At 44.0% G+C, this 288,358-nt stretch overlaps 3 protein-coding genes, 2 long non-coding RNA genes and 1 other non-coding gene across 14 annotated transcripts; 2 read left to right on the top strand and 4 right to left on the bottom strand.

Annotated features, from left to right (window-relative positions):
* Window positions 1–60,010: 60,010 nt before the first annotated feature.
* LOC122215166 lies at window positions 60,011–74,893 on the bottom strand. The gene is made up of 3 exons (XR_006200275.1): window positions 74,511–74,893; window positions 73,964–74,157; window positions 60,011–60,156 (listed from the first exon to the last, which is right to left on the bottom strand). It is a non-coding gene; the product is annotated as an uncharacterized LOC122215166 (long non-coding RNA).
* Window positions 74,894–103,534: 28,641 nt separating this feature from the next.
* Window positions 103,535–111,465, top strand: CA3H2orf50 (chromosome A3 C2orf50 homolog). The gene is made up of 4 exons (XM_042933673.1): window positions 103,535–103,788; window positions 107,214–107,253; window positions 109,262–109,488; window positions 111,137–111,465. Exons 1-3 carry the CDS (start codon window positions 103,559–103,561, stop codon window positions 109,451–109,453), a joined length of 462 nt encoding a protein of 153 aa, XP_042789607.1. The 5' UTR covers window positions 103,535–103,558; the 3' UTR covers window positions 109,454–109,488; window positions 111,137–111,465.
* A 6,826-nt stretch (window positions 111,466–118,291) lies between these two features.
* LOC122216619 lies at window positions 118,292–120,830 on the bottom strand. 3 transcript variants are annotated; one of them, XR_006200998.1, is made up of 4 exons: window positions 120,473–120,830; window positions 120,304–120,346; window positions 119,824–120,014; window positions 118,292–118,712 (listed from the first exon to the last, which is right to left on the bottom strand). It is a non-coding gene; the product is annotated as an uncharacterized LOC122216619 (long non-coding RNA). The 3 variants fall into 3 exon arrangements; XR_006200997.1 differs by having other exon boundaries at window positions 118,292–118,632; XR_006200999.1 differs by having other exon boundaries at window positions 118,292–118,508.
* A 32-nt stretch (window positions 120,831–120,862) lies between these two features.
* SLC66A3 (solute carrier family 66 member 3) lies at window positions 120,863–135,378 on the top strand. Of its 5 annotated transcripts, XM_042933671.1 has the most exons (8): window positions 121,709–121,796; window positions 122,459–122,754; window positions 126,711–126,793; window positions 126,895–126,964; window positions 129,011–129,068; window positions 131,146–131,266; window positions 133,259–133,300; window positions 134,672–135,378. In XM_042933671.1, the coding sequence occupies exons 2-8, from the start codon at window positions 122,684–122,686 to the stop codon at window positions 134,761–134,763; spliced, it is 537 nt and encodes a 178-aa protein (XP_042789605.1). In that variant the 5' UTR covers window positions 121,709–121,796; window positions 122,459–122,683; the 3' UTR covers window positions 134,764–135,378. The 5 variants fall into 5 exon arrangements, with proteins under 5 accessions (XP_042789606.1, XP_042789601.1, XP_042789602.1 ...); XM_042933667.1 differs by lacking the exons at window positions 121,709–121,796; window positions 122,459–122,754 and adding an exon at window positions 120,871–121,225; XM_042933668.1 differs by lacking the exon at window positions 122,459–122,754 and having other exon boundaries at window positions 121,134–121,796.
* Window positions 135,379–140,300: 4,922 nt separating this feature from the next.
* ROCK2 (Rho associated coiled-coil containing protein kinase 2) lies at window positions 140,301–273,904 on the bottom strand. Of its 3 annotated transcripts, none has more exons than XM_042933665.1 (33): window positions 273,744–273,904; window positions 216,903–216,984; window positions 215,847–215,947; window positions 202,955–203,092; window positions 191,555–191,815; window positions 182,806–182,950; window positions 180,810–180,948; window positions 176,861–176,952; window positions 175,910–176,069; window positions 173,889–173,949; window positions 173,280–173,291; window positions 171,893–171,972; window positions 171,693–171,741; window positions 170,956–171,091; window positions 170,755–170,846; window positions 170,269–170,515; window positions 169,804–169,910; window positions 166,995–167,154; window positions 164,221–164,381; window positions 163,326–163,510; window positions 159,891–159,960; window positions 158,839–158,942; window positions 158,491–158,677; window positions 155,971–156,064; window positions 155,775–155,869; window positions 154,847–155,026; window positions 154,499–154,667; window positions 152,088–152,158; window positions 151,048–151,136; window positions 150,573–150,651; window positions 149,326–149,587; window positions 149,025–149,238; window positions 140,301–140,435 (listed from the first exon to the last, which is right to left on the bottom strand). In XM_042933665.1, the coding sequence occupies exons 1-33, from the start codon at window positions 273,882–273,884 to the stop codon at window positions 140,432–140,434; spliced, it is 4,167 nt and encodes a 1,388-aa protein (XP_042789599.1). In that variant the 5' UTR covers window positions 273,885–273,904; the 3' UTR covers window positions 140,301–140,431. The 3 variants fall into 3 exon arrangements, with proteins under 3 accessions (XP_042789599.1, XP_042789598.1, XP_042789600.1); XM_042933664.1 differs by having other exon boundaries at window positions 140,301–140,431; XM_042933666.1 differs by lacking the exon at window positions 273,744–273,904 and adding an exon at window positions 218,206–218,348 and having other exon boundaries at window positions 140,301–140,431.
* Window positions 248,276–248,379, bottom strand: LOC122216693. Its single transcript, XR_006201049.1, has one exon. It is a non-coding gene; the product is annotated as a U6 spliceosomal RNA (small nuclear RNA).
* Window positions 273,905–288,358: the final 14,454 nt, after the last annotated feature.

Genomic DNA, 288,358 nt, shown 5'->3' with positions numbered 1-288,358 from the left:
ACTAAACAAGTCAGGGAACATTATCATATGAGTGTCGTAATTTCAAAATAAATTGTATATTATAGTTAGAAGATATAAAAATAATATAACTATACATTGAGCGTAAGAAAGGAAGAGAATGTAAATGTGTCATCTTCTATTGAGTTGAGATACTATTTAAAATTTAAGTATGCGGTTATAATTACTTGTCTAATTTAAAAATTTTCATGACCTTGGTACAGGTTTTCTCAATCTCAACACTATTGACGTTTTGAGCCAAACAGTTCTTTGTCCAGATTATCCTGTGGGGGCGCCTGGGTGGCTCAGTTGGTGAAGCGTCCGACTTCGGCTCAGGTCATGATCTCGCGGTCTGTGAGTTCGAGCCCCGCGTCGGGCTCTGCGTTGACAGCTCAGAGCCTGGAGTCTGCTTTGGATTCTGTGTCTCCTTCTCTCTGTCCCTCCGCTGCTCATGCTCTCTCTCTCTCGTGCTCAAAAATAAATAAACGTTAAAAATTTTTTTTAAAAAGATGACTATCCTGTGTATTATAGGTACTGGCAACATCGCGCCTCTGCCTACCAGAAACCAGTGGTATCTCCCCTGAGACCCCTGAGGCAACAACCAACAGGTCTCCAGATGATGCCAAATGTCTCTAGAGAGACAGCTCCTCTTTGGAACCCTTGCCTCAGAGGGATCATTTAAGAGCCTTCTTGTAATTGGAAAAATAAATTATCGAAAATTACGAAAATAATAAAGGACCAAAGATGGTCTTCGAAGTCCCATCTAAATATAAAGTCTTAGGTTCTCTGCATTCTCTCGCCAGCGATGGCTTTGTTGGCTGTGGTCACCGTCCAGAGGGGCTGTCACAAGTGAATGGTAGCCACAGGCAGGGCTCGGTGACTCAGGTGGGAGCTGGCGGGACGGCTGGAATGGTGGAAAAGGGGACCAGCGACAGAGGGAGCCAGTGCCAGGAAGGTCCTGAGAGGGAGGGGAGGGGTCACAGCCAGGGCTTGGGCTGTGCTCACTGCAACCTGCTGCCTCTCCAGGGAGGGGGTGGTTTGGCTTCCTTCCCACGGCCTCGCTGCCTACCCGGTCCTGGTAGATCCGCTCAGAGAGACCAAGCCTCAGCCCCCTGGCAGCACTGAACAAAGCTGAATGTGAGAGATCGTTGGCATCTGGAGATGGAAAATGGGGTGGACAGTTGGCCATCGCCCCCCTGGGTCCAGGAGGTGGTTCTGACAGTGAGCTGCCTGCCATCCACAGGAAATAACATTGGATTTCCAGACTCGACCACAGCCCAGAATTGCCTGGAATCCAAGAGACGGGGTAACTTCTCTTCGCTAGCTAAAGCTCAACGCGAGAGTGATGCCTTGGGTAGAGCAGACATTCCAAATGGAGCTCCGATCCCCAAAGCGGGATATGGTCCCACCCCAAGTTGTGCTGAAGGAGCCTCCGGCTTTGGACCATAGGGTCCCCATCCCTGCGACAGCTGAGGGATGCTCCATAGGTACTAGCGATCTATGTATGACACGGCTGCTGGGGACAGGACCGCACACCCTGCCCCCAGCCACCCAGTGAGCTGGCCCATCAGGTCCCTTCCTTAGGAGTTCGAATGTGGAAGCATAAAGAGAATCGGAGTCAGCAGGGGGAGGTGACAGTAAAAGGAACCAAGGAGAGACAAGCCAGCAGAAGCCCTGAGAACAGCAGTGCAGGCCCGAGAAGGGCAGACGTGAGCTGCTGTGGAGCTGTGCGGCTGAGGGGCTGGGGAATCCTGGTCCCCCGGGTCAGAGGCCCCAGGTGCCCCCAGGACTGGCTCCCGCCCGGCCTGGGCAGGTGTGACCTATGTGGCAGCTGGAACTTCTTAATCATTTTTTTTTTTTAATTTTTTTAAATGTTCATTTTTGAGAGGGAGAGAGACAGAACGCAAGCAGGGGAGGGGCAGAGAGAGAGGGAGACACAGAATCCGAAGCAGGCTCCGGGCTCCGAGCCGTCAGCCCAGAGCCCGACGCGGGGCTCGAACTCACGAACCGCGAGATATGACCGGAGCCAAATTCGGACACTTAACCCACTGAGCCACCCAGGCGCCCCGAAATTCGTAATCACTTTTGAACAGGGTTGTCCTTGTTTCATCGTTTCGCGCCAGGCCCTGCAAACTGTGCGTGGTGAGTACAGCCCCTGCTTTTTTAAGTGTTACTAAGGTAACATTCATGTCACATGACGCTCACCATTTTAACCGTTTTAAAGGATAGAATTCAAGGGCTTTTAGTACGATCGCGGTGTGATGCCACCATTATTTGCACCTATTTCCAGAACATGTCCATCACCCACAAAAGAAGCCCCGCTCCATTAAGCATTCAACCCGCCCCCCTCCCCGCGCCCCACCTGTCCCTGTTCGCCAGCTTCTGATAAGTGCTAATCTATTTTCCGTTCCCTGGGGATCTGCCTGTGCCGGACATTTCCTACGAATGGGATCATACAATGTGTGGCCTCCTGTGTCTGGCTTCTTTCACTTCTGTTTTCAAGGCTCATCTGTGTTGTGGCATCCTTTTTTTAAAAAAATGATTCTTGGGGCGCCTGGGTGGCTCAGTCGGTTAAGCGGCCGACTTCGGCTCAGGTCATGATCTCGCGGTTCGTGAGTTCAAGCCCCGCGTCGGGCTCTGTGCTGACAGCTCAGAGCCTGGAGCCTGTTTCGGATTCTGTGTCTCCCTCTCTCTCTGACCCTCCCCCGTTCATGCTCTGTCTCTCTCTGTCTCAAAAATAAATAAATGTTAAAAAAAAATTTTTTTAAAATGATTCTTTACTTTGGGGAGAGGGCAAAGGGGGAGGGGCAGAGAGAATCCCACGCAGATTCTGTGCTGATAGACTGACAGCAGCGAGCCCGACGCGGGGCTCGAACTCACCAACCTCGAGATCCCAGGCGCCCCGGAACCACATTCTTTTTTACAGCTAATAATGCTCATTTGTTAACCCATGCGCCTGACGTGTGTATTTGGGCCGTTTTTATTTCTCGGCTATTCTCAAATAATACTGCCGGGGGTGGGAGGGAACACTTGGGTACAAGTTTTTGTGTGGCGTACGTTTTCATTTCTCTTAGACGTCCACCTCGGAGGAGAATTCCGGGGTCACAGGGTCACCCTGGCTTAACTTTCTGAGGAACCGGCGGGCTGTTTGCCACAGCGGCTGCCCCACCTGTGCGTCCACCAGCAGGCCTGAGCCCTCGACTTCTCCACACCCTTGTTCACACTCCATTCTCTTTGTTTTGACTGTGGCCTTCTTGGTGGGCCTGAAGTGATAGCTGGTCGTGGCTTTGACTTGCGTCTTCTTGACGACAACTGATACTGAGGCTCTTGTCTTTCCACGTGCCCATGGGCCGTTCATCAATGTCTTCTGGAGAGGTCTATCAGACCCTTTGCCCACCTGTTACTTGGCTGTTCGTCTTTCTGTAGTTGAGTTGATCCCTGCGTTTGGGTTTCTTTGAGGTTCCGTCTCCCTTATTTCCCTCCTCCCTGCAAATCCTCACAAGAGTCTGTCTCTTCCCCCCCCACCAGCAGGAGCGGCTTTTCTTTTAACCAAAAAAAGAACACAGATACTAAACTTCTTACAGTTTCCTCCCCCTTTCTCCTAACCTCCGCCCAAGGCGCTAGTCTCTCCTTGGTTTAGTTACCATCCCGCCCCAGCCCCCGCCCCAACATGTTGGGCAGGGTCATCCTGGCTCACTGGAGAGTTGGGCCCATGTTTAAATTCGACCCGTTAAACCTTAGATAATTAGCGTAATTCTGAGACTTCCTTCCCATTTGGGAGGAAAGAAGGCCATTTGCCTCGCTCAGCCATGGATTCATTAAGAGGTTCCTCCGTGAGGGGCTGTTCGTGGGGCACTTCCCATCGGAGGGGATCACCGGACACCAAGCAGTGACTCCCCGTCTTCCTGAGCAGGACACGATGAATTTTGTACTCTGACGATTTCCAGCATATCCCCAAAGGACTGACACGTTCAGCTCATGCTCCAGACTACATTACGTTTCTTTTTTTAAAGATTTTTTTTTAATGTTTATTTATTTTCGAGGTGGGGAGGGGCAGAGAGAGAGGGAGACACGGAACCCGAAACAGGTTCCAGGCTCCGAGCTGTCAGCACAGAGCCCGACGCGGGGCTCGAACCCACAAACCTTGAGATCATGACCTGAGCCGAAGTTGGACACTTAACCCACTGAGCCACCCAGGCGCCCCAGACTACCTTATGCTCCTGACAAACCTGGAGAACAATGATTTCTCCTGACACAGGCTCATGGGGAAGTTTTGTTTTGTTTTTTTTTTTTGGCATCCCGAAGTTGCCGAGAGAGAGAGAGAGAGAGAGAGAGAGAGAGAGAGAGAGAGAGAGAGAACACCAACCCTCCCCGCTGCAGGGATCCAGCAGTGACTCCATTCAAATGGAAAGCACCACACCGTGCATTAACCCGTTCTTGCCACCTTTTTCCTGGTAGTAAAAAATGACTGTAGCAGGGGTGCCTGGGTGGCTCAGTCGGTTAAGCCGGTTAACTCTTGATTTCAACTCAGCTTGTGATCTCACGGTTTGTGGGTTCGAGCCCCGAGCTGGGCTCTGCACTGGCAGTGTGGCCCCTGATTTGGATTCTCTCTCTCTCTGCCCCTCCCCAGCTCACTCTCTCTAAATAAATAAATAAATAAGTAAGTAAGTAAACTTAAAAAAAAAAAAATGACTGTGTCTTCCAGCTGTGGTAGATTTTGGAAAAGAGGAAATAAAATCGAGAAACTTCTATTGTGGTTCAGGCTAGTACTAAGCACCAAAGTCCCAAGCAGAGACGGCGGGAAAAGCCACATGACTGCTCAGCTCCCTGCAGGCCGGGCCTCGGAAGCCCCTTCACCGCCCCCTTTGGGGAATGGGTTCCCACCATGGTCCTCAGACGAACTCCAGGCAACCGTGCCCTCTCCTGAGACATTGCACTCAGGCCAGATCACAGCCCGGGGAGCCCCACGCGGGGTCCCGAGAAACCCTGGTCTTGACACTGAGCTTGGATGGCCTTTACAAAAAGATAAAGGGAAAAAAGCTGTAAATCCCCCTTGAGGAAGGAAGAAGGAAATACAGATTGCACTTTGCTGTGTGGGGCCGGGCACCGAGGGGTCCGTATGGCGATTGCATTGGCCCTTGGGTCACCTGACCCCTTCTTCATAGGTCTTGTTCCCATTCCTCATTCTTCCAAGCCCAGGCATCTACAGGGGGCACACCTCTCCTGCCTATTTCAGCCCAAATTACTCCTCCCTCCGGGCCTGTGGGAGGCTGCCTCCTCTGTGCCAGGACTGGGGGTGAAGAAGCCTTGGTCCAGTCTTCCAGAAGCTCAGTCTGAGGAGACAGATTCACGCAAAAAATAACCGTGGGCCAGGCAGATGGCGATGAGGGCGAAAATAGAGGCTCGTAGACTGTGGGATCCGCGAGAGGGAGAGACGGGCCGTGATGTGGGGCTGGGTGAGGGCGTCTGTAGAGATGCTTCGGACCACACGGGTTTGGGGCCGGGCCCTGAGGAGCCGAGGAAACCAACAGTTGTTACGACTAATAACAGTAGCTAACATTTGCTCCCAGAACTATGCTAAGCACTCAACTCGTCTTAAATCATTTAACCCCCCACAACCACCCTCGGGGGAGGATGCTAGTGTTGGGGGTCCTATCACAGACGAGGAGACTGGGGCATGGAGATGTGACGTCATTGGACAGAGGCCACATGACTCAAAAGTGGCACAGCAGAGTTTTGACCCTGGCGGTCTGACTCCAGAGTACGGCCGGGCAGAGGGGCCCTTAGGACTCTGTGGACAGTCTGAGCCGGGACAAGGGAACCACAGAACATGCAGAAAACACTGGGGACCTGGGTGGGGGGGCTGGGGGGGCAGCGGGGTGTGTGCTGTGCTGACCGTCAAGAAGAGACGGGCCTAGAATACTGGGGTGGGAGATTGAGACACCATCACGTGGTGGGGGGGCCTCAGTGGTGGCTGAGCAGGGGACACGGGCAGAGTCGCGGTTTCTAAAAATCCTAGGATGGGCAGACGTGGCCTTGGAGAGAGGGCCACCAGGAGCTGTGTCACCTCACTGGGCACCCAGAATACCACCTGGGGAAGCTCTTCCTGAATGACAGCTCGCAGGATTCTTTGAGTTTACTCTTCTCTTCACAAGCAATGTGGAAGGGAGTGCTGTGGTCCCAGCAGGACATGACCCTCCCTCCCCACATGTCTCCCAATGCGGTACCCACCGCCTCCCGGTGGGGGTGAAGCCTTCAGCAGCCCCCTTCCCCCCGTGCCCCTCTGCCCCCTTTTATAAAAAGAGAAAAATCCAGAATGCCAGGTTTTGACCACCAGTCAGATCGTCCCTCTCGGCAGTGTCTGACCTCACTCCTGGGCCAGAATCTCCTTCTGTCTGTCAATGGTCAACTAATACCTATGACCTTGAGGGTAGAAAACAGGCATGAAGGCTTCTTCCTAGGACACCTGCACGATAGAAGGAAGGCAGAGAGCCCGGAACGCAAATTCACCTTGAGTTTCCACCCTCCGATCAGCCTGGGAATGGGCACGGGGACAGAATTTGGTGGCCCTTGGTCTCAGGGAAGGCACCTGAGGGCAGGTCCTCTGTACTCATCACGTGGGGTGCAGTGTTTCTCCCACCAAGGAAGTCTGCCCAGACGGGAGAGAGTGGTTCCAGAACACCCAGGTACTGGGCACTTTCCTGCGGAGACTGTTTTTCGAAGATGTCACTTCTCAGGTACCGCAGCATAAGAGCCAGGAAATGCCATTTCTGCAACTTATGACAAGCCTTGAGTCTTTGGGGAGGCGGGGGAAGGGGTACAAATTGTTTTCAAGTCAAATCTCCCTTCGAACCGTTGCTTGTTATACTGCTCTGCCTTCTTTTTGAGTGTTTCAAACCCACGCAGCTCAGCTCCTGGTGCTGTGCCTGGGGCTCTGGGAGCCGGAGACGCTAAGGAGGTGTAGAAGCTGGAACAGGGAGGCGTCTGTGAAGGAAGTGGCCTGGACTCTGTGGCAGGCAGCACAAGGAAGCAGACACCTGCCTTAGAGAGATTGTGGCATGGCGGCAGGTGGGCTCGCCAGCCGGTGATAGACACTGAAGCCGACACGAGGGGGGCATAAGCATTAGGCCCATGGAGTGCCATGATGGGCGACGGTGGCAGGGCCAGACCTCCGCAGGACTCCAGGCCCCATATTCTAGGCCCTTCTCCTTGTCCGTGGAACCCCCGTTCCTCACTCTCTCGGGGAGCTGGGGCCCTCTGCCCTGGCTCAGCTGGTTGAGACCCGCCCTCAGCACGGAGCTGGGGAGCGGGGAGGCAGGCCTTCCACTCCCTGGATGTCTGGCTATCCAGCTCCTGACGTTTCTGGAATGAACCGATTCTGAGCTGTAACCCACTGTTACAGCTTCAGGTGTGCCCCTCGTCCCTGACTGTGGGCACGGAGAAGTCTTAGAACAAAGGAGGAAGCATGGATGGTGGAATTTCTGGAAGCAGGGGCTTTTTGAAGTGTAGGGGTGGGGGCAGCCTTCCCAAGGCGTCTCTGAAATCACCTCGCACGGGCTGTTTCCTGCTTCACGGCTGCGTGGGACCAGCCCTCGGAATAGATTTCCAGCTGGTCCTGTTCTAGACTGAAGTCAATTCAAATTGAGTTAAAATATCAGAAAGGATATGCCTGGAGAATTACTTGCCTCCTTCCGCCCCCCCTAGGATGGGAAGTTTGAAGTGAAAGGAACTACCCAGAAAAGGCTGAGTCTTAGGGCCCCACGCCATCTGCCACAGACACACATTGTCTTCCTCAGCGGGAAAACCAGACCCTCCTCGGTGGGCGCCCCATGCTTCGTGGCCCGTAAGCCTCAGAACTGCGTGGCATCCCAGTTCCCATTTTTTGGAGGAAGAAACTGAGGCCCGGGGAGATGAAAGGCCTCAGCCAAGGCCATTTGCTTCACTGATGGCAGAGCCAGGGTTTAAGCCCAAGTTCCTGAGCTCAGAGTCCATTCAGGGTCCATTCATGCCAGAGCACAGGCTGCATTAGGTAACAGCATATCTGAGCACGATAAAAAGTGTTTAAAAAGTAACTCGAGAATGGCCACTGTTTCCTGGCCCCTTTGATCACTTGGGATACAATGCACCTTCTTAAAGATTCACAATTGGTCTGAGAAAAACTAGGGTTTGTAAAAGCCCCGGGAATGTTCCTTTTGTTTTTTTTTTTTACGGTGTTATTCATTTTTCCTTTACTTTGTATTTAAGCTTGGGTACAAGTGATAAGCTGTCCATAAAGACCCGACGGGCACACGCTCATTAGTCCAAGGTAGGGCAGGTACGCTGGCTGTGTGTGGAATTTTGGCCCCAGAGGACAGGTCTGAGGGTGTCAGACACAGATAGGAAGTGACCTTCAGTGCCCTTCTGCCCTGGAGCTCCTGGGGTGCACATCAAAGGTCTTTGCCCTTGGGACATCAGTGACCGTCTTGCCCTGGGCTTTATGCTGCCTCCTCAAACTTGTCTGTGACCAGGTTATGAATTCCCCAGACTCTGGGTGATTTCCACCCCTTCAGTGGTTCAGGAGTATTTTTTTTTTTTTTTTCTGAGAGTGAAAGCAGGACTTTCATAGACATATGAAATGAACACCAGGCAAAAATTTTTTTTAACTAACGAATGAGATATCCAGTAAGATTAAAAAAAAAAATTTACAGGAAAATCCAAAGAAGGGACATCTACATGTATGTATACATGTATATATCTGTATATATGTCTATACACATGCGCTCAGGGATACAGAAATAAATTTGCTATTAGATGCAAGACTGGCTTCTTCCAGAGGGGTGGTAATCAATTGCAGTTTGACAGGACACAATTATTTACATGTCTATGAACAGAAATAATTTGCATCACCATCTGCTCTCCACAGTTAACTTTAATCTTTAAAAGTGAGTAATTATCAAAGACAATGAAAGACACAGATTCCTGTAAATGAGATAACCCGGGAGTGTCTCCTATACAAGGTCCCGCAACCCATCCAAAGGACATCCAATCACTTTTTTTTCTTTTTTTGCCCATTTCAGAGTTTCCCAGTTTTTCTCACGTGGCCTGGGAGCAACACACTGTGGCCAGGGTGGCAGAGAGCTGTGAGCGGCTCTGCTTGGGGGCAAGTGTATAACCCTACACCCACCATTCCGTCCAGAAGGCAGGGACATATAGCTGACCACAGCTACAAGAAGCCCCTCTGAGGCTATTGGGGTCTTTCCCAGGGACAGCAAAATAGCTTTGTTTGGAATGACCCTTCCATCTTGTCCCCATGTTGTCCACCGCGAGGGCTGACAGTCTGTATCTAACCGTCTTCTTCCGATTTTCTCTTGCCCACGCTTCTTGAGTGCAAAGCCCTGTTTTTAAGCGGTTTCCAGGTGCCCCTAAGTTTCTGATGTTTTCTTCTGGTCCGGTCTTCTGAAGTCTTCATACGACTGATCTAACATCATCCATTAATTTACTCAGCATATGCTTACGAATACAAGCCAGGCTCCATAGTTACTGCTGGGTGTTCAGCTACAAACATTGAGCACAGAGTCCCTGTCTCACTGGGCTTTCCTTCTAGTGGAGAAGAGAACAGCACACAGGTAAACAAATACATAATATTATTATTTCCAGTAGTGACAGTTCTCAGAATTTAGATAATTGGACCAAAGGTGATGGGGCAGAGAAGGGTGGGGCAGTCAGGGGTGAGACCACTGAAATGGGGGTGAACCAACCCTGCAGAGACCATGGGTCAGAGCACCCCATGCAAAGGGCCGAGCACGGATGGGGTCTCCAGGGAAGGGGCTCCAGGGATGAGTTCACCCCATCGACAGCCAGACATACACAATGTTAAATTCTGCCGTCTTTCATGGTTTACCAAATTTCAGGGACGTAAGCTGTGTGATTGCGCATTTTTTCATTTTGTGCTTATAAAGTCACGCTGGTCAGGGTAGTAGAGTGCAATGTATTTTATTGAGCTGTTTGTTGGTTTGGTATATAACCTTTACATATTTAGGCACATGGTGTGAGGGCCTTCCCTTGTCCCAGGTCCCCAAACTAGGAGCAGGATTGGTCAACCGCAGAGGCGCCCCCTGCTGGTCTTCCATGGCTCTGGATGTAGAATGAAAAGCTGCAGAAGGGGAGGACCTACTTGAGGGCAGGATGAAGGCCAGACTCCCTGCACCCGGGCAGGTTCTGCCTATGTTTCCACCACCAACACGTGTCCTCACACACCGAGCTCTGCTCATCTCCAGGTGAGCCCGATTGGCTGACGAGTGGCTTTGCACCTGTTTTATTTTTTTAATTTTTTAACGTTTTTTTATTTATTATCGAGAGACAGAAACACAAAGAGCATGAGCTGGGGAGGGGCAGAGAGAGGGGGAGACAGAGAATCCGGGGCAGGCTCCAGGCTCTGAGCTGTCAGCACAGAGCCTGACGCGGGGCTCGAACTCACCAACCGTGAGATCATGCCCTGAGCCAAAGTTGGTCGCTTAACCAACTGAGCCACCCAGGCGCCCCATCTTTGCACCTGTTTTAAGCCTTAATCCCAGACAAACTGGCCTGACACCCAAATGAATTCCTGCTATTGTTAAGGGCTCTGTGTTTCCTTTCATGGGGAACTGAGGTGGGGGTGGGGCATTCTGATGTATTAGGTCCAAAAGGCCAAGAGAAAACGTAAATGGCTTCAAACCCACTGAGACAGTTCTGGTGACAGGCAGGAAGCACAGGCCTGCCTTTGGGCTCCCTCTCTGCCTCAGACTCTAGGGTGAAACCTTCGGGGACGCAGGGTGGGATTGGTTGCCTGAGGCTGCGGGGACAACATTGGTGACCGGCAGAGCAGCTTGGATGGGGACTCTGAAAGGCATTTAAAGGACACAGCAAGAGCCACTCACCTCGGCAGGGGGACCTCAGTAATGAGCCACTATCACTTCCTTCAAATGAGTGCATAATGTGGTAAACTGTTATTCCCTGGACAATTAGCTATCCAGCTGTTCCTTAATAACACTGAGGCATCTAACCTTTTCATTCCAGGTGCTATTTCCCTGTGTCCTGCATATCTAATTAGCACCTACTCCAGGAGGCAGCGGGGAGGACTCATTGACTGCCAGGGCCTCACATGCCTGCTTGCGCTGTGCTCAGCGCGGGGCCACACGCCCTTTGGAGAGGAGAAAGGCGGCACAGAGGGGTCCAGTACGCCACAAGGCAGTGACCGTGCTGGACCCTGGGGATCAGGTGGGCAACACCGGAGCTCAGGACGGGAGGGGTCGGTTGCCTCCAGTTGGGGCATCGAGGAGACCTCAGAGGAGAAGGGCTGGGGTGTTCTGGGTGGAAGGGTCAGCACTCTCCGTTTTCACCCTCAACTCCCTGTACATTCTCTGGGCTCTGAGACGCTGACAACACAGAGCGTTTGTGGATTGGCTCCTGCCTGGGGCAGACCCTGGCTTCCTGGCTCACAGGACGGTCCAGGAGCCCAGGGCTAAACAGATGCTGGCAGTGGTCTCTCTCCAGCTCCCAGGGTGCAAAGACAGGACAAAGCTTCCTGAAATGCAGGAGGGGCTGCTCTGCTGGCCCTCTGATCGGCTTTAGCTATCAGGAGGGGGTTGATGGCACAAAGAACTGCAGGGATAACAGCACAGAATTCAGACCTGTGAGCAAAGGACTAAGTTCTCCCTTCTACCATCACATCACTGCATGGCTCTTTTTTTTTTTTTTAATAATATAATTTATTGTCAAATTGGCTAACATACAGTGTATACAGTATGCTCTTGGTTTTTGGGGTAGATTCCCGTGGTTCATCGCTTACATACAACACCCAGTGCTCAGCCCAACAAGTGCCCTCCTCAATGCCCATTTTCCCCTCTCCCCCATTCTCCCACCAACCCTCAGTTTGTTCTCTGTATTTAAGAGTCTCTTATGGTTTGCCTCTCTCCCTCTATATTTGTAACTATTTGCACAGCTCTTTTTAAAAAAAAAATCTTAGTTATATTCTGTTTAAATTGTTTTTGGAATATTCTAGTTTTGCTAGACCGTGCATTCCTACACCCTCCAAGAGGGCAAAAATTGGTTCTCAGGGTAAAAAATTCTTACTCTTTTTATGTGTAAAATGCAGACAGACATATGGAGCATGAACTGATATGCTGTGTGTCTGTGGTATTAAAGATTTGAGACGGGGAGTGAACAGGAAATCAAAGTCTCAAAAGGCCGTTTAGGAACAACAATGAAGATGATTCTGAGAGCTGCCGGGCTCGATGGAAAAGTGCCTGATGACCACCCCCCCTTTATTTAAGAAGCAGGTTTGGAAGTGAGTTTGGGTGCTGTGGAGCTTAGTAAGGGCACGTGATTTATCCATGTATTCAGTTGTTCAACAAAGAGCAATGAGCATCTGTTACATGTCAGGCGCTGTTCTAGGTGCTGAAATAAAAGTGCCTGTGCTCAGGGGGTTTCCTTCTAGGGGAGGTAACAGACAAGAAACAGTGAGCTGATGTATGGGGTGTCCGTGGTGAGAAGCACTCTGGGGAAAAGCAAAGCAAGGGGGAAAGCATGTGGTTTGGCGAGTGCAACTTAAAACGGGGAAGTTAGACAGGGTCTCACCGCACAGAGAACGCTGGGGTAAAGTCCTGAGGGTAAGGAAGCTGTCACAGGAGCTCTGGGGGCCATGGTTGTGGTCAGGGAGAGCATTCCAGGCAGAGGGCACTGCAGACGCAAAGCCCCCAAGCAGGAGGGTGCCTGGTATCTTCAGGGGGCAGCAAGGTGACAGGCGAGGGGAGAAGAGGTGGTGAGGGCAGAGGGATGGGGTGGCATGCAGATCGCGCTGTCTCTGGTGGCCACCACGAGGACTTGGGCTGTCACTCTGAGTGAGGTAGGTGGAAGTCCGTGTCAGTTTTGAGCAGGGGAAGACACTTGCTAACACATTTTAGAAGGATCTCCTCAGTGGCAGCACTGAGAACCGACTGCACGTGACAGAGGGGGAGGCAGGGAGGACGGTGGCTGTGCCCAGAGTGACCCAAGCCTGGATGGACATTTGAAGGTGCAGCTGGCCAGATGTGTTCAAAGGCTGCATGTGGGCAGTGGAGAAGCGAAGCGACTGGAACCTTAAGTAATTATCTAACTTCACACAGCTTCAGGAGTTGGAAGAGAAGTTATCGGGGTGAAGAACATTCTCCTCCCTTCTGGAAAAAAGATGATCATATTGGGGTACACATGTACATGCAACTCCCGGGGCTTCCAGTACAAGATGGTTGACTGCGCATTTGCAAAAATCGTTGGATGGTCAAAAACCATCCCTCCCAGAAACCCTTTGAGGTTGGCAGTAAGGAGGTTTACAAGGGAATGAACTTGTAAACTGTTGAGAAATGGAAGAGGCACAGCAGCAGCCCCCAAATCATGGTGCATCTCTGGAAGTTAGAAGGGCATGTGCAGAAATGGATAGACACATCAGTGGAGAGAGCCCAGCTCAGAGCTGGCGAGAGAGAGAGATTACAGGAGGGGGTTAGTTTTCATGGCAGAACCACCAAGAGTCCGAAAAGGAAAGAAACAGGGTGAGAGAAATGATGGAAAATGAGAAGATTCCATGCCCCCATCCCCACAATGAGCACAGACACACACATGTCCCCTCCAAGGCTGACGCCAGGAAAATGCTCCCATAAAAGCAATACCTTCCAGGGGCACCTGGGTGGCTCAGTTCGTTGAGCATCCGACTCTTGGTTTTGGCTTGGGTCGTGATCTCATGGTTCGTGGGTTCAGGCCCCACATCGGTCTCTGCGCTGATGATGTGGAGTCTGCTTAGGATTCTCTTTCTCCTTCTCTCTCCACCCCTCCCACATCTCTCTCTCTCAAAATAAATAAATACACTTAAAAAAAAAAAAAAAGCAATAGCTTCCTTGACATGATATTTCCTGGGGATAAAGCCTGCCAGTTGGAACAAACCTCCCAGGTACAAAGAGTGAGCATTCTCATTCAGAGAGAAGCTGATAACAGCAGAAGAACCCAACACAGCTGCTCCCTGTAATTAATCTTCTTGGACCTTCATTGAAAACATAAATTAAAATAACACTGGCCAGACACCTGCAGGGAACGGCCTGAAAGAGAAGGACCAAGATGAGCAAAGGCCCCTGGGAAAACAGAAATAATTGGGGAATGAAAGAAATCTTTAAAAGTAATTATAATTAGTATCCTCAGGAAAAAAAAAAAAAAGTATTGCATCAGTAGAAGTAAAACACTCTGCACAAAGGGAGAGAACTCAGAGAGCATGCGGAGTTTGTTGAAATAAAAAAGATGTCATTGCCAATGTTATAAAACAACAACAAAAGCACGGCAGCGAAAGTCAAGAAAACCTCCCCAAACAGAGAGCAAAGAAGGACATGGGAAAAAAAAAAATCTAAGAACTAAGAGACACATGAGTTTCAGATGGCATGAACAAAATGGGGAAGAACTCCCCAACTCGGAGATCACAATGAATACAGATGGATAAGCGATTCAGACCTGGGTCTAACCTTATGAAAATTTAGAACACCAAATGTAAAGAGAGCTTCCTAAAAGCTGACAGAGAGAAAAATCATTATTTTTTTAATCTGTTTATCGTTACTAGTATTATCATGATTTTTATAGCTACTTGTTCGGCTTCAGACATCTCATCAGCAACAGTGAACGTGAGAAGACAATGGAACAGGGCCTTCAAAGTCCAGGCAGAAAATTATTTCGATGCTAGAATTCCATATTCAGCCAATCAGACAATCAAGTAGAAGAGAAGGGTAGAAGCTTTTTTAGACATACACGGGCTTACACAAGTTACCTTCTGTTCGCCTCTCTGAAAAAATTACCCAAGTAGGAACCCTAAAAAGAGGAGAAACGCATCCAGCTGCTTTGCGTTTGACTCACGTGGAATTAGGACCGGGCATGTGACGTCTGTATAAAGATTCTGGGATACAGCTGTGTCAGCAGAAGCTGGGAGGCAAAACGCGTTGTCAGCCCAGAAGTCAAAATGGTCAGATGTGGCACTGACATATGAGAGATGCTATTATGGTTCTTGACTGCCTGCAACATGGCCTGGGGACCCTGCACTTTCTGGTTGGTGGTTTCTCATGAGGATGCAGACAAGATGATGGCTCACGGGCAGTCACCTGAAGGTTTGCCTCAGGCTGGGGGATCTGCTTCCAAGGTGGCTCGCTCACAGGGCTGGAACATAGACGGTGGCTCTTGGTGGAAGGCCTGAGTTCCTCCTCACGTGGGTCTCTCCAGACAGCCGCTTGAGTGCCTTCATGGCATTCCAGAGCAAGGGATCCAAGAGAAGCCTGGAAAGTCACACGCCGTCACTTCTGCAACATTCTACCGGTCACCCAGGCCAGCCGTGATTTACCGTGGGAGAAGACTACACAAGGGCATGGGACTAGGAAGTGGAGATCATTGGTGGCCATCTTGCAGGCCGGCTACCACAGTCTGCCTTCTGCCCACCTCCCCCCCGCCATGATTCAGGTTCCTCCTACATACAAAATATAGTCATCCCTCTCAAGGACCCTCAAGGTCTCGTCTTCTTACATGTTTCGTTTCTTTGTGATGGCAGTAGTCTTTTCCCAAGTATCAAAGTCTACTTTAGTCAAAGTCTATATTAACGATAAATTACCACAAAACTTAAAAGCTTGAAACAGACGTAAATATTTATTTTCTCTTATGGTTTCTGTGTGTCGGGATATCAGAAGCGGTTGTCTAGGTGGTTCTGCTTCAGGGTCTCTCAGGAGATGCATTTCAGTGTGAGCCTGGGTTGCAGTCATCTGAAGGCTTGTCTGGGCTAAAGGAGCTGCTTCTGAGTGGCTGTCTTGTATGACTGGCAAACTGATGCTGGCTGCTGGCAGAAGACCTCAGTTCCTGGAGGACCCGGGTGGCTCAGTCGGTTGAGCATCTGACTTCAGCTCAGGTCATGATTTCATGGTTCGTGAGTTTGAGCCCTGCATTGGGCTCTCAGCAGAGAATCCACTTCGGACCCTCTGTCCCCCCCTCTCTCTGTCCCTCCCCCGCTCATTCTCTCTCTCTCTCTCTCTCTCTCTCTCATTCTCTCTCAAAAATGAATAAACATTAGAAAAAAAAAAAAAAACAGAAGACCTCAGTTCCCTTCCAGGTGGATATCTCTCCACAGAGTAGCTTGAGTGTCCTCACAACATGGCAGGCTTCTTCCCCCAGAACGAGTGATCCCAGAGAAGTCAAGGAGAAAACTGCAATGTCTTTTATGACTTAGTCTTGGACTTAAACTCAGAAATAACACACTGTCGCTTCCAGGGTATTTACTTGGTCACTTAGGTCCACCCATGATTCAGTGTGGGAGGGGACGACCCAAGGGCATGAATACCAGAGATGGAACATCATAACGAGCCATCTTGCGATGCCAAAGCACTGATGAAGCAAGACATGATTTTGAACCGAGAGAATGTAAGAAAAGGGAATTCATTGAGAATATTTCCTTTCCAACATCACAGAATTAGTGACAAAGGTTTTATTTCCTTCTCTATTAATGAGTTCTACGTTGAATATCATTTGCACAGTCATTGTATTACAGACATTGTCTCTTTGACGTCAATGTTAAACATGTACAAAAATCATGGGAGACTCGAAAAATTAGAAGTACAAGACAGACTCTCAGTGTTTGAACAATAACAATAGGAAAGCGATGGGAGAGCAGGAAGCAGGGGTGTGGGCGCAGTGAGCAGAGGTGGAGAGCAGTGCAAGGACACGAATTCTCCAGCACACCCAGGGGAAGCACAGACACTTCCTGCCGTTGACAGATTCACAAATAAAGGCTTATGTGTAGTATTTCTACTTACGTAGGTAGCCATTAGGTTCTTAGGGAACCTCAGAAAAACTATAGATATAACTTTTAAAACTGCAAGGAGATGGGGCACCTGGCTGGCTCGGTTGGTAGCGTGTGACTCCTGATCTCGGGGTTGTGAGTTCGAGCCCCACATTGGGGGTAGAGATTACTTAAAAAATAAAATGTTTCAAGGGAAGCAAAAATAATATAAAAACAGGGAGGGGGACAAAACACAAGAGACTCTTAAGTACAGGGAACAAACTGAGGGTTACTGGAGGGGGTGTGGGTGGGGTGGTGGGCTAAATGGGCAAGGGGCATTAAGGAGGGCACTCGTTGGGATCAGCACTGGTGTTATATGCAGGCACTGAAGTAATCTCAAGGTTTTAGTCTTTGTGGATGTGAGAGTCAATGTCTATTGGCTTCAAATTAATAAAGCGAAAGGACTAAACATTTTACTAAGACAAAACAAAGCAAAATCAGGCAAATGGTTTTTTAACCTTTGAAACATGCTATATGCCTACTGCGTGATATTGTGGCTCTGTGTACATTTATTGCCTTTTAAAAGAATAGGTATTTTATAATCTCACCCTGCCGTTAGAGAGCTCACATTCGAAGAATCCGAGGTGGAATTAAAAGACGCAGAGAGAAAGAACTCCGGTTTTCCCAGTGCAAGGAGGGGCTGGAGAATTTAGAGAACAAGAGCTATTACAAATGAATAGGTAATATGAACTATAGGCCTGTTGTGTAGGTTAAACAAAATATTTCATGTGAAGCGTTAACCCCGCGTCTGACACCCAGTGAGTACCATGCAGATGTTCACTGTTGGCCGGTTTTTACAAATATAATACTATTAATACAACAAAACATAGTATGTTGATTAAAAAGGAAAGGGCCTCTCGATGTTAGTCATAATGAAGTAATAAATTCGTATATATTCATTACCAAGTTCAGGAAACACACTACCTCGATACTAGCAATAGGTAAGCCTATACCAGTGGAATACTAGGAGGCCATTAGAAATGATTTTGGAAGATCATTTTACTGTTATGGAAGGCTACTAAGTGAAAAATCATGTTTCAAAACAGTATATTCCACATGATGCTAGTTTTAATGGCTAAGCATATGATAAATGAGCACGAATAAATATTTATTGAATGAATAGACGTTCTAATGGCTATACACATGTTTACGCACACACACACACACACACACACACACCTCATCCACCAAAACATGAACACCGCTTATCACTAAGTAGAAAAATTTGGAGGCATTTTTACCTTCTTCCTTTTTAATTTTGCATTCTCTAAATAATCCTTAAAAGTTTTGCTTTACCTTGGGGCACCTGGGTGGCTCAGTCAGTTAAGTGTCGGACTTTGGCTCAGGTCATGATCTCACGGTTCATGGGTTCAAGTCCCGCGCCGGGCTCTGTACTGACAGCTCGGAGTCTGGAACCTGCTTTGGATTCTGTGGCTCGAGTTCTCTCTGCCCCTCCCCCGCTTGTGCTCCGGCTCTGTCTCTCTCTCAAAAATAAATAAACATTAAAAAAAGATTTTGTATTACCTTCGTGGAGCAAAGCAAACAAACGAAAATGGAGAAAGGAGTCATAGGAAGTTATTTAAAGGTGTATCAGAAACTCTAAAAAAAAAATCGTTCACATCATGACTTGTCATTTTACTACAAAGAGCATCGTGGTAGAAAATGCATTAATTGTCGGCGGAAAGTAGCTCTGTGCTAAACGACCCATGGGAAGGTGATTTGGGACAAGAAGCGCCATCTTTCTGCATCATTCCCAAGTGACAAGTGTGAGATTTGTTGGCTTGGTGTCTGGAAGCAAACGATCGATCTGTGAAGGGTTGGCCTCACAACCTAACATCGATGATGAAGGCCCCAGTACTGGGGAAGGAACCTTCACGACACCTTCCCTGTCCACTCCGGAAGGTCCAGAGCCTACCGTCCAGTATTGCAGGACTGAAAACACAAACCAACCCTGCTCGTTGGCGGACCTTATCTTCTGGACCTAATTTATCCGATTATGCAAGCCAGGTCCTTACTCAGGGTTGAGAGAAATTCTCTCAAATATTAAATGTGGGCTATAGTTTTTCTTTCTTGTGATTCACGGAAGAGCTTTGAGTTCCTTTATACTCATGCTCACAAAGGACAGCTGTTCCCAAACTGACGGCTGAAGACGGTCTATCCTTTTGTAACAGACTATTAACATTTATCTTTTGAAAATTTGGAGGTTCAGGTTTTGTCTTTTCCATGGCATTAAAATGTTGGCCATTTTAGAACAGAATCTGCCATTCCAATGGCTTTAGAACTCTTCTGAAAAGGAAGCTTTAAAAAAAAAATTTTTTTTTTTTCCTAAAAAGAAAGGGGATTATCAATGGTCTCAATAGGGAGATAAGAAAGGAAAGAAACAGACGTGTTCCTAGGCATTCTCTGCCCTTCAAATCCTTCTGCCTACCCTTCCCCCACGCCTGTTCCAGCCAGACAGAAATCTATTTTGAATGTGAATCAGAGCTGAGGCCCATTACCTGCCAATTTTCCATAATTTTCAAGTAATATTGCCTTTAAAATTTTTCTCTTGAAATATAATATGGCTGCCAAGTCTGCATTGACTTGTGGGAAATTCTTTCGAAGAAGAGATACAGTGGCAAGAACAGGAAATCAATGTTTCTTTAAGAAAATTAAATTGAGGGGCGCCTGGGGGGCTCAGTTTGTAAAGGGTCCGACTTCAGCTCAGGTCATGATCTCGCGGTTTGTGAGTTCGAGCCCCGCGTCGGGCTCTGTGCTGACAGCTCAGAGCCTGGAGCCTATTTCGGATTCTATGTCTCCGTCTCTCTCTGCCCCTCCCCTGCTCACGCTCCATCTCTCTGTGTCTTTCAATAATACATAAATGTTAAAAAAAAAATTTTTTTAATTAAATTGAATTGAAAGCAAAAGTAACGAAAGTAGCTTTGCCCGGGAGAAAAGCCAGGAGCTGGAAAGACCCTGGGAGACCTTCTTGGAACTCAGGAAGGCGGGAAATTTCGCGGGCAGGAAGGATGGTAAAGACAATGACCCCCTCCAGCCCCTGATACCCGCTGCCCACCTGGCCTGTTCCCAACGCTCTTCACTCGCTACCTCATTTAGAGGTCTCTAAGAGGTCACAGAGCAGGTACAGTAGGCGGGAGGGAGAGAGGGATCTAGAAGGTTGGAGACTGTGGTCAGAGTGGACACTGGGTTTCAGGATTTGCAGGGTGACATGTGTCCGGGTGGTGGTAAGTTCCAGCACCGACCAGACTCTGTAACTAGTGACCTTTCCCTGCTGGGACACTTAGAGTCCCAGGAGCGGCCACAGGAGAAGAGTGCTATGTCAGTCTGATCCTGAGTCAGTCCGAGATCTCGTTATTCAACCCTGTGTGTTTTGTTGTGTTTTTTTTTTTTTTTTTTCCCTAGCTCCCCTGATTTCTTTAAAGTGCCTCCTACAAGGGTTCTGTAAGTAACCTGTTTTGATTTTTCCCTTCACTCAGCCTTTGGAATACCTTAAGGATGTTCATTCCTTTTTTGGGCAAAACAATTACCGTGCAAACAGACTCATTTTCTCTTGCCAGTTACCTTAAAGTTATCACTGCCACTTAAATAGAATCTGAACTAAAAATAGGCATGCTGAAGTGGCTTTCCACCTGCCCCATCTTGCCTCCTGCACCTGCGGTCCCATCAAAGCAAAAGAAAGCTGTGTGCAGACACACAGGCCCCCACCGGCAAATGCAAGCTCATTTGGGGAACGGACATCAGATAACAGACCCTTTTATCTCTCAGCCTCCCGTCTCCCTGTATTTTTCAAAAAGCTAGGGAACAGAATAGCAGAAATGCCAAACTACTTTTTTGGCTGTAGCTCTGAAGAAAGAAGGATCTGAAAAGTGGTCGGCCTGTAGGATAAAGACGTGGGCTGGATGTGCTGTTGCCTGTTTAAATGTCAAGGTTTTTGTTGAATAGGCATTGAGTTGCAACAGAAAGGTCAAAGCTGACAGACTAAACCCATACTCAGAAAAGCAGCGCGAAGTTCCTTTTTTTCCCCACCACCTCCCCTCCCAGACGGAAGGTTGTTAACGTCACCCTAGCCTCAGCACAGCAATTAATGGCTCATGAGTCCAAGCCAAAAAATAAAAAATAAACCAGATTAAGGAACTTCTCAGTAAAGTGTAATAGCCGCTTCATGTCCTGCTTAGACCCAAAACGGTTCGTGACAACTAGAAATCTTTTTTTTTTTTTTTCTGTTTGTTTTTGGTTTTGATTAAAGAACGTCTTCCTTTCGGCAAATGATCAGAGGGAGTATCAGGTCCTGTGAGGCCCCGGGCTCCTTCTCTTCTCACAATGAAATCATCTGATTCCTGATACAGCCTCAGGGTCAGCCCTGGCTTAGGACCCACCCGGACTCTGCTTGGGGGGAATCTAGAAGCATCAGATTAGCATCAAATAAGTCATTCATGACGGTGTCTGGTCCCGTTTGTGACACACCTACCAGGGGCCAGGCCTGATGCTTGTGCCCGGGGATGTTTAGATTTAATAATAAATAAACGGCAGAGGCCCTGCCTTCCGGAATCCCCCCGGCAGCCTGGGTGAGAGACAGGGAATCAGGTACCTACAGCACAGGGAGGTGGGGGCTCTGACCAGGCGGCGCAGGGGGCTCGGGAGCCCAGAGGATGAAGGGCAAGTCTGTCTCCCTTTGACTTTGAACCAAATCCCAGGAAATGGGGCCCCTGCCAGTCTTCTTTGGGGTTCTGTATTCCAGCCCAGAAGCTGGTCTTATTTTGTCCTGCGCACATCTGGCTGTTCTCACATGTGGGTGCCTAACAGAGGATGCCAACCACCCCCCACCCCGCCTTCTTCCTCTCTCCAGATGCACTGCGCTCTACATCACTGCACTCACCTTGACTGTATGTCAGCAGCACCTGGGGAACTTTTAGAACGCTGCTGCAAAGACCACATCGGAAATCAATTAAATCATAAGCCCTGGGACGGCACCCAGGCCGAATGAGTTTTTAAAGCCTTCCAGGAGATTCCAGGGTGTAGCCAAGATGGGGAACCCCTGCTTCTGCTTGTCCCTTGACCAGCCCGCTCATCGACTTCTGACCTGGAGTCCACCTGCTGGCTCCCGCCCCCACCTGGGAGGTCACGTCCATGGCCGGGTCCCAGGGCCTCCTGTTCTGGCCCATCCCAGGCCATGGCTCCTGACATGCATTCCCACAGCCGGAGGCAGTCAAGGGTGGTGGAAGGACGCTTCTATGGCTGGTGCCTCACAGAGTCTTCAGGGTCTGTTAAGTCTATTTGCCTTGAGTTTCTGCACAGATCAGACACAGGGAAGAGACCCAGAGGATGAGCAGACAGCGCCCGCCATGATTCCAGCGGGCACAAAAGAAAGTTCTGGCATCCTTCTCTCGGTGACATGGAAGGCAGCTGCAAGACCTTAGGGCATGAACGACATTTCTTTTGTTGAGCTCCTGCCAGGTGTCCCTGCTCTCGGCTTTTCCGTGCGTATTTCGGTTCTCCCTCATGTGAACCCCCTTTAACGAGCGAAAAAACTGAGGCCCAAAGACCATGACTGGGTGTTTGAGCTCATGCAGCTGCCAAATGGAGAAACCAAGATGCGAATTTAGACACGCTGCTGAGGTTCGAGTTGTTTCCACCCCATCTAGTTGTTTCTACCACGGCAGCTCAGGGAGAACAACGTGGTCCTCGAGACAGAGCCCGTCGGGGCACATTCACCATTCCAACAGCACCTGCCATGTCCCGGGCTCTGTCCAGGCGCCTCAGACAGGCACCGGCTGGGAGGAGGAGGCCGGCTGTCACACAGACAACCGCACCAGGGTGTCTGGGGGCTGGGATTGGCGACACCATTCAATCCTGAAGCTATCCGGTGATGCGGGTTTTCCAACCAGTCTCCTGTGAGTCTGGACGTAGGGCCTGGTGGCCAGCACGTGGGCCCCAGGCCCTTGGGAGACCTTGGCCAGGCAGGCAGTTCAGTATCCACCGGGCACAGGATCTTTCCAACAGGAACCTCAGGTGAGCCTCCCTGCTGGCCTCTTGGATCAGGGGGCCTCAGTTTCCACTTAGAGGTTTATTTTCTCCCCTCCCTTTTTCTGCCTGATGATAAACCTTGTGGCTTTGTCTTGGGAATGACACTGGAATGACGTGTCTTCCAAAGCCAGGATCCATTTATGGGTGAAATAATACGAAAAACACGTATGGAGCTTTATTGTCATTTCTCAGTAGATGCTGGGTGAGGGGACAGCTCAACAGTGAACCTTATGGATGATGTCACGATTACTATTGGCCTCCTGAGATTTTTTTAGCCAAATAATAATTTTTTAATGTTTATTTATTTTTGAGAGAGAGAGAGAGAGGGAGAGCAGGGGGCGGGGCAGAGGGAGAGGGGGACAGAAGATCTGTAGCGGGCTCTGTGCTGACAGCAGAGGGCCTGACGCGAGGCTCGGATTCACAGACCTCGAGACCATGACCCAAGCCAAAGTCGGAAGCTTAACCGGCTGAGCCACCCAGGCGCCCCAGCCGCATAATCATTTTACCAGCAAAGGATCAAAAATTCCAGATCATTGCTCTTGTCTCTGCAGCGCAGCGCCTTCTGACTGAAAGAAGAACCCCAAACGGCAGTGGGGCTTTCAAGAAGCCCCGCTTACAAGAACGTATGGCGTAGGGGTTCCAATATCTCAGAGATTCCACCTGACTTCAAATCCCATGGTCTTTTTACAGCGTGGCTCGTCACATAGGATTCCTCTTAAAACTAGCCCGGTAGAACCCAGCACTGGCCTCAGGCTCCTGCCCCCTGCCCTTTCCAGCTGCGGACTCAGCCCCGGGGCAGGCGTTCCGAACACCAGCTCCCCTCCCCTCCCGCCAAGGGCGCTGTGTTCTCGCCTCCCCAGCCTCTCCCACCCGGCTTCCCACTTGGCTGACATTCGACACCAGCTGGTGGCTTAGATGTTTTCTCTTTCAAGCCCAGGAGCCAGACGGAAGGTTCTCTGGAGGAACCCTTCCAGCGCTGGGAGTCCAGGAATCGGGGGGTATGAGAGTGGCCTCTCTCCCAGGAGGCGACTCCAGCTGGAGCCTCCTCAGGGCCTCTGGAGGGGGACACGGCACTCAGGCCGGGAGCCTTTCCTGTCCATCTGCCTTTCTGAGCTGTGCTCTTGGGCCAAAACATTGTGTGCTTTCTAGTCCCCGAAACAGGGGAGCCCACTTTGAAGGGAGAGCAAGCCCCTCCCAGGTGTGGTTGTCTGCTTGGCCTATTGAGCTGAATCCACTTTTCCCAAGGCCATGCTGTATGGACGGCTGAGGGGGGACAGAAGCAGCAACCAAGTGACCTTTCCCAGAGGCGCCTCCCTTCATGAGGGACAAATGTTTTCAGGTTCTGCTCATTGTGACAGGCCAACCCCACAAAGAAAGCTGTTTCAAGGTCCCATCCTACTCCAGTATGACTTTTTCCTTAACTAATTACATCTACAAAGACTCTCTTTCCAAGCAAGGTCGTATTCTGAGGCTCCAGGAAGGACCAGGGGGCTATTTTTCAACCCAGTACATTTATACTTTAATCTCGTTCATTTTTATAAATAATGTATTACGAAAGTGGTACTAAAATACATTTTCTTACCATGTAACTACACATATATGGGCAGTGCCTGCTCAAAAGATTTTCCCTGACATTCGGAGCCCATTTGTTCCTGTCACAATTGTCCACGTGAAGACACTCAAGTGGCTTTAGGGTGAGACCAAGATGCTTTGAAGGCAGGTCGTCTGGAGCAGGAGGTGACCCAGATGTTCCTGGAGAGCCCTCGGGGAAGGGAAAGATAAATGCGGGTTTTCCCCATGGTTCAAAGAGCCGCATCCCTCCAGAACACCTGCAAAAACATGGAAGCTGCCGGGCGTCCACAGCTGCTTGAAATGTTGCTCATTGCTGGGAAGGCATCATCTGCCCAGTCAATGTGCTCATTTGTTCCGTTATTTGAAAGCAGACAAGAAAAATGAAACAAAAGCCAGAAAGCCTTCTTGTTGATGGACATCCTTCAGAATCGTCTCCAAACTCACATGTTATATCCATACACCCTACCCTGCCTCTCTCCTGCTGCAGTGTTCACGGAGGGTGTGGTACTGAAAGGTTGGTTATAACAAAACTGGAGAACTGAGTGGGTCCGGTGTCCCTGCTGACCTCCCGTCCGGAGGAGGGGACATGCTCCCTCACCAAATCTCGCCCCCCCCCCCCACCCCCAGCACTTTCATATTCTCAGGCTGGTTCCCTCGGGGACGCTGTGGTGACAGCATGGGATACTCTGGGCTACCATAAGGGGGACGGGGCTGGCCCAAACGAAGAGTTTCGTCTTAGGGGTCTTTGTTTCTAGAACATCCCTCAGGAAGCAGAGCTCTTCTGTCCTCACGGCTTTCCCGCTGCAGGTCCAGCCCCTGGGGAGTGGCAGCTGATTTAAGCTTCTCTCTCCATCTGTCTGGTGCAGATGCTCCCCAGCCCCTCAAAGACCAGGTCTCCAGTTGTCCGATTCAAACTCCCCCGCTCTGTGTCTTTCTCCCTCACAGCACCTGGGTTCCTTCTTCCTCTTCTGGTTCCCGAGATCCATGGAGTCTTTTTTTTTTTTTTTTTTCTAGAAAGTCCTAGAGGCTTCTTCTTGCTCTCCGTTACCAGTCAACTTGGCCGCATACCCTATTTTGTAACAGAAAGATGAAGATGGGAATAATAACATAGAGACAGTGGTGACTGCCGGACGTTCGTGCTTCGGGGGAGAGGTACTCTCCTCCTCAGAGGTGGACCAGGTTCGGTTGGAGACAGTCTCGGGGGGCATTTGGACCATGAGAGGCGGGACATCCTGGACCAGACCAGGTGGGTGGGGAGTGAGGCAGAGAGTGTGCTACTTAACAAAGTAAGAGGAATTGGGGGATTATTCACCGTCAGCTTCTTAGTGATCAGAGAAGGGACTGGGCATCCGAATGAGAAGTCTGGGGGGCAGAGAGACCTGGAAACGTGGAGGAAGCCAAGGTCTAATGGGGGACCCAAGCCAGTGAGAAAAATCTCGTCCTCATCAGTGTGTGGAGACTGAGACTCCTGACTTTCCACCTGAAGCACCATGCCCCTAGCTCTTGAGTGACCCCTGTCAAGCACGGCCACCGTGTAACGGCAGTGCTCCAAGGGGGGGAAGGGGAAAGGGTGGCTTTCATCCCCCGGGGGGTAAAGCGCAGAGAGAGGCCAGGGGCCCCCAAAGACAAGAGGGCAAGCGAGGACTGGAATTCAGCAGGGGAAGGACGGGCACGAGCAATGACCTCAAGAATGCTTAGATACTGGGAGGGGGCGCTGGGCTCTGGGCTTGTTTGACTGTTAAATAGATGTACACCCTGCAGGATGGGAACGCTGTGGACATCTGAGTTCCACAAGCATGGATAGTTCCCCAGACCGCAGGGTGTCTTCTTCAGTGTCTGGCTGCAGTAGAATGACTCTTGTCTAGCGTTTTCTGTCCTTAGGCCCAAGAGAGCAGACTTCTGTGGGGACTTTCACTGACTGTTCCCTGTGGTGTCGCTGGCCTCTTTTGCCCCAGTCTGGGCACATGAGGCGACAAGCAAACCCGGAAACTCATTGCCGTGCTCCTCGCGTCTCGATCCCTAACCGGCCTGCCTTCTCTCTGCTTTTCAGATCCTTCCTGTGTCCGTTTTGTATCTCATGTCCAGAGTTTTGTTTTTTATTAATTTTTATTTTTTAATGTTTATTTATGTTTGAGGTGGGGGCGGGGAGGGGCAGAGAGAGAGGGAGACACAGAGTCCAAAGCAGGCTCCGGGCTCCAAGCTGTCAGCACAGAGCCCGACGCGGGGCTCGAACTCACCGGCCGTGAGATCATGACCTGAGCCAAAGTCGGATGCTTAACCGACTGAGCCACCTGGGTGCCCCTTCTAATGTCCAGAACTTTTAACCAGACCTCCCCTGCTATTTTTTACGGTCATCTTTTTGGAGAAAGGTTTATTTCTCACAACTAATTTGATTTACATCCGGAAAATGTTTCACTTCAAAGATCTGTGTAGTTAACAACAATCACTAGCCCAGACAGTCCTGGCTGCCCTACTTTTTATGTATTATAATTGCTTTTTTAAGGTCCCCTACATTACAGTATTGGAGCTTGAACTTTGATAATGAACTTTGATCTGTAGAGCATATATTGTTACAGTTCAAATGTCAGTTAATGATGAGGAAGTTTCTGTTTTTCTTTTTTTTTTAAGTTTTTTTTTTAAGTTTATTTTATTTTTATTTTTTTAAGTTTATTTTGAGAGAGAGAGAGAGAGAGAGAGAGAGAGAGAGAATCCCAAGCAGGCTCCACACTGTCCAATGTACAGAGCCCAATGCAGGGCTTAAACTCATGAACTGTGAGATCATGACCTGAGCCGAAACCAAGAGTCGGATGCTCAACCGACTGAGCCACTCAGGCGCCCCAACTTTTTGTTTTTCTAAAGAAGCAGAGGAAAAGGTGTGCGAGGAGTGTTTCGGAGGAAAAGCCTCTGTGATGCACACATCAAGGCTTCAAGCCACACCCCGGTGGAGGTGAACTTGCCCTCCAGGGAATTCACACAGGGGACCTTCACCTTGGCATAGGGGGTCCTGTGTGGGGTTGAGGCTCAAAAGCCAACGTTCAGCCCCAAATCCAGTACAGATGAAATCACTCTTGGTGGTGGGATTTTAGGCTTGCATTTCCTTTCTTTCTTAGACTTTGATGTGTTTGAACATTTCATACTCAAATATTCTAATCTACCCTTTCTATTCTATTCTAGCCCACAAATAGCCACCTTCTCTACCCTTGTCCCCCCCATCCCGGACAGGTAGGCCCAACCCCCTGGGTGACGGGCCATCTTAGGGGTCCTGTTGCCCCCAGCCCGTGTAGGACACCCCCTTAGGAGTAAAACCGTTTCCGGTACACCACTTTAAAAAGATAAACCGAGGCATCTTAAGAATTATGAGAGCTTATTTGAGTAAAACTCAAACTCCAACTTGAAGGCGCCCAATGGTGTGCTCCAGCAAAAGGAGTTGGGGGAAGGAGGGTTGTAGACAAGAGGCAGCCGCAAAGCGAGGAAAGTATTTGAGTGGCCGCAGCCCCAGTGGTCGCCTTATTTGGAAAGCCTAGTTGGCTGTTTGTGATTGGGTGCCCTTAAGTTTCCGTCGCTTAACCTGGAGGCAATACAGGCTTAGGTTGTAGTTTGCTTACAAAGCTACTAAGGCATTAAATCGTCTCATTTTGGTCCTGCTGAGGAAGATCCTAAGAAGGCCAAAGGCTGGCAGGCCGGCCTCGGGGTTCTGGACAATGTCATCCCTTCCCGCACCTTCACCTCATCCTCCAGAGTACCAGAGCCGGGTCTGAAGCCTCATCAAATGAGAGCTGTCCAATTCTCAGCATCATCCCTTCTCCGCTGACCTCTGTCTAATGGCCTCCTTGTTTAATCAACTTAACACCACAGTCCCCCATTAATAGGAGTTTGGCATCAGTCACTAGCCCAGGAGTCTGTTCCTGGTTAAACCTAACCTTCCTCTTCTACAAAGCCCCAGGAAAATTCTCGCTGGTCTCCGCATCAGTCAGAGCCATGCTCTTCCTTGGCAACGGGTTTATTTTTACCTTACAGACACTGAGAGTCAGGGGGAACAATCATGCTATCATGTTTCCTATTCCCATTGGCTGCTAGAAAGCTCAGAGCCAGAGCGCCGCTTATCCCCAGCAGGTGCTTAGGAGGTCGAGGCATGTATTTTGTGTGACAGCCTCACTCCTGGCTTCGTTTTACTTTCCCATACTTATTTTGCCTTTCTGGTATCTTTCTTCTAGTTAATTTTATGGATCTATCTTGAAGTATTATTTGTATATTTGCAAGATTTCTCTTCCTTTCTGGAAGGAGGTGGTTGATGGGCAGATGGATAGACAGGGCGAGGGAGGGAGGGAGGGAGGGAGGAAAGGAAGGAAGGAGGGGAGGAAATAAGGAAGGAAGGAAGGAAGGAAGGAAGGAAGGAAGGAAGGAGTGAAGGAAGGAAGGAAGGAACCAAGGAAGGAAGGAGGGAAGGAAAGAAGGAAGGAAGGAAACAAGGAAGGAAGGAGGGAAAGAAAGAAGGAAGGAAAGAAGGAAGGAAGGAGGGAAGGAAAGAAGGAAGGAAGGAAACAAGGAAGGAAGGAGGGAAGGAAAGAAGGAAGGAAGGAAAGAAGGAAGGAAGGAGGGAAAGAAAGAAGGAAGGAAGGAAACAAGGAAGGAAGGAGGGAAGGAAAGAAGGAAGGAAGGAAACAAGGAAGGAAGGAGGGAAGGAAAGAAGGAAGGAAGGAAGGAAGGAAGGAAGGAAACAAGGAAGGAAGGAAACAAGGAAGGAAAGAAACAAGGAAGGAAGGAAGGAAGGGATGTGTGAATGAATAGACAGATGGATAGGTGGATAGGGGTGAATCAGTGGGAGGTAAATGAGTAGAGAGAGAGAGAGGGAGGGGGGGAGAGCCCTCTCCTCTGCTAGGGTCTTGATCTACCATTATTTCTCGAATTGTCCTACAAGATGTGCTTTCCCGGAAGATGGAGAACCACCAACCTTCTCAGAAACCACTGCCATGAGGCTGTGCAATTGACATGGAACCTATGGACAGCCTCAAGGTCCTCCATCCAAAAGGATCTCCCTTCTCTTGCACGCATTCTGTGAGGTATGCTACGTTTTTCTTTGTAGTCATCCTGGACTTCTTTAGGTCACTTTCAGTGAGGGGGTCACTGCTTTCCCTATGTAGGAAGGAAGAGGAAGAGGAGATCTGCGAAGGACATATAATATCTGAGGCAGGTGCCAAGATCCTGGGGTTCTCAGACTCTAGAGGAGATTCCAGCGATGTGAACCCTCAGGAAGACCATCACAAAGCCAAAAGTAAGCAAAGCACATGTTGGAGAACTGGAATATCACCACGCCCACGAACATCACCCAGAGGAGAGACCCTCAGAATTAACTCTTACTTTTCTACCTAATTCTGACAGACTTGGTTTCCTGGTTTCCACCTTTATAGGAGATCGGCAACCTCCCCTTGTGTTCTTCCTTGCACGGATTTAGTACCTTGCCCCTGGACTCCCATTGCCCTTACATTCTGCGTTTGTAACAATGAAGTACCAGCCTTCTCTTTTCCTAAACCAGTCAGTACAATCTCTTATGTATTATTCATGTCTTTCCAAATAGTCTCTAAACAAAATAATAAAAGAGCACTGTTCCCCCTCTTTGTAATGTTCCGATTTCCTTTGATCTTGTTGATACTTCTTTTTCTTTCTTTTGTAGTTTTGTATAAAAGTGCCATAGAAATTAACATTGCAAATGTCTCCTTTCATTTCATTCTCCTCAGGAAGAGTTGCAGCGCTTCAAAGGCTTGAAGCCAAAAGAAAGAAGCTGAATCTATCATTTATTTTTGGAATAATCAGTTCCCAGCTAATTTGCTCATTAATTTCATGACTGCGTGTGAGCGGGGAGCACCAGAACGAGGCTTGTCAGACGGGAGCGTCCTCATCCCGGGTCCTCCCTCTGCTACCGAGCTCATCCCGAGTAAGTGCGTGGCCCAAAGCCACAGAGGATGCCCGTGGTGGAGAGGAGAGGACCGCACTGGGAACAGTCAGCGAGGGGGAGGCAGATGACGCAGGACGGAGAGGAAGGAAGGGGCTGGACCTCACAGGACTGAAGAAGGGACAGACACGGTCTGGTGATCGTGTGAAAATCACTTCACCGCTATGTGGACAACAGATTAGGGACACTAGTGAAGAGGGTCTTACAGGGACCCGGGGAGAGGTTAGGTAGTCCTTAATGAATTAGTTACCTTAATTAAGGTGACCCTGAATTAATGAAGGGTAGGTTCCTGGTAGTCGAGATGGGAATAGTCATCTTTTGGAGGTTGAAGACCCTCTCGACAGGGCTTGCTAATAGGTTGGGTATATGAGGAGGGGGAGAGAGAAATGAAGAATTTAACCTTGACGTTCGTCTTGAGCTCTGGGTTGATATGGATCTCACAAAGGCAGGAGGGAGACGGGCATGGGAGCCATAGGAGAATCTGAGCAGAGGTGTCCTACAGCTGTTGGGAACATGATACCCGAATCCTACAGGGGGCGCAATTGTGCCCCCATTGCATCCATGCAGAAAGGAAGCCCAGGGAGGTCTAAGGTTCAGTTGCCTGCCTTGCACACCCCACTCTATCGTGGAGCTTGTGTTTGAGCCCGGTTCTACCTCTAAGCACCTGAGAAAATGAGCTCTGTTGCATGATTAAGGTTTTCAAGATCCTGGGTTTATCCTTTTAAGAAGTGAAATATTTGACTTTCAAACGTGGATGGGAATTTGCCCAGACCAAATCAGAGTCTGTACCGTTTCCTCGTTGCCCCCCTGGGCGCCCCACACGGGCAGCCAGTAATGAACGTAGCTCGGCCCTCGGGTGAAGGTGTCCCCTCCGGGTTCTCCAGGGTGTGTGGGCGGTGCCATGTGCCTGGTGGTCCAGATTGCCTTGCTTTTCCTGGGCCACTGAGAAAAACTCCCTCACGCACCTCCTCTCCAGTTTTATTCTTCATCGCCATCGACGAGAAACAGCAGGCTGTTCCTGCTCTTGCCAGTTATTACTAATTTTCTGGGATTTGTCGGCTGCCAATGTAGGCTGCAACATCAGAGATCAAGAACACACGCCTGTGAAAAAAATAGGAAAAATAAGGTAGTCTTGGAGTGAGGGCCAGAGGGTTTCCCTTATGGAATGAATGATATATCTGGATGTCGGGCTTTTGGCTGCGCAGAGATCTTCTGGGTTCACATCCGGAATCAGAAGCTTGCGGAGGGCCGGAGAAGTCCGATTTCTGGATAAACAAGGAGGCTGCCAGACCGAGCTCTCGGCCTCCCTGGGTGAGAATGTAGCTCTTGCTTAGACCACTGTCGCAGACACGGCTAGTTACCGGCTGGATACACATTCCCCCCGTTTTACTAATTAAAGGAATCCCAGTCAGGAAGAGATATCAGTGTGTCCAGCCACATAGTTACCTTCCAGTCTTCTAGGCGTCCTTGCAGCTGGGGGTGGCCCTGTGACATTGTACTTGTTGTGAGCTTAATCGTGTCCCCCAGATCACATGTTGAAGTCCTATCCCCAGGTCCCCGGGAACATGACCTTATTCAGAAACGGTATCTTTGCAGACCTAAGAGGAGGTCGTTCCCGAGTAGGGTGACCCTTATCCAACATGACTGCTGCCCACAGAAGAAGAACAGACACAAAGAGATCAAAACACACAGGGAGAAACTCAGATGGCAACAGGGACCAAGATTGGGGTGATGCCTCCAAAAGCCAAGGATGGCCAACCACATCGGAAGCTGGAAGAGGTCAAGGAAGCATCCCCCCAGAGCCTTCAGAGGGAGCGTGGCCCTGTTGACTGCTGGATTTCAGACTTCCAGCCTCCAAACGGTGAGACAAGAGATTTCCGCTGTTTTAAGCCACTTGGATTGGGGTACTCGGTTGTGGCAGACCCAAGAAGCAAACACAGTCCTGAGGAATGGGAACAAAAATCTCTGTGTCCCATCCCTTATGGAAAGGGAAGGTTCCTGGCTCTCTGGCCTTCCTGCCTGGTCAGGGACATGCGGTCTGAGGTATAAGCACAGAACCCAAGCCAAGGACAGCAGGGCAGAAACGCATGGGGTAACGTTCCCCACCTACAAATACAACAGTAAGATCTGAGTGCCACACCCTGTCATTTCCTTCGGACACGAGGGTAAGAGTGTGGAGAGCTGTTGGCATCTGTTCGAAAAGCAGTAAAAGAGGGGCATCTAGGTGACTCAGTCGGTTAAGCGTCCAACTCTTGATTTCGGCTCAAGTCATGATCTCATCGTTGTGAGATCGAGCCCCACATCAGGTTCCACACTGAGCGAGGAGCCTGCTTGGGATTCTGTCTCTCTCTCTGCCCCTCTCCTGCTCATGCTTTCTCCTGCCCCCCAACCCCCCATCTCTCTCTCTCAAAATAAAAAAAACATTTAAAAATAAATTAAAAAGGGGCGCCTGGGTGGCTCAGTTGGTTAAGCGTCCGACTTCGGCTCAGGTCATGATCTCATGGTTTGTGAGTTTGAACCCCGCGTCGGGCTCTGTGCCGACAGCTCAGAGCCTGGAGCCTGCTTCAGATTCTGTCTCCTTCTCTCTCTGCCCTCCCCACTTGTGCTCTGTCTCTCTGTCTCTCAAAAATAAATAAATGTAAAAATAATAATAATAATAATAAAATAAATTTAGATAAATTATAAAAATAAAAGCAGTAAAAGAACATACCACAGCAGGCAAATAAGAATAAACCAGAATAATTGTTATTATTTTAGGGACAGCCACGCTGTCAAACACCACAGCAAAGCATCTGAAGTCACTTTAGAAAACATAATAATCAGTATTAGCAAACAAAATCAAGATACTATGAGGGGAATGATCTTAGAAACACAAGAACCGAGGCTGCGAACAGAGGTTCACAGAGTCCGATGAAATTTACAATCAGAGACACTCACCAAGACGATGTCTCATAAAAATTTTAAACCACAAGGGAAAAGATAGAATTGGGCAATCACCCAAGCAGACAAGGCAGGTTACAGCGAAAGGGTATGAATCATAGCTGCCTTTGATTTCTCCAGGAATCTACCTTCCCAAAGACAAAAGAAATACATCTGTAGGTCCCAGTGCGGCAGCAAACAAATGACCTGAAAACTAGTTACGCAAACAACTTGTTGTTCATTCCTAACACTGCAGAATGACGCCTCAGACCTGCAGAATGTCCTTATATGGCCCTACATAGATCAGGACCCCTAACAAGATGCCGTTATGTTTGAGAACCTAACATGCACTAAGATAAGCAACAGCAAACCCTGAGGAAATAAAGGGCTATTTATTAAATGAAGTTAAGCTAATTGCATAGGGATGCGGAAATTAATTTAGACCTACGCCTCGCATCATGCCCCCAAAATAGACTCCAGATGCTTCAAGGAGTTAAATAATTTTAAATATGTGAATTTCGGGGGAAACTGGCTAAAAATAGATTTGAATATTAATCTCAACTTCAGAGAGAGGCTAGCTTCTTCAAAACCGAATCGATAGGAGAAATTGCAACGGCAAAGAGCATTTGACCGCCTCGTTGAAAATTTAAATCCTTAGTATCGCGGCAGCCAAGAAACCTAAAACCTAAAATCATATGGAGCTACGAAGTGTCAAGCAGGTGCTGAGCGTCAGGTACGACACCAGCAAGGACGCGTCACCACATTTCCTCTCCGGCAGTGCTACCCCGCTTTGCCAGGGAGGGAGGAGGCCGTGTGCTTCCCAGCTTCGCGAGAGGAGCTGTGGTTCCAGGGGACCGAGGGGGAAGGGGGTATGACCCAGAGATCGGGGAGCTGCTACATCTCCAGGCTGGAGGTGCAGAAGGGGCAGGGGTTGCTAAGGACACAGGAAAGCCACCAGCACCCCGGGCTGGAGGTCACAGCCTGCGCTCAGCCCCACGCTCCTGGAGCTGCTGTCCCCGAGCCACCCCAGGGGCACCAGGACTGACACCTTCACCCCCGCTCCTAACATGGTGCCGGGGCCTCCCTTTGGCCAAATCTAGTTGCTCCCCGGCTAGCAAGGCAGGCTGGGATGCATAGTTCAGCGGCTTTTGGCCCCGCACCGTGTGGCAGGCAGAATGATGGCCCCTATCCTAACCCCCAGCCCCTGTGAATGTGCCCGGGTCGGTGGCAAGGGGGACTGGGGTTGCAGGTGAAACCAAGGTTTATAACCAACTGACTAAAATGGGAAGATTATCGTGGATAATCCAGGTGAGTCCAATGTTCTTTTTTTTATTTAAAAAAATTTTTTTTAATGTTTATTTATTTTTGAGAGAGACAGAGAGAGACCGAGTGCAAGCGAGGGAGGGGCAGAGAGAGAGGGAGACACAGAATCCGAAGCAGGCTCCAGGCTCCGAGCCGTCAGCACAGAGCCGACGCGGGGCTCGAACCCATGAACGGTGAGATCGTGCCCTGAGCCCAAGTCGGACGCTCAACCGACTGAGCCACCCAGGTGCCCCAGGTGAGTCCAACGTTCTTAAAAAAGGAAGCAGGGTGGGTGGCACCTGGGTGGCTCAGCGCGTCGGACTCTTGTCGGACTCTGAGCTAAAGCTCAGGTCATGATCCCAGGGGTGTGGGGTGGAGCCCTGCGTGGGATTCTCTCTCTCTCTCTCTCTCTCTCTCTCTCTGTCTCTCCCTCTGCCCCTCTCCCCCGCTCACATGTGTTTTCTCTCTCTCAAAAAAGAAAAAAGGAAGAGAGAATCAGAACAGAGACCAGAGAGAGGGCAGGGTGAGGATTCGTCTAGCATTGTTGGCTCTGAAAATGGAAGAAGGGGGCAGCGGGCCAAGCAGACAGCTTCTAGAAATGCAAAAGACAAGGAATCAGTGTCTCCCTTAGGGCTCCAGGAAGGGAACACGCCTTCATGTGAGCCCAGTGAGACCCGTGTTGGACTCCCGATCTACAGAACCCTAAATAGTAAGAGTGTAGTGTTAAGCCACTAAGTTTGTGGCGATTTGTCATAACAGCTGTTGGAAACAGATGCACTTTCCCATCTCAGAGGAACATTCTGAGTCACCCAAAGGGTGGCTGCTTAAAATGAAAAAGCAAAAGACCCAGGACTCCGAGTTAGCAGAGCCAAACTTCCCTGTTCTAGGGACCTAGAGCCTCCAAGAAAGTGCTATTATTAGCTCTCCTTTCTAAATTAAGAAAGGGAGGCACAGAGAGGTTAGGCACGCTACCTAAAGTCACACAGCTATTTCGCGACAGTTCCGGGATTCGAGCCCGGGCAGTCCGACTGCAGGCTGTGTTCTCATCTACTACCTGATACTGTCTTCTTCATGACGAGCCATGTAATTTTTGTGGTTTTTTTTTTTTTTTTGCCATGTAATTTATAGCAAGACACTGGAAAAAATCTCATTATCTGACAACAGGGTTAAGTCAATTGTTACCATGCCTCAACTCAATGGGAGTTACGGAGGTTTTGAAAATGATAAGTATGAGCAACATGGGGAAATATTTACAATGTGAAATGAAAACAGCAGAATGCAGGATTACTCTTACCCCCTGATCACAATATGCCAAAGCCTTAACAGGAGGGAGAGGAAATGGAGAACTCGCTGGGGAGGGTGCCAGGAACGAGGGCCCGTGGCCTTTCGTGGCTCCTTTATATGAAGGTGGTGCCAGAGCTCACAGCACGGGATGGTGAAAGGGACGGGAATCTGTTGTCAGACAGACGGACTGGGGCGACCAGGAGCCACTCAAGCTCTGCGTCTCGTGTAGAACCGGAAAACGCCCTCACTGGCTGCTATGACGGTCTCATCAGACGAGGTCTGCAAAACTGTGGTTGCTGTTCGGTAACGTCAGCCCCCTCCCTCTCCCTGACCTTGCCTTTGCCGAATGTTTTTAACGATATAACGGTTTTTGAGACCCTAGCGCTTTTAAGGCTTCTGTTGGGTCACGAAATGTTCCAAGCTCGCTTATCTTGAGGACGATGGGCAGGGCCATCGTGAACCCCAGGAAGGGTCCCTGGCGGTCAAGAGGCTGCACGGGCTCCCAGCTCCCCCACTGGCGTGTCAGGCGTGTGCCTGTGCTCCAGGGACCCTCACCGGTCGGGTGGCCGCCGTCCGTCACACAGTCATCTCTAGGCGCCCTGCCGTGCCTCCTGCCTTCTCCCCTGGCCCCAGGCAAACCGCCCATCCGCTCTCGGTCAAACTGGTGATTTTGAACCAGCAATTTGGATTTGTTGCCAGTGAGGGCTGCAGTCAGAGTCTACACTCTTTTTGGGTAATGAAATAGGAATGAAATTATGTCATGAGCTTACGGGACAAGGCAATCGCAACCTCCATTTGTGCATTGATAGCTGAGCTCTGATGAAATAACTGTCAAGAGAACAACTCCTTTTTAAGTCTCTCTCAGGGCGCGCTGTGTACTCCAGTAATCAGCAGACAGGTGAGCGGGTCTAAATGTCTCCACTGTCCTTTGGCAGATATTAGACATCCTGTTGGAGCCCTTTGGGGCTTAGTCAATGTCGCCAACGCGGGCTTAGATGATTGACATCTAAGCCAGGAGCCCTGGTTCCTGGTTTCTACCCGTCTCCTTCCCCGAGCCCTCCAGACCCGACTCCCCAGCCTTGGAAACTCTGCCCCTTCCCAGTGCCTCACTGCCAGGGCCATCCTCCTCTGCATAAGTGCCGGGTGGCTCTCTCCCATGCCTGTTCGGGGGGGGTCCCTAGTCTGAGCCTTCCAGCACCACACCACCAGTCTGATTCCGGCTTGGATGAGGCTGCTTCTCTGGATGTGACTGCCTGGGCTGAAGTGACTCACAGAGAGGCCTTCTTCGTTCTCTCCCTGGTTTCCCTGAGGCCAGGTGGGGTGGGAGGTGGGGGTTCAGAGCGGGCGAGAATAGACCGGAACTACCAAATCTGGGACATCGGGTATATAATTGTGACTTAAAACAAATGCAAGAAAATATCAGCTATAAGAACAGCCCTTGGTTGATCCTACTGAGAAGTTACAAAATAATCACAGCCTGGGGACCGGAACCAACAGAATGTGAGGCGGGAACCGACGGCTGGAGGGTGGTTGGTTACCTCCTAGAAAGCACGTTCTAAAAAGCAGGGGTTTGGACCCCTGCTCCATGCCCCGCAGATCGCGTCCTCTGTGATCGTTATGGAAACTCCTAGCCTTGGTTTCCCCACAGGATGACACAGCCACTTCTGTGGATCCCAAGGAAACCATCAAACACCGTAAGTAAAACATCTCAGTGTCCAGGAACAGACCAATAAATGCTCAATAAATGCTCCCTCCTCTCCTTACACAGCACTGAAGACTCTATTTACTCTTCCAGATGGGAGACTTTATAAAAAATTCATGACATTCATTTTTTTTTTTGTTTTCAATTCACAATAGATACACTCCAGAATAACTCCCGGATGGGTAGGTGCCTCCCAGATATCAGTGAGAGTTACCAAGGTGCCTCCCAGTTACCAGTGAGAGCGCAGGTGACAGCTGATGGCCTGTGACTGGCCCACTCCACACCCCAGGAAAGTCGTGACAACCTGATCTTGACTGGGGCTCTAAGGTGCTAGTGACCCATCCGGAAGGAGGCTGCCCAGCCAGGAGCGGAAGAACGCAGTGCCCCATCTCAAACTCAGAGCAGTACAACCTGGGGTGCGCATAGCCGTTTGCCAGCTCCAGGACTGAAAAACAAGAGAAAATTTGCCCAAGTCTGATTTGTTCTCCCAGACCTCAAAAGAAACTAATCTCCATGGAACCAATATCTCATATATTAATCATTTGGAATTCTACTCCACTCCCCTTCAGATATTTAGTGAATGTCTTATTAGCTAAGATGCTGAAAATAATTTCTAAAATAATCCAATGGAAGTCTAAATTATTGTTTTACATTATTTCTACAAGTGTCGGGGGATACCAGATGGCTTGTAGGAACAACGGATTCTACAACTATTCTTGTAAAAAAAGTGAATTACGAGTATCCATGGATATTCTGGCTCAGAACCTGAAGCTTTCCAATGGCAATTAAAACATGTGACACTGGTAAGGGGATAGAAAAATCCATGGAACAAAGTCGAGAATCCAGAAACATGTTACCTACTAAGGGTCTGATGAAGAGGCTATTTCAAATCAGTAGGAAAAAGACGGACTAATCAGTATATGGTAGTGTTACAATGGGCTACCCATTTAGACAAAAAATTAAGATTGTGCCCTAACTCTTATCTCCTACATGGATTTTGGGCGCATTAAATATCTAAACATATGTCTTCAAATCTGGAAGGAAATTTAATGACCTTTAAAAAGGAAAAAAAAAGCCAAAGCATCCAGGAAGGGTTCACTATGAGGTCTCTCCGGTTTCAACCCCCCTTCTCCCTGATGCGGGGAAAGAGGTCTTTTCCCAACAGGTCTGCGAGTCATGTCCTTCCGATTCTTGCGCTCATGCCCCTCCTCACCACCACCACCCCCACTCTAAGCCAAATGCCAATATGGAAGAGAGGACATAGAAATTACTAAGACCTTTGGCAAGAAAGCAACCTCCAGCCCACCTTCTCCTCTGTAGTCACTTTCAGTTCCTTCCTTGGAACATTTCAATATATTCTGGATGAAAGGAAGTAGGAGGGAGAAAAACATGGTTGTACCCAAATGGGAAAACAACTCAGATGTGCCTGTTTAATGGAGGCTAATGGTAAATGCTAGTTACAGGAAATAATGGAAACCGTGTAAATTACAAAGGCTTCTAGGAGGAGTCACCATGGTTCAGGAAGATGAGTGGGAATTAAGCCAACAACAGGAGGGTGGATGAAAAGGAAATTAACACAGAGACAGAAGGTAGAGGGGTTTCTTTCCATCTGAGAGATAGACAGAAAACAATCAGCCCCCAAAAACGTTCCCAACAGATAACAAAGACTCAGAATAGAACAAGGAAGATAAGCGGCGGAAGAAAATTCAAAGGAAATCAGTTCGTATGAATGAACCAGCGTTAAATGGGCTTCAGATTTGCTGACGGCGGCTTTGTGCCTCGTCCTGACCCTGCCACGTCATCCCGATGGCTCCAGAGGGAGAGAGCAAGCCTCCGAAAAGTTAGACTTGCCCAAGTTGGCATGGTCAGGGAAGGCTGGAGCGGGGACGCAGACCCAGGCCTTCTGACTTCACATACGGGACCATTTCTATTGCTTCATAGAGGCTTTGTTGAAAATTAAAGGCAGGGGAGAAGTGAAGTCAGGAACCAAAGGGTGGAACCTCAGAGGTCCCAGAGGGACTCCAAGAAACTCCGGCTCTCCACCAGAGCACAACCGAAGACTAATTCTGGGAATTTAGTGCTTTGAGGCACGTATTATATATCTGCTGGCATGCTTCCTATTTTTAAGAGCAAAATTTGATGCCCAGAAGACTTGTAATTAAAGCCCACGCAAGCAGTATCCATGACTGCACTCTACCCTGGTCAGGGAGAGCATCCGCCTCCCCAGGCGCGGAGCAGGCAACATCTCCGAGGCACCACGCCCCAAAGCATCGGAGACCGGATTCCAATAAGGGCACTTACAAAGGCAAAGAGCCGCAGCATTTATTTTTAACAGACTTTAAAATGGCATCCTCGCGACCGAATGGTTTTTCTTTGTGACCATGCTGCCCCAATCCACCTTCAGAAGGCAGGCAGGAAGGTCCTGCAGAAATGACTCTCTCAGGGGCGCGGGAGGGACAGGGGTTGTCTGTGTCTGCTCTCAGGATACCCTGTGGTTTCAGACCAAAGAGCAAGGGCTGGAGTTGAGAGCAATTTCCAAAAGCAGGGAAAAGCTGTCGGAGGACTGCATTTTAGCTGAGCCCAAAGGTCAAAGAAATCATGGTCTGTCGGGATTCGATCAGACTTCCGAGCTGAGGCCCTAAGGACTCTTGGCGGGACTCTGGATGGAGCGGCCGGGGAGCCTGGGCAGAAAACTGGCTTTGTTGTTCAACTAACTCCAGGCTCAAAATTGCCAGCGCCCGGGGCGGGGGCTTGAGGGGATTGCCTACCTGTCTGAGACTTGGTCAGAGCAGGGTGGGGGTCGGGGCCTCTACGTTCCGATGAGCCGCATCCCCAGAAAGGAATCGACATGGCATGGTTTTGCTACATTTCATGATTTCCCACAAACTGTGTAGGGTCGCATCCTCCCTTTTGTTCTCTGGTCTGCCCCTCCCCCATCCCGCTGTGACCCTAGGGTCTCTGGCAGAGAGAGCAGGGGTGGGGGCAGGTCCCACAGGCTTCCTCCGCCGCTGACCCGCAGCGGGGATAGATGGATTTCCTTGGGTGAGGGCTGCGGCTTCCTCCGGTTTCTCTGGCCCACCCCAAACCATCCTCTGTCCCCCTGGAGTCCAAATGGAAGCGACACTAGTTAAAAGACTGTTCAACAGGCTGGATGAAAGGCGATAAAGCGTGGGATTCTTCCAAAGGAACCAAAGAGACAAGTTGGGAACGGGGCAAATGCAGGAGTAGCCGGTTTGTCCCCCAAGCCTCCAAAATCCTCGGGGGTGACGAACCGGCAGTAAACCAAGGACCGCTTAGTGAGGACGCGGGGAGCTTTGCCAACCGGTATTTGGTTCAGTGCTCAGGGTGACGTGGTCAGGTGGATAAGCAGGTGTGAATGTCCCCCACGTGGACAGCGGATGGGACAGGAGGCGGCAGCAGCCCTGGGGCTGGAGCCTCTGCTTCCTGACTCCCTGTCCGGTGCTCTTATCATGGCCCCTCCTCCCCCCCACCGCCGCCGTCCTGGGTTGTTCTCTGCTAGACGGTGCTAGAAGGTGGGTGTGATATACAGCCCCCTAGGGGACATGAGGTCTCAGAGAACCAATGAAGACATCTCTTCCCTCGCGGAAATGGTATCCATACATTTAAATTGGTATCTTTATAATCAGCTTAAGGGCTTCTTATTTTAATATAGCAGCTGAGAGGCAAAATCAGGTCCTACTTCAAGCGCTACCAAAATCTGCTGTGTGGGTAGCTTCTCCGATGTGGAAATGAGGCACCCTTAACAGCCACCCACACAACAGCCTAATTTTCACTCAAGAGTCGCTATTGAAAAAAAAAAAAGAAGAAGAAGAAGAAGAAGAAAAGGTGACTCAAAACCACCAGCAACTTTGAATTTAACTTCGGAAAATCTCTAGTTGATGGAGCTGGGGACTCGTCCAAGCAGAGTGAAGACCCCAGCGGGGGCGGGGCTGGACTCCAGCTTTAGGCCCCAGTCAAGGTCTCGGACCCGGCCTGTCCTTCAGGCACGCTGCAGCTGGGTCACCGTTCTCGGGGACGAGGGGTGTGCATGCCCAGACTCAGACCCACGTTTACACCTGACCCCAGAACCACAGTTGTGAAGGCGTCGTTCACGAGGCAGTCGAGGGAGAGTCCGGGAGGAGGACAAGTCAGCTCTCCCGGATCGCAGGAAACACTGATTCCTTCCGGGCCCCCCAAAGCTGTCGCTCAGCCGGCCTCATCACCTTCCGCGTGACGCGGGGACGGCCGGCAAGCTGGTCCTCCCGCTTCGGCTAGGCCCTGCCAGTCTCTACTCCTCTGTCAGGCTGTGGTCTCCCTCAAATCCCTGCGAGGACATCCCGGGCTCCCTGGAGCTGACCCTTCCCTCCCCCAGCATCCCCCAGCCCCTTTGGCCTCACATGCACCCTCCGAGGGACCCACATGGCGGAAAGCAGGAAACACACTTTGTAAATACGACGGGCTGGTCAAATGGGATCTGCTACAGCAAGGAACAAAGTAAACAACCAGGAGGGACCAGAGGGAGCCTCTCCCCAAAGTCCTGCTAACAGGCAACCGATGATTCTGTACCAACCCTGACCGAGGAGCCGGCCTCAGAGAAGAAGGTTCTGGAACAGACTGTAAGGGGCGGGAGAAGCCTGGTCACACTCGGAAGAGGCCCTCAGACGGGGTGAGATGTGCACACAGCACAGCAGGAGTGCTCCCGGCCCAGGCTGTCTAACGCGGTTGTCAGTAGGAACCCTCCTGGGGACCACACGCCCCCGGCAAAGGGTCTTCTGCTTTGTCTTGTCGCCCGGTGAGTTCCTGTGCTCTCTCTCTGTGGCCCCTTCACACACCCTCACATAGCGAGAGGCCGAGCTTTGAAAGACAACAGCTGCTTCTTGTTTTTGTTAAAATATCCCCAGTGTTTGGATATGAGAGAAGGAGAGAGGAAGAGAGAGGCAGGGGACGGCGGGGGGGGGGGGGGGGGGGGGGTGAAATACGCATTCACACATAGTTAAAAAAATTAATCAAGAGTGGTAACAAAAGTGTCATGTTCCCCCTCTCTCCCCATCACCTAGCCTCGGTCCAACCCCAACGACATGCCAGCAATATGTGGATATTTCCACCCCACAGGTGAGGCTCTCGGCTCCCACGGTCTCCCACCCCTCTCCTCTTGCCTTCCGAATTTTCCGATGATGCCGTTTTGAGTCCTTAACCAGCAATAGAAGGAAGTTGTTCCACATCTTGGCTAATAGTTGTATCTTATGAGACTTTAATTTTTCGTCAGTCTCGGGGGGGACGGGATATTAAGTGATATCCTACAATGGTTTGAGTCTACATTCCTTTATTGACTAATACGGTTAAGTTTCTTTTCATTCTTAATTGGCTCTTTGTGTTTCCTCTTCTGGGAAATACTTCCCTCTTCTTTTCTTTTTTCTTTTTTTTTTTGTATTGGATAGTTGTGTCTTATTAGAAATATTTATCGATTCTAGATCTTTCACCAGTTATGTGTTGAAAATACGTTCTGCTAGTTTGTGGCTTATCTTTTTCATGTTTTTATGGCATTTGGAAGGACAATACTCCTTTAATCCCACCAAATGTATCTGTCTTCACCTTTAGGACCTGCTTAAGTGATCCCTCCATGGCCTGAGACTATAAAGATATTTTTCTAGATCTTCTCCAACTTTTGACTTTAACACTTAAATCTGTAATCCACTCGAGAGTGATTTTTTTTAATTTTTTTTTTAACATTTATTTATTTTTGAGACAGAGAGAGACAGAGCATGAACGGGGGAGGGTCAGAGAGAGAGAGGGAGACACAGAATCTGAAACAGGCTCCAGGTTCTGAGCTGTCGGCACAGAGCCCGACGCGGGGCTTGAACTCACGAACCGCGAGATCATGACCTGAGCCGAAGTCGGACGCTTAACCGACTGAGCCACCCAGGCGCCCCAAGAGTGATTTTTGTATAAGGGTTGAAGTCAGTGTCTGATAACCAGCTACCCCAGCTCTGCTCATCACACAGTCCTTCTTTCCTCCACTGAAATTTAGGACCAGCTCTGCCAACATCATGTGATCTTGGGAGCCCCGCCACTGGGTCGCCCGTCCTCTGCTTGTCCATCTCTGAGTCGACACAAAACTTCCCCAGTTACCTTTGCTGTGTAACACGCTCGAAACCCCAGAAGGCAAGCTCCCCACCCAGCTCCAGTCTGGTTTTCTTTCAAAGAGTTCTTAACTGTCCTCAGCCTATCATTCTTCCATATAGATTTTAGGATAATCTTGTTGGGTTTAAGGAAAAATCCTACTGGGGTTTTAAAATTAGAATGACATTAAATCTATAGACCAATTTTGGAAGAATTCACATCTTTGTAATATGGAGTCTTTCCATCGATAAATGTAGCTGGATGTTTTCCTTAACGTCGCTCAGTAAATTTTACCATTTTCGCCATAAAACTTGGGCGTATCTTTGTTAGATGTATTTCTAGGTAGCTGGATTTATTTTTGTTTGTTTGTTTTGTTTTTGCAGCAATTGTCAATGGTATTTTATTTTAAATGGCAATTTGTAACTGACGTGTGGTGTATCGAACTACAGTTTTTAATTTAAAAACGAATCTAGTATCTTGTTGAACTCTTATGAATTCTAATTGTCTAATCTCTTGGGTTTTCTACATAATAGTCACATCATCTGCAAAAATATGACAGTTTGCTTTCTTCTTGTTCAATCTTTAAAACTTTTATTTCCTGTTCCTATTGCTCTGGCTGGAACTTCTTGTACCACATAAAATTATATTGTGGGGGTGGGCATCACTAGCTTTCTTTTTCTGGGTTTTACCAGGAATTACTTTAATGCTTCACCATTAAGTTAGATGCTATCTGTAGGTTTTTTGTAGATATCCGTTATTAGGTTAAACATGCTTTCTTCCGAATCTTAGGTGCTCAGATTTCTTTCCTTTTTAAAAAAGTCACACGTGGATGTTAAATTGTATCCAATGCTTTTCATGTGTCTATTGAAGTCACTGTATTCTTTCACCCTGTTAATGTGCTGAATTACATTAACAGCATTTCTTTGGGGGCAGGAGAAATTGAGGTTTAAAAAAATTAAGAAATATCTTGTAATCAAAACCCTTTGTGGGGCGCCTGGGCGGCGCACTTGGTTGGGCATCTGACTTCGGCTCAGGTCATGATCTCGCAGTTCGTGAGTTCCAGCCCCGTGTCGGGCTTTGTGCTGACAGCTCGGAGCCTGGAGCCTGCTTCGGATTCTGTATCTCCCTCTCTCTCTGCCCCAACCCCGCTTGTACTCTGTCTCTCTCTCTCTCTCTCTCTCAAAAATAAATAAAAGCATTAAAAAAATTTTAAAAATAAAACAAAAACCTTTGCTTAAACCTCAGCCTTTGTTGGCTGATTGGATTGCCAAGGCTGGAAGACACGTATATCAAAGTACAATAGTCATGTCGTATAGACAAAAACTGTAGGAACCTGAGAGCACCACTTCCCCGATGAAGAAATGAAGGCTGTTGCTCTAAACGTGTGCGTCTGAGAGGGAATTCGGATGCCCCAGTCCCCTGTCAAATGTTGCTTAGAGGAAGATAGCTCAGGCCCTTAAACTGTTTTTGTCAAATTTATTGATTATTGAAATAACAAACATCGACTTCTTTGTTCCCCGGAATCGCTAACAGTGAACACTTCTCCCCCTCGGCAGCCTGGCCCGCCTTGGTCAAGAGCAGGAGATCTCAGATGACTTCAGCTCTGAGGGCGGGAGCAGCTGTGCCCCCTCCTGGGCTCATTCCTCCAACACCCTTCGCTCCACTCCATCACCAGGGCCATCATGTCTGTTACCAATTTTCTTTTCTTTTTTTTTTTAAATTTTTTTTATGTTTATTTATTTTTGACAAAGAGAGAGGGAGACAGAGCGTGAGCAGGAGAGGGGCAGAGAGAGAGGGAGACACAGAATCTGCAACAGGCTCCAGGCTCTGAGCTGTCAGCACAGAGCCCAGACGCGGGGCTCGAACTCAGACCGCGAGAGCATGACCTGGGCCAGAGTCGGACGCTCAACCGACTGAGCTGCCCAGGCGCCCCTGTTACCAAGTTTCTTGATGCCAGGAAGATATCTGGCCTTCGCATAGCCATCCTGCACCCCATTCTCCTTTTTCTGATTAATTTTATACTTCCTGAATATCATTTCAGTGGATGTTTTGGAGACAGGAGAGGTATGCTCGGCTCGCCGTTTTGAATCATAACCCAATCAGCCCTTTAATGCCCAGGAAATCAACCAGGGAGCTCAGAGATAGGATCATGGGTCTCCCTGGCTACATGCTCCAGCCCCTTTCCTCTGTCCCGAGACCTCGGTTCACATTTGCTCCCTGGGACCATCAGCCTATGAAAGCAGGAACCGGGTTCTTTCTCCAGCCCCAAGCACCCGGGCTTGGCAGACGGCCCCCACGCAACACGCATGCGTGGCTTTCTGAAAATAAATATCTGTTGAATGACTGAACCAACGAATTAATACCAACAGTACAGTCAGATTTTAACAAGGCCTCTGTAAATATATCGGACAAAAGACTTCCTTTTCCTTCTGCACTTGAAAAACCGGGGAGGGAATCTTTTTAATTATGAAAAATTGATTGTTTTCTTATCTCCGTTCCACAGTGCAGTCTGCAAGAGCCCCAGCCAACCCTGCTGAGAAATAATTCACAGACCCCTGTGGAAGCTATGCCATAGCCCAAGCATGAACAGGGTCGGGAAGATTTCATCCCTTTATCAATATCGGAAGCTGTTTTTCAGGTCCAGGAAAAGTCCTTCGGGATCAAAGTTCCTGCCCGATTTCTGACAGTAAAGGCGGTGATTCTAGGGAGCTTGGCTATCATGAGAAACTGTAAAAATTGCACTAGAAAATGTCTAGGGCAGAAGCCAACCAAATGTATGCATAATGAACCCTCTACACGGCTTTCATTGTTGTGCGGATTGAATATATAGCAAACCAAACTACGCTACCCCAAATCTACCAAGTCCCATACCAGAACCTACGTCCTCTGCCACTGACGTACGTGGGCACCTCTGTACCATCTATCTTGCGATGCCCTGGGGGTAGTGTAGGCCCCGGCTTCTCTCACCAGAGAGGAGGCAGCTCCTCGGAGAGGAAAGCTGCAGGGACCCTAGAGATGTGGAGTCTCAGCTTCCTCAGGGCTCTGCCCGCGGGCTGGGCCCCACCATCTCCCGGCGACACCCGCCTGCCACAGCCCACACCCGGCAGGAAGCAGGGAGGAGAGAGACGGCACGAGGGCTCAGTCCCAGGGACCGTGGAGCCCTGGTTCCTCTCTGGAACTCCGGCCTCCCGGCACCAGCTCTCACACCTCCCCTCCCTGGGCCGACACGCCGGGTCTATCCCCTGCCCACCTGCCGGGTCCCACCCGGACATGACGACCGATAGCCTGGGTCTTTGGGGAGGATCCCGATTTCCGGTTCTCTGGCCCATTGTCCTCCGAGGACACTTACGGAAGGTTCATCGTTTAGAATCTGGGTTTGGTCGTCTCTCCTTCCAGCCCCTCTACCTTTCTGTTCTCAACCCTGTACTCCTGCCTGCTCTGGAATACCGGCCATCCTGGCTCCAAACCTGACGTGTTCCAGAATGTTCAACCTTCCTGCCGCCCACATCTTAGATTGGCACAACCGTGGGCATGTTGGCAACCTACCTAGATGCGATGAAATAACCCAGCTTGACCCTTTACAATATGGACCCTGGCACCTCTACCCTCACTCACCCTGTGCCCTGCCCCACAGGGGCAGTGAGAAGTGAGAAGTGAGGCTTTTAGGAATCTATCCCCAAAGATGAGGCCAGTCTTGTACCCAGCGCCTGTTGCTTTAATAATGGTGTGGGTCTGCGCTCATCATGACTGTTTTCTGGGGCCACAGGCTGTATCTGCTGGCAATGAAAGCAGTCAATGAATGGTAACAAAACCTCCTTCAAAAATCAGGCATCTCGTCCCCAGAGCCAGAAGCCTGGTTTCTAAATAGGATTCTCCAATAAAAGGAACCAGGGCTTCCTGGGAAAAACGCCTGATTCTAGGGACGGAGCAGGAGAAGTACAAGATAAACCTGAAGAAGTCTGTAGTTGTCAGAAGGTCAAGCAGTCCTCAAAAAACAAAAGGACGGGCGTGTTAAAGGGACCCGGGATGGGGCGCCTGAGTGGCTCAGTCGGTTAAGCGTCCGACTTCGGCTCAGGTCGTGATCTCTCAGTCCGTGAGTTCGAGCCCCGCACCGGGCTACGGGCTGACAGCTCAGATCCTGGAGCCCGCTTCGGATTCTGTGTCTCCCTCTGTCTGCCCCTCCACTGCTTGCACTCTGTCTCTCGCATTGTCTCAAAAATAAATAAATATTAAAAAAAATTTTTTTTTAGTAAATAATAAAGGAAGGAGCTTGAAAGAGTCAAAGGCTGGGCCCGTTTGAGCAACAGAATAAATAGCATAGTATGGACGACTGCTCAAAGTACAAAATACATAGGCAGGGTCCATCCTGATTATAAAGAAACACTTGAATGAGTAAAGAAATAAGATAAGAGACAAGTCTTTCATACAGAAGAATTCCAAGAATATATGTACGTATTACCCATCCAACAGGTGGAGCTTTTCCTTTGGGTTCTGGATGATATCACCATCCATGAGCTTGAGTCCCTCATTGGGTGAGCCCCACTTGTCTCTCTCCCTCTCTCTCTCTCTCTGCCCCTTGCTCACTTGCGCCCCCCCACCACCACTTGTGGGATTCTCTTTCTCTCTCTCTCTCTGACCCTCGCTCACATGCGTCCTCTCTCTCTCTCTCTTAAAAACGAAAAAAGAAGGAAAGTTGGTGCAGTCCACATAAAGGCTGGGGTCCCAAAGTAAGGTCCCAATGTTGATTTTTTTCATTTTGACAAACAGATCATGGTCGTGTAAACTATTAACGGGGGAACCCGGAAGAAACTCTCTGTACCGTATCTTTGCAACTTTTCTGTGAACCCCCAAATTAAATTCATTGCAAAATAAATGTATTTAAAAAAATTTAAAAACAGGGGTCTCTCAACCCTCAAGCCCTGCACAACTCAACACAGCCTTTCCAAGGAAACGTGTCCAGGATGGGAACCCCAACGTCGTTCTGCCTCCAGTGACAAAGGAACCAGAAAACGTGCTGTTCTTCGTCGGCCTCTATTCCCAGGACTGGAGCAGGGCTAGCCACCGGCCAGGCCTGGTTGTCTGAGTCTTGTCTGCTCGACCCGGAAACGCAGGGCGACCCGGAGGCTGTGACATCAGGGGTGACGTGAACAGCAGCCCTGCAGGTGGCCCAGTCTTGATTTCATCCCTCTCTCCGATGGGTAAACCCCAGCACTTCCCAGGAGGTGTGCAGCTGGTGTATAAACAGGGAGGGTGCAGGAAGGGTCAAGAGACAGTGGTGTCGTCTCCTTGCTCCCCAAAGCCTGAAGTGAAAAATCCCGCGGGAAGCAGGCAATTTCGGGGAGCCTGCCAGGAGGTGCCAAATGCAAAACGCTGCCATCCCAGCGTCCCAAACGCAGACAGGCCCTCGTTCCTCCGGGGCAGCCCTGGACGGTCAACACAGCAGCAGCTCAAGGGTGTCTCCCAAACCCAGGGTGGGGTGGTTACTTAGCAGTTACCTAGTCCAGAGTACTTACCTAGTCCGATCCCCCCAAACCCCGGAAGGTGGAGTCACCATCCTCCTTCTAAAGAGGGCAGGGAAGGGGGTGGGCGAGGACAGGGCCAGGTCCTGCTGTCCGGGAAGAGAGTGGGCTTTATTGCCTGAGACGGGAGGAGGTGCCTGGCCCGGAGGACTGAGCCGCACCAGAGGCTGCCCCAGAGAGGCCGGCGTGGGATGGGGTCGACAGTGAAAGCAGACACTGGCCTGCTGGGCCCCCGCCATGGCTGAGCTAATGGGAAAGGCACGGGTGCCGTGGAGTTAGTCCCCAAAGCAGAGGACGCTTGAGGGCACCTGAGTCCTCCAGACTCAGAGGTTGAAGCCCTGACGCCCCTGTGACTGTGTTTGGAGAAAGGGCTTTTAGAAGGCAATTAAGGTACCGATGCCTGGGTGGCTCAGTCGGTTAAGCATCTTGATTTCAGCTCAGGTCATGATCTCACGGTTTGTGAGTTCGAGCCTCGGATCGGGCTCTGTGCGGACATTGGGGAGCCTGCTTGGGATTGTCTCTCTCTCCCTCTCCGCCCCTCCCCTGCTTTTGCACTCTCTCTCCCTCTCTCAAAATAAATACATAAACTTAAAAAAAGAAGGTAACTAACATCAAAGGGTAATGAAGTCAGAAGGGTGGGGTCCTAACCTAGTAGGATTGGTGGCTTTGTAAGAGGAGGAATAGAGAGAGATTTCTCTGTCTCTCCCTCTCCACGTGCATGTTCTGGTGAGGCCACGGGGAGACAGAGGGAGGTCGCCATCTGGAAGCCAGATAGATAGAGCGTGCTCACCGGAAATGGAATCTGCCAGCACCTTGAATTTGAACATGCAGCTTCCAGAACTATCTGTTGTGTAAGCCCCCCAGCCTGTGGTGTTTTGTTATAACAGCCCGAGCCAACCAAGACCTCGGTGCAGACGGGGCTGCTTCACAGAGACACATCCGAGCCGCCCCGGGGCTTGCTGGGCAACCAGAGAAAGCTTCCTGGGGGAGGAGGGCCTTGGCTGAGAAATGGGGATGGAGAAAGGACGGGGTGGGGGGGTAAGGGGGTGGGGAGACCTCCCCAGGAAAATGGTGATTGAAGAGGCAAAGCCATCTTCCGAAAATATGTTCTGGAAAGATGCTGTGCTCTTTTCTGTGGTTAAAATTCCACGTTGTGTCAAGAAGATTTATGTTTCCATCTTAAAAAAAGAATCATGCCAGGCATTTTAAAAAAACCTCTTAAAAATAGAAAAATGAGGCGAAAAGAGTGGTTGGAGAAGTAGAAGTGTGAAGCTGATGTGTTTACTGCTTTAGGCCAGAGGAAGAGTTGAGGGGGGTGGTTCGTGGGTCTCCCCTTCTTCCCGCCCCGAACCCACACACCGGAGGTGTGGTGCATCACCTGCTGTGAAGAAGGCCTGCCCGGAGCGCAATGAGTAAGCAGCGAACCCATTTTCTCGGGTCTGGAACGTGCCTGTTGCTGAGGGAACCAGTTCCGAAAAGAAGGGAATCTGAAGTGAATGCCTTGTCTCCCCTGTTTTGCCCCAAAGTGACTGTCAGAGCTGGCTTCGCAGAGACGAGTAGAGTCTGGTTTGATTCCAAGTTAGGAGACATCCAAAGTTGCAGCCAAGTACGATCAAAGAGGCCAGTGTCTGAGCAAAACCCCAGACGGGTGTGTGGGATCCCCGTGCAAAGCAGGACTGAGGCCGGAGGGCCCCGAAGAGGGGCGACTGACCCTGGGGTCAAGGGTGGCACTGTCCCAGAAGGCCCGCGGGGTGGGAGGGTTCCCAGGCAAGCACGACGCAGACCCCCGGGGCCCTCCCGTGCGGCAGAGGATGGGGCAGCGGTGAAGAACCAGACAGAGAGCAGGTGTCCGTGTGGACACAGAGCACCGAGTACCCGGGGCCCCGACCTGCCCTAACTCCCCTGGTACCTAGAAGCTACCCAGGAAGAAGGAGGAGGCCCCAGACTGACCAAACCTAGGTCTCTGCCACTTCTGGCGAATGGCACTCTAAGTTTAAATCACGAATAACAGAATAAAAAGGAAGATTTATTTCTTGAAGACCACTATCGGCTACACTTCATTTCGTGCAGCAAATTTTATTCTAAGTTCCTACCGTGGGAAGAAGCACATTTGGAAAGAAGGAAGATAACTCGCCCGTGGGTCTATTTCCTGCCCCAGAATCGGGTAACGAGACCAAGGAGAGGATTTGTTTCCGGAAAAAGAGTAACAGAAGGTGAGGGTAGAAATGTGCGCGACTAAAGCCTCCTGATGGCCTCCTGGGTGCCATCCGGGTGCCCAGGGCTCCACAAGAACTCTGCACCTGACTCTCCCTGGCCAGGAAGTGCCTCTGGGTCACAGCCCCACCTCCCTTGCCCGGTAGACCTTTGCAGGTGGAGGCTGTTTGCTCCTCTCTCCGCGCTGACTGCAAAGTCAGCCTTCACTGAGTGAGTGTTCACTGTGTTTGGGGAAAGGGAACGCGTGTAACGAAACAGCAGAAAACAGCATCACAGGTGTTTAAAAGGAGAAAGAAAACTGAAGCCTGGGTCCCTTGAATACCACCTGCCATAAGTTCACTCCCACAGGTATTTAAATATATTAATTTGGGGCGCCTGGGTGGCCCAGGGGTTAAGCGGCCGACTCTTGATTTCAGCTCGGGTCATGATCTCATGGGTTCGTGAGGTCGAGCCCCGCATGGTCTCTGTGCTGGGATTCTCTCCCTCTCTGCCCCTCAGCCCTGCTTGCCTGCTCTCTCTCTCAAAATGAATAAAGAAACATTAAATATATATATATATATATATATATATATATATATATATATATTCTTTCAATATACCCAACACCCTAAGGTAGATACATTAATTGCATTTTGCAGATGAGGAAACACGCCCAGGGAGGTTAAGTGGTTTTCCCAAAGTCACTCAGCTGGTAAATGGCAGAGAAATTCTTTGAACCCAAAGGTGTCTTGCTCTAAAAACCTTTGCTCTCCCCACTAAATTGGTTGCCCGTGACAACTGTGAAGGAGTGTCTGTGGGGCGAAGGGCCACTCACCTCCTCTTTGAAAGTCACACCCCCTTTTACAGGCCTTACTCATGGAATCGCACCCACCGAGCGTCTTGCTTGTGTAAGGTGCCCACCGCAGGTGCTGGGGGCGGGGGGGGGGGGGGGGGAGACAGTGGCGCCAGGCACACAGCCCCGCCTTCTGCTGCTTGTCTGGGACACCCGGGGCCCGGGGGCGGTGGGAGGATGTGGGAGAAGCCCCCTGACTCAATCACAAGTCCCAGAGCTTAACTTGAAACCCGTCAAGTAGGATCCGGTTCAATTAGCATAAAAGCAAATTAGCAATTACCAAGCTGTCAAGTCACAGCAGAGGCTCAGGAATTTCAACAACTATCAAGACATCATTTAAAAATATTTAATTCCACTTACATCATTCCAGCTGGGGAATCAGATTGCTTTTGCTTGGTTAGAGGTGTTCTTTGGGGAAAAGCATTAAAAGTTCCCAAAGATTTCTCCCCCCGCATAATGAGCAGACACGCGGAGAGCTGTGTAGACACGTTAGAGATTTACATGGAATAACAAAGCATATCACCCAGCTTTCTGGAGACAGTGTAAACTTTAAATAAGATTGAAAATCCATCATACCTATGTTTATCAGCTAATTAACAACATTTGCTGTCAGTGCCGTCTAATGCTACAACGCCTCAAGATCGTCCCTTTCTGCACTTAAACTTCTGAATCAGGCTTCCATGGACAGGTAGTCACAGGTCCTGGTTCTGTGAGGGCGAGCAGCTCTCTCTGAGGGTGTGTCCCCAGCATCCCTCTCTCTGAAGATGTTCCCAGCATCCTTCTCTCTGAGGGTGTTCCCAGCATCCTTCTCTCTGAGAGTGTGTCCACAGCACCCCTGTCTCTACAAGGGTATGGTCCCAGCATCCCTCTCTCTCTGATGGTGTCTCCCCAACATCTACAGACAGCAACCCTGTGAGATAGAAATTATTATCCCCATTTTACAGGTGAAGAAACCGAGGCATGGGATGTTTAAAGAACTTGACCAAGAAGTAGAAGCCATATCCAGACATAATGGCTGCAGATCTAGGAAGTACTTGGATGAAAAAGCCAACCTCAAAAGGTTATATACCGTCAGGCTCCATTCGGCAACGTTCTTGAAATGACAAAATTCTAGAAAGGAAAACAGATTAGTTGTTGCCAGGGGTTGGGGTCGGGGTGCAGGGAGGAGGGAGGGGGGTGTCCTTATAGGACAGCGACAGGAGGGATCGTTGTAGTGTTGGAACCATGCTGTATCTTGACTATGGTGTCAGAGCTGCGGACCTTCACACGTGATAAGGTTGCACAGAACTAAACATGCACAGAATCGAGTACGTGTGAAACCGAGGTATCTGAATCAGAGGCACGGGTCTATGTCAGTATCATGGCGGTGCTATTGGACTCGGTTCTGAAAGATGCACCCATTAGAGGAAAACGGGTAAAGGAAACGCGGGATCTCGCTGTGCTGTTTCTTAGAATAACCTATAAATGTATAATCATCTCAAAATGAAAACTTCAAGTTTAAAAAATAGCATTTATAAAAAGTGCATGGGGACACCCATCAAATGTAGTATAGCTCTAAGAGGCTGTGCTGTGATGTGCAGAATTTGTAGTTGTTTCCATCTATCTAACAACATTTGTTTTTTAGAGAATGAACAACTGGGGTGGGGGGAGGGCAGAGGGAGAGAGAGAGAGAGGGAGAGAGAGAGAGAAGTTTAAGCAGGTTCCATGCTTAGTGTGGAGCCTGATGTAGGCTCGATCCTCTGACCCTGAGATCACGACCTGAGCCCAAATCAGGAATCAGACTCTCAACCGACTGAGCCACCCAGGCACCCCTTCTCTAGCAACTTTTATGAATTCTATTTTAAGGTTTTATACATGCTGTGAACTTCAACTAAAAAAGGTATAATAAAAATAAATGCGTTTTGGCTTAAAAAAAAAAGTGCTCAGAAATTCAGAGGAACGATTCCCTTCTTGCTGAAAGAATGATGAGGACGATGTTTGAGTTCGGTCTTGAAGGATAAGGATAAGGTGTGCCTTGACAGATCAGGTGAAAAGGAAGAATGTTCCATGGCGAAAGGACAGAAGCCAAGTTCAGACAATTCAAGACAAATACAGTTTGGGTTTTCGAGAACTGGTCCCATTCAGACAGGAAGCACAGTCCCAATCCGTACTTGCTTAATCTTCAACAATGTTGATTTTTTTTTCAGTTTTGGGGTAAAGCTACATTCAGTTTTTGTTTTCCTTTTGAACGTTTTTTTTCTACTTCCTTAAAAATTGCGTGTCTCCCCCTGCGCTTGTCCTCTCAATGCCCTGTTCTCGGCTGTCGAGGAGACTCTGCTCGTGGTGATGGAAAAACCATGGCTCGACAACCAAAAGACCTCAGTTCAAATCACTATTCCATCCCTCACTTGGGAGCTATCATCCATCCCACAAGTATCTGGACTTCAGTTTCCTCTTTTGTAAAGTGGAGATTATATTACCTACTTTGTAGGGTTGTTATGACCACCCAGCAGCATGGTACACGTCAAAGTGCATTGCCAATGGCAAAGTGCTAAAGAGATGTGAATTGCTAATATTGACAAACTCATTCACACGAAGGTATGCATTACTGATAACAGCTTCGTATCCTGCTCTTTGAGGACAATCACTGTGGGAGACAGTACAGGCTTGGAGAAAGGCAGACCCGATCCAGATTGCCGATATGCCACTGCATTAGGGGAACCTCATCCCCTTGTGCAAACCCTCTCACGTTTCAGTTTCCTGATCTGTGAACAGGAGTAAGAGAACCTCACAGGGTTGTCGTAAGAATGAAATTGTGACAAGTAAGCAACATACATAAAGTTCAGCGAGATAATTTCTATAAAGTACGTAAAATATATGTCATTCACTATTACTATTATTATTAATATTTCAAAGGAGTGTCTTTTCAAGTGATGGGAAGGTAACCCCTGGGCTTGGCTTAGATGCATTCTACTGCCCAACCCACGCTCTTCCCGCCCCGACCTCACCTCGGTTTCAGCCGTCCATCTTCCTCCACGGTCCTAAAATGCCCACCTCACTCCTTGTGCAGAGGCCTCCTCAGTCATCTCTTGCTTAGTGAAGCTCATTCTCTAGTAGATTCTGCCAGAAAGCATTAGGGTGCAGTGTTCCCCAAGTTCTTGTCCGTTTTAAAAACTCTCTTACAGGGGCGCCTGGGTGGCTCAGTCGGTTAAGCATCCGACTTTGGTTCGGGTCGTAATCTCACGGTGTGTGAGTTCAAGCCCCGGGTCGGGCTCTGTGCTGACAGCTCGGAGCCTGGAGCCTGCTTCGGATTCTGTGTCTCCCTCTCTCTCTGCCCCTCCCCCACCCACACTCTGTCTCTCTCTCAAAAATAAACCAAAAAAATTTTTTTTAATTTTTTCTTGGATTATCATTTTGAATATTAGCTCTGTCTGTCTCATTTTATTTCTTCCCTTGGGGATTCCAGTAACACGGATGTAATTCCCTCCTTGACTGTCCTTCCCACAACTTACTCTCTAATCTTAGTTGTTTCCATCTTTTTAAAAAAAAATTTTTAATGTTTATTTATTTCTGAGACAGAGAGAGACAGAGCATGAGTGGGGGAGGAGCAGAGAGAGAGGGAGACACAGAATCAGAAACAGGCTCCAGGCTCCGAGCTGTCAGCACAGAGCCCGATGCGGGGCTCAAACTCATGAACCGTGAGATCATGACCTGAGCTCAAGTCTGGTGCTCAACCGACTGAGCCACCCAGGCGCCCCTCTCCAATTTTTTTCCTGAACTCAGTCGCCCTTTTCTTGATCTCTTCCTAGTTGTTGTTGTTTACATCTTTCTTCTTAGTTTTTGAACTTCTGATTCACCGTGGTTTTATCCTCAAATGCATCTTTGAGTATATTTAATTCTGTTCGAACTGTCTTCTGGTCTGGGGCGCTGCTAACACCGGGTGGACCCATCGATCTTTTTCGTATCGGTGCCCGTGGCGTCAGTGTTTTGCTGGACTCCGGGCTGAACTTCACTCTGTCCTGTCAGCGGGAAAGTCCAGGGGCTCGAGTGGATGTTTTTGTTTGGTTCGTTCGGCAGCGAGGGCAGTGTTTGCATATTCTCCCACGTGTGGCTCATTTTTCTTGCAGGACCCCAAACGTTCTCCTCTTGTTCCTGCCCCCCTCCAGCACCCAGTTTTTAAAAGACTCCTTCCTCTCTCCCTCCCTATTTGCCTTTCTACCCTCAGAAGCTGGCTTTTATTATTTATTTAATGTTTTATGCGTTTTTGAGTGGGGGGGGAGGGGCAGAGAGAGTGGGGACAGAGGATCCGAAGCGGGCTTGGTGCTGAGAGCAAAGAGCCCGACGCGGGGCTTGAACTCATGAACCGCGAGATCGGGACCCGAGCCAAACTCGGACACTTAACTGAGCCACCCAGGCACCCCTAGAAGCTGGCGTTTTTAAAGACAGCTCCTTCGAACTACACGTCGTTTTAAGTCCCTTCCTGGAGTCTGTGTCCTGATCTATCCAAATACACTCTTCATGTTTTCATATTTAGGGTCCATTTTGTCTTTGTGACGATGGCTGTGGACCAGCTTCAGGCTCCTCACCAGCACCACTCTTCTCTCCTGCTTCTGTTTTTCCTGGTTTGACTTCACTTTCTTTTTTTTAAATGGTTATATATTCTTGAGACAGAGAGAGAGAGAGAGAGAGAGTGACAGAGCGCAAGCAGGGGAAGGGCAGAGAGAGGGGGAGATGCAGAATCCGAGGCAGGCTCCAGGCTCTGACCTGTCAGCACAGAGCCCGACGCGGGGCTCGAACCCCCAAGCTGTGAGATCATGACCTGCGCCAAAGTCGGAAGCTTAACCAACTGAGCTACCCAGGCGCCCTTGGACTTCACTTTCTACAAAGCCTGAGGTCGGGTGAAGATAGGGCAAGAACATGAGAAATTGTATTATTGGATTTGGTGGATTTTTTCTCTCGTAACTTATTTGGAAGAATGGGCATTCTCTGCCTTCGAATTTTTCTGACAGTGAACATACATACAGATTTTTCCCCAGAGCATTAGAAATGAGGAAAGACTCCCGAATTCCTTTCAAGAATCAAGTGTAACATTGGTACCTGTGCCTGATAAAGACGGGAGGAATATAAGATCGCTACGAACCAATATCACTCATGAGTATCAGTGCAAAAATGCTAAATAAACTATTAGCCGGAAACATCCAAATACCACGTTAAGAAAACACTTAAGAAATGAACAAGCCGATTTCATCCCAGCAATGCAATATTTACAACATGTGGGGCTACACAGATTAACTACAGGGCTCAGTCGTATGGCATCTGCCAAGGCATCTGAATATATAGAAAATCAGCTTGCCAAATGAAAGGAGGAATATGAATTATACATCCAAAAACCCACCCAGACAGCATGCAAAGCTTTTAGGAGACAATATTTGTCAAAAGTTGAGTTAGCGAACACATCGAAACGCACTTAAGGCAGGTTTTTGACTCTCGCTGGATGAGTTTCAAACACCTTTGGGTCCATATTAACGCTGCCTCCTTCTCTGAGCTGTGTTCAGATATAGATGTTGTCGTCCTCTTCCAGCAAGGACGGGGCCAACCGTTCTAAGGTGCCCCCTCCCGGGGCCCCGGCCTCCTGTGAGCCACATGTTCTCCTGAACTGAGCCACGTGTCCGTAGACTAAGCTACCACGGTGGGACCTTCAGTCCTCCTCCCTCCTGTCTCATCTGGCTCACCCTGGTTTCCAACGAAAATGGCTCTAACAGTAGGAAAAGGCTAGTCCTACATTCTAGGCCCTGCTGTGCTTAGTAGGTGCGAGATTTTAAACAAAACACAGAATGGTCTACCTCCGCTTCCTCGTCTGTAAAATAGATCTTCATCCTTCACGGGGTTGTCGTAAGGCTGAAATGATCTAGTCCTTTGAAAGGAAGAAAGAACCACACGCAGAAAAGCACAAACATGCAAGTACATGGTCCTTGTTGCCTAAGGGGGACAGAGTGGCTGTCATTGTAAGCTTTGGGCCAGGAAGTCTGCCAATTACTACAGTTTAACCAAGAATACATCCTGGGGCGCCTGGGTGGCTCAGTCGGTTAAGCGTCCGACTTCGGCTCAGGTCATGATCTCACGGTCCGTGGGTTCGAGCCCCTCGTCGGGCTCTCTGCTGATGGCTCAGAGCCTGGAGCCTGCTTTGGATTCTGTGTCTCCCCCTCTCTCTGCCCCTCCCCTGCTCATGCTCTGTCTCTCTCTGTCTCAAAAATAAATAAAAACATTAAAAAAAAGAAGAATACATCCTAATCCCCCCCCCATCTAAATTTACAGTTTAACAATAACTACTTTAGCCAGGAGGCTCTAACTGCTTTCATTCAATGAAATAAAATGAATGTCTCATTTCGCTCGTTCTTTCACAAAGAGAAAATTCCTATCAACAATTACAGGAAGAAATCACGTGACAGAGACAGTTCTCCGGTGACTAATCTTGTGGAATACCTGTCTGTCTCCTCCTCGGGTTCCAGAACAATCTACCCACTGAGAACAAAGCCGACTGACATGCTCTTCCCCACGCAGAGAATGCACAGGCTGGTTCCCAAGGCTTGACCACCCACCATCTCTCCAACAAACAAAAGCCTGACAATTTGTGCAGTGCTCTTTCTTCCTTTCTTTCTTTCTTTCTTTCTTTCTTTCTTTCCTTCTTTCTTTCTTTCCTTTCTTTCTTTCTTAGGTCAAAATACCAAGTAAAGATCAAAGACATTTGAATTTGAAATATACAAATCCTTGACATTTCGGATCGGGATCTCTGCCTGGGACCACAAAAGAACATTCAAGTCTTCTGACATATTTGTAGCACGGGGTAGGCTCCCTCGCCCCTCGAAATCCCTGTCAAAAGAGGTCTGCATAACGCAAACCCGCTCGTGACCTGGTGGTTGATTAGATTACAACAGAGTCTCTTCAACAACTTCGTTTATTAAAAAAAAAAAAAAAAAGTTTTGGGGGCGCCTGGGTGGCTCAGTCAGTTGAGCATCTGACTCTTGGTTTGTGCTCAGGTCACGATCTCATGGTTCACGAGTTTGAGCCCCGCATCAGGCCGTGCACTGGGATTCTCTCTCTCCTTCTCTCTCTGCCCTCCCCTACTCGTGCTGCTTTCTCTGTCTCTCTCGAAATAAATAAATAAATAAACTTAACAAAAAAAAAAAAAAAAAAGTTTACTGAACTCCCATTATGTGGCAGGCACCACACTATGTCTCAGCTGCCCAGTGCAGAACACCCAGATGGGGTCCCTGCCTGTGGGGATCTGACCATCCAGCCTGACAGACTCAGACATTAATCCAATAACTAGACAAGCACCTCTCTCTCCCGAGGTGAGGGTGTCGAGGAAGGCTTCACGGTCTTCATGGTTGCAAAATGGCTGCAGCTGTCTGGGCATCACACCCAAATCTCACAAGGGCTGGAAGAGGTTCCCTTCGGCCAGACTTGTTTCTCATACCTGTGTCAAAGCCAGTCACGGAAAAGAATGAGACCTCCGTGACAGGACTGCACCTTCCTCTAATGCCATGGTGGCATCGAGGCAGAACCGGCCAAGATGAGGGAGAGAGAGATTTTGAATGACAAGCCAACTGCCCACTTCCCCCTACTGGGTTCCAGGCACTTCTTTTTTTCTCCTTGTACCGTTTCATTTTTAGTCACTGTAAGCAAGGACTTTGAATGCCAACTGCACAGTCATTACAAAGGACTTTTGCTGCACCAAGAGAACAGGCGTGCCCTGTGGAGTTTATTACAATGGATTTCCATTCCATTTCATTTGTTTAGTAGAAAAGTCATATTCAAAACTCACATTTTCCTCCCCTCTGGGGGCCTCCACTGTTCAGATTCATACCATCAACAAGCAGTCCTAAAAGCCTGTCGGATAATCTAAATGAAAAGGAGAACAAGAAAGATTTCTGTGTTGTTTGTCTGTAATATCCTAGGGCAAGACTTGAATTTGTTTATTTGGAACAATACTGCAGCTTGCAAAGCCTATGAAAACTCTCAGTGCTATACAAACATCTAGTAAATGCAGCTCTTAAAAACAAAATTAGTACAGGAACAGAGTTTCTTTGTTATTCTGTAGCTTTAAAAAACACTAACAGATAAAGTTAATGTGATATCTTTAACTTAAAAGCATTAGATGGTTTTAGTATCTGGGCTTCAGCAGATGATGTTTCATGGAATTCGCAAATACGGTGACCACAGTCCATTTTATGAGAGTACTTTTTTAAAGTTGATTTATTTTGAGAGAGAGAGAGAGAGAGAGTACAAGCAGGGGAGGGGCAGAGAGAGAGGGAGAGAGGGAGAGAATCCCGAGCGGAGCCTCTGTCAGTGCAGAGCCCCATTGTAGGGCTCGAACCCACGAACTGTGAGATCGTGACCTGAGCTGAAATCAAGAGTCGGACACTCAACTCGGAGTCACCCAGACGCCCCGATATAAGAGCACCTTTTGTGTGTGAAGATGCCTTACCCAAGGACGCTCCCACCCCTCCCCCTGTTTATAAAGTGTTGCCTTTAATTTCCCGATGAACACCCTCCCACCCTCCCCTAAGCCCCCACCCCACCCCCACTCTCGTCCCCAAGACTCACACATGACTCCTCTGGACATCGTACCTGGTCTCTTAGCTCCGTTCCTTTGCCTAAGATCTCCCTCTGTCTAAAGTACCCCCCCACGTCGCCACTCCCTTCCTTGCTCAGATAATTCAGCCCATCCTGCTTCTTAGTCTCCGGGAACATGTCCTCAGTGCCCGCACCCACTGCCATCGACCGTGTGCTGGGACACTCAGCGAGTCCTCTTTGCCCCACATGACCCCGCATTGCACTACTACTCTGATAAAGCCAGCTTCGCCACGGACACTGCCCTGGGCCCCACGCTTTCGGGGTGCTGCTCTGACCTTCCCCAGCCACCCCTCCCCGTGGGTCAAGGCCGAGGAGATGCGCCCACCTGGAGCCCATGCCCCTCCCGACCCAGATGGTGCTCTAGGTGCCCAGGCTTCTGGGAACTCCCACTCAAATGACCCCAAGTATGCTTTGGGCCACCCTCCCGAAGGGGACACAGGCTGGTGGGCACACAGGCTCCTGGGGCCAAGGACGAGCCAGGCAGTGGCCGTTGGAGAGGCTGGAGGCAGCTGAGGCTCCTGACTCCCGGGCATGGGGAGAGAAGAGACGGGCAGACCTTGGCGTTGGGCTGGGGCTGGAGGTCATCGTACGGCCTTTCCACATGAAACCCCGATTCACTCAGGAATTCTAAAAGCATTCCTTGCCTTCCAGGTACTTGTGTCAAGGCAGGAGAAGGGGTTCTGCTTCCTCTACCACCTCATAGTAGACGGACGGGCCACGGGCATCCTCTTGTGCCCCCGGCCCGCCCTACAAGCCTTAGGGGCAAGTCTGCGAAAAGTACCCTTGCGTGATACTCGGTATGATGGGCCCCTAAGAGGGTTGTTGGTGCGGGTTGCCCTCCAGACTTCGGGGGATTGGCTGAGGTAACCTTTACCTCCTGGAGTAGCCAGGTGGCCTTCCCCAGGGGAGACCAGCCCCCACCCTCCAGAACATTCTCTCGAGAACTTCTTACAGCGTTGACAAAGTAGCCTGAGTTCCAACAGCTTGGTGTTTAATATCAATTGTTTCTGTTTGAGATTTGCCTCACGGTAACACTTAGGTTTCAGTTTTTGTGATGATAGTTGATTCTGAGGGAATTCAGTCTGCCACAATAGCTTCGATGGAAGATTTCTTGCGGTGCCATAGAATCCGCTGCCTGCTGAATGTGGGCATCGTGCGCTGTGCCCGCCAGGAGACGCGGCTGGTGGTCACCTTTTTGTAACTTGCAACACTCTGGACCAGGGGCTCCCAAGCGCCCGACATATAGAGACGACACAGAACCACAAAAAATCGGTCTGGGGCAGGCACAGGGATCTGGGTCGGCCAGGATTTTGTGAGTTTGGGTTTTGTTTCATTTTGGTTTTCTAGCTTCCCGGGCGATTCCAGGGGACTTTGTGTGGCGGTCCCTGCCCCAAACTAGCAAGGGGCCCGGGTTTCAATTCCGCAGACCCTCATCACATGCCAGGCCCTGTACCATTTGGTTGCACGCGTGACCTTCTTTTGAACCTTCCCGGCCATCCTGTGAGATAGGAACCCTTCATTCTCCTCTCCAACAGAGGAGAAAACGGAGCTAGGGGAAGGCTGAGTGGTTCTCAAGATCACAAGCCGAGTTCATGGTGAATCTAGGGCTTAACTAAAGACTTCTGGCTCCAAGGCCAGTGGCCTTCCGCGGGAGCACCAGCCAACGGCAGCCTTGAGAAATCGCTCAGCCCGCACTGCGTTAGCAAAAAGGTTTATGGCCCAGCTTTCTCTTCGGAGACGTCAGTTTGTCAGGATAATTCCCGGTCGCTGTGCATTCTCCACATTTAAGAAAAAAGCCTGGCAGCAGCACTTAGAAGTTCAGGTGGCTCCCGCCACGATGAAATCAGGGCTGGCCAAGGGAACCATGGCGTTTCTAAAGACATCGGTCTCTGAGGCCATAATGGGCCATTAGTGAAGGGAAAAGCTCTCAGTCCCCTGACAACGCCATTTAATGCAAGAACACGAGAAAGCTTTTACAGCTTCAAGAGCAAACGCACGAGGTTTCGCTTTTTCAAACGCGGTTCCCCCATGAAAGCTCTGCCCTCAGAACGGTCCCCAAAGGGTATTTCTTGCCAGTAATTTTGCAGTCGTAACGGCATCGGCTTGTTTCCTACGGTTGTTTTCAGAAAAAACTGGTGCACGGATCCTGTTTGTTCAAAGGTCCCTTGAGAGATGAAATCTGCTTTTAGGGATTGTTGCCATCCATCCCCCAAATAGCCTCTTCTCTCTGGCAGAAGGAACTGGGGACTCGCCCATCTTTCTTCCTGTCTCCTTATCGCCCTCTCTCCTCCCTCCCTGAAGGCCCGTTCTTCTGCACTCCAAGCACAAAGCACCCCTCTCCATTCTTCTTTGACGTGACCGTGACCCTGACCGTTTTCTCCGACCTCTTTTCTTCCTAGATACGCCAGTTTCTTGGCCGCTCTGATATTTCTGTGGAGCGATCGGAAGGGTCGCGAGGAGTAAAGTTTAGCGCTAAGTCTGAAGATGTCTTCAGGGCTCCCCCTTTTTTCCCATAAACACAAGCTCTTTGGTTGGACAAACATCTCTGGGTAGCTATATGGCTTTATACACAATGTTTACAAACTGTATAACTAGTCCTACACTATGCTTCTAAATATATGCATATGATTATATCATATTCGTAATTAATATATAACATAATATTTAATATCATGCATACCTATATTTGAAGGGTATTGATTTGTATACACTTTTTTACACAACCACATTTCTGCATTACCTTTGTTTATACAGATTTTGGGGGGGTTCTTTTGGGTTTTTCAGTGATAACATGTGACAATAATGATCATTTTACCTCTTCCTTTCTACTGTGTTTGCCTCATTTCTCTTTCTCATCTAATTGGCATCAGCTATTTAACAATGTTAAATAATAGTGTGATACAAAGAACTTTCAGAAAATTCATCGTATATCAGGCCACAAATAAAATCTTAGTAAACTTCAAAGAATGGAAATTGTACAAGCAACATCCTCCGATCATAATACGACAAAAGTTGTGATGTCAGCAATACAATAAACAAAAAAATCTCTTCTACCTGGAATTAAGATGCATACTATTAAACAATCCTGAGGGCAAACAGAACCTACAAAATGAATTTACCCAGCTTCTTGAAAATAAAATGGACTGAAAACATATCAGTACCGATGGGATATGCAAAAGCAATTATCCAGGGAAAATGTATAGTATTAATGTCACGTAAGTAGAGTGCTACTCTGGATGACAGAGTAAGCTAAAAGAAAACAGAAGAAAAAATAAGGATAAAGCAATTTAAGGAGTTGAAAAAAAAGAAAAACAGTGGAAGTAATAATAAAAAATCTGGCTCTGAAGGTGAAAACCCTCAAAAAAAAGACAAATCATCAGCTAACCTAAGCAGGAAAGAACTAAGCCATACACCTGATGAGTCTACTCCGAAAAGCACAGCCCCATCTCACTAGTGAACGTCAATGCAACGCCCTTAACTAGAAAATTAACAGAGAGAATCTAACAGCTTTTTACAAAACATTTGTAACCCAAAACTCGTTCATGTAGAAAACCCAATAAAATAGGAATTAAAAGATATCTCCTTGGGTGCCTAGGAGGCTCAGTCAGTTAAACATCCGACTTTGGCTCAGGTCATGATCTCGCGGTACGTGAGTTCGAGCCCCACGTCAGGCTCTTGTGCTGACAGCTCAGAGCCTGGAGCCTGCTTTGGATTCTGTGTCTCCCTCTCTCTCTGCCCCTCCCCTGCTCATGCTCTGCCCCTCTCTCCTTCAAAAATAAACATTTAAAAAAAGATATCTTCTTAACATGATTTCACATATATAATATATATATAACGTATTATGTATAATATATATGATATATTATATGTAACATATATATATGGTCCAACATTGCATTAAATGGAAAACACTTGAAGATTTTCACTAAAGTGAGGAACAAGTCAAGGATTTGTCAAGGAACAAGACAAGACAGTGTTTAGCACTGTATTGGAGTATTAGCCAATGCAATTAGGCAAGAAAAAAACAAGAAGAGGCATAAGAATTAGGAAAAAAAAAAAAAAAAAGGTAAAATTCTCACTATCCACAAATGATGCAATTTTATCAGTGGAAAACCCCCAAACAGCAATGGAAATACTGTTACAAACAATACAATTCAGTTAAGTAGCAAGGTACAAAACGAACATAGAAAAATCGATAGCTTTCATACATAAGAACAGCAACCACTTTAAAACATACTTCATTCATATCTAAAGCATTCATTCATTCAACTCTACAGCCTTTGTCACAGTTGGTGTTCTCTGGGAAGCAGCTGCCAGGATGGAGTCAGAGTGCAGAAAGTTGAAAGTGAAGGAGGCTGTGTGGGAAAGGAAGAGCCCTCGGACCCCTCATCTGTGAGAGTCCCCACCAGCCCAGCAGGAGATCTGGAGTTAGCGTCATCCTGTGTTGGTCAGAAGAATAGCCAGGCTATTCGAATGGCCTGACTCAGCCGATGGCCAGGGCCCCCCTGAAAACATAACCGGCACAAGAGGTGGACTCGGATATTTTGTGATGTATAATAAGAAATATATATTTGGCCGTCTTCCTATTTCTGGCAGAGCTCCGGTGAAACCCTAGGAATTTCCTAAGTGATGAGAGCCACAAAGTGTCTTTTGTAATGTTAACGAGGTGACGTTTGGCCCCACTGAGGGATCTGGCTGGTTGCCAGGCCCGTTCCAATCCATGGGATTGGAAGGTTGGAGGCTTCAGAAAGCCCACTGCCTGACCTCCAGGGACAGGAGATGAATATTGCAAATGTCATTATCAGAGGAACTGACAGCCAATGATTTAACCAATCATGGCTATGAAATGAAAACTCTACAAAATCCCCAAAAGGATGGGGTTCAAAGAGCTTCTGGGTTGGGGAACACATGGAGATTTGGGGAGAGTGGCACCCTAGAGAAGGCATGGAAGCTTTGCACCCCTTTCCCATGCTCTGTGCTTGATGCACCTCGTCCCTCTGTCCGTTCCTGAGTCATATCCTTTTATAATAAACCAGTAATCCAATAAGTACAATGTTTCTCTGAGTTCTGCTAATTAATCGAACAAATTAATCCAACCCAAGAGAAAGTCATGGGAGACTCCCATCTGTAGAAACTCCCACCTGATCTGTTGATCAGATGCCCATATGACAACCCAGACTTGCTACCTGTAGAAGAAGTAGGGGCAGTGGCAGGTGGGGAGTGCAGTCTGGTGGGACTGAGTCCTTAACCTCTGGTGTCTGACACTATCTCCAAGTAGGGAGTGTCAGAACTGAGTTGAATTGTAGGACAATCCGCTGGCGTGAGAGAATTGCTCGGTGCTGGCAGAAAACCCACACACGCATTGGAATTGGGTGAAACATCTTGTCCTGGAAAAAGTACCTGCTGGAAACTATCAGCTCACCGCCTGCTTCTCACTGGAGAGACATTTGAGCGGCGTGTTTCTGTGTCTTCCGGAACATCCAAAACCTACATGGGAAACAACACTAGAAAGCCCTCTCGAGACAACAAAAGAATGCGAGCAAATAGAAAGACATCCTTTGTTCTGACGAGGAAACTCAACAGCATAAAGATGTTAGTTCTCCCGAAATTAAGTTAGAGGTGGAAATGCAGTCCAATAAAAATATCATCAGGGTTTTGGTTTGTTTATTTGCTGGAGCTGAACAAGTTGATTACGAAGTTCATTTGGAAAAACAAACAAGCAAGCAAAAAACAAGCGAGTTTTAAAAAGTGCGATTTATCGGAGGAGAGAAGGAATAGGAAGGACAGAGAGACCAGGTTTAGGTGTCAGTCTTCCCTGAATCTGCGTGTTTTATAGATTTGATGTAAATATTTTGCGTATTTTGAAACAATAATACACTTTACAAGGCAATCCCTTAAAATAAGGGCAAAATAAAACAGATGACCCTCTCCATGTCTCTGCATGTGACCCAACCCCATAGAGAACACTATTCCAAGTGACTTTAAAGCATAGCATCTTGATTTTACCCACCAAGGGGGATATAGCCTCTGAACAAAACAAACACCCCCGCCGAAGAGGGCTTAAACCGATTTTTGCTATTCATATCATTGGTCATAGTTTTGTAGCATTACTCTGAAACTATTGCGTGTGCATTTGTGGCATAAAAAAAAAAAGCATTAGGTTCAAGTCACTGAAACTGGAATTTTTGGAGTGGGAGAAGGAAGTGCAGTGTAAAGTCAACAAGCCTAACAAAAACTGCGTGAAGTCTGCAATTTGCTAGTGAGGGCCACTAACAAACATGAAAACAATGACTAATCCAGAAAGAAGATGCTCCCCCAGCTCCCAGTTGTGGTCACTAACACCATTTCTTTTTATTTATCTGTTTATTTCTTTTTATTTTGAGAGAGAGAGAGTGCATGAGCAGGGGAGAGGGGCAGAGAGAGGGAGAGAGAGAGAATCCCAATCAGGCTTCGTGTTCAGTGCAGAACCTGACATGGGGCTCGGTCCCACGACCTGGGATCACGATCTGAGCTGAGGTCAAGAGTCAGACGCTCAACCAGCTGAGCCACCCAGGCGCCCCAATACCATTTCTCACTAAAAGGAAGCCAGGCCTCCTCGGAGGAATAACTGATTCCGGGCCTGGGACAGGCAGTGTGATGGAGAGCCCAGAACATATTCACACCAGAGGCAAGGAGTTGTCAAAGATTACTAGAGTCATGGTGAATGAATTTACGGGTAAAGAGAATCCCACAGCCCAAAATTGGATAATTTGAGCATTAGCAAGGTTAGTCATTTCAAAAGAGCAAAACATACCAAATATGTCTAAAATAGTGAGTTCATAATGATAGGAAAAGCAAAACGTCAAATTCCTCATTGGTCACCTTTGGGGAATACTAAGAAACCAACTCTGTTTGGAAAACTGGCAGATTAAGAGACAGAGTCAAGCATTTATCCTACTGTTCCCATATGAAATGTACCTTGGGATAGCCAAAGAGTTGATGAAGGGAATATTCTTTCCACTGAAGGAAGCCAGCTTAAGAAGAAATGGTAGAGTTAGAATATGAACACTTAGCAACCTCTGAGGAATTAATAGTTGTCAGCAATAATCATCGAAGCTTGCTGATGTCACAAAAAGAGACCGCCAGATACTATGTGCCTCCCGATGGAAATACGTAGCTCATCTATGAAGTAGGATTTCCGCCCCCAAATTAAACCTAAGACCGATGAAATCTTTAGATCTAACTACCAATTTACGAGAAAAACAGTGGACAGGGGAACATGTCAAATGACACCATGGAGATGTAATCAGCGAAATGCATACCACGGGATATTGAACGGGACAAACAGTTGGATTTCCTCACAATAACAAAGAGTGGGGGTGAGGTGGTAGCAGGGCACAAGCCCAGATGACGAGAGTCCTAAATTCTTACGCTGAGAGTTCTGTCAGCCACTCTCAATGTACAGTTTTATTTTCTTATATGTTGAGTTTAAACAGCCTTTGGATTTTCTGTTCTTTAAAAATTTTGTAGCCTTGTCTTGTGAAGTCATCTGGACCTTGTATTATTTGTTTTGGAGGTAGTTTTTTGACTTTTTTTTTTTTTTCATGCCACGTTAATTGATATGTTTTAGGTTTTAGGTTTTCTAGTAATTTCTAGTAATTTCTAGTAATTTTACCCCCCAACTCAGCTTTTGGATTTAATTGCCATTCTTATGTGTTTTCTGGTTCCTTTTATTTCTGCTTTTATCTTTATTCACTCCTTTCTGTTTTCTTTAGGATTATTTTGTTTTTATTTTGCTACTCGTCCGTCTTGAAAGTTTAACTTGGAAGCAGGACAAGGCACATCGGGGCTGCCTGTTTCAGAAGACAAAAGGACGCACGTTAACCGGGGGGGCTGGCCAGGAGCCTCTGGCTTGCGTCAGCTGTGACATTCACAGAAGAGCAAATTCCGGGGGCGCCTGGGCGGCTCAGGTGTGTACGCATCCGACTCTCTGCACAGGTCACGATCTCAGTTTCATGAGTTCGGACCCTGCGTCTGAGGCTGTGCTGGCAGCTCAGAGCCTACTTGGCATTGTCTCTGTCTCTCTCCTGCTCTCTCTGCCCCTCCCCAGTGCTCGCTCTCTCTCAAAATAAATAAGCTAAAAAAAAAAAAAAAAAAAAAAAGCAAATTCTGGCTGCAGGCATGCGACTGAAACACAGAGAGGAAGCGGAGGGACAATCATTCTGGTTCTAGCAAGTCAGGGCTATTAAGCAGCTCGTTCAGCGCGCGAGCGGCTGCCACGAGGTTGTACGTTTCAGATCCGTTCGCAGGGGACATAACTCGCGCCTGCGCAGATGCACTCTCGGATCAGGACGGAGGGGCAGGGACTCGGAGGCAGACGCCCTTCCTGGGAGATGGGTCGCCTCCGATAGGTCACGTGGCTCAAGGACTCCCTGATGGCCACCTGGCCACCCCCCACCCCCCGAAATGCCTGCACGGGGTTCCCCAGCTCGCGTGGCCGCTCCACCTTCCGGCCTTTCTTCTCCCACGGGCCAGACTCCTTCTGTCTTTCACCCTGAGCCGGTGTCTGCTTCTCCGGGTTCCCAAACTAACCCCAGAGGTGCGAGGGCTGCTGCAAGAAAACAGGCAGTCAGGCAACCCCTCGGGGGTGTGAGAGTTACTCCTTAGACTGGATTCGAAGTGGGGGGAATGTTAAGACTGGCAAGCAAGAGTTCATGGACGGGGACACTATCTGGAGACACAGGATTGTCTAGAGACACACAAGGGCCCTTGCCAGGGGATGTTAGGGTCCAGAGTCATAGGGACCCGGTGGTGACTGGACCACCAGAAGCCAGGAGACCGCAATTCCCATGACCAGCAAGGCCCCTGGCTTCCTTCTTTGTGGTAAAAGACAGTACACAGTTTACCTTCCCCTCAGAGGGGATATCCAGGCCTCCCCCTGACCCATTAATGGGCCCGATGACTTCCCTGAAGGGGCCTTGGCCCTGAACCGGCACCGAGTGTGTCTGTAGGCATCTCTCCCAGCAAAGAGCTGAGGGGACAGTTAGCAGAGCTGGGTGCCCACGGGGGCGAGATGGACAGGCAGCCAACAGGGCACCGCTGAACATTTACGTCCAATAAAACACGAGAATGAGGGAGCCAGGGGCTGAGGGCGGCCACCCTAATTTTAAAAATTATGGCCCCTTGCTCTGTTCCCCGGACCCGAACCAAATGTTCAGATCCCAGACCTACTAAGTGGCCAGTGCCCTCGGGGAAGGTCCCCAGGACGTCGTGGCAGATTTTGCCTCGATGGTGCCCCGAGTCCTTCCCCGTGGGGACCTGCAGCTCCTCACTCGGGTGGCTGTAGGCTGGGAAGGGAGAGTCAGCAGACATGTTGAGGATGATGGGACATGGGGCCTGAGTTGACTCGGATCCCCAAAGATCCACCCTGTTAGAGTGGGGGCCTGTGTGAGCCACGTAACAAACAGGGTCCCGAGCAATACAGCTCACAGAGGCCCTAGGGGATCCACGTGCCCTCCCTGCAGTCACTTCCCTTATCGAGGTGCCCCAACTGACCGTGACCCAAACTCACCACCTGCCCTCCACACCTGCTGCTCCTGGATGCCTATCCGAGACCACCACTGTCTACCTGGTCACCCAAGCCATGGTGGGATGGCACCTGGGCCCTCCGGGTCTCTCCTCAAACCCCAAAAGGGACACTGAGCCCGTACAGCCCACGCATCCCGCAGACTCTTTCCCAAACCAGGGATGGCCCTCGGGGCCAAGCCTGCTTTGCTAAAGCAAGGCAGAGACGAGTGAAAGCAATGAATCAACGAAACACCTAGTTGATCACGGAGACCCTCCCCGCACAGCTGTTCGTCTCAGAGAGGGGCGGCTTTGTCGGTGCCTGGTTTTTGACCCAAGGTGACATCACACAACATTCAGACAATGACCACATATGGCGTCAAACCCCTGTGCTGGCGAGGCTTCTCCTTTTTACGTGTCAGGCCTATTCAGGACAGGAGTCGCCTTCCTGGGGCAGACTCGGTGGGCGGTCGGCCCACACCCACGGAGAGTGGCCGGAGGCGCCTTCTGGACGCAGCTTCCTGAGCAGAATGTCCTCATTCAAAGCAGGTTCCGTGGGCCATCCTCTCTCTCTGTTCTTTAGTAAGAACGTTAAAAAACACCCAGGCAAATTCTGGGCAGAGTGATTTCTCAGAGGGATTTTGTAAGTAGTACACATTCTGGAAATGTGTAATTTATCTTCTAGAAAGGGGCACCCAAAGCTTCCTGTCACTTAATGACAGCAGACAGCCCTCCCATTTGCTTCCCAGACGGAAAAAGAAAACAAGTGAAATCGAGTGTCACTGCTGGGGTGCCCTGGTCCTATGAAGGGAGTCCCTGACCCGGCCCCGCCCAGGACAGGCCCTCCAACATTCTGGACCCCCAGCCTCCCTGGAGCCCCGAGGGTGAAGGCAGTTGCAAAAGGAACCTTTTCCTGTTTGATCTTCTAATGGTTTCCGTTGGTTTCTAAGAAAGCTAGTGATACGTGTGGCTTTTCTGTATGCGGGCATTCTAACGAATTCCCTTACCGGCGCAGTAGTTTTGAGCTGATTCTCTTGAGGATTTTGTGTGTCTCCATCCGTGAGCAAATAATGATAATGTCGTCTCCCCTTTGTCAGCGGCTGTGCATCTTAATTCCGCTTTCCGCTTCTCAACAACTGTTGTAGATCCCTCGAGTTGTTGGGAATGATGAAAAGGGGGCTGAGCGGCTACTGGTGGATGGGTTTGGAAACAGGAAGTAGCTGGGAGCGTTTGAGGTAAAGAATTAGCTAACACTTCAGTTCTTCCTGAACATTTCGGTCCAAAGCCCGTAAGCGGTGCTATCAGGCAGGTGGCCCTGCGAGGGCCAGAAGGAACTGTAGGCCCAGGGTAAGAAGTCAGGGGCCGGTCACAGAGAAAAGGGGGTCTTTGAGGCCTGGCGGAAGCAGCCCGCTTGGGTGTCGGAGCCCAAGAGTGTGAAGAAGGTCTTCAGACAAGGAGATGGCCCAATACCAGTGTCGGAACCAGAGCCGAGTGAGGGGATGTCCACGTAATGGGGGTGGCATGAGATATCAGAACCCAAGCGAGGTCAGGGGGCGTCCCCACGGAGGGAGGGCCAGGAGGCAGCCCAGCTCAATGGGTTGGAGCCCAGGCAAGGTGGACACGGAGAAGGACATCCATGGCGGGTACAGCCTGGGCAGGGCGTCCAGCAGGGTGAGGAGACCTGCCGGGCGATCTCCTGGCACAGGATCGGAGAGGGGAGCATCTGCTTAGGGGAGGAGGCAGTGCCAGTGAGAAGAGATTGGTTACGTTGCTCTAATAGGTAAACACATAAGGATAACGGGAGGCCAGTCTTCTGTCGTAGAAGTTGAGTTTACAAATTTGGAAAGAGGGAAACCTAAAGTGAGCCCTAGGGGGTTGAATTGCATTGGAAAGTATCTGTGTGAACTTGGGGTTTGGAGATAGATGATAGATAGATAGATAGATAGATAGATAGATAGATAGATAATAGATAGATAGATGATAGATAATAGATGATAGATAGATAGATAGATAGATAGATAGATAGATGATAGATGATAGGTAGATACATGATTGATAGATAGAGAATAGATAGATGATAGATAGATTATAGATGATAGGTAGATAGATAGATGATTGATAGATGACAGATAGGTAGATAGATAGATAATATTAGGGGTGAAGATGTCATTCGACTCTGCTTTCCCTTCCTGATTTGCAGTCACACTAACTCATGCATGTACGTAGGTTTTGAGTCTGCATGTTGTTTTTCTTTTAAAGTGGGTAATACCATATAATCTTGTTTACAACTGGCGTTTTCCACTTCAGAATATCTTGGAGGCCAACCATCCGGGTCAACAGAAACAAATCTAGGGTGCCTGGGTGGCTCAGTCAGTTGAGCGTCCAGCTCTCGCTCTCAGCTTCGGTCATGATCCCAAGGTCGTGAGATCGAGCCTCACTGTCAGGCGCCACACGGGGCATGAGGCCTACTTTAAAAAAGGGGGTGTCTGGGTGGCTCAGTTGGTTGAGCGTCCAACTCTTGATTTCAGCTCAGGTCATGATGTCAGGGTCCCGAGATTGAGCGCCCCCCACCCTGGGCTCCGTGTTGGGCATGGAGGCTGCTTAAGATTCTCTCTCTCTCCTTCCCCCCCCCTCCCCCCATCTCTAAAACAAACAAACAAATAAAATCCGTATTTTAAAAAAAGCAGGGTGTTGGCACCTGGGTGGCTCAGTCAGTCAAGCATCCGACTTCGGCTCAGGTCGTGATCCCCCAGTTTGTGAGATCGAGCCCCGAGTGGGGCTCTGAGATAACAGCGTGGAGCCTGCTTGGAATTTTTCCCTCTCCCTCTCTCTCTGCCCTTGTCCGCTGCTCTTTCCCTATTTCTCTCTGTAAAAGTTTTCCAAAAAAGGAATATATACCTAAATATCTTCAAACTTCTACGGCCTTGAGGAAGAACCACTTGAGAGCTGGAAATCCCTGCAAGTGTACGTGTCAGTAACGAGCCGTCCCCGCATCCCCGAGGAAAAACTCGGGCTTTTATTTTCAAGTGCAGAACACCAGCGTCCAGCTGGACCTGCTGACGAGCCCCGTGGTGGGAATGTCGCCGTTCAGCTGTGCCGGGGCCCCCGCACCGACACCCCTTCTCGATAAAGGACAAATACAGAAAAACCCCAGGGCAAAGCGCAGGCCCGTGGGAGGCCCGCAGGTGTCATTACGGCCCCCGCCGCGCCCTTCTCGCCGGAGGAAGTGTGTGCTGTGGCCTGTTTTATTCAAAGAGGCATCTCTCTCTGCTATTGTCTGGGGTTGGCAGCTCTTTCTTCTAATAAATAGCCCAGCTGTTTCCCTTCCCAACTGTCTCCCTCTGACAGCACAGAGGGTGGGGGATCCTGCCCCCGGAAGGCTATTTTGCAGGCGGCCACAGAGAGCAGTGGACAGAGCTCCCGAAGTCGCATCCAAGAGCAGAGAGGTGATGGCCCTGCTCTGCTTTAAGCTGGCCCAGGGCCCCTTCGGGTCCCTCACGGCCCCTCCTGGGGACCCCGGACTTCTCACCTGAGCGCCTGGCAGGGTGGCTTCGAGGGTGACGATGTCCTGGTGGGCCCCGTCTCCCTTCTCGACGGGCCCGAGCCGGGGTGGGCGGGACGAGGTGGCCCAGCCGGAAGGGGAGGGGACCCGAGGGTCAGTGAGAGATGGCATCCGAGGCGGCCAGGGAGAAACTCCAGAGGAACGGAACGGGGCAGGCAAGTCTTGGGTGAAAACGGAAGACAGAGAAGGGGAGCAGGGTTTCAGGAAAAGCTGGAACAGGCAGATACGTGAAGAACGAGAGGGAACCCAACGCTGTGGGCCGGAGTACCCGGAGCCAGCTGTGTGGGTCAGCTGGCCAAAAGCAAAACACAAGGCCACGGGGTCACCTCTGCCAGCCCCCATTCACCAGGCCAGTGTACTTCACCCCCGCCCCCCCCCAGCTTGAGCGAGGCTGCCCTGGGGCACCGTCCTGGTGCAAAAAGACTTGCCCGTGGGCGTCACCTCGCCCAGAAATGCCTGTGGGCTGCCCCTCCCCTCCTCCCCTCACCCAGACACCCCTTCACCAATGACTGACCTATATGGGGACACAAAAGGCCGGGGCGCTTCAGCCCTTCTTCCTCTCTTTCTCCTTTTCTGCTGCTTTGACGGTGGACATAATGGCTGGAGCTCCAGCAGCCACTTGAGGCTGTGAGGCTGCCTTGCGATTAGAGGTGATGCGCAGCAAAACAGAAGACGGAAGGAGCTCGATGACTTCGTGCCATCACCACACCAGCCCTGGGTTACCTCATGTCTTAGCCCGTTTGAGCTGCTGTAACACACTACCAAAAACTAAGTGACTTGTAAATAAAAATTTATTTATTTATCTCTCATAGTTCTGAAGCCTGGGAAGTCCAAGGTCAAGGTGCCCAGAGATTTGGTGTCTGGTGAGAGTCTGCTGTCTGGTGTATAAACGACTGTCTTCTCGCTGTGCCCTCACATGGCAGAAAGGGCTATGGAACTTTCTGGAACTCTTTTATAAGGTCATAAGACCATTCCTGTGGGCCCCACCTTCATGACCTAAGCACCTTCCAAAGGTGTCACCTCCCAATAAAATCAGGGGCACCTGGGTGGCTCAGTTGGTTAAGCATCCGACTCGTGATTTTGGCTCGGGGTGTGATCTCATGGTTGGTGGGATCGAGCCCTGCATTGGGCTCTGTGCTGACCATGTGGAGCCTGCTTGGGATTCTATCTCTCCCTCTCTCTGCCCGCCCCCCATAAAATAAACTTTATTTTCAAAAGAAGAACATAATATCAGCCATCACCATCTCAGTAAGTTAAATATTTCAAGAGCAAAAAGGATTACGTTAATTTATTTATTTTGAGAAAGAGAGAGAGAGAGAGAGCAGGAGCAGGGGGCAGAGAGAGAGGGAGAGAGAGGGAGAGAGAGAATCCCAAGGAGGCCCTGTATGGTCAGCACAGAGCCCAATACGGGGTTCAACCCACACACCGCGAGATCCTGACCTGAGCTGAGACCAAGAGTCGGACGCGTAACCGACCGAGCCACCCAGGCGCCCCTTAAGGGTGAAAAGGGTCTCTCTGGCCCAAATATTGATGATCCCAAGTGTTGCGTGGAAATGAGCACCAGTCTGGTCGCACGGGGGGCTGACTGCTCTCCCCCAGACCCACTGCCCCCTTGTCAGTCTGCCGGCCCTGGGGGAGGGGGCAGCAGAGGAATCAGGAGGCCCAGTTTCGGGCCACAGCCATGATAAGTAATTCCCAGATGAGGGGCCCTGGCACCCCCTCCCCCCCACTGCTCCCCAGGGCCTCAGTTTCCTCACCTGCAGAAAGAAGGAATCCTGGCTCCTTCTGAGATGCATGTTCAGTGACTTCAGGATCACATAATAGCCACGGGGGTGCCAGGACTCAAATCACGTTTCCACGCAAGGTGAGGCTCCCCAGGTGGCCTGAGTGGAGAGACGTGCCCAGCGCGAAGGTGTGGCCGGTAGACGGGCCCTGCCTCTCACTAACCACCCCGGCACCGACCAACGGTTCTCGGCCCCACAGGCCCTGAGATGAACTGAGCACTTCACCTTCCCACGGTCCCCATGGCAACAGACACAGAGGGTCGCTCTGCGCGACTGGTTATACAAAAGCAAACGGATTTTCTGCTCCATGTTTCTCAGCATCTTGGTGTTTCACAAAATCCAAGGAATAACTCGCTCTTGGCTTCTCCCGTGTTTTCCCCGCAAACCCCTCCGCGCACCCGTGGCTCGTGAACCCGGAGTCAAAGAGGATTGATGGAAAAGGAGGGGTCCACCACGTCCTCGGGTGCAGGCGGCCCAGAGGCCTGGCCTCACGCCCCACAGTGATGGCTGGGCAGGGCCCAGGGCTGAGTGGGACCCGTGTGGCCGAGCAGGGCAGCTTGGACCCTTCCCAAAGCCGGCCTAGTGGAATATACAGAACGACGGAATTCTGATAGATGCCATGACACAGATGGACTTTAGAAACATTTAGAGAAATAAGCCAGACACAGAAAGACAAACGCTCTAGGGTTCTCAACTGAAGTACTCAGAGCAGACGAGTTCATAGAGGCAGGAAATACAGTAGAGGTTGCCAGGGGCTGGGGGGAGGAGGAAGGGAGGGCTATCGTCTGATGGGGACTGAGTTTGAGATGATAAAAAGTTCCAGGTATAGATAATAATGATGGTTACACAGCAACAGGGATGTTTTGAACGCCACTGAATTTAATCACTTACAAATGGTTACATTGATAATAAAATATTTCACCGCAACTTAAGAAAGATACCCAGGGGCGCCTGGGTGGCTTAGTCGGTTAAGCATCCAACTCTTGACTTTTTTTTTTTAATGTTTATTTATTTTTGAGACAGAGAGAGAGCGTGTGAGCAGGGGAGGGGCAGAGAGAGAGAGAGGGAGACACAGAATCTGAAGCAGGCTCCAGGCTCTGAGCTGTCAGCACAGAGCCTGATGCGGGGCTCGAACTCATGAGCCATGAGATCGTGACCTGAGCCGAAGTCGGACGCTCAGCCAACCGAGCCACCCAGGCGCCCCTCGACTCTTGACTTTGACTTGGGTCATGATCTCACGATTTGTGTGTCATTGAGCCCTGCGTTGGGCTCTGTGCTGACGGCATGGAGCCTGCTTGGGATTCTTTCTCCCTCTCTCTCTGCCCCTCCCCTGCTTGCTCTCTCTCTCAAAATAAATAAACTTCAAAAAAATTTTTTTTTTCATACCTACTGGTCCAGGAACAGGTGCTTAGTCTTGGCATCAGAAATGGGGCGAGGGGTCGGAAGGGGGGAGAACGGTGTTCTGGGCTGGGAGGGCCAAGTCTGGGCTCATCACACGGCTTCCGGGGGACCTAGAGAAGCTGCACCTGGGTCTTTACCATTGACCAAACTTGGCCTCCGGGTGTCCCCAGCACTGCCCGGGCACTTACAGTTCACCCGACAGGGCCATTCTCCGCAGATTAGGCAAATGAGCACCTCGGCCTGTTCCTCCGCCCCCAGCAGTGACAAATGATCATTACTAAGGAGGAAAGCATGGTCCATTTGTCATTTCTGACATGAGAAGTCCAGAAGGTCCTGGTGACCGTGGAGTCCCCTTCCTCCAGGATGTGAGAGGCCATTTACCAAGCCTGTGCGGGATCTTTTATAGCCGTTCAATTTACACAAAGCCAGCACAGCCTGGGGACCGAAGCAATATAATTTTAACACTTAATTACTTCGCTTCCTCATTGACAAGACAGCTGCATCCGATGCAATTTGTCATTTCATTAGGCAATAAATATTGAAAACAGCAAATAAACCAATGTGTGCAAGCACAGCTCGACAGCCCGTGGGCTGACGCAGAGGGAACGGTGGCATTAGGGACCCTGCACCCTTCTTCCTCGAAATCAGATGCAACCGTTTGTTTGGGTCCCATCGGCCACCACCACCATTTCCTACCACGGGTACATGATTTGGGGCAATTTTGACCCCACACTGCCGGTTCTTTAGTTTGAAGACACGAAGCCACCTTTCTTGGGTCCCTGACAGACAACCCATTGAAAAGGCAGAATTGTTTCCCCACCCCACCTGCAGCAGGACTTTGTAACGCTCAGGGCATCTCCCGGCCACGTGGGAGGCAGAATTTCGAGGGAGGAGAGAATGGGGGGGACTCTGGACACCAAGGAGGGAGAATGATGACCTGGTGTGGAGGAGGCCGGGCTGGGAAGGATCAGGAGAGGAGTGATGGCTGATGGACGGTCATTCCGGACCAGGGGGACCACGAATATCAAGGGGGGGGGACCCATGGCCTGGCCTGGACAGCAAGGAGCCCCAACCAGAGCAGACGTACCGCTGGGGACCAGGTCGCTGTGAGCTGATCTCACAGGGTTTCAAAGCTCTCCAGGGACAAGGCCTGGACCGGGACCCTCTCCCTCTTTCACACACACACACACACACACACACACACACACTCCGATACCCAGCTCTATTCACTCTCACAGCTCTTTGGGGTGACGGCGACAGGAAGAGCCCCTGACCCCCTCCCACCAGCTTCCTGTAGGCTGAGGAAGTAGGGCCAGCAAATGGTCAGCGCTCTCTCTGCCCCTCTACCCTGTTCAAGTTCTCTCTAAAAAGAAATAAATAAATTTAAAATAAAATGAAATAAAAGAACTTGTTTAAAAAAAATAACACATTGACCCTGTGTTACGCATATTTTTATTATCCCATTTAACTCGGAAACAGCCATGTGAGGTAGGTGCCTTTAGCTCCGCCTGCCCAAGGTGACCCAGCCAATAAGTGAGGCGGTGGAGACTTGAACCCGGATCTGTATGTTTTTTCCCTTAGCAGAGCCAGCAAAGCCAGCAGCAGTATCACTTCTCCTCTTAAGCCTTCAACCCGTAGAGTGACAAACTTTCTTCAGACTTAGTGCTCCCTCCAACCCTCCACCCAAAGTCAGCTCACAGATCTGGTAGTAGTCATTTACACTTTAGTGAGAATTTAAGTCTCCGTGCTACTTGTCCCAGAAGCAATTTGCTGGTTCCAGCTCCGCTGCAATGGGAATTGTCTTAGCCAGCTTGGTCTCCCGTAACAAAATACCATTATGGAGGCTAGAGGTCCAAGATCAGGGTGCCAGGACGGTCAGGCTCTGGTGAGACCTCTTTGTGGTTGGTAGATGAGTGCCTTCTTGCTAAATCCTCCTACGGCTGAGAAGGAGGGGCCCTCTGGTCTCTTCCTCTTATAAGACTCTCATCCCATCGTGAGGCCTCACCCTCATGATCTGATCTCGTCTAACCTAACCACCTCCCGAAGGCCCCAGCTCCGAATGCCAGCACTTTGGGGGTCTGGTCTGACTTGGGCTCAGGTCACGATCTCTTGGTTCACACGTTCGAGCCCCACACGGGGCTCCCTGCTGTTAGTGCAGGACCCACTGTATCAGACAGATCCTCTGTCTCCTCTCTCTGCCCCCGCCCCCGCTTGTGAGCGCTCTCAAAATCGAATAGACCTTTTAAAAAAACTTTTCTTAACTTTCTCTTTTATAGGTACACATGTAAGTTTTTACAAAAATGCTGAAGTGGGAACATATCAATCGTACCGATCATACTTTGTTGTATTGGTGGGTTTCTTTCTTTCTTTCTTTCTTCCTTTCTTTTTTTTTTCTTTTTACTTTTGGCTTCCTGCCCGCCCCCCCCCCCCCCCCCCCGCCACAACCACCTTTCCCCACCACTATTTCTCTGGAAAACCCAGCCTAAGACTGACTTGAGAACCCAGATTAATATACCCACAAACCCAAGTTGAGAACTTAGCGTGTATACATCCAGAGTATGATAGGAGAAGATAGGATTCAGTAGGCAGAGAGGGAAAGATTAGGGCCCGGGGTCCCTGGGTGGGGAAAACACCTATTTAGGAACAATGCTGGGAGTGTCTGACCACACTCAGGTGTAAGGTCCCTCTTAAGAATGCAGGGGCGCCTGGGTGGCTCCATTGGTTAAGCGTCCAACTTCAGCTCAGGTGGGGATCTCACAGTTCATGAGTTCAAGCCCCACGTCGGGCTCTGTGCTGACAGCTCAGAGCCTGGAGCCTACTTGGGATTCGGTGTCTCCCTCTCTGCCCCTTCCCTGCTTGTGCTCGGTCTCTTGCTCTCTCTCAAAAATAAATAAGAATTTTAAAAATTAAAAAAAAAGAATGTAACAGACCCCACCTACTCCCCCTCTGGGTTCCCCTCAGGAGTTTGACAAAAGACCTAAGTGAGGCCATAGGCCACCCCTCATTCAATGGACGCGGGCCAACCAGGAATGGACAACCCAGCACTCAGAGCTATCCGGCCAATAGGGGTAGGACCTGGGAAGTACAAAGGGGGAAGGGAAGGGGGACGCTGACCAGAACCTTACAAAACAAGGACCCTTGTCCAGAGTCACGGGCATTCACTTTCCAAAGTCCCCTCTCTGTAAAAAGAGCTTTCGTACTACTCTCCCTCTCTAATCTTACATTCTAATAAACCTTTGCCTCCTGCTCATTGTATGCCCACCTCTCCATTCTTCGAAGCAGTGAGACGACAAATCCCGGGGACTGTGGTCAAAAATCCTGCCACAATAGTTTCCTCCCCACCCGTGTAATCCCTTCCAAATCAACACAACGAAAGCCAGCATGCTCACTGGAGGTAAATTAGGAAATTTCTCAGAAAAAGGCTCTAAAAATTCAATCAAGTCTACTCCGTCTCTAACACCCCTCCCCGTTCTTCTATCCTGTCCAACCCCACCATGTCCCCCAGGAAAAGACCCCTCCTCATCCCATCTGCAGCCCGTCTCTGACCTGTCTCCTCAGAATCACCCACCCAGCCCCGCAGCTCTTACCAAGCCCCGGCACACCTTCTCGATGCTCCCAAGGAAACTTCTGTCCGTTCTCCAAACACCAAATCATACTGAGGCATAACTTCTTATTTAATGCTTTCTTTTCTTTTAAATAACCAAATGGAAGTTTCGCGACAGCAGGAACCACGCCTCTCTCGGTCAACACCGATTTATCAGGCGGTGGAGGGGAGAAACAGGAGGGTCTGGACAATGGAGTCAGGGGACTCCGTGAGGGCGATTTCCACCTGGGAGTTCTGGCAAGATTATTCTGTCCTCACTGCCGTCGATCCCTGCGCGTGGGGACTGGGTGAAGCGGTCTCTAATCACAAGGAACGTCTGTCAAGAAGCTAAGTCTGAATTTAAGCCTCTTTAAAGATACGTGTGATTCCTAACTTGTATTAACTGCTGTGCGGACAGAAGGCTGGAAATACTTGCAAAACCAAATCCATGATTCAGGATGATAGCAAGCAAGAGTTTGGAAATCAGTGGCCTGGGTCATTCCTCGAAAATACTAGAAATTGAAATGATTGATCTGTTACCCAAAAAAGCACCCCAGAAAGAACACGGAGCCAAGCAGGAAGCCATCCTTAATTCAGAAATGTCCCCCCCGCCCCGCCCTGCCCCCATCAAGGAGCGAGTAATCACCGTCCTTCATGACTGATTTTACAGACCCTGCTTGAAAATTCCTGTGCAAAAGAGGACTCAGCAGTAGACCTGTTCTCCTGGAAGCTGGAGGCTGAGACCCACAGGAAGATAGAAACACAAATCAGCCGGGAACGTGATCAAAATCATCCTGGCTTTCAGACGAAGAGAAAGATTGGAGCACATCTTGGAGATTTGGCAGAAATGACTCTTAGCGCGAAAACCTTTGAAACAGACCCACGTGATTGCAGGTGTCATGGAGGAAAAACCAGACGTTGTCTAATCCTGGGTTTTCTCATTCGGTGGAGTTTGCAACTTTCATTTTACGTAAGCTATTCTGCAGTTCTCTAGGGCGTAACTCAGATCTGCTTTCTCTGCTTGCCAAGGGTTTCTTTCTACATTGTGTCCATCCTTTTGTATCGATTGCCTTCGTCCATGTGAGCTGCATTCACTCAAACACTGTGACTCAGGTGGCTTATAAACAACTGACATGTATCTCTCCCAGTTCTGGGTGCTGGGAAGTCCACGATCAAGGCCCAATTTCTGATTCATAGATAATCTTTTCCTTACGTGAGGAGTGGTAGAAGGAGCCAGCGAGCTCTCTGGGGCCCCAGTTGTAAGGGCACTAATCCATTAAAGGCCCCAGCCCTCCGTACCACCACCCTGGGATTTAGGACTTCAACAGATGAATTCAGGGGTGGGAGGCAATGCAAACATTCGGTCTATAGCACGGGTTAATGCCCTGGGCTTTGGGATCATTTCTTTTTATGTCTATTTTATTTTTTTGAGAGCAAAGCACCAGTGGGGGAGGGGCAGAGTGAAAGGGGAAGAGAAGATCCAAAGAGGGCTCTGTGCTCATAGCGGCGAGCCCGACACAGGGCTCGAACTCACGAACCACGAGATCATGACCTGAGCCAAAGTCAGATGCTCAACGGACTGAGCCACCCAGACACCCCAGGATCATTTTTGCTAAGTGATTACCCCTAATGTCTAAATCAAATCTTAATCCCTAAAATACCCCCTAAGGTATCTGAGATCGGTCTGGACACACCTAGACAGAGAACATTGTCTAAATTTATCGACTCCAACATCATTTCCACAAGACCCTTTTCAAAACTTACTAATGAAATGGCAAAACGTTAACATCAGTTTCAGCTAGCCCGCCTAACATCCAGCATGTTGTGGAAGAAAGAGTGTTCGATGTTTGCAAATAGGTGCAAATATCAAACTAGATTGTCTTTATCTGTGAAACACTTTGAAATATACAATGAATGGGAAGGCACTTTGCTGTTGACAAACCCCAGATGTTACTCTCTGGTTTTTTTTTTTTTGTTTTTTTTTTTCCATTGCTCTATAAAAACTGATGGATTCCGAAATCTTCAAAATATATCTTAGTGCACAGGGGAGCCCCCAAATGGAGTAAACCTTAGCTATAAGACTGATGGTTCCACCATATTCGTTTTGCTGCTTCTTGTCCCCTCTCCCGCTCACGTCTGCATCATTATAATTTTCCTTAGTAAGTGCGTCTGACTCATCTCTCACCTAGCGGTACTTTTTAAAATTGTCCCCGCACAGAAGAACCTCTCAGATGCGTAATTAAGGAAATTACAAGCTTGTATTTGTTCAGTAATGGTTTTTTCAGCTCTGTAGAAGGGTAAGGTAGCACCATAATGAATTCAACATTCCCAGGCATCTCTTCGACAATTACCAAAGAAATGAATCGAATTTACCATGGCATCCTTTGGAGCTGCATACACAGAAAAGAGACAGCTGGTCTGTGTTACACAGCACAGAATCCCCGGCACAAAATCTTGGGACAGTGCAGAGGACATAGAAGGCTGACATTTGAGGGGAACGAGGTAGAATTTCAAGGGCTTGATAATAACAAATTTTAGGGGCACCTGGGTGGCTCAGCCGGTTACGCGTCTGACTTTGGCTCAGGTCATGATCTTGTGGTTCATGCTGACAGCTCAGAGCCTGGTGCCTGCTTCAGATTCCGTGTCTCCCTCTCTCTCTCTCAAAAATAAACATTAAAACAATTTTTTTTTAATTTTTTGCAATGTTTATTTGCTTTAATGTTTATTTATTTTTGAGAGAGAGACAGCGTGAGCAGGGGAGGGGCAGAGAGAGAGGGAGACACAGAATCCGAAGCAGGTTCCAGGCTCTGAGCTGTCTGCACAGAGCCTGACGCAGGGCTCGAACCCACGGACCGCGAGATCCTGACCTGAGCTGAAGTTGGACGCCCAACTGACTGAGCTACCCAGGTGCCCCTAAAAATTTTTTTAATAAATAAGTAAATTAAATAATAATGAATTTTAAAGCACATTTCCCCCCATATAACTCGGCGTGAACCTCTCCCTTAGGAAAAGATTCCAAAACTGTGCTTGTAACTGATGAGCTCTACAGACACATTTTTTTTAATGTTTATTTTTGAGAGAGAGAGAGAGGGAGAGCATGCACGAGAGAGCGGGGAGGGGCAGAGAGAGAGGAGGGCAGAGGATCTGAAGCGGGCTCTGCACTGACAACAGAGAACCCGACGTGGGGCTTGAACGTAACAAACCACAAGATCATGACCTGAGCCAAAGTCGGATTCACAACCGACTGAGCCACCCAGGCACCGCAGTCCCGTGTTTATTTTTGTAACAGGAATGATCCAGAAAACAAGATTTCACCATGCTTCCTTGTCCACCTCCCCTGAAACGTCCGTTGTCTGTAATTTGGCCAAAATACGTAATACTGAAAATTCCAGCAAGTTCAATGTTACCATGTCTTTTCCCTCCTTGACTGATGGACCCTCTGCCAGCATCTCCTCCATTTAGTTAAAAAAATTTTTTTTATTGTGGCAAAATACACATAACATCACATTTACCTTCTTAACCATATGTAAGTGTATAATTCAATTAAGTGTATAATTCAAGGAGAGAGAGAATCCCAAGCGGGGCTCCTTGATGGCAACATGGAGCCCGACGCCGGGCTCGAACTCACGAACCGTGAGACCACGCCCTGAGCCGACCTCACGAGTCAGACAATTAACCGACTGAGCCCACCCAGGTGGCCCCAGTATTTGTCTTTTTGTGACCGGCTTGTTTCACTCGGCATAATGTCCTCAAAATTCATCCACATCGCACTGCGTGGCAGAAACTCCCTCCTTTTGAAGGCTGCATAATATCCCACTGTAGGCACATGTCACCTTTTGTTCATCCACGAGGATGGGTGGTAGTTGGAGGGTTGGGAGGGTGAGGACTGAGTGCTCCCGGGCATGGGGTGAAGAAAGTGTTCTATTCAGCGGTGGTGATGGTTGCCCAGCCTTGTGAATTTTCTCAAACCCACTGAATCGTCCGCTTGAAACGGCTGAGCCTTACGGCGTGGATATTACAGCTCAACTGAAATAGGGCGACTGTCCCGGCCGGTCAGCTTGCACCGGCCGGGAAGAGCTCTCCTGGGGGTGTGGGGCCCAGGGAGAGAAGGATCAGGAATGGAACAGGATTCCAACTGCCCATAAGTAAGGACATGTTCCCCCTCCCCCCGCATCCGAGCCCGTCACTCGGAGCCCATCGCCCTCGAGGCACACACCCCTTCAGACAGGTCCCGCCCTCCCTGTACCTGAATAACCACCAGGTGGTGACGACAGCGTCTATGCTCCGGCTCTGCTTGTAGCCGGGCACCTGTCCATCTCGAAGTCCGGTTCCAGACCCGAGCCTCGGCTTCCCCGACAGATGTTAGAAGTGCAGGATCTCAAGCCCCGCGTGAGACCTGCTGAGTCAGAATCTGATTTTAACAGGAATCCCCAGGTGACATGAGCCTCCTTCATCCTCCTAAGCCTTTAGCTTCTTAGGGTTAAAAAAAGGGGGATTCATTTCCCATTTATTCTTTTTTTTAATATGAAAGTTACTGTCAAATCGGTTTTCATACAACACCCAGCACTCATCCCAACAGGTGCCGTCCTCAATGCCTATCACCCCATTTCCTGTTTATTCTAACGCAGTGTCATATTACCATAAGAAAGCTTCTGGGTAAGAGGCTTGCCTACGTGTGTGTGTGTGTGTGTGTGTGTGTGTGTGTGTTTGCATGCACAGATGAACACCTAGCAGGGGTCCCGGCCACTACAGAGAAAAGCAGTTCTCAAATGAATGGCTGTTCAGATGAATGATTTGTGAAGACCTAACATTTATTGAACACCTGTTAAGTGCCGGGTTCTGGGCTAGGGGATTTCATGCACATGACCTTTCTTAATCCCCATGCAAACCCTCTGAGCAGGCTGCTTCTACCAGATTTCCAGGTGGTTGCAAATCCATGAACAAACAGGAGCATTTGCTGGGTCTAACGGCACCCTTACCAACCGAGGAGCTGGGAGAAACGACAACTCAATTAAACTAACAGGTGATTATCCTTTGGAGTGGAAATATTTCTTCTGGAACTCACCTAAGTGGGATTTATCCATTGCATGTTGCAGTCGGACACGTCGACCACGATCTTCTTCCGGAACGTGATTAGGATACACGTGTCCGCTTTTTCCCACGACACCAAGAGAGGGCATTTTCCTTCCTGTCTTTGTGAGTAAACCTCAGCCTCATTTTCTGACCCACTAAGGTAACATTTACAAGTGTAATTCTTTCCGGGCCCCACACACTGCCTTTTCCATCCAAGAGCCGGGCAAAACGGCTCAGAATAATCCAGAAACAGAAACCTATTCTCTCTAGTCGTGTTGTTAGCAAGCCAGCCAGCATGTAGACTGCAAACCTTGGTTACTGAGCGAGAGAGATCGTCACCGCTGAATGAGGAGAGAGCCCACACGGTCCCAAATCCCTGAGTCGAGGGGGAGGGTGCGCGCTGCCTTCCCGTCCCCTTCGGCGACTCCACAGAGGTGGGGGTGGTGAATGATCTCAGGTGACCGGATGAGGGCACTTGGGACATCCCCAAGCATTCCAGCACCTGAGTCCACAGAGCCTTCACAGAGAAGACACCCCATCTGCTGTGTGCCCTCAGCCAAGTGACTCCAACTTGCGGCTCCAATGTCCCCTGGCCACCCAGTGCTCTGTGATCACCGCGACAGCTACCAATGCTTTTGCCAGGCACTGTACTGAGCTTCTAAGCTCCAGAAGCACCGAGAGAAACGCCAGTGTTCTTAGACGCATCCATCAGAATCACCCGGAGCGGGGCGCGTGGGTGGCTCAGTCGGTTAAGCGTCCGACTTCAGCTCAGGTCACGATCTCGCGGTCCGTGAGTTCGAGCCCCGCGTCGGGCTCTGGGCTGATGGCTCGGAGCCTGGAGCCTGCTTCCAATTCTGTGTCTCCCTCTCTCTCTGCCCCTCCCCTGTTCATGCTCTGTCTCTCTCTGTCTCAAAAATAAATAAACGTTAAAAAAAAAAAAAAAAAAAGAATCACCCAGAGGATCTCTTAAAACACAGATTAGTGCCCCCCCCCTGCCCCCGTGACATGGCTGCCAGACTTAGGAAATGAAAATACAGGATACTGACTTACACTTGAATTTGAGCTAGGCAACAAATATCGTTTAATGTGCGTGTGGCCCCAATATTGGATGAGTAGTATTCACCGTCTGTCCGAGATTCAAATTTGCCTGGATGCCTCCTAATTTATCTGGCAACCTCACCCCTGAGGGTTTCTGAATCAGCAGGTGGTGCTTGAGAATCTGCGTTTTCCAGAAGTTTTCAGGTGACGCTGCTGGCCTGCGGGCCACACTTGGGGAACCCCCGAGGAAGGTAATGTTTTTATCCCCATTTTACAGGGGAGTAGAATGAGGCACAGGGAGGTTCAGCAACTGCTCCAGGGCCAGACAGCCGTGACTGGGCCCCGACAGCCTGGCTTTAGGCCTGCTTATTGGCCACCTGGTGGGTTGTTTCTTCACACACTCGCTCCCTTAACTCTGTTCTCCACACAGACCAGAGTAATTCTTCTAAAACTGAAGCCGCATCACGTCCCTCCTTTGCTCAAAACCCTACAGTGGCTCCCATCTTCCCCTGAGTAATAGCCATGTCCTTACTGTGGCCCCCGAGGGTATCCGATGTGGCCCTGCCTTCCTCTCCGATCTTATTATCCTTACACTGGCCTCCCTGCTGATCTTTGGACACTTCAGGCAGACTCCTGCCTCAGGGCCTTTGCACTTCCTGTTCCCGCTGCTTGAATACTTTTCCTTAACCCATCTCTCCCGGGTCTGCGCTGCAACGTCCTTCATTGGAATCTTCCCCGATTACCCCACCTAAGACAGCACCTCCGTCTTCCTTCTCTGTCCCTTCGTCCTGTCGTATTTCTTTTTTTAGGAAGGCTCCACGCCCAGAGAGGGGTTTGAACTCACCACCTTGAGATTAAGAGTCTCACGCTCTACGACAGAGCCAGCCAGCACCCCCCCCCCCCGCCCTGACAGATTCCTTTACCGCACTTACGACCACCTAACCTTTTGCGTGGATCCGTCATTGCCCAACCCGCCATCGCCAAGAAACGATGCCGACGTGTTATAAAAAACAGAGTTAGGCATTTTATGCAAAATCGTCATTCGACGTCGCTATCAGAAATCTCTGAAAAACACCAGTCGTCATCGGCTTTGGGGCATAAACACGGAACTCAAGTATCAGGCATACGTCCCGGCCCCACGGACAAAAAAGGCCGTCTTCTTCATACGCAACCGCTTGCTCGGAACGTGTTAATCCACATGCATTGGTTGCCAGCGGCAGCTCAACGTTCAAGCCGAGGCCTAGAATTAAAACGTCTCCACTTTTCTTTAGCCAGTGGTAGTTCTAATTATAGCATTCGGGCTGGCATGCATATTTATTTTACTCATCTCTAGTCCTGGCTTATAATTACGAGCTGGTGCATTGTACCTTGGGAAAGGGGGCGACGCGTTGTTACAGTGCTTTCTGGGGCTGCATGTGATTAGAGCAGGGCGGTTAAGGAAGTTGGGGCGTTATTCATTCCTGTAATTATGCCGTCTTCTTACATCTAGTGTGTGTGGCCAGGGCTGTCACACACACACACAGGGAATGAACCCGCGAGTCTGTGTCCCACGGGAGGAGCATGCGAGCCACCTGCCCCCAGTTCCGGTCCTCCCCCTGCCCTAACTGCCCGGTGAGGTCAGAGAAGCCCTCCGAGGGGCTCACGATACCGCATTTGTGAGGCTTTATCTGACCTGCCGGTAGAGCAAAAAGCAAGTGCTCAATAAATATTTGTAAAATGAAGGAAATGTGTCAATAAATGAAATCATTAAAGAAGAGCACTCAGCCCCATTTTGAACGTTCCTTTCTTTCTTTTTTTTTAATTAATTTATTTTTTTTTTAGTGCTTATTTATTTCTAAGAGAGAGAGAGAGCATGAGCTGAGGGAGGAGGCAGAGAGAGAGAGAGAGAGAGAGAGACAGAGAGAGAGAATCCCAGGCCGTAAGTGCAGAGCCCGATGGGGGGGCTCGAACTCACGAACTGTGAGATCGTGACCTGAGCCAAAACCAAGAGTCTGACTCTTAACCGACTGAGCCCCCTGGGGGCCCCTGAGTGTTCGTTTCTGACAGCATATCTCTTATGACAGCGCCCCAGAGTAGTCGTGATCCTACTATAGAGGCACAAGATTCAAATCCTGCTGCGTTTAGCGCCTCACTGCATGATCCCGCACAAATTACTGAATCTCTCTGGGCCTCGGTTTGCCTACCTGTCAAATGGGATGCGATGACGTTCACTTCACACGGCTACTGGGAGAAACGAGGGAGGTGATGCGTGTCGAGCATATGGTGTCAGATGTTCAACGGACGGTGATTCTGTGGCCTTACTTGTGCCCTCCCCCACTCTACCGACGCAGTCACTCAAAGCCGTTCGGAGGGCAACAATGAGCCTAGCCGGGTGGATTCTGGTTCCGGTCACGCTGAGGGCCATGGTCAGTCTTACAACTGTCCTCGTTTCTTCTGCTCCCATATCCTCACCAACGTCCGTCATCTCCTGGCCAGGGCTCAGCTAGGAGGGGTGGTTCAATGCTGCCCTATAAGAAGAGCAGGGCTGGTCAGTGTTCCCCAGGCCACAGCTCTGAGAGACGGCCCTCGTGGCCGTGGGGCTGGCCACCCGGTCACACTGTCCTAGAAACCAGGGGAGCACGCGGACCCGCATAGACCAGCCATCCACCCCCACACCTCTTCTTTCCCCCATTAACTCCAGACACACACAGGATTCTCCCCCAACTGCCTTTTAGTGGCCCTGACCTCCAACATGCCTCAAGGTAACCAGCACTTCCTGTCATAAAGGGCATTTCTGGATTGACTTCCCAAATTTGATCTCCGTGAGTTTATCACAATAATCCAAATAACAGCATTGTGTGAAATGAGCGTCATTCGGGGCTTCACAGAAAAGTAGAGAACAGTGTTTCTCAAGGAGTGTTTCTCACGGCCCCCGTGGGAACTAGTTTGTGTTTTCATTTGACGCAGATATGGGGGTGCCTGGGTGGCTCAGTCGGTTGAGCGTCCGACCTCGGCTCGGGTCATGATCTCACGGTCCGTGGGTTCGAGCCCCGAGTCGGGCTCTGTGCTGACAGCTCAGAGGCTGGAGCCTGCTTTGGATTCTGTGTCTCCCTCTCTCTCTGCCCCTCCCCTGCTCTGTCTCTGTCTCTGTCTCTCTCTCTCTCTCAAACAACAACAACAAACATTCATTCCATGCAGTTCTGCAAACATCAGGGTGTGGCAGCTCTGGGTCAATCGGGTACCGCCCCCCCCCCCCCCCCACCTGAGGACGGCTGCTGGTTCACACATACCTTCCTACTTCCTCAGCACACGCCCACCACAGACCAGACCCTGACGTCAGGAGCCAAGGGCTCGACCTTGGGGAGCTCTCAGTCTAGGGGTGCAGGCTCAGTTCGCGTGCTGGGTAGGGGAGAAGTGTTCTCATTTCTTTCTCGCCTCAAATCCTGTCCCCTAACAGCTGTCTCGGCCTCAAGGCCGGGGCCGGAGAAGGTCCCACTTCGGGAAAGAGAAAGATGTGGGACAGAGGCACCCTCAGCTGCCAGTGGGAAGGTTCCGGCGAGGTGGGTGCAGGGGGAAGGGACAGAGGCAGGTGTGTGGGTAGGGGCCACCCCGCGGCTTGGCATTAGGAAGGCTCGCCGGGCGCTGTGTGCGGGCTGGGTGAATGCTGCAGGGTGAGGAAGAGACAGGGGCCCTGGCCGAAGAAGTCGTGCCCGCAAACGTGGCGCAGGCTCTGAACACGATCCAAAAAAGCAGCCTTGGGCGTCCCTCACAGTGAAGGCGCCATCAGGAACGGCCCAGGAGGTGAGGTCCTGGGAGGACCACGCTGCTCCGTGGGGACCCTCCGAGGCACGACCTCGTCCTGAGCCAAAGCGACTCTCATCTGCGAACAAGGGGAAATTCCACGTCAAAAATGTGCTGCAGGCTGTCAGTCCCTCGCCTTCCTTCTGGAATTCAGCATCAGAGCCTCCAACAGCTGTGTGCCTGCCCAACTAAAATATTAAAAGAAATGTATTTGTGTTACAGAATTCCTGTGCTTTGCCAGACTCACGTTGTACGTTTTCGCGACCATTTTCTGGGCTCCCCGGAAGGCTAAGAAATACACCCAGAAGGAGAGCCTAGCCGAGGGGCCGCAACAGCACTACCGATTGGCATACCCAGCACAACGAATCCGAATCCGAGGCTGCCTCTTGTCCTCACGCCTCTGTCCTTGTAAAATCACCTTCCGGTTGAAAAGAAAAAAGCGCACGGGAGCCCGACCCTGAGCCAACGGTGCCTGCCTGTCTACACCGGGAACTCCCCCGTGAGGACAGGAATCAGAACTCTCATCGGCCGGGCCCCCTCTGTCTGGCTTTACTTTGTCCATGTGGCTATAGCTGAAGTTGTGACTTGGGGTTACCACGCAGTTGAACCACTCCCCTATTTTGCAGATGGGAACACTGACGCAGAAGAGGCAGGTGCTTTGTATACAGCAAGCAATACAAGCAAATTAAAATAAACTATTTTTAAAAGATCGATGAGTGCATAGGTTCATGTCGGGTGAATAAATAATTAAATTCCACAGGTGATAAAGCCAGCTGGAACCAGCTTCCCCAAGTCCTGCTCGGGCCATGCCACAGCATCTGATGTGTCCGGTGGCCGTGGGATTCGTGAAGGCGTGGCCTGGGGAAAGGAAGGTCCCCTGCCCCTCCCTTTCTTGCTCTGAAGGTTTCTCCCAAGTCCTATGCATTCCTCATGGGGGCTTAGTTTTTAAATCAACTCTGTCCTTAAACTTCACCAGATGCCCTGACTGATCGACTATTTAACTTCAACTGGGATCCACACATTCTGTTACCAGACTTCTCACGTCATAGGAAAGGCAATTTTCCAATGAGAGAGAGAGGGTAAAAATGTTTCCGGTCGTGCTAATTTTACATTTTCCGAACTAGCTTATGGCCCAGGAAAGTCAAAGAGCTACAAGGCCCCATCACAGATCAACCGCGAAACCAGGCAAGGAAGAAAGAGGTCAGTGGTGGATGTAACTAGAGTGTATTATACTAAGCAAAATAAGTCAGAGAAAGACAGACACCATATGATTTCACTCATATGTGGTATTTAAGAAACAAAACAGATGAACATATGGGAGGGGGAAAAACAGAGAGGGAAGCAAACCATAAGAGATTCTTAAATACAGAGAACAAACTGTTGATGGAGGGGAGGGGAGTGGGGGGATGGGCTAAATGGGTCCCGGGCGTTTGGGATGATGTTGTACGTAAGTGTTGAATCACTGAATTCTACTCCTGAAACCAGGATTGCCGTGTGTTAACTAACTAGAATTTAAATATACATTTGAGAAGAAAAAAAAAAAGAGTGGTGGAAAGAATTAAGATTTTTACAGAAATAGAAACTAATGAATTGACCAAAAGAGCTTCAGTAAAGGAAACACCAAAGGAAGTATTTCAAAAAAAAGAAAATTAAACCTAGAAGAAGGACTGAAATGAGCAAAGATAGCAAATATGCCAAGAAAGCAAAACCAGCGCTGAGTAAATAAAAGTTATAGTTAATTTGAGGAGAAATAAAGACAAGGTGGAACTCAAATACCACGCAAAAATAACACGTAAAATCAGACGAGTGATTATAGTGAAAACATTCTAAAATTTGTGTATTTTATGGGGCGCCTGCATGGCTCAGTCAGTTAAGCATCTGACTCTTGATTTCGGCTCAGGTCATGATCTCACAGTTCACGGGTTCGAGCCCTGCCTCGGGCTCTGTGATAACAGTGCAGAGCATGCTTAGGATCTGTCTCTCTCCCTTCCTCTCTCTCTCATCAAAATAAATCAATCAACTTAAAAAATAAACAAAATAAAATTTATGTCTTTTGTAGCAAATGTTTGGGTGAAGGATAGAAAAACGGCAGAACTTTACAAACTGAGTTAAATACATACGTTAAGGACAACCACTAAAAAAAAAACTTTTTTTAAGGCAATTTTCCAAGAGCTAAAGAAGAGAAATAGCGTTTATTTCAAAGTAATAGAAGAAATGGAAATTTTAAAAATCAGGCTAAACAGAAAGTAGGAAGTAAGATTGTGGGGAAAAAAATCAAAATATCAATAATTACAATAAAAATGGACTAAACTTGCTAGTTAAAAGACAGAATCTGTCAGACTGGATTTTTTGCTTTAGGACAGCCGTATGCTGTTTATAAAAGACTTACCTAAAACATGAGTGCTCGCATTTAAAATAAACGGATGGGGAAAGACATCACAGGCAAATATTTATCAAAAGAAAATGAGTATAGTTATATTAATAGGAAAAAAAAAGACCATGTGCTTCATAAGACAGCAGACTTATCATCTCATGATGAAAAGCACACCAGAATGGTCTAACAGTCTTGAGTGTTACACATCTAACAACACAGCCTCAAAACAGAGAAAAACCTGACCTTTTTGGGCCCTCTTTCCTCATTCACAGAAAGAAAATCAAACACGCTGGAGAACCAGCGTTGTGAGGGGTCGGGGAACTGGCGCACGGGAGCCATTAGAGCAGAGAGTGCTGCCTAGAGTAGGTGGCCATTGTCAGGGAGACACCCACCTTGCACGGAGAGACAGGGTAGACACATTACAGCTTCTGGAAGCTTCTGGAACACTCTAGGTCCAGGGGTCCTTTGAGAAGCTGATGAAACCGACAGATCTCCTCTGTACCCCAAAACTGTGCACCTGCAGAAAACATCACAAATAATTTCAGGGGTACTGAAGGACACTCCTGAGATTTTTCAGGTTTCTGAGATAAGGAGAGGAAAGTGACGCTCCTTGAGACCATGCCGTGGAAGGTATGTCCAGAGATGGGGGGGGGGGGGTCTCATCTTAGGGAAGAGGTCTGAGAGCCATCCTCAATTACAGAGAGGGCCATCATGAGTCTTGCTCTCAGCAGGTCTAGGGGGCAGAATTGAGACCAGTCAGTGAAGCTGACTGTGGCAGTGAAGCTTTCTTAGAGCGAGCTCAGGCTCGCTCTAAGAAAGGCATTGCCGAGAAATGCACAGGGCATGTCATAAGGTGTGGAGCTCTCGATGGAAATGGCCCAACAGCGGTAAGGAGAGGATGCTACAGAAGGAACCGCCACCTCCAGAGGGATGCCGGACCCCAAGACCTCAAGCTCCCCTTCCAATCCCTTAGAATCCTATGGAGCAGACGCGAAAGGATCAGGTGTGGGGATAGCCCCGCCTCCTCGCTTCCTTCCACAACTGTTTACTAAGCACCCCACACATGCCAGGCAGCACTGTAGCTGGAGATGGACCTCTGGCATTTTGCCTTTAGTGAAGGAGACAGATAATGAACAAAATGACTTGAGAGTGGTAAATGAAAGCCGACAGGGGGGGAGGCAGAGACTATCAGAGAGCTGGGTGGGAGCTCGCGATTAGGCGGTCACGAAGGGAACGATTTTTGAGCTGCGACGGAATGACAAGAGCGAGCCAAGCACAGCAGAGAGCGTTCCGGAATAGAACAGCGTGCAGACACAAGGGGTGGGGGGCAGCTTGGTGGAGTGGGAGCACAGGTGGGACACAGGTGCAGTCATGAGGCTGTGGGAAAGTTCTGTTTTGGTGTGTACTGGGAAGAATGAGCCTGTGTTGGCTGAAATGAAACCCAGGCTTTGATCGCTGAGATCTGTATAATCACTGAGAGAGTGAAAATTAGCCCTGCTGGCTGGCAAACTGAGATAAACAAGTTTTCCAATGGGACACAGATGAAGCCAACAGAACAAAGGAAACAAAGAAACCCAGGCGAGGCCATGTTGCAGCTGCAGAAATGACTAACACTCTCCCTCGAATCGCCCGGCACAAGGCTCCTTTCCAAGACTTGAGTTCCTCCGTGGGAGCGCCCCCTTGCTGCAGCAAGCCACATACACCCACCGCGGGGACTCCGGGGGTGTTCTTGTATCTATCTAGGGGGCTGCAATGTAACCAGAACCGTATTGACCAGCATTGTTCTTACTAGCCCGAGGGCAGTTTGCTAAGAACCTTATAAAGAATTTGTGACATTTCATGTTGCCTTAACCCTCTGCGGTGACCGCTATTATTACCTCCTTCTTCCCAGGAAATGGCACTGAGGCTTAGCAAGAAAACTAGAAAATAGCCAAGGGGGATTTAGGCCAAGCCCACCCCCACAAGGGAGCTGTATTTCCGCGGCTGCCCATGAGCAAAGCTACTCTCAGCATTTGAGGGTTGGTGAGGGCGAGAGCTGGCGCTCCGATCCAGGTCTGACCCCTAAGTGCTTGCTCTTAACCAACATATTTTACCACCTTTCAGGGCAGAAAGCCAGTGAGTGAATTTCAGCCCTCATGCAAAATGCAACTGGCCTCCCCATCTCCGATCTCGAGTGCACTTGGTCCCAGAAATGTACAAGATGCAAAAGCAAATACATTCTCCTTCCCTGGAGGCACTAACCCCTCCACCAGGGAGGGCCCCAGAGTGCACACGCACCACTGGTGTTGGGGATCGGGAGCAAACATCTTTCTTCCAGTGCACAACTGTGACACTTTAAGGGGCTTCCTCAGGTCCCGGCTGAGTTTGCGGTCTCCTGAGGACCCCTCCTGCTTTACAGATTCCCCACCAGTTTGTGGAACCCACGTGTGAGAGGCAGCTGTTGGCCTCTACCGGAATCAAAACAGGGCTACTATCGGCTAAACGATCAGCAAGAAATTGTGCACGAAATAGCCTCCTGCCCACGTTGGTTTTGCAGCCCGAAAGCTAACTCCCCCACCGTTTGCTTCAAATATTACTTCCTGTTCCGAACCACTGTCAGATCGTCTCCTTTAACAAGGCTTCCCTGCCTCCCTGGGTTAGAAGAGAACAGATTTCCACCTGAACAGCAAGTGAGGGGCGGCAGGAAGAACTCGGGCCCCAGGAGGACTTGATGGGGAATCGTTTCCAAGCTGCTCGACTTCCCAGTTTTGAGAGAGCGGGCAAGCCCTCCGAGCCCATCCCCGCCTCCCTCCCGTTAGACCTGATGTACAGACGCCTGTCCTCCTATTTTCCCTCCTGCTTTGAAAACCCAGAACGGGGACACCTGTGAGTCCGGTCCTCTTCCCCAGCCTTTGTCCTGGGAGGTGACAGCTCACTGCGGCCCTTGGGGATCTGCTCCTCGTGCGTCCAAGCTGCAGGGCTCAGGCATTTCACCAGAAGGCCGCAGAGGCAGACCCGGAACCTGGCCAACAGCCAGAGCACGGTGGCCAACGGCTAGGCGTGAGGCTGAACCCAACGAGAGTCCCCTCGGCCGATGTGCAGCAAGCCCACGGAAACCACCACCCAGTGTCGCAGTGAGGAATGACGGGCTAAGTGTCGGTCTGGCCCCACCCGGGAAACTGGGAGCCAGTGCTCTCAAGTCCCGAACTCCCTGACGGCTTCCAAGTGAGGGTTTTTTCAAGGGCAACACCTGAGAAGGTGGGCGCCGTTGACTGGAGCCCCGTGAGGTCGTGTTAGAAAAACTTGTGTTGCTGCTTCATCCGGGCCCCTGGAGGTGATTCCCTGTCAGGAGATTTGCAGTGTGAAAAATGCCTCCATTCCTCACGTTGGGGGTGTCACCAGGTACGTCTGGTGACTATCTTTGCGGTAACGCGGATTCACTACGTGTCCTACGGGCTCCCGTGAATGACAAGCAAGCGTCCCTATCTCTTGGGCTTAGGCCTACACGTCCCCCCAGCCGGGCCGGGGGGTGCTAGGACCTGACGAGATGGGTGCCGGCTTCAGTGGACCTGTGTTCCTCTGACTCTGAATTCCCACCGTCCCATCCGAACGCTCAGGACTTGTTTCCTCATCTGTAAAACAGAGAAGGGAAGACCCGTGTCTATTACGCAAGGCTTTCTAGAGAAAAAGATGTACAGATTTAGACACGTAGAGTTAGGGAGATCGATGGCCAGATACAGATAGATCTGTTGTAAGGAGCTGGCCCACACGATCACAGAGGCTGACAAGTCCCCAGAGACAAGGTGATGAGCTGGAGACCCACGAGAGCCGATGGCGTTAAGTTCAAGTCCAGCAGCAGTCAGGCAGGAAGAGTTCTTCTCCTCCTTCTTTCTTCCTTCTTCCTTTCTTCTCCTTCTTCTTCTTTTTCTCCCCTCCTCCTCCCCCCTCCTCCTCCCCCCTCTGTCTTCCTCTTCTCCCCTCCCCCCCTCCTCCTCTTCCCCCTTCTTCTTCTTCTTCTTCTTCTTCTTCTTCTTCTTCTTCTTCTTTTTAGAGTTCTTCTTGCTCCGAGTTTTTGTTCTGTGCAGGTCTTCCGCTAACTGGATGAGGTGCACAGGTAGAGTGATCTGTTTTACTCAGGCTGCAGATTCAGATGAGCTTGTTCTTAGGAGGCGAGCTGCCAGGTGGTGGTTGTGCTTCGCTGGACTTTAATCCTCGGTCTCTCCCTCCTCGGCCACTTCCACGTTCTAGACCGGATCCTCCCCCCTGGAAGAACGAACTGAGCACGGACACTCGGCGTGGATGTGCCCCGCACGTCCGAGTTGGCAGGGCCGCTCACGTCCACCCTCCCATCCTGCCCTCACCAGCAGGACCAGGTCGGGGTGGAAGACGGTGGCTCGTCCACGGTCTCCCGGGGGTGGGGCTGGAGCTGGGACGGAGGTCTGGCGGACACAAGTCCCACGCTCTGTACCCTGGATTTGCAAAAAGCTCCTGTTCTCATAACTCCCAATCCTATAAACCACTGGAACCACAGAGCTTGGGCTGAAGGGATCCTAACACCATCTGCCTCAGGCCCCCGCAGACCTCATCTGGGCCAGTAATCAGCCTCTAAGCACTGGTTCCGTTTTTAAATATCGAGATCCCGAGGGGTGGGGGAGAGGGGAAAGAGGGTGATGGGCATCGGGGAGGGCCCTTGTTGGGATGAGCCCTGGGTGTTGTACGGAAACCAATTGGACAATAAATTATGTTTTAAAAAATAAAATAAAATTTAGCTCAAATTAAAAAAAATCGAGATTCCTTCATACCAACTAGTAAATAACTGCCCCCGATCCGCCCCCCTCCCCGTCCCCACGACTCCCCTCTCGCCTCTCACTCCTGCACACCTGCAGGCCTGGAGGCAGCCTCCAGTCCTTTCTGGCTGGTGCCTGGGCCGCACCTGTGGTTGACCATTTGGGTATCACCCCCCCCCCCCTCCACTCAGAGCCACTGCTGCCTGAGGGCTCCTTGTCAAGCACGGGCTTCCCCCAGGGCCACTGCTGAATTCCTTCAGGGACCCCTTCTTTGGACATCACATTCATTTCCATAGTATCTCGCCTGGCTTCTCACAGGGTCTGGGATAACAGAACAGGAGGAGGGAACCGCAGAGTTGAGAGCGGACGGAGGAGGCAAAGCTACATGCTGCCCCCTGCTGCCCAAGATGTGCATTGCAATCACCTCCAATTCAACTGCTTTCTCCTAAAATGCATTCAGCTGCCCATTAGTGGGAAATTACAGAATAAAGAAAATAAAGACGATGTCCCCGGAATATTTTTTCCAGTGCTTAAAGTGCCCCCAACTTCCAGGGATCCAGAGTCTTCAGAATATAAACCACTGAGTTTATAGGTAAAACTGTTTATGTGGGATGCTTGTCCTCTGCAAATAATAATTTAGGAAGAGATCAGAAATGGCAGTCAGCAGGGGCCCTGGTCCTGGCACCTCATTTCCTGCCCATGGAACCAGTGGGGGACATGGTTTCCTGAGCACACAGGCTCTGCACCAAATCCAGATATGATCAACCACCCCTAGGAGGCGGTTATACTCTGGTGAGAAATGCAGACATACTCTCCGACCTGAAGTGCTATGCAATTATTATTATTTAAGTAGGCTTCGTGCCCAATGCAGATCCCAACGTGGATCTTGAACTCACAACCCTGAGATCATGACCTGAGTTGAGATCAAGAGTCAGATGCTTCATCCACTGAGCCACCCAGGCTCCCTGACAATTATTATCGTTAACGTAAATGTCTATCAAGGAATATTTATATTATCTCCCAGAGCCTAGGTTGGTATAGAGTGCCTAACTGCTGAAAATTATCAAGGATGTTCGTGGGGAAAATGGGGACTAGTTAAGTGTTAGAAAGCGAAATCACGAAAGTGCAAAATAGTTAACACAGTGTGGCTGAGACCACTGTCCTCAAGAAAGGCCTGCTTGCAAGATTGGCCCTTCACCGGTATCTGGGAACCCAGATTTTGGGAGGGTTCCCTCCATTCCCTGATAATAGGCTCCCTATGCCTACGCTGTGCTACGATATTCCTGCTGAGAACCTGCTTTCCTTCTGGGAATCTGGAATTTGGGGACGTGCTACACGAGGTGCCTATGTGACTTGCCCCCAGTGAAAGCCCGGGGAGCTGACTCTCTAAGGAACCTACCTGGTCGACAATCTTTGACACACACGTTGCCACAATTCATTGCTGGGCGGTGTGTCCCAAGTGACTCCACAGGAGAGGGTTTAGAAGCTTTTGCCTGGTTTCCTCTGGACTTCATCTCATGTGCCTTTCTCTTTCCTGATTCGACTTCCTTTCCTCTGGCCAAAATAAATCAGAGCCATGAGCACCGCCATATGCTGAGTCCTGGGAGTCCTCCCAGCAAATCATCGACCTGGGGGTGGTCTCAGAGACCCCGATCGACACCCAGCTTCCAGCTCTGGAGGGACCAGCAAAGCTGACACACTCATGCCTGGCTGGAGAGCAACATTGCCCTGTATACTGCGTGTCATTAAGATGTCCCTATCCTCTGCCTCCGTCATCCCATTTTGGGAATATGTCCTGTTGAAACAGTTCCACAGAAAGAGGCACAAAGATATTCACCGGAGCTCATGCTAAATCCGGAAACAAAGTAAATGCCCAGGAAGAGGGAAAATGGCTAAGTAAATTATGTCACATCAATTCTAAGAAACGGATTAAAGTGAGATGTATAAAGATCACGGAGAAACACATGAAAAGGTGTTTCCGATGTTAACTTTTTTGAAGCTGAATACAAAACGGTGGGTACACTGACAGCAAAGAAATAACAAACAGTAAGATCAAAAGTGACTCTTCCAAAGTGAAAATGGCCTGGGATGCCACGGGGGTGTGGACTTATCCACAAATAAATTAACCTTGACCGTCGCCGTAGGGATGAACTCAGAACTCTCTGGGGACTTGGTAGGAGCCTCTGGAAAGGTGTGAAAGGTGGCCCCAAGTCCTCTGGCTTTCATCACCTTGGATAAAGCGTTCAGGGTGTGCGCCTGGGGGGAAATGGAGGTTGGGGTTAAGCCAAAATTTTTATCCGGGTCGGCGTTCCAGGGCACAAGAGGGAAGCCTAAACTACACAAGCAAACACTTTCCCCACCGCAGCCCCTGCTTCCTGGAGCCCCGCCGCCCTGCCCCTGACCCTCATTTCTCTCGTTCCCAACAATCGCAACCCCATCTCTGCACCGGCTCCCTGAGGCCCCTGGGCGCTGCCCTGCAGGGGAGAGCTCTCCCTAGGGACCCGCCCTCCGCCAGCCAATTGGGGAAGGGGCGGGGTCTACAGGAAGTGGGCGGGGCTCCTCGGGCCAGCCCCTCCCACGCTTGCCCCTGAGGCTCCACCCCACCCGGTTTTGCGAATTCTCCCCTGTTGCTGGCACTTGGCCCAGTGGGGCCCCACCTGTCACTGCACATCAGAGGCTAGGCTGTAGAGTTCTACCAGAACCTACGTTAAGGTCCTTAGGGTTGCGAGAAACCCATTAAAATACAGCCCCAGCAACCCCCCAAATCCAGGGATTTTTGTCCTGTCCTGGAGAGAGTTGTATATAAAGTTAAGTCTCAAGATGTGGGGTGTGGAAGGGGCAATGACTTGCTCAAGGACACCCAGCAAGTCATTGGAAGAGTCATTGGACACTGGAACCCAGTGTCCTGATTCCCTCCAGGCTGGGCTCAGTGACACCCACCCAGAGTGGATCTGAGCACTTTTCCAGGTCAGTGACTGAGGAAACAGAATGTGTTCAAGCAGCACCGGCAGGTGAAATCTCCCCCAAGCCCCCCACATTTTTAAATTTTTTTAATGTTTATTTATTTTTGAGAGAGACACAGACAGAATGTGAGTGGGTTAGGGGCAGAGAGAGAGGGAGACACAGAATCAGGAGCAGGCTCCAGGCTCCGAGCTGTCAGCACAGAGCCCAGCGCAGGGCTCGAACCCACGAGCTGTGAGATCATGACCTGAGCCGAAGTCGGTCGCTCTACCCACTGAGCCACCCAGGCGCCCCATGCCCCCCACATTTTATTTTGAAAAATGTCAAACTCATAGAAGCGCTGAAAGAATGGTACCGTGAACACCTATATACCCATCACCTAGATTCTACAATGAATATTTTGTTCTATTCGCTTTGTCACATTTCCATCCCTCTACCATCGGTCAGTCTGAAATGGTTTCTAAGTTAAATGAAAAGCCAACCCCCACAGAAATATTCAACCTCTACACTCACCAAGCCCTGGTTCATCCTGGAAGCACCTGCTGGCCTTGTTGGTCCTGTTCCTTGTCTCCGGAGCATGTGGCCAGGGGACCTGGGCCAAAGTATCTGAGCAAACCACATGGCTATTCCAGGCTGTTCCAAGCTGCTCTACGTCACAGCCTGTGGTTGGCCTTACAAGAGGTGTCCCACGCGGCAGGCCATCTCTAAACACGCTCATGGGGCCCCTTCCAGAGGTTCCAGGAGGTAGGAGCTGCCACTCCTTGGCAAAGCAGAGACCTGTCCCAGCTGTGCCGAGGGCACAGACACCAAAGAGACAATAGCCACCAGGAAAGCCTGTTTCTGGGCCCCCGAGGTTCCACCCAGTTCATCTTCATTGGGAAAAACGTCAAGGTCACTGAACGCCAGCCTGCCTGTCCCAGCTCTGGAGCAAGAACAGAGGAGAGAGAAGAGACAGACTCCACCCGCCCCACAGCCTCTGCTTTTGCGCTGGTTTTGTTCCAAAAGGTCACAACACTCAGCCGCCCCCTCAGGCAAGTGCTGGCGGCTGTCACCCCATCTCTGCTCCAGCCCTCTGCGCCCCCCCCACCAACCAGTGTGGGCTTCACCGCCTCTCACCTGGGCCCCCGCGGTGGTCACTCCCCAGCTTCTTGTCCTTTCCTGATGCTTCTTTGCCCTGCAACCCCCTGGGGCTTCAAGCCAGCAGGGTCTCCCCCTTGTGCACTAACTCGGGGCACAGCTCCGACACCTGTGGCCGGGGGCCCCACTCACCAGCCTCAGACCTCCCTTCTCTCACCTCCCCCCGATACCGATGCCCCCTCTGGAATCCCCGCATTTGTGCTTTCCCCAATTTTTCCACCTGGCAAGTTCTCTTCACCTCTCCTTGGTGCCTCTCTCGTGAAAACAGAATCCAGTGCGAGCTCAGGTGCGTTGGCTGAACTTGTCCGCACACCCCGGGGCGCCCTGTGCACACCTCTGTGGAGTGTGGCTTTGCGCCTAGTCGTTTACGAGTCTATTTCCCAGCTATGCAGCGCCGTGAGTGCCGTGCCCAGCTCCATCGGCCCCCAGAACAGCTTCAAGGAAAGAGAGGAGGGTCTGCCAGTGGCAGGGGACGGCCAAAAGCCGAGAGACCTGGGAGCATTAGTTCTGGGAGCAGAAGCCACGGGGGAGGGGTGTCTGAGGAGGCCAACTGAGCCACACGAGAAGAGGCCCGGGCCGCAGAGCAATCCGGGCCACACTGGGTCAGGGCAGAGTCGCAGCCAGAGGTTCAGAACCGGAATCCCCGCCTGCCGGTTCTCCTTGTTTCCTTCAGAGGATTCAAACTCAAGGCCAAGCCTCAGTTAGTGACTGAGTGACCTTGGGCAGTCACTTAATCTTGCTGGGGAGGGCCTCGGTGTCCTCATCTGTGGAACAGGGTTGGAAATACCTGCCTTGGATGATTGGGAGGGTTCGGCAAGATAACGGATAGTGCTTTGCAAACCCTCCAGCTCTGCGGAGCCAGAACAGGCACTCATCGCACAGTATCACTAATTTGCCCTTGCCTGCCACAGGCTCACACCTCCTCCAGGGAGAAGGGCGCATCACACCGGTACCCGGCCTGTGCCCTGTCGTCCGCACTTCGTCCACCTTCTCACGGGAGCCCTGCATCCACGGGGGAGCCGGGGAGCCGAAAGGATTAGTGTTGCCAGTTCCCAGGCTCCCAAAGGGGCAGGGGCTGCTCAGGGTCATGTGGCAGTTGGGAGGCTGGGCCCAAACCCCCACATCCTGTCTGGGAGCCAAAACAGGTGTCTTTTCTCACCGCCCCGGAAGTCTGGGCTTTGATCCCTCTCCGTATTTGATCCCTCTCCCCCTATGCCGTATTGAGGTCTCCAGCCAGGCGGGCAGGGGACAGAACTGAGGGGCAGCTGAGTTGGGCCTCGCACAGACATCTCGCACGCACACACACACACACACACACATACACGCCCTTCCTTTTCTTTCCTGAGCTCACGTGGGTGCCGCCCAGTTCCCAGGGCAACAGTCAACACAGTCAGAGGCTGAAAACGAAGCTGGGCTCAAGGGCTGTCCCACCACTCTGAGCTTGGGGTCTTGAGGGGCGGCGACCCCTGCCAGGCTCCCCTAGGGTTCGGGGCGGGGGGGGGGTGTCCCAGGAGGGTTCCGAGCTCAAACAGGAGTCTCTCTGTCTCTCTCTCAGTCTTTTTGTCTCTGTCTCTTTCTCTCTCCCTCTCCCTCCCTCTGTCTCTCTCAGTCTCTCTCTCTCTCTCTCTCTCACACACACACACACACACACACACACACGGATCCATGGGGAGTCACCCCCACCCTGGGTTCCAGAGAACCACATCCGCTGGGTACCGGCTCCCCTCCACCAGGCCGTCCGCCTTACACACCCCCACTGCCCGGAGCGGCCCCGCGGTGAGCAGGGGTCTCGCTGGCGGTCGCCGAGCCCCCCAGGCCCCCGGAACTGATGGTGTGCAGCAAGATCAACTGTGGAGGGAGCTCCTGGAGGCCGAGAGACGGGGCCAGCGGCGCTGGTGAGTGCTCTGCCTGACCCCCAGCCCAACTCAGGGTCTAGGAAGCTTCTGGAAACAGAGAGACAGATGAGAAGGAGTAAGCCAGGCAAACGGTGTTGGTGGAGAAGTGCTCGGGGCCAGGGGGCCGGGAGCACATGCCTTGGCCGGACTTGAGCCGGAGGGTGGGAGAGGTGGGCAGGGGCCAGGTGACCCGCCTCGTTCATTCTGGGGTCCCGTCTGCCTTTGGAGTGACCCCTCCGGCTGGCGGTCCCGGGACTGACTGCGGGGGGCCGGCCAGGACACGGGGGGGGGGTGGGAAGGCGGCTTTCTGGGGGAGCCCTGGCCCTCGGACCAGGGGAAGGACATCCCTGCAGGCACCACTCGGTCCAGACGCCGTTAGGAGGGCCACCTTGTTGGGCCGCGGCACGGGACGGCCTGGACCTGGCTCCCGGAGCGTGCACTCTCAGGACAGGGCGGCCAAGGAGCTAGCGGACAGACGAAAAAGTAGAGTGGGACTGTGTTGTGGGGAGAGAGGCCCTGGTGATGGTGCACAAATATACCGGAAACCACTGGACCACACACTGTAGGAGGATGAACCTTATGACATGTGGACTTGATCTCGAGTGAACCAAAAAGGAAACCGGTGAACAGAAAGAAAAGAAACTGGCCCTGGAAAGGTGATAAGCTTTCCCTGGAAGGGCATGACGGGTCTCCAGCGGTGAGGTCATAGCACAGAGCTGGCAACGTTCACTCGCTGGGCGGAAAGTAGCCAGGAGACTGAGAAAGGCTGCCAGAGAAGAAAGGGTCCCAGAAACCAAGAGGACAGGGTTGAGGGAAATCCAGAACCGTTCAGCCCAACAGAGATACGAGTCACAGGCGTACTTTTCCATATTCTAGTAGCGACCTTAAAAAAAAGTAACAAGAAATTAGGGAAATCCATTTTAATAACACACGTTTTTGTGTTTTTTATTTATTTTTGAGAGAGAGAGAGAATGAGGGAGGGGCAGGGAGTGGGGGGTGGGGGTGGGACAGAGGATCGGAAGGGGGCTCTGGGCTGACAGGAGCGAGCCGGATGCGGGGCTTGAACTCACGAACTGTGAGGTCATGACTTGAGCCAAAGTCAGACGGTCAACCGACTGAGCCACCCAGGCACCTCTTAATAACATATCTTACCGAAAATATTATCTTTTGGGCATGCAGTCAATATTTTAAAAAGAATTAAAGAGATACTTGTCATTCTTCTTTGTACCAAGTCTGTGAAATCCGGTCTGTATATTTTGCACTCACAGCAGACCTCGACTCACAGGTGCTCGGTAAACCAACCTCCTGGGGTTTTACAGACAGAGAAACTGAGGGCCCAAGAACACAGTGACCTCGTCAGGGCCACACAGCAAGCGAAGCGGGCTGCAGGCAAAGCCAGGACAGGGGCCCCGCGTTCTCTCCTCATACCCTGCTGCCTCCCGCTAAGTCTTAGCCAGGCTCTGAGGCCAAGGCCCATGCCTTCTGTCAACTCAAAACCAAAGCTATTGAAACATGGCTCCCTCGTGACAGGAAAGGGGGTGATGTTGGGGGGGGGAGGGTCACGACACTTGAGGAAGATGGAAGGAAATGAACGGGCAGAGTGGGGAGAGTGCGGCATAGAAGGGCAGAGGGGAGACAGGCCCCCAGGGAAGGCTCGGGCAGGAAGGTTCCAGATGTCTCCAGATGGCTATACACAGGAGACTCAGTTCAAAGTCTGAGCATGGACTTTGAACAATCAGACAACTTGGAGAACAACCAAAAAGAGCCTCTAGAAATAAAAATCTGTAACATGGAAATACAAAAAACACAACAGGAATGAGAATTCATAAACTCAGATAGATGCGTTGCAATTACTCAGAAAGACAAGGAGCAGGACCCCACGGAGGGATCAGAACCCTAGAGAACAGAACCAACATATCCTTCACCAGAGCTCCCCAAGGAGAGACTGGGAGAGATGAAATATTTGAGGAGAAAATGTCCAAGAACTTTCTAGAACCAAAGAAATGCATGCCTCCACAGACACTGGAGGCTGTGCTCCACGGCAGGAGAGTGAACAAGGAAGGAAGGCCCGGGATTCAGAAAGAGAGAATCCCCGGAGTGGAGGTCGGGACGGCAGGAGCAGGTCCTGGGCAGCAGCCCCGGTGGGCACTGGGCGACCCGGGCTCCTGGACGGTGGCCTCCGGGGAACAAATGTGAGAGAGACAGCTGATTACCTGTTGCATCTGATTGTGCAGAAAATCATGCCGCAAGGGGCTTCCCAATTTTGTTGGAGGGTTTGGAATCAGTGATATGAACAGAAAAAGCTAAAAAAACAAAGGACAAAAAATGGGAGGGGCGTCTGGGTAGCTCAGTCCGTTGATCGTCAGACTCTTGATTTTGGCTCAAGTCATAATCCCGGGGTCATGGGATCCAACCCTGTGTCGGGCTCAGTGCTGAGCACGGAGTTTGCTTAAGATTCTCTCTCTCCCTCTGTCTCTCTCCCATTTGTTCTCTTTCTCTCTCTTTCTCTCGAAAAAAGAAAACAGGGACAAGATGTGATTATGAACCCTAGAAAAAATTTTAAGCCGTACAAGGAACTGAGCTCATATGATCTTAGGTAGTTGTTCCATGAAGATCATTTACAGAAACCCAAGGATGTAAACAATACATATCAATTGAGCCAAAATCTAGCACAGAATAATTTTGGAGGAAGTGAGGGGAAGGAAAGGGGCAAGACAGCTGACTCAAAATCTCCCATAATTGAAAGTCCACAGGTACGCTTACAGTTTCAAAAACTCAAGAAATGGCAACCTAGGTTTATTGTTCCAGAACATGGTGGCGAGACACCCAAAGAAACAGCCAAAGCCGTGGAAACTTGACCCCAGGCTGGGGGCGCTCGGGGGCTGTGAGGACTGGGGCACAGAGCCTGTTTTTATTATGTCTTATGGAATTGTTCAACTCCTTAGGAACAGATTAAAATAAAAATTACCCTAGCAACACAGGTAACGCCCTTCTCGCGATCCCTGTGTCTGTCCCTGTCCCCTGCCCCTTCCCGCCTTCCTCTGCGGCGCGCACTGGACGCGCAGTGGGTGAGCGGAAACTGGTTTTTCTTCACAAAATACTCGGGGGCTCCCCTGTGGCCCTAAAGATGCAGAGGCACACGGGGGGGGGGGGGGGCTCGCACCACTGGGTTTCTCACCGCGGGCTACGTCCCCTGGCACCGTTCATTCCACCCAAGGAGACGTCAGGAATGCTGGAAATATTTGTTCGCTCTACAGGACGCGCACCGGCTGCGTTTTCCGTGTTTGTTTCACTTGATCGCGGAACTTCCTCCATGACGTAACACGTGCATCAGCGGCCTCGACTCATTCCCTTGACGCCGCGAAAGTCCCGTATAAAAAATGCCACAGGGAGATGTAACACTGCCCACGTGTTTTCCTTTCCAGGGCTCAGAACTGGAGTTTCCTGAAAGACTATGATCCCCTGGTAAGGCCATTGATGTTCCTGTCGCGCACCCTCGAACCGGGAACGTCCCGGCACTCATCTGACATTGATTGAGGACCTACTGTGTGTTAGATGCTGGAATGTGCAGAGGCAAAAACAAAAATACTCTCTTGTTTCAAGACACTCGGGGTCAGGGGAAGAGAAAATGCTTCGAGCATTTAGGTATTAGTTCTCCCCAGTGTTTCTTGATTTTATGAAGATGAACCAACTAGAAATGTTTTCCCCCGTATGAGGATGTCAGCCATGTGTAGTGAGGGGTGTGCGCTGTTTCCCGTATGGAGAATGAGCTTGGGCGGGCATATTTGTAAACCAATTCCCCGCTTTAACATCGCCACCTCTGATCCATCCTCCATATTGCTACCGGAGTAATTTTCCCAAGCCACAAAACTGGCCATATCCCTCCCCTGCTTAAAATCCTTCAATAAATCTGCGTGTGTCGGGGTGGCTTACAATGCTTCTCGCGATCTAGCCCTGCCTGCCTCCCCACGCTGACCTACACGCTGTTTTGGTGAGGCCTCTGTGCATGCTGTTCCCCTGCCTGGCGTGCCCTTCCCACCTTGTCCGCGTGAGGGGCTCTTAAGTCTTGGTCATCCTTCAAGACCCCACTCAAGTGCCTCCTCCTGTGACATCTGTCCTTCCTGAGCGGGCTCAATCAGATCACTCCGTTCTTGACTGGCCAGCGTATCCAACCCCCTCCTTTGGTAGAGCGCGTCGTGTTTCAATGCTCAGTTTCACCAGGCAGTGGGCTCCCTGAGAAGGGACAAAGATGGCTTCATCGCTGTACCCCACCCTCCAGCTGTGCCCTACCCCCCAGCGTCCAAAAAATAGTTGGCTCTCTGTTAATGTCGGAGGAGTGACCCAATGGGAGAATGAATCATGAGACCTGAAATCCTACACTGAGCTCCTGGTCTGGGCTCCCAGCCCCCGGAGTCCCCCTGCCAGGAGCTAGGTGTTAGCCACCGGATCACCGAAACCTGCGTCACGTCCAAAGGTGGGGCCACCCGGGCATGGGCCTTCCTCAGTGAAAGCCAGCATCCCATTATTTCACTGGCCCTGCAACTTCTATTTGACACAGGGTAGCACGGAGTTAACCCTTGTTTAAACAAGGGCTCACCCGATTGTTCTCAGCTCATGCATTTACTCACCTTTCGGTCACAGAAGTCACCAGAAACACATGCACAAATGTCCAGAGCGGCACCCCCAGACTGGGAATCGACCCCCATGCCGTCGGCGGCAGCAGGGGTGAATGATGGGGAATGTTCGTGCAAGCCACACAGTGGCACGCGGGGTAGCAAGGGCAAAGAATGCGCCGCAGCCACACCCAGAAAAATGTGGATGAACCCGGAAAACATTCAGGGGAGAAAGGAGCCACGGTCTTTTTAAGATAAAAGATAAGACAAAGTTCAACACTGGGCAAAACCCGGGAATTAGAGAGGGAGCCCGGGACGCGTCGGGGGTGGAGACTGGCTGCGGGGTCGGGAAGAAGCGTGTCCGGGTCCTGTGGTCATTTCTCGATCTGGGTGCGGCTGCCCAGACAGGCCCACGTCGTGGCGGCTTGTGGAGCTGCACGGGCACGATTTGGGGACGTTCCTGCGTGTGTGTTAGACTTCGAGTAAAAGCTCACCCCGAAACCAACCCTTTGCCCTCCCACCGGACGTGAGGCAGTGTCTCAGGTCACGGGGATAGAGAGAGGAGTCAGACCCGGTCCCTCCCGGGTCCCTGGAGGTCAAGCATCAAAGCAAAGGGGTCAGGGGGGGCGGCCGAGGTAGGGAGCCCCGGGTGAGGAAGACGCATTTGGCGATAGATGAGGAGTCTCGTGACCCTTCTGGGCTCCCAGGTCGGAACTGGGACGGAAGCAGCCGGAGAAGGCAGCCTGCTGAGGCCACCTGCCCCCTGCTCCCTGCGTCCCCTTCCCTGCTAAGGGCTTGGCCGCCTGCAGGCCTCTCCTGCTTTCCCTGCCGCCTGTGACACAAACTGTCCCCGCTCTCAGGGCGAGAAGAAGGCGCCTGTGACGTTGCCGGAGAACGTGCCTTTCTTTTCCGACGCAGTCCCCAGTTCCACGAACCAGGTTGTGGGCAGCAGGGTGGACACGCCCCTGGGGCAAACCCTCATCGGCATGGACTTCTTCTTCGTGGAGGGGGTCCGGAAGAAGAAGCTGGAAGTCGAGCTGCAGCCCGTGTAGGAGGAGGAGGGCCAGGGCCGGCGGGCCTGCCCCAGGTGGGTGTGCGAGTGGCGCGGGGAGGCCTCGGCCCGGGTCAACCGCCCACGCGTGTCAACCAGCCCCGCCCTCCCTCCCGCGCGGGCCCTTGCGAGCGTCGCACTGGCCCATCTTCACACACGAGATCAGAAGGACCCCAGGAACTCGCCCAGGGTCATAGAGCAGGCGGCGGTTGGGACTCCCTCGCAAGGCCGGTGATGGGCCCTGTGTGGCGTTGAACAGGTTGTTCGAACCCTCCGTGCCTCCATGTCCCCACCTGTAGCCCGGTGTGTTTGCTTCCCCTTAACGAATGGCCACCCAGCGAGTGACAGAAAACAGCACATATGTATGATCTCACCGCGCTGGGTGTGCCCGGGCCTGGTTTGTTTCTGGAGGCCAAAGGCCTCTTGCAGGTAGGGTAACATATCCGCGGGCCCCAGGGATTAAGACATGGGCGCCACCGGTGGGCCAGGTTTTCTGCCACCGAATACAGAAGTAATAAAAGTACTGATTTTATAAGGTTGAAATGAGCTTCCGCTCAGAGCAGCCCCCGGACCATGGCCTGAGGGTGTGTTTGCGGAGGACGCCCCTCTTTTGGGAGGGAGAGTAGCATCCCGGCGAACCATCCAGGGAAGATGCGGGTCCCCACACAGGGGCCGCGGAGAGGTCCGCTCCCGGGTCAGTCTCTCCGTCTCCCTCGTCCCCGCGTGATGGTCTGCGAGGTCACGGTCAGGCTGGAGCTGAGCCGGGAGGAGCCGTCCCACGGAGCCCGAGCTGAGGCCCCGTCAGCTGCCCCTGGGAGCCTGTGACCCGGACCCACTCCAAGCCCTCTGTGCTCCGGGGAGGACACGGAGGGGCCTGGGCCCGGGCTCAGCCACAGCAGGAAAGGGGAGCAGGGCGCCTGGGGTCCGGATGGGGTCTTTTTTATGTTTATTTATTTCTGACACAGAGAGAGGCAGAGGACGAGCGGGGCAGGGGCAGAGAGAGAGGTGGAGACACAGAATCCCAAGCAGGCTCCAGGCTCTGAGCTGTCAGCACAGAGCGCGACGGGGGGCTCGAACTCACGAGCAGTGAGGTCGTGACCTGAGCCGAAGTAGGCCGCTCAACCGACTGAGCCGCCCAGGCGCCCCCGGATGGGGTCTTATTTCCATTTGAGAGAGAGGGTGAAGCAGGAGATATTCTGGGAACTCCCAGGAGGTGGGAAGGGTCGAGGTTAAATGCAGTTGCGGGGAGAGGAGCCCAACAGACCAGAGGGAATCATCCAGAATCCAGAGCTTCTCTGCCTGCCCCTGGAGGGAGGGAGGGAGGCCCGGGGACGGGCGTGGGCTCGGCCACTCCCTGGGAGAACAGTCACTTAACGGACAATGCGATTGTTGAGCACAGGCTCTGTGCTTGGCACAGGACCTGAATGGTCTCTTTTGTAAGGATCATTGTCACCATTTGAGAGGTTTGGAGACTAAGCCAAAGACTCCATTCCGTCCGGCCAGGGTCCCACAGCTGGCGAAGAGCCAGGCTGATGCCTGACTCACCACCCTCTCCTCTCCGGGCCTCAGTCTCCACAGCTATAAAATGGGGGAGGAGGGACTGATTGCCAGGACCTCGCCAGCTCAGGGCTGTACCTCTGGGCACGCAGGGGTGCAGGGGGTACCGAATCCTGCCGGTTTACAGGTGCATGCGTTGGTTGCAGTCGTGCTGAGTGACATCCCACTCCGTCTCTGGCTCCCGGGTCCCCATGATCTTGACTGGCTCGGCTGGACTTGGCTCGAAGCTGCAGGTGGGGTCCAAGTCCGTCCATATGTCTCTCATTATCTCGGACCCACGGCTTCCTGGGGCATGTTCTCATGGCACACGCGAGGCTTCTGCGTGCACACGTCCACTGACGTTTCATCGGCTAAGCAAGTCACGCGGCCGAGCCCAGCCTCACAAGGGCAAGAAAGCACACTCTGCCCACAGCGGGAGCATCAGAAGGCAAATCTTGGCTGAATAATCGTCCCAACTACGACGCAGAGGATCTGACCAATTCCATGAGGGCCTTTGGGCAATAGTTAGTTCTTTGTAAACTGAGCTGGTCCTGGAGGAAAGGTCAGGGAGATGGGGGAGGGGAGGGCTTTTCTGGTGGATGGGAGAGACAGTGCCAGAAAGGGCTGCAAGGCACGGGGGGCGGGGGGGGGGAGGCAGCCGGGAGACCAGCGCTGGGCAGAGAGCCCTGGGGAATAGCCTCGTTCTGCACCCCGCCTGTGCGTGGTACCATCACGGGAGACCCCTCCTCACGGCCGGCCAGCTGTACCTTCCCTTCCCTGCCACGTCTGCCCTCTTCTTGAGAGGATGCCTGCTTCCACCTTCCCACAAATTGGCCACATCACCCACTGGGAGCCAAGAAGATCGGGGCCACGGGGCATCTGCTATATGTCTCCTTTGGAGCGGCATGAAGAAGGCTGGATGGGCCAGGAGGAGAAGTGGGTACCAAGCCAGCACCAGCAAAGGCACCAGTAAAGCCGAAAGGGGCATTAGAAACAAGGAGATGAGGCCAAGGCCAAGGCCAAGGCCAGGAAGAAGCTGGATACAGCTAATGAGATAGTGAGGCTGAAGGGTTCTTTCTGCCTTTTTTTTTTTTTTTTTAAGTAGGTTTCACACCCAGCGCAGAACCCAGTGCGGGGCTTGACATCATGACTGTGACATCAGGACCTGAGCTGACATCAAGGGTCGGATGCTTCGCCCACTGAGCCACCCAGGGGCTCCTCTGTCCTCACTTTATCACTGCTTCTCTGAGCACCCCTGCCTCATTCTCCTCTCTGAGGCAGAACCAGATTCTCTCCTTATATGCAAAAAGAGAGAGAGAGAGAGAGAGAGAGAGAGAGACCACTTTCCAGGAAACATACAAGGTGAGTCCGGACTTCTTCCTGTTCCAGAAAGCGAGGAAGTGTTCAAAACGGGATGGGGGAGCATGGAGGGCATGGATGGAAGAGTCAACTCGAAGGGGCTCCCACTGGCCAAATTTGGGACAAGGTGACTTTCAAAATGGTGCCCATACCTCACTGCCCTTACAGCTTCCAGGCAAAGCCAGTGCCCGCAAATCCCATCAAAGAATAATAGTAATAAAGAAGCCATGTGTTCGTATCAATAAATGTTTTCGATCTTAAGCAGAGGAAGAAAAGCTCTTCTCTACTGGAAAACGTAGAATAAATGATAAAAACAGAAAATCACCGTTTTATCACTGACTTCAGTAAGAATCAGTAAAAGACACTAAACGCACTGGGTAAAGATTCACAGGGAGTGATAAAAGGTGACGTCTGGGAGACTCCCCTTAACCACGTTGTTAAACTTATCCTCACTAACAAGAGTACAGCTGACATCATGTGGTGTGACCCGCTTCCTGCCTGATGGGGCCCCCTGTGGAGGAGCACCCACCTGGGGAGCACTCCCCAGCCCCCTATAACCTGAGCCACATCATGAAGACACGCTAGGCACAACCCAATGGGGCGGGGGGGGGGGGGCGCATTCTGCTGAACAGCTGGCCCTGATTCTTCAAAACGTCAATATCAGGGTGCCCGGGGTGGGGGGGTGCTCAGTCAATCGAGCGTCTGACTCTTGAATTTGGCTCAGTTCATGATCCCAGGGTCATGGTCAGTTGAGCCCCACATAGGTCTCCACGCTGAGCATGGCCTGCTGAAGATTCTCTCTCTCTCTCTCCTTTCCCTCCTCACCTTCCTCTGCACACTCTCTCTCTTGCTATAAAAGATTTTTTAAGTAACTAAAAAAATTTTTAAAAAGTCAAAGTCGTAAAAGACATGGGGTGGCTGAGGATGTGATCTACATTACAGGAGGCACAGAGCACATTCTGGACCAACTCCCACGACAAAGCAAAAGTCTCTAAAGGACACTTTGCAGACTAAAGCCAGAGGACAGGCACTAAATATTAGACAATAGCCCTGCACCAATGTTAAATGTGCACGGCGTGATAACCACATCAAGGTTATGTAGAAGAATGCCTCCGTTCTTTTTTTAAAATGTCTTATTTATTGTTGCAAGCGAGAGCGAGGGTGAGTGGGGAGGGGCAGAGAGAGAGAGGGAGACGCAGAATCCGAAGCAGGCTCCAGGTTCCGAGCTGTCAGCACAGAGCCCGATGCAGGGCTTGAACCCGCAAACTGTGAGATCATGACCTGGGCCGAAGTCAGACGCTTAAACCGACGAGCCACCCAGGCGCCCCTGAATGCCTCCCATTCTTAAGGGATGTACGAGGAGTAGTTAGGGGGAAAGTGTCATGATGTCTAAAACTCCCTTGCAAATGGTTTGACCACAACAAAATGTGTGTGGTATATAAATAGAAACAAAGCAAATGTGGACAAGAATGTTAACAATTGATAAACGTAAGTAAAGAGCCTATGGATGGTCACTGAAGTGTTCTTGCAACCTTTCTGTCAGTTTGGGAATCTTAAAAACAAACACACACACATGGTGACGGTGGACTGGTCACAGCCAATGGTTCCTGGGTCGACGGCTCCCCTACTGAAAAGCCGGGATGATAACGGAATCCGTCAGCGCTCAGCCCCGAATTCCCCAGGAAGATGTGGCGTGACCAGCTTCCGGGATGGAGGTCAGGCTGGTGTGACAGGCTGTCACCCGTCTAACCGTGTAGATGGGGAAGAAGCAGAGGTCTTCCAGATGGGGACAGGTGTTGTGGGCTGGAGAGATACCCCACTGGGTGTGCACTTAGCCCCCATCCTGGCAACTCCCCACCCGCCTAGGATACAGAGGAGTCCCCAAGGTCAGCCACTCGGATGGGCCAACATGTTACGGGATGTCCCAGCTGGGACCTGGGGCCCGGGGCTCCCCACCTTCCTGCAGGGCCCAAACCTGACTCCACCTAGAGCCACCCTCTCCCCACGGCCTCAGGTGCAAAGCCAGTATTCACGAATCCCAAAAATACTTTGCTAGTTTGCACTCGGTAGGGAATCAGCATAAATGAAACGCCTACTGTGTACCTCGCAGGAAATTTGTGAGGTGCGTATGATTATCCCCATTTTAAGACGAAGAAATTGAGGCCTAGGGAAGTTAAGGGCTTGACCATCTCGTGTAGCCGGTGAGGGCCATGCTGGGAAGACAGCAGAGGTTTGCAGGATGCCTGGGTCCCGCGCCCACATCAGCCACATCCGGGGTTTCATGCAAAGCAGCCAGGGCAGGGAGAGGCTCGCAGCCAGGGGGAGACCCTCTTCCTACAGCCCCACCGCAGCCGGCGGACCCCCAGAGCTGGCGGCTTCTGTCTTTGGCCTGGTGGTTGTTTGTCGCACACCAGAGAAGGAGAGCTGCATCTCACAGAGCTGCCTTGGGCGGAGAGCGCTTCCAGAAGAGAAGGGGCAGGCTGGGCCCCGGGCTGGAGCCACTCTCTCCTGGAGCTGTTCCTGCGGAGCCAGGATGAACAGAGGGAGAGCAGATGAGGAGGGAGAAGAGGGAACCACAAAGTGGAGAAAGCCTCATAGCTTCAGCAGATAAGCGGAGCGCCATGATGCAAGCCACGAGGCAGGCCGCCTGCAGATTCTAGATGCTTCTACCGTTGTCACTCCTGCTACTGCAAAGCCTTTGATGCTTGTGAGAAGGCTCCTGACTCCCCTGTCTTACTTCCTACAAGCAGCAACTGTCCACTGATGAGCAATCAAACCCCACCGCACGTACGAAAGCAGGAACAGCTTGCACCCACATCACATTGTCTGAGAATGTGCTGGGTTCACTGAAACCGGGGGGGCACCTAGTCAGCTGTGTGGGTTCCCCTTGCCGTGACGCCTCCACAGCCCTGAGACACAATCCCGGATCCAGACAGAGCAGAGATGCTCCCCGTCGGTGCTCCTGAGGGCAGGCTCACCACCTCCTTCTCTTCCAGGGGTGTCCTCTGCCCCCTGCGTGGTGCCCGGCATGCTCGTGTCCTCTTCCGTCTCCATTCTCAGCCGCTCACGGGACAGAACCCAGAACTCAAAACCACAGGTCCACGGCCAAGTCCAGACGAGTCCTTTGTGTTCAGAGCAGCAGGGCACTCTGAAAGGGTCAGGGAGAGCGGGTGCGGAGGGCGGGGAGTCCCCTTTGTCCCGAGATGGTGGCAGACACAGCCGTGGTGATGTCTCTGCCAGACTTCCTGCAGCCTTGGTCCTTGCAGCTGGCCCCTGGCCCTGGGGCTCAGACACTCACTCTCTTCCCCACGCCCTGGGTCCCGGGCCCTCTCCAGTCCGCCCATCTCCTTGCACTGGGAGCCCTGCAGCCTGTCTGAGCCCTCTGCGCTGGAGGGAAATGAGATGGGAAACTGTGGGGAATAGGCTTAGAAATCCCCTGGGCTTACACCAATGGGTTAACAAGGCATAAAGAATTACAAAGCCATAGGGTGCTCTCACCTAAGTTTGGGTAAATGAGATAAGACCCCCAGAATAGAGAGGGAGGGGCAAAGGCCCCAGAATAGAGAGGGGGGCAAAGGTCCCCGATACAAAGGTATATGAGGTAAGCAAGATGAGGCGTTCGGGGCAGAAGCGCCCCCCAACTTAGTACTATAGCAGGAAGCTGCTTACACAGGAAGGAAGGACCAAATTAGGTAAGCAGGTAAATAGGGTATAGACGGCTGTGCTTCGGGAGAAGCTGCCCAGAGCAAAGATGATGAACAAAAGAAAATGTGCCTTGTTAACCCTGAGGTTAAGTGTCCTACCTGTCTCATCCCTGAGGCTAAGATAAACCGAGGTGGTGCCTCGTGTCCTGTCTGCTGTAAACATCCTTCCACCTGACTGCCCAGTGCCAGGATTTTGTTTTGTTATTAACCCAAACCCCTAACCCTGAATATCTTCAAGAACCCCTTTCCCTCACGTCCATGGGTTAATGTTCACAGATTCATTGTTTCTCTGTGCACGGCCATGGCCATGTTTGTAAGCCTTCTGATCCTAATAAAAATGGGGCAAGGACCCTTACTCGAGGCTCTGGTCTCCTCCCGGACGTTAGCCATCTCTCGCATTTTAATCCTGCGTCCCGCTCTCTTGCTGGACAAGAGAGAACTTTAGACCCACAGTCTGCGACAGGAAATCAGGGCTGCACCGCACGGGCTCTGGACAAAAAGCTCCCACTCACCCTATGGTGGCCTCAGCCCTCAACCTTCAGCTTCAACACCCACACATATCAGAGCGCCAACGGTTTTAAACCAGGTCCGCCCCGCATGACTCCCCCCACACCCTAGCATCCAGGGAGGCACGAGCGACAGAAATTTTGTCTTGTGTCCGAAGCTCCCCAGATCCTGCTAGCTTTGCCCTGTAGTCTCCGTGCTGCAAGCCGAGGGTGCGGCCCTGTGAAGTCACGGTCTGTGACAGAGGAGCCACAATGAGGCTGGCCCTGGCAATCGGGCCTCTCGCGTGACCAAGCTCCTGCCGAGCAGGTGCGTCCCCAGGAGACCCAGAATGCAGAAGGCACAACCCCAGGACCCTTCCGCAAGTGCAGAGATACAGCAGTGGGTCCTTCTGGGACAGCTGGGCCGGGATGCCCTGTGGCAGGCCCCAGCTTCGAGAATACTGGGCAGCAGCGGAGGCAGCCTCCTGCGGTGGGGGACACACACACACACACACACACACACAGTTCGCCTCCCGGGGACGTTCTTCAGCGAGTTTTCTGTTCCTTAGAGACTCTTTCCAACATCTGCTTCCTCGTCCTTACGCTGCTCAACACTGGGTGACCATAATTAAGCTAACGAAAGCGGGGGGCCGTGTGGTCCGTAACTGAACCTTCACCAACACATTCTTCTTGGCAGAGAACTTCCGGGCCCCTCAAAGTTCCAGAACGTCCCGTCGTCTCCTGGGACCCCGTCTGGGAGGCTCGCCCAGACTCGTTTTGAATTTACCATAGGGAGCAACCTCACAAGCGTGCAAGTCTGTGACGCAAAGAGAAGTTACGTTGACCCTTTGGTTCCCACGGGCCGTGGCGACCAACTGAGCCACCCAGGCGCCCCTGGGTGTTTTTGTTAAAAGGAAGATCCTGGTTCAGCAGGTGTATGTGATACATAATATATATATATATATATATATATATATATATATATATATATATATGTGTGTGTATATATATATATGTATATATATTTCAATATATACAGAGTACTAGGAATATATATATTATGGACTAAATCCTATCCCCTCCCAAATTCAAATGTGGAAGCTCTAACCCCCCCCAAACTGACTGTATTTGGAGACAGGACCTTTAACGAGGTAACAGAGGTCATACGGGTGGATCCCTAGTCCAACAGGACTGATGTCCTTTTAAGAAGAGCGAGAGGGGGGCACCTGGGTGGCTCAGTTGGTTGAGCGTCTGTCTTTAGCTCAGGTCATGATCTCAAGGTTCATGAGTTCGAGCCCCACATCGGGTCTGCTATCAGCACAGAGCCCACTTTGGATCCTCTGCCCCACCCCCTTTCTCTGCCTCTCCCCTGCTCATGCACATGCGCGCACACACACTCTCTCAAAAAAATAAACATAAAAAAAAAAAAAAAAAAGAGACCAGGGATGTGTACACACAGAGAAAAGCCTGTATGAGGACACAAGGAGAAGACAGCTGGGGAGAAGGGTCTCCCCAGAAACCAATCTTGCCAGCATCTTGCACTCCCAGCCTCTAGAACTGTAAGAAAATAAATTTCTGTTGTTTACGCCACCCAGTCTATGGTATTTTGTTAAAGCAGCCTGAGCAGACCAATAACACACACACACACACACACACACACACACACACACACACACCCCTCACCCTAGCTCGGTCTCCTAAGAGGGCAGATTCGCCTGACGCCTCAACAGCACTGAGCACATCTTATCCCAGGTCTTTGTTTCTAAACACCAGGCTCTATTTATTAAAAGGACTCGAAGCTCCTTAGGCGAATGGCTGGTTCCCAGAGAAGCCCGGGAGCCCTATGTAGTAGTCAGGGCACGACTGAGCCAGAGAATCGCAAAGACACACGGCTGGTGGTGCCAATCCAAGAGAGCCAACGTTCCGATGAGTGCGGGAAGCCACAGATGTACCCACCCTGCGGAGGAGAAGACTGAAGGACCAGGAGGTTGAATGAATCACCTACGATCACACAGCTTATAGGTGTCAAAGCTGGAGCCACCAAGCCAACCCAGCGTCTCGGCTTACGCCAAGCTGGGGTGGGGGGACAGGGGTGCCTACGGGGAGTAGAAAGGGCGCTGAGCCCCGGGAACAGGGAAGGGCTCCAGCTGGTGCCGGTCCCTGGACAGGAAGGACGCTGCCTCCCCAAGAACAAAGGAAAGGGGTTTACGTCCTTGCCGTGGTGATGCGAGAAACGAAGGCTAATGAAAAATTAAGTTCCCTTCCTGCCTACAGCCCACTGACAAGTCCTTGAAAGGCAGAGTGACCTCCCTCTAGGAGCTCAGCTGCCTCCAGGGTGACACTTCGCTGGGGGCAAAGGAGAACCTTGGCTTAACTTTGTCCCAACCTCAAGGATACTGTGAGTCTACTTCCTTTACCTAAACTGCCCCAAGACATATGCTGGGAATCCCACTCCAAGCTTCTGGCCGCCGTATAAACATCTGAACGGTCTCAGGACTGAGGTTGTATTAAACGGTTTCCCTAGCAACAGCTAGCCCCTCAAGGTCCTGGAAACTGTAAACCTTGCTTCCAAAATATCTTAGAGACTTCCTTTATCCCTGTGCCCCTCCCAACCTGAGGGTATATAATGAGTTACCCTTCAGGGCCCCAGTGAGGCTCCTCCTGCCCACGGGTCCTGTCCCCGTGCTATAATAAAATCACGTTTTTTTGCACCAGAGATGTCTTCAAGAATCCTTTCTTGGCGGCTGGCTCCGGACCCCTCGACCCCCACCATCACCCCAAAACTTCATCCACAGCAAATCCCCCCCATTCCCATAACCAACGCCCAAAATTCTCAGCTCACAGCTCGTTTTGTCTACACTCCCACCCTTCCACGCAAGCCCCCAACCTTTTGAAGCAAATTCCAGACGATATTAGCTCATCTGTGAGTAGTTTTCCGGAGCTCCGGAAGATAAGAATTAAACACGCACACTCTTTATTTTCCTCTTAAAATTTCCTTCTGGGAGCGCCTGGGTGGCTCAGTCGGTGAAGCCACCGACCTCGGCTCAGGTCATGGTCTCATGGTCTGTGGGTTCGAGCCCCACGTTGGGCTCTGTGCTGACAGCTCAGAGCTTGGATCCTGCTTCGGATTCTGTGTCTCCTCCTCTCTCTGCCCCTCACCCACTCACGCTCTGTCTCTCTCTCTCTCTCTCTCTCTCTCTCGAAAATAAAATAAACTTGAAAAAGAATTTTAAAAAGTTTCCTTCCGAACATCCTGTTTCCCTTAGCTTAGAAGGAGGACCCCATACCTGTTTTTCTTCTTCCAGGGTAAGGTTTTTGATGGCCAGGTGAGGGCTGGAGGCGCAGGGACAGACAGAAGGAAAGCCTCGAAGCCTGGCTGAGGTTCACGGTACCAAACCGGCCACCGTGGATTCCGGCGTTGCATTTTTGTGACTTTTTTCTGCTCCATGACCGGGACCTGCTTCTGCGATTCTGAGAGCTTGGAGAACACACCCCGCCCCTTCATCTTCGGCCGCGTCTACCTTCTTGGATCACAGAATCTACTTAACCGCCTTAAGAAAAAACTTTCCCTCTGAAGCGGTGAAGGGCGGGACTTCCAGGGGCCTGGAGGGCTAAGGCCCGGGTGGCGGGGAGGGGCGCCCCCACCCCCCCCCACTCAGCTTCGGGAAAGGGCGGGAAGTGAGCCGACCCCGGGCCGTTCTGGCCCCTCAGTGACCCCTCAGTGACGGGCAAAGCCTGTGTCCCCAGGTAAAACGAGGAGGACGCACGTAAACGAAGTTGGGTCCTTAACGTCCTTCCAAGTTTTCATCTCTGAAATGCATAGTCAGAAAAACGAAGAAAGGAAGGCACTTAGGGAGTGCAAAACCCCGACACCACGGTCCAGCCCCCCCGTGAGGGGGTGCACGTCCGCCCTCCCGGGATTCAGCCTGTACCCACCCAACCCTCGGGAAAGCGGAACCGTCTGGGGGGGGGGGGGTCTCCGGGCAGCTCGGCACCCCGCGAGCTTAACACGGAGAAGTGACTCCGCAGCGCGTCCGGTCTGCGGAGGGCACCGCCCAGCGGCCGCCCCGGGACAGGGCGGGGCCGGGGGCGGAGCGGACAGAAGGGGCGGAGCGCTCCCCGACTGGGCGGCCCCGGGGCGGGGTCCCGGCGAGACCCGCACTAGGTGGACGGCGGGGTCCGGGGTGGTGAGGGGCGAACGCCGGCGGGGTCGGGAGCGGAGATCCGGACGGAGGAGCGGACCCCGGGCGAGGGTGGACCCGAGGCGGACCTGGGGAGGGGGCGGGGCAGCGGAGAGGAGCCCGGGCGGGGCGGGGCGGGGCAGGGCGAGGGAGGGGGCGGAGATCCGGGCGGAGGAGCGGACCCCGACAGGGCTGACCCCGGCGGGGCGGCCCAGGGCGTGGGCGTGGGTGCGGGTGCCCAGGGAAGGCGGAAGGACTCAGCGCCCGGGGAGGCCCAGAGCTGAGCCGTTGCCCCTCCCTCGCGCCGCGGCCGCCTCCGCCGAGCCCCCACGCCCGGAGCCGGAGCCCCCAGCCCCGCCGGCGCCATGGAGAAGCTGCTGCTGTTGTTCTGCAACTGGAGCACGCTGGGCGTGTGCGCCGCGCTCAAGCTGCCGCAGATCTCCGCGGTGCTGGCGGCGCGCAGCGCGCGGGGCATCAGCCTCCCGAGTTTACTTCTGGAGCTGGCGGGGTAAGGCCGGGGCGGCGGGGGCGGCTGCCCTCCCCGCTCGCCTCTGCGGCCTGGACGGCCCGGGAGCTCAGGAGCGCGCCGTGGGTCTCAGCAGGGCCGGGGAGCGGAGCCGAAAGCGCCCGGCCGCTGGGGGGCACTTCCCGGGACCGCTCGCCTCCCCTGTTTATTTGCCGCTCCCCGCACGGACTGCGCGTGCCCAGCTTACAGATCGGGGAAACCGACCCCTGGCCAGGCCCTCACCCCGCCCGTTAGCCCCAGCGCAACCGCGCGGCTTGGAACTAGGCCATTTGCACCTGAGGCCCTCTGATACACGTCTGCCCTGAGTTCCCCCTGCCCCCGCCAATACCCCTTAGCTCGGGTCTCGGTTTCCTCGCGTGTAAAGCGAGGCGTTGATCCTCCGCCTTTAGAAAGTTAACACCTGGGCTGGGGGGATTCCGAGAATGGGGGCTCTTTGGAGGAAGGGGAGAAAGACGAATCGGGCCACAGCCAGCCAGAGAGGAGCCAGTGCCGCTAGGAGAGCGCTTATCCATCAGAAATCCGGAGTGGATGCCTTGACTCAGTATTTAAAGATGTAAGCGCGAAGGGCAGAGTTCTAAAACTCGGTTGGGAGGCCTCGAGTTGGTGGGAGAGCGGGGCACGTGAAGCCCGGGAGTCTACCCGCGAGTCCCTGGCAAGGCAGGTCCTCCCCACTTTGCTCCTCGCCGCCCCCCTCCCCCCGCCCCCAACCGGCTTGTCACACGGCGACCGCGCGGGCGGGTCCTCCGCGGAAGCACGACCCCGGGGGGCCTGGGCTGGAAAGTAGCCTGGGGCAAGGGAGGGAGAAGAAGACCTCGGGGGTGGGGGAGGTGGGGGGTCCTGCGCCCGGCGCGCCCAGCGGGGGAGATGCTTTATCAAGAGAGAGTCGGCCGACTGGCGGGTGTGTGACCCCGCTCTGATTTGCAAACGACCCCACAACACTGGGACCCCCCCCACCCCCCCAGGCTGGGTAGCGAGGATTGGCGAGTTCTCCGCCGCCTCGAAGTGGCCGCCGCGTCAGTTCGGGTGGGGAGGGGAGAGGGGGAGGAGCGGCGGGGGAGTGTCCGGGAGGGCGTGGACGGCCTGGGGGAGGGCCACGGTTTTTAACGGGTCCCTGAGCCTGGGAAGGTGGGGCTGGCCCGTTGCGGGGTGAGTGGAAGCCCGACTGATGCCCAAGGAGGCGAGTCGGGAGCCTGCCCACACGCTACAACCCGGCAGGCGCTGCCAGCAGGTGTCGGCTGTCACTCTATCCAACCGTGCACCTCGCCAACACCTGCCCTCCTGGCAATGGACGTGGGCTCGCGTGGGCGGGGGAGCTGAAGTCGGCGCGGGAGGAGGCTTCGTGCGTGTCCCGCGGGGATCGGCCGGCCTGCAGCTCACGCTTCGTGGAGGCCCAGGCACGCAGGCTGCTGTGTGCGCGTGGCTGTGTCTAGGCCCGGCCGGATGCCACCCTCTCCCCGAAGCTCCCTCCGCTGGATTCCGAGGTTTTATCTACACCTCGCTTTATCTTACCGGTGGGTCTGTGTGGTGGCGCTATTTTACTCGATCCTCAGGGCGCCCTAGGGAGTAAGCATTGTTTTCATCCCCAGAGAAGAGTAGCCTGAGGCGGAGGAAGTGACGCACCGTGCCCAAGTTCACCGGCAGCAGCAGGGCCCTAGGTTTCACCCGGGGCTGGCCCTTTCCATCCTGAAGCCTGGCGCACCCCCGCTCTCCACACTCACTGGGTTTTTCCGCTTCCTAGACTCGTCAGCAATATCGTGGGTGGGGGGAGCGGGTTGGCAACACCCTGCCCCCTTCCCTTTTCCTTCCCCAGCCTTCGCTGGTGAGGGCCCTGGAGAAGCTGGGGGGCACCGCAGGCCTGCCCGTGCCTGGTGCCCGCCTTGCCTGCCTGCCCACGAGCGCCCCCTACCGGGCCAGGAGCAGGGTAGCAGCCAGAATTCCGGCAGACAGACCCCGGAGGGCATCGCCATCAGGGGACCCTTTATATCCTGGGAAGCAAAAGCCAGAATAAATTCTTGGGGGACGTCTACCTGCCTTGGGTCCTGATCTGTTAACGCTAAAAGCCCATTTTTGAGAGAACCGGGTCAATGGGAGCATAAGCTGTCTCTCAGTGAGACCAGAAAATGGCTTTGAATGCGGATCGGTGTGAAGTGTAAGAAAATGCCTGGAGTTTAGAAGTGCCTCCAGACGTGTGCAGGGCGACAGCCACACGCCCGCGTCAGCAAAGAAAAGGAGCTGACCAAACCTCCACTGGAGGCCCCACGTTTAGTGAGGGGGAGGCCTGCAGGGCAGACGAAGCTGGCTCAGCCGGCTGGGGGAGGGGGAGGCTGGCTGCGGGCCGCACCGTGTCTGGCGCAGAAGGCGGCACAGACGGGACCCCAGGCAGACGGGGGGGCTTGGGGGAGGGTGCGCCCTGCCCTGCCAGCAGGCTGCTCATTTTCTCCGTTGCTGGAACAGGTGTCCCAGACAGGTTTCGGGGAGGGGAAGCGGGGAGGAAGTTGGCAGGAAGTGCATAGCGGGCACCTCTCTGCCCAGGCTGTGCCAGCGTTCCGCCCGCCCCCCCCCGCCCGCGCCCGGGTTCCCCGGCTGATGGGAGCGCGCCTGCCTCAGCAGCTCCAACACCCCTCCTTCCAGGCCTTCCAGGCATGCCTCCTGCTCTGCCCCCTTGTGCCCTCCTGGGTTCCAGACACAGTTCTGCTCTCTGCACCTGCTCTGGAACCTTCCGTGGATGGGTTTTCAGACTCCCGATTCAGCCCTCCGCCCAGACAAGACAGCCCGGCGGCGCGGGGGGGGGGTGGGGGGGGTGGGGGGGGGGGGACCCTGCATCCTCTCTCCAGGCCCAGCAGGCCGACTTCTGGTGTCTGGCTGAAAATTCCTTTGGAAGAGGCTCCAGCGGCTCTCCAGCCGCTGCCTCTGTGAGCACATGTGTAGTTTTTTTGTTCAGACCTCTAGCCTGTGTGTGGAAGAAGGAAACTCCAGTCACTTTGCAGAGCGGACCAGGAATGTTAACAGGTGTGTGGGGCCGCGGGTCAGACACCGTTCGGCCTGACTTTATTGTAAGGAGGGTTCTAATGTATTACTTTTTGATGAAAAGAAGGACATTAAAAATCAAAGAAGGACACCTAGCTGCTCCAGGCCACAGGAGTGACAGATGGTTGTCCTTGGACGTTTGGATCCCCGAGAGAGAGCGAGAGAGAGAGAGAACGCGTGCGCACTGCAGCCTGGCCGCCCGGCCTCCCTGGAGGGCCACGGTGGGGTGGGGGTTGGTGGCAGGCACCACTGCTGGTGGCCGGGGAAACTCATGTGCTCGTCTTCGTCTTTTCCCTGAATTCTCATATGACCTTGGTTTCTTGGGCCTCAGTCTCCCCAAGTGGTCTGTAAAATGTGGAGGGCGCGCTGGATGGCCGTGACCTCAGCTCTGACACCCTAGGGCTCGTGCCTGTCCTGAAGGTCTGTGGCTGCACTCTGGGGGGGGGGGTGGTGCGCTCAGTGAAGAGCGAGCAGGTGGCAAAGACCCCCCAGCGCCTGCTCGGATGTACCGCCCGCTCATTCGGCAGGGTCGTTGTCCAGGCTTCCCCCGCTGGCTGCAGCCCTGCTCTGCAGGGGTGGGTGAGCTGAAGCTGCCCCCTCCCCTGGCCCCCTGGGCTCCCCCTCAGATGTGGACAGAAAGGTGCCGGAGGCCTGGTCTGGAGACCCCCGTGCTCGGGCCACCGCTGGCCTCCCCCCATCCTGTGACCCTCGCCCCCAGCTCAGCCAAGGTCGGAAACAGGATCAAGGGCACAGGCTCCCCAGCCCACTGGGTGCTTTGTGAACACCCCCCCCCCCCCCCCCCCAGCTGAGGAAATGAGAGGGGTTACATCTGGATGAGTGATGGAGGCTGTGGTTCACCTGGGGGATGAAACAGACTCTGAGGGGACAGCAGGGGGACTTAGGTCCTTAGGGAGCTAACTGGCTGGGCCGAGAGCTGGAGAGGCCGGAAGCTCAGGCCTTTTGTCCTGACAAGGGTCGGGTCCTCAGGTTTTTACTTGCCACTTCCCTCCCCCCCCCCCCCCCCCCCCCCCCCCCCCCCCCCCCCACCAAATTCCAGCCTCTCAGAACTAGAATTTTCTTTTTTCTTTTCTCTTCTCTTTTTTTCTTTCTCTCTTCTCTTTTTTTCTTCTTTCTTCTTTTTTCTTTTCTTCTCTTTTCTTTTTTTCTTCTCTTTTTTCTTCTTTTTTCTTTCTTTTCTTTTTTCTTTCTTTTTTCTTCTCTTTTCTTTTTTCTTCTTTTTTCTTTGCTTCTCTTTCCTTTTTTCTTTTCTTTTTTCTTTCTTTCCTTCTCTTCTTTTTTCTTTTCCTTTTTTTTCTTTTTTCTTTCTTTGCTTCTCTTTTCTTTTTTCTTCTCTTCTTTTTTCTTTCTTTTCTTCTCTTTTTTCTTTCTTTTCTTCTCTTTTCTTTTTTCTTCTCTTCTTTTTTCTTTCTTTTCTTCTCTTTTTTCTTTCTTTTCTTTTTTTCTTTCTTTTCTTCTTTCTCTCTTTTTTCTTCTTTTCTTCTCTTTTTTCTTCTTTTTTCTTTGCTTGTCTTTTCTTTTTTCTTTTCTTTTTTCTTTCCTTCTCTTTTTTTTCTTTTTTCTTTCTTTTTTCTTTCTTTGCTTCTCTTTTCTTTTTTTTCTCTTCTTTTTTCTTTCTTTTCTTCTTTTTTTTCTTTCTTTTCTTTGCTTCTCTTTTTTCTTCTCTTTTCTTTTTCTTTTTTTTTCTCTTTTCTTTGCTTCTCCTTTTTCTTTTCTTTCTTTCTTTCTTTCTTTCTTTCTTTCTTTCTTTCTTTCTTTCTTTTTTCCTCATTTATTTTGAGAGAGACAACAACATTGCGAGTGGTGGAGGGGCAGAGAGAGAAGGGGAGAGAGGGAATCCCAAGCAGGCTCCCCGCCACCAGCGCAGAGCCTGTCGTGGGGCCTGAACTCACGAAACCGTGAGATCACGACCTGAGCCGAAACCAAGTGTCGGATGCCCAACTGACTGAGCCCCCAGGCGGCCCTCAGAGCTGGAATTCTCTTAAGGGACTGATGACTGTTTATGCCTCTCACCTACTGCTCCTCCTCGACGGGGAGCACTCCGGACGGCCGCAGGGATCATCCAGGTGGTTGCTCCCCCGCTCAGGGCCGGCCAGCCTGGGGCCAGCAGCGCCGTCTCTTCTCGTCCTGGCCTGCCGCTCGGACCTCAGTGAAACTCACTTGTGCCACCATCTCCGGCAGCGACCACGTGCACCACGCCCAGCTCCCAGTCAGTCCCGGATGCTCGAAAAGCTGCGGGCAGTATTAAGTTACGGTCCCGCGCTCTGTGTGCGAAATCTCCCCCCACCCCCTGACGTTTCCAGGTGCCAACCAGCAGGTCCAGGGTTTTGCACACGAACCCGGGCTCCTGGGCGCTGGCCGGGCCTCCCCGCCGCCCTGTGCTGGGCCGGCCCCAGCTCAGACGCTCCCCCTCTCTCCCCAGTTTCCTGGTGTTTCTCCGGTACCAGTGTTACTATGAGTACCCGCTGCTGACCTACCTGGAGTATCCCATTCTCATCGCACAAGGTAACCGGCCCCTCGGACTCCCCCCCCCCCCCCCCCCCCCCGGGTCGGGCAACAGCCCTTGGGCCCCCCCTCCCGCCTCCCTCACAGCCTTTCTCTTTCAGACGTCCTCCTCCTGCTGTGTGCCTTCCATTTCAACGGGAACGTGAAAGGAGCAGCCCCGTACATGGCCGTGTATCCTTTTCGTTGTCCAGGGACCCGATGGGACTGGGGAGTCAGGTGCTTTGGCCAGAGCCGCGTTCTTGTGCTCAAACTGAAAAAGATCCCAAATGCGCGTGAGTGAATATGTACCCTGCCCCGGGGCCTCCCCCCACCCCGAGCCCCGGGCGCCAGGCCCGTCCCAGCTTCATTCTTCAGGGGAGGCGGAGACATTTCTTCTTCCCTGAGAAAATGTCCCCCAAGTATGTGAGGTCATAATAACGGGAATGTCTGTCGTGAACTCAGAGGCCACTGACGCGCCCTCTCTGCCCAACAGTGTGGGCGTGCGGGTTCTGGACGGCTGGTTCAAAGCGAAAATCGTGGCCAAGACATTAGAAGGGTCCTGGTGGTGGCGGGTGGGCGGGGCCTCTGGTCGTGACACAGACCTATGCTCACTCACGATGCCTCTTCTGTGAACAGGGGCCGGGCTCTTGTTTCGGTTCTGTAAACCTTCAGAGGTTCTCTTGGGAATTCACGGTCCTTAAAAAGCCAGGAAAGCCTTTCCAGTGGCAGCCAGTTAATGCGGCCGTGGCTGCGAAGTGACCCGAGCGGGTTACTCGTACACCCGCAGGGTGGAGGAGAGAGGGAGGGCACCCTTCCTGTCTGCGCTGGGCTGGGCGCCTTGGGACGTGGAGGCTGGGGGACACCTGCTGCGGCCACCCCCTGGGTGTTCGTGGGCACAGGCCGGGAGCTCCCTAAGCTGCAATCGTCCTGTCCCGTCCCGCCTGTGAAATGACACAGTCATGCCTACCTTGTGGCAAGGATCACAGTACCAGGAGCACAGGACAAGCTGAGCAAGCGGCAGCCTCACGGCAGCTGTCCGACTGGGCGGCTGTGTAGGGAGGGGACTGAGTTCTGACCCCCTGCTGTCTGTACCCATCCTCCCCGCTCAGCTTCTCTCTGCGCAGCTCTGCCCAGCTGGTAAAAGGGTCTTGAAAACAGTACTTTGAAGAGGAAAAGCGTCGTGCCGTTTACTGTTTAAATAAAATACGACAATTTACCTTTGTACGGGTGGTGAGGCTGTGGACTGCAAAAGCTGGGCAGCTCCCTGGATGAGCGGGATACTTATAACCTCCTCCTGTGAGTGGTGATGAACCAGAAGTAGGGTTACCATAGTAACTGATTTTTTTTTTTAAGCATAAGTATGTCCCAAATATTGCATGGGTCATACTATACTAAAAGACTGTTTTTGTTGGTCTGAAAATTCAAATTTAACTGGGTGCCCTCTGTTTAAGAAACTGAGTTAGAGTGTTTTAAAAACAAGATTTCATCTGCCTAGGTTCCAGCTGCCGTTCTGGCGTTGACCAGGTTGCCAGGAATTCGTTCTAGTCACACCGGGCATTGTCTCTTTCGATCCCTCCATTTAAGTAATGTCATTCATTATAATCGTAGCGCGCTTGATGTGCACCAAGGCACTGAGGGGGTAGATGGGGCAAAGGAATGTTAAGACCGTTTTGCGGATAAGCAAACCAAGGTCAAAAGAAGGAATGGGACTTGCCCAAGGTCACAGCAGAGGCTGGTGGTCATCTCCTCACCCGCCCGGCTTCTGGAGCCTGACTTTCTGTGCTTTTTGCCACCTCACTGGGCGTGATGAAAATCCGCTCTCGTTCCTCCTGTCTCCACCTGGGTTTACACTGGGGTTAGCAGGAAAGGGGGAAAGAGAGTTTCACGTGACCCCAGTTTTGCAGAACGTGCCTGCAAAATGTTGCAGAACGTGCCTGCAAAATGTTGAGCTGCTTCTTTAAATGCCTCACTTTTGACATCACCCTGGAGAGGTCTGCATGGCTGGGAATGCAGTGGGCGGGTAGAATCGTTTAGAACCACAAAGGCAGGGCGCTTGGCAGTTTTCTTCCGTGATCTGCTGTTATGTTGAGCCATTTTTGTCTTTTCCAAATCGGACTGGTCCTCGCAGAGCCTTTCCCAGGTTGGCTTATGTGCGTCACCTCCGTGCTCTTGGCGTGTCCCCACGGGCGCGGGGTGGGGGGCGGCCGAGCCACTGCTGTCTCCCTTAGCGCTCGGTAGATGTGTGGCCTCGTGGTTCGTCCTTCCCCTGCAGAAGTGGATCATCGATCTGGCCATGGTAAGTGCATCGCCCCTGGAGAAGAGAGACCGCCGTTCCTGCAAAGAACTTGATGGGCCGAGTGTTTAACCTGCTTATTGAAGGATAAAGGGGTGAAAGGGCAGTCCTACCCCAATGTTACAAGACGTTAGTCCCACTTAGGCGTTTGGTAACATTTTCTTACTTCCTTTTTCGGGGGGCCATAGAGCACCTGGCTGGGGAAGTAATTAACAGCAACAGAACGAGCAACGGTGGTAGAATGAGCCTAAAATAAAGAGCTTCTTATCAGGTTAATGATTACACATGGGCTACATACTCATTTTTTTTTTTTAATTTTTTGATGTTTTTTTTTTTTTAATTTATTTTTGAGAGAGAGAGACAGAGCATGAGTGGGGGAGGGGCAGAGAGAGAGAGAGAGGGAGACAGAATCGGAAGCAGGCTCCAGGCTCTGAGCTGTCAGCAGAGTCCGACACGGGGCTTGAACTCCCGAACTGCGAGATCTCGACCTGAGCCGAAGTCAGAGGCTTAACCGGCTGAGCCACCCACGGGCCCCACACTCATGATTTTTTTTTTTAACTTTGCCCCTCTCCCCCCCCCCCCGGAACATTTTTGTCCTTGGAAAACGGCTAGCCCTGTGCGTTTATCCTACCTTGGGTAAGGCGCCGAAGTCCCATAGTGTGAGAATAGGACTCCGAGCGTGGGTCAGGGAGCATTTGAGCCCAGATCCTCTCTCCAAAGTGACTGGATGCCGCTTCTCCACCCAAAGGGAGAAGGAGAAGGATCCGTGGTCACCAGTCACTGCCTGCCACACCCAGGCTCATGAACTTCACCACCCCCTCCCCAGCGCCTTGGCTGTGACCCTTGCTTGGAAAGCGAACTTGGCTCTGTGTGACATTCCAACCTTGTGACCTACGGGGAGCAAATGGGCAGGGTTTTAGCATAAGTATGTCCCAAATATTGCACGGGACGTACCTATGCTAGAAATTACTTATTTTTGATCTGAAATTCAAGTTTCCCCGGGCGTCGTGTATTTTTATTTGCGAAATCTTTCCGGGCCTTGGTTATGAAGACTCCTTCTTCTTGATTCTGAAGATGGCATTTCCTCCTGAAGACGGATCCGGTAGAAGGTCCAGCAGACGCGGTTAGCGTATCTGCTCGGCAGTGGCCTTCCCCCTGACACGAGTGGACAGGGCCCTACCTAAGTCCTCGTGCCCAGGCTTTCCGAGGCCCGGTCCGCCGTGCTCGCGGTCCCGACCCGACTCCCCACCGGCCGGGGCTGCAGACGCCGTCTTCCCACCTGGGGTCAGTCGTCCGAGCCATGTGCTCCCGGCGTGACCTGTGTTCGGATCTGAGCACAGGCCCTTGCTCTCTGCCTGGAGGGCTCACTCGCCCGGACTTCTCCACCGTCCTCCCGTGTCCCAGCCGCCCCTTCCCTCCTCCGCCTTTACCAGGACGTGTTGCTGTAACCCAATAAGAAAGGGTCAAGGGCCAGCCCCGCAACAGGTGCGGGGGACCGAGCAGAGCCAGACCCGATGCCCCACCCCCAACCCAGTCATGTTGCTTTCCTCCTGAGGGTGCACCCACCCATCTTATCTATCCATCCATCTTATCTCTTTATCCATCTGTCCATCTATCTATCCATCCATCTATCTTATACCTCTCTACCCATCCATCTTATCTATCCATCCATCCATGCACCCACCCATCTATCTTATCTATCTATCCATTCATCCATCTATCTTCTCTATCCATCTATCCTCTCTCTCTCTCTCTCTCTCTCTCTCTCTCTCTCTCTATCTTATCTGCTTTTATTGGCAGGTGGTCAGATGGATAAGCCTTTGTGGCCATGCAGTGATCCTTACTCCCACCTCCACACCAGCTGCACGCCCACCAGTTACCCACTGAACAGTGGGACCGGTGCATTTATAAACCAGCATCTCGCTGCTGCCTGCTTTTTCACTGAACCCGGGCTTTGTCCTCGTACAAACCGGTTGTCTCTTGTCCTGACAGTTTGGCTTCAGAAGCACGCTCAGTATATGGCGCTCTTGTTTCTTTAACTGAGGGACTGCTAACTTTCTCATGTTTTACCTGCAAACAGAATCTAAGTACTTTCATCAGCGTGGCCAGCAAGTTTGCTCAGCTCCAGTACCTGTGGAAGACCAGGGACTCGGGCACCGTGAGCGCCCTCACCTGGAGCCTCGCTGCATACACCTGTGCAAGTAAGAGCCAGACGCCGTCCACCCGTCACGGTCCCACAAGCTTGAATCCTGTGCACATAGAACCTCCAAGTGGATCCGTATTTATGATTCCGATGGCACGCAGGCTACTTTCCGGTCTCTGCAAGATCCCTATTCCACTTGCTAAAAACAAATGTAAAACACCCCTTTCTCCAAAAATCTGGCTGAACATCAACAGTCCTCTTTTGCTCTTTGAAAAGCATCAATAGGTTGATTATATTGAATCCACTAACTTGGTTTTAAAATATGACTCTTTCTGATGTAACAGATGAGAGATGAAAAGCATACATTGGCTTTTGAGAATGAATAGACTTTGCCAGGGTGTTTTCCTGGAGCCATGTTATTTGGTCTCAAGTTCAGAATTTCCACTGTTCATCTGGATTCTTGCAGGAACCTAAAATATACACACACACACACACACACACACACACACACACACATACCTATATATATACCTATATATATACATACATATATATACATATATATATACATACATATATATACATATACATACATATACATATATATATACACATGCTATTTTAGGTAGAAAACTTTAAAAATTCAGGGCTATGACGTTACTTAGATTTATTAGTTTTAGGTATTTGAACTATGCTTCATGTTTCTTCTCCATCAGGGGTTTCTGGAAGGGGTCTTTACGTCCCAAGTTATGTAAAATTAAGGCTTCTTGGGTTTTATTTTTAGCTTGAGATGTTGAAGTGTTATGAGATATATATATATTATATATATATATAATATATAATATATATATAGTTAGGAAATATATATACATATATATATGTATATAAGTGTATGTATATATATGTTTCTGGAATTGCTGATTTGATATATTACTTATTAGCTCCCTAATTTTACCTTCAGGTAATCTTAAGTGTTGTTTCTTAAATTTTCTTGTAGGAAATCTTCGGAACTTGTAACTTTAGAGACCATGTATTACATTTCCATCTGTTTTGCATGGTACTCTGTGCTTGAACGAGTCCTTAAATACATATTGGATACATGACAAACTGAGGATTATAACTCTATGGGGAAAAAGTGAACTGGCTTTAAACCTAATTTCCTAAATGTGTGATGTGTGAGGCAGAGGGAGAGTTTTGTGTGGGTGGGTTCGGGTCAGGAAGGAAGGGCAGGCGTTGAGTTACAGGTAGTGTCCTCGAAATCCCACGTCACATCTCCCACACGTGTCTCCTGTGGCCACGAAGGAAAGCGCTGTACCAGACAAACGAACGGAACAGTTCTAGTTAGACCTTTAGGGAAATCGTTGCCCTTTGCTGGGCCTCAGTTTCCTTTACCTAGAAAATCTCTACAAAAGAAGGGGGTCAAGTTCAGTCATTTAAAAACCTTGCTTTTTGTTAGTGGAAGCCTTTCTTTATTATTATTACTTTTTAATTTATTTATTTTGAGAGAGACGGCGTGAGTGGGGGAGGGGAGGGGCAGAGAGAGAGGGAGACAGAGAATCCCAGGCAGGCTCCGTGCTGTCAGCACAGAGCCCGATGTGGGGCTCCAACTCATGAAGCCGTGAGATCATGACCTGAGCTGAAGTCGAGAGTTGGACACTTAACCGACTGAGCCACCCAGACATCTCTGTTGTTAGTAGAAGCCCGTCTTTAAAGTAAACCTTACCGGAAGTCCCATACATACGAGATTTTCCAAACGTGCTCTTTGGGGTGGGGGAGCTGTGGCTGGGCACACACCGTGGGTTCTCGGCTTCTCCCCGGTCCCTTGGGCAACACTGCTTCTGCTCTTAGGAGAGCCTCAAAACCACTGGGCTAGGACGCGTGGCTGGCTTTGAGAGGTTATATAAAATACAGTACCGATTTGGTGTTCCGTACTACCAGGATCTTTCAGGAACGGTTAGCATCTATTCCTGTATTTGAAATGGGAAGACGTTAGCTGAATACCGACATAGCTGAGAAGCAAGTTGACATTGTTGAATATCTTCTCTTACAGCAAGAATAATAACAACGATAATGACCACCGGCGATCTTACGAGTAAGCGAAATCTTTTTTCTTCCCATTTTTTTGGACTGCGTGCCCTTGGTGGCTCCTTCCCTTGTAAGTTGTCTCAGGGTTTCACGGATCAGCTGGCCCCACGTACAGTTAGAGGCCACGGTGTATTCCCGGGCGTCAGCCCCCGCTTACAGGGCTGAGCACCTACTTCGTGTTAGCGCCGGGGATACGGCCTGCAGCACGAGGTCGTAGACTGCCGTCCTCGTGACGCTTCCACGCCAGCGGTGGGTGGAGACGGACGGTGCGGTCAGCGCACAATTAGCTACTCAAGAATACTGGGAAATGTGTTCTGGAAAAGCAGGCCAGGAGGAGCACCTGATGGGGGAATGTGACCTGGCTGGAGGGGCCTGGGGAGGTGAATTTGAAGAGAGAGATGGGGGGACGGGGGAAGAGACGATGACAAGCCCGTGAGCGGGGGACACGTGGCTTAGCCATGGAGAGTGAACAGGAGGGCTGGGGATGAGTGAGGACGGACTCTACTGAGATGACAATCATTTGACCCCCACATCCTTTTTTTTTTTTTTTTAAGGGGGACACTGTGATGGAGGAGAAAATACGTGGGTTGGTGTAAAAAGAACTTAGTAATTCCCTAGGCTGTTTTCCACTCCCCAGCCAAGCGTATACATTGTTGGAAAAGAATGAAAACAAATGGTGTCACCCGTTCTATGAAGACTAGAGACATGTCCCTGGTACACATACCGGTTAATTGTTCCTTGAGAAATATGGCTACAGGAGAGTGAGGCACCCCTGTCCCTTTGCAGAGACTGTATTTTGGGCTGCAACACCTTCTGTCAGCAGTGAGCAAAACACTAAAAGTACTGTGGTCAAACCATAAACTTGGGTCAAGTGGGGAAAGAGGTCTGAGTCTTCTCCGCAGGACTTGAAGAATTCTGTGTATGGGAAGAAGAATCCAGCCGTAAGGAAACAACAAAACGAACCTACGTATTACAATTTTGGAAGATTGAGAATGTTCTAGCTATGGTTTGCTTTGTAATTAAAGTGACAGCTGTTCCTGAAAGCGATCAGTATATCTGGGGACAATCTTTTAAGAACAGCTTAGCTGGTATCTTACAAATGTTTCACAACCACAAAGATACATTAACTCTCCTCAGGAGAGTGTTCATCGAGTCACTTACGGTAAAGTGCTCTCCCCCCAGAAATATTTGGAACCAGCGTTGTTGAAAAGTTCCCACGAGGCGGTGTTGTGAATCTTATGTGGTAGACGGGGGTAGGGGCGGGCAGTTATTTAGGCTTTTAGGCTTCTACTTAGAGCGGTAGGGCAGGAGCGATTTTGCATTCAAACATGAAAACAGTACTCTTTAACACGTACTTTTTCTTTTTGATCGATTTCAGTTCTTACACGTTTCGTGATCATGCTTGCTTTAAACGTGTGGGTAACCACCACGGTCCTTCGCTACAGGAAGACGGCGGTAAAGGCTGAATAACAGATGCGCTGCCCCTCCACACGAAGTGGATTCCTAATAACTGAACCACAGCTCACTGCTGAATCAAGGTCTCTTAGAAGTTTAGTCAGTTGCTTCAGAAACGCGGAATTGAAGCCAGATGTATTTTGGACAGGAGCCACTTAAACACTTGTTGAGAAATGTTGATTTCCTTCCCACTCCTCCCCTTCGTGAGGCGGAGGCAGGTCTCAGACACCTGCAAGTCGAGCAGTCAAGACGACGCTCTTCAGCTTTCAGAATCTTCTAAGAAATAAATCCTCTCTAGAGCACAAATGATTATGAACGGAGTGGGATTTTAGTCAGAAGTGAAATTGTAGTAAATTACCAGGGTCACTTTCTGGGGCGTTTTTTTTTAATATAGATGTAACAGGATGGCCTTGCTGGATCCTAATACACGATAATGCCTCCTTAGGCTATAGTAAGGATATCGAGGCAAGCAAAAACTAATTGGCTCGAGTTTATATACCCAAGTAGTGCTGTAACTTCATATAGTGCCTTTAATTCCTAAGGAAAGGTCGATTGGCTGCAGTCTCTACAGCAGCAGGACGAGGCAGTCCCGATGAACTTTCTGATTCAAGCACCATGCTGCCATCTTTAAGAGTCACACCTTTGAAAAACAAAAATGTCCACTGAAAATAGGTGCAATAAAAGGTATTGCTGGGGTGCTGTCAACTTCTTACGGATTTTATTCTTGTTATATTCTAAACGTGATGTTAGGATTATTGGACACTGCATTTTACCGTAAAAGTTTATAAACGCTAGAATTTAAAAGCTCTTTCCCTTTATAATTGAATGGCATTGTTGTATGTAATAAGTAAATGATGTTTATTAGAAAATGTTTTAGTGTCCTATGTAAGATAAATAAATCATTCTGTAGTTTTTAAAATCCTAGTTGTCATTTTTTTATTTATTTACGTAAGCTCTACACTCAACGTGGAGCCTGAACTCACAACCCCGAGATCGAGTCACATGCTTATATTAACTGAGCCAGCCAGGCGTTCCTCACAGTTGTCAATTTAAAAAAAGTCCAAGTGAACCTTTTCTCATATGCAATTATAATCTAACCATTAGGAATAAATACAAATTAGGTGATTTGAGTCCATTTTATTTAAATATACTTGTTAGAAATTTATCATTGCTTAAAGCTTCTCCTTTAAGAAAATACTATCTTAGGGGCGCCTGGGTGGCCCCATCAGTTGAGCGTCTGACTCTTGATTTTGGCTCAGGTCCCCATCTCATGGTTCATGAGCTCAAGCCCCGCGTCGGGTTGCATGCTGACAGGATCCTGCCTGGGATTCTCTGCCTTCCCACCCCCCCACTCCACACTCTCTCTCTCTAGGCCTGTCTCTCTTAAGTAAACTTAAAAAATAAAAAGAATACACACTCTTAGGTGAACCGTTCCCCATTTTTTTCCCCCTTTGGCAGAAAAGGAAACACACATTTGAACTATTCCAGATATCCTACACACATTATCATATTTAATCCTACAACAATCCTGTAAGTAAAAGTCTCCGCTTTACAAAAGATGTAAACACTGAAGCTGAGTGAATAACCTGTCCCGGATCGGGCAGCCAGTAAGTACCCTAGATAAGAACCCACTGGTTACAGGGGCGCCTGGGTGGCTCAGGCGGTTGAGCATCTGACTTCGGCTCAGGTCATGATTTTGCGGTTCATGGGTTCAAGCTCTGTGTCAGGCTCTGTGCTGACAGCTCAGAGCCTGGAGCCTCTTTCGGATTCTGTGTCTCCCTCTCTCTCTCCGCCCCTCCCCCGCTCATTCTCTCTCTCTGTCAAAAATAAAACAACAAAAAAAGAACCTACTGATTACCAAAGAAATAACTTTCTTGAAAACTACCTCTCAGCACAACAGGCACTCTGCATCTTTTCCTTATCCTGGACACTCAAATGAGATTGTTCGACTTGCAAGTCCCTCAAAATACCTAAATCAGGCCAGCAACAGACTCCTTATTGAAATTCTATTTTTATTTCTCCACGGACTAAAAGACACGGCTGAGCATTCACAGGTCTGTGACCTTAGTTATGATTGGTTTTGCTACACACCCATCTTTTATATGTATCTTTCAGGGAAGGCAAACATTCTGGGTAAGTATCAGAAGGCTGCAGCATTCTGGGACTATTTCACAGGAAGAGTATGAAAATGCTCAGGTCTTAATTTCTTTTATTTAATTTTTTTAATATAAAAAGCAGGCATAAAATACAATTACATTACTACAAAGATGCAACAAAAATTTTTTAAAAAGATCGGGGGGTACGATTTTTGTTCAGAGGGGACAGCTGATCAAATATTTACGATTATCTAAACCATGCAATTCATAACTTAATACAATTCCAAACAAAACTCATTACTATGGGGAAGGGCATCAGGGACAGGCCCCCCAAGCATAATATTCAGCACTGTCACACAGCGCCTATTTTCAAAGTGCTTTGTGAATCAACTATGGTGTCTTCACACCAGAGGGAAACTGGAGCCTTCTTCCAGGGGAGGAGACGTGATTCAGTAGCAGTGTCGACACAGACCGAGAAACTCAGAAGTGACTTCCTCTCACAGAATACTGAACATGTTATTTAAAGCATGTTTCAATAAAGTAATACAGCGTCTAAGTTTCTCTATTTTACCACCAGAATCCTGTGGGAACAGATTAACAACAGCAGCAAAATTTCTTCAACTGTGGTTTGGCAAACCTAGAGTATTTCTTTTTGAAGGTCTACAGATGAACTGACACAAAAGACATCGTTCAGAGCCAGATTTGTGACTCCGGCACAGGTCCATTTTAAAACACTCACCTTATTTTAGATTTCTCGGTATCCTTTAGATAGCTAAAGGCATTTACAAATTGCAGATTTTTTAAAAATCTTGCTTCTAGACAGCACGTTTTAATACTTTTCAAAACCTCACTATACATTAATTTTTAACAGTAATACCGGCACCAGTTTTCCTTCTACTTCGGTCTCGCTATCCCCACTAAAGAAAAGTAAAAAATCCAACCAAGAAAATCCCAGTATTCACTACTTCTTAGTTCTCAATAGGAGGTATTTATGGCTCTAGGAGAAATCAGGTGTGAAGAAATAAGCAACTTTCGGTCTTGCATTTATCTGGGAAGCTTTGGAGCCTCAAGAAAAAGAGAAGCTGGCACAAAATCAGGTTGTTAAACCGAGTCAATATTGTATTTAATGAGTGCTGGGAAGAGGACATTTGGATGGGGGTATGCATTCATGCACGTACGTGAAATGAGCAAAAGGGTAAAAAGCAAACTCTTACCCAAGGTCAGAATTTTTATTAAGCGCATTTCCATTAGCTGGAGAAACGACCTAAAAACCCTTATGTTAAACCATATAATGTGAAGAATCTCCATGGGAGAGATTTTTTCCCACCCCTTAGAATACTTTCTTTTCCCCAAAGAACTTCACATTAATTTTCCTTGTATAGTTGCAGCACACCATGATTCTCCATATTCTCTAATATATACAGCATTCAAAATTTAAACTTTTGCCATTTTTACTCAAATATTTCAATTACTCATGTGTAAACTTCAAATTATTTCACCTTAATAAAGTTTATTAAAAATATATATATATATATACTCTCCAATTCAGAATAATATGATAGAACCTCCCATAGTGTAACAAAATCTTTATATAAAATATTAATTCAGTCTCCTTTTAACAAGTCTAATGAATGGAAATATTTATTCTATATAAATTTTATATAGTTCTCATTTTTAAATCTTAAAAACAAAAAAAAACAAAAACAAAAACAAAAACAAAACCCCAAAAAAACAAAAGCTGTGTCCCCAAGCCAGAACCGCAGAACATCCCGGGGAGGGAAATGGCATGCGTGTCCGGACTCAGCACAGACAGCGTGAGAGAGCGTAGGCGGGACAATGTGAGAATGACAAGATTCAGGTTTAGTCCATCAGGCCAGAGGCCACGGTTCAATTTCCACAACAGTGTCTTTATTTTGGGGGCCTAACTCTTTAAACATTTCTACACTGACCCCAAGGGGAGTCGATGAAAAAGGTCTATTTCCTTCATTGAAATATTAGATGATGTATTTCAGTATCACACCAACTCTGTGTGTATATAAAGAGACTAATAAAAGACTACATACTTTTTTTAAACTTGATAACTTAGCATTGATGCATACCGTAGCAGTAAAAAACACATTTTTCTGGGATAATGAGAAATATGGCAGAAGTGGTCCTGCATAACCTACAACTTTAACATCATTTAAAAAATAAAAACCAAGTTAAGAGCCTCTGAGGCCACTTCTTCCTAGTCACCAGTTTTCTCAACCCAATACTGAAATATTGCCATACTCAGTTGTGTGTTTGAGGGATCACATTTAAATATTTAAAATATATCTACAGTATGTCTTAGTTTTCTTTATATTTGAGATAATCTTAGAATCTTGAGTGTGAAAATGTAGAAATAGTCACAAATGTCTCTGCCAGAAATAAAAACACATCTAGGGTAGCCAGCAAATTCAAAGCGAAGCAAACATTTCCTACTCATACACTAATACTGAGGTCTGTAAGCAGAGTGGGATGAATAATAAACATAAAAGATATATTAGTTCCAATATTATCCATTATTGTTTCTATCACAGGTACTTAAAAAAAATTCTGTTATACAATCAAGATAGTCTGACACTGATAACTATTACATGTAAAAATAGTGCACTATTTTTCTTTTGCAAAGCGAATTTGCATCCTAAGAGCTGGTAAACACTTTTTGTTCAAAATACAGAAAAAGGTGAGACATTAAAAAAAATTAAATTAAGGCATTCAAAATGGGTAAAGTTGCCTATCATGAAGCATTAGGAAACTGACAGAATTAACTTCAAACTTCTCGTTACAGTAACTGCTTAAACATGATCATGCAGCTTCCATGGGGTATACACAAACGAGGGATACAAACTTCAACGTTATGGCTTTATACAAGTGCATAGTCGCAACTGCAGTTTGTTAGGATATCTGATTACTGTATGTAAAAAAATAAATGGGACATTTGAAGAACCCTCTTGCAGCAATACAGTACTATGTATATGTGTGTGTGTGGGTGTGGGTGTGGGTGTGTATGTACATATATGTACATATACGTATATATACATATACATGTACGTATATGTACATACACACCCACACCCACACCCACACCCACACAGTATAATGGTCACTTCTTAAAGATGCAGTCTCCATCGCTGTAGTGGAACCCATTCCCAGACTCTTCTGGTGAATGTGCTGGTGAAATCTCTCTGTTGAAGCTGAAAAGATGATTTCTTTAACTCTTCTCAAGCCTTTTGTGCAATGTAGTGTGAGTGACTGACAAGAGAGCTTCATGGAACAGCTTTGGAAGAGCTGCACGACACTCTTACTCTATTAACCAATCACTGTTGGTTCAACATGTTGTTCCAAAGGAGAGCAGAAAATCTCCAAGATTTATAATTTATATTGCAGGAATAAAGGGAAATGTGTGTGTGTGTGTGTGTGTGTGTGTGTGTGTGTGTGTGTGTGTGTATCAGTCTCTCAGGAAAATATAGCTTTTTAAGAAATTTTGGGCCATCATATTTCAGTCTTGTTTTAACTGGAAGAGTATGACCACCTTGAATAACAACTGCATTCACAGAAGGCAGCTAGCTGGAAAAAAAGAAAAAACAAAGTTAGTTGATACAGTAAAATACTTTAAGACATTGTTAAATTCTTTGAAAAGGCATTCCATTTATATCATTAAACTATGTAGTCTTCCAACCCCTATGCTTCTAACACCTAAATCATACATAAAACATATTTACTATATTACTTTTCTGATTTTTAGGTACATGCAATTATATTCTTATATTTTCCTACAAACACAACACACAAGTTTTAATACGGTTAACTGGCCATTAGGGTTAGATAATACGTCATGGAGTAAGTCAGGGGAGTGTTAAGTTTGCCTTGGAGATTAAGTGCTCCCGACTCATGTAGCTGAACGAACAGTGGACTTTTGGATCAGGTTCTATTGGACTATTTGACTCTTAGTCACATTTTTTTAAATCTATGACATGGGAACAAACACATTGTTACAGTAAGTATATGTAAAAATCTCTGTAAATCTTGGTTATAAACACCTCCCAATGATACATGATTTAAGTCTATTTTTGCAATATGCTCCCTTAGGTTAAGGCAGATATTACTTCTCTTATATCCATTCTACGTAAAAGGTTTAATCATGAGGTTCGAATTTCCTTTAGCCACTGTTAACCGAAGTATTTTTTTTTTTTTTGTAACCGAACTATTTTATTTGTTCTACAAGCACAAGAACTTTCACAGCATATCAGTAGCACTCTTCGGCAAGGGTAACATTATCTTTTCACAAAGCAAACGTTTCACAGCATCACAAAGAAAAGCCAAATCAGAAACAGCTATTTCACAGCACTTATTAGACTTACAAAGTTTTTACAGTTTCAATTCTTGCAGGTTAGAAAGAAAGAGGAGGGAAGGAGAGAGGGATGAGGGAAAAGGAATCCCATGCTATGTTCACAAACTAATACAGTTGTAGGAACTTGAAATCATTGTAAATTTCACTTGTCTGAATATCTGAATATAGATTCTTTGGAATGAAAAAAAAAAGTACTAGAATCAGCTTCTTTTGTTATGTCTACATGTTCTATTCCTAAGATAAAAAACGAATTCAACTGTATTGAAAATATGTAGCTAAAAAAGATTCTGAACATAGCATTTCACTTTTATAACTTAACATGGAAATTTCAGTTAGAAGCTTTTCTGAAAACTACTTTTCAAATATATTATTAAAAATAAAAACAATAAAATTCAAAAACTAGTCAAAACCAATGAAAACCCAAGTGCAAATCACATGCACTACTTGGAAATACTAAGATAACTCATTTTTCATTTTTTGATTTACCCCATTTATTTCTTCAGAAATCAAAAACATCGTCATCATCATCACCACCATCAACATCATCAAATGACCAATCCCAGTCTTTAAATGCCAAATCAAGCAATCTGCAATAGGAGGTTTGTAAATTTACACTCTAACACTTTAGAAGTAGCAGTTTAACATGCTAATTATCTAGAAATCACACTTTGTGCTCCCTTCATCAATAACAACAGTCAAGTGCTCGCTTCGGCAGCACATATAATAACAACAGTCAAAATTAAGAGGGTGGCACACAGGGAACTCTTCTTTCCCTTTATATATAAATGCATATGATGTACGTATATAAGGTATGCTTTCCAGAATACCAGAGAACCAGATGATATTCGTGGATAAGATACAATCTTCTCCCCACTGGGCCCAGATGATGTAACTAACCATCCTGACGCCTACTTTGATTTGAGAACTATGAAAGCTCAACACCTGTCCACACTCCCTTCACAAAAGGACCCAGAGTACCAGCTCACGTTTTTCTAGAATACACCACAAGTCCTAGTTTAAAGAGAGAGTAACACTAAGAATGCAACTTTCTCGATTCTAGCAGGACCCTATTTGTTCAATGGGTCACTGATAGTGATGCTCTCTGTGAACAACTATGAACAAGAGAAAAACCACAGGTATACAGTAAAACTTGGATTGCAAGTAACTTGTTCTGCAAGATGCGCAAACATTTCTAATAAATTTTAACTTAATGAGCGAGCAGTGTCTTGCGATACAAGTAGTAGGTGAGGCTGAATGTCATGTGATCACAACTGAGCCAATGGTGTTCTCCCTGTATCTCTCTCTCTCTCTCTCTCTCTCACTGTGGGATTGTGGGTGATCATCTCCCATGCTCTGATGCTTGGTCTCAGACCATGGTGTTTGGCAAAATCAGTGATTTTTCAGAATGTTGGAAGGTGCCCACAACTGGCACTAGTATATTTTTTGTCACTTCAAAGCATCTATGGAGGGGCACCTGGGTGGCTCAGTCAGTGAAGTGTCCAAGTTCAGCTCATGATCTCACAGTTTGGGAGTTTGAGCCCCATATGGAGCTCTCTGTTCTCAGCATGGAGCCCACTTCAGATCCTATGTCTCCCTCTCTCTGCCCCTCCCCTGCTCGCTCTCTCAAAAATAAATAAAAACATTTTAAAAAATTTAAAACCAAACAGAACAAAACAAAGCACCTACGGACAGTCTTTTGCTGTTCCACACAAGAGTAAGCTTAGGAATGCTTTGCTTCATTCTAGGCCAGACTGCCTGCAGATACAGACCCTTTCCTCTGCTGCTTTACTGCCAGTTTCATGAAATACAGTATATGGCAAGAGTTTAATAATGTACTGTAGTCAACATCAGCGCAAGCTTACACAATGGCCCCCATGCAGAAAAAAGATTCCATTGAGCCAACAGACTGTAATGATTCCATTAGTGATAGTGAAAGTCATCCTACACAATAACCCTCCTCTCTCGTCTCCCTCCCACCAGCCACAAAGGCTTTCAAAGGTAGGTAAATACAGGTTAATCTATTTTTTTTTATATTTTGTATTTTCTTTATTATTTTGTATTATATTACATTACTGCAATCATTTTTATATGAATACTTTTGGGTTTTGGAACAAATCATCCGAGTTTCCATTATTTCTTACAGGGAAATTCACTTTGATATACAAATGCTTCAGATTACAAGCATGTTTCTGCAACGAATTATGTTCACAAACCAAGGATTTACTGTATCAGCATCATAGCTACTTATCTTCGCTGAGTAAACTGGACTTAGAGCAGGGATATATGTGGTCTTTTCTTTCCAATCGAATCCAATCATCTAATGCAACATCCAATGTAGTGTTAACTTTTTCATTGTTGTAACTGTGATGTTCATGAATCAACTTATGTCAAGGGATTCATATGGCCTCTAAAGTCTCATCTGTGACTTCAACTTTAAAGTTAGTTTGTAAACTTTAATTTATATGATTTATTCAAAACTATTTATAATGCATATTTCACAGGTGTCATCCCAAGAGATTCTGATATAATTGGACCACAGGGGTAGTGAGGCCTAAGTATCTGCATTTTTAAATAACAAACCTGAAATGAATTCTGATGCAGCTAGTTGACTTTGGTAATCACTGACAGAGTATGTTGATGGATGGTTACCCTAATTTAAAAGTAAACAAACCCACTCAAATTACTCTAAAATGTGCTAACTATAGAACAATATATAAGAAAACACACAAATATAATTATTCACTTAGACACATATCACATTTTTCTAGGCTTACACAGACAGTAACTGATAGCTAAGGTACTGCTTGGGAGATCAGTGGGCCTTCCTGATCAAGCCCCAGCTCTGAAAAATCCGCATTTTATATCCTCCCCAAACCTTTGAAGTGTGTGTGAAGTGTGCACCTGTGTCCCAGTCTTCAAATTTCAAAAGTCTGGTCACTAGGCTGTTAGCACGATGTCTGGCAAGACTTCCCTTAAAGCATCACCACCCCCGCCCCGCCCCCAGCCCCTTCCAGTCAGCCATCGAATTATTGTCCTTTTACCTTAAGAAAGCTTTCTCTAACTTGGTTTCTTCCCTCCATTTTCAATGTCAGTACCTTAGTGACTTTAATGGCATTAAAGTCAACACATACTAATCTCCTGCTGAAAGACTTCTATCTGAAGAACAAAATAGACACTCCTCTAGCATAGTGTACCCGGTCCTTTTCAACTTGGCTCGAAGTTTTCTCTCCAGTGTCAGCTTCTTCTCCCTGTCATACCCTCGCCCCATCCTAATCCAGCACATTATAAACACATAATATGCAAGTAATATTGACAACTCAGTGCCTCTACAAGTCAACATTTTGCCTACCACCGTCTTTTCCCTTATTATTTTACCTGGAAAATTACTGATCTTCCCTTTTTGGAGACGTCTCTTGATGCCCTTAGGCAGAATTCTCCATGCTTTCCTTTGTTCCCCTCTAACACTCACTCATGCTTCTTATTATGAAAAAAAATTTTTAAATAGTACTGTAACTATCTGTTTGATTTCCTATCTCCTCCCTTAAATTATCAGTAAGGATACACTTCAGGCCCATGAAAATTATTGCCAAAGACTGCTTTGGAAAGGGAGCATTACAACTTTGAGTTCTGCTAGAAGTATAGTAGACTGCCCATTTCTTTACATCTCGCCAATACTATGTTTCTTAATCCCTACCAGGTTGGCAGTTTTAATTTAATTTCTTTGCTTAATAATCAACTTGATCTCGTTTTTGTATTTATAGTAATGCTGCATCTGCATGTTCCTCAGTAATGTTTATATTGGGAAGAGGCAATCTTCTTTTTCTTAATGACTTACCTATATACAAAGATACTAACCCATCTTTCTTATACGTATTGCAAATATATGGTATTTTTAAAACTTACAAGGCTTTAGCTTTTGATCACTCAATCTCTAACTTTCTTCGCTTTTACTCCTAAGAAGTTCTCCAATCCAAGATCAGACACATATTCCCCTATTTTCTTCTACTTCATTGAATGGATTTATTTTTGACACTTCAAGTTGTATATAGTTTTTTTCGTTTTCCCCTAAATAAGCAGTCTGTTAACTTTCTAATGTTTATAAATGGAAAAGAACAAAACTAATGATGACGTAAGAGCTCCCCCGACACTTAAGTTTTAACAGGGCTGGCAATGCTTTATTTCTTAAAACTGGGTAAATGAGCATTTGTTGTATTTTTGCTTTATACTTTTATGTGTGGCTTAAACACTGGATTTTTAAAGAAGACCTCGAAAAGGAAAATAATTAAAGAGAAATGCCCTCAGCAGAGACCAGCATTCTGTGTCCTGCTTTGGAACAAACTAAGGATCTCTCCAAACTATTTTGATCACAAATCAGTATTTTATTCACAAATTTCCTACTTTTCTAGCAAGGTTTTTTTTTAATCAAAATTATCAAGAAATCATTCCCCTGGAATAGCATTTCTACACATTCTGCCTTATAAGCTGTCAATTCATTTCTACTGTTATCGCTGTGAGGCAACGAGGTATTACAGCAGAGGATGTGGGATCTGGAACTAGACCATCCGGATCTGAACTCATGGCTTTGCTGCGTATTAGGCGTGTGACCGCAGGTGCACAGTGCTTCTGTGCCTCAGCCTCCACATCTGTTAAGTGGAGACATTAAGAGCTAAATCACAGGCTGGTTATAAGGATAAATAACTTATTTAGTTAAAACTCACAGGAAGAGTGCCCGACATAAAATATGCCCTCAAAAATACTATTTTACATAACAGTCGCTAACACTTACTTAACCATCAACTTAAAACACTTGACTACAGAGAAAAGGAAGTGCTGAAAAGACAGTGAAGAGGAGAATGAGAACCAAGAATGTCACAAAAGCCAAAAGAAAACAATGTAATGGTGTGGTCACTAACAAAGACAACTACTGAGGAAAAGTTAAAAAAAAAAGGAGAGGTTAGATGTTTATGGGTGTTATCTTTTAGTGTACACATAAATACGTACACACTTATATATGCATATTCGATGGTGTCTAACAAAGCCAAACATTCAAGAACGACGCCGTGCCAATTAGTTCAAATAAGGCTGGGCTGACACAAGGAGCTGTGGCGTCTACCAGAAGTGCTGTTCCTGATGTTGCTGAATGATCCTGTAACAGGTCTACCCTTTTACCTATAGGAAAGTTACAAATTTATGAGCAGAATGTTAAAGGCCATCAAGGCCAATGCTTGACTCCCCTCCGGAGCCGTGCGGCTGTCAGACTACACACACGTGACAGGCTGAGGAGGCCGTTCTTCCACAGTGTCACCCAGCAGTCACTCGACTCAGGCACCAAGAGTGGTGACAAGGCACTTACTATTCTAGAGCAAGCCCAGCCTCCCAATTCTGGAAATCTCTGACTGCCTGATACCTTTCCCTTGCTGAGTTACAAACGTGCCTCTCTGGTTGGTTCTTGTTCTAATAGGTCATCCACAGAAAAGTTCTTTAAATCTTTACCGCTGTTTATGATCTCCCATCCTTCCAAATCATTTCTTCACAAGATTAAATATCTTTAGTCCTTAGGGTATCTGGGTGGCTCAGTCAGTTGAGCGTCCGACTCTTGGTTTTGGCTCGGGTCATGATCTCGCAGTCAGAAGATCAAGCTCTGTTTTGGGCTCCACGCTGGGCATGGGGCCTACTTAGATCTCTCTCTCTCCCTCCCTCTCTCCCGCTCACATGTGCGCATGTGCACACTTACTCTAAGGAAAAAAAAAATCCTTAGTTCCTTCACTTGCTACACGTGTAACACTTTCAAATGACCCACTACCACCTCGGTTACTCTCTTCTGTATACCCCCCAATTTGTGTATGCTACTCTTAAAATGTGACGCCCAAAATGAAATGGAAACTGGAGGGTGATTCACGTCAGACAGACACAGATACAATTCTATGAGTTAATGAAGCAATGGAGGCACAGATGTTAACAATGAAAATAATGCTGCAGATGCAAAATAAAGTACAAAATTGCATCCTAAATGTGCCCATCTCTATGCTTTCAGCTTCAAAGAGTATATATTAGATGAAAAATATTCACAAAATACCCTATACATTTTACAGTCAGTTTTGATATTAGTTTCAGCTACATGCATAGTTGTGAGAGAAAGAAATCCCTATTACTTACTGTTGCTATGCAAAATGTATTAAAAAATCAGTGAAGAATGATTCGAAGGGCGGGGCCAGAACTAAAATAAAACAAAAAGCAACAAAAATAAAAAGTAAATGTGCCTCCAATAGACCATAATGCTGAACTGGAGGGAAGGGGATGACAAAGAAAGTATTTACCAGGAAGTGAACACGAAAACTGTTACGTAATTGAAAATATGCCCCACTTGGTCTGAAAACTGCTTCATAAACGAATTCTGTATGTTATCACAAGTAGTGAAATCATTGACTTGTCAAATTGCACAGAAGAGTAAAATGTCTCAAAAGGATTGGAGTTCTTATTGTCCTGACTCTGAAATCATTTGCCCTTCTAGAGTCTCAATCAAAAAGAAAGACAATAATACCTATCTGTTCTACTCCACAGGAATATTTTAAAGTTCCAATGACAGAATATATGGAAAGCTGAATGAGTGAACAGATTATAGAAGCACTTGGGAAGCTGTAAAGCACGAGATATTGTAAGCTATTGAAACAGCACAGCATCTATGCATTAATAGTTCAATATTAATAACAGAAATTTAATTTTTAGATGTTTTGCACATGGCACACAGAATGACCTTCAGTGTCTCTGAATTCTTTGAGCTTCTTCAGCTTAATTACTATCATAATCGCTAATTTTATAGTATTTAATTTTCCCATACCTCACAGAAAAATTCAGCATTTTCACTGCTAAAACACCAATTCAACCTTGAAATACTAGTTTCAAGAAAAGTTTCACTTAAGAGGTCTGTGGTTAGAATGCAAAGGTCTCTGATAACACAGCCAGGGCACATCATTACTCATGCACTGAAGGCCCTGTGTCAGGGAACAAAAAGGATGCCCAAAACTGGATACCTGATCTCAGCGTATACTTTATCCTTTAGCTAACCAAATCTTCACATTCATTTCAATAAACAGCAATATTTACAAATGTCGTAGTAGCTAGTAAGCCAAGAAATGGTTATTCTGAATCAAGAATTAAATTACTATAATGTCGCCATATGAAAATGGTGCCATCAAAATGTTTTTTGCATTCATCATTACCTCTGGATTTACTTCCTAGTCCCAATTCTGCCTCAAATATAAGGCACACCCACTTTAACCATTAATTAATATCTGCATTTTTAAGGTTGATCTCTATTGCTCTTTAAATGAGAAACAAGTTATTATTCTAAACTTATAGATGTGAAATTGAAACTTAAGGAAGATTTTGATCCTGCCTCCCAAGTTGTCTAACATAAAAGAGGTTTGCAATATTAAACACAATATGCGTACCTGACACTTATGGATCTGTGTGTACATCCTGTCTACTAAATCACTAAATCAGTCAATATGCTTACAAAATCTCAAAATATTATGGTTATATACATAAACATGACAAAAGTGAGCCCTTTATATATTTTAGGTTGAATTTAATATGTGTGTGATTTAGTCAACAAATCTGTGTTACATTTAACTGAATCAATGAATAAGATATATACACTAAAATAGTTTCCAACATTTGGTAGTCCACAGTTCATTAAAATACCAGGCAAAGGTACATTACAATCAGGAAAATTTGTAGTTGAACACAAATAGTGAAATATTAAAAAAGACACTGTAATTTTTAACCACATTTTTATGCATTACCTTGGTTTGTTTGGGGCAAGCTGTCGACTCGGCCGTCTAATAGACTGGTTTTGTTGTATCTTCATGGAAGTTCTAGGAGATGACCGTGCAAAAGGGTCTGGAGCTGGAGGCTTTTTAGGTATCTTTTTCACCAACCGACTAACCCACTTTTGCTGCTCTTCTGTAGAATTTGCCAATAACAACAGGTTCTTGGCCGTCGAAATATCATAATACACTAAAAAGAAATATTTGGAAAAAACTAATGTGTTTAAATGGACCTGAATGTAAAGAACATTGATGGAACAAGTAATTTACTATTTACCTTTGCAAGGTGCTATAATCTCCTCCTTTCTGTCCATGTGATCTTTATGACATTTAATGTGGCAGCGGCGGCACTCTAACGCAGGGGGGGGTTTGAACATATGCCATAAAGGCTTCATACAAGCCTCACAGTTGGTTGGGAAATGATAGAGGGTAGGAATGAACTCATGTCCCTTATGGCAAATATAATTTGACTTTTCTCCCACGGGCTCCACGGGAAATTCTTGTTCCTTCTTACTTTCTCCTTCATTGGCATACAGAATCTATAAATAGCAAAAAGAATGATGAATGATTTCCAGGAAATTTTTTTCAGGAAAAAATCTATCTTGTTCAAATGTGCCTCCTTATTTTATCCAGGAGATCTTACTGTGTTTCAGCAATTTTATCAGAATAGGCCAAAAGGTAAATTTTCGCTTGATGGGTATCAGAAAGTTTTTCTGGGAGGGAGCGTTCAAGTCAATCCCCCCAAAGGGATGTGGCAATTATACAAAGTGATGCTCTACGATTCTCAAAAACTGACAACTGGGTGATAACTGCTAACGTAGCTTTAATGGAAAGATTTGTATTTGGAGAGTTGAGGAAGAAAGAGGAAACGATGTATAATACACCCCAAATAAACATTACAAGTATCCAGAAATAAGTGGCCAACTCTCCCACAGTACCCCAAGCACAATGGTTTTCACATAGAAGGAACTCAGTAATTGTGGGTTTGACTAATTTTAAAACAAAAGTAGAACAGGGAAGCATTTGGCTTCACTTTAAATTGGAAGTCAAAGGGCTACTGGGTGCAAAATTCAACTTCACAAACAACTTTAACTTTATAGAGAGCTGAGCATAAAGTCAGAAACAGAAGAGAAAGGGTATAGTTTAAAAATGTCGTAATGAGGGGCGCCTGGGTGACTCAGGTGGAGCGTCCGGCTTCGGCTCAGGTCATGATCTCACGGTTGGTGAGTTCGACCCTCCCATCGGGCTCTGTGCTGACAGCTCAGAGCCCGGAGCCTGCTTCGGATTCTGTGTCTCCCTCTCTCTCTCTCTGCCCCTCCCCCACTTGCACTCTTCCTCTCTCTCAAAAAAATAAACATTAAGAAAAACTTAAAAACTAAAATAAAAATGTCGTAATGAACCTTGAACAAAAGGAAAGCAAAGGCCAGAAACAGGATATAAACATACTACAGACTTTACCAAGACAGAGAGGAATAAAGATGTATCCAAACAGAATAAGCATGAAAGACACAGAAGGCTGTTTACCTGAAATATCCTTGGAATTTCTTTAGCATCTGCTCTATATACATCTGTTTGTGTAACTGGTCGGACATGAAATAATTTGCTATAAAAGATTTTTAATAAAGGAATAAAATATTACTAAAGGATCAAATTACATTAGTTATCCTATACTTATGTCAGAAGTTAAAATGGACTACTTTGACCCACGTTAGAGGGTCATAGGATACCTTACTTCTATTAATTCAATCACTCCTTGAGATTTTGAGTATTTCCAGGAAGTCGGAAATTTTCTAATTAGTTTCAGAAAACATGTTTTAGCTAACTCTATACCCCAGACTTTCATCTCTATGAGGCAAATATGAGAAAATGTAACAACAGTACAGTAGGAGCTATACTATATATATTTATGTATAAATAGCACTAACTTGACAAAAAGGTCACATTTGTCTCATACACTTTACAAGAGAAAGTTTCTAAATATTCTAATAAAAACACTTACTCTATATCTAAAACCATGTAAGGATTAGATTGTTCTTTATCTTGTTCACTGTCATAGAAAAGAATCTTCTTACTGCTTACAATCACATACTGTTAAAGAGGGAGAGAAGGAATTAATGACTAAAGTTAATCTATGTATCACGTTTATTTTCTTTGAAAACAAATTCTACAGCAACAAAAATCATGTAATACCTAAGTTAAATAACTAAACAGTTCTCATTATATCCTTAAAAGGTCTTCCTTAAAATAACGACAAATTTATAGTTTGCATATATATTTTTTAAATAAGCAAATTGGGAAGGATATTAATTCAAATATTTTTTAGACTGATTTAGCTTCAAAATTCAATAAGCACAGGTAGCCTTATTGCTATGGTCTGAATGTCTGTGTTCCCCCCAAATTTTTACGTTAAACCCTAACACCTAATGGAAGGGGCTTTGGAAGGTGAACAGGCCATAAGAGCAGAGCCCTCATGAATGGGATCAGTGCCCTTACAAAAGGGGCTCCAGAGAGATCCCTAGCCCCTTCCACCACGTGAGAACATAGCACGAAGTCTGCACCTGGAAGACGGCCTTTACCAGAACCCAAATATCCTGATCTTGAGACTTCCAGCCCCCAAGAACTGTGAGAAATAAAGTTCCATTGTTCATACACTACCCAGTCTATTCTGTTACAGAAGCCTGAATAGACTAAGATATTTACCAGAAATGAACATAATACCAATAATCATGGTAACAGAGGAAAAGAAATAAATAAGCCTTTCTATCATAACCACAGTTGTTTTCCCACTGAAATAGCAAAACACTGAAGTCAACAGGCTTCTGTTTTCCTAACATCAAAACCTGTTTTATTATTAACAGCACATTAATGATGAAAGGCTTTTTTCACAAAGATACATAAAATCACATCATTCCAAATCAAAGTCCAAAGTTTTATGCGTCTAAAAGTTCTAGTTATATGTATCTTACAACTACAAAAGTAAAATGGCTAGAGCTAAACCAAAAGCAAAATAAAAGAACCATATTCAAAACTACCAAGTACCTTTTTAACCCATCCGAATTTCTTAGTGTTGTTTCGCACAGGCAATGAAAGCCATCCTTCTAGTCTTGATTCTATCAATAAGCACAAGATATGAGGATAAATAAAACAATTCTCCTAAGAAAATGAGAACTATAATGACATTTTAACAGAAAAGTCATAGAACAAATCAAATACGCCCCTCAGAATTTATCATTATATTATTATCTAGGCTGTAATAACGATGCAGGATCAGTATAAGCAAGTTATGAAATGCAAAACAAAATCCAGGTTATACCACACTGGAACTATATTCGCTATAGTTTATATGGTCAAATGCCCCCTGCTGATTAAATGTGTGCATCTGCAAAGTTCAGCAGAAAAGTTGCAAAAAAAGAGAAGCAGTTCTCTATTCTCACTGATACAACTATATGAGAAATTTTTTCCTTTGGAAGAAGGCCTAATTATAGATTTACTGCATATATATCTTCTTTGAAGAGAAAATCTTTTAAGTTAATAATTACATGTTCAGAGAAAATGGATTTTTTTAAATGGCTCAAATAAAATTAAATAAAGTTGTGTAAATTACAGATCAAATGTGGTTAATAAGTAGCAATATAACCAGAAGATTTCTAAATTCCAAAACAGCAAAATTGGTAAAATTCTAGTTCAACAAAGGAAACCGCCTGAATCCTTAGAATTTGTTTCAAAGGCATCTGATCAGTATCATTTAACGAAATAACTAGGGGCAAACCAGCATTTTTGGAGGTTATTCTAATAATCACGTACTGAACTATGCTAGATGCTTTCCATAAATTGCGTCACACGAGGACACAACTCTGACTCCAGTACCTATATATACTCTCTTACATCAACGACCTTCAGACTCTATAACAGAAATGCTGCCATTAAAAACAGCCCATAGACAGGCACCTGGGTGGCTTAGTCGGTTGAGTGTCCGACTTTGGCTCAGGTCATGATCTCACGGTTCGGGGTTCAAGAGCCGCACTGGGCTCTGTGCTGACAGCTCAGAGCCTGGAGCCTGCTTCAGATTCTGTGTCTCCTTCTCTCTCTGCTCATCTCCACTCACACTCACTCTCTGTCTCACAAATAAATAAACATTTATAAAAACAGCCCACATCACGTGAAATGTCTGGATGTGGTCCTCCACCAACTTAAGGGACTTAATCAGATGATCTAACAATTTGAGTAAGACTGAAATTTACTGCTAAAATCTAAAACTTCAATACAATTACTTATGATTTATATTATATACTGTTTTATACCTGGGAAATGTGGCAACAATATAAAAAAACTATAGCTATTTCACTTTGCATTCAATTAGTAAGGGGTTAAATTTTACCTCATATTCAGCTGCTCATACGCTAATTTCCCACGGCATTTACATTAGGCCTGCACTTATACTAACTTTGTGTTCAACATAGTGATTTTATGTCGTCCATTTAGTTTTTCACTTCAACTCTAAGTCCTTTCAGGACCGAGACTGGGTTGAACTGTCTTTTAAGGCTTAACACAATGTTGACCGGCTAAGCACTCAGTGAAAACCTATATACATCCTCGCAAACAGTCTACGTGCTTTTTTTGTACTTGTCACTCTTGATATGCAACTTCAGGAAGAATTTCTTGTTGGACGAAAATGGACGAAACAGACGGTAAAACCATATGCTCTTTAATGATCTGAAGTTGACAAAATAAGTCTATCAAATATAGTAGCAATGCCATGTGACAATACCTTTAAAAATTCTTTATTCATGCAGCACTTTCTTTTTAACGGAGACCAGGACAATTTGTTAGTGGATAATTAGTCGATGTTACAAAAACTTTGCAGAAGGACTGAAATTAAGGGGAGGGTGACAAACCCCAAAGGGGAAAGATTTTCAGGATATCACCTGTACCATCAGGTTCCGATGAAATGGGTAAGTAAGGCAAAGATTCTTCTTCTGAGTCAGAATCAGAGTCAAGAAGCATATGAGAACTGGAAGGCTTAGTGGCAATATTGAGAGAAGTAGAGGAACGTTGGTAGGTGAATGACAGGGATTCCATAGTGCGTGACTGAGTGATATGAACTAAACATCCAGCACGAGAGGAAGTAAGAATGCAGAAAGAAGTTAAGAGAAAATAAAATGAAAACCTGAAAAGAGAGCTTCCTGTAATACATAAAGAGCTAACTTAAGCAAACATGTGGAATTTTCTTTTGCATTGTTTCGCAAACATTTTTGTCAAAAATCAATAAACACTGTAAGTCTAAACTATCATTTGAATCCCCACTCCAAGGAGTAGGCTTTTCTTAAAGAAATGACAAACATTTTTCTCAAGAGCAGAATCAATCATAGGGCTTAAAACAATCAACTGCTTTATCTTTAAGACGAAGTCGTTTAATAAAAATAGCCCAAGAGCTGAAAAGAAATCCATACCTGGAAAGCCATCATCTGCCTCAGCATCCCCTGGTCCACTGCCTATACTGGAACTATCCAGACCAATATGCAAGGCCTGGAGCTGGGACCGCAGCTGCTCAATGTCACTATCTTTACTGTCCAGGGCCATCTGCAGTTCAATTCGAATCTGGCTCTCTTCAGCTATTTGCTACAAGAAATTAAATTACGTCAAATTAATCTGATGCCATATACCTCATAACTTCCTTTAATTCAATTAACAATTATGAAGTAATAGAAATGTCCTATAACCAATAAAATATGTGCAGACACGAAAATAATTCTTCTTAAAAAGAAGTCTTGGATCTAGAGTTCAGAAAGTATTCTTACAGCCTGCATTTCATTCAGTTCTTTCTGATACTTGATCATCTGCTGGGTCAATTTTTCACGTTCAGATTTAAGCTCCATATGTAGCTTTCTATTCTCTTTCTCTTTTCTCCGCACATCAGTGTCACTACCACGCTTGACAGGTTCTTTTCGATTCATGATCTCGGCCAACTTGTTCACAGCCTTAAAAACATAAACATAAGTATGTAATAAAATACATCGATGCTTCTTGATAACTTACCAATAGCAAGTTATATGACCACTAATAATCTCCTTCCCTATACATACAGGGTGACAGAGAAACACTGTCTATATTAAGTAACGCACCCTCCATTACTCGTTACCCTTCTCCAACCTACATTTGTTTCTCATGCTCGTGTTCTCTAAGAAATATAATTTAAAATGTTTAAATTACATCAGGTTTGATCTCATGTCACTTTCTATTACTGTGAGTTTTTAGTTCCTAGAGAGACTTTTACGAGGCAGATCCACTTTCATCCTGGAGGACGAGAATGCTGCAGTGGCACCACATTAATAAAATACAGTGTGTTCAACCAGAGAACTAAGCATGTGGGACCCACAAAGATTCACGCCGCATGTACAACCATAAATGTTGGCAGAAGGATGCTCAAATGTTTACTCTCCCTAGTTTCTTAAAAGCAGAAAAACTTACCAGATTACAATAAAAAATTAGGAGGGAGTGTGATTCCATATGGAAAAATTAAGGAAACCGTAAGTAAACACTGAATTGGACAAAGCTAACCACATCTAGCTTCTTCCAATCTGGCAAAAATCAGGTCATTGTGATTGGTTCACAAATACTGATTCATTCAATGACTGCTACAGCCAATCTGTAATGCTGGAAGTAAAATGTAAAAGAGAGAAGAAACTGAAAGAATTCAAAATCACATTTAGACTTTATTACACATACTTGAGTTTTCAGTGTTCTCTCTGTTAATAGTTGCTTCTCAAATTGTGCTTTAATAGCGGCTGCACTTATCTCCTCATCTTTCAACCGCGATAGCTCTGAAATATGGAAAAACGCAAAAATTATATTAATAATTACAACAACTGACAAAACATTAGGCATATTTAAAATATAAACCTTATTCTTTGTTCATACATACGTTCTTGGGCATCTTTTAACTTGTTATTTAATTCTTCTTTCTCATTTGCAAGATTGGCAACATCACTAGTTAGTGTCCTGTTAGTTTCTTCAAGCTAAGAACGAAAGCGGAAAGAAAATCCTATCACAATTTACAAAATCTAAGTTATAAAGCAATAATTGAAAATGAAAATATCCTAGAATGTTGCTAAAATTCTTATTTTTCTAAGTACATCTATATCTATGCTTCGTGGCTTTGTGGAACCTTATCGAAATTCACCCTTGGTGAAAACTTCACTGACTGTGATAGACTTCATATGCACCCCAGGAAGCAAAAACATTGCCCTTCTCTCAAAGATCCTTAGTGGTATTTTTAATGAGAAAAACATTTAATAAACTAAAAACAAACAAATACCATAACAGATCTCTGCATTTCATCATGCAGAGTAAACAAATTTTTAACTGTAGTATTTCCTCCAGGACATTTTAAAATGAAATAAAATTTTACTAAAGACGCTGACATCCTTTGTTATTCTCTCCAAATCCTATTCCTATTCTTCCTTCCCCAAAGAAATTTTATTGTGAATTCTATGCTCATCCTTCCCATCAATGATTATATCCTTTTATTACAAACACATAACATATAGCGTGGTTTTATGTGATTTTAAATTGTCCATAAACAGCATCACACTGTATCTTTCTGTAATTGCTTTCACTGGAGATCATACTAAGAATTAAATTGTTGGGATGCCTGGGTGGCTCAGCGTTTAAGCATCCGACCTTCGACTTCGGCTCAGGCATGATCTTGTGGTTTGTGGGATGGAGCCCTGTGTTGGGCTCTGTGCCGAGAGCACAGAGCCTGCTTGAGATTCTCTCTCTCTCTTTCTGCCCCCCACTCTGTTCTGGCTCAAGCATGTGTACTTTCTCTCTCTCCAAATAAGTAAACTTAAAAAAAGAATTAAACTGTTGATATATAAAGATCTAATTAAATCATTTTAAGTGATAGAGCAGTCCCATCTTCTACCACATAGCATTTATCCATTCATTCATCTATTGAGAAGACTGACTGCTAAGACATTTGAATTTCTCGCTATTACAAACATTTATGCTGCTATAAAAATTGTACCTGAATTTCTCTACCATATTTATCTTAACCATCAACTTTCTTTGGATTATATGAATATTTAATTTTTCATATTTAGAATAAATAATATTTAAATTGCCACATTATACACTATACTATACCATACTAAATCTATACTCCTCATAGCTTTAAATAAGAACGTCATTTCCCACACACCCTTCAAACGCTTGAAATGAGATAGTGAATTCTGCCATCGTAATGGATACGAAATGGTATTTCAAAGTTGTTTTATCTAGCCTTTCTTAAAGAGTATTTAGGTTAAGTATCTGCTTATGTTTTTAGGGTTTTCTCTTTTGGCCAATTTTTCTTTTGGATTGTTTAACTTCTTCTCATTGAGCTCGAGAGCGCCACATGTGTTCTAGACACAAATCCCGTTTAATAAAAACATTACAAGTATCTTCTCCCTGCAGTTTGTGGTCTTCTGCTACAGTAAGTTCTGGATTTTGTTCTGTTTAAAGTTTTTCTTTTTCATCTTTAGATCTTTAAGATAGCTAGAATTGGGGCGCCTGGGTGGCGCAGTCGGTTAAGCATCCGACTTCAGCCAGGTCACGATCTCGCGGTCCGTGAGTTCGAGCCCCGCGTCAGGCTCTGGGCTGATGGCTCGGAGCCTGGAGCCTGTTTCCGATTCTGTGTCTCCCTCTCTCTCTGCCCCTCCCCCGTTCATGCTCTGTCTCTCTCTCTGTCCCAAAAATAAATAAAAAAAAAAAAAAAAAAAAAAGATAGCTAGAATTTATTCTTGTTATGTTGTAAAAGGTAAGGATCTAACTTCATTCCTTCCCACACAAAAAGAGTCATCCCAAACCTTTCATTGTATCTGTATCCTTTCCCACCGACGTGTCTGTCGACACTGCTCTCACAGACCAAGGTCTTTACGTGCGAGAGTCTACTTCTGGCCTCCCTACTTATTTCCACTGAACGGGAATAAGCGTCCCTGGCTCCGATGCCACACTTTCTAATCAATGTACCATTTTAATGACCCAGATAACTGATAAAACAAATTCAACTACTTGATGTTTTCCTTCTCTTTGAAACTCTCATAATTTTTTTTTCAAGTTACATAGGACTACCTTCATGGTAGTTTCAAGATTCTTCTGAACTAAGATTTGTTTAGCAAGAAAAAAATGGTTTATGCTGTTTTCTGCTTTTGCTTTTTCCCTTTCCCTTTAGTCCTTTCACTCCGAATTTACCAACAGGCAGAGCCATTGCAAGTAGTTCTTTCTGCGAGCCTCTTTCTGCCAAACGACACTGAGAAGCTAGTGGTTAACTGGATAAAACGTCCCAAAGCCAGAATATACAACTTTTCATTTCTGTCTGCAGTACTTTCCTAGCACTTCTAAGTAACATTTGTGATACAGTAATTTAATTAAAATCAAAAAAGGACTAAAAAACTTTACTTACAGATGCAATTGTAGCATCTTTTTCAGTGAGTTCCTGTTTGTGTCTAGCCATCATCTCTTTGATCTCAAGCTCTTTCATGATTTTCTCTTTTTCCAAATCAGAATATTGCTCTTCAGCAATTGAACGAGCCAGCTGCTCAGAATCTGCTTTGGTCAAGGTGATCTCCAGTTGAGCAGCCAAGGAGTCCCTACATTTTAATGATACATGATTTTAATGTTCAATTTTCACTAGGAAGTCCAAGTTTCTAATACACTTCATCGACAAATTCTTACTGAGGGCACAGCAGGTACCGTTCTAGGAGCTGAGTGCCCAGTTATCAACAAAAGAGATAAGAATCTCCTTCTGTACCTTTCGTCCTCGAATTCCTGTTTCTTCTGCTGTAATTCTTTACAAAGTTTGGTCTTTTCTTCACATTCTTCTTTAAGTTCTCTCACCTGTGTTTTATAGAGAGTCTAAACAGCAAAATAGAACAGAAGAAACATGTCACCGCCATTATCACCATCAGCAGGAACATTATTTCTACATTCAAGGTCTATCCACACAAAAAGTCAAGCTGAACACAAATATGTTCCTGAACACTGAGTAATGTTGGGCCTCCGAGCAAACTAATAGTTTAATGGGCTTTTCTAGTAATCAACCAAGTAACTAATACAAGTTCTGCTAATAACTTGGAAGCTTGATTTAAATTTTTTTAATTAATTATTTATTTGGGGGGGGGGGGGGGGGAGAGAAAGCGCGCACACACGCAGGCCCGTGTGAGAGAGTGGGGGAGGGGCAGAGAGAAAGGGAGACAGAGGATCTGAAGCAGGCTCTGTGCTGACAGCAGAGAGCCCGAAGTGGGGCTTCAACTCACACACTGTGAGATTGTGACCTGAGCCGAAAGTCAGCCGCTCAATGGATTCAGACACCCGAGCGCCCCAAGAAGCTTGCTTTTCAACTGGGTATCAGAACTTCTCATTAAATGACACAGATTGGTAGGATAAAGAGGCAAAGAAAGAAGTATACTACTAATTTAGACAAGGAAATTTTGTTGGCTTAAATGAAACAAAGGTGACATTACTACTTCATATTTTAAAACTGATTTTAAAAATGCAAACATTAAAATGACAATTTCTTCATGAAAATTCTTCCTCAAAAAGCAATGTTTTTTAAATCAACTTCACTGATGTGCTTAGAACTATTTTTCTAGCAATGATAATAGATTTCTGTTAAGCTATCAATAGTCACTTGCCCAGCTATTCTTTCTACATGAATTGTGTGGTACGAAACATCCTATCCCAATCTGTCTGATGTTTGCTAGAAGAATCTATCCTAAAGACAAGAATCGTTTTCCTCATTCTGCAGCAAACTTTTAATTCTACAAACACGACAATCTTCAAACTAACGTATCCGGAACTTACTGAGAAGTACTGCTCTGCTTCAAGCTGATCTTGGAGTTCCTTCATTTGCCCGTCTGCATCTTGACGTTCTCTGCGGGGACATTAAAGCAAAGGTTCAAATAAGCTACCTATATATTAAACCAGCAACTCTTGAAATGTGGCCTAGGGAACCACTGGGCTTCCCTGGAGCCTTTAAAAAAAAGAAGTCCCAAGAGGTCAAATTATTTTCGTAATACTAATCACCAGTGTGGTGGGTTTTTTTGTTTTTTTTTTTTCAAATTCTCATTCTCTCACTAGTAAGTATAGACTTTTTTTTAAAGTTCTATAACATATGATGTCACCATTCCAACAGCTAATGAAATATGTTTGTATGCTCTCGTGTTTTAAAATTTTCTCAGTTTTGGGGCTCAGTCGGTCGAGCATACAACCCTTGGTTTTAGCTCAGGTCACGATCTCACAGTTCACGGATTCGAGCCTGCATCGGGCTCTGCGCCGATAGCACAAGTCTGCTTGGGATTCTCTCTCTCTGCCATTTGTGCTCCCACGCTCTCTCAAAATAAATAAACATTTAAAGTAAGTAAATTAAACAAATAAAATTTTCTCTGTTTTGATTTCTAACACAAAAAATATCATGAGATATAACTCACATAAACAAAAATTTTGGGGGGCCCTTCATAATTTTTAAGAGTGTAAGGGGGTGCTGAGACCAAATAGTGATATATTAGAACAGTAATACTAAATTATATATTGTCACACATTCACTGTGATCAGCCATTTCTGCCCAACTAGTAGAATTAAAAGAGGACCTGAGAATTGGTCATCTTAGGATGAGTGAAGAAATAACTGAGAAGGGGCCAGAGGGGAGGAAAGACGCACAAGTTTTTATGTTTATTAAAAAAAAAAAAAAATTTTTTTTAGTGTTTATTTGTTTTTGAGAGAGAGAGACAGAGTACCAGCAGGAGAGGGGCAGATAGAGACAGAAGAGGAGACACAGAATCGGAAGCAGGATCCAGGCTGAGCTGTCAGCACAGAGCTCGACGAGGGGCTCGAACCCATGAACCATGAGATCGTGACCTGAATTGAAGCTGGATGCTTATCCAACTGAGCCACCCAGGCGCCCCTAGCTTTTATGTTTAAATGTAGATGTTTAAATTGCACAGATTTGTACATTTTGTAAAAATTCACGAAGCTCTACATATCATTTGTGTGTTTTTTCTGTATGCATTATTACATATATGTATGCATATATCTTCAATAAAGAAATAAAATTAAATAAAAAATACATAAAATAAAAAGTGAGCCTCACAACCCATTTAAGAGGTTGTGTTGAAATAAATTCTGGAGTTTTTTTTTTTTTTAATGTTTATTTATTTCTGAGAGAGAGAGAGAGAGTGCAAGTAGGGGAGGGGCAGAGAGAGAGGGACACCTGAAGTGGGCTCTGTGCTGACAGCAGAAAACCCAATGTGGGGCTCGAAACCCACAAACTGTGAAATCATGACTTGAGCCAATGATGGAGGCTTAACTGACTGAGCCACCCAGGCACCCCAAATCCTAGGGTTACTAAGAAAACATAAAAATCACAATTATTCCAAGTCTAAGCTAAGGGGAAAAAGGCAAATTGGAGAAGAACACCACATATATGATACAATTAGAAAACAAAAATGCTCCAAAATCTACAAAAAACTCAACCCTACATACACTGTACAGATACAGAAGAGTAAATAACGAACTATCACAGTAGATTCTTTCTGGCGAGATGAACTACGTCTGCATTCATTAAGGGGAACATTTACTGTTTAGTCTGAGTATTTTATAGGGAAAAGACATTTAAATACCACCTAGATATTTAAAAATATACACAGCAAGAAAGACTCAGACCAAATGATTTAATCATACTGTTTTCAATCTGTGTGTTACTTAAGGCTTTTATTCTTATTCTCATTTAACATAATTTGGTCACTTTGTTTACTTACTGGCTCTTAAAACCTCCACATAAAGAAAGTTATCACTCATTGTCACTTTATGTGTTATATCTGTATTTTACTATTGAGGTGCCTGCTATTAAAAGCGAGGATTCTAATTTTTCTGAGTCAAAAATGGGAAAGATGCTGATTAATACTATATCAAAGGTCAATTTTTGGAATGATCTCATCATCATCGGCTAAGCCCATTTGCAGCAAACCTCAGTATAATTTTAATATCCTTGAAGAGCTGCCATCATCCACTTACGTGTAACTTTAAACACCTAACATTTATTAGGTATTTAAGACAAGTACTTTTCAAAAAAATAACCCATTATACGTACATGGTTACAATGAAAAAGTACAGAATGGCACAGAAAAAATCGGCCAGAAAGGGAGCGGTCTCTCTTTCCACACGTCTTCACACCCTCAATTCACTCCCCTGGAGGAATTCACTTCGTTTCAATTCCGTTTCGTTCTTTTGGTAACTACCTCCACATCTCAGCTTATTTCTTGACACAAATTTAAACTCTTCTTTACTAGTTCCCTGCTGCCAGAGTGGGGAGTTAGCTCTTCCTATCCCTCACCTCTCCCCAGCTCTCCTAACACAGCCATATCACTGGCCTCAGCCATACAGCCAAGCCTCACTTCCTGCTCCATCAACCACAAACCACAGCCTCCCCAGTCCGGGATGAGAACCGCAATACTCCCACCCACCCTTTCTCTTGTTTTTGAAATTTGACGAGAACACGTCCAAATGCGGGTCTTTCCTTCACTTATTTTCGGTTGAGTCCTTTCAATCTGAAGACTTCTCTTCCCGCCACGGGAAACCTGTTTTCCATTATTTCTCTAACAACTTCCTCCTCTTCCTTCCTTCTCTAGACTTCTCTGTCTGGTGCTAGAACCCCTGGGCCACACACCTTCTACGTCATGCCCTCTTCTTCCACAGTCGATGAAATTTCTTTGAATTTTTCTTCAAACCATCCTAATAAATGTATATGCGGTCATTTTTCATCTTTAACAGCTCGTTCTCATTCTGGCTGCCCTTTTTGCTTTATGCCGGCTTCTTGTTTAATGGAAGTACTATCTCCTAGAAGTTTTGATCAATACTAATTATTACTAATAGGCTTTTTTTATTTGTTTGTGCTTTCCTCTTCTTTCCTTAATATATTCCTCATCTGGGGGTACGTTTCCTTTTTCTTTATCACAGTGTTTCTCTTTAGTACTGAACACTTTCCTCAAACGCCTGGTGATACTTGGTTATTCATTTACAGAGGCGGCAACAGGTAGAAGTAGTAAAAAAAAATCGTTGGGGAAGCAAATATAATCTCGAGGGATAACAGCGGCACTCAACATATTACTTAAACAGAAAAAGAGAGCAAATGTGGTCAAGAAAATGATCAAAAGAAAACCCGCAGGTAAACCAAAATTAAGATAATTTACATGTGGATACTCATATATATGAATAAAACTTTGTCTCAAACAATTTACTTACTTTCGAAGTTCAGCATTCTGCTTTTCCAAGCTCATTTTCATTTCCATGAGATGATTATTCTCCTGTTTTAACTGCTTTTCTGACATTTTTAGTGTGTTAACTTGCTGTGTTTGCATCTTCAAGTCATTTTGTGTAAGGCAGCGCTTTTGAGTTTCTTGCTCTATTTTTAATGTCAAGTTTCTGATCTAAAAAATAAATTGTATACTTGGTATATAAATAAATTACTTTGACTTTGATTTATTTTTTAATGTTTATTTATTTTGAGAGAGACAGAGAGGGAGAATGAGAGAGGGAGAGGGAGAGGGAGAGGGAGAGGGAGAGGGAGAGGGAGAGGGAGAGGGAGAGGAGAAGGAGAAGGAGAAGGAGAAGGAGAAGGAGAAGGAGAAGGAGAAGGAGAAGGAGAAGGAGAAGGAGAAGGAGAAGGAGAAGGAGAAGGAGAAGGAGAAGGAAGAGAAGGAGGAGAAGGAGAAGGAGGAGGAGGAAAATGAGAAATCATGAACTACAAGATCATGACCTGAGCTGAAGTCGGACGCTTAGCCGACTGAGCCACCCAGGCACCCCTTGATTTTGATTTTTCTTATCAATGAAGCTTGCAGCAAATATGATCATGTAAAACAGATTTTTGTCCTTAGGCAGCTAATTCACTTCACAGTAAAATATTTTTCGTATTTCTGATGTCGTACTTTTTAAAATAAAATATGGTCTTTAGGGTAAAAATAACTTAAAAATTTTAAATTATGATTCATTCAGCATATCATCCAAATGCAGTAAAATTAAAGGTTGCAGATTATAAGAAAAAAATTTTAATTATGAAACCAACATTATGGCTAAACCTACGTGGACTATGAATTCATTACATAGTTTATTATTACTTATTAGTAAACTTCATACTCACATCTTCATTTAGCACATCTTTCTGCTTAAGGAGTTCATTTATTTTCTGCTGTGACTGTTTGAGGTCACAGTCTAATATAGAGCATCTCTTCTCAGCTTCCAGCAACAGGTTTTCCACCTTCTGCTTTAACGTCCTTTCCTCTGAGAGGTTTTTCTCCATTTCTATTGCCACAAAAATGGACACAGTTGTGCATTCACATACCAAAAAAGCGTATCAAATACATGATACCATGCTATGAAAACTGTTGTAAATGATGCTGCCTTTTTTTTAATTTCCAATTTAATATTTTCATCACTCTTCCCAATGTGTATGATATGTCAACAGTTTCACGCTTCGAAATCAGGAGTTTTATTTCCAGTGTCCAGAAAAATCGACCACTCTGCAATATTGCATCTATTCTAACTGAAGTAAAATTGTGCCTTCACTTATGATTCTACAAGAGGCTTATATCTTTTTAATAAAGACTTATTTCATTTTCCTGCTACCCTGTGCCTCTTGGTGTTACTTTTCTTACCCTAAAACATTCCAGGTAGATTCTATGACGTCTATGGCTCTTTCCATATTAGCATATCACTATGCAGAGAAGGACAATTAGGCTTTGGGGAAATGGCAAAGGACAAGCCGCTGGGACCGAAGTTCCTGAGGTTAAACCCTGTCTCCGACACATCCTACTTACTTACAGGGCACATCAGTTAGGCTCCCTGAGGCTCAATTTCCGCATCTGCAGACTGATACCACTACCTGTTCTCCCTTACGGGGGATGTGACGAAGATTCTTAGTTACTATCTGTGTGGCACTTAATAGCTGCTTGGCATACAAGAAGAATTTGGTAAGTGCTCAGTATTTAAGGACAATGTTAAAAAGACCTAAAGAGAATGTTCACAGTATTATTTTCCAAGAAAAAAAGCAAAAAGGGTATAAAAATTTCAGAAAATATACAAAATAGCATCCTGATTAGTAAAATTGTGGTTAATCTTTACTTACTTCTTTATACTTTCCTGAATTTTCTAAATGATTTGTAATGAACTTTTAATTTGTTTTATTAATCAGAAAAGGCTTTTAAAAGTGAAGAACAGGCAAAGTTTATGTCTAAACAAGTGATTTCCTATTAAATGTCAGTTATTACCATTAAAGGATTACCTTTTGATGTACTGATTAGAAAATCTTTTCAAATCCAATTGGGCTCCTCTGCTGTTTCATACCTAATGCTCAATATTGAATTATCGTATTACGAAGTTATATAAGGGAAAATTAAGCCTATGAATTTTCATTTTAATGAACTGCCTTCAAAAGTGTGGAAAAAACGAAACTATTCTTCACATTCCACTAATAACAGCTAATATTTCTAAGCATTTTCACGTGTCATTGCACTTGGTCTTCAAAACAACCTAAAACTCTTACCTGTCTAAGAAGAAACAAGGCAGAAAAAAGGTTAAGTAACTAGACAAGGTCACATGACTAGTTTTCATTAGTAAGCCATAGTCTTAATCAAAGGAAGCTACGGAATGGCAGTGGAAAAGCCAAAGGCTTTTAGAGCCGGTCTGAGCACCAGCAACATTTAAGTTTTGTGTACTCCTATAAACTACGAAAGTCACCATACATCTTATGTTAGTATTCTAAAAAGGAGTTTGAAAAAAAAAAATGGTAGGTACCATTACTCTGAATTGGTTCATTTTTATCAGTTCAGAGATAACACATGGACAGATACACTCACTTAAAAAAACAATCACTCTAATGTGGGCACAGAGAATAGACAGGGGCATAAGTGAACTTACTGAGTAGGTGATGAAAACACAGATTCCATGACTTGTTTTGAGTGGTGGTTACACATGTGTATTACAAATGCGAGCACTTGAATTACACCTCAAAAGAAATTCAGCTCTATCTTCTAGGCCCCTGACAGGGAAACATGGCCCACTAATTTCCACTCTTGTAATTAGATTTTTCTAAATAAAGCACTCATTTCATCTCTTAACATCCTTAATTACTGCCTGAAACTAAACTGATTTTAAGCAAGAAAGCTCCAATTTAAATTTCATTCATTAATTAAAAGGCTATTTTTTTCCAAATTATTCATAAATGTTATGCTTCAATTTAAAATAAAATTTCTGCTTAAGAGTTCTATGAATCTTTTGCAAGAGTCTTTTATTAATTTCCTTTGGAATTTCAAATCCTTCATAATTATGAACAGTCAGTTAGGAAAACAAGAAATTATCCTAAGACAATTCCAAGATACAGGCTGGTTTGTGGAAAAGTTAACTCTGTTATTTTACCCTATATTCGTTAGGAGTGGATGACTTTGACCAGATCTAGCTAGTATCTTCATCATGACAGAGTTCAAAATATTCAATGAGCTTGTATTCTAGTTAGGTCAACTACTATTTCCAAAATACTTATTTTGCATAAACTGGCAACAAACTGGTAAATGTCAAACTAAATATTACAAAAACAGCAAATCCCCCCAAATCTGAAAAGATACATCTAGAACCTCATGCTCTTTATGCCAGTTACTATTGCTATCACTGAAATATTCATTTCTCTCTGATCCTTATATTTGGTCGAATAATTCGGTATTTGGGACTTACATCTTAGAAATGATCGTTGCCATAAAGAGAAAAAATGATATGTGTATAAAGCTTCCCTAATGTTTTTCTTTCCGGTTCTCGATATTTGACAATAAAATATAAAAAAATATTTTTCAAAATCAAGAGTTGACTACAGAATCAATTCTTAGGAAAATGCTGCAGAAAAACCCTCTTAGGAAAAAGGCATACCTTTCATGGCTTCTGATTTTGCTTCTTCAATGGATTCATAAATTTTATTTTTATCTGCCAGCCGTGCTTTTGTAGCCTTATGCTCAGCTTCTTCTTGTTCTAAGCTCTGCTGTATAACTTTTAGTTGGTACGTCATATCTATTTCCATGTTGTTCTTTTCCTATTAAAGATTTAGAATAGCAGCGATCAACAAAAAAGACTGGCTCACAATTTCAAAAACTTATAAAGCGGTGTTTTACAAGCTAAGAATGTTCAATACTTTCCCTCCCCCCTTCACTCAAACTTCTTGTAACAATGATCCACGGAATCCACCTGTTCACCTCCTGCTGAACCTACGGCCCCATCCCTCCACTCTACCGTTTGGGGAGCTGCACTGAGAGTGTGTGATCTCAATAAAGTAACACATGATATTCTCACCACCAGATTCGACAAACACTTTTCAGCAGTTACCCCATTTTGACTCACTGTTGCCCCTGAAACTATTTCCTTGACATACCTGAGTGCACTCACTTGGCTCCCCGCTTCCTGTTCTCATCTTGTCTGTCACCTATGAAGTTTTCCCCCAGCTATTCCTTAAATGCTGGTCTTCTCTGGAGGCAGCGTTCTTCAGCCACTTCAAGCTTCTATATCATGATTTCTCACCTTTAAAACCTATCTAATATTTCCCTTTGCTGTATCTGATGACAAATTTTCAGGATCCTCTACCATTTACCCTGATATTCCACATAGGAGACTTGTTTTAAGTTGGGACACTTTAATAATAGAAGTCAATCTATTTTCTCTATATCCTCAAAAGATTTTCTAATTCTTTGTTTCTATAGTTTGTATCATATATGTAAATATTTCTTTTGTTTTTCAAATAAATCCTTAACACTGAAAATGATTTTTTTCTTTTTTTAAGTTTATTTATTTTGAGAGAGAGAGACAGCAAGTGAGCATGTGCAGAGGAGGGGCAGAAAAGAGGGGGAGGGGGAGGGGGAGGGAGAGAGGGAGAGAGGGAGAGAGGGAGAGAGGGAGAGAGGGAGAGGGAGAGGGAGAGAATGAATCCCAAGCAGACTCTACACGGTCAGGGCAGAGCCCGAGGCGGGGCTTGAGCTCACTAACTGTTGAGATCATGACTTGAGCCAAAATCAAGAGTCAGATGCTTAACCAACTGAGCCACCCAGGAGCCCCTAAAAATGAGGTTTTTCAATCCAACAACAGAGGAATCAACTCTGCCCTGAAAAACCATTGCTCTAAACAATCTTTTCCGAGATAGGCTCTTGCATTCACACGGCTTCAGCTACTTCTGTACCAATGACTCTCAAACATTTCTAGCTTCAACATAGTTTACTCCTTTACGAACATCCTAAGGCACCTCAAACTTAGGACTAAAATAGATTTTGTCATCATTTCTTCTAAAAGAGCTGTTTCCCTTCATTCTTTTCTCCCCTTTATTCTTTATGAATTACTGTTACCATTATATATCTTGTCACCATGTAAGAGCCTAGAAGTCCTCCTTAAATACCACACATATGCCTTATCTAATCCATCACTAAGTGCCACCAAATATTCTACCTCCAGATAGTTCTCAGATTCATCCCCATTTTCCATCCTTTTAACCACCGTACTAGTTAAGTCTCCATCATCTGAATTACTGAAAACGTCTCTGACTAGTCTCCCCCCCTCTTATCTTGTCCTCCTCAAATTTATTCTCCACACATGGTACACAACGATCTATCTTAAATGTATGTCTAAAAAGAGCATCTAATTTAAAGCCCTTCAGTGGCTGGGTCCGTTGCCTAGAGAAATTAAGTTTAACAGAATATTCAAACTCTCACATGATCTAGCTCATGCCTAGGTCTGTAGCTCATTCTGGTCAGTGAATTCCTCACACTTGACATGAGAACCACACTGCAGTCTTCAGGTGCATTTTGGCCTGGTGTCTATTTTTATAAAATTTCACTGGAACACAGCTACACCCATTCCTTTACGTATTGCAGCAGAGCTGAGTTGCAACAGATTATATGGCCCTCAAAGCCTAAAATATTCATTGTCTTTTGCTTAAAAGATTAAAATCTGTTGACCCCTGCTCTATACTCCAGAACTATTGAGCAGTTAGCGTTAAATAAACCAGCTACGCCTTTTCTATTTCCCATCCTTATACTTTTGCTCCTGCTGTCCTGCCCAACTCAGAATGTGCCTTTACCCTGCCAACCAATCCTGCCCTGTCAGATTAGGGCTTCGTCCTGTGCATCCAATATACCCTGTCCATTCTTCGAGCAGTCTGCTTACCGCGCTGTGTTAGAATTATCCGTGTACTTTATTAGTGACTTTAGGTACTACTCCTTAGACTGTATTTTTTTTTAATTTATTATTTTTTTAAGCAGGCTCCGCGTCCAACGTGGGGGCTTGAACTCATGACCTAGAGATCAAGAGTCACATGCTCTACCGTCTGAGACAGCCAGGAGGCTCCACTGTGGGATTGTTAAAGGCAAGCAAAGACTGCATCTTGATATTTCTACCACAGACGATACATTAAATACTTGAAAGAATGGATAAGTGAACAAAAATAACACCTTAACTGCACACAGCCTAAAACTCATCCCTGGCTTACAGAAGTTTTAAAGAAAAACTTTTCAATGCCAAAAGCCATTGTAACTTTCTATCATTTTAAAGATACGTTGTAGTCAAAATCTAAGTTTTCCTTGGGTCCCTAGGGAGAAACATCCACTGAAACCACACCGATACCCCTTATTTTAGAGTTAAGTTTTCCAATCTAAAACTCTTTGTCATCTTCCTACAAAATATAAAGCTGAACGTGTTTTACCTTTTCCAAATCAGTAAATCTCTCCTGTAGTTGTCTCTTCTCCATCTCTACTTTTGCTAATAAGATTTTGCCGTTCTTTAAGTCTTCTTCTAGGCCAGATATTCTACCTAAAATTGCAACATTTTAAAAACAATAAGCCCACAAAGTATATATATGTTAAATTAAGAGTAAAAAATTTTGAGAAGTTTTATAATTGTTGGTAGAGTGCTTTATGGCTAAGTCAACTGGAACCCAAACCGTCACTTTGGGAGGTGGTTTTTGATAATTGAAAATATTTCACACTATTTGAAAGCAAACCTTCTATTCATAAAATTTTCTATCGATGCATTCCATATGTTATGCTTCACATAACAGAGTAGTATATTCAGAAACGTGCTATTCCAGCACATACATCCATCATCTAAAGTTATTTCCGAAATAGAAATCATCGAGATGAATTCAAGTGCAATCTCTACTTTATAATACCTTGTAAGTCATTAATTATCTCTGATCCGTGGGTTCGGTCCCTCCTTTCAGATTCCAGAACTGACTGAAGGTTGATAAATTCCTTTTCAAGTTTTAACTTGGCAGTCTCCAGCAGGCAATTTTTATCTTGAAGATCTCTATTGTTAGATTCCAGCTGCTGAATCTGTTTTGTACTTTCTGCCTGGGTTTTTCTTAATCGGGCTGCAGTATCAGATTCTGTTCTCAGCAAAGCATTGGTTTCATCCAGCTGTTATTCCATTCAAAATCAAACAGACAACAACAAACACGAGCGTATATAATGAAAATACTTCTATTTATCAGCCTGTTACAAACTAAAATAAGAAACAAACCTACAAATAGTTTCCTAATGATTTCCCTTTAAAATCAGAGGCAAAGGCCTTTTTGTAACATTCCCAATTAAAATTAGTATTAGTAAGTTATCATCAAGAAAATTCAATATCCTATTACAAATGGAGATTGACCTACTTGTCTCTGGAGTTGATTTACTTTCTCAGTGGATATTTGAGAGTTCTGATTCCTTTTTTTCAAATCTTCAAGTTGATCCTTTAAACTGTTAACTGTGATAAAAAAAAAAAAAAGCATTTCAGTGGCAAGCTTCAACAACACACACATACATACACATTTAATTTTTTTCTTGGTAAGTATTTAATATTCTACACCACAAACCATCGTTTTCCAAATTTCGTTTCTTGTCTGCTTCGTGATCAGCTTTCCGCTGATATTCTGCATTTTTGTGCTGAAGAAGTGCCTTTTCTCTTTCTAATTGTCTTAATGCTGATTCCACATTTTTCCTTAAGGTAATCTGAAATAATGCTTAAAGTTACTATCGAAGGAAAGTATGGATACAAATCAAATGAAAACACAATTTTAGTATTTCAAGCAGATAAAAAAGAACTTTAAAAAAGGCCGTAACTGCTGTTTTGTTAAAACTGACAATAACGTTTTCCATTACTTTCAAAATAGCATACCTCTCTTAAATTATTAAGGCCATACTGTTAATGGTTTACTACTGAAAGTCAAACTTCCCATAACTTCCATTACCACTGAACCATCTTCACTTAATATAAACTATGGATCTGAAATGTTAGGAACAGAAATTTAAAAGAAGAAACAATGGTCACTTTCTGTTGTTAAGCCAAGTAATTGACACAAATGCCAATTTTTTTACGTGAAATATCTACACATTCTAAATTCACTCAAGTTTGCAAACCCGTAACAAAATGAGGCTTATCACCAAGGTTATCCTGTAACTTTAGTCCTGTTCGCCAGTGCAACATAAGGTGGGTCTTACTGTACATCAAGATGGGTGTTAATATGGTTCTAAGACACCTCTCTGCAGGGAAGGCAGGCATCACAACTTGCAGCAAACAACAATGTTAAGGAAAAGCATACAGCAACTTTACCTCCTCTTCTAGCTCCTTTGCTACCTTCTCAAGGCGAGTATTGACAGATCTAAAGGATTTCAAAAGAAACAGTGATTTACAATAAAAACATTTACTTAGTATAAATTCAAAGACGATCATATAATTATAACTCTTCCTTTTTGGTAAGACGTTTGAACTTAAATTTTAAAAGACAACATTTCGTTATCTAAACAACATACTTGCACTTCTGCTCTAATTCTTCTTTGGCTTGTATCTCAGTGCTAAGGTGTTCTTCTAACGTGTATAGTTTTTTCTGAATCTGTCCGAAAACAAGAAACTATAATTATAAATTTTGGTCACATTTAAAATATGAGAGGCTTAAAGACAAGGATAAGCTGTTTTTTAAGCTTCATATAAGATCCTTTATAATGGTAGTTTTTGTACCTTCTTAATGTGACTTTTACCAACGTAAGGAAGAAAATTCTCCATCTCTTGCTTTCTATGTATGTAAACATGACATAAATATACGAGTGAGACGCTCTAATCTTGGCAGAATTCTTCTATGACGCCAAGTCTCTCATTCATTATGAATAAAGGATACCCTCTGATATGCTCCACTGTTCTTCTGCAGATTATTTATGTAAAAATACGGTCACACAGTGTACTTACAAGATGAAAAGGTCTATATCTGAAACAAATATTTGGAATATTTAACTGCACTTGCTCAAGAATATATTACTTCTCTTAAAAATGAGAATTTAAGTTCTTCTTTAGATCTTTCTACACAGTGCCAGGAACACTACTATAAGGAGTTACGGTCAATGAGTCTTCCAGGAATGGCGGCTAATTGATTATAAGTCATTTCCTTGCCATGCTTTACATCTTCTTCTAGGCCACATATGTTGATCTTTAAACCAACTGCAATTATATTACGTATTAAATAATCCATTTTTGGAGCATCATTACCTTCATAAAGGGCTCAACTTTTTGAGTGCCTTTTATGCCTTAGGTCCCATGTTAGGCACTTTACAAATACTGTCTCATCAACCCTAACAACAACCCTAAAAAGGTGGTAGGTAGTGTTGTATGTACTCGATAAAGAAACTGAAACTCAAAAAAGGTGAGTAACTCTCTAGATGGCTTAGCTAATAAGTGGCTGTGCCAAAAATCAATCCAAGTCTATTAGATTCCAAGGCCAATATTCTTTCTACTGATTAGGTTTCTTTAAGAAACTCATGGTTTCTTAAATATTTTATACATCTTAAGCAAAACTATCATTTTTCCCTAATAAGAACACACAGGCCAATGAACAAGTCCTGTTTAACTACTTTTGGCTATTATTACATTAGTATAATTTGATCACGCTTGTTTTCACTTGTTCATTCAAAATTCTTACTATCAGTTGTATACCCTTAATAAATAAAAACAAGAAAATTACATAATAGATACTTAAACAATAAATCCATAGGGGCAATAATAAAAGAAATACTTGGTAGAAACAAGGCTGGGAACTTCTCTCTTAAGTAGATGTAGCACTCCAAATGCTAGGTGGAAAATGGCTCTATCAAAACATTGTCAGAGGGATGTGTTTTTCTCAGTTTTTCAACATAAGTGACATCAACATACCTCTTGGCTTTCCTATTTAAAACAAAACAAAAAAGAAATTTAAAATGTATGCATGCTTTATAAAATTCCTAAAATAAATCAGGCCAAAATTATCTAACCAATCTTTTTACTTTCTATAAATTTTAAGGAGAAAATGTTAGCATCCTCATTAACGTGTATGCGTGCGCACAATTTACTTTTGTGTATGGTTACAAATTATAGAGGCCGCAAAATATTGTTAGTTTGATAAAATTAACCTTTGTTTGAATTCATTCCCACTTAAAATATTAATTTCTCCACAATTTCTGTACCCTTAGAGCTTATTATCTATATTCTTTTAGAGTACTAAGATTATAAAATTTTCTGAGATTGTGGATGTTTATAAACCTATCACTTTTTTGCTATTAAAACTATGCCTAAAAGCTATGTTTAATTCATCTTTTTACTAGCCACCTATCTTCCACGATACTACCTGTCAAATAAATCCATCATCTCAATGTTTTGTGAACTGTATTACAACAAAGAACACCAGAAAATGGTTCAAAAAGTAGCGTCAAATGAACTTTTTAAACACATGGATATTACTAAATTAGTCGAACATGTGACTAAATAGTGAAAATTTATACGTACTTCATTTTTCCTTGACTGTATTGAATCATTTTCTCTGCAAGATGGAGAGTCACTTAATAACCTAGAGGGAAAGGCAGGAGATAAATTCTTTGCATGTCATTTTAATCCATTTTCTAATATCCCCAAATTATTCTCAGAATTAAACTCCAATCACAAAGATTTCTCTTTTTTACTTCAACATATTTTAAATGAAGCACTGTTTTCCCCTTTAGACATTTATATCATTCTCGATAATTTAAAATGCTGCACTTGTTCTGCCCCCCACTCTTATCTGATGTTCTAGTCTTTAATATTGTTGAGACTGGAGTCACTATATGGCTTATACCTTCCCCCTCTTCATCTCATTTTGAGTTCCTAGAACTATCTTATCTAGAAATCTTCTAGAAAAGAGACCCCTCTCCTCCTTTTCAAAGGTAACATCTCTTGATTCCCAGGTCTTATAATACATAAGTCATCACTTCTATTTAAATATCAGTATCTCACTTTAACTGGGTCCTTCCTCACTGCCTATAAATATGCTTGGGTTTCTCCAGGCACTCATATCCTCATCTCAGTGAGCATGACAAGAGTTTTTAGAGTACTACCGTTGGCAGGGTGTCCAACTCATCCTGGTCTACCTAGAATTTTCTCAGTTTCAGCATGAAAGTCCCTGGCCACATCCCAGGAAGCCCCTCGGTCCTGGGCAAACCATAATGGTTGGTCCCCCCTACCATTCCATACATGGAAGTACCAAGTTTCTCAAATATGTTTCTCCAATGTCTTTAATGCCTCGCTACGTGTCAAAGTCAAAAGTCCCTCAGTATAGCACACAATAATCACCTGCTGCTTAACTCCAACAGTTTTTAATCTTTACACCCAATACTCACTGCAGTCAATCCGTACTTACTGGTCTTGTGCCAGGCTCTGTGCTACATGGAGAGATTGTAGGCAAAACACTCGCAATCTCATTAGGTCTTCCAAATGATCAAAATACAGCAATAAGCACCTTGTGTTTGAGCCCTAGGACCACACTACTCTGTCCCAACGCGTGCTAACAGGCCACACTTTGGCTTCCATGGTTCACCTGCCCACAGCTGTCACCTAACCTCCCCACATCTCGGCCACTCAAAACCCTTTCTTGTTTTTACAAACGCCACCCCTTCCCTGAGGTCTTACCTGACTGCATACCCTCACCCCAAAGATGTGACTTTTATTTTTCTTCAGAACCATTCTATTTGAACCACCTCAGATATTTTGGTGCCTTTCTTTTTTTCCTTTTTAAAATGTAGGTGTTTTTTAATGTTTTTTTTGTTTGTTTTTTTTGAGAGAGAGAGAGAGAGAGAGAGCGTGAGCTGGGGAGGGGCAGAGAGAGAAAGGGGTACAGAGGATTTGAAGTGAAGCAGGTTCTGTGCTGACAGCAGAGAGCCCGATGAAGGGCTCAAACTCACAAACTGTGAGATCATGGCCTGAGCTGAAGCTGGATGCTCAGCTGACTGAGCAACCCAGGTGCCCCAAGATTTATTTATGAGAGAGAGGGAGAGAGAGCAGGGGAGCAGCAGGCACGGCGGGGGCAGGGAACAGAAGATCCGAAGCTGGCTCTGTGTGACAGCAGCAAGCCTGACTGGGCTCGAACTCACAAACTATGAAATCATGACCTGAGCCAAGTCAGACGCTGAACCGACTGAGCCACCCAGGTGGCCCAGCACCTTTCATAAGGCAAATATCACATTCTACCCTTCATTACGACTATATTATTCTCTTATATCCGTCATTAGTTGATAAGTCCCTTCAAAAGTACGTATTTGGTCTTACTCTGTATCCCCCAAAGAATACAGAACAGTGCCTTGCATTCATGTGTAACTGAATACAACATTCAGAAATAATGGAATTAAATGAAAAGTAACTTTTGATAGTCCTTTTGATAAACTCAGCAGTTTAAAACAAATGAACACTTTATCTTCTATAGTCCAGAGTATCACAGTAAGACAACTCCTATAGCACAGTCTTGAAAGCAATAAAAATGCAACAAACAAATCACATACAAATTTTCTCTATAGTAGGTAAATCCTATAAAAGGCAGCTGATTTCCCACAAAAGCTTTAGGAATTGGGAAGGTTTCTACATCTCCTTTATCATCTTCGATGTCATCAAAGTTGCTGCTGTCTATGTCACTGCTGAGTTCAGGTACTACAGGAGCTGCCGCTGTTAGAAGAAAAGAAATGAATTGTTTTATGCATAATCCAAATATACACTAGCCATCCAGATTTTGTTTTATATCAATTACAATATGCGATTGTGTGATACCAGCACATGACATATTAATAATATATAACTAATCAATAACATTATGATTTACCATAGAAAATTTTGGTAACATGGTTTACATTTTATCATTTCAAAAAATAAAAACCTTATTAACTATTTTATTACTATATCGGATCAGCTTTATCTATAGATAAATATACTAAACAAGGAGAGGAATATGGTATTATTATAGGTACTAAAATTGAAAGCAGCAGTAACTGCACATACATTCTTCAGTCTTCGGCTTTTTATACTCTGTAAGTAAAATATTTCTTACTCTTAAAATGAATTAACGTCAAATATATATAAAGTTAGAATGAATTACTATGCTTATTCTAGTATTCATCAAAGTATTGTCTCCATATAGTGATTTATTAATTCAAACTCATTCAAATTCAAGGCTATTTCCCTGATTCTGAAAGTTATTTGGATTCATAAAAAATGTGCCAAATTAAGAAATCTATTATAAAAGTATTAAGAAATATTGCTAATAAATACAAATTAGTTTAAGATATTGAGGAACATTAATTTAGTTATGAATATTGCCACAGAACAAATTTGAAATGAAACCTCCCAATTTAAAAGTAGTATCATTAAGAATATCAAACATGCTTATTAATTCAAAAGAGGAATCAATTTTTGAGATTTTAAATGTGATGGAATGGAAATATTTAAAGTTACTGACTTACTCTCTCTTATGTTATCCCAATTCCACTGATCATTCTTAAAGAAAGGATGTTGTTTGATTTCTTCTACCCCATTTCTCCCAAGTCGTACCTCCCTAAACAATACAAGTTAAGACTGTATTATAAAAAGATTATGAAAAAAACAAAAAAAAACTCTTATCTTGACAAGGATCAAAATAAGGATCACAAATGACTTTGAGATATCTTTAAAAAAAATTTTTTTTAACATTTTATTTATTTTTGAGACAGGGAGAGACAGAGCATGAAAAGGAGAGGGTCAGAGAGAGGGAGACACAGAATCCAAAACAGTCTCCAGGCTCTGAGCTGTCAGCACAGAGCCCGACGCAGGGCTCGAACTCTCGGACTGCAAGACCATGACCCGAGCCAAAGTCGGCCACTTAACCGACTGAGCCACCCAGGCGCCCCGAGATATCTTTATCAAAAGTTTCAAGCTTAAATGTTTTTCAAAAAAAAGCAATGCCAATTTTACAATATATGATCTCTCTAGATTAAAAGGACTGTATAGTAAATGCCATGGAAAAGGAAATGTATTTCCCTCTGTAGTCTGTATCAAACAAAAGTACACATGAGGCTTTCAAGTAAAAATATTCATCTGCATGGGCCAAAACTGCATGACCAACTTCATGATGGAAAATGAACACAGGTCTAACTTTGATACAGAAGAGTTATTCAAAGCCTCTCTAATAAAAATGCTATTTTAAAAATCTCTTAAAAAGAATTCACACATTGCTAGAAGCTATCAGTATTAACTCTGATGAACAATTTCATTCTTTGACCTTTTGAGTCTTCAATGAAAATTGTATGGACATAAAAAGCATCTTTATATATATATATATATATATATATATATATATATATATATACACACACACACACACACACACACACACACACATGCATGCCCCTGGAGCTATGTTTAATAGAAACAAAAAAAAACCTGTAAACTTTAGAGGGAAGTACTGCTAGCACAATGAGGGCATTAAATTCTTTTCAATAATGGAAAAGAAATTGAAAAGAAAATATCTTTTCTCCATTTACAATCATTCCTTGGACTGCACCACCACCCCGCAATAAATTGTTTAGGCAAATTTCTCATGAATGGTACTCCTTTCATTAACATGTGCTATATATCCTGTTTTATATTATACCTTTCAGCACAAATTATGGTCATCCTCATCAACCCATCTAGTCCCAAATCAAACACTATATAGGATCTGTTCTGAGTTTATCAGCATGGATTGGTAATCAGATATTAACAAATCTTGTAATTGATAAACACATTAAAATGATTAACCTCTCTAATGAGAAAAACTAACAATGCTTCAGATGGAAAAAAAATCATGATATTCAGTTTGATGAGAATGAAGAAGTAACTATAATCAACGGATATACACCCTGATGTGACTTCTCTGGGTGTCAATTTTGCAATATCAACTCATTTTAATTAATTTTTTAATTACCATCCAAGTTAGTTAGCATATAGTACAACAATGATTTCAGGAGTAGATTCCTTAATGTCCCTTTCCCATTTAGCCCATCTCCCCTCACAATCCCTCCAGCAACCCTCTGTTCCCTATATTTAAGAGTCTCTTATGTTTTGTCCCCCTCCCTGTTTTTATATTATTTTTGTCCCTTCCCTTATGTTCATCAGTTTTGTATCTTAAATTCTTCATTATGAGGGAAGTCATAGGATATTTGTCTTTCTCTAATTTTGCTTAGCATAATACCCTCTAGTTCCAACCACGTAGTTGCAAATGGCAAGATTTCATCCTCTTTGATTGCCGAGTCATACTCCATTGTATATATAGACCACATCTTCTTTATCCATTCATCCATCGATGGACATTTGGGCTCTTTCCATCCTTTGGCTATTGTTGATCGTGCTGCTATAAACATTGGGGTGCATGTGCCCCTTTGAAACAGCACACCTGTATTCCCTGGATAGATACCTAGTAGTGCAATTGCTGGGTTGTAGGGCAGTTCTATTTTTAATTTTTTGAGGAACCTCTATACTGTTTTCCAGAATGGCTGCACCAATTTGCATTCCCACCAGCAGTGCAAAAGAGATCCTCTCTCTCCACATCCTCGCCAACATCTGTTGTTGCCTGAGTTGTTAGCCATTCTGACAGGTGTGAGGTGGTATCTCATTGTGGTTTCAATTTGTATTTCCCTGACAATGAGTGATGTGGAGCATTTTTTCATGTGTTGGTTGGCCATCTGGATGTCTTCTTTGGAGAGGTGTCTATTCATGTCTTTTGCCCATTTCTTCACTGGATTATTTGTTTTTTTGGGTGTTGAGTTTGAAAGTTCTTTATAGATTTTGAGTAATAACCCTTCAGCTGATATATGATTTGCAAATATCTTCTCCCATTCTGTCAATTGCCTTTTAGTTTTGCTAATTGTTTCCTTCCTTGTGCAAAAGCTTTTTATTTTGATGGTCCTAATAGTTCATTTTTGCTTTTGCTTCCCTTGTCTCCGGAGACATACTGAGTAAGAAGTTGCTGTGGCTGAAGCCGAAGAGGTTTTTCCCTGCTTTCTCCTTGAGGATTTTGATGGCTTCTTACATTGAGGTCTTTCATCCATTTTGAGTTTATTTTTGTATATGGTGTAAGAAAGTGGTCCAGGTTCATTTCTCTGCATGTTGCTGTCCAGTTTTCCCACCACCATTTGCTGAAGAGACTGTCTTTATTCTATTGGATCTTTCCTGCTTTGTCAAAGATTAGCAGGCCATATGTTTGTGGGTCCATTTCTGGGTTCTCTATTCTGTTCCATTGATCTGAGTGTCTGTTTTTGTGCCAGTACCATACTGTCTTGATGATTACAGCTTTGTAATATAGCTTGAAGTCGGGAATTGTGATGCCTCCAGTTTTGGTTTTCTTTTTCAAGATTGCTTTAGCTATTCGGGGTCTTTTCTGGTTCCATACAAATTTTAGAATTGTTTGTTCTAGCTCTGTGAAGAATGCTGGTGTTATTTTGATAGGGACTGCAACATCAACTCATTTTAAAGTGTGTATCCTAGAATTCTACCTTTAAGATCTTATCCTCCAGAATACATGCAAAGATATGAATACATGAGGACAGTCACTGCAGGACTCCTTGTAACAGCAACTGGCTAACAATCAATATGGTTTGCTGAGAAATCACAGCACTTTTGAGCTCGAAATGCCCTCAGCTATCGTTGATTGAATCTGACCCCATCATTTATGGGTAAGTAAAATTATTTCCCCCCAAAGTAAAATAATTTCCTTAAGATCATAATGCTAGTGTGTCAAGTTTGGACTGCAGTGCACACACCGGTTATAAATGTTGCCCTTTGACAGAATGACTCTTACCACAAATCTAAAAGAATTAAATAGAAAGGCCAAGGAAGAAACTGCAAAGAGTTTCTATCTTCTCTTTTTGAGGCAGGTTTTCACAACACTGTTCACCCATTTTGTTTTAAAAAAATATCGAATTTCCCAGGCAGACTTACTCATATTCAAATGCAAATATAAAAGGGCTGGGAAGGGGGCACTCCCAAGTCAAATACAAAAAGCTTTTGAGATTATAACCAGTCAAGTATGTGTCTGCACAAAACACTCTTCTCTCAAAAGATGTACAAATAAGAGTCCTATGGCTTAATTACTTTTAAGGATAAAATGTGAATAACATAAGCCTTATTTCTTTCAAATACATTATCTTACCAAATTCTATTTTTCTCTTCTTAGACACGAAGGTTAAGGTCAGAGTTAAGATTTCAGTGGGATTGCGCACACATAACGACGAGAGTAACCGAACACCAGGCCTAGCAGTAGGAAAAGCCTCACCCAGAATTAAGTGCAATTTGGATAAACACAACGAGATTTCGTATGCAAATAAGAGTTAGCTATGCTTCCGTTTCTACGAATTTAGAAGTTAAGGGCTCTCTACAAAGAAATTCAATGTATATTACCTATCTGTTAAGAAGGCACAGATGAGATTCTTCGCATGTTTAGAAATTTCTGCATCTTCTGGGAAACACAGTGAGTTTTTATGATCCATAATTTTGCTATATGTTCCTACAAGTGAATCTGCATAAAATGGAGTATCCCCTAAAATTCCAAGAAAGAAGACACAGAGTGTAACAGAGAATGCAAATTAAACACTTTTCATAATATTTAAATATGTTAACTTTAAATTTGTCAAGTGCATGGAAGGACAAATGAATTCAAGATTTTTCTAGGGCCATTTTTAACTGCAATAGAGTCCTTTAAATGAAGTCCAGTGCTAACTAACCTGAGCAGGCAGGCACCAGAGTAGGCTCAGAATACTGTAAATCAGTGTCATTCAAACTCATTAAATTCAACTCTCAGAGTTGAAAACAACAGCAGGAATTTAAATGGTCCCTTCAAAGGTGTCATGTGAGTTCCTCCAAAGTACATTATTTTCTAAATCCCTAGAAGACTTCAGGCAAATCTTAGAATATATTCTACTTTCAAAAGATCACAAAATACACCTAATGTATCATCAGTTTGGGCCAGAGGTGGGGAGAATGGACAGCTACCAGGGAACACACTCTGCATATAAAGCAATGGAGGGGCGCCTGGGTGGCTCAGTCAGTTGAGCATCGACTTCGGCTCAGGTCACGATCTCACAGTTGGTGAGTTCGAGCCCCGCATCAGGCTCTGTGCTGACAGCTCAGAGCCTGGAGCCTGCTTCGGATTCTGTGTCTTCTCCTGTCTCTGCCCCTCCCATGCTCATGCTGTCTCTCTCCCTGTCTCTCAAAAATAAATAAACGTTAAAAAAATAATAATAAAAAATAAATAAAGGGATGCACTTCAATAACAAAGGCCCAAAACAATGTAGGTCATACAATGACATGAGTTTAAGCATAGCAAGATCAGTACTACATACACAAGATGGTCACCAAGAGAAGGCAACTTATGCCACAAAAACGGTCCATGGCTAATTATTATTTAAATTTGAGACTTACCAAAATATTCTCTTTTTTTTTTTTTTTTTTTCAGTAATAATCATACTCAACTATCCCACAGATTTCACAGATTTTCCGCTATCAATTTTTTTAGGGACATCCTCTAGAAAATAAATTCTTCAATTTCTAAAAATATATTTTCAACTCTGAAGTTATTTCCTATAATGTTATCAGCCTTATCACACTTGCCCCAGAAAGTAGATTTAGCTATATCTGCCCTCATCCCCAAGCCAGATGATTCAGTCACTGGCTTCCTTAGCCACAAGATATTTTTGTGACCCCAGTACTTTGGAATCAGAAATCTGAAGAATGAAAGTGATGATATAAAAAAAGTCTTGGAATACATGAGCCTTTCAAATTTTGATTTGGTCACAGTGAAAGAAATTATTAAATATGCCTCTGAGTTTTCTGAGAATGAAATATTATTATAAAATATTTTTATCTTGATAGTCAAATTGGTCAATAACTATTAATGATTTTACTAGATTTACTAACCATAGATAAATACAACAGAAGAAACACAGTTGACAAGAATCAATTAGGTAACATAATTACATAAAGTAAAGAGTACTTTTAATCCTCTATTATTACTGAAACAAATATTAACAGCTTTACATTTAAAATATTTACAACAAATACTTGGTCAAGAAAATCTGGGACTGGAGGCCCACTGCAGCTGTATACTTGCTTCTTATTCTAACACTGTCTTCATACAAAAAGGTCTACTGAAAGATTATTTCCAGCAGTATACTTTTAATTCCTTTTATAATCCACTAAATCACTGTGTCAGTGCAAGGCTTGGTCTTAATTTTCCAATCACAACCTGTCATAACTGATAAAACTAATTCCACGTTTTTAAAAATACCACTTCTTTCCACAGCACACAGTTAATTTCCTCATATTTTCAAATTCTTCACTTAAAACTAAAGTGGCATCAGGTGGATTTTTAAAAACAGAAGTTGAAATATTTACTTACCCACCAGCATCTCAAAAAGGAAAACACCCACAGACCACCAATCACATTCTCGCCCATAGTAACCATCACCCCCTTGTGATTTGAGAACCTCGGGTGAAATATAATCAGGTGTTCCAACTGCTGTATCACAATGCACCATGCCTGTCTGGGTAGAGAGCAGAGACCAAGAAAAACAGTTGTATGTAAAACCATAGACACATAAATGCAACTAACTCATTTAATATTATATACACAGTGGCTACAAATTGCTACCAATAGAGCTTCATTGCTGATATAGCTTTAGGAGGACAGGAGGTAAATGTATCATGAAATGCTTAGAAGTGTCAGGATTACAGGAAATCAAGGGTAACTTTTCAACTCTAAAATACAGGAGCCTTCATCACTGAAAGAAGTAAAAAGTGGTACACTGCATGGGAATTCCATGCAAATCAACACCTTTTGTTACTTTTTCTTACACTACTGATTAGTTAGGAGGGCGGTTACAAGGAAGTACAAAACGCGATCTTAAGGCACTAACCTGGAGAAAAGAACTAGAAGCTTTGGTATTTTCAAAGGAACCGGCAGTATTTAAGATTACAAAGAGCCTAGTTTGGAGGCTGGATAAAAATGGTTCTTATTATTAAGAAAAAAAAAATGGGGGAAATAGATCTAATGTTTAAATTAAAAGATCTTAACAGTTTGAAAGCTATACCACCAAGCTGCATATTTAGAAATACAGAGCTGTGGCATGAAGGTTATTTGACAAAATGGTAAAAACACCATTATCTGTGTTTAGTTTTGGTGTGTAATAAGATACTCCCTATCTGATGTCTTTTTGACAAGGATAAGAACTATCATAAATACAAGTACGTGAGTGTGTGTTGTAGCATATACATGTGTGTATGTTTGTATATGTGTGTGGGCTGTAAAATTAAATCAGTATAACAATATAACACTAAATAATACTCATTCACCTTTAGCTCTGTCCAAACTTGCTAAGATTTTATAGATGAATTTAAATGCCCTCCATTTCCTTTACCTGCCCAGTGAAAAGTATGTCACCCACGCTGCTCATAAGGAAGCTACATAAATTCCCCCATACTAAGTATTATGACTTTTCTTTGGGAAAAGGAAGTTCCATGTATTTTATAAATATGACTTATGTAAATGTATTTAATAGCAATAAAATGTTAATCATAGGAAATTAATTTCAAAAACAATCTTTTCATTCCTCATATTAGCAACAATTCAATCATTTTACTTTCCCAAGAATATAGCAAATAGAGCATAAAAGCCATTTTAGTTTGAATACAAATAAAATAAAAGTTCTGAAAATAATGGGGCAAATTATGAGGGTGATAATTTGTATGGATCAGTACTTAGGATAAAAGATGAAAAAATCAGTACCTGACTTCAAAATGCAGAGCATAAAATCAATTTTTATCATGGACTATCCTAAACTTCTACTAGAGGAAACATTAAGAGGTTTATTTATTTATTTATTTATTTATTTATTCATTCATTCATTCATTCATTCATTTATTCATTTTCTATTTGAGAGAGAGAGAGAGAGAAAGAGGGAGAGAATCCCAAGTAGGCCCTGCACTATCAGCCCGGGTGGAACCTGAGGCAGGGCTCAATTCCACAAACTGTGAGATCATGACCTCAGCCAAAATCAAAAGTTGGCCACCCAACCGAATCACTCAGGTGCCCCAGAAATTAGACTTAAAAAAAAATTAGTTAGCATTCAAAGGTTTAGAGGAAGGAGAGGAAAGGGTAAGATACAAACGTAACTGGCATAAAGTTAGGCTGTAAAGGCTTGGATAAGTCAGGCTTGAAAGGAGAGCCCATGACATGACAGCTAGGGCAGAAAAAGAGCAAAAGTAAAGAAACAAGCATGACGTCATATAAAGCACATTCAAGAAACACAGTGAAGTCCCAATCAGCTAACAGTAAAGCTTCACAACAACGAAGACAGGAAAGGTAAGATGGAGACCAAGTTTAATAATCAGTTGCAGAATACTTTCACAGGACTGAAGAACTGAGTTAATAGCACCCTGCTTTTGGAAAAATATTCCAACCATAGTTTCTGACCAGCATATTGGAGGTTGAAATTTTTTTAAAAAAACATTTAGGAAAGATATTTTAAAATTATCTCCTGGAGAAGTTCTCTGTTCTGTTCCAGTTCCAGTTCTGTATGAGTACAGAATCCACATTTATGACAAGTCTCTTAACGTATTCTAAAGAAATACAGGAAGGACAAACCAGAAACTAAAAAGACCTGGTTTACCTACGGGGTGGTGGGTGAGAGAACAGGGTGGAAAGAAGGAAGTATGGGAGTGGGGTAGTAGGAGTAAGGAGGCAGGGATCCTTCTCTGAGCATGCAATTGTACAGTTTTAATCTTAAAACCAGGGAAATGTTTCACACATCTTAAAAACTATAAATAAACAATTAATATCAACCAGGATGTGTGTGAGGGAGGTACACTAAATGGAATACATATAGTAAGAAACGAACCTGTTTTGTAAATTAACAACATAACCACAATAAATGGGGTAAGGATAAAAGAAATGACCTAAGTAACTTTGGAAAACAGTATCTTTAACATATACTATAAGGCTAAACACAAAAGGAACTGCACAAAAAATAATACATTCTAATTAATAAATCTGTTTGTCACAGAGGTAGGAATTGGTAATTCTGAAATAATTTTAAGTGTATCCTAGAGGTGAACAAGTAGGTAAATATAGTGTAGACAATGAGAGCCAGGTTTCTCATTGACTGAAAAAGCAATTATCAAACAGAAAGGAGGAGGATGCGAAAGAACCCTGCGGTGTAGGACAAGAATCAGAATTATCAGTATGAACTCAGAACTTTTAGTAGCCTATATATACAGACCCATAAGTACAGAATTAAATACGAATGTGTGTGCATGTTTAGCACATATAGTCTATTTGGTATACACGTGTCTGCTGACCAGGCCTAGAAATAATGACACTCCAGGGGCAAGAAGCACATCGAGCACCCAAATACTGATTTCTAAACACCATTCTTTTTGTTGTTAAGTTTTATTTATTTATTTTGAGAGACAGAGAGCGTGGGGTAGAGGAGGGGCAGAGAAGGAGAAAGAGAGAATCGCCAGCAGGGTTTGTACTGCCAGCAGAGAGCCCGACATGGGGCTCGAACCCACGAACCGCGAGATCGTGACCTGAGCCGAAACCAAGAGTCAGACACTCAATCAACTGACTGAGCCACCCAGGTGCCCCTCTAAATCCCATTCTTGAATAAAAGAAATCTGAGCTTCTTAGAGAAGCAGCTGATTCCAGAGCTGGGACAGAGGAAATACAAGACAAGTCTTCGACTTACACTGCCAAAAAAGAAGAAAATGCTCCAAAAAGGAGGTGTGTCCAAAGGACATAGGAGTAACCTGAGGAGCTTTTGCAAGATAAGAAAACTCTGGAGTTTCAAGGTATGAGTAGGAATCTGCCAAGTAAACTGTATTCAACATCATATATGAAGGCCAGGAATCGTGAAATTATTGATTTCATGGCATAAAAAACAACTAAATGTGATATAAGACCCCTGAACCATAAGGTACAAAAGGTCAAATGATAGAGAATGAGGGTGAAAAGTGGAAGGTATCATGTCATCATAAGAAGCTTTGTACGATGGGGCGCGTGGGTGGCTCAATCAGTTAAGCGTCCGACTTCGGCTCAGGTCATAATCTCACAGTTTGAGTTCAAGCCCCGCGTTGGGCTCTGTGCTGACAGCTCGGAGCTCAGAGCCTGCTTCAGATTCTATGTCTTCTTCTCTCTCTGCCCCTCCCCAATTTGTTCTCTATGTCTCTCAAAAAATAAATAAACGTAAAAAAAAAAAATTTTTTTTTTAAAGAGAAAGAAAGAAAGAAAGAAAGAAAGAAAGAAAGAAAGAAAGAGAGAAAGAAGCTTCATAGGACAAGCTAAGGAGTTTGAACTTTATTCAGTCGATGACAGAAATCTAAGCAGGAGAGCAACAAAAACAGGTATGTATTTTCAAAAACTTCCTCAAAAATACTTTAAATAGATCAGATTAAATGGCTGCTAAAATATATCTTGCGTTTTATAATGGATAAAATATCATAAATGGGGAGATTTACTAAAAACACAAAATCAGTCCATCACAAATCATGAGGTTGGTCCAGGAAACTATTCTTAAATGCTTGCTGTAATGGGGCACCTGGGTGGCTCAGTCGGTTGAGCATCTGACTCGGTTTCAGCTCAGGTCATGATCTAATGTTTCTTGGGTTCGGGCCCTGCATCAGGCTCTGTGCTGACAGCAGGGAGCCTACATGGGAATCTCTGCCTTCCTCTCTCTCTCCCAGTCCCTTCCCCACTCACATGCTATCTCTCTCAAAAATAAATAGACATTTATGGGGCGCCTGCGCTCAGTCGGTTGAGCGTCTGACTTCGGCTCAGGTCATGATCTTGCTGGGTTTGTGGGTTCGAGGCCCGCGTCAAGCTCTGTGCTGACACTTCAGAGCCTGGAGCCTCCTTCAGATTCTGTGTCTTCTCCTCTCTCTGCCCTTCCCATGCTCATGCCGTCTCTCAATAATAAATAAACGTTAAAAAAAAACCCAGACATTTAAAAAATAATAATAAATGCTTCCTGTGAAAGTGGGAAAACTTGTAAATGGAGTTCTTAATTATCAGACACATTAAGGCCTCAGCTTGACTGCTACATAGGCAGGAGTCTATTTGCTTCATTTTAATAATTAAAAATAAGTACTTGCACCAGGAACTCCTTTCTCAAATAGGCACATCCCCTGCCTCATAACCTTCTTGGGCTAGCGGAAAGTCCTACTTCTTCTTGTGTTCTATCTAAAAACAGCCCAACTGGTTTAGAAGCCCATCTCCGTTCGCACTACACAGTGCTCCAGGCACAAAAAGCTGCCTGTTATTCCAGTTATCTCCTGGGGTACCAATTATTACTTTCATTTGGGCTCTGGTTACAAAGCTGCATAGCTTTTGAATGGTCTGTCCCGACCTCGTCCAAAAACCTGTTCTTCTTCATGTATAATTTTGCAGAAAATAGGGTTTTTTCAGAAACCCAAGTAGAAACACCTCCATTTTTAAAAACTGATGTCATTTCTAGAAGGGTTATGAACAGTAACAATTTGCCAATTAGCTTTTAAAGAAGTATAGCCTCAATTTAATCAAATAGTATACACTAGAATATTCAGGGTTATAATTTTACATTATTTCTAGGTAATTTAAAACACTAATGTAAAACGTGCCTTAAAAGTTGGTAAAGTGGCTATGAAGTGCCTAATGACGAGCAAAGGAGAAACTCAATTTACCCAACACAGCAAGTAATTCCAATAGCCGTACTTCTCGGCTATCATGGAGATACACCTAGATATAAATATACTACACTGGGGCATTCACGTACATCTACATATTTTTTCCAGAGAGAAAAAGAATAACAGCATCAAAAAAACCCTGTATTAACCACAATTTATTAATGAGCAAACTTAATGAGATATACCATTACTCTTAATGAACTGTGACAGTAACAAATTAGTCTAGTCCTTGTATAATTTTTAGTTGTATTTTATTTTTGCATTTATCCATGGCATATTGTTTCATATGATGCCAGAAGAGCTAAAAAATAATTTGAGAATTTCGGTCAATATTGTAGTAAAGGGTTGGCAAACTTTCCTTTAAAGGGCCAATAAATATTTTAGATTTTGTGGCCACACAGGATCTCTATCTACTACCTTCTCTCTCTCTTTTTTTTTTTTTAAACGATCTTTTAAAACTGGACAAACCGTTTTTAGTACAAGACAGGCCACAGGCCAGACCTGACCCACACCCCAGGGTGCTGATACTATCCACAGACAAGCAGATGAAAGAGAATGAAGCCAGGAGCACCTCTAACAGCTTTGAGGCCATAATGAGAATCAAACAGAGGCAGATAAAGTGATGAACTTGAAATATGCAACAGCACTATTTACATTAACAGCTAAAATAACAAGATTATGAATTCTTTGTACTACAGTTTTTAATAAAAAACTCCTTTGTTCTTCAACATACATAGTTGTTCTCATCATTATTATCACTTGAGGCATGGAAGTTTGGGGTAAAACAAACAACATTTTTAAACTTCAATATTTAAAAAATACCTATTTCACTACATGGAAAATAAGAATTTCTGTTCGAAAGACACAAACGGGTAGCTGACCGGAAGATCTGTGGAATCACTATCGAGATTACATAAGGAATTCTTCACTTCAACAAGTTGCTTTTAAAAGGGTCAAAAGACACACACAAGTAATTCAAGAGATAAACGACTGGCAATTACGTGAAGAAAAGTCTGCTATCATTAGTTATGAAAGAAATGCAATTTCTTTTTTAAGCTACTACCTTACACCCATGGAACTGGTAAGAGTTAGAGAGTGAGTAATAGGAAGGGGGAGTGACGCCACGGAGACAGGGTCGCTAATGCACTACCAGCAGGGGCTGTGACAATCACAGCCATTCCAGAGGTCAGGTAGTTCGTACTTTACGTATCCTCTGAGTCAGCAGTCCCACCTCTAGGCATGTATTAGAGGAAACCCTTGTCAGAATACACATGGGCCACACCTAAAGATGTTCAGCATCTAAGTTTAACTAGGTTCAACATGGCACTGTTGGTGGCAGGGGAATGGACGTGGCCTAGGAATCCAACATAAGGGGGAATAAGTGAAATTAACAGATAGACCCTACGGAATACTAAGAAGCAATGAGCTAATTTACATATATTAGAAAAGATATAAAACAGTGTTGAGCGAAGAAAGTTTAAAAAAATGACATTCATGCCATGATACCATTTATACATATGTACATCATATCGATAGCGTGCAAGAACTTATAGTAAACACATGACACTGGTTGTTTATCAGGGAGAGAGAGAATAAGACTGAAACAGAAAGGGGGAAAACATTATAAACTAAAAACAAGATGAAGCCTTTCTGTTGACTACTAACAATAAGCGATGAACCAAGGATTATAATTAGCTCAGCTATATGTACCTGACTTAAAAAATAGTACATAATTATATAAACCACATTTTATTTTGTCTTATTAAGAAACAATTTAAGATATTTAAATTGCTAAATTTAGTATTCACTTACGTGCTTGTAAGATTATGCTATAAATACCATATTCTGTCCTGTTTCTCACACTCTATATACCCCTCTTTCCTTAGTCATTTTTATTTTTACTACCCTAAGGTAGTAAAGGTTTAGCATCCTATTAGAAATTATTTTATACTTTATTTTCATTGAAGATAATTTTTACTATTAACCATTTCATACCACAGGAGGGAGCTCTGGGGACAAATGCTCCATCTATTAAACACGGACTCATGAATGCAGAACACGGACACAAGGACAAAATCCAGGAAGGAGACCAAAGGAGAAAGGAATGTTAAGTATTAGTTGAGTAGACAGGACGTACAAACCTAGATACGTGAAAATGGCCTGTGAAACACAGCACAAATTCTAAATAAGTAAGAACATTAGGAAAGTGATCCATCAGGTTAGGATTGTAAGGAAGACTTTCTAAATGAGGTAAAATCTGAGCTGAGCTTGGAACATTACAGATCGCTGATGGGGGCAGTAGGATCGACAGGAGTGAATGCCACGCAGGTGGCATGAGGAAGAGGCAAAGAGAAGGAAAATCAGCTTACTTCTCAACAAGTATCTTTATAAGATATTCTTTTTTTCTTTGATAAAGTATTGTGGTTATGAAATATGAACAGCGATATAGGCATACTGGAAGGTTATAAACACCATACAGAAGATGGCATCCAGTCCACTGTCCGTTTACATTAACATTTAGAAAGTCTGATGGATGTAAGTCACCCCCCAAGATCCAATAGGGAAACTAAAAAACGAACAGGAATTACACGGTACACTTATAGAGAAAAAGAGATAAATTTTACAACAGGAATAAAATCAACATAATCGGCTATGACGTTAACACTACTGAATCTATTGATCAAAATGTGAATTGTTTACCAGGTAAAGTACACAACAGATGATGCTCCCAAATTTATTCAATGTGGTTGACGCAGACAGGGTTAGCAGGTGATAGGATCATAAACTTCTTACCTTAGCTTTTTTTTTTTTAAAGGAAAAATACAGAAATAATAATGGTGATGGAAAAACCCATGTACCTTAATTTATATTTTGTGTCTTATTTCTTCACCTGGATCATTTTACACATGCAGTGGTTTCGATTGGTAGCAACTGTTTATCAACATTCTATGAGGAAGATGCCTCAAGTTATTTGCATTCTTATTTCTCTTATATTCACCAAATCCAATGCTACATAATTATAAATAAAGCACTCTGTAACAAGATGATCAGTTAAAAAAAGTTTTGTTTCAGTCACTACACAGTTAGCAAAACTAAATTTATCTTTGCTCAAAAAAAATAAAGATTTGAAGTTTCTTTTATTTTTGTTTTTAAAAAGTAGCATTTTTGGGGGAGCCTGGTGGCTCAGTCAGTTCAGCGTCTGACTTTGTTTCAGGTCATAATCTCACGGTCCGTGAGTTCAAGCCCCATGTCGGGCTCTGTGCTGACAGCTCAGAGCCTGGAGCCTGCTTCGGATTCTGTGTCTCCCCCTCTCTCTGCTGCTCCCCAGCTCATGCTCTCTCTCTCTCTCTCTCTCTCTCTCTCTCAAAAATAAATAAAGATTAAAAAAACTGTTTTTTAAAGTAGCATTTTTTTACTTGCTGATTACTTACTTCATCCATCTTCATACATGTGCCAAAATCTGCTAACTTGAGATGTCCATGTTTATCCAAGAGCATGTTGTCAGGCTTTACATCTCTGTGAATGAGACCCATGGAGTGTATGGCATCCAGAGCAAGAACGACTTCAGCAGTATAAAATTTGGCCCACTTTTCAGGTACATCGTAGTTACTCATAAGGTTTACAAGATCTCCACCAGGCATGTACTCCATTACCATGTACAGATACTTATCATCTTGAAAAGCACAAAAGAGCTGGAAAACAAAACGGGAAGGAAAAACATTTTTTTAGAAAAAAGAAAACCAAAAGCTTAATAGGAACAAAACCCAAAAGTATCATTACTGCTGAAAAAGGCAAATTATTTTACAAGCAAGAGAGTTTAATTTTATGAAATCTTTGATTTTAGATTTGGACATCTTTAATGGAAAAGGAAGTATCAGACAAAACTTTGTATATGGTTATCTTCCTCATGCTTATTGACAAGAAATACATAAATGAGTCATTTTCCCTCTTAGAGAATACAAAAATCTATTTAAATAGAAATATTTTAAAAGAGGGGCGCCTGGGTGGCTCAGTCGGGCAAGCGTCCGCCTTGGGCTCAGGTCACGATCTTGCAATCCATGAGTTCGGGCCCTGCATCAAGCTCTGTGCTGACGCAGAGCCTGGAGCCTGCCTCAGACTCACTCTCACTCTCTGTCCCTCCCTTGCTCATGCTCTCTCTCGCAAAAATAAACAAACATTAAAAAAAAGAAAAGAAATATTTTTAAAAGAGAAACAGTAAAAATGAGGAACATACAAGGTAAAAAAAAAAAAAAAAAAAACCCCAAAGAATTCATAATTAAAAAAAACAGCTTTCCGAAAACAAAACAAGTTACTGCACCTAATTCACAGAGAAGAAAGCTGAGGAGATAGAGACAGTTGAGAAAAACCTTTGAGGTACCACATTCGATGGACAGAAGAAGAGGGAGTAAGCACCACACCACTGGAAAAGAGCGAGTCCCTGGTAGCCACAGTTAATAAAACAGGGCCTTCTCCTCTCCTATTCTCCACGATTTGCTCCTAAGCAGCATATGGCAGGTGCTACCAGCACCTAGACTAGAGCAGTGGCAGTGGGACCAGAGATATTACACCTAGCTAGGTTGCTACTGACCCCCCCAGAGAGACAGGAATCACAAATTCAGAAGAAAAGTTATCTGTATATTCCACCCACGTCCCACCCCCCCCCCCAGAAGCAAGCAACGCAAACAGAAAAGGTTTCCATAAATAGGGAAAAACTAGAACCGAAGCAATGAACTCATGCTCAAAGTAAAGAAAAAGAATTCCTAGAAATCAATCATTTCAAACAAACAAACAACGTAATGGGAAAATGAGGAGACTTAAGCACGCATAAGAAGATACTCACATAAGAAGATATTCAAAGACGAAAAGGCATGAAATTTCATTAAAGAAAGGTAAATTTAAATCACTGTGAAACAAACACCGCTTCACAAGCACAAAAATGATCAACTTTTAAAAGTGACAATACCAAGTGCTGGCAAGGACAAAGGGAACTTAGAAACTAAACCTCTATAACCACATTGAAAAAAAAAGCTATTACCACCTACTAAGATAGACTACAGGTACCCCAAAACGCCACTCCTAGGAATAAACGCAGCAGAATTAAGTACAAGAACATTTACAGGGCACCTGGGTGGCTCAGTTGGTTAAGCGTCCGACTTCGGGTCAGGTCATGATCTCACGGTTCGTGAGTTCAGGCCCCGCGTCGGGCTCTGTGCTGACAGCTCAGAGCCTGGAGCCTGCTTCTGATTCCGTGTCTCCCTCCCCTCAGCTCCTCCCCTGCTCACACTCTGTCTCTCTCTCAAAAATAAATAAAGATTAAAAAAAAGAAATTAAAAAGAAGAAACATTTACACTACTTGTAACAAATAAAATGTTGAAATATACCAATAAATTATGATATATACATGCAATGGAATAAAACACAGCAATGAAATTAATAAACTGTAGCAATCTAGATTAGATAAGTCTTTCCAACATAATGCTGAACAAAAAAGCTAGATACAAAAGAGGTATTCAGCGATTTCACTTATATAAAGTTCAAAAAACAGGAAAACTAAAGATCATGGGTGCTTGTTTAGGTGATACACGAGAAGGAAAAGCAAGGAAATGATTACTAATAAAGTCAGAAGAGTGGTTATTTTCGGGGGAACACACGGAGGTAGTGATTAGGAAAGAGTGCAAGAGAACTTCTGGAATTCTGGCAATGTTTATTTTTTGACCTGAGTAGTAAATACTTGGGTGTTGCTTTGTGATAAATCCTGTTGTTTGTTTTATATATTTCTCGGTGTATGTCACAAATAAAATCTTTTTTTTTTTTTTTTTTTTTTAAAGTATGACATGGGGCACCTGGGTGGTTTAGCCGGTTAAGCGTACAACTTTGGCTCACAGTTCCTGGGTTCGAATCCCACATCAGGCTCTGTTCTGACAGCTCGGAGCCTGGAGCCTGCTTCAGATTCTATGTCTCCCTCCCTCCCCCTGCTTGTGCTCTTTCTCCCAAAAATAAACATGAAGAAAAAAATTTTTAAGACAAAAAAAAAATATTTTAAAGTATGACAAAATTAAAGCAGGACTCAAAAGGAAATTTATAACTTCAAATGCATTTATAGGTATTTCTCCTTATCCTTTCACTATCCAATAATCACACAGGTCTCTGCACTGTAAAGTAAGGACAATAAAAATTAGGCAGATAAAGAAACTAGAAAAGAACAATATACATCTAAAGAAAACTGGAGCTATGGAATTTTTTTAAAGCAGTAAATACTTACAAAAAAAAAAAACAAAGTAAGGGTGTTATTTTGTAAATAAAACAAAAAAAACATGTTAAGACTAAAAAATGTACATATACTCTATTCAATACAAAAGTGGAAAAGAAGACGGATACCGTCACAGAAAATATAAACTGACAAGAGGTAAATAAAAACCTGAATTAGTCAAAAATCACATGAGAAAAATAAAAAGGATGATAAAAGATCTAGTTGGGAAGAAGGAAAGGAGGGTTGAGTACAGAAAAAACATCCGAGTTTTAGGACAGCAAGCGCTCTCTCAGAAGAAAGGGAGAAAAGATTGGGTAGGAGAGCAAAAAGTCTTTCAAGAATTCTTGTAATTTTTTAGTACTTCAAAATTAAAAGATTAAAATTAGCTATGGAAAAATGTTAAAATTTTCTAAACATATGTAAGACCAAAACCAAAGAATGCTTCCAGATGGCTTATCAGGCAAGCAAGAAAAGCCATTTACCAACAGCGAATTAATTAAGTTGTGTTCCATTGCATCAGCAGAAGAAATGTGTCCAGCGGAAATCAACTCGACGCTATCAGTCTTTCAACAACAGTTGCTCAAGGAGTTGAGGACACTGGGGGCAATATCAGTAGTCAGTTAAAAAACAAGGTAAATGATTTTGAGTGGTTTTTCTCAGCTCTTGGTGAGTCAACAGATGTTGCTGACACTATGCAGTTATTACCATTTATTGGAGGAGTGAGTGCCAAATATGAAGTAAAGAATTAGCCTCTATAAACAGTCTGCATAGGTCAACTACAGGCAAAAATATTTTCGAAGGAGCTGAGAAAACACTAATTCAGTACAAACTGAAGTAGGTGTGTTAACAAAAGATGGTGGTAAAAATATATGTGGAGCAGAAAAGGTTTTCACTGGACAAATTTACAAAGCTTGTGAAAATGTATGACATTTAAGTCTGGAGTCAGTCTCTGTAATACTGATCTTATATAAGAACTCAGTGGAAAATACATTTGAATCTCATGTCATAAATGAACACTATTAATGGTTGTTATTTGCTCTTTGTGGACTTAACCATCTTCATCTGTTTTTGTCAGAAATAGAAGATGTGTATCCTGACTCACTTTCCATACAGCAGTTCAATCAACGGCTTAGCACTGGTAAAGTTTTACTGCAATGATCTGAGCTTAGAGCTGAAACTGAAATTTTTCTCATCAAGACCATCCTCAACTACTATTACTGAACACTCAATAGCATGGAAATTAGCCTTAGCTGCAGCCTTAATAATGTTTCGTAATTAATACAACCTAAAATGACAAGGTAAAATAGGGCTTATCTACAAAACTTAAACTTTTGATGACAGCTAACACCAAGCCCCTTTTTATACTTCCCATTGCTGTCAAAATCAAAACAAGAAGTGAGCTCTCCACTCAAGTGCACAAATTTGCAAGGGATGTATTTTCTGAGCTCAAACTACAGTCTCACAGTTCCAACAGGATTTTTTTTTTCTTTTTGCTGTTTCATGTTTCAAAATCCATTTAAACTCTGTAATTGAGAAGCTTCTACCCAATCTGCAGTTGGAAGTAACTAACCTGCAGTGTGATGACATTGTTACAATGTAAATATCAAGATAAGAATTCAACAGAATTCTATCAACATCTTCCAAGTGATAAATATGCTCAATCAGAATACTCTGCTCGACGTCAACATCAAGTCATAAATAAGGTATTGGTATATACTCGTAACAAGTGATGAAAATGGCACTTTACCTCTGTAGTCTTTCCCTAAAAACTCATAACCTGAATCTAAATAATGAGAAAAACATCAAATTCTAATAGAAGACTATACACATATCCTACGGTATTAACTGATAAGTAATCCTTAAAGTTGTAATGGTCATCAAAAACAAGGAAGTCTGAGAAATTCCCATAGCCAAGAGGAGCCTAAGAAGATACGATAACTAAATGTAGTAACGTACTATCTTGGATGGGATCCTGGAACAGAAAAAGAGCACAGGTAAAAATGAAGAAAATCTGAACCAATTATGGACTTCGGTTAATATAATGTATCAATACTGGTTCATTATTTGTAACAAATGTACAAAACTATGATGTTAATAGAGGAGACATTACGGGGTGGGAGGGTGGTGGTATTATGAGAGCTCTCTACCATCTCCTCAAGTTTTTCTATAAATGTAAAACTTTTTAAAAATAAATCCTATTAATAAATAAAAAATAAACCATATGCTGTTGGATAATAGTATCTGGCAGTACCTACCTGTGTGAAAAGGTATTTTCTAATAAAATATGTAAAATATCTTATTACACATTAGCATTAATAGAACATCTACAAACATTGACTGTGAACCCCAATTCAACAAAATGTTATTGCCCCAGAAAATAAATTCACTCTTCTCCTTAACAGACTTGTATTTTAAAAAATTGTACTTTTTATCACATTTTGAATTTCATCAACAATGTGTACAAATGTGTTTTCTCATTATATAAACTATCAACGTAAAATCTTTGATTTGTGGCCATCTTGGGCCACAAAGTTTAAAATATGTACTAACTGCCCCTTTACAAAAAAAAAAAAAATTGCCAATTTCTGGTGTGACTGAACCATGGTAAGACTGGCCATGGTTGGTAACTGTTGAGGCTGACTGAACAGTACACAGGGATTCAATATACCTTCTTTCTACTTTGGGATACATTCGAAATTTATCATAATAAATTTTAAAAGCTAAAATATTTGTCATTAAATATACTGAAAATTTTTGCTTAAAGATTTGCAAGCAAGGGGCACCTGGGTGACTCAGTCCATTAAGTGTCCAACTTCAGCTCAGGTCATGATCTCGCAGTCAGTGAGTTCAAGCCCCACATCAGGCTCTGTGCTGACAGCTCAGAGCCTGGAGCCTGCTTCAGATTCCGTGTCTCCCTCTCTCCCTGCCCCTCCCCCACCACTCAAAAATAAACATTAAAAAAAAAAAAAAAAAGATTTGTAAGTAAGTTCAATTCAGCCTCAGGGAATGAAGAGTTTCTATTTTATATAAACTGTACCAAAGCTCAGAAAAAAGTGGTATGTTCCTCAACTGTTTATTAGGGTAGTCTCACCATGATACAAAAACCAATCAAGAAAGCCCATGTGTTTTTTTTGTTTATTTCTATGAATATAATTTATTGTCAAACTGGCTTACATACAACAACCAGTGCTCATCCTGCCCTCCTCAATGCCCATCACCCATTAAAAAAAAAACTTTGAATTAAATCAAAGGTCAAATGTCACTTATACACACAGACAAACAGTTCCTTAAAATATTAGTAAATCAAATTCAGTACTCTATTCAGAATACAAAATTATAGCAAGTGGCATTTTCTTTACATTTTATATTACCTTAAAAAAAATTTAGTGTACTATAGTAACAGATTAAACAAAAAAAACATCTTGAAAGCAGCTAAAGAAAACGTTTTTAAATACTTCAACATTATTCCTGATTAAAAAGTACTTGGTAAGCTAAGCACAAATAGACCAAATCCTTTACTAGCTTACTCAGAAAGCTTCAACAAACATCAGACTTAATCATTAAGTTTAAAATAATAAAAAAGATAAGGATAAAAATTTCTACTAATTCAACACTATACTGAAAGACTGAACCAATGTTATTTTTTTGGCACTTTATAACGTCTACATTTTTAAAAACCAATTTTCTTATGCCTGAGTTTCTTCTGAACATATCTGATGGCAAACAGTTTACTGAAAACCAAACTGTATACAGAGAGATATACTATCCTGTTATGGGAGGGCTTAATATTCCAAAATAATCCAAAGAACCAAAAATATCTATCAATTAAAGCAATGCAAGAAATAACTGTAGTGTATTTTTTTAACAGAACGAAAGGCTAATTCTAACTTCATAGAAAAAAATGATTAAGAACTGCCACAAAAATATTATAAAAGGAAATCAATGAGAAGACGTGCCCTACCAGATACAACAATGTGATTTTAGTGCAGGAACAAATAACAAACCAAAATAACAGAACAGAGTCAAAAGAAATTCATGTGTATATGGTAATTTAGTCAATGATATAAAGGACATTTCATTTATTTCATGGGAAAAAAGGCATTTCTACAAATGGTATTGGGCGTGGCTGCCCATTTGTGAAAATCTCACACATAAAACAAAATAAATTCCCGGTGACTCAGAAATAGACTCCCACTCCTCTCAAAATTAAAATATAAAAAGTTAGGGGCGTCTGGGTGGCTCAGCTGGTTAAGCTTCCGACTTCAGCTCAGGTCATGATCTCACAGTTGGTGGGTCCGAGCCTCGTGCTGGGCTCTCTGCTGACAGCTCAGAGCCTGGAGCCTGCTTCAGACTCTGGGTCCCCCTGTCTCTCTGCCCTTCTCCCACTTGTACTCTTTCTCTCTCCCTCGCAAAAATAAATAAACAGTAAAAATAAATTTTTTAATAAAATCAAATATAAAAATTTAAAGAAAGTATAAAGGAATATTTTTATAAATTAAAGATGGGGAAGGTATTCCCCAGCAAAAATCAAAATACAGAATGCATAGATGTGACTACATTTATGTTTAAAGATTCAATAAGCAACAGACAAGTAATAGTCCAAGAGAATATATTTCCAACATATATAACAAAGAATCATTATACAGGGTCCATTACCATTCTAATAAATCACTTTTATTTTTTTTTAACGTTTTTTTTTATTTTATTTTTGAGAGAGACAGAGACAGAGTATGAGTGGGGGAAGGGCAGAGAGAGAGAGAAGAAGACAGAATCCGAAGCAGGCTCCAGGCTCCGAGCTGTCAGCACAGAGCTCAACACGGGGCTCGAACCCATGAACCACGAGATCATGACCTGAGACAAAGTCGGGTGCTTAACACTTAACCAACTGAGCCACCCAGGCACCCCATAAATCGATTTTAAAACAGCGAAACGACACAGAAAAATGGGATAAGCGATAAAGGAATACAAATTACTAACAAGCATATGGAATATCTTGAACCTCATAATTAACCAAGGAAATGCAGCTTAACACAATAACATCTTTTTTTCTTGAGGATATGACTAATACAAATTTTAAATAACTACAATTTCCAGTACTGGCTAAAACGCAGTGAAATAAAAATGTTAAATAATTAGAGTAATATAAACTCATACAAACCTTTTTTTACACAGTAATTTGGCACCATCTATCAAAGTGTCAAATGTGCACACCATATGACCTAGCAAATCCAATGCCAGGGATCGAGTCTAAAGAAATGTTCATCCATGTATTAAAAGATGGAGGTATAAGCATGATTAATTCCACATCAAGGACAGAAAATGTACAAGATTGGTCTGGAACTTCCCACAATATCAGATAGCAAGCTATCAAAGACGGCTAAGTTTACAGCAAAAGGACTCAGGAACTGGGGTGTCTGGGTGGCTCAGTCGGTTGCACGTCTAACTTGAGCTCAGGTCGTGATTTTGCGGTTCTTCAGTTTGAGCCCCACATTGCGGTCTATGCTGGACAGCTCAGAGGCTGGAGCCTACTTTGGATTCTTTGTCTCCCTCTCTCTCTCTGCCCTTCCCGACTTGTGCTCTATCTCTGTATCTCTCTCAAAAATAAACACTAAAAAAGAATTTTTTTTTAATAAAGAAAAGAAAGGAAAAAAGAGGGGAGGGGAGGGGGGGGAGGGAAGAGGAGAGGAGGGGAGGGGAGGGGCGAAGGGGAAGGGGAAGGGGAAGGGGAAGGGGAAGGGGAAGGGGAAGGGGAAGGGAAGAGATGGAAAGGGATGGAAAGGGATGGAAAGGGATGGAAAGGGATGGAAAAGGACTCAGGAACCAACCTGAACAGGATATCATTTGCCAAAGGTGTCAAACTTTGAGCATCAAAAAGATAGTCAAAGGACTGAAACATCAAACAGGTTTTAAGACTGAGTTCAAACTGATACATCACCCCCAAAATTGTTCACCTTTAGAGAATAAAAGGAAACTAATCCTTTATTTTGAAAACTGGTAAATGTAAGGAAAAAAATAAAGGATTTATCCTGTCCTTCCTGTCCTTCTCTACCCAGAAATTATACTAGTAGGTAAGCAAATAGTAAATGGGGGAATATTTTTCTTTATAGAACTATTCCAGTCAATATAGTAAAAAAAGAACGACTAGGAGGGTAAAAAAAAGGCATGACTGAATTGGAGCACCACCATTCTGAAACCCTTAATCAATTAACGGACCTAGGCATTAAGCACATGTAGCTGGTAAAATAACAGAGAGAAACCAGACATTAGCCTAACAGAAAAAAAAAACACTACCCATGAAGTTGCCCTGCCACCCTCTCCAAAATCATACCTGATTCTGATCCTCTATATCCAATTACCAACTTACAAAGTTAAACTACACAAAGACAAAAGCAGCAAAATCCAGGTTTCTTCCACAAATAAACTGATGACACAAAAGAGGAGGAGGGAAACCCTAGATTGAGAAACTTTAAAAGAGATACCTAAACTTAAATTTCAAAAAGCTAAAAGTAAACTGAAGTATTTAAGGGTACACACCTACTTAGCTGTATAAAACTATAAAGAAAAATAAGGAAGTGTTCACCATAAACATATGGACATTAGAAAAACAGGCAAAGAACACAGTAAACTGTACATAAGAGATGGCATTAAAAAGTCTTCTATATCAGCAAAGGAGTAAGTTTTTTACAATACGCCAATATTCCTCTATTAAATTCAAATCACACTAAGAATACATAATAAGAAATAGAGATGGGCCAAAAATACACGGTGTATCATAATTTATATAAGAAAAATTCCTAAAGCCCTTTCCAACAAGAGTATAGTAACAAAGTATGGGGACCGTCATACAATTAAATATTGAATAGTCATGAAAAAATAAGCACTGAGATGTGGGAAATAATCTGCTAAAATCGATTACAGTATATGCTATGACCCATTCATTTTACTGCAAGGTGGGTTCCTAACAGAAATGTGTGAACATATGTACCAAAATCCACATGAAAGAGCTCGTAACAGCACTATTCACAACAGACAAAAAGTAAAAACAACCAAAGTGTCCATTAACTGATGAGTGAATAAAATGTGGGATATCCACACAATTGATGATTATTCAGCCATAAAAAGAAACGGAGGGCTGACACATGCTATTCATGAATGAACATTAAAAACATTATGCTAAGTGAAAGAAGATATCACAAAAGACCACATACTGTATAATCTCATTTATACGAAACACCCAAAATAGGCAAATCACAGACCTAGAAAGCAGATTAGTGGTTGCCAGGAGTTAAGAGTCAGGGTGGATTGGGGAAAAACTGCCAATTGTTTCAGGGTTTCTTTCTGAGATACAAAAGTGTTCTATAAATGTACTGAAACTCTGTAAATATATTGAAAATCACTGAATAATAAAATTAAATCAATAAACAGAAATAAGTCAGTCATTTTTACAAGTTTTCACACAAAATCACACATTTCAAACATATAATGGTGCATGGAATATCCTTCATCGTAGAGATAAACAAATGAAAGCCAGACTTATGTTACTTTTTCAATTGTACAATGTTTCACTACTGACTGGCGTCCACAGACCCATTAACTCTTTATCTCAATGAACATTTTATAAGGGTCCGCTTAGCAAAATTAAAGATCAGAACTAGAAACGGCAATGATTCTGTTACTATGAAAGCAATTTAAAGGTAACAGTGGAATAATTTATTACCATCATTCCTTAAGTAAATTATTATGATATACGATTTGCTACAAAAATTTTAGTTTTAGGTACACATATAAGAATTTCTATTCACTAGCTACAATAACAGAAATTAAGTGGAGAGAAAGCACTGAAGCTCAACACCGTTAAAAAAGCAATAGTAATGAGCTTTTAAATGACATCGTCATTCATGTGGCAAAATTCTTTACCCGCAAATTGCCTTCCACAAGCAAGGTATCAAACTCCCAAATCATTTAGCAAGCATTCTGAACATGCATTTGTACATACCTAATCTTACTCGTGATACTCGTTCAAAATGGTTGCAGAATTAGATATTAATATAAAAACATCTTTAGAGAAGCAAAGCTAATAAGGGATAAAATTGAAAAGGAGGCAAAATACAATTATAAATTCCTCACTTCACAAACAAGAGGCTGACTCAGGAAGCACAATGCTGTCGTACACAGCAGGTAATATATAAAGGACTCTGGGAGGATTTTCAAGATTTTTATTGTAGGAAGTTTTGGGTTTTTTTGAGACAGGCTGGTTCTTGTTCCTATTATGTAAATCGTGAGAAAGTGTAGGCAGGGAATGACGGCACACTGGTAACCGATCTAATTGTTCATAAAGGAATTTCTAAAAAGTTGCAAATAATACTTGATTTCACACACCAATTTAAGAATTACATGTCATGTCTATATGACATACTATTTAGGAACATTAAACAAGCATATCAAATCAGATCTTATTAAAAATGACAGCACTGTTACTATAGGAATGAGATACAGGACTTTCAACATACAAAATCACATCTCCTGGATAATAAGCACTTACAAAAAAAGGAAATGAACTTAGAAAAGTTTGTAGGCTTACCTGAACCACCCAGGGACTGTTGGCAAAGGCCATAATATCTCTCTCTTCCCAGAAAAAAGCAGAATCTGATCTTTTTATCATTTCAAACTTACTAAGAAGCTTCATAGCATAAACCTTCTGTGATGCCTTATGACGAACCTATAGATTTTTTAAAAACACAAAAATAATTTTATGAGAGAAAGGTGAACAGATCATACTATTATTCTATTATTAAAGACTTTCAAAGAAAAAAATGGGGAAGAATTCAGATAAAAGGAGTATAATTCACCAGAAAGGCATAAAAATTCTAAATATGTATGCATCTAATAAATAAGCTTTGAAATTCAGGAACCAAAAACTGACGGAACTAAAGAAAGAAACAGACAAATCCATAACTTAGGTTGGAAATTTTAACATCCCCTCTCAATATTCGATATAATAAGTAAACAAAATATCACTGTGGATATAAAGAAATTCACCCCAGAATGAACACTGCTTAATCAAAAGTCACGATTACAAAGGTTTTTGTATTAAGTTACATCACTTCTCATTTTAAAATATTTTAAAATTTGAAGAATCTTGACATATTTTAATTTTACATAAAAAGAATCCTATATGCAAAGGGTCAAATTTACGATGAGGGCCACACATTATATCTATCTTCTATATTAAATTACTAAACTGGAAACACAATTCCTTCTTTTTGAGAGTGTTAGGACATTTATAGAATGCTGAAAATAAACACATGTGAAAGCGATATGAAAACATGGGCGGTGGGCAGGGGATTAGGGCACAAAGGATCCTCGTCTGAAAACCAGAAATCCCTCCCACAGCAGATAGACCAGATTTTTAATTGATTTGTATCAGATTAGCAAACTATCTCAAAGCAAATTCCAACAACGCTGTTAAATGTTGCTTTAAAAAAAAATGTTTACAATATTATTAGAGGAGCGTGGGCAACCTGGGTGGCTTAATCGGTGAAGCGTCCAACTCTTGATTTGGGCTCAGGTCATGATCCCGCATTTGGTGGGATCGAGCCCCACATGTTGGGCTCTGAGCTGACAGTGTGGAGCCTGCTTGGGATTCTCTCTCTCCCTCTCTCTCTCTCTCTGACCCTCCCACACTCGCTGTCTCTCAAAAATAGGCAAATTAACATTTAAAAAATAAAATAAAAGATTATTAGAAAGAGATTGCTAAGGTACTCCTTCTATATTTATGTCACTCTTCAAATCTTCATTTATTCTAAGAACAAATCAGATTTTGAATGCTTCCTAACTTCATTAGAAAAAGTAATCCATTAAACATTAAGGGTCACGCAATCACTTTATACCATGGTATTACTTATGCTGGACTCGTACCGTGACAAGAGTTTTAAAAATTTTGTAAAGCAAAGCTATGACCAGAAACTAAAACCTCTTTGTCAGCTGATAGAAAATAGTTAAATATTTTTAATGTTTTATACTGAACCAAAACAAACCAGGAACAAAAGACCATTCATCCAAATACACAAAAATTTATACGACATAGGTATAATTCTCTGAAGATGAGAAACAGACTTATTCACTTTACTTTCGCCGATTCTTTATGAAAACTATTCCCTCTCTGTGCTTCCACAGCACTTACAACAATCTAGTTACGTGTCTGCTTCATAAACTCCTTTAGTCAGAGTATAAACTTTCATTTGCGGGGCTGCCTGGTGGTTGGCAAAATGCTGAATATGCAATTCAGCAAACTCAACAAAATTATATCTATTTCTATATGAAAGCTTTACATTTTCAAAAAATTTTTAAGTGTTTGTTTATTTTTGAGAGAGGGAGAGAGAGAGACAGGGCAGGAGTGGGGGAGGGGCAGAGAAAGACGGAAACTGAGAATCCGAAGCAGGCTCCAGGCTCTGAGCTGTCAGCAGAGCCCAGTGCGGGGCTCGAACTCGCAAACTGCGAGATCACGACCTGAGCCGAAGTCGGCCGCTCAACCGACTGAGCCACCCAGGCTATCCCTGAAAGCTATAAAATTTTTAATAAATAAAAACTATTTTGCTTAGATGCTCTAGTTAATGAGGCCTGAGTTTCATTTAAATTACTGTGATAGAACACTTCACTGGCTCGTAACACAAGAGTCAGGAACCACCGGCTTGTAGCCTTTGACTTCATCTATAGAACAAACATTAAGAGGCAATAGTTGTATTTATGCCAAACAGCTATCTCATACTTTGAAAATTCATTAGCACTAGTATGACAGCGAACTACAATAAAGCGCTGTTACTTTAGGAAAGCTGCTTTCCACTGATCTTCCTTCTGAGGATGTCTCTTTCTGAAAGATTCTATTATAATCTCCCTCAGCATCTCTGTACACTCCCCTTTGTTCCTTCTCTTTTCAATATGGATGGATAAACAGTCAGATATAGTAGCCATTCATTACCACACTGTACAGAGTACTGCTTAAAAGCATGGATTTAGATGTCAACAAACCTTTGCAAAAATCCTAACTATTTGTGAACTATGTGGCCAACTTACTTAACCCCTCTAAGTTTCAATGACTTCATCTACGTAAGAATCTCACGGAACTGTTGCAAAGACAAAATGAGATTATGAACGGAAATACTTATTAGCACATAGAATATACTCTATAAAAATGTTAGCTAACACTACCATGTTCACTCTATTATGAACCTTTACCTGACAGACAAAAAAGTTGCTCTTATTCCAATGTTTCTATTTGTTAGAGAAATGATGTTTATATTCCTCATTTTTAATTTCAAAAGTACACAAGTACAAAAGCACTATCTAAATGATTCTCGCTCTCATGCACTTCCCCCCCTTTCTCTCTCTACATAATATAAAACACACTAAAAACAGGTGAAAGAGTGAACACTGGTTTTATCTCAACTGATAGAATTCTAGGTGACTTCTATACTCTTATATTTGCTTATTTGTATCTTCTACAGCAAATATGTACTTCTTAAAAAAAAACTTTTAGGTAGATGAAACATTCCTAAATGTACTAGAGACAAGACATGTTTGGAAAATCCTGAAATGGACCTAGATCTCATGGAACATTTGCGACAAAAACTTTCAAAAGTCATTCTGTTTTGTTGTTTTTAAAATTTGTTTTATGTTTATTCATTTTTGAGAGACAGAGCATAAGTGGGGGAGAGGTAGAAAGAGAGAGGGAGACACAGAATCTGAAGCAGGCTCCAAGCTGTCAGTACAGAGCCCAACATGGGTCTCGGACCCACGAACCGTGAGATCATGACCTGAGCTGAAGTCAGACGCTTAACCAACTGAGCCACCCAGGTGCCCCTCAAAAGTCATTCTTAACAAAATGCCTCATTTGAGGTTTTCAAATTGATTTTTTTTTTTTTTTTTTTTTTAGCGTTTATTTGTTATTGAGAGACAGAGAGAGACAGAACATGAGCAAGGGAGGGGTAGAGAGATAGGGAGACGCAGAATCTGAAGCAGCTCCAGACTCTGAGCTGTCGGCACAGAGCCTGATGTGGGGCTCGAACTCACAAACCGCGAGATCATGACCTGAGCTGAAGTCGGTCGCTTAACCGACTGAGCCACTCAGGTGCCCCACAAATTGATTTTTAATATAAAAAAATTACAACTGGGGCTCCTGGGTGGCTCAGTCAGTTAAGTGTTCAACTCTTGGTTTTGGCGAAGGTCATGATCTCGCAGTACATGGGTTCAAGCCCCACATCAGGCTCTGTACAGACAGTGCAAAGCTTGCCTGGGATTCTCTCTCCCTCAAAGTAAATAATAAACTTTAAAAATCTATGTATCAAAAATTACACTAGATTATTTTAATAAGACAATCCAGTTTGACAGACCTGGAGCAGTTAGTTTGTGTTGCTAAGGTTTCCACTAAAAATGCAAAAAGAGCGTCTTCATGCTTTTGTCTGGTCTGGTTGTGGCAGCCAAGACTGAATGAGGGAATACAGGAATCACAAAAACATGGAGGGAAGGAGATAATTCTTGCCAACTCAGAAATAACCTTGTAACCAGCAAATTCACTCCAAAAAAGGAAGTAAAAATTTGAGTTAACATGACAAGTGTTAGAAAATCATTTCCCTTATACTCTTTCCTTCTGGTTGATTCTACTTTAAAAGCTTAGTTTAAACCAATTAAATTAAAAGCAAGCCAGTGGAAAGGGAAAAAAAGAAGATCCTCATCTCACATCTGCCTTAAGTCCCGTCACTGATCATCTGTATCCCTGAAGCACACTGGATCCCAGGAAGCCTCTCAGCCCAGGGATCATGAAAGATCACAATTAATTCACTTCAATAAACACTTTCTATGTTTCAGGTTCTGTGTTGTACAGGATATAAAAAGACAAGAAAAATCCAATCACAAATATGATCTGGCTGCACACACATATTGCTTACCAATGTCTACAGCCGAACTGACAAATGGCCACATGGTGAGGGCTCTCCCTTTTTCCTTGCTGTTCTACACACATTCTTCTTAAACTGTGTACTTGACTAAACATAATCTCTCCAGATTATAGGCAAACTATTTTCATATAAGTGGCTATGAGCCCCAGATGGGAATGCCGAAAGTATTTGAAAGATACGATTCCTACTCTCAAAACAACACATAAAAGGATTCAAAGAAACAAACATATAAACTACAGCACAAGGCATAATATGGTAAATTACATAAATTTATGGAATTAAAAGATGCACAGGAAATATCACACTCAGATAAAGGGTACGAAGAAGGAGAACAGGAAAAAGTTTTCTTTCAAAATGAACACAGAGAAAGACAGAGAAACATGATTGAAGAAAGAGACAAGAAAATAAGGAGCATGCTCTGAAATGAGTAGCATGCCCAGGATGAATAGCATAATGGAAAATAAGATTTCAAAAACAAAATTAGTGACATCTTAAAAAAGGGCCAAGAAGGCCAGGATGAAGTCTTCATGCTTCCTTTAGTAGTTAAGGGAGCCATGAAACGCAAATGAGAGATACAATAAATACATTTTAAAAAGATCAAATTAACAGCAGTTTATATTAGGCAAATCAGATCTGTATTTCCCACCTTTTATGTATCTCAGAAAGAAAACAGAAAACATGTTAGAAAAGCCCCTGATTCTACTATACCCATATCCAAAATGGGGGTTAAGATAGGAGTGATACATGAAAATACAAGAATATGAAGAATGGGGAAAAAACAGTCAGTCAAATAGTAATGTGGGTCCAGCTGAGCCTGAACAGCATGAATTACAGATTTAATAAGCACGGTCTTGATAGTTTCTCCATCGGCACTTGCCAATCCAAAAATCAACCGTACAATGGGGAAACATTATTACAGCAGTGGAAAACCAAAGAAAATACTAAGGAGATACTCATACCTGACTAGAAATCAAAGGGTGTCTTGGATGACAGTGATGACAGTGAACCAAAAAAATTAGGCTGGAGAAACGTTATGAGTAGGACTCACTAACAAGTTAAATTTCTTAAAATGAAGAAAAGAGAAATCAATGACTTCCAATTTTTGGCTTGAGCAATTGGATTAATAGTGGAGTCATTAATTAAGATGGGTTACAACTTTGTGGAAAAGTTAGGGAATCAAGCATTCTAATTTTACATGTTTCAGATGTGACACATCTTTTTTTATTTTTATTTTTTAACGTTTATTCATTTTTGAGAGACAGAGACAGAGCAAGAGGGGGCGGGGCAGAGAAGAGGGAGACACAGAATCCGAAACAGGCTCCAGGCTCCGAGCTGTCATCACAGCCCGATGCGGGCTCGAGCCCACGAACGACTGAGATCATGAGCCGAAGTCGGATGCCCAACCGACTGAGCCACCCAGGCGTCCCTTACATGTGACACGTCTTAATGGAGATATCAAATAAGCCACCACGGATAGGAGTGGACAGCAAACAAGAAAATTCTGAAGAGCAGCTATGAATCTGAGCCTTGACATCATATGGACTATATTTAAAGTCACAGGAATAGGATGAACGCACCTCAGGAGAGAATGCAGATCAAAGAAACAAGAGCCTGGTCTTTGGAACTACGATATTTACAAGTCAGGTGGAGAATGAACCACTAAGGAAACTTCGGAAGAGCCAGGAACACCAGAAGAAGTGGTATTTCAAGAAAGGAGAGCAGAATACTAGTGAGAGATTGAGTAAGAGAAAACACCGTGCAACCAATAAGGTTACACAAAGTCTCTATTTCTGGCACAGAAAAATGATTACGACCATCCGACAAAGAAAACAGACTCTGGAGTCCTCTACCTAGGTTCGAGTCTCAGTTCAGCCACTTAGTAGTTATGTGAACTTTAGCAGGTTATCCATCCTGTCTGAATTTCCCTCTCTGCCAAATGGGCATGATAGTAACAACATCTATCTGAAGGAGTGTTGTGAAGGAAGACTGGTTACTCTACAGAAGTTGCTTAGAAGCCTGCCTGGAATGTAACTGCTATAAAAGTGTGTGTTATTATTTAATATTACATTAAAAAACCACAAATTACAAAGCCATGTATATGATTCCTTAACACACATATAAGACACTCATACATTACACAAATCTTTAGAAGAAACAGAAGTGAGAAAGCCATACATCAAAGTAATAAAAGTAGTTATCTCTCAGTAGTGGGACAATCAGTGATTTTAAAAAGCATAATGCTATCTCACTTCTACTAGAAACGTATTTGTCACATAAATAAAAGAATTTTTATTTTTAAGGAAGAATAATCGGCATCGATGCAATTTTTATAACTCAATAGGGAAAGGTTTTAACTTTTCTAGAATGAAAACAATTACAATAAAATATAAATACCCACTGAAAATAATTTGGTCCTAGTTTTGTATCAGTTCCCAATGTTTCCAACTATCAAAGCACTAAAAGAATACCAAGAGGCTAGTTACATTTATGTTTGAAAATGAAATAAAGAGAAGACATGATAAAAGGAGATTTTCACATTTTATTCTACCCAATTCTAAGCAATTTAGACCTTTGAGAGCAAGAATGCATTCATATATTAGTTGTGTAGTTTTAAATAAAACCACAGGAAAAATTTAATGAATACTTTTCTTAAGAAAAGTGAGTAGGCAACATCACAAACCCAACTAAACATGTGGCCCCAAACTCCAAAATAAGATACAACTTCAAAAACAAAAATGCTAAGGGCGCCTGGGTCACTCAGTTGGTTGAACGGCCAAGTTCAGCTCAGGTCATGAGGTCGCAATTCATGGGTTTGAGTGCCACATCAGGCGCTGGGCTGACACCTTGGGAGCCAGGAGCCTGGAGCCTGCTTGGGATTCTGTGTCTCCCTCTCTCTCTGTCCCTCCCCCACTCACGCTCTCTCTCTCGAAAATAAATAAACATAAAAGATTTTTTTTTTAATGCTAAACGTATTTCCACTATTGAACAGGAAAACTTTTTATACATTTCCCCAATAAAGAATCATAAATAGGCAATTCCTAAGATACACGCATTACATTTAAGAAGGTTAACTTAGAACTCTCTTTTAGAAGCTAGGCCACTATTTCTTTTTGACACTATAATAGTGGCCAGCTCAAAATAAAAGCTCCATGAATGCAGGTGCCTTGTCTGAGTAGTTGACCTATACGACGTATTGCCAAAGCTTATAACGGTTACCTGACATTAAATAAACATTTACTAATCAATTAACAAAGGAATACTAAAGAACAATGTATATTCTATTACCAGAGATGAAGACTAAATATGTACCTTAAGAAGACATTTGCCAGACTAGAATTCATACCTTTCTTTTTCAGAGAAAAGTAGATTATGTCCTATGTAACTGTAAACAAAGAAATAAGCATGCATACCTGTTCAAAAAGGTAATTTCACTGCAACGTTCATCCCAACACACATACACATGCTGTTATGGGATGAACTGTGTGCTGTCTCCTTCTGACCCCCCATATTTTGAAAGCCAACCTCTAGCACCTCAGCATGTGACTGTATTTGGAGACAGAGCCTATAGAGAGGCAAGTAAGTTAACAGAGGCTATTAGGGTGGGTCCTAATCCAATCTGACTGGTGTCCTTCTAAGAACAGGCAATTAGGACACACAGTGACACAGGAGGCACAAGCAAGCACAGAGGAAAGACAATGTGAGGACACAACAAGGCAGCGCCATCCACACGCCAAGGAGAGGCGCCTCGGGAGAAACCAAACCTGCCAACACCCTGATGTTGAACTTGTAGCCTCCAGACCGTGAGAAAATTAAGTTTTGTTGGCTAAGTCACAGTAGGTGCTTTTTGTTACAGTGGCTCTAGCAAACCAACACACATAAATACATATAAAATTTAGAGCAACACTTCGGATTATTCATTTACCATTAAAACATTTAGGGGCACCTGGGCGGCTCAGTCGGTTAAGCATACGACTTCGGCTCAGGTCATGATCTCACAATTCATAAGTTTGAGCACCGAGTGGGGCTCTGCGCTGATAGCACGGAGCCTGCTTCAGGTTCTCGGTCTCCCTCCCTCCCTCCCCCACCCCCTCTCTCTCTGCCACTACCACTACCACCCCCACTAGCTCATGCATGCTCACTCTTGCTCTCTCTCTCTCTCTCTCTCTCTCCCCCCCCCTCCAAAATAAACATTAAAAAATAGTTTAAAAGATTAAAACATTTAAATTTATAAATCCTTAGAAACTGGCAAAAGTGACAACAGACAGTATTTACTTAATACCTACAATGTGCCAGACCCCTGGTAAGTACCACACATGTAGAGTTTAATTTAGTCCTCAAAAAATTTCTTGTATGTTCTATTATTACTGCTACTCCGAGATAAGGAAATTAAAGCTTTGATGACAGAAAATCTATACATGATAGAATAGAAACAAAAGTAGTTGACTCTGACTATTCTTCCGAAGTATTGCTCTTAATCAACCTAATATACAGAATATTATTATTTTCCATAAAAATGAGATGTGATAAATGACCTAAACAGTAGAATCTAAAAATAGTGGTATCAGGTAAGATCACCCATGTTACAGACTTTTCATGATATAAAAACATAAATATACATCACCTCTGTAGATGGGAGAAAAAAGATAATAAGCTAAACCAATTCTGCCCACCTAGAATTATAGAACTTTTCAATCTATAAATAAATGCCTTTTTCAGGTGAAGAAATTTAGGCTCAAATAAATTAAATGACTGAGCACCTCCTCTTTTTTTTTTTAATTAAAGTTTATTTATTTTGAGAGAGTGTGAGCGAGGGAGTAGGGGGAGGAGGAAGAGAGAGAATCCCAAGCAGGTTCCACACTGTCAGCTCAGAGCCCGACGTAGGGTTCAAACCATGAGATCACGACTTGAGCCAAACTCAAGAGTCAGATACTTAACCAACTGAGCCACCCAGGCACCCCTGTACTTTCTTGACTCATGGCATTCTTACATGCTATTCCCTCTGTATTTTGACTCCCACCCCAGTCCCTCTTCTTCATGTGCCTAACTTCTTTACATCTAACTCAAATGTCATTTTCTCACAGTGAGGTCTTTCCTAACAACCCCACCTGAATTAAGCACATCCCTCCGTTATTCTCTCTCATGACATCCAGATCTTTTCCTTCATCGTATTTATCATAATTTGAAAATACTTCACTTATTTAAAGTAAAATTCCTATCTCTTCCACAGAAGTACCACTTTTAGAAAGATTGAGGCTATGTTATCGCATCTTTAGAAGCTAGCAAAGCTCCTGAAGCAAAACAGATCCTGATTAAATACTTCATTGATGGAAGGATACATGAACCATTTCATGTGTGGCAATTAACTGCTAATATTTACTAAGCACTTACTATATTCTAAGAAACTGTTCCAAATTTAATTACATCTATTTCTTCCACTAATGCTATGGGGTTTAAATGTTACTGTTATCTTCATTTAGCAGATAAGAAACTGAGGCAGAGAGTGATTAAGTAACTGCACGGTGTCTGCAGTGATTAAGTGTCTGCACGGACAGCTAGTCAGCAAGTCAGAAGTCAAGTGTAAGCGGTCTGACTCTAGCTCCTAAATACTACAGTATAGTTGCTGTGGCACACTAAAGTTACTTTTACAACGAGAATTTTCTTTGTAGAAACGGACTAGTGGGCCCTCTGTGGTAATACATTTTTAACCTGACCAAAAAAAGTATTCCGTAAGACAAATCTGCACCTACTAGTGTAAAACTTTCTTTGGATGACTAGAAAAACATAATCATAAAGATGTGCCAAATGTGGAATACTGCCTACACAGCTGTCAAACTAATTTATCTAACACATGCAAATCAACTCTAAAAGACGATGGAAGAAGCACTTGGACTTTTCATTTTGAAACTTATCCTTCTTTTCAAGACTCCCTGCCAAAGGTAACAGAACAAAGAGCTAACGCCAAAACAAACATGCTCCAAGTTCTTAGGTCAGGTCAGCAGATTAATGGAATGTTAAAGTGTTTCTCATTTTTAAAAACATGTGAATTTGTTTTATAGAAAATAAAATTTGGAATGGAAAGTTAACAACAAAAATAAAACCCTCTTCTTTTCCTTTTCTTTCTTGAACGTATTGAATTTGAATTATCAAACTAACCTAACACAGAACAATGACTACCCTGCCACAAAAACATGACAAGCCAAAAACTGTCACATTTCCTTCAAAAACAGAATTCCAAATTCTATTCTCTCTTGTCTACACTGAATCCTGATTATGAAGAAACAATGTATTTATTTCAAATACTTGTATTATGAATTTATGTATCAAATAGGCAATAATTTTAATAGTGGCTAACAGGGAACACTATAACTAGGCTTATTTTTTTTTAATTTTATTTAGTGTGTATTTATTTTGAGAGAGAAAGAGGGAGAAGGAGAGAGGGAGGGAGGGAAGGAGAGAGGGAGGAAGAGAGAGAGAAAGAGAGAGAGAGGGAGGGAGAAAGAGAGAGGGAGGGAGGGAGAGAGAGATCAAGTATGAGCTGGGGAGGGGCAAAGAAAGAGGGAGACACAGAATCTGAAGCAGGCTCCAGGCTCTGAACTGTCAGCACAGAGCCCGACGCGGGGCTCGAACTCACAAGTGGTGAGTGTCAGAGCCAAAGTCTGACACTTAACCAACTGAGCCCCCCCAGGCTCCCCAGGCTTATTTATTTTTAATTCACTTAATCCCCTATAACAAACCCATGACACAGGTATTATCATCTGTATTCTATAGTTTGGAACTCAGAAAGATTGAGAAACTTGTCTGTACTCACTATAATCTTTGAGTTAGGCCAAGGCAGAGATAAGATTCAACTACTTTGTATTTTCCACTATCTTGCAGGACCTGTCACAACTCAACTACCACGTAATCTAATCTCTGACCCTCCCCCCGCCCCCGCTCCCCCCTCCAAGCGAAGTTACACCACTTTCAGAGACTCAAAACAAAACAAACAAAAAGCACATTACCTTCCAAGGCAGCCCACTCCTCAAATCTACTCCAAATTAACATCTCAATCCCTTCAACCACACCTCAGATGGCATCATTTCAAGTCCCTGAGCGTTCCATCCCTTGAGTACCCTCTACCAACATGCCTTTTAAGACAGGGCAACAGTGCACAGAGAATGAGTATTCCATTATGGCCCAATCATCTCAAAAGAGAGAACACAACACCTATATCAAAGCGATCCAAACTTCCTCTACTATTTTGGACAGCCACATCACCAACGACTCTTGCTTGGTTTACATTAAAGGAAAATTGTTCTTTAATTTATAATTACTGTTAAGGAATCTATTTCTTGAGTTCTTCACATCTAAGTACAGTTCTTTATTCTGGTTAAATTTCACTTTTATTGGCCAATGGCCTTCCCAACTAATGATTTCTGGATTTTGACTTATCATCTGAAATCATCCTCATACTTCAGTTTTAACTCATTTGCAAAATTATTCACCGCGTCACCACTGCCCCCATACAATAAATGCCTTATTAATAAAGTGGTGAATAGGAGAAGAGAGAACTCTAAAATCTGTCCCTGGGGATCTCTGTCCAAGGTACAATTCATGCCTTCCTCAGTCTCCTTAGGATACAGCTATTAAATTAGCTGTCTATTAAATTATATGTCTATTAAATTATAAAACTGTCTTTCCATATGCTTATTCATTGACATTTCTCCATATCCTCTTTAAGCATAACAGACTTTTTCAAATATCTTATAGATATATATCACACCTATTACACTACCCTGATCTACAAGTTCAATAAACCTATCAAAAAAAGAAGGAATGAAAGAGAAGCAAAAGTGACTTGTTCCTAAAGAAATTATGCTAACACACAGTGATCAGTGTTTTTCTCATGCTCCATCAAAAAACAGAAGAACACTACTGAGCAAAAGACAGAATTTGACCCCATAATTTAATCAAAGACAATAATTTGTAAGGACAAAAAGTGGAATTTCGTATTCGAGTGACAAAAACAGGAGTATTGTTACAGTTCCTCATTAATACAAATGACATTTATTACAAACATTTATATTTCCAGTTGGTACCACTTTCATCTGCAAAGATAAATTTCATATGTACTTTCAGTTATTATTATGTCTTTCAGTTACTACAATGTTTCTCATATTATCTAAATAAAATCTGTTAAGGAAGAATAAATGTTATTAATCTGAACATATTAAATAAAAACACAATAGTTCTTGGGGAATATTAACTGCTGGAAAGGTCATGTATGAAACCACACTGGCCTGATTCTAAATCTCAGTGTTTCAGAGTTACAAGAAACGTGGGGTATCAGTTTACAATTACCTCCTTTTACAGGCGAAGACACTGAGGGTTTTCGGAGATGGAATGATTTGACCAAGCTCACAAAACTAATTCTGGCATGGCTGGGCAGAAAAATAACATCGACTCAGGGGCTGTTGGTAGTATTTCACAAAACCCTGTCTTTAAAAATAATATAAAAGAAGAAAACAAATACTTTCTTACCAGCTGCACTTCACCAAAAGCACCTCTCCCAATCACTTTTACAACATCATAGTCTTCTGCCTTCATCTGTAGACCTCTGATTTTTTTCACAATTTTCTCATCTGCAATAAAAAAGATTACATTTATAAACAATACTTTACAATAATCACCATATTTGTAAACAAATTTTCATTTCAAGAAACTGGGATTAGTTTTTAGCTAAATCTGTCAGTTTTCAAAGGTTGCTATTTAAAAAGCTAAGATACATATTAACTTTACATGAAAGAACCAAAATTCCATGGTTTATTAACACATATAAAACAAACAGTACTGACAACCAAAAAGTAAGAATTAAGCTATTCTGTTGCTTGACAAGATGACAGCTGAACAATGAGGATCCACGCGTCCTAGCAGTGCATTCTGAATCACGGCCGAGAGCTGCTATGAAATTACTTGCAAGGCTAATCTTAGTAATAAATTTTCATAGTCTACTTCTTTGGGAAGTAGTAATCACATATTGTAGATATAGTATCTAAAGACAAGATTGTTTAATCATGAAAATAGCCCAGTCTCTAACAATTCCAACTTAAAAAGCTTACTACGATGATATAAAGTGTGTATTAGATTATCTTGAGAATTTATTCTTAGAATTCAACCTCATCTACACCTTCACTCCAACATCAATGCTGGCAAATATTAAGTTACTGCATAGATGACAATAATTGTTATCGCATTATCTTTCATTACCTAGACCGACATGTCTACATTCATACAAACATAAGGCTCATTAAGTCTCCTAAGCAGTGTAAATCTAAGTCTTAAAATTGTTGGCGTTAATTTAAAAGTTCTCTTTGAACTGCCATAAATAACCTGTGCTAAACTTAGTCTGAATAATTTATATAAAACCTTGAACTTTAACATACTGCAACTAGATCTGCAGTTTTTCTTTAAAAATAAAGAATGCAGCATTTAAGTGAACCAACTAGCAAACTAAATAGTTTATAGACTATAATGTTAATCACACATAAATCTCTTATCAAAAGTATAGTTACAGGATCAAATATGAAGGTTACTCACATCTATTTAAGAAATTATCTATATTCTTGTTTTTCCTCAAAGCAGGAAAATCCAAATCAAGGACCAAGGAATTTAAGCCATCCTGTTTAACAAAAAATTAAAAAAAGGAAAAAGAAAGTTGTTACAATTTCCAAATATTAAAAAAAAGTCTTTAAATTTTATACGTTGTTCTTGCTAAATAAATATCAATCTACTTTGATATGAAATTGTCCAATGGTTCCATATCCAACAGTTTTAACTCATTTCCTAACTTCTGCCAGAGAATATTATGAATGATTGTATCATGTTTTCCTTTGTTATTTTAGCCAGTAGAAAAATATCAGCTTAAAATACGCACCCACTATTATTTCTGCTAGTCAGATGTCTTCCTTTCTCTCTTTAAATGCCCAGTAAAATTTCACCACGCCTTTTTGACTTTAAGAAATGCACACAGGGGCGCCTGGGTGGCTTAGTAGGTTGAGCATCTGACACTTGATTTTGGCTCAGGTCATGATCCCACGGTCGTGGGATCGAGCCTCATGTTGGGCTCTGCGCTGAGCATAGAACTGTTAAAATTTTTCTCTCTCTCTCCCTCCCTCCGTTCTCCCTCTTTCCCTCTCTCCCCTTCTCTCTCTGCCTCTGTTCCCCATTCTCTCTCTCTCTCTCTCTCTCAAATAAGAAAAAGAGACAGAAATACACACAGACTAAAGAAATTAAGAAAATAATCCCATTTACAACTGCATCAAAAAGAATAAAATACCTAGGAATCAATTTAACCAAGGAGGTGAAAGACCTGCACACTGGAAACTGTAAGATATTCATGAAAGAAACTGAAGAAGACACAAATAAATGGAAAGATATTCCCTACTTATGGATTAGAAGAGTTAATATTGTTAAAATGTCCATACTACCCAAGCAATCTGCAGATCCAATGCAATACCCATCAAAATTCCAATGGCATACTTCACAGAACTGTAACAAATAACTGTAAACTCTGTATGGAACCACAAAAGGTAACAAATAGTCAAAGCAATTTTAAGAAGAACAAAGCTGGAGGGATCATCCTCCCAGATTTCAAACTATACCACAAAGCTATAAAAATCAAAACAGTATGGTATTGGTACAAAAACAGACACACAGATCAATAAAAAGGAAAGTCCAGAAATAAACCAATACATATATGGACAATTAACCTTTGACAAAGGAGGAAGAACATATGATGGAGAAAGGACAGGCTCTTCAATAAATGGTGTTGGGAAAACTGGATGGCAACATGCAAAAGAATGAAACTAGACCACTGTCTTATACCGCACACAGAAATTACCTTGAAATCCATTAAAAACTTGAACGTAAGACCTGAAACCATAAAATTCCTAGAAGAAAACATAGGCAGTAAGCCTTTTAACACGGTTTCAGTGACATCTTTATATGTATCTGACTCCAAAGGCAAGGGAAAGAGAAACAAAAATAAAGGAGACTACATCAAACCAAAAAGCTTCTGCACAGAGAAGAAAACGTACTGAATGGGAGAAGATATCTGCAGACCACATATCTAATATGGGGTTAATATTCAAAATATATAAAGAAATCATACAACTCAACAACAACAAAAACCCAAAAATTTGATTTAAAAAATGGGCAGAAGATCTGAAGAGACATTTCTCCAAAGACAGATAATACATGAAAAGAGTTCAACATCACTAATAATTAAAGAAATACAAATCAAAACCACAATGAGATTTCACCTAATACATACTAGAATTACCAAAGAAAAGTAACAAATGCTGGAGAAGATGTGGAGAAAAGGGAACCGTCGCACACTGTTGATGAGATTGTAAAGTGATGCAGCCACTATGGAAAACAGTATGGAGATTCCTCAAAAAACTAAGAATAGAACTACAATATGAGACAGATATTCCACTTCTGAGTATTGATCTGAAGAATATGAAAACACCAATTTGAAAAAATATTTACAACCCTAAGCTAACTGCAGCATTATTTGCAATAGCCAAGACATGGAAACAACCTAAGTGTTTATCAACAGATGAATAGTTAGGATAAAGAAGATAGTGTATATACAACGGAATACCACCCAGTTATAAAAATGAACGAAATTTTGCCAACTGCAGTAACATGGATGGACTTTGAGGATATTGTGCTAAGTGAAATAAGTCAGAAAGAGAAAGAGAAATACCCTATGATTTCACTCATATGTGGAATCTAAAAAAACCCAAATGAACAAAATAAAACAAACGCAGACCAGTAGTTACCAGAAGGGAAGGGGGTGAGGGGTGGGGGGTAAACAAAATGGGTAAAGGGGGTCAATTGTATGGTGATGAATGGTAACAAGACTTGTGGTGGTGATCACTTTGTAGTGTATACAAGATGTCAATTATAAAGCTGTACACCCAAAACTTATACCATAAAACAAAAAGAGAGAGAGAGAGAGAGACAGAGAAAGAAAGAAAGAAAGAAAGAAAGAAAAGAAAGAAAGAAAGAAAGAAAGACAGACAACCTAAGGAAGTTCCCATTCACTTAACAAGCATTGATTTTTTTTTTTTTTTTTTTTTTTGGCCTAATGCATACAAAGAACAGAACAGAAAAATCCAAAAATAAATATGACACTAACTATCCTTACACTCAGGGAACTCAGTCTCAAAAGTAAATTTCCCCTAAAAACATAAATACAGGAAAACACAATGTTCAGATTTCTTTTCAAGTTTTCTATATTTTCTCTACTTTTTACAAGCATACATTAAATTTATAGTCAAAATAAGAAAAAGTACATACATATAACTTGATGAGGGTTAAGAAAAGCTAATAAGAAACAAAGTCTTTAATTACTCAAAGGATATGTCTACGAAGGTAACAATATTTCTAAAACACTATTGCATATACTGTCTCATCCCCAAGTAATTCTGAAGAGGGCATGAAGAAGTACTCTTCATTTTAAAGTATAAACTAAGGCTTAGATAGTAAGTGACTTTGATTTATCCAAGTTCATGCCATTAGGAAATGACATAGCAAACACTACTTAAAACTTAAAGGTCCAATACACTTAACTCATCCCTAGTCTCAATGGCCAGACTAACACCAAGAGGAGCTTGGAAGAGTAAAGAAGGAGCTCAAAGAACTGAAGGATTGCTAAAAAATAAAACAGCAATTAAAAAGCCTTTTAGGAATGTGAGTACGGTGGAAAATGGGAAAATTAGAAAGGCAACTTGAGTTTTTAATTTACTAATTACAGAGAAACTGCACATCCTATGTTTATTTACCATTCAGTTATACTTCATATTTTTAATTTTCATTCTTCAAATATTTTGTTCACATTTTATGAAAATATTATTTAATAACAGAAAGGGCACAGGTGTTAAGAGTAAACTACAAAATTTCTTTTATCAAAATTAAAATTCTTTATAACCAACCCACTGATATCATCAATGCAGACACATAAAACAATCTTAATTCTCCTGAACTGAAAAAAAACACATTAAAAATAATAAATATTCAACTTCCAGTGAAGCTGAGATTATTAAAGTCACACTTTGAGATCCCACACATATATACACCCACAATTTCCCTCTCCAGGACAGATGAACTGCTTCAAGGATTCCAGCATTTTAGCATACTTGGCTCTTTTTAACTACCAAATTATTGCTATATCTTTTGGGCATAATTTTGCTATTGTTAAATAGCAATAAATTTATTGGTTTAAAATGTAAAATCTGAATCACTTATTTTTTTAGGTATACCCATAATTAATAGCTTTAAATCAAAGAAAGGTGCATTTATTTGGAAAGCCTTCTTCTGTACCTCCACAACCTACCTCTACAAGAATTAAAAATTTTAACTGACAAGGCAAAAGCTTCTATTACAAGAAGAAATTTCTTCTTCTGGTTCAGAGACTTTTCAAACAAATGGAATATGAACACTTTATACAGATATGATAAAAGTAACTGCATTAAAATCTCCATCTACACATTCGGGTGCCTGGGTGGCTCAGTCAGTTGGGCGGCCGCCTTCAGCTCAGGTCATGATCTCGCGGTCTGTGGGTTATAGCGTCAGGCTCCGTGCTGGCAGCTCAGAGCCCAGAGCCTGCTTCAGCTTCTGTCTCCCTCTCTCTTTCTCTGCCCCTCCCCCTGCTGTCTGTCTGTCTGTCTGTCTCTCTCAAATAATAAACATTCAAGAAAAAAATTAAAGTCTCCATCTACACATAACGATGAAAAAAGAAATCCTTTGGGAAAAACAAAAAAAGCTACAGCTTGACATTAATAAAAGGATTGAATCCCTGCTTATCCCACATCCTCCCTACAAGTTATCACAAGAAGATGGGATCATGTAAAGATTAAATAGTCAAGAAGAAAATCTGGAAATAACTTATAAATGTTTCCCACAATATATCCTACCAGGGTAGAGTCAGAAAGCTTTTTCAGCAGTTGTTCAACTCATCAGTAATACCATTTTGGTTTTCTTAAGCCATTTTTAAAGATCAAATAATACCTCACCTGTGCATTGTTTTTTTTTATATAGCATTTATTTTTGAATAATACTAGAATACTTTAATCTGCTAATAATTTATATCCGAAGAAAATGTATGGGGTAATATATATTTTAAAATGTACATTTATACTTGAGGTTTTATATTTATAAATTTTCACATCTGAAATGTATTCTATTTAGTATCACTTATTAAGAAACAAATTATGAAATTTTTTAAGACACCAGTATTTTCAGTATATGAAATTAATACTGAGATCCAATGGCTAGGTTAGCTCAGGACTTAAAAACCTGTGTCTATGATCGATCGTCCTTGTTATGTACTTTCATATAAAGCCCAGGCAGTGAGATTTTTTTTTCAGTGTCTGTGATTTCAACAGATTCCCTTTGTAGAAAGTGATACTAAGCTGAGATAAAAAAAAAGTTTTTTTAAAGAATAAAACTGAAAGAAAAGCCTACTACCAAAACTCCAAAGCAATGAACAAAATTAACACTATTTGTCCCTTTCATCACTTCCAAGTGCATATAAATGACAGGACCACATTTAAAAGAACATTCAAAAACAAAACAAACAAAAATCAAAACCACCTAGCACTGCCAAAAAATATTCAAGGGCCAAAGAGAAAAATGCCAAATAATGAATAGGAACTAAAGGCACAAATATACAGAAGATTTAAGGGCAGGGAGCAGTAAAACCAATGGCGGAAAATTAAAAGGGCCTTGATGTGGTAAAGAACCAAAACCAGACTGACTACTGGGAAAACAGTAGCTAGAATGAAAATCTCAGCCCCAAAAGAAATTGAAAGAAGTCTTAATGCCCAAGTTCTATACAAAACTGCACAACTAGGTAAGTCAGATACAGCTTTCAATCAAGTCCTGAGCTAACCTCCGAAAACCTGCCCAGTTACTAAATCCTCCACATCTCTAATATTACTGGCTGAGAAAACATGAATCTCCTCCAATACTGGACTGTGGTTATCTACATGTGAAAAGTTAACATCAGAGGCAGAGGAAGGCAGAGAACAGGGCATTATACTACTGCCTTCCTGAACAAATAGGTACAAGCCAACACCCAATTTTTCCCATTATAATGATCATGGTGGAAAATATGTATGTAATGGCTTATTTTCCTAACTTTTCCTGTGAATGCAGAGCCTTTAAAATTTTAAATGCCAAGAAAGAATGAAGTGCTGGACTTGATTTCACTTTCACTATAAACTGCCCCTAAATATCTGTTTTAAAATATCCAAATAAATGGGGCGCCTGGGTGGCTGAGTCGCTTAAGTGTCTGACTTTCAGCTAAGGTCACTTTCAGCCCAGGGTTTGTGAGTTCAAGCCCTTCATTGGGCTCTCTGCTGTCACCGAGCCTGCCTCAGATTCTCTGTGCCCCTCTCCTGCTTGTGCTCTCTTTCTCTCTCAAAATAAACTTTAAAATAAAATAAAGTAAAACAAAATATCCAAATAAAATGCATTCCTCCCCTCTACTCCCCCAAAAGGAACAAGTTTGGAAAGACTTCACCAACTGGGAATGCCTGAAATGATAAGCAAAATGATAGAGACACTATGCTAGGAATTTCAATTGTTAAATGCAGCCCAAAATATCCTTTAACTGAAAATTGTATAAAATTATGAGTTGTCAGCATATGGATAGTATTTTTTAACTGGGTAAGATCGCTAAAGGAGTAGAGACAAATAAAAAAGGACCAAGGGACTGAGTCTTGGGATATACCAACATTAAGAGAATGAGAAGAGGGGACTAAGAAGGAACCAATAAAGGAAGAAGAAAATCTACACTTGTGTTATCTTAGTAGCAAGAATGAGAGAGTGATACATACATAGTCAATGTGACTTGTTTCAAATATAGTTATTTAAGGCTGTGAATTTAGAGTGTGGAGCTCATCAGTGACTTTCATAAGAGCTATTTAAACTATAAATTTGTTATTTTCAAATCACCATTCATTACCTTCTTACTACTTCTGTTTTACTATGATTGCTGTACTCGCATTTAAAAAACAAAACAAAAACCTTCTTGAAGACATTATTTTGGGTTCACACTCACAGACCTTAAATAATACCTAGCATTCCAACTTGACCATAGTCAATATAGTATTTATTACTAACAAAAGGAAGTTTTCTAGACTTGTTTGCGCCATGTACTGTGCAACGCATTTTTACATGCAGTCAGCATTTTAATCCTGATAACAAAATATAAGCTAGGTTACTACAGTTATACCCACATCAGTAGGCACAGAAACTAAAGTTATAAGGCAGGTTAAAACATCTGCCCAAGCCAACAGTTTACAAGTGACAGTATTAGAATTTTATGATACATTTATATTTTAAACATTACTGAACTTAATTAAAGTTATTCCTCTAATAGAACACTGAACAACATCCAGGTTTTAAAGTTAAGAACACAAATGAATTGGAAACATATTTTCTATGTATCTGCTATACAGATAAGTAACCAGGAAATGTTATTTAAATGAATTCTTCATACATTTCCTCCTTCTGTTACTGCAACTCCAAATACAAATACAAAACTAAAAACTGTGGGACCAAAGAAATCCAACTTAGCAAATAAAATATAAATTTTTAAGCCACCCATATGCACGTGGAGAAACTTCTGAAACTTAAGTATACTCCATATTATTTTTACACTATACCCTCTATCTCACCTAGAAAAATCTAAGTCATATTAATATATCTGCTATCATTTATCAACATCAGATGAGTAAAATCCTTAATGCTTATTTTACAATATTTAGTCTAAGATCTGTCAGTCAAATTAAATTAAATAAACTAAATGTATCCTGTCACCTAACAAAAAAGAATCTTTAAAGAAAAAAAGTCATTGAGGAAAGTAAGAAATAAGAGTATTGGGTGAAAGTGTCTCACACACATTTTGCATCCTATAAATTAACTTCGCTATATAAACTTGAGTAGCTAACTTAATGAAGCATAAGAGAAATTTTCCTATTTGCTTATATATATTTTCAACTACCTATAGTTACAATAAAATGAGTTCTTAAAACTCCCTACTTCCTTAAAACAATATATATGGTACATTAATGAAGTAATACATTTCTAACAGTAACATTCATATGTAGAACACTTAAAGATGAGTAATTATGGGGCGCCTGGGTGGCTCATTTGGTTAAGTGACAGACTTTGGCTCAGGTCCTGCTCTCACGGTTTGTGAGTTCAAGCCCTGTGATGGGCTCTGTGCTGACAGCTCAGAGCCTGGAGCCTGCTTCAGATTCTATGTCTCCCTTTCTCTCTGTCCCTCACCTGCTCGTGCCCTCTCTCTCTGTGTATCTCAAAACTAAACATTTAAAAAAAAAAGAGTAATTATATCAAAAACGTATTTAAAATCTGAACTCTGAATTGTAGGGGGAAGGAGAACCTCCTTGAACAAAGAATACAATTTCCACTGATACTAAGCCTTTTTTTTTTTTTTTTTTTTTTAAATTTAAGAAAGAGAGAAAGCGCGTGAGCCATGGGGAGAGGGGTAGAAGGAGAGAGAATCCTAAGCAGGCCCCAGGCTCAGCGTAGAGCCCAATGCAGAGCTTGGTCCCACAACCTTAGGTTCATGACCTGAGCAGAAATCAAAAATGGACATTAAACTGATTGAGCTACCCAGGCACCCGGATCTTAAGTCTTTCCAAAGTCTCTGTATTTGAACAGGTTCCTGATTTCTAGAGCCCTTTTTACCCTCACACACCAATGTGGCTCAGCACAGCATTCTTCCAGTTCCTGACTTTATTTACAATTTTGAGGTTTATATTTTGTTCATCATTTTTTTTTTTACATTTTTTAAATACTGTGATAAAACATTATTTATCTTGATTAATGTCGGTTTGGGGCACCCGCTTCAGTTTTGTGCCTACGGCAAAGTGCCTCACAGGCCTAAGCTTGGCCCCGGCCCTGGTGCTAAGAGACTGAAATCTCTGAGACACTCATGAACAATTTCATATTTTAATTTTTTAAAACTGTGCAAAGAATCATAAGTTGATTTGATCAATGCTTTAGAAAAAGAATTAATCGAAATATTAAGTGCAGAGTTAATGGTGAGTATGCCCGTGTTAATAAAGCAGCTGCTGTATACAGACAGCTTGCGTACCAGACACTGTGGCAAACACTTTCTATAACATCACTTCATGTAATTCACTGAATTTTCCAAGTAGACTGTAGAAGTAGGTGTTATTAACATCATTTTTTTTAATTGAAGAAATTAAACTTAGAGAACTTCTCAGAATCGCACAGTTAGAAAATAGCAGGGTTGGGACTGGGTTCAATGCTCCTTCAAGTAATTACTAGTTTGTTTGTTTTTTAAGTTTATTTATTTTGAGAGAGAAAGGGAAAAAGTGGGATCGGAGGAGGGACAGAGAAAGAGAAGAGAGAGAATCCCAAGCAGGCTCTGTGTTGTCAGCAAGGAGCCCAACATGGGGCTCGATCTCACAAACTATGAGATCATGACCTGAGCCCAAGTCAAGAGTAGGCCGCTTAACCAACTGAGCTACCCAGGAGCCCCAGTAATTATTAGTATTTTTAGTATTTTAACTAAGTTCTAAATTTTTTCTTCTAAAAATATTAAATCAACAGGAAGATATGAATCAAAGTACTATGCATAACGTAGTATATTGTTCAGAAACACATGAATAAAATTAAGATCAAATTGTACTTGTATTACTGTACTTTGGTTTATAAATCAAAATTGTATATCTTTTCTTCTAAAAATAAAGTTTTCCTCCTCAAGGAATATATAGTATTTTACTACTCCCTATAGAATAAAACAGAAAATCAGTTACTTTCCTCCTCATTATAAAATATCAGAAAAGTTGTGGCACCTGGGTGGCTCAGTCGGTTAAGTAGCTGACTGTGGCTCAGGACATGATCTCACGGTTCGTGAGTTTGAGCCCCATGTCCAGCTCTGTGCTGACAGCTCGGAGCCTGGAGCCTGCTTCGGATTCTGTGTCTCCCTCTCTCTCTGCACCTCCCCGATTCATGCTCTGTCTCTCTCAAAAATTAATAAACATTAAAAAAATATTTTTTTTAATTATCATGATAGTTAATACATCATCTGATTGAATCCTATTACTAATTTAACACTGGTATTCAGTTGAAAAACTACTAGCAGATAAAATTAAAGTTGTTATTCTAATACTGATTGTAGATAAATCAAACTTAAAAAATATTTTGCGTATCTGTTACTCACAAAATTAAGTACTATACATAGACTTTGGGACACGCCCCACTAAAAAAACTCCGCCCATTCAAGGTAACAAATATATACAAAGAAAATAATTAGTATTATTAAGAATAGAAATGTTGGAGATGATAATGGCCAATAACACAAAGCAATGTTTATTATATCTTTGTGGATGTATGCACAGAGAAAGCGAGAGAGTCAAGCCACTCTAACAATACAGCTATGCCAGCAGTTTTCAAATTTTGAAGGTAAAGTTTTGTTTACTAGTGCCTTCTTTACTAGAAGGTAAAACAACTTGAGTCACATTTTCACTCAAAGACTAAGAACAATCCTCCAAATCTGTTTCCAGTCAATTGTTTAGTTAATTATACAGAGCCATCTCCTTCATTTTATAACTAGAAGCCTGCCCATATGATTTCCACCCGCCAAGAACCTAAATATAGATCAGTTCCACAAGTTGTGAAATTAAAATTTAAGCTTCATCTCCAAACAGACCTTATCCATTTGATCGATCAATCACTCAATAAATGTTAGTTATTTTTATTTCCAGTATTTTCAATACCATACAAATAGATATTTTGCATTTAGAGATTACATTCAAGAGATGTAGGGGCATAAAGTGCTTTATATTTGGCTTTTTCATCTAAGCCTATCAGCACATCTTTGATACTAACAGACGGAACCAAAAACAGTTCCATTACTGAGGTGCCTGGGTGGCTCAGTTGGTTAAGCATCCAGCTTCGGCTCAGGTCATGATCTCATGGTTCATGAGTTTGAGCCCCGTGGTGGGCTCTGTGCTGACAGCTCGGAGCCTAGAGACTGCTTCAGATTCTGTGTCTCCCTCTCTCTCCGCCCCTCCCCCACTCATGCTCTGTCTCTCTCTGCCTCTCAAAAATAAATTTAAAAAACATTTAAAAAAAAGTTACATTACTAACTTAATGTGTTCCATAAAGAAAACTATTTCACTTCTTTAAATTTCATTTTCAACATCAGTATAATACAACATCTACATCACAGGGCTAGTCTGATAACTAATCATGTATTGTTGATAAAGCCAAGTGAAACAAAGGTTAAATCTGAAAATGACTAGTCACTATACCTATTTTTTGTTATGAATGTACTTATATTGTAATCCACTTAACAAACTCTTTTTATTCCCAAGTAGTTTTCAATCTTCAACTTTATACAGCTTGAAATTTTATTTCAGCCAATCAAAATCTAGGAATGATGACCTACAACACATAAGTGTTAGGAGCAACATTATGATAGCAAGAAATTCAAAGCAACCTAAAAATTTGGTAAAGAAATACTAAGATTTTATTAAGGCTTGTTAGAGCTATGTTAAGCAACCATTAAAAATGATGGTTATAAAGATTATGTAAAAATATAAAATATTAATGCTAAAAGAAAGCACAGAATATATTGAATGTATGATCATTCTACTTAAGGGAGTATGCATATGAAAAACTTTGAATGGAAATGCAACAAAGTATAGAAATGTGATATGATCATGGAGTTATGTGGTTTTGTTCTTTTCTTCCCCTAAATTCTAACATTTTTTTGAGGTGCATTTTGTAACTGATAATATAGTATAAAATCTAAGTGTTCACTAAGTGTTCAAGATGTAAAGTACTAAAGAACACACTTTAACAAATTTAGATTTCAAAAAAGTTACTCATTTATTACCTCTAGCTTTCCTTATTTCTACTGAAACATGTCCTACTTTAAATTCTAAAACTTTTCACTGTTCTGCCTCCTACAAATCATATGTTCTTTTTCTCCCTGAGGGCTCTCTGGAATTCAAATAAATGTTGCTTCTACCCAAAGCTTGAACAGGAATTTTTATAGTGGTTAACAGATTAATTTGGGAAGACTGGACTTTCCAACCAAAAAGCAAGGTGGGTTGCTCCATCAACTTAAATTCTCTATTTCCTACAATAAAGTATTATTTACATATATTCTATATATTTCTTGTCCAGTCTCCTCCTAAGTATTTTACATTTTTGTGGTCATTATCACATTTAACTAGGTTGGGCATGTGAAGGACACCGAGCTCCTTTGAGAAAAAAATTTTAAATTTTTTTTAATGTTTATTCATTTTTGAGAGACAGAACGTGAGCGGGGATGGGGCGGAGAGAGAGGGAGACACAAAATCCGAAGCAGGCTCCAGGCTCTGAGCTGTCAGCATAGACTCCACGCAGGGCTCAAACCCATGAATTACGAGATCTTGACCTGAGCCGAAGTCAGACGCTTAACCGACTGAGCCACCCAGGCACCCCTGAGAACAAAATTTTAAACGTTCCCAAATGAAACATATTTGATATACCCCATTTCTTACTAATTAATGTTCAAATACATATTAGGTAATTAAAAACAAATGTGATTTCCTTAAAATTCTGTTTAAAACTTGTACAGAAAAGTAGTATAAACTTCATGAAAAACATGAATGAGGGGTGTGGGGCCGGTGAACTTTATACTCCAGAACCCCCCTCATCCTGACTCAGGTGCTAATTATTACATTATAAGATAAAAATGAGTAAGTAATTCCTCTTCAAGTTTGCTAAATTTCAACCAAGGTTTTCTATTACAAAGACATCCTCCACTTTTAAATTCTTACTTGTGTTTGAAATGCTGGCAGGGAAGGGGTAACGTGAAGTCATATAACCTTATACTCTGTATCACATTTCCCAGGTGAAGAAAAATACGTTTCCTGTAACTCTTAAACTTAGATGAGAAGTGGACAACTGAACTGCTGGGTGAATGAGATGGAATGAAAGGAATTTCAAACACAACACTATCCTTGCCTATTATTAGAATTTGGTATGTCACTAGCTCCTAGTAGTATTTTTTTAAACTATAGACATTTAAATCTCTCATTTATTTTATTATTTTTTTAATGTTTATTTATTTTTGAGAGAGAGAGAGAGAGAGAGACAGAGCACTAGCGGGTGAGGGCCAGAGAGAGAGGGAGGCACAGAATCTGATGCAGGCTCCAGGCTCTGAGCTGTCAGCACAGAGCCCGACGTGGGGCTCAAACTCATGAACCATGAGATCATGGCCTGAGCCAAAGTCGGACGCTTAACCACCTAAGTCACCCAGGCACCCCTAAACCTTTCATTTTATATCCCACATAAAAGCAATCATTGGAAATATTCCAATCACATCATTATTCTGACACATATAATATCCTCAGTTTTCCAGTCAAATATTAATCACATCTAAATAATAAACTTCTGAAGGCACAACCAAGTTTACAAACCAAGCTCTCATGAAAATCAGAGGGCAAAAATATATACCCACAAATCACATTAGGACATCAATGTACATTGAGCGCCAACTCTGTGCCGAGGGAAGTCACTTTCTTTCTCATTTAATTCTCATAAAAAACCCCACTGTGAAAAGGAATGTAGATAATGGAGAAAAGCTGTTGGACGGAGCCATTTAGCTACATAACAGAAGCAGAAGTTCTAACCAGAAGCAGCTATTTCTACTACCCATACAACTACTACCACAAAAGAGCAAACTGAAAAGTGTTTGTAAAGTATACACCCTTTTCCTTCTAATTATATATGTAACTCTGCAGACTCAGTGGCCCCATACTTTTACTGAAAAAGTAAAATATTCTTCTCAACAGGGGCGCCTGAGTGGCTCAGTCGGTTGAGCGTCCGACTTCGGCTCAGGTCATGACCTCACGGTTCCTGAGTTCGAGCCCCGCATCGGGCTCTGTGCCGACAGCTCGGAGCCCGGAGCCTGCTTTGGATTCTGTGTCTCCCTCTCTCTGCCCCTCCCCCACTCGCACTCTGTCTCTGTCTCTGTCTCTCAAAAATGAATAAATGTTAAAAAAAAATTTTTTCTTTTTTAAATTTTTCTCAACAGGAACTACAGAAGCAAGGTATATTTCATCCTCACCTAGGAAGCAATGTTTCTTCTCCACATCTGAGGGGACTTTTTAAGTAACACTTCAACAATTAGAAAAAAATTTTAACCTTTTAAATTAAGTATCTGTCCCATCTCCCTCTCCCTTCCTCCCTCCTTCTCTCTTTCTCTCTCTCTCTCTCTCATCTACTGTATCTACACTCACTCCCCCATAAATAAAAGAGAAGATGAGCAAGTCTTAAGGGAATCTAATATACTATTTTTTGATCTGTTTTACATTTTGGTAGTACATACATTATTACTTGGCAGACAAAAGGTCGCATTGCTAAAACAATCTGAAAACCATACAGGCAAATCTAGAGTTTACAAAGGCTGATTATCAACTATCATTTCATTCATCACTCCTCTACATATTGCTCAATTTCTGGCAATAACAACACCCCAAATACAAATAAGAATTTCTTGTCAATTCAGATACACGTTAGTAACCCTGGTTTAAAAAAAAAAAATACCTAAAAACACTGAACATCCTTAACTTGAACTCACAAATCACCATAATTTCTCCTACACTCAAAAGGAAAAGGTAATAATACAAACACACACGGAGTTAATTTTAATGATCAACTTCTATGGCTGATAATTCTATCTACTATCTATACCAGGACCTAGTACCGTATTTCCAAGTATCCACAAGATGCCAACAGACCTCAGAAATCTCCTAAGTTAGCTGTATGTACTCAATTGGAATATATAAGATGATCCACTAAGGTGCAGGAAGACGATATTACAATTTTGCATATTTAACCTTAAAACATTTTAAGTTCAATATAGAAGTTTTCAGTAACATCGCACTCTTGTTAGCTTTCACCGAAGTGTGAAATTCTACAGTTTATATGCATCTTACCTTATTATAGGTAAATATGACCTACTAAATTCTTTTAAATTCCCTAGTAGAAAGATTTCCAAGGAGATTTAAGACAATCCATTTTGGGGTATAAACATATGCCAAAGCTTACCAGACTGTAAAACTTAAATATGTACAATTTATTACCGACCACACTTCAACAAAACTACCCGAAGATGAACGTAATACATGTATTCACAGATTTAAGATAATACTAAAATGCAAATTGTACGAAGAGAAAATGGCAGTGTTAATCCCTTATCTGCTCCTTATATAAGCTCTTATGGCCCAAATTATAAAGCTAAAAACGATGGCAAGCTAATCCTATCACCCCCCTAAAATTAAGTTACCTGAAGCCTACTAAATTGCATTCATAACCATTAATAACATATAATAAATAGTTCTGCTATAATCTGAACTTCTAAAACAATTACCTCATATGCAAATAGACAGAAGGGAATGATTAGAATGTTAAGTAAAATACATGATTTTTTCCAGCTTGTTAATGTTTTTAAATGACAGGCAAGCTTTCTCAAATTAAAAAGAAAGTCTTCGAAATATAAGACATTATGAAAAAAGCCAAAATTCATGCCAAAATGCTTTCCTAAAATATAAACAGTAGCTTCAAAGACCCCTACACTGTTCATGTTATTAAGCTATCAAGGGAGGTTACAAGTTGAGATGAAAAAGATGAGAAGACATTTTTCCTTTGTTAAAAAAAACAGAAACAAAAACAAAAACATGATAAAGAAGGTTATGGAAGTAAAGGCCTTTGTGGGCCTAAATCTCAGAGAAAACAGCACAACCCTCAAGATTTAAGGCTGCAGAAATTCAAATATCTGTGATGCAGTGTTGATTATTTTTTATTTATTTATTTATTTATTTATTTATTTATTTATTTATTTATTGTTACTGCTCTTGTTAGCGTTCTGGTTGCAAGTTGTGTAGGTTTTACACAGTCTGATCCTATCCCATTTCTTCTCCTAAACCTTGTTAGTTATGGCACATGATTGTTCCAGAACACAAAGCTTTTCAGAATTTGTATTTCATGTCTGTGACTGGACAAAACCAAAGCCACCACAACTAGAAAGATATTTAAAACCTAAACAACAAGAATACAGAAACAAATCTCTATAATTCTTTGCATAATGTCTCATGCCTGAATTCTTTCCGGCACTTTACCAATTTTCCTTTTTACCAAGTTTACCATTAAACTTAATGATAAATGTTTGGACACCTCTTTTATGTTTCAGTTTTTTTGTTTTGTTAGTTTAACATCAAAAGAAGGTATTTTTCTTAAAGACTCACACACCACTGGGAAACACTAGTTCTTCTTACTAAGGTTTTTTTTTTAATGGCTAAAATATATGAAAAACAGTATGGTAAAAAACTAAAGTGCATTTTCTTGATAGCTGGTATCTTTGGAGGACAAACAGAAAATAATTGAAATGTTGAAGAAATAAGTAACAAAATAAATTCTACAATAAGAGAGGTTTACTATACAGTTGAAAGGAAGTACTCACTTTTTCTAGCCTGATCAGTTTAAAAATGGTTGTATACCGGGACACCTGGGTGGTTCAATCGGTTAAGCATCCGACTTCGGCTCAGGTCATGATCTCACGGTTTGTGAGTTCAAGCCCCATGTTGGGCTCAGCACTGACAGCACAGAGCCTGCTTCAGATTCTGTCTTCCCCTCTCTCTCTGCCCCTCCCCCTCATGCGCATGAGCTCTCTCACTCTCTCAAAAACAAATAAATAAACATTAAAAATAAAACACTACCCTTTTAATGAATGAATGAATAAAATGGTCAGATACTATTACAATGAAGAAATATATAACTAAAGAAAATATATTCTCAACAGCAAACTAATGAAAACAATAGTTAAAAAAAACCTTTGTTAATAGTAACCACTGATACTTTTTATTTATTTATTATTTTTTTTAATGTTTGTTTATTTTTGAGACAGAGAGAGACAGAACATGAGTGGGGGAGGGGCAGAGACAGGGAGACACAGAATTAGAAGCAGGCTCCAGGCTCTGAGCTGTCAGCACAGAGCCCAACGCGAGGCTCGAACTCACAGACCATGAGATCATGACCTGAGCCCAAGTCAGTCGCTCAACCGACTGAGCCACCCAAGCGATACTTTAAATGAAATATAAAACTGCCTCTGGAACTACATGTGTAGCATCACAAATTGAAATTCATTCACTGCATCATTCACAGAACAAGTTTTTACAACTAAGAAGTAAAAACCCTTAGGAGGGCAAGGTAGTACAACATTTCATCAACACTAATATTTACGATAATAGATTGTTAACAGAATTTTATACTTTGTGAGACAAAGTTTCATACAGCACTGTAAAATTTATAAAAATAAGATCATTAAAGTATAAAAGAGTTTTATACTTTGTGAGACAAAGTTTCATACAAAAGTTTTCTGGCTATCTTGTCACAATGGACTTTTAAAAGTTACGGAACTTCTGGATGAATGACTGTTTTTCTTCTATAAAAAAAACAAGTACTCCAACGTGTGGCCTTGCCTATGATAACAAGTACCTATTAATAGTATGCTGGCAGATATTTCTGGAAAAAAATTAACAGATTTTGTCTAAGTAAAGGTGATATTTTAACAATCAAGAGTCTCTTGCTTAACCTGGCTTGCACATGTGCGCATGCTCTCTCCCTCTCCCTCTCTCTCTCTCAAAATAAATAAATAAACTTAAGAAAAAACCAACAAAACCACGTTCTGGGTGCTAGGTAAGCTCACTGCTATTGGAGTATTTCTGTGCTTAGACTCTTCCGGCGGACAGATGAAGGAAGCACAGGTGTGTGTGTGTGCACTCAATCTACATCTCTATTTGCATATATCTTTATTGAAAACCATGTGTTTATTTAGACTGATAGCCCCACTTCCATTCCAATACCATGTGCTCATTCTAGCTTTTGTCTTTTCCCATATTTGTACCTCTTCTCCCAATAGCAAAAGCTCATTCCTTCTCCCAGTATTAAAAGTTATTAATTTGCTCAGTTCTTCCATATGTTGCCAGCTCCCTCCTCTTAAGACTTTGGTGTGGCTCCCACACTCCTTCTTGTGAAAGCCCCAGCTGCTCCAGAGCTACCTCGTACCCCACTCCCATTGACTTGACCTCTGTCATGATTTTAAAACCTTAAAAAGGGCAGTGTGGCTAGAGAAGATAAGGAGAGCTTGAGACACACAGATTTAAAAAAAAAAAAATTTTAAGTTTACTTATTTATTTTGAGAGAGAGAAGGAGAGAGGGCGAGTGAGTGTGAGCGGGGGAAGGGCAGAGAGAGAGAGGGAGAGAGAGAATCCCAAGCAGGCTCCACGCTGTCAGTGCCCAGCCCGACTCAGAGCTCGATCTCACAGTGAGATCATGACCTGAACCGAAATCAAGAGTCAGACACTTAACCGACTAAGCCACCAAGATGCCCCAGAGCATGGTCTTGAACTAGTACTCTCCTCTAAAAGGAATTAAGGATCCTTAGAGAAAGGACTGATTCTAGGACTAGAGCAGGAAAATTATAAAATGAGCCTCTAGCATTTTATGGCAAAAGTAAGGCTATGTTCAGGTGACAAAATGACATAAAACTATATACATGCATCCTATCAATGCAAATAACCTAATTTTGATAATGTAGTTATGGAAGATGTAAACATTGGGGGAAATTGGGTAAAGGGTCAAAAAAAGGAACATTCTGTATTATTTTTGTAGCTTCCTGTGAATTTATAATGATTTCAAGTTAAAGTTGTTACTGTTGTTGTTTAAAGTAAAGAAGTACACTGGGGCGGCTGGGTGGCTCAGTCAGTTAAGCAGCCGACTTTGGCTCAGGTCATGATCTCGCAGTTGCTGGCTTCGAGCCCTGCGACGACGGGCTCTGTGCTGGCAGCTCAGAGTCTGGAGCCTGCTTACCTTTCTGTGTCTCCCTCCGTCTCTGCCCCTGCCCCACTTGTGCTCACTCCCTGTTGCGCTCTCCCTCTCTCCCTCGGGTGCCTGGGTGGCTCAGTCGGTTGAGCGTGACTTCAGCTCAGATCATGATCTCACAGTCCATGAGTTTCAGTCCCGCGTTTGGCTCTGTGCTGACAGCTCAGAGGCCTGGAGCCTGCATCAGATTCTGTGTCTCCCTCTCTCTGCCCCTCCCCTGCTTATGCTCTGTCTCTGTCTTAAAAAAAAAAAAAAATTAAAAAAATTAAATAAACATTAAAAAAAATACACAAAGATTGACTGGATCACATCAAAAGGGCATGCAAGCCAATCTGAAAGGGCTCCCAGTGGCAAATGGGGGACAATCTGAGTATTGAAATGAATGATGATAATAATGAAGTATAACCCATTGAATAAAAAAAGAATTTCTGGTATAAATAAATGTATACGAATTCTTTTTCTTATAGTAAAATGCCAACTAAAAAATGTAGAAGAAATATTGAATCAGAATATCAGTATTTGGCAATCCTCACAGTAGAAATTAATTTAGGTGAGAAACTTCAATGGATACTAAAACCAATGGGTGAAAGCAGGAACAGACAGAAACATGATTTTACACAGTCCCAAAGTATCTCCCCACAAATACTTATTAGTTACAAAGGAAGGAGGGAGTAAACAGAAACTTGGTAGACATCACCTTTTTTTTTTTTTTTTTAACTTTTTGTAATGTTTATTTATTTTTGAGAGAGACAGACAGACAGACAGACTGTGGCAGGTGAGGAGCAGAGAGAGAGAGGGAGGCACAGAATCTGAAGCAGGCTCCAGGCTCTGAGCTGTCAGCACAGAGCCCGAAGCGGGGCCTGAACTCACAAACCGTGAGATCATGACCTGAGCTGAAGTCAGATGCTTAACCCACTGAGCCACCCAGGTGCCCCAGCAGACATCACCTTTAATCAAGTGATCTAAGTTATTAACATTACCTAATGGGATAAATTGTATACCACAAAATAGGATTCATTAAGAACACAACATCATTTCTGTGAAATTGCAGCTAAAAATACCTATCTTGGTTCTAATCATCAGAAAACATTAGATGCACCCAAATTGCAGGATATTCTACAAAATGAGCGGTTTATAACCTTCAAAATTGTGAACAGCATGAAAATCAAGAAAGACTGGGAAACCGTTCCAAATCGAAGGAGATTAAAGAAACATGAGGGTTGGCTGTAATGCATGATCCTGGATTAGATCCTTTTGGTCTAAAGAACATTATTTGGGCAATGAACAAAACTTGAATGAGGGATCTCAGCAAGGTGATACAAAAGTTTTGAAAACTTTTTCTTAAATTGGAAAATTGTTTCCAAAAATAAAAAATAAAAAAAAAAAAAATCACACCAAGGCATGTTCTTGACTCAAAGCCTTTGAATTTGCTATTTCTGTCTGAAATGATCACATCCATGTATCTGCATGGCTAACTCTCCTACTTCCACTGGGTTTTTAGTTTTCAGAGAAGCCTTACTATCTCAACTGTCAACACTATATATATTCACATCTTTCTCCTTGCTTTACTTTTTTTTTTCCTTATCATAAATCACTATCTTATATACAATTAAACTATTATTATATGACTGCCCATTAAAATGTAAACTGATGGCAGGGACTTTTTGTTTTGTTCACTGCAGCATTCCCAGGGCCTAATCCAGGACCTGGCACGGTATAGACACATATTTATTAGACCCAATGTACACAAAGTCCTTGGGACACAAAGGACTTAAGATACAATTACAAAATAAGTTCACTTTCTCAATCACAGCAAGTATACTGAAATAGGTAAAAAGACCTCTAGTGTTAATTTGATAGCTCTGGAGTATCATTTCAATAAATATGTCTGTAGCATAAACAAATGACCTAATGTCCCCCCTCTGAGGAGCTTAGTGAGCAAACTGGATTTCCATCAGAAAGCAAGCTGTACGAACGCAGCCAGCGAAGACAACAATATTTACCAACAGCACGTGGAAAATACAGTATAAACGCTCTAAACGCTGAGAGACAAGAATTAATTGTATCAGACTTGATTGAAAACTACGATAAATACACAAAGAAAGCAAGTTTTCTCCGGGAGGGAGGGAAGGAAGTCAACTCATATTCAAAGGAAGTCCATAGTGCAAACCAAGGGACATATATAACCGAGGTCTCTGATTTTATTACCACATTTCCTCGAGAAACTACCGAGACTATAATTAAACTAACCACAATGATCTCAATTAGTTTACAGTATTATAAAACATACCAAATGGTTTGTATTTAAGAAAAAAGTATAACCCAAAAATCTGCAAAATGATCTTATGGTTTCTACACATGGAGTGATCAAATCACTAACATCTCATTTGACAAATTTTTCTCCTATGCCACCAAATAATACAGATGACCTTCCTTTCTTGCATACCAAAGACAGAAAACATTATCTTCAAGAAATTCTTAAATAACATATCTGAATTCAACCCAATACTTCAAAAAATGAAACACAAAAAAGAACAACTATGTATGTGTGTGTACACACACATATAAATGTATTAATAGGCATGGTTTGATAATCATTAATTAAGTTACATACATGACCCCATCTATCTTACAACCAAACTGGTTCTCTGAAGGTGAATGAAATCCAAATTTATAAAACAAATTCTAATTTCCAATAGAAATAGTATTTGTAAACCTAAAGTTGACTACAACGCTGCAGCTCAGAAATTGAGAAGCTGAAGAATGCTTCCAGAACTCTCATCAGATTGGGAACACAGAAATTAAAATTGGGGACTCACAAAGAAAAAGTCCAGGCTAAAGGGCTACACCCCAGAAATAAAGAAAAAACAAACAAACCAACCCTCAAAAGATTGAAAATCGACCTCAAATCTGTTCAATCATCGAGTAGATGAAGGTGGTGTGTCTCAAACCTGACCGACAGAAAATATAAATCTCCCTAAACAAAGTTAACATTACCTAATTATCTAAGCATTTTATCCACACACGATATCCAGCAGTCAAGCAAACATTAGCAGTCATACAAGATAAAACTAGAATACCATAAAACCAGAAGAAAATTTTCTAAAAAAATCAGAGCCACGGGAAATTCAGAAATTTAACACAAACCTCAAAGTCGTTGCTACTAATGTGTTCAAAGTGAGATGGGAGAATTTCAGCAGAGAACCCGGTATTTTATCAAATAATCAAATGATTGAAAACTCTCAAACTTAAAAACAAAATGAGTGAAAATTAAGGACTCAGTAGAAAGGAGTGAAGGTGAGTGGGAAGTACGGGCTCTGTGGGTATGGACTAAGTCGCGTGGATCAAAGGTACAGCACAGGGAACAGAGCTAATGGCACCTTGAGAGCCTTCTAGGATCACAGATGGTGGCCAGACTTGGGCTGAGCACAGTGTACCATGTAAAGTGGCCAAACCGCTATGCTGCACACCTGAAACTAAGGCAGCATTGGATGTCAACAACACCTCAATTAAAAAAAGAAAGAATCCAACAGACAGATTAGATACAACTATGGCCTTTAGTGAACTGTCTAAATCCTTTAAAACATTTTTCTATCGCTATTTAAGGTTGTAAGGTGAATTTATATAAGCTCTTTTTTTTAAGTTTATTTACTTATTTTGAGAGAGAGAGAGAGAGAGAGAGAGAGAGAGCATGCGAGAGCATAGGAGCACAGGGGAGGGATAGAGAGAGAGAGAGAGAGAGAGAGAGACGGAGGAGGAGAGAGAGAGAGAGAGAGAGAGAGAGAGAGAGAGAGAGAGAGAATCCTAAGCAGGCTCCATGCTGTAAGCACATAGTCCAACTTGAGGCTTGACCTCAGGAACCATGAGATCATGACCTAAGCCAATATCAAGAGTCAGATGCTTAACCCACAAGCCACCCAGGTGCCCCTAGAAGTTCTTTATATTAAGAATATCAGTGCATGTTCTGCCTTTTTAGTCATTTGTTTTTTCTCAGTTTGTTATCTTTTAACTTTTTAGTTTTGTTCATTTTCAGCAAATAAAAACTTTTTTTCTCTATAGATGCTTTCTTATCAATTATGTTTAAATCAAATGGGCATGTACACAGAATCATTTTATGTTTTTTTTAAGATAACAGCTCTTTATTTAAATTTTATTTTTAAAGTAAGCTCTATGCCCAACATGGGACTGGAACTCGTGACCCTGAGATGAGGGGTTACATGCCTGACTGAGGCCAGCCACGTGCCCCATTGTTTATGGTTTTTCATTTTGCCTTTATCCCCTTTGACTATTTGGAGTTTATTTTGGTACATATTACAAAGTGAGAAAATACTCTCATTTTTTCCCCTCAAATACTTAACCAAGTTTTTAAAGGAAGTTTTTCATTATAATAATAAATTTTATTTTGTTCTTATTGTAAGGTTATATAACACTAATTGAAATGTGTGAAATAACAAAAATAAATGCTAGCTTTTTCCTACTACCTGCATAAATACATAAATATGTATTTGTAAGAATATCTTTTGATACCTAGAAGTAATTAAAACGACTCAAAACTCCTTCAGTACAGGTAATGGATAAATAATTTAAAATACATCCAATGGAGGGGGGCAACTGGGTGGCTCAGTTGGTTAAGCTCCCGACTTCAGCTGAGGTCATGATCTCGCGCTTTGTGAGTTCGAGCCCCACACTGGGCTCTGTGCTGACAGCTTGGAGGCTGGAGCCTGCTTCAGATTTTGTGTCTCCCTCTCTCTCTGCTCCTCTCCCCTTGTGCTCTGTCTCTCTCTCTCTCAAAAATAAATAAACACTAAAAAAATTTTTTTAATACAGCCAATGGAGGGGTGATGGGGTGGCTCAGTCAGTTAAGAGTCCAACTCTTGATCTCAGCTCAGGCCTGGATCTCACGGTTGTGAGATCAAGCCCTGAGTTCAGTTCTGTACTGGGGATGAAGCCTACTTAAAAAAAAAAAAAAAAAAAAATACATCTAACGGAATACTGTAGAGATATTAAGAAGAATGAAGTAGACTTAAATGTATTAATGTATAAATATGAAAAGGGTATACTGTTGACTAAAATACATTCTGAAAAAACTATCTAGTCAATAATTTGCATTTCAGAATAACAATGATGCTCTCCTCATCATTCAATGTAGTAATTACCACAAATGCCTTTGGATTTGCTGCTCTCTTTATACCAATTTTGACTATGTGTTTTGTCTACATGTTCTATAAAGGAATTTGATTCAGACTTTGCATACACTGGCTTTTTACGAAACAGTACTATTTAAAATATCATATGGGGGTGGGAGGTAGGGCAGGGTGGGAGGGAGGGCAGGGTGGGTGATGGGTATTGAGGAGGGCACCTTTTGGGATGAGCACTGGGTGTTGTATGGAAACCAATTTGACAGTAAAGTTCATATATTAAAAAAATAAAAAAATAAAATAAAATAAAATAAAATATCATATGAATGGTTAAGGACTACATTTGCTGGCACTAATATAATTTTCAAAATATAGCACACTATATTCATGCATAAAATAAGGACTCATATCCTCGACATTTTATATCATCAAATCCAGTAAGTTTAAAAAACAAAATATTGGGGCGCCTGGGTGGCTCAGTCGGTTGGGCTTCCGACTTCGGCTCAGGTCACGATCTCACGGTCCGTGAGTTCGAGCCCCGCGTCGGGCTCTGGGCTGATGGCTCGGAGCCTGGAGCCTGCTTCCGATTCTGTGTCTCCCTCTCTCTCTGCCCCTCCCCAGTTCATGCTGTGTCTCTCTCTGTCTCAAAAATAAATAAAACGTTAAAAAAAAAAATTAAAAAAAAAAAATATTAACTATACATATCGTTAATTTTGCTTTTCATGTTTCCTTTTATTAGAACACGGTTGAAATCAACTTATAAAAGTTACAAAGCTATATAATTAAATTTGGCCAGTATCTCAGCACCCATGATTCACTGTTTTGTGTTTGCCACTAAAGATGTTCTTCAAATAGCTAAACCATATTGTGGCAGTGATATAGCCAGGCAAATATGCTCAAATATGAATTCCTTGAAAAATTATTCATCTCCTTAAATGGCATAACCAAAAACTTTCTCCCATGAAAAGAGCTGTGAAAAAAGGAAAACAATTACAAATGAGACTACAGTCCCTAAAGGCAAGGAATGTGTCCAAAAAACTGAATTATTCTTTTATTAAAATTTCATACATATTCTTAGCTACAGGCAAAAATCTATGAGAAGGGATGAGCCACTTATCTAAATTCAATTCGTCAAACATAAATGAGTGACTACATGCCAAGCACAGTGCTATAAATTGGAAATACAAATGTAACTAAAATAACTTTATTTATATCCTGTCTTACTGCAAAAAAGATCTAAGGTAATCAAGACACAGTCCTTAAATTCAAGTGGTTTATACTCTAGTAGAAGTCATAAACTTAAACCAAATACACATTATAAAGCGTAAAAAAAAACAAAATTTAAAGGATTATATTCAAGTTATAGAACATACCCTTGTAATCAGTGCTACAAAACAAAGAGCACTATTACACAGAACATGATGTCCAACAACGGGCATGGTGAAGCAAATTATGATGGAAACCACTTAATTCAGTATTGTAGTACATTTGTTTAAAAGTTTAAGAAAAAAATTAACAGTATCATAGGAAAATCCTTATGCTACCATATTAAAGACAAAATTAAAATTAGGAAAATAGCAAAAAAACAAAAACAAAAACAAAACCTGAAAATGGTAGGAGTAATTATCTTTGGGTGGTTATAAGGTTTTATTGTTTACTCTTTACATGTTCTAATTTTCCATAATAACCATATATTACTCCTATAATCAGGAATATAATAAACATCTAAAAAAACAACCATAATTTTTTCTGGCAAGCCATTTAAAAGGAGCAAATCCTATTTGTCTGTTAACTAAGCAACACTGTATAATGACACTGAAAATTTCCTGCAAATAAAGTGAGAAAAGTTTCATCGAAATGTAGACTGGTAAGAAAGACTTGAGAGATATGAAAGACCTTACTTTTCCAAACGACCTCTGCTAGAAATAAAGACTAATAATTACATTATTAAACAACATAACTAAAACAATAAAAATCACATTGGGTACCTTCTTCAGGTCACACACAATCCGATTAGCTGCATTTCAGATACTCAAAAGATGTTCTCTCTGTGTGCTGTCCCATATGGTAGCCCCCAGCCACATGTGACTACCCAACACTGGAAATAAGGCTATTGCAACTGAGGAACTGAATTAGTTTAATAGTTTATAACTTAGCCACTTGTAGCTAATGGCTACCACATTGGCCAGAGGCGTGTTTAGACGCATTGTAAGAAAGCTCTCTTAAAAGGGATTAAGAGGTACAAACTTCCAGTTATAAAATAAGTCACAGGGATTAAAAAAAAAAAAAAAAAATACACCGTTGGAAATATAGACAATAATACTGTAACAACTTTGTTTGGTGACAGATGGTAACTACACTCATCATGGTGGGCCCTGCGTAGTGTATAGAATGGATTGTCGAACCACTCTGTTTTACACCTGAAACTAATGTAACATTGTGTGTCAACTATAACAAAAGAGAGAGAGAGAGAGAGAGAGAGAGAGAGAGAGAGAGAGAGAAAAGAACCATTCAGTAAGACTACTCTCAACTGGTAGCACTCAAACTTGAGGAACTGAAAAAGTAGGTTAAGTACTGGAAAAGAAAAAAAAGAAAAAAAAATACTACATGTATCCAATTAACAGAGGTAAGTGGAAGAGAAGATAATGGTTAGTAGATCTTCACAGCTGAAGAACATTCAGAATTATACATTTATATATATAGTATTACCAATTTTAAATCATTTTCTTTGTTAAACTTAAATCTACACTTTGTCAATTACTAAAGAGAAAAATCATGCTGGATTTGTAAAATTATAAATGTAGCATTAAGAAATTCTATAGCACAGTGAACATGTGACCAGCTGGGAATGCCAATTCTTCCATAGCGTTTAATTTCCTGTACTCCAAAAAAAGGAAAGACCCAACAAACTAAAAGGTTACACAAACAAGGACTTATTCTCAATAGTTCTGGCATCTGTCTCTTCCATCAGTGAATTTCTTTTTCAGGTATGCAATCAGTCTTCATTGCACTTAAGAGATAACAGGTTAAACAGGTTCTGGAACACCCAGGCTTTAAAAATATTTTGTCATAACAGATTACAAAAATTAAATTTCTTTAAGACGTAAATGTTTTATATGATCATATATTTCAAGTAGTTCTTGGCACTCTTAGCTCCTAGGATGTGATGTGTTTGTCCTATGAACACTATTATATAATAACAAAATACTGTAATAAGAATGAAAACCAAAAATGCATCAAAATTTCTCTGGGGCACCTGGGTGGCTCAGTTGGTTGAGCACCCAACTTTGGCTCAGGTCATGATCTCACGGTTCGTGGGTTCAAGCCCCACATCGGGCTCTGTGCTGACAGCTTGCTCAGAACCTGGAGCCTGCTTTAGGTTCTGTATCTCCTTCTCTCTCTGACCCTCCCCTGCTCATGGTCTGTCTCTGTCTCTCAAAAATAAATAAATGTTAAAAAAAATTTTTTTTAATTTCCCAATGAATTCAGAAACTTAGGATAGACTAGAAGATTCAACCTGTTTTCCTCAGATCATAGGTGCAGTAGTTTAAAGCTAACCATACCTAAAACTACACTTTAACTGTGAAGACACTAGCATAGTTGAAAGACTTAAACAAAGGCTAGGTTGAGGCCTTCAGAATTAACCATCATGTGTGATAGAAACCTTCAAGACTGAATTACTACTAGTCTAGGCTTTACAGTGGTTTTCAACTTTGGAGATTCAGGGAGGTTTATTTTAACTTCTCATTCTTCACTAATAAGCAAAAGAAATAAGTGACCTGAAACAATTAGTCACTTGCACAGGGTACCTCCTAGGTTAATTTACCAACCAGAGTGTCTCAGAAATAAAGATGTAAAAGAGAGGCATTAGAAAAGGTACCGCTTAGTGAAAACAGTGTGATTTGGAGTCAGATTTGAAAGGGAATATGAACTCCATCACTACTGCCAAGTTACAGAACTTCTTTCTCTAAACCTCAGTAACATCAATAAACAGAGACAATAATACAACACTGCAGGACTGTGATGAAAAAGACATGAAAGAAATAAAATGTCTGTAAAACACAAGCACATACATAAAAGGAATTCTAATGAAGGGTAACTGTCAATCTTTTAAAGCCATTAAAAAAACAAGTTGCCCTTTGCTACTTATTTCTAAAAACCTACCTCTTTGACAATATAAAAGAAATGATGGTAATTTTTAAGTATCAGTTTGAACTGGGGTCAGCTGCAAGTGACAGAAAATGCCCCTTAGCGCCTTTATGTCTGCTTTAAAACAGTTAAGGGTCCTTTCGAAGGACAGTGAGGTAATCTCTGGAACTGCCCCAGAAGCTGAAGCCGTCATATCCCCTCCTCTCTTTCACTTCCCATTACAAACAATAAAGGCCATTTGTACCATTCAAAAAAAAAAAAAAAAAAAAAAAAGAAAAGAAAAGAAAAGAAAAGAAAGTTAAGCGTGGATACAGTAGCTCCCATGATCATCAGAAATACGGCTCCTCGGCTTTGTTGCCATCAACACGAATACACTGCTTCCACCTCCTGATGACGGATAACAAGCACCGACACCAGCCATTAAAAAGAGATGACAAGAAAAGGATACGAGCTCCCCACAAGGACTTTGCCTCGACGCTACTCACAAACCCCTTTTGTTCACATCCTGTAAGCCAAAACTACTCGTGTGGTCAACCACACACAGCAACAAAAACCGCTTTAAAAAAAATCGTTTGTGGTGATGGTTACACAATATTGTGAACGTAACACTAGTGTCACCGAATTGTACACTCAAGTATGGTAAACTTAATGTTACACACATTTACCACAATAAATAAAGAGATTTAGAAAACACTGAAAATGTTAAGCAGAGACATTTGATACATAAAAAAGGACCCAAATAAAAAAATCTAGAGAGATAAAAATGTTACGTGTGAGATGAAAAAATACATTGGATGGTGTTACCAGGAGACTAGAAACTGCAGAAGAAAAGACAACAGAACTTGAAGACATGACAACAGAAATTATCCATAATGAAACCCAGAGGGGAAAAAAAGACCAAAATAAGTGGGTATCAGTAAGTTGTGGGCCAACATGAAGTAACCTAATATACATACAATTGGAAGTCACCAGAAAGGGAAAAAGAAGAGAAAAACACATGTGAATAGGGCTAGAAATTCTCTACAACTGGTAAAAACTAAAACTATACAGATAGAGGCTCAAACAAAGCCAAAAACAAGAAACAGGAAGAAAACAAGGCATATCATAATGAAACTGACTAAAACCAGTCAGAAAAAGAAACTCAGAAAAGAAAAATTATGAACAAAGGAACAACACAAGTCGTAAGACAGTGGAGGGATATATTTAAAGTACCAAAAGTAAAACAAAACTAGCAAGTTAGTATACTATATACAGCAAAAATACCTTTCAAAAATTAAGGTGCCACTAAATAAAAATAAAATTACAATTTCTCAAAATGTGTGGGTGGCAGCAAAAGCAGTATTTAAGAGAAATTTATACAAAAAAATGCAAATTTAGGAAAAGAAAAGATCTAAATTCAACAATTTAGGCTTCCTGAGGAAAAACCTGAGAAAGAACAATTTAAGCCTACAAACAGAAGAAAAATAAATATAAATGAGAAGAACTTCATACTTATTAGGATGGCTACTACAAAAAAACAACAAACAAAAAACACACCTTAAAATTACAAGTGTTGACAAGGATGTGGAGAGATCAGAATCCCTGTGCATTACTGATGGGAATGTGAAATGGTGCAGCCACTATGGAGAAGTCTGGTAGTTCCTCAAAAATTAAAAATAGGATTATCATATGATCCAGCAACTCCCCTTCTGGATATATTCTGAAAAGACCTGAAATTCTGTCTCCAATACAGTGCACCTGTGTTCATAGCAACATCATTCACGATAGCCAAAAGGTGGGAGGAACCTGTGTCCATCTACAAATAAATGGATAAACAAAATGGGTATACATACAATGAAATATTATCCAGACTTGAAAAATTCTAGCATATGAATCTAGCAAGGAAATTCTAGCATATGCTACAACATGGATGAATGAACCTTGAGGGCATTATGCTAAGTGAAATGAGCCTTTTGACAAATACTGTAAGACAAATACTACACAATTCCACTTATATAAGGTACCTAGAGTAGTGAAATTCATAGAGACAGAGAGTAGAAGGGTGGTTGCCAGGGGCTGGGGGGGAGGAGGGAATGAAGAGTTGTTCTCTAATGGGTATGAAATATTGTTTTAAGATTTTATTTTTAAATAATCTCTACACCCAATGTGGGGCTCAACCTCTGATTTCAAGAGTTGCATGTTCCACTGAATGATCAGCGAACAGTTTCTACACTAACAAACACTAGTGGGCTTTAAAGATACTGTAATTCCTTGCTCATCATCACCAACCTCTCCCTAATTCTGCTATCCAAACATAAAAAAAAGACAGACATTCCCATCATCTCCTTTTACTTTAAGAGACATGATTACCGATTTCCTTTTATCCAGCCAGACCTAGAAGAGAAGAACTGAAGATGTCACAATTTACATGAGCCGCTTGGCTACCCTGCAGTCTGACAGCAAACCAGTCTGAAAGAAAGAATAAGAGCAGCTCTCCTTATAGTAATCCTTTTCAATAATTTGGGAGATAATACTGCCTATCACCGGCAGTGGGGGGGGGGAGGGGGGGGGAACAGGCCAAAGCCATGCCAAAAAGAAGAGAAAACTAGATACACGAAAGTCTAGGATTCAGATTGCAGGTTCATCATCGTAAGATTGATTAATTTGTAGAATTCCATACACGTCCATCTTCAAATGTTCCACACAAGCCCTTGAAAGACTTACAAACAAGAAGGGATTATTAGATAATGTACTGTTCTCGAACTATCCATCATGCTGTAGATCTCCAGTAAGGGTAGACCATACAGAATTAATTATTCTCTCCACTTGGAGACATTAAAAAGATTAATTAATTAAAAACAATGAAAAACCCACAACTTACTTTTGGAGAGGCTCAACCTAAACCTAAGAAGATGTGGGGGAGAAAAAGTTGAACAATCACTGATTTTAAAAATACTCTAAAATCTGAAATCCTTTTAATGTTAGAACATTTTATATTAATTACTTTTCTAAAATAACCATCCAGCTTGTCCAAAACTAACAGCTACCAATTTCTTATACAGAGTTTCAAGTTTGTACTTTAGAAAATAAGCATAATAATGAGAAAAGGACACTACCTTAGAACTCTTAACAGCACAGATCCTTTCATAGCTCTTCCATTTATTAGCTGTATTTCTTTGAGCAAATTATTTAGCCTCTCCAAACCTCAGTGTCCTCATTCACGAAAATAGGAAGAATAATATCTGCCCTACGTATTTCACAGATTGTCACATCAAGTGAGACAACACACAAAAATGTTAAAACATTAAATCTTTTCACTACAGAATAAATAAAACCTTTACTCATAGAATTGATGAGATTATACTAATGGGTATAGGCTACTCAGACTTTCTGACTTTAATACGACTTTAGCACAGACAGGTAACACATTTTTCATTGTTTGCAAAAAATGGGCAAGTAACTGTTCTACCTAGAAGGTCATAATATTTTTTAAATGTTTGAAACTAAGTATTTCTAAAGAAAGAATATTTTTAAAGAACATGTCATTTTGATGTGACTAGAAAATGAAACAGAAATCTAACAAATTAATAAAGCACTTCAGAACAGTGCCTGGCACATGGTAAGAACTACATGTCTCTTTTTTTATTTCCAGTAGAATTAACATACACTGTTATATTAGTTTCAGCAATATAGTGATAAAATACGGAGTGCTTCCCGAATCTGCTTGTTATCCTTGTGCGGGGGCCACGTTAATCATCTCTGTATTGTTCCAATTTTAGTATGCATGCTGCCGAAAGCAAGCAAGAGAACTACATGCCTTGCTAACAGTATCATCACAGTAACTTTTAATGATATATCATAAAAGACCCTGTATTCAATGTGATGTTTCAAGTACCTATCGTTAAGAATTTAAAATATCTATCTTCTGTAGTTGAAAGAAAATTTTATGTACAGCATTTATATTACCATTTTCCATTAGCTATATTTTATATGCACTTCTCATAACAGATATCTCACAAGAAGCATGAGTTCACACTGGCAACCCCTACTTGGAACGCTCCTGTAAGGAAATCCTCTTTTTGATTTCTATAAACCAACCATCTGTTATAATTAAATACATAACTAGGTCAGTTTCTAAAAAATATCATTGTAAATACATATTTGTCTTCTCCATCCAAAATCTGAGTTCAAACCAAACTAAGGACAATGAGGCAGAAGTATTTCCACATACTGCATATTAGTAATAGTTGGGGTTAGTACTTTCATTCCAGGCAGAGATCTACATGTTTAAAAAACAAAAAACAAAAAATAAACAAAAAAAAAAAACTTGGAAATGAGAAGAAAGCAGCTTCAAATGAAGTTATTTATTAATATGGATAAAATTTGGGAGGAAGAAGAGAAGTTACAAGAGATAGGGTTGGAAAAGTGAAAACTCAGGTTATTACTCTTGAAGAAACTATTAGCATTTTGAACTTTTCCCTGAATAAATAGGAAATTAGTTATTTAAGTACTCTGAATTTTGGAATAATATGACTAGATCTGCATCTTATAAGAAGTAGTTTGGTGGGAGAGTAGAAAATGGATAGAAAGCAAGGAAAGAATAATGGGGAAGAGAATATCATAACAACCTAAGAAAAATATGATGGTCACTTGAAGTGGGAAAGTAACAGTCAGATGGGAGAGAAGTAAATCACATGTTGGAGGCAACACTGACAGGATTTGGGGACTGACTGAATGGGAAGTCAAGGATGACATACCCAAATAGCCAGATTTCTGGCTTGATCCAAGCTAGATGGATAGTGGCATTACTGAGTCTAAGATCACAGGAAATGAAGGAGATGTGAAAGCAAAGGGGGAAAAATAATATTGTGGATATGTTGATCTTGAAGTATCTCTGGTATATCCAAGGGGAGATGCCTAGCTGATGTAGGACCTAAAGCTCAGAGGTAAGCTTTCAGATGGAAAAACAGAAATTATCAACATATAAATGATAAAGAAAGTCCCCAAAATAGACACAAGCTTAAGGAGTCAAAGAATGAGTAAAAAAATAATAAGCTGCCATTTAGCAGTGGAAGAGAAAGCAAAGCCTGAGAGAAACAGCTGAAGATGCTCTGAGTAACATCATCAAAGCCAAGAGGAGAGGGCAATTTGAGAAATGTCAAGTACTTCTGAACATTTGCTAAAAATGACGGTGTTAGCAGCAAGGAAATCAGCATGATCTTGCAGTGAGCAGTGTTAGTGATGGGAGAGGATGGGAGGGAGATGATAGCAGACCAAGGAGTGAACAGAAAGTGAGACAGCAGAGTTTGTTTTGCTGAGGGGAAGGGGCAAAAGGTAGAAAGAATCGAGATTTCTTTCTAGGGGTCATTTGGTTTTTTTTTTGTTTTAGGTGACACATATGAACAAGTTCAGCCAAATGAAAAAGAATCCAAATTAAAAGAAAGATGAAAGACAAAGAGAATTAAGCAACGGAAGGAGAGAATGAGATCCAAACACACTTGGAGAATCAGCCTGAGACAGAATGACGGACACCTCATGCACTGTAACAGAAGGAAAAGGAAGAACAAATGGTACAGAGGAGATAAACTCGTGAGTCAAGTAACAGGAAATTTAAGAGATCTCCTTTGATGGCTTCTATTTTCTCATGAAGGGAGAAGACCATCTGTAGAGCATACTTTGTTCAAAGAAAGAAAAGAATGTTTAAAACAGACCCTACGGAGAATGACAGAATTGCTCTGCCACCCTGACAGCTCTTACAAGAAACAGAGACCACAAATTCACAGAACCACCAATCTGCGTAGTAATTTTTTTTCTCCATCAGAGCTCAACAAATAACCTTTTATGCAGGCCAAAGAAACAAACTAATCCAGAATCTAGGTGCAGATGCATACGACAGAAATTCAACAGGGCAAGGAAACCGAGAATCCCGGCAAGAGGTCTGAAGTAACGGACAATGGATTCTTACCTGCTTATTACCTCAACAGCATCAATGAATACGTTTAATAAAAGGGTAAGAGCTCAGGAGCACGATGTTTCAATTAATGATCTCAAAGGTAACACTGATTTCAGGTAATGGTAAGGTCCAGAGTAGCTTCATGAGAGTAAGTAAACGAGTTAAGTGAAGAGCTCCACTAAAGATGAGAAAACTGTGAAGCCAGGTTCCTGGGTATTCTATTCACATTAACACCGATTCACCTAGAATGGTGGCACAGCCCTGCACGGAAAGGAACACTGAGTCAGGAGTCTGTGAATTCGATGACCAAGCAGAGACCCCAAGTACAGGATACCCCAACTACATGAGACTCAACAACGGCAATTTTAACAAGAAGGTCTTACCTTCTTGTTGCTACAAGGTATTACCTTGTAGTACAAGATAACAAGGAAACCGCCTCCTATCCTTTCCTAACTGGGATCTGTAGAGAATAAAAGAAGGTACAAGTTCCACTAGAGAAGGCTCTCCCTTAAGAAGAAGACAGGTGTTGGGGCGCCTGGGTGGTTGAGTCACTTGGGCGTCCGACTTTGGCTCAGGTCATGATCTCACGGTTCGTGGGTTTGAGTCCTGCATCGGGCTCTGTGCTGACAGCTCGGAGCCTGGAGCCTCCCTCTCTCTCTGCCCCTCCCCTGCTCCTGCGCTCTCTCTCAAAAAATAAACATTAAAAACTTTAAAAAAAAAAAAGAAGACAGGTGTTACTACTTAAACAAAGATAAAAGTAACATTCAACATTGGGCGCCTAGGTGGCGGTTGAGCGTCTGACTTCGGCTCAGGTCATGACCTCGCAGTTTGTGAGTTCGAGCCCCGCGTCGGGCTCTGTGCTGACAGCTCAGAGCCTGGAGCCTGCTCCTGATTCTGTGTCTCCCTCTCTCTCTGCCTCTGCCCCGCTCACGCTCTGTGTCTCTCTGTCTCAAAAATAAACATTAAAAAAAAAAAAAAAATTTTTTAAGTATCATTCAGCAAAGAATTTGAAGATGCAAGTGATTATGTTTAACTTTAGAACAAGGGTGAGAAATACTTGAAAAGGAAGGGAAGAACAGGTGAGGGAACAAGAGTGAGAAGAGATGTGTATAATGACTTGTATCTTGGGCAATACATGAAAAGGCAATAATGAAATGGGATTTGGTGGGATCACTTCATGGGAAAGTGGCTAAGAGGACAGGTTTTAGGAGTTCTCTAAAAGAAAAGGCATCAGGCCTCTCAAGAGTCAGCCAGTGCTAGCAATTAGAAAAGTCTATGTCTAGTGTGTCATAAGACTCATAACTCTTTGGAAGGAGCCAAATGAAGTCTGGATAATTTGTATTGGTTTAAGGCTACAAGCCAAGACTATCAGGCAAAAGTCCCACTGGTTAGGCTTAATCTGTAAGAATTGAGAAAAGCTTGCCATCTATCTTAGTAGAAATCAGTATTTGTCCTTGACCATAAGTAACTCTGTTTGGAGCTGTGCTGTTTCAAAACACCTCGTAGGGTATGATAAAGAAATAAAAATATCTCATTAACCAGATAAGACATTAGACTTAGACTTCAGACTTAATTCCTCGTTTGTAAAACAAAGGGGTGCCCTAGAACCATTACCATTAAGAGCCAACCCCCCCCCCCAAAAAAAAAGAAGACAGCACACCTTACATATAGACTCCCAGTTGGAATCAGACAAACCATTTAATAAAGCTTCCTAAACAAATACTAAATGCTACATACAGGCTCTGTGCTAGACACCGGGCAGAGACATAAAGATGATACCACAGAACTACATTTACGTCCAGCCATTACGTCGTGTACCTTAAACTTATACAGTGCTGTATGTCAATTATTATGTCAAATAAACTAAGAGGAAAAAAAAGAAATTACCTTTAAAGCATTTATGCCCCATTACCTAAAAACTAGTTTTAGTTTTAGTTCCCAAATTTCCAATAAACTGATATCCAAAATTTAGAAAAACAATGAATACTACATGGTCACAACCTTATGAGAGCCCACGGTCTGGTATATAAGAGGTAAATAATCATAATACGTGATGATTCTAATAACTTACAACAGAGAATATTATGTGGGCAGAGAAGAGAAAGAAAATCATTGCCTGGAGTTAGAGAAAGGGAGAAGAATTAGAGAAGACCTCACAGAGAAAATATATTTGAGATGGACCTTTAAAAAGAATTACAACTATGACTAACAAGTGCTCGATCTCATTAGTAATCAAATACTGAAATGCATCTTAAAAAACAAAAGGAGCTACTGAGTTTTCACCTATGAGCCTGGCAATTAATGTAAAAGATTCATGATATTCAACTAGCAAAGATACGGGAATATGTGTATTCTCACTACTATTGAGAGAGTTCAATTTACTTCTAAAAAAGGCAATTGAGATTATTTTGCAATTTTAAATGTGCACGTGCTCTACCAATTCCATTTCTAGAAATCTACAGAAATATTCACATATGCACAAAAATATTTAGTGATGTTACTGCAGCAATGTTTACAATAGAAGAACCCAACCTAAATGTCTATTAATAGTGAAACAGTAAAGTAATCATGGCAAATCCGGGAGCACCTGGGTGGCTCAGTCGGTTAAGTGTCCAACTCTTGATTTCAGCTCAGGTCATGATCTCATGATTGCATAAGAGCACTCTCTCTAAATAAATAAACAAACTTAAAAAAAATTTTTTAATAAAAAAATATTATGGCAAATCCAAACAATGGAATACTCCTTAAAAGAACTGGATGAATTATAGGTTCTGATTGGATTTACTCTCCAAGTAAATGAAAAAAAGCAAATATGATAGATATGACATAGTTGCATTTTGGTTACCAAAAAAAAAAAACCCTGTTAAGTATTCATGTTTTTTTATATGCAGGAAAAAAAGGAAAATGATATACCATTATACTGTTATAGGCACAAGAAAAGTGACACATTGATGTGTTCTAAAGTAGTTGTTTCAGAGACGCCTGGGGGGCTCACTGGGTTAAGCGGCTGACTTCGGCTCAGGTCATGGTCTCACCGTTCGAGTTAGAGCCCTGCATCAGGCCCTGTACTGACAGCTCAGAGCCTGGAGCCAACTTCAGATTCTGGGTCTCCCTCTCTCTCTGCCCCTCCTCCACTCGTGCTCTTTCTTTCTCTCCCAAAAAAAGAACATTAAAAAATCTAAAAAAAATAAAAAGTAAAAAATTAAATAAATACATAAAAGAGGCAGGTATTACTTTTGCAATTTTAAAAATGAAGCTTGTTTTTCTGTAAGCAGAGAATGAGAGGGAGCATTCCCATTAGAGACAGAGGCAGAGAGTATAAATAAAAGAACATAGCATATTAAGTCATGGGCAAAAGGATGATTGCCTCTATCTCTGGTCCTGCTCACTCTCTTCCTTTTCACATCTCTGAAGAGAGAAGTCTATTTCCCCAAAGCCCATCATCTGTGAGCTAGAAACCCCATCAGGACTTTTCCCTGCTAGAGGCGCCTGGCTGGCTCAGTCAGTGGAGCGTGCAACTCTCCATCTCTAAGTTGTGAGTTTGAGCCCCACACTAGACGCAGAGATTTTTAAAAACAGTCTATGCTGAAGTCTCTCTATTCTAAGAAAAAACACTGAGATATAAAAAAAGTAGAAGCAGATAAAATGCATTTCCTAATTCATAAATGCCACAACAGGGAAAGTATACAATGTATCATTATAACAGTAGCTACTCCCATATAGGTTTCTCCCCATATCCATTTTAATTCTACCCAGATGCTATTGTTTTTCCTAGCCTACAGAAATACAAATTCTTATTCCACGAGGCTGGCAAAGAGTTGACAACAGACTTATGTAATAAGACCCTGCTCTGTTAGCCAGACCCACCCCAAAATCAGCTTTGAAAATTACATGACCCAAGGAAATTAAACAGTTACTAATTATAGTAGCCATCAATACAGAATGATAACATATGCTATTATGCTACTTGTATGTATTTTCCCACATGATAAAATTCTAATTACCCTGGTATACTTACGGACGAGAATCGGTATCAGAGGTAATACGGCATAATACCTGCAGTTTGCATCTTCCAAACCATTCTGCTAGCTGCTCCTAAGCTCACTTTTGTCACTAAAAGTAGGCCAAAAGTTGCTAAATTCAAGCCACAGATAAAAACATCTGGTAAAACCCAAATGTTCTTTTAAGCCTTATTTAAAACACTTTTCCAAGTGAATAATGCAAAGGTTTAAAAATTTTGTCATGACTCTTCCTAGTATTTATAGTCTAGGATTTCTGAAATTAAACATCACTTAAGAACACCAGACTCTGTTTTCACAGTTCAATATCATACCTACTCTAAAAGAATAAACCTTAGCTGAGAAAAATTGACACCTGGAATACAATAAGCCAAAAAATGAATATATGCAAATATTCACCCAATGAAACTAATTATCCTCAGTGAATTAAAAAATAAATATGCGAATTTTTATTCAGTGATTTGATGCTTTAGAGAACCTAACATGTGCCAAATAATGTGCTACCATTTTGGGGAAAAACAGGCTAACATCAGGAGACTGACTGTTTGCACATACCTTTCTGAAGACAGTTACAGACATATGCAACTTAGCCTATTTTACAGAGAGTTCATCTGTGTGTAAAAAAAAAGCTTAAGTTCGGCACAGTTTACAGAACACTAATACACTAGAATTAGTTTCCCACTGAATTTAATCTTCACATCTCCTTGAGAAAGACAGATATAGTCTTATAAATTATCATAGTCAAGAAGATAATTAATAAAACATCTGATTAATTAATACCAGTCAGCTCTTCTGACCCCAATCCAGTGTTCTTGCCAATATACCGCTGTTTCTTTTTCTAAAGAAAACACTTGAAAATTATCAAGGCACTTCCCTTCTTTTTTTTCCACCTTTACTACCCTAAATAAACAAACAAAAAATCTTAAGGAAAACAATTAATTTGTTTTTTCATATATTAATACAGGTTAAACTGGATCCATTTTATGAACTTATTTTAATGGAATTTGGCTTACAAAAACTTATCTGAAATAAGTATGCTATTTTTCAGATTCTTACACTTTCATTTCACATATTTGTTATAACTTGAACCAGACTGGACGGTTCTGTTTATAAGAGGAAAAAAAGTAGCACAGTAAAATATTATGCCAGCAACTTACATTCTCCATATAATCTTAAAAGATTAACTTACCTATGATAAAGGTTATAAAAATCCCCTCATACCAACTTTCCTCCAAAAATTGAGTAATTAACTTGTTAAAAATGTATTCAGTGTCTTACTTATGGCCTCCCTCTGTAGGAAATATCATATGCCAATTTTTACTAGAGCTTCCTTTTATTCGTTCTAAATTTAGTTTTATTTGTATCATCCCTTGTTCTATTCTGGAAATGTCTTCAATATGGAAAGCCTGTTTTCAGTAATGTCCTCAAAATTTTTAATTTTACAGCTTCTCCTTTTTAACAAAAATATATGCTTTTACAGAAAAAAAATTTGCATAAGTTGTCTTCCAGAACTACCAGCAAAATCCTTTGAGTGAGCTTTCTCATTCTTTTATAATGTAAACATCTTGCTTTTATGACTAAATTCTTGTTTAGCCAGAATATAAAAACATTAAAACATAGTCCTATTTTAATTTTAACTGTTGCAATCATGAAATACATATTCCATAGCTATAGCTGAATTAATGCCTCAGAATGCTTCAGCATGGATATGATATCACAAATCATGAAGTCTAAAATTAAACTGCATTTTGCTAACTTTTTAGAAATGTTGGAACATCGTGTGCAACACTGAGGTATTACGGATTAGGATTCTAATGACCAGATTGCAAAATGTTTCTAAATTTGAAAAAATACTTCCAATGAAATGTTAATAAATCAATCACATGTAGCAAACTTTTTTTTTTTAAGATTTTAAAGTAATCTCTACACCCAACATGGGGCTGGAACCAACAACCCCGAAATCAAAAGCCCCCCCACTCCACTGAGTAAGCCAGCCAGGTGCCCCACATATAACAAACTTTTAAAGATAACTGAAGTGTATTAGTCAGTGAAAGAAGGACCACCCAGTTGCAGATTTGTTTCACATTTTAGTTATCTTATTCAGTAATAATTTGGAAAGGATGGACAGATTTTAAAGTATAAACTGCCACAAATCTTTAGAGCTTTAAAGATACTATATGTCACTCTATAGTCTCATAAATATTAATCAATATTGCCTTGACCACCAGAGTGTACAATCTTATTAACTACAAGATAGAATCTATAAAAAGTGAGCTGCTAAAGATTTCAAATACTAAAAGAAAAAACAAAAATCACAACTGCCATTCCTCTAATAGCTATAACTATAACAAAAATCAGTAAATGCAAATTTTCAAATTTCTAAAATACCTACATACTCCTTAACCACAAAATTAAAATAGACACACAAGAGGAAGTCTGATGTAGAATGCTGAAGAGAATGAAAAATATGGACAACTTATCCACTATGTATGAATTGTCTGGTTTTCTCTAATTTTCAATGATGTGAAGAGACATAACTGCAAAGAATGTGCAGGAAAAAAATCTAAACAGGAACGTGTTAACACGAATGTTACATAATATAACAATAACCTGAAGGCTGCTCTGAAAATGAAATTTCAAAATAGTTTAATATAAAGACTTTGAATATTTTATAGCATTTTATTTTTTGCTTGCTTTTAAAGGGACCATAAAATAATTTTTGTATGCTTTTATTAATTTTTAAACACAGGCACATTCACAGATACACATACACCATGCTGTTTTAGGTGCTATGCTCTGAAGGACCATACATTTCTAGTGAAATTTTCCTTCTGAATAAAATCACTGTCAGTGACTAAACAGGCTGCCACTATTTTCCCTGTTGCCACTTATTAAATGTGAAACATCAAAATTATGTATTTTCCAGGCCAATCAATAAGTCTCTGTAGACTACATTTCTCATGAAAGAGTATGATGCAATAACATTCCTACATTGTAATTTTATACAATGTATATTTTACCACAATAAAAATTGTTTTTCATTTCTATTTGGTCTATCTTGTCTGATTCTCCCTTCAGAAAAGCTCAGCAAAGCAATTAAATTTCCTTGTAAAATAAGAAAAAGAAAAACCTTGGTCTGACTCCTACAGAGCCCTAAAAGAAGACAGAAAATGTGATGACCCTTGATATTTCAGAAAATCTGGCATCCCTCCATTCACCAGCCTTTTCCACATATACAATTCTGTGTGCCAAAGAGATCTGGATTATTTGTTGTTGGTTTTGTCAAGTCAGTAAAAGCAGCAGCACCTACAAGTTTCTCAAACTTTGATCTGCAGATTACCCTGCACTGAATCACCTGACATTCCTGCCCCCACCACAGGCCAATCCAAATCGGAGGATCTGACACCACTTCTACCAAGTACTCAGGTGTGATTCTGACTTCCATCAGATGATTCTGACTTTCTAGCTTTATCCAAAAAATAAAGGAAGAAAAAGAAATAAGTATTCTCCTTTCCTCAGATACATTTTGGACCCAAGTGCCCTCTGTGCCAATCTTTAAATTTCAATATTGCACCTCTCAGCTCAGTGGTTCCCACTCTTTTCTGCACTTGAGAATCACCTGTGGAACTTTTAAAAGTCCTGGTATCTCCAGGTCACATTACATACCTATTACATTAGAATGTCGGGGGGGGGGGGGGGGGGTTGGAAGCCGGACATCAGTAATTTTTTTTAAGTTTATTTATTCATTTGTAGGGGGGAGAGACAGGGGCGCCGGGGTGGCTCAGTCGGTTAAGCGTCCGACTTCGGCTCAGGTCATGATCTCGCAGTCCGTGAGTCTGAGCCCCGCGTCGGGCTCTGTGCTGACAGCTCAGAGCCTGGAGCCTGTTTCGGATTCTGTGTCTCCCTCTCTCTGACCCTCCCCCGTTCATGCTCTGTCTCTCCCTGTCTCAAAAATAAATAAAAAAACGTTAAAAAAAAAAAAATGTAGGGGGGAGAGACTAGGAGGAGCAGATAGAGAGGGAGAGAGAGAATCCCAAGCAAGCACTGGACTGTCAGCACAGAGCTCCACATGGGGCTTAAACTCACAAACCACGAGACCATGACCTGAACCAAAATCAAGAGTCAGGCGCTCAACAGACTGAGCCATCCAGGAACCCCAGGCATCAATATTTCTAAAGATCTCTAGTTGAGTGCTATGTATAACAAGATTTTTAAACCACTGCCTTAGCTATTGGATTTATCAGATATAAATTAGAAAATGACCTATAAGGGCCAAGACATAAACTGTATTGGTATTAAGTTTTTAAATTTCCAGATACATCTATGGATTTCCTTTTTATTTTAATCCAGTATGAAAATTTTTGTCAATGCATTAAATTAAAGGCACTTTAAAACTGCTTTTGAAAAAATGTAAGACACACTGTTTCACATTGATGCAATTAAGATCACGCTATGCATCTAAAGTTCAGAGAAGTTTATCATTATTTCATCTGCACATTAATTTTGGTGATTTTATTTTAAGAAATATCATCATTGAGAAGCCAGCCAAGACAAAGAGTCAAAGTTCATGTCTTACTTAAAAGCGACTCCAAATGTCCTGTTAACTCCAGACAAATTTTGCTAAATTTAAAATAGCTACAATGTGGTTAGATTTTGCATGAACTCTTTCCCTAATTTCTGACTTGATATCTTATTTCTCTGAAAGAAAATAAAAAGTTTGATATATTGGGGTGCCTGGGTGGCTCAGTCAGTTGGGTATCCAACTTCGGCTCAGGTCATGATCTTGCAGTTTGTGAGTTTGAGCCCCGTGTTGGGCTCTGTGCTGACAGCCTGGAGCCTGGAGCCTGGAGCCTGCTTCAGATTCTGTGTCTCCCTCTCTCTCTGCCCCTTCCGCCTTCACGCTCTGTCTCTCTCTGTCTTTCAAAAATGAATAAACATTAAAAAAATTTTTTTAAAAAGAAGTAGGATATACTTTCCTCTCATCTTCACTAATTCCAATATATGCTGATTGTATGACCAATTAGTGGCCCTTAAAAAAAAATCTAATGATTCATACAAAAAAAATTTTTTAATCTGACTCTTTCAACACAGGCAAACTGGCCAATCACAACACATCATTTTTAACCATTCAACTTCAACTTGAACATCATCCACTATGCAATACAATAAAATATGGCCATATAATGTATATAAAAGTTCCAAATACTACAAACCATAACTCTGTAAGTTATCCCAAAACAGTGAAATTTTTCAAAATCATACTGATGTTTACACATTTAATACCTGAAATATTTTTGCAAGGGTTTCAATATATACACATTTCACTACATCTTGCAGGCCTCAGAGCTCATGGCAGTGCACTTTCCTTTTAGAAAAATAATTATCACTACAATCAAAATTTTAAAAATTCATGCTTAATAAATTAAAGCATCTTAAATACTAAAAGAATTCTTTCCTAAATTTTCCTTTCTGCTCAAAAAAGTCCCATTTGGAATTATCTTTAATAAAAACTCAAAAAATACAATCTAAACTAACAACTTCTATTTCAATAAGCATACTTTTAGTACAACCTCTAAAGGAATCATACAGGGCAAACTGTAGGGTCATATCCTGACACAGAATGCACAAATATGGCAGCTCCTTTTACATCTGAAAAGAACTCTCTTGGTTAAATTCCAGAACTCTGCTCATAATTTAATCCCACAAGTCAATATCCAATGCCACCTATGAACAAAAAAGAAGTAACATTTGTATCTGTATGTTAAATCAGAGGGGTACTGAAAGTATAAGCCAATAGTGAAGTGGAACACATAGTGTTTTAAAACACTTTCTGGGGCGCCTGGGTGGCTCAGTTGGTTGAGCGTCTGACTTCGGCTCAGGTCATGATCTCACAGTCAGTGAGTTCAAGTCCCGCATCAGGCTTGGTGCTGACAGCTCAGAGCCTGGACCTGCAGAGCCTGGACCTGCTTCGGATTCTGTGTCTCCTTCTCTCTCTGCCCCTCCCCCACTTGTGTTGTGTCTCTGTCTCTCAAAAATAAATAAATGTAAAAAATAAAATGAATTTAAAAAAATTAAAACACTATCATAGGAATCAACTTACAAAATTAAAAGTACGAATTGTTATTTGTTAATGTTTATTTGTTTTTGAGAGACAGAGAGAGACACAGCATGAGCAGGGGGAGGGGGCAGAGAGAGAGGGAGGCACAAAACTCAAAGCGGGCTCCAAGCTCTGAGTTGTCAGCACAGAGCCCAAAGCGGAAGTCAATCTCACAAACTGTCAGATCATGACCTGAGCCAAAGTCAGATGCTCAACCAAGTGAGCCACCCAGGATCCCCAAGAATTTTTTGTTTTTACGTAAAACAGAAAAGTTTATAAAGATGAATGTTGGGTCAATATGAGAGAAATCAGTTTATAAGCTTACTCAAGATGCCCAAAATAAAAAAAAGAAAAAAAAGAAAAAAAAACGAAAAAGAAAATATCAGCACAAAACATAATGAAGAAGCAATCAAAGGCCGTACATTTAAGTCAGAAGTACTTCAACTTGATCTGTAGCTTAGAAATAACTCAACTAGTAGAGACTTCGCTACCATTATCAGGGCCTATACAGCTAGCTCAGCAAGACTCATTCATTACTTGGAAGCAAAAGGTACCACAACAAGGTTTAAAAAAAAAAAAAAAAATGCTGAGTATTAATTGGGCCTTTCAGGTGTAAACACCAGCCAGTAGGATAATTCCACCTATAAAGGGCTCTGATCTATATCTATTTGTTTCTATTTATAAACACTGAAATTGGTCTGGGGGATGCGAAATGAAACTCCTTTTACTAGACCATACTCATGATACTTTGGTAAAAAATTAAAAAACAAAATTAACAAGCACATGAAGTAGTGCTCAGCATCATTTATCATTAGTAAATAAAATGCACTATCATGGTTACTGGTTATCATCACAAAGATAGGCAATGCCAGGCATTCTCTGAACATGTGGAGAACTAGAACCCTCATACACTGTTGGTAGGAATGGAAAACTGTACAGCCACTTTGTACAGTTTCTTAAGAGTTTAAGCATAAGAGGGGCGTCTGGGTAGCTCAGTCAGTTAAGCATCCAACTCTTGATTTGGGCTCGCGGAATGATGTGGCAGCTCGTGAGTTTGAGCCCTGCATCGGGCTCTGCATTGACAGTGATTCTCTCTCCCTCTTTCTCTGCCCCTGTCCTGCTTGTTCAAGCTCCCTCTCTCTCTCAAAATAAATAAATAAATTTAAAAAAAAAAAAGTCAAGCATAAAAGAAGAAAAAAGGAAAAAGTTAAGCATAAACTATATATATGGTTTACATATATATGTGTGTATATATATATATATATATATATATATATATATATATGCATACTACATGACCCAGCAATCCAACTCATTAAAATCTAGCCAAGAGAAATAAAAACACGTGTCTACACATATGGTGAATTCATAAACAAAATATGGTATATCTATACAATGGAATATTAGTCAGCAATTAAAAAGAACAAATTACTGGGGCGCCTGGGTGGCTTCCTCTCTCTGCTCCTCCCTCAAAATAAATAAACTTTAAAAAAAAAAAGACCAAAATACTAATACATGCTACAACACAGATGAACTTCAAAAATGTTATGCTAAGTGGAAGAAGTCAGAATAAATGACTGCACATTGTATGACTCCACTTGTATGGACTTTCCAAAAAAGAAAAACTTACAGACACAGAAAACAAGTCAGTGGCTGACTTCCCTGGGAGTAAGGACAGACTGTAAACATGCTCAAGGAAATTTTGGGAGGTTAATGAAAATGGATTGTGATGTTTTCACAACACTATAAATTTACTGAAAATCAGTAGTACGTTGTATACTTACAAATGAGTGAATTCTAGACTATGTAAATTATACCTCAATAAAAAGAACTAACAAATCTAGTAAACATGATACCTATGTTCAACACCTGCTGACCACTCTCAACTGCCAGACTTCTATTTCACAGCTTATTCTAAGGGCAAAGAAGAGACTGAAACACGTTTATCAACTGCACTACATCTACAGCTTGTAGTTATCATTCAACCAACAATAATCAAGGACTTACTACAAGCAAGATACTGTGTATTGCTCTCCTTTGCTAAATGACGGTCACCTTTAGACACAGAAGAAAAACCATACTCTACACGGTCTTTTTTTCTACAGCTGTTTTAAATACAATGCAAAGGGAACAATAAAAATCAAGCATTTGGGTTTACTGAAGGATGGATTATTACAAACAATAAACTTTTTTTTTAATGTTTATTTTTGAGAGAGACAGAGACAAAGCACGAGCAGGGGAGGGTCAGAGAGAGGGAGACACAGAATCCGAAGCAGATTCCAGGCTCTGAGCTGTCACCACAGAGCCCGACGCGGGGCCTGAACTCACAAACTGCGAGAACCTGACCTGAGGCGAAGTCAGTTGCTCAATTGATTGAGCCACCCAGGCACCCCCCACTGTGAACACACTCACCATCATTTCATCTGCCCTTACTCATGAAGCACTGCTTCAACGCAGGCATCACCTAGGTATATAAGAAGGAACTGGATATATTTTACCAGAAGAAAAGTCAGGGGTTAGGGGAAACAGAAGAAACATAATAAATGTTAAAGGATAGGCAGCCCACACGAAGTGTCTTTAACTTCACCTAACACACTGAGTAAAATCAGCTAAATCCTTTCCGAAACAAATTGTTTCACCACAATCCAGAAAATGTCCAATCATTATTCACTTTTCCTGCTTGACCTCCAATTCTACCATTTAGATTTATCCTCTTTGCATATACAGATGTTTACTTATCCTCTTTCCTATAAATTGTAAGAAATAAGTGATAGGAACACATAACAATGTTTATTTAGGGAATACTTTAATATTTCTTTAAGCAGGGATATATTTCTACAGGTTATCACTCCTGTTACTTAAAAGAAAACTGTTAGTTCATTCAACAAATATTTACAGGGCACAACAACAGGAAGACAAAAAAGACACATGTCCTAAAAGAGCTTATATTCTGTTCATTAAGTAAACTCAAAAACCAGGAAATATATAAGAGAACACTTAGTGGGTGCCTGGGTTGCTCAATCGGTTAAGCCTCGGACTTCAGCTCAGGTGATGATCTCACAGCTGCTGAGTTTAGGCCCCACATCGGGCTCCCTGCTGTCAGCACAGACCCTAATCTGGATCCTCTGCGCGCCCTCCACCCCCGCCTCTCCCTGGCTTGCACTTTCTATCTCTCAAAAATACACATTAAAAAAAAAAAAAGACAACACTTGGTATATTAAGCATTCCTTATTACAATCATACAGGTAATTAAGATAATGCCAACCCTGTTCTCCTGTTTCCATCTAAGGTACTGCTGGAGGAGGCTCTGCTATTCATCTACATGGCATTTAAAACCACCCCTAACAACAAAGTGTTAAAAATTCACTCCAAACCTATCATCTCTTGAAAATAAAGAAAATTTCTATCGGTTGCTTTATAACTAAAAAAGTCTAAACTCTTAAAGAATAAAGGAAATCAGATATTGAATAAGTCATCAATTAACTATAACAAAAAATTATAAAGCACCTCAGATATCTGAACAAACAACTCCTACCTTACCAAAATGAAGCAACAAACCATAAAATCATTCTTGGAATTAGAGAAACGTTCCCCCAAAATATTATCAAAGATGAACCAAGAATGAATCTCAGTATTTCCTTTTTGCCTCTCTCTCTCTCTCTCTCTCTCTCTCTCTCTCTCACACACACACACACACACACACACACACACACACAGAAAGGAAGAGTGAGCAAGGGGGGAGGGGAGAGAGAGAAAACACAATAAATGCTAACTATTATGATCCAAATGCTTTCCAAAAAGATGAACAAGGGTCATCTGGGACAGCCAGTTGCAGAATTTACAAATATATCTCCATGATTCAATCATATTTTTAAAGAAAAAAAGTACAGATGAAAGGAAAGAGTAACTACAATCAAGGATAAAGAGGAGACAGTTTTAGTAGAGTCCCAAATGCCACCATGATTTCACAATTTAAATATTAAGCTCCAAATAATAGGCTAACTTGCCAATGGAAAATGTTATTTTGTGGGTTTTTTCTCAAAAGCTGTAAGCTGCCCTAAGTCATCCACATTCTCTTCACCAGTAACCTTTATCACTAACAGCTTATAGATATATTTTTTGAGAGTTAGCACAGAACAGGATTTTTAAGTATAGTTCTGCAGTAGTATTCCATAAAAAAACTCAAGACACCCAAATGAAAACCAAATCTATAATCATTACCCTCTCTCTTCTCCCAAGCACCACTCTCCAACTAGACAGTGATAAGACAAGAATACAAAGATATAGGGGCACCTGAGTGGCTCAGTGGGTTAAGCATCTCTCCTGATTTAGGCTCAGGTCATGATCTCGAGGTTGTGATATTGAGCCCCTCGTCCAGCTCTCAGCTGAAGGTGGAACCTACTGGCGATTCTCTCCTCTCTCTGCCCTCCCCTGCTCATGCTCTCTCCGTCTCTCTCAAAATAAATAAACATTTAAAAGTAAAAGGAATACATACAGAGATATAAACAAAGGCTTCTAATTATTATTTTGGGAGCTCTAATACTTAGACGAACCTCCTGATAAAATCTTTGTACCCCTATTTCACAGTTTCCAACAGAATTCCAAACGTAATAAACATAAAATCATTAGAGTACTAAAAGAAAATTGAGGTATATGATACCATAATCTTGATGATGGAGGATGTCCTAAACATAACATCTAAGTCAGAAATCACTCTTTAGTGAGAAGATTGATAAATTTGACTATACAAAAGCTTCTATTATTAAGTGTAAAAAAAAATGGCAAAGCACATGTACAATGTAATTCTACTTTTTTTATATTTTAATTTTTCACACAGATTATACCAAAATGTTAATTTAACTCTACGTGGGGAGACTATATATGTTATTTGAATTTATACCTTTATTTCCTAAGTTTTTTACAATAAGAACATATGATTTTTAAAATTAAAAAAATTTACATCTTTCTTCCCTTCAAAAAAATAAAATCTAGGTTTTTCAGCCATGGCTGTCTGCCCATTTCCTTCAGGTAAAAAGATTAAAACTAAAAAATAAATAAACTGAGCATGGGTTAAATAACAGAACCCACAAATGAACAGAGCATGAGTTAAATAACATAAGTGTATCTAACAATTGAATGTAGTTACTAAGCAGTAGAGAGACAAATAAAAAAATCCACCTATCAGCATATTCATTTTCGACAAAGGCACCAAACCCATCCAATGAGAAAAGTATTTATTAAAAATTGGTGAATTTGGTGGTGACTATAGTTAACAATACTGTATTGTATACTTGAAAGTTGCTACTAAAAAAATCTTAAATATTCTCACACTAACAAAAATAGCAGCAACCACATGGTAAATATGTGAGGTGAAGGACGTGTTAAGTAACTTCACTGTGGTGAACATTTGGTAAAATATACATGTGTCAACCGTACACCTTAAACTTATACAATGTTATATGTCAGTTATGTATCAATAAAGCTGGAAAAAAAAGGTACAGGATAATCTAAACAACTGGATAGGGGAAATATGGGGGGGAGGGGTGAACCTTGACCCCTAACTCACACCATACACTAAAATTGGCTTCACATGTATCCTAGACCTAAACATAACAGTTAAAACTATAAAACTTCCAGAAGAAAGCAAAAGAGAATATCTTTGTAACAGGGGGATAGCAAGCCTCTTAGGCAGGAAAAGCAATAATCATAAAAAATTGACTGAAACAAAACTAACAAACAAAAAAAAACATGCCACAGACTAGGGGAAAAATTGGCAAAACATATTTGAGAAAGAACTGTATATAGGATACATAAGAACTTGTGTAACTCAATAATAAAAATAAAGGGAAAAACCCCAAATTTTGTTAATGTTTACTTCATTTATTTTGAGAGTGTGGGGGAGAAGGGCAGAGAGAAAGGGAGAAAGACAGAATCACAAGCAGGCTCCAGCTGTTAGCGCAGAGCCCAACATCGGGCTCAATCCCACAAACCGTGAGAGGGTGACCTGAGCCAAAATCAAAAGTCAACGTTTAACCAACTAAGCCACCCAGGCTCCCTAAGAACCCAAATTCTTTAAATGAGCAAAAATTTGAACAAATATTTCACAAAGGAAGGTACACAAATGGCCAGTAAGTGCCTGAAAAAGTATTATCATTACTTATCAGAGAAATGTAAATTAAAATCACACCGAGATACCACTACCCACCCACAAAGTGGCTAAAATTTAAAAATCTCAGTGTTGGGGCACCTGGGTGTCTCAGCTGGTTAAGTGCCTGACTTTGGCCCAGGTCATGATCTCACAATTCGTGGGTTCAATCCCTACTTTGGGCTCTGTGCTCACAGCTTAGAGCCTGGAGCCTGCTTCAGATTCTGTGTCTCTCTCCCTCTCTGCCCCTCCCCTGCTCATGCTCTGTCTCAAGAATAAACAAACATTTAAAAAATAAAGTAAAATAAAGTAAAATAAAATAAAATAAAATAAAATAAAATAAAATAAAATTCAGTGTTGAGGAGGAACTGGAATGCTCATTCACTGTTGTGGGAGTGTCAAATTATATGACCACTTTGGAAAGGGATCTGGAAGCTTTTTTTTTTTTTTTAAGATTTTATTTTTAAATAATCTCTACAGCAGCCAGCCAGGCGCCCCAGTCTGGCAGTTCTTAAAAATTACATAAACACCCACCTCTAGCAGCTCTTAAAAATTAAACACATACCTATCCTATGACCTAGCAAATCCAATACTAGGTATTTACCCAAAAGAAATGAAAACATGTCCTCATAAAGACTTAATATAAGATTGTTCTTAGCAAGCTTTATTAACACTCAAAGTACACTGAGATACCTGGGTAGCTTAGTCAGTTAAGTATCTGACTCTTGACTTCAGCTCAGATCATGATCTCACGGTTTGAGAGTTTGAGCCCCCACGTCAGACTCCCATACTGGTGGCACGGAGCCTGCTTGGGATTCTCTCTCTCCCTCTCTGCACCTCCACTACTTGTGCTCTCTTTCAAAATAAATAAATAAACTTAAAAAAAAAAAAAAAAAAGCCTAAGTATATTATATATACTAGCCAAAAACTAAAAACAGCCCAAATATCTATTAACAGGAAATGGCTAAAAGACTATGGTTTATACATATAATGGAATACTGCTCTCAGTCCTAAGAAAGGAATAAACTGTTGATATACACAATAACATGGCTAAATCTCAACAACTACGCTGAGCTAAATAAAATAAGCCAGATACAAAAGAGTACACGCTACATAGGATTCCATTTATATGACGTTCTACAAGAGGCTAAAGTAATCTTTAGTAGGAAAAAAAATCAGAAGAGTGATAGAATCTAAGGGAATGGGATGTGGAATTAGCTGAAAAGCCATATAAGGAAGATTTTTGGGTTAGTAATGTTCTGTATCTTGGTAAGGATTTGTATTACACAGGTGTGTGCCTTTGTCAAAAGTCATCAATAGTACACTTAAGATCTGTGCATTTCATTGTATGTAAATTTAATCTTTAAAAAGCTTAAATAAATATTGAGCTCTACTCAACGGAATGCACGCTAGGGGCCCCCGGCTGGCTCAGGGGGGAGAGCGTGCATACACCTTAATCTTGAGGTCGTTAGTACAAGTCTCACATTGTGGGGGAGACTGTACTTTAAAAAAAATTTTAACTTATTCAGGGGCACCTGTGTGACTGAGTCAGTTAAGCATCTGACTCTAGGTCTCAGCTCAGGTCTCAATCTCAGGGTGGTGAGTTCAAGCCCCATGCTGGGTTCCATGCTGGGCACAAAGCCAACTGGAAGGAAGGAAGGAAGGAAGGAAGGAAGGAAGGAAGGAAAAGAAGAAAGAGAAAGAAATGCATGCTGAAGTATTTAAAAGACAAGCATACTGATAGCTACAACTTAAATGAATCAAAAACAAAAAAACATACTGATAGATGGATAAAGGATAAACGTACTGATAGATGTAATAAAGCAAATACAGCAAAATATTAATTAGTTGGAAAGTATACAGATGTTCACTATCAATTCTTTCAACTTTACTATACTTTGAAATTTTCCATAATAAAATGTTGGGGGAAAATTTTAACTCTACCCATTACTTTGTTATGTTGAAAATAGCGTATCTGAAAACCCAACAAATTCCACTCCTAAATATATACCCTAGCCTACAGATAGCCTAGTCCTTCACGTGGACTCCAGTGATGTTCACAGCAACAATGTCCATAACAGTAGAAAAGAAAAGAATAACAATCTAAATATCCATCAAATAGAGTGGAGCACTGAAGACTGGTTTCCATAGCACTGAAATGAATAAACCACATTGTGGGTGCATCTTAGAAATAAAACTTTTGACTGGAAAAAGCAAATCACAAAAGAACACACTACATACGTTTTAACTTTTTTTTAAATGTTAAAGAATTAAGTAAAGCTAAACAGTACTGTTTAGGGAAATATACAAATGTAATTTACAAAATAAAGCAAAGAAATAATACAAAAATGCCAAGGTAATAGGAGCGGACACAGAAAGACTGATGAAGCAGCAGCAACACCCAAACACAGTAACTTCAAAATGCTAGTGTTCTGTTCATCCAATTGGGCAGTGATTTCATGGATGTTTGTTTTTTATGCTTCATAATTCATATTTGAGCTCTATATTCTCTTAATGTTTAGAATATTTCAGAATTCAAAATGGGAAAAGAGAACTATGAGCTCATGACTCAACCAAAACAACTTAGGTTTCAAGATCATTATTCACAATTTCTTTACAACTACAGTATTTAAAACATAGAAGTCTACACTACCCTTATATTAGAGCAAGATGTTTCCAAATTCAGAATATTTTAGATTTCAGAATGGTAATAAAGTACATATACCATATACACTACATTCCTGAAAACCCTCTTTTGAGTCTGCAGTAGTACCCTGAAATCAAACACATTAGTATTTCCCCAAGGAAAGCTATTCCTACTTACACCAAGAGGGACAAACTGATTATAAATATTCTAACATCAGATCCGGTCAGAGGTTATCATCATGCAAGTTTTACCAAAAACTTGGTTTTGAGAGTTCTTTACATGCAGCAAAACTGTGGGTGAGGGACTGTGAACCTGTACTTTCAAAGACACTCAACTTCACCTAAACAGCAAATGCCATAAATTACTTTTTGAAACCTCTCCAGCCAATTCATTTTCTTTAATAATCATAAAAATGCAAGTTTTTAAAAATTTTTTTAAGTTTATTTATTTTTGAGAGCGAGCGAGTGAGAGAGAGAGAGAGAGAGAGAGAGAGAGAAAGCACACAGGCATGGGAGGGGCAAAGAGAAGAAAGACAGAATCTAAAGCAGGCTCAGGGCTCTGAGCTGTCAGAGCAGAGCCTGATGACATCATGACCTGACCCGAAGCCAGATGCTTAACCAACTGAGCCACCAGGCGCCCCAAAAGAGCAAGTTTTAAGTAAAGTAATCCCATTGATGCTAAAGATGCCCCATTTTTATTTCACAAAGAACGTGTATAAAACAATTTTTCAATTTTTATTTCACTTCACTTTTATATCTTTATGGTAGTTGCACTTATTACACGGTGGGGAAAAAATACACATAAAATTTTACTATAATTAGGTCGATAACCAGTACTAAGCTGAAATCTAAGCACTGTGGTAAATATTTTCATATAGTTTACCAGTATAATGAAATCAATCAAGTAAAGCATTTTGTATTCTAAGTCACTCAAGTTCACAAATAAAATTTTAATCCCCTTTCCCCATCAGCACCAGTCTTCCATAAGTTTCCTCAAGCCTGAATCCTACAGGTTATTATAACCATCTACTCTTTTAAAAAATAAAACACATCAAAACCCAAAAGCAGAGCTCAGGAAAGACATCTTTCCAACTGCACCTGGCTGGCTCAGTTGGTAGATCTCGAGGTTATGGGTTTGAGCCCCACACTGGGTATAAAGATTACAAACTAAACTAAACTAAGCTAAACTCTCTCCAGCATAACGCTAAAGTACAATTCTTTTTAGCAGATTATTTGGGAAAACAGTATGAGAAGCTGAGTCCTAACAACAAAACATGGGTGTTTACCAAAAAGTTTCAAACACTACAAAAGCATACCACTGAAATCCCTCCCCTCCAAAAAAAGTATTATAGAAACAGACCCCTCTCAAAACTCTATTTTTAAATAATACCAAGCAGCCCACAACCTGCAAACACAAAAGGGATATACTCTCTTCAGATTAATCTAAGGACCCATGTAATAAAGCAGGGAGCCTCTGCAGAGAAAATTTAGCCTTTTAACACTGACATGGTCTTAGAATCCAGCTTTATCTACGCTTGATGATTGCTAGCACTTCTCTGATGGCAAATTCAGATTATAATGCTGCTTACTGAAAATTACATAGCAAGGAATAGTTGCCAATAAAACCATTTTCCTTTTCAAAGGAAATTTAAAGCAATTAACTATGCTAAAGGCAAGCACAAGTGAGCTAAATTTAACGAGCACAACGACGCACCAAGCACTGAGTTAAGCGCTTTGCGTGTAATCTCACGTAACATTTTTTCCTACAGATTTTACCGTCTAAGAATAATTATACAGTAACTTCTGGTGTATTTCATCCCCATACTTTTGTCATCTTAGTACACGGCTTTAAACGGTGCTCTCTGAACTCCTGAAGGAAGTAACTAAGACCCATGCTGTGTTGTTAAGTTTTTTCCTCTGTTAAAGAAAAAACTACTCGTTTTCTATAATAAAACCAACAGAAATGCCCTATTCGGTGAAACAGTCAAAGGTGACACGCAGGCTGCATCCCAACCATTCCATCATGAGCATTTCAAGAAGTATGTTTTTATAACACTCTTGTGGAGATTAATTCATTGGGTTTCTGTCTAGAAGGATAAAAAAGTTCCTGGAAATGAACAGAGTAGTGGTGACGGCTGTACCACAACGCGAGTGTCATTAATGCCACAGAACTGTACACTCAAAAATGGTTAAAATGGTAAATTCTATGTTACCACACACACACACACACACACACACACACACAGACCAACTCATTCTATCTTGCACAATGAAACACACGTAACTTAAAACTAACTACAACGCAGTTGAGACTTTTTTTCAGCTCATCAATTCGCAACACAAGCACTGCGACCTGGCTCCAAAGAAGAGTAGGGGCCAATCTGCGGCCCGGTTAGGTTCACTCCAACTCAGAACCACAACATTCAATCAACTGAAACAGCAACAGCAGAAGGTGTCGGGTCAGCAGCAGGTAACGTCAGCTCTCGCACCAACAACACGTCACCTTACTGAAAGCGTCAAGTGTCCCGGCAGGACTGAGCACGCCAGCAATGAATGGGCCCAACTGTTTACTAAACACGCGTGATGTTTCACTTTCAAAAACAGCCTTCGTCTTAGTGGTTTAGAAAACACCGTACGAAATGGAACGACGAACACGTCACGGGCAGAAAACAGCTTGGGCTCGGGCTCAGGCTCAAAATAACCTGGAGAGCGAACATCGGTAAAGACCCAAGAAATGACAGTGACGTGCAAAACCTTTCTATGTGGGGCTGAATACGAACCTGACGAATCCTGGAGGTTCGCGGCGCTATTTTTAACTGAACTTTCTGGCCTTGGGTCAAAGTTTTGCTAGCAAAATACCGCAGCGAAAATGCTGGGAGCGAAGCCCAGAGTCCCTGCTCCGGCGCAAGAAAAGCTGTGCCCTTCACGCAACCCCTCGTGCCCCCCGCCGAAGCCGGCCGAAGCCGCCCGAAGCCCGACCAGGGGGGCCGCCGTGCCGGGAAAGCACACCCACGGCCTCACACAAAACTCGGCGGAAGAAAGCGCCCAGCGCTCGAGCCAGGACGCGGCCCATCGCCGCATTCTGCTCCCCATCGCCGCATTCTGCTCCCCGCACAGCAAGAGACGCGCTCGTCGGGCAGTTCCTGCACTTTGGCCAAAGTGAGCACTGAGTCACCCTGCAAAGGACTCCAGGAACCGCAAAAGGTGACCAATGACTTCGGAAGAAAAGTCAGTTCAGCACTGGAAAGGGAGGAGGCACAGTTCTCAGCACGTACGGTCGCCCGGCTTCCCGACGCGGGGACTAGAACGGAACGTGGGTTCTGGGCGAGAAGACCCACCGCATCCAAGCACCACCCACGCAAATTCTAGTCCTCCGGGGCGGATCTAACATCCGGAGCATCTTTCTCACTTTCTCCGCCTCCCCAGGGTAAAAATCCACACCTCCTGTTCCCACAAAGAGCACACGAACCAAAGTGTCTGAGATGCAATCGTCTAACCTAACAAAACAAAAATAAGAAATAAGCAATCCCCCCTCCCCCCCACGGTGCATTTCCAGTTGGTAAAAAAAAAAAAAAAATACTCCTTCCTTAATCGAGGGCCAGCTAGCGGACTTGACGTGCTTATTCACTTGTATTTCAAGGGCTGTCTTGGGAGACAGACGCAATGAAAAGGAGAGATTGATTCTACTCGGCAATGCAGACTGGAGTCTTCGGCTCGGGCTCAACAACCTCGGGCAACTAAATTTGCAGAAGTTACAATGCACTAATCGCAACCCTGGAGGTTCAAGGACACCTGAAGCCACACGAAAACTTTAGCGACGCCTTTCAAGGTGGCAGACCGCAGGGAGAACGAGGACAGCTCTTTGTCATCCACCCCAGGTGGGGACTCCCCACAGCGAGAGCATCAGGTTTCCCCTCCCCGGCTCCGACCCCGCGTCCCCACGCAGCACGCCGCTCTTTCAAACTGGCTAGTCCGCTGAATGAAAGAGCAAATCCTGCACCCCACCTCCCCAAACCGAGAGGGCGGGCGGGAAGGAGAAGAGGGGTGTTCCCTCCCAGGGCTCCAGGAAAGGGGGCGGCCGCGGAGGACACCGGCGCCGGGAGGTGGAAGGGAAGGAATCAGACGTGGGTCCCTCCTGCTGGAACTTAGTCGCAGGAGTGTCTGGCCTCCGACCCGGGGCCCGGCTGCCGGAAGCTGGGCGGGGTGGGGCGAGACCTCCCTCCCACGGATGGGTGGGCACAGAGCGGGGATCGGAGGCAGGCGCTCGTAGAGCGGGGAGGGCGCCGGGGGCCCCGGCCACCTACCAGCAAGCTCTCCACGTTGATGGGCGAGCGAGGGTCTCGGATCAGCGCCTCCAGCTTCCTCTGGCGGCTCGCGCCCGCCCCGTCCCCCGACACGGCCTCGGGGGCGCCGGGCATTTTCCCCGTCGCCGGGGGCCGGCTCATGCCGCCGCCGCCCGGCCCCGCACTCCCCGCTCCCCGCGCTCCGGCCCGGGCGCCTCGGGGCCTAGCGCCGCCCCCGAACCGCCGGCCCCGGGCGGGGCTCCGCCAGGGCCCACCGCCCGCCTCTAGCCCCGGCTTCGGGTCTCCGCGCCGGTCCCGGGCCTGAGGCCGTCCGAGGGGCCGCCCGGCCCGGCCGGGAGCGGCGAGGAGCAGACGGCGTCCCCGCCCCTCAGTCAGATTCGCGCCGCCCGGTCCGCTCGTCCGCCGCGGGCTCCCTCAGGACTCCGAGGGCGGGAGCGGGGAAGCGGCGCGGCCACCGCCGGGCCCGGACCGCCCCGCCCTCTGGGGCTCCGGGAGGCTTGAAGCCCGGGCTCAGACAACTACGGCCGCCGCCAGCCCGCCCCCATGCTCGCCGCGGCCGCCTCGGTCCCACAAGCCCGCTCCCCTCGCACACTCCCGCGCGGCGCCCGTCTCCGGCCGCGCGCAGCCGCTACCCACAAGCCCCTCGGGCCGCGGCCGCCGGCGCGCGCCCCCGCTCGCCCCGCCCCGCCGCGCGCGCGCGCGCGCCGCCGTCCCCGCCCCCGCCCGCCGGCCTCCGCCTGCCGTCGCCCCTTCGCCTCCATTTTTTTCGTTTCCTCTAGTCTGCGCCGCTTCGCGTTTCTCCTTTTGGAGCCTCCTTCCTTCCCCGCTTCCTCCTCCCCCTCCTTGAGTTCTCCGAGGGTAAACTGCCGGGCGCGCGGTCACCGCCTCACTTGACCCGCCGAGCTCCAGCTGGGGGAGGGGAGAGCGCGCCCGGCGCGGGGGTCTTCCGGCGGCCCAGCTCCCGCCCGCCCCTGCCCCCGAGGGCGACCCCGCGGATTCGGGGGTCGGCCTGCCTCCCCCACCCCCACCCCCACCGTCCGGTGCCGCCGCCGCCGCGCCCGGGGGGTCGCGGAGGCTGGAGTTGGGGGGGGGGGGGGTTGGGCCGGCCCGCCCCCGCTGACTCAGCGCGCAGCTATGCGGGCCTTGCATCACCCGCGCCAAAATAATAGCGACCGCCAGTCGCTGCCCTCGCCTGCAGAGCTGTGCGCTGGCGAGGGGCCTGCCTGGGCCGCGGAGATTTCAGTGGAAAGGCAGGGGGAGGGTGCAACGGGAGTCGGGAACCGGAATCCTAGTCCTGGGCTGGAGGGCCTGGAAGGGTTTTTTCCGCCCCCGGGGCAGAAGTGCTGGAATCCGAAAAGGCTTTGTGCACGTCCCCGGCAGTCTCCCAGCCTGGGCTTAAACAGTAATCAGGAAGAGAACAAGAGGGCGATAGAAAACTGCTTCCATCCGCAGGCCTTCTCCAGGTCCTTGCCTTTGGGGGGACGGAAGATGGGTGGTTATAGGGGCCGCTCCCCCGCATTCCTGCCCTCTCGCGGCCCGTGCCATTGGTCAGATCCACCCAGGGCGCAATCTGAAAAATATGTGCCAAGAGCTATAAAATTGTTCATTGAGCCCCTTTGACCCAGTAAACCCATTTAAGGAAATACGTTTCTAAGGAAATGATCCAAAGGGGAGGGGAGGGGAGAACTTGCATAAAGATGTTTATAGCAGGGCTATTCAGAATGTGCATAATGACTAAAACCTAGAATGGGCCCAATTGTCCAACAATTGGGGAAGAATCCAAGCTCTGTGGCGTTAACAGAAAGAATCCTGGCAGGTATGTTGGATTTATGTCAAGCGCATGCAATTTTGGCAAGTACGTGAAAAGGTGTGTTGGAAATAAGGTTGAGTGAACAACAGATACAACATAGTTTGCACACACTACTTAAAACTGCAAAATGAGCAGCGGCGAGAACAAGAGAAAGACAGTCTTTGAATAAGAGGTTTGTTTTTTTTTTTTTTTTTTTTTTTCTGTAAGGATGCTTAGGAGAACATTAAAATCTCAAAAATTGGAAAACTGGAGTAAGATAGACGGGCCACTCCAAAAAAGCTACAATCTGTTATCCATTAAGTAGTAAGAATCTTAAGAACCTTTCTCGCAGGCACGTGAGAGATAAGCTCACAAATGGAGCGTCTGAGTCCTGAAGCCCCAACCTTGTAAAAGTAGCAATTTAATCAGTAAATTTTCCAGCAGCAACATCGTTTTGCTTTGTGTCAAAGCCGCTTGGACTTAAGCAGGAAGAGGCCCTGGAGGATCCCGTACAGCCCTTTCCTCTCAGATAATAACACTGACTTCTGGTCAAAAGGTAAGTCCTTTAAATCTGTATGTTGAGTGACTCATTCCTGCCTCCGCAACCACACCAAGAAAACAAGAGTGAGCCAGACACTCTTGCTTATGCATTGGAGCAAAATAAGAGATGATCCGTGATTATGGATCTTTTTCCCTGAAGACAATAAAATACACAAAGTGAAAGCACCGTGTGGTTCGCAGTTTCCAAATTAATTTTTCGATGACTGGCTGTATACTTTTATGACGCTCCGCGGGCTAACAGGAAGTCATGGTCCCAAATGCTCTACGTGAAAACCTTATTTGCGAAGAAAAGGTACTGATCAACAAGATACAGTTAATGGGCACCTTCTACAATAGGCTAGAAAAAGCCCTACTGGAGAAGATTTTTGTCCAAGACCTCCACCATTGTTCACGTGCAAGAAAAGAAGACTGATTGTTGATATGAGTTAAACCTTTTTTTTTCCCTTGGCCAATAGAACAATTCTTTTTTACCAAAGTAATGCACACATGCGTTCTTCTAAAAGTGAAAAGAAACCAGATATATATAAAACATGCCTCAAGCAGCGCTATCAACAATAGCCAAAGTATGGAAAGAGCCCAAATGTCCATCGATGGATGAAAGGATAAAGAAGATGTGGGCTATATACACAATGGAGTATTACTCGGCCATCAAAAAGAGGGAAATCTTGCCATTTGCAACTATGTGGGTGGACCTGGAGGGTATTATGCTAAGTGAAATTAGTCAGTCAGAGAAAGACAAAAATCCTATGACTTCACTCACATGAGGACTTTAAGAGACAAAACAGATGCACCTAAGGGAAGGGAAACAAAAAATATAAAAACAGGGAGGGGGACAAAACAGAAGAGACTCATAAATATGGAGGACAAACTGAGGGTTGCTGGAGGGGGTGTGGGAGGGGGGATGGGCTAAATGGATCAGGGGCATTAAGGAATCTACCCCTGAAGTCATTGTTGCACTATATGCCAATTTGGATGTAAATTAAAATAATATTAGGGGCGCCTGGGTGGCTCAGTCGGTTGAGCTTCCGACTTCAACTCAGGTCATGACCTCGCGGTCCATGAGTTCGAGCCCCGCCGTCAGGTTCTGGGCTGATGGCTCAGAGCCTGGAGCCTGCTTCCGATTCTGTGTCTCCCTCTCTCTCTGCCCCTCCCCCGTTCATGCTCTGTCTCCGTCTCAAAAATAAATAAACATTAAAAAAAATAAAGTAAATTAATTTAAAAAAATGAAACCAAAAAAAAAAAATTACTCTCCCAAATCTCTCTACACACTACACATTCTCCTGTCACTCAAGGCCTTTACCTTATATTCATACATATATATTTGTACTTATACACAAATGTACTTTTTTCCCCACATTGACGGCATTATATCAGATCATAGTCTTTTGCAACTTGGTTTTTCCCTTAATTAATAGCACGTCTTAGCTCTCCATGTCTGTAAACAGATTTACCTCATTCTTTTGAACTGCTGTGCTATATTCCATAGTATGGACTTTTATTTACTTTCCTTTAAACAGCATAGTAGTTAAGAACAGATTCTGGAGACAGACTGGGCTGAAATCTGGTCTCTGCCAACACCCTAGCTGTCAGCTCCTGGGTTTCCTCCTGTGGTCTGTTGTTACAAAGTGCTTAGGAGAATGCTGCCCGTGCTTAGATGTTATCAGTATTTTCTCCCTATCACAACATTGTTGCAGTTGACATGGCTGTGGGTTTTTGTTTGGTTTTTTTGTTTTGTTTTGTTTTGCCTTCATGTGGACATACTTGAATAGCAGATTCCTAAAAGTGAAATTATTGTATCAGAAGATAGGCATACTTTAAATAGTTATAGATTCTTGGGGCGCCTGGGTGGCTCAGTCGGTTAAGGGTCAGACTTTGACTCAGGTCGTGATCTCACCGTTGGTGAGTTCGAGTCCTGCGACGGGCTCTGTGCTGACAGCTTGGAGCCTGGAGCCTGCTTCGGATTCTGTGTCTCCTTCTCTCTCTGCCCCTCCCCAACTTGTGCTCCGTCTCTCTATGTCTCTCAAAAAATAAATAAATGTAAAAAAAAATTTTTTTAAGTAGTTAGAGATTCTGTCAAACTGGCCTTTAAAAAGGCTACACCAGGGGCGCCTGGGGAACTTGGTAGGTCACATGTCTAACTCTTGATATCTGCTCAGGTCATGATCTCACGTTTCATGAGTTCAAGCCCCACATCAGGCTCTGTGCTGAAAGCACGGAGCCTGCTTGGGATTCTCTCTCTCCCTCTCTCTCTCTCTCTGACCCTCCTACACATGCTTTCTCTGTCTCGCTCAAAATTAATAAATAAACTTAAAAGAGGCTACACCAGTGGGGCTCCTGAGTGGCTCAGTTGGTTGAGCGTCTGGCTCTTGGTTTCACCTCAGGTCACAATGGTCATGATCTTACAGCTAACAGATCGAGCCCCTAGTTGGCCTCCTTGCTGACCGTGCAGAGCCTGATTATAACTCTCTCTCTCTCTCTCTCTCTCTGCCCCTCTTCTGTGCACTTGCACACACACGCGTGCACACACTCTCTCAAAATAAACTTTAAAAACAAATAATAAAAAATAAAAAAGCTACACAAGTTAACATTCTCACTATCAGTAGAGAAAACTACCTCTACATTTGCCAGTATTCACCGTTATAAACCTTTTTGATTTTTGCCAATCTGATGAGCAAACAAAATGACATCTGTTTTCAGTGGTATTCCTTCAATTACTACTGAAGATGAGCATTTTGTGTTTCTCTTTCTTCTGAAATTATCTGCTTATGCATTTTGTCCATTGGCCTTTCTTGTTGATTTATAGGAGCTCTTTATGTATTGTGGATATCCCTTTTTATTATAATGTTAAAATCTGTGTTATAGTTTGCAAATATTTTCCTCCAGCCTGTTGCTAGTCATTCAGTTTTGGCTTTGGTACTTTTTGCCACCCAAGGTTCTTATCTTTTATGAAACCAAATCTATCAACATTTTCCTTGACAACTTCCGGATTTTTGTGTCCAGATTGGGAAAGATCGTAAACCCAGTTTTTAGGACACACAGAGGACTGAAGTTGTAAGAGGCTCTATGAACTGGCAGCTTCCTAGTAATATCAAACATATCTCATCCCAAATGAGCCATAGAAAGAGGGTCTCCCTATGTTTGCACTTCTCAGGGGCATTCCTGTGGCTCTCTCTGAGGTTGGCTGCTTCCTTTTTAACACTGTCTCCGATATATCCTGAGCACCGACGCACAGGTGGGAACTTGGACAAAAATTGTGTTCAATATGAAGGAAGAGTATTGGGAAAATAAACAGAGAATAAAGGGAATTTTAACAGGCCAGACTATCAGTCTATACGGTTTTGATTCTACCATAAACCACTAGATAGATGTGCAGGACTTAGAAACTCCACCCCATTTCATCTGCATTTTTTCTGCTTTTTTTTTTTTTAATGTACATTTACTTTTGAAAGAGAGAGAGAGAGAATGGGGAAGGGTGGAGAGAGAGGGAGACACAGAATCTGAGGCAGGCTCCAGGCTCTGAGCTGTTAGCACAGAGCCTGATGTGGGGCTCGAACCCATGGAGGGTGAGATCATGACCCGAGCCAAAGTCAGACGCCTAACTGACTGAGCCACCCCAGGCACCCCTGTCTGTGTTTCTTTTCTGTGTCTCTTCATTCCCAGCCCATTTCTAAGTGGCTGGTGTCAATTTTACACCCACTACCCAAAAGTACCTTCCTAGCTCTCCTGACACTTCGTGGTCCAAATTCAAAGAACCCCAATCTGGTCTACCTGAGACACATCTGCTCTGTTCCAGTTTTTAATCTGAGGGCACTACTTCGTTCTCAGGAATTAATCCACCCTTCAGATGCAACCTTACCTTCTCCACCCATAAATAGGGCTGTGAAAGAACCATTTTTTGTCTTTCCATCTGGCACTTGAAATCACTCATTTGATGACAATAACTATTATTTTGAATAAGGGCTTACTGTGTGCTAGACAATGTGCTTTATCGAGATTATCTTACTTCTCAGAACAGCCTTTTGCTAATGGTAATATTACTCTGCCCATTCTCCAGATGATGTAATAGAGACTCAGATATATGATAATGGAATGAATTAATAAATGGATGGATGGATGAAAACAAGAAACTCTGAATGGCCTGGGCATCACCAAAACACACAACAACTTTTCTCATCTCGCTTTGCATTGCAGAACAACTCAAGCTGGCATTGTAGTGAGATGCTTCTGCCCCTCATAAGCCAAGATTTAATAATAGAATAAAGGAATCAACTCTCAATACAAAGGTGTCATTATAATAGTAAACTCCACTACTATAAAGGATACATGGTTTAATGGTTTACGAATTCAAGTTTCATCCTGGGTTTCATTCATGGTGCTGGTAATAACTCTCAGCATGAATGAGAAAATTGCCATACCCTCTGTGAGTCAGTTTCCTCATACACAAAACAGAAATAATGAAGCTTGGTTGTCATTAAGGCTCCTTAAGATCTCTAGATGAAAGGTACTAGACGCATCCAAGACAAATTATTCACCAGTATGCTATGAAAGAAACTCAGAGGAGAATAAAGCTGGTCATGGCTCAAAAGTGTACTTGGAGGTAAATGGTAAGTCACTCCAAAAATATATGCATGTATATGTTTGAGAAGAGTGGTCCCAAGAACTGCAAAGCCCAGCTGTGATCCTGATCCTGCCAGTTTGGCAAGAGACCTCGATGTCATCTCTGGCGATCTTATTTTCCCCATTGGTGAAATGGAAATGTCCTCAGGATGCTTTCTGAGATTTCCCACTAGATCTTGTGTGATTATGCATGAAACCTTCAGCCTGGAATCTGGGCCTTTCTACAAGGTGTCCTCAGCCTCCCTTTCCAGGCATTTCTTCCACTGCTCCTCCTTACATTTTCTCAAACTGAACCCACTTGGCTCTTCTCTTCTTCACTCTTTGGTTAAGCAAATTTCCATCCATGTGGAATGTCATTCCTCCTTCCCTTCTCCACCCACCAAGCTTCTAACCCCCCTCCTCTGTTCCTTGAATGAAGGGCTTGGCTCTTCCTGAGCTCTGGATCCCTGGTGCTTGGAACAAAATATTTAGCAAGGTGCTTGCCTCACCTACATGAAAAAAGCAGTATCTTTATTTTTCTTTTGGTGTTTTGAACATCTCCCCAAATGGGTCTGTTATGTATCTGGAGTAAATGAGTGACATCCCATCATGGACCATCCACCACGCGAAGAGTCCTTTCCTACCATTCCATTCTTTAAACACTTTGGTCCAGCAAACTTTAAAGCACATAGAGCACACTGTTCCCAGCATGCCATCCCCCACTCTGAGCTTTGCTGGTGCCATTCTACCTCCCCAGCCTCTCCCTCCAGGTCTGCCCAGCACTAACCACCTTGGAAGTCACGCTTCCTCCAGGCCAGTCCCCCATGTGCTGCTTTCTTTCTAAATTCAGCTTGAGCATTGTGCTGGTTCTTTGGCAGATTCTTCCTACATAGAGTTTGGATTCTTCCTACATAGAGTTTGCAATCAAGAAATTATAAATGGCGGGGGGCAGGGAGGCGGGGGGAAGGGGTGGGTGCCTGGGTGGCTCAGTCAGTTAAGCAGCCAACTTCAGCTCAGGTCATGATCTCACAGTTCATGAGTTAAAGCCCCACGGTCGGACCATCGGGCTCTGTGCTGACAGCTCGGAGCCTGGAGCCTGCTTTGGGTTCTGTCTCCCTCTCTCTCTGCCTCTTCCCTGCTCACACTCTGTCTCTCTTTCTCTCTCAAAAATAAATAAACATTAAAAAAAAAAAAGAAATCATAAATGGGGGTGGCTGGCTGACTCAGTCAATGGAGCACATGACTTTTTTGTTGTTTAATTTTACTTATTTTGAAAGACATCTCGTGCATGTGCCCATGAGCGGGGGAGAGGCAGGGAGAGGGAGAGAGAGAATCCCAATCTGTCAGCGCAGAGCCCAACCTGGGGCTTGATCTCACAAACTGCGAGATCATGACCTGAGCCACAATTAAGAGTCAGGCACTTGACTGACGGAGCCACCCAGGGGCCCCATGCAACGCTTAATCTCAGGGTCATGAGTTCAAGCCCCACGTTGGATGTGGAGCCTACTTGAAATAAAAAATAAAAAACACATTTTAGAAATGACAATTGAATACTCAGTGGTCGTTTAATGACCAGATGGTTGAATGAACGTACATACCAAAACACCCACAAATAAAATTGTAATTCGGGAACGGTAAGTGCCTGAAAAAAATCCACAGATTACATGCAAAGAGAATGCAAAGGGTCCTGGAAGCAAAAGATCTTCTAGCAAGGGGATCCGGAAAAAGACATGGCATGTGACCTGGGTCCTTCAGATTCAGTAGGGTTCAGAAACAGAGAGACAAGAGTCTTCTAAGCAAGACAAGGACAGATGTGGAAATCATGAGGTAAATAAAAGGAAAAGTAAGCAATGACTGGAGAGCAGGTGCGTGCGTGGTTCGAAGGAGAGCAGGGCAGGAAAGGCCTAGAGTCTGGACTTACGTGCTGTGTGACGTCACTAAGCCACGGCTGTCCTCCGGGAGTCGCTGGGATTGAAGAAACTAGAGGAGGCCACCTTCCTCTGATTCTGTCACCCTGTGTGGTGGGCACCAGGGGAGTCATCAGCAACGATGGGCCTGATGGGGGTGGCACTTGGGACTCAGCAGCCGTATGAGGAAGCGAAGGTGGAAGGAGGCCGGTTGGGAGACATTTCCATGATGGGCAGGCCACCATTTGTAATTGGGTGGTTTACAAAGTATACAAAGAAGAAAACGAAAGTGGATGGTCGTTAGAATACAGGGATAACGCTTAGTTGATCCATAAAAGCCTGCCTTATGGTGGAATGAGAAACTGCTTTCTTTTTTAATGTTTATTTTTGAGAGAGAGAGAGAGAGAGAGAGAGAGACAGAGCACAGGCAGGGGAGGGGCAGAGAGAGGGAGAGAGAGAATCCCAAGCAGAATACACCACCAGCTGGGAGCCCGAGGCCGGGTGGGAACTCACGAACTGTGACATCATGACCTGAGCTGAGATCAAGAGTAGGACACCTGATGGACTGAGCCACCCAGGCGCCCCAGAGCTTTTTTTTTTTTTTTTTTTTAACCAAGGAAGGGCATTTCGTAACAGACAGGCTTAGAGTTAAGCACCCTTGCGTATGTGGTTTGGTAGGAGTGACACCATACCACGAAAACTACAGGTCCACGACGGGTAGAGAGAAGACACCTGTTCTCCCGACGCACAGCAGTGTGGCCTGGCCAGGTTTGTCCCCGACCCTGAAGATTTGCAGGATTCTTCGTGGCCATTTGTCTAAGTGCTTTTTGTAGTAATTCTTAGAAGCCGGTGAACGCAGAAGCACTCTGTCCGATAGATCCTTGTTCTCATCACCATGGAGACAGGGTCCAGCATCCTTCATCTGAGGCAGCAAAACCCAATGGGGGAGATAGAAGTTGGACACATGAGACCTGGGTTCAGGCTTCAGTGCCACCATTTATGGGCTATGTGACCTCGGGCAAGTCACTTACCCTTGCTGAACTGCACTACTCCCTCTGTAAAATCTACTCTGTAGAATGGATTCCAACATTAAAACAAGAGAACGTACACGAGGGGGCTCTAGAAATATGACTCCTGGCACACATTCAAAGTCCTTTCTCTCAAATCCTGCTAGAGTCCCCCGCTTGCATTCTGGGCACAGAAGAGAGGAGAAAGGAGGTGTCAAGGATGACCTGCAGGATTTCCTAGGCTCCAGGTGATAAAGATCACCTAATGCATCTACGAGCTGTAAGTGTATTTTAACATAGATAAAAATGGAGAGGGGTTAAAAAACACTGAACAAAAGCAAGTGATAGGATAGTCCTTTGTGATTCTTTTGCACTTTTCCAGAAAGAAAGAAAGAAAGAAGAGAAAGAAAAAAGAAAGGAAGAACAGAAAGAAAGAGAAAGAAGGAAAGAAAGAGGAAGAAAGAAAAAAAAGAAAAAACAGAGAGAAAGAACAGAAAGAAAGAGAAAGAAGGAAAGAAAGAGGAAGAAAGAAAGAAAAAAAAAACAGAGAGAAAGAAAGAGAGAAAAGAAGAAAGAGAAGGAACAAAGGAAAGAAAGGAAGGAAGGAAGAAAAAGAAAAGAAAAAAGGAAAGAAATAGACTGTGACAACACGGGAGGCTGACTGCCGACGGCCACAGTCTTCAAATCTTTCCATTTCTTGTTGACATTCTCACTGACGGTGTTTGAACAGGGCCGGGCTGTTTACACACAGCCATTGTTTGCTGTAGCCCGGCAGAACCTGTGAGATAAAGCCGTTCAAACCTTGACATATATCACTCTGTCACCGGGACAGTCTGGAGGAAGGGGGCAAGCTCGGCTTTCGGGGGCTCGCCCGCAGCCCTCACAGACGTGGCCTGAGACTTTGCGGCCAGGGTGGAGAGCCAAGAGTGAGGAAGGGCTCAGCAGAGTGGAGATGTTCTGGAACTGAGACACCAGCCTCCCAGCTCTGTCGTCGGAAGTGGCGCAAATTCCCAGAGCATCAGAGGCCTCAGCCCTCGAACATACCAACACACCGCACGCTCTCCTTCCCAGGCCCCATGAAGGTGATTGGGGCACCAACACTCCCCTCAGGGCTCACTCTGGCAACTTCCTTCGGCGCACTTCCTAGTGGTTCTCGGGAGCTCTTGATGGTCAATGTGGCTGGAATGTCCCCCAGGGCCCAGGGACTGTGACCGGAGAATTCAAAGATAAGTGAGACAAGGTCGCTGAGCTCATTATTTGCAGAAGTCGGTAGGAGTCATGCACACAGGCCCTGGCAAGGAGTAAGCGCCCAGCTTGTTGATGGCTTAGCACGAAGAGTTGACTGAGTGAGCCTAAGGCCATAGATGCAAGTGAGTCCCGAGTCAGAAGAGAGCGCAGGATTAGAAGTCTCAAGGCACAGTTGACCTTCCTGCTCCCCTACTTTCCCTCTGGGCATGAGGCTGGATACTCCTGCTTGGTCCAAATTCATTGTCTGCCCTGCTCTGTGCCCCACGGGCTGACCTCTATGAACAACCTCCCCTGGGCTCCCTGGCCATACTTATTCTGGCTGGGCTCAGACGAAGGGGGTCCTTGGAAAGACACAGGGAGAGGAGACAGCGTGTCCTCCCCTCCATCCTGGCTCATCCTCTACCGGCAGCTCAGGACCCAACACCGACAGCTCCCCACGCGCTGTGCCCCGCTCTCTCTGAGCTCCAGCTCCCCTCGCCCTGCGGTCCTAGCTTCTCACTGCTACCGATGTCTGGGTGCTTCATTATGCTTTGTCTTCCTTCAGTCCTGTCTACACCTCTGGAAAGAGCTGCTTCGTGGAAACCACCTGAATCAATTCTGTTTCCTATTGAGACGCAATTTTTTCAGTAAATTCGAGCAAGTCGTGGAACTTCCTTTCCACTACGAAATGGGAATAATAGTCTCTAGCTCCATGCTTGAATACGGGCCTTCAATAAATGTTGGCTACTTGAATAAATGAAGGAATGGACCGATGCATGGGTGGGTGGGTGGATGAAAGAATATTTATGAGAACTAATGACAAGATGTTAATGCATTAGGTACGAAAATACTGGTTATTAAAATTCTTTTTTTAAATGTTTATTTATGAGGGAGAGAGATGGAGTGGGAGGGACAGAGAGAGAGGGAGACAAAACTCTGAAGCAGGCTTCAGGCTCTGAGCTGTCAGCACAAAGCCCGAGACGTGAGGCTCAAATTCACGAGCCAGGAGATCATGACCTGAGCCGAGGTCGGATGCTTAACCAACTGAGCCACCCAAGTACCCCTGGTTATTATAATTCTTAAGTGGAAAGTGAATGTAATAAATGGTATAAACTATCTTGATATCAAAAAATGGGCATGGGTCAGGGCTCCTGGCTGGTTCAGTCAGAAGAGCGTGAGTGAGACTCTCGATCTCAGGGTTGTGAGTTCGAGCCCCACGCTGGGTGCAGAGATTACTTATCTAAATAAAAAACAAAACTTTAAAAAAATGGGCATGGGAATCGGGAATCAGGAAAACTGAGTCCCAACTTTTGTCCTTTTGTTAATTGTGTGATCTCAGGCAAATCATTTTCCCATTCTGTGCCTCTATTTCCACTCCCCTAAAACAAACAAACAAAAAAATAAGAGTCAGTAACCTCTAGGAGCAGTTCAGCTTAGACATCCTATCAATTACCAAGCACTCCAAAGAAACAGTTTGAATTGGAGAAGTTAGGGATGTGCTCGGGGCAGAAGCAGGGACTTGAAAAACACGGTAGGGCCAAGAACAGCAGGACGCTCCAATGAGCAGAGCCTTGAGGGGACTGAGCAGGGAAAGTCTGGTCAATTCTGGCGACCAAGAATAAACATTTGGCCAGAATGGAAGTTGCCTGTGGGAACTCAAGGGACACTGAGCATCAGGCCGAGGAACTAACACTGCAAAAGGAAGGAAATGGGACTTCCTCGAGGTCCCAGAAGCCAACAGAGAACTCAGATTCTGGTTTCCTCTTACCCCTTACCAGGATCCCCGTCTTTATCTCCTGATGGCAGCTGCCTTCTCTCTTTTGTGAACCCGAATCCTTTCTCTCAAGGTCACTTGTCAAATTAAGAATGAGGGAAAATTTACCGGGGAAGGGAACCCTTTGATGCGAGATGTCTTTGGCACTGTTCAAATCTTGGCAAAGGACCTGTTCCTGTCATTAGCCTACTTGCATTTTAAAATCCGTTTGTTCGCAGGAAAGTCAAAGGCAAGATAACCAAAGGAAAGTGATTTAAAAAAAAAAAAAACGACCGTGAAAATATAAATCCAGAAAGCATTTTTTTACTGGCACTTGAGCAAGAATATCACCCTGAAGGATCCTGGGCACTAAGTCAAAACACTCAAAAAAAGTGATAACATTTAACAATAAGAATACTAATGTAGGGGCGCCTGCGTGGTTCAGTCAGTTAAGCGTCTGACTTCAGGTCATGATCTCACGGCTGGTGGGTTCGAGCCCCGCGTCCGGCTCTGTGCTGACAGCTCGGAGCCTGGAGCCTGCTTTGGATTCTGTGTCTGCCCCTGCCCCGCTCATGCTCTCTCTCTGTCTCAAAATAAATAAACATTAAAAATTAAAAAAAAAAAAAAAGAATACTAATGCAAAACTGTTTTGGAGTTCATAACCACACAGAGTTATCTGATAATGGGGTTAGCTGTACGAGTTTGGGCGTGTCCCTTCATCTCGGGTCTCAGTTTCCCCCTATGTCAAATAGAGGAGTCAGACTCAAACGAAGGTGGGTTCTGGAAGCCTCTCCTGCCCGGGCAGGACTGGCAGCTCCCATGCCACTGCTCTCTCCCCTCTGTTGAGAACAGCATTCCTCGGAGGGCACAAGACAACTTGTACCACTTTGGTTCCAGCTTGCCTGACCTCTGTCCGCTGTGTGGCCTCTCGGAGCACGGGAGCCAGAGACCCGAGGTAGCAGCTCAGCCCTGGCACACTGTGGGGCTTAGAGCAGGCGTGGAAAGGAGTCAACACCAGCCTGCCGTCCAGCTGGGCCTCTGCGAAGGGGTCACCTAGACATGAGCCAGCCTCACCGCCCCTGCCAGGGACAGGACTCATCACCTCTGGTGGCTGCTTTCTGGGGTGACCACTCATCCGCACCCCACAGGGCTCACTCCGTGGTCTTTCCGAGATGCCCCTCTGTGGTCGGTGTTATTCCCCAGCTCAAAAATGTTCTCCGCACCTCCTTGTTGAGCTACAGTGGTGTATCCCCAAGTGCCCCCCTCTCCTGTGAGATGCAGAACCCCCAAGCTGTGTCACTTGAGCTCAGAGAATGCCACTCTCTCTGCCTTTCTTCCGCAGGCAGAGTCCCGGTGTCCCCAAGATCCCAGAGGAAAGAGACCCGTTCAGGCTCATGGAGCCCGCCATATTTCCAAAATATATTTGACCAAAGGAGTCTTCTTAAGGAACTCCAAGCAACGGCCCTCAGAACTGCAACTCCAAACAATATGTTTGGGGGACCACTGCCCTGTGGGTTAAAATCCAACCTTTCTGGAGTTTGGGAATGGCTCACTTCCGGCTGCCCCCTGCTAACTTACAGCCCCTCTCCCCACTTCTCCTTTGTACCCCGGCAAGCCCAGTGCCATTGAGTTATCAGTTGGCAGTTGATGACTTCCGTGCAAGTGAATGTTGCAAAAATGGGAACTTGGAGAATGAAAAGAGGAAAGAAAAAAAAAGCAGGGTCTTAGGCAAGGATATTACCTGAAGGATCAAAAGTCCTTGAAAAGTGAAGTTG

The sequence above is a fragment of the Panthera leo genome, chromosome A3 (genome assembly GCF_018350215.1).
Source record: "Panthera leo isolate Ple1 chromosome A3, P.leo_Ple1_pat1.1, whole genome shotgun sequence".
Lineage (NCBI taxonomy): Eukaryota > Metazoa > Chordata > Mammalia > Carnivora > Felidae > Panthera > Panthera leo.
This window is presented reverse-complemented; position numbering and strand designations above follow the sequence as displayed.

Bases quoted from the DNA above. Each gene is read 5' to 3' on its own strand.
- CA3H2orf50 (XM_042933673.1), top strand. From the start codon at position 103,559: ATGGGGAGTCACCCCCACCCTGGGTTCCAGAGAACCACATCCGCTGGG. The intron at 103,789-107,213 runs GTGAGTGCTCTG...TTTCCTTTCCAG, and splicing joins AGACGGGGCCAGCGGCGCTG to GGCTCAGAACTGGAGTTTCC. The intron at 107,254-109,261 runs GTAAGGCCATTG...CCCCGCTCTCAG, and splicing joins TGAAAGACTATGATCCCCTG to GGCGAGAAGAAGGCGCCTGT.
- SLC66A3 (XM_042933667.1), top strand. From the start codon at position 121,083: ATGGAGAAGCTGCTGCTGTTGTTCTGCAACTGGAGCACGCTGGGCGTG. The intron at 126,794-126,894 runs GTAACCGGCCCC...TTTCTCTTTCAG, and splicing joins TCCCATTCTCATCGCACAAG to ACGTCCTCCTCCTGCTGTGT. The intron at 129,069-131,145 runs GTAAGTGCATCG...ACCTGCAAACAG, and splicing joins GGATCATCGATCTGGCCATG to AATCTAAGTACTTTCATCAG.
- ROCK2 (XM_042933664.1), bottom strand. From the start codon at position 273,884: ATGAGCCGGCCCCCGGCGACGGGGAAAATGCCCGGCGCCCCCGAGGCC. The intron at 215,948-216,902 runs GTGAGTAACCTT...TTTTTATTGCAG, and splicing joins AGATAATTTCTTAAATAGAT to ATGAGAAAATTGTGAAAAAA. The intron at 156,065-158,490 runs GTAAGTAAAGTT...TTTCGTTCTTAG, and splicing joins AAGATGCTACAATTGCATCT to CTTGAAGAAACTAACAGGAC.